This window comes from Rhyacophila brunnea, unplaced genomic scaffold (genome assembly GCF_057557595.1).
Source record: "Rhyacophila brunnea isolate RB1 unplaced genomic scaffold, BYU_Rbru_1.0 scaffold_2, whole genome shotgun sequence".
In the NCBI taxonomy this organism is placed as follows: domain Eukaryota; kingdom Metazoa; phylum Arthropoda; class Insecta; order Trichoptera; family Rhyacophilidae; genus Rhyacophila; species Rhyacophila brunnea.
Genome location: NW_028232859.1, coordinates 22,337,811 through 22,571,379, shown reverse-complemented (window position 1 = coordinate 22,571,379; position 233,569 = coordinate 22,337,811). Strand labels below are relative to the sequence as shown.

General features: G+C 33.0%; 2 protein-coding genes across 7 annotated transcripts in view; one reads left to right on the top strand and one right to left on the bottom strand.

The window, feature by feature from the left end:
* The first annotated feature begins 30,924 nt into the window (after positions 1–30,924).
* On the top strand, positions 30,925–216,655 carry pnut (septin 7-like protein pnut). 6 transcript variants are annotated; one of them, XM_085946439.1, is made up of 12 exons: positions 30,925–31,104; positions 31,942–32,291; positions 200,036–200,212; positions 201,495–201,671; positions 203,742–203,901; positions 205,792–206,002; positions 206,117–206,369; positions 206,873–207,092; positions 207,916–208,081; positions 211,705–211,798; positions 213,860–214,065; positions 215,200–216,655. In XM_085946439.1, exons 2-12 carry the CDS (start codon positions 32,169–32,171, stop codon positions 215,249–215,251), a joined length of 1,839 nt encoding a protein of 612 aa, XP_085802565.1. In that variant the 5' UTR covers positions 30,925–31,104; positions 31,942–32,168; the 3' UTR covers positions 215,252–216,655. The 6 variants fall into 6 exon arrangements, with proteins under 6 accessions (XP_085802565.1, XP_085802566.1, XP_085802564.1 ...); XM_085946440.1 differs by having other exon boundaries at positions 30,980–31,104; positions 203,787–203,901; XM_085946438.1 differs by having other exon boundaries at positions 30,989–31,104; positions 201,495–201,683.
* Positions 216,656–224,874: 8,219 nt separating this feature from the next.
* Positions 224,875–233,569, bottom strand: part of alpha-Catr (alpha-catenin related) — an 11,022-nt gene continuing 2,327 nt past the window's right edge. Inside the window, exons 4-10 of the mRNA XM_085946582.1 lie at positions 232,271–232,561; positions 231,775–232,032; positions 230,109–230,387; positions 228,348–228,523; positions 227,375–227,528; positions 226,232–226,438; positions 224,875–224,970 (exon numbers count right to left, since the gene is read on the bottom strand). Coding sequence (XP_085802708.1) covers positions 224,875–224,970; positions 226,232–226,438; positions 227,375–227,528; positions 228,348–228,523; positions 230,109–230,387; positions 231,775–232,032; positions 232,271–232,561 — 1,461 coding nt within the window. The remainder of the gene's footprint in view (positions 224,971–226,231; positions 226,439–227,374; positions 227,529–228,347; positions 228,524–230,108; positions 230,388–231,774; positions 232,033–232,270; positions 232,562–233,569) is intronic.

Genomic DNA, 233,569 nt, shown 5'->3' with positions numbered 1-233,569 from the left:
AATAAAATAGCGATATGGCAAGGACGCATTTTCAAAAATCAATTTTTGTTACCTGCTCTGCTCAAGGGCGGATAAAATATCGTGTATTCGTATTGACAGTTTGAGTTTGCTTATCGACAGTGACTTTTTCGTATAATGAGAATTGACTGAAGAAATCTCTTATATTGTCAACATGCAGCGATCTGGTAAAATTTTATATCCATTTAATATATTTTTCATACATAAAACATCTATAAAACCTCTATTTAATTTTACCGATCCATTACCTTGGCGCCAAGAGGTTTCTGTGTTGTTTTGTTAGCATCTTTATTTGCAAGTCCCAGTGTCATACCGATTGTCGGCGATTAGTTATATTTCTAGTGTACTTGGTACGCCGATAATGTATTTCTCATTTAGATCTCATAATATTATAAAAAAGTTCAAGCAGTTGGGTGAACGAATTCACTCAAACTTACTTACTGAGGAAGCTGCATTTCTGCACATGATAGTAAAAGTTACTGTCAACGGCATAGGGGAAATTCAATATTATTGTCAAACAACATACTAGCCTCCTTTTTGTTTTCCTGGTTATTCTTATCTCTCTACATATACTTAATTAATATCTATTAGGTCACTCCCACCTTTTGGACTATTTCCATACATAATATTATGTAGTACATAATATCTATAAAAAATAGATCAGTTTTATTGATATATTGAGAATTTTGACATCATTGGAAACTAGGCACACAAAGTAGGTACATATTAAACCTAAAATCTTTTTTACTTCATTCCCTATAGCCTTAAATAAGTAGAATAATATTAGAAACTATCCCAACCAAGTGCCTACTTAATGATAAATGCATAAAAATGTGATACCTGCATAATATTACTTTTAATGTTAATGTATTGTAATATGTGCATAATATTAATATGTGTACGCATTTCATACTATGTTATCTGTAAATGAGGCCTGTGTCATTTATTAATTTGGTATGATGTTATTGTTTTGAAAATGTTAAATGAGGATCTGATATCATTTTATTTATATTTTATTCTTGTAGATAATTAATTACTCAATGAGTTTTTAATTAATTACAGGCATTATTTGAGTAAAAAGGGTACAGTACACTGAATAAACTTCATTGGTATCTAATAATATTTTAGCAAATCATACCCGAAAAGATTTGTTTAAGTCAAAATGTTTAAGATATTTTAGAAAATTTAGGTATAGGTTCAAGCCACATCTGTAAAATTTCTGAGATTTCATACACACTTCCAATATCAGTTCATATCAGTTGTACCTACATTCCTAATAATATTAATATGCATATTTAGTTGTACTTGTAAATTAATATATACATTTTATACACATAATAATACACAGCACTTTATTATGTCATCAATACTGGCTTAAATATTATTCGATTTATGAAGTATATCTTAGGGTTTCTCAGATAATCATAATAGTGCTATTTTTTTTACATTTAATTTATTTACTGACATATTATTATTATTACTCATTTTTTCTTTAATTTACTGACCATTGACATACATAAATAAACTGAAAATAATTTTGTTTTTTCAATGTAATGTGCAAATTCATATTTTGTAATGTGCAGGTAGTTAGTATTAAAACTTCTAGGACGCTACAAAAGTTAAATAATAATTAATTGATTATAATTCTACACGTTTTAGGTTTATCGATAAATCTTTCCATCAACTGACAACAGTACGATGCTAAACGATTTGACATTGTTTATAATATTATATACTATATAGGTATATAATGCTATGTAGAATTCAGTGGCGAAGGGTGGAGGTAGGCTGTTAAGATCCGCCATAAATAGTGCACATTAAACTTTTTCAGACATACATATTTGTTTTCATTGAAATAAGACTACAATTTACAGATAATGTTGGTTAGATTTTAAAAAATCAATTAAACCCTGAAAAACCAAGCCATAATAGATAATAGTCAAAAAATACACGTCTATCAATAAAATATCTAAAATTATGCAATTAAATCATACATAACTTTGAGCATTTTATAGATAGAATAATATTTTTTATTTATTATAGTTTGATTTACGCAGGACTTAATGAATTAAAAAAATGAACCAACAATATGTGTAATATGTAGTTTTAATCCAACGAAAACAAATAACTATGAGTGAAAAATTGTGCACAATTTTGTCGTATTGCCCAAATTAGACCAAATCTATTATGGTTTCGTTTAGGTAGGGTTTAATTGATTTTTAAAAACTAACTAACACCATCTGTAAATTGTAGTCTTAATTCAATAAAAACAAATAAATATGACTAACATAGCTTAGTGTGCACTATTTATAGCGAATCTTAACAGCCTACCTCCACCCTTCGCCACTGGTAGAATTAGTTAATGATTTATTATAGTACAAAATTTAGCTCATTCTATTCATTTTTATATTATTAATGCTTCTTGTCAATTCAAACTAACATGATTCCACACTAATGACATGTTCACCAAGTGTAAAGGTTTTGTTTAAGTTATAACTACATATTATGATGTAACCAATATAGCTGTTTTTATTCAGAGTCTATCTACTTACTGTGTGCATGGTCACTTAAAAAGTGTTGAGCTATTATTATCATCTCCACTCCTCTAATTGAGTAATTGTATCATAGTTGAGTACCTAATTTGTTTGTTGGTTGACAATTTCATTTTGTGTGCCATAGATGTCATTACCAACAATTACTTCATACACACAAAATAATAAACTTACATTGGCTATAATTTATCTACTGTGTATGTGTATGTATACTGTATAATATTATCATTGTAAGAACAGCATTTAAATTTTGCACCTGTAATCAGGAGTATGGTCCAAGTTGATGAGGGCCCCAAAATTAAAAAAAAAATATTCAGCAATGTTATTCCAAGATTTACAAAAAGCATACAAAATTAATTTTAGTGAGGATAATACTTTTCTAATTTAATTCTTTTTTATTGAGACTAAATTATACATGAAGAAGGATTCTAGAAAAATCTTAGACCAAGTGGGCTTTGTACATAATATACTTATTTACCACTTGCCAAGCAACTATGAATCTACTGATTCAATTGTGTTGTGATGTTTATTGTAATATATATTTAACATCTATGATATTTACCTATTGACTAGAGTTGATATTAGATTTCAAACCTACCCAAATTTTAAATAATTATTGTTAAAGAAGTTTTTAATTTTATTGGCATTTTTAGGTAGGTAGATAAATATAAAAATTTAAATATAAAATGACTATTAATTTTTTTCTATGTGGAGGAGCTTATTTTGTGCTGCGAGCAGGGCCAGGGCCCTCGATTGTTTAAAACAGCCCCTGCCTATGATATACATAATTGATTTGGAATTACGAAGGTTCTATGTTTTATTATTTTCTTTTAATAATCAATCTCACTGTAAGAAATGCGTACGAAGCAAGGGTGATTTTATAAATATACGTCCATATTGTGGTTCATGTATTCCTGTTATTGTTGAAGTATGCCTTTGCTTGATTGTTTTTTGTTTACATACATAATATTAGTATTACGTTGCTGCGTAACTTTCTGATGTAAATATCAATAATTAATTAAACCAGTGATTCCTAACTGGGCCGCGAGAATTTACAAAAACTTGAGAAAAAGTAAAAAACACAAAGAGAAAAAATATCCATTATACTTTATTATTGTTTTTTTAAGGCGGTGGGAGGGGGCGGAGTTATCAAAATCTTGCAGGTGGCACTGACTTTCGCATTTACCCTGCTTCTAGGTATAGCTTCTCAATCGTGAACCCCCCCCCGTACTTCTCCGGGTACGTTTCCCATACCCTTTGCACTTTGCGTCTAGCGACGGACAGTTGACCGCTGGCTATAGCTACGAGTGCTCACATATGAGGTATTGCGATCTTTCACATCCACGAGTGGTTATTAGTATCGTTAATGTTCGTTTGTGTCATCCGCGCTGTCTTGTTTTTAGTCATGCCGCATCTGAATATTATAGTAAACATTGGATGCCTCAGGGGTCAGATGGTTGCACTAATTCATGAGTTCCACTGACAGGCTTTGTGTTTTGTAGAATGCCTAAAGGAGAGGAGGCAACCCGTTGAGAAAGCTGTTAAAAAGCTGTTGAAAGTCATCCGAGTCACGATCCTCAATCATGAGGTCCCGACGAAGCAGAAGAAGTTATATTATTCTATTCACCTACATAATTCATATTTTTTTTCGTTCTTGGGGCGGGTTTCCGGACCCGAAACCCACCTTCCTCTTGTGTGCGGACCTGCAGGTGAAGCATTGAATTCCTACATTTATTTTATCATAATCTTAAATATTCTGGGTTCATAAGATCAATCGAGATATAATTCGATATGCATATGTATTTATATTGTTGTGTAAGTATGAGAGTTCGATGTTGTCCTATTGTTTACTGTCGTCTATCGCCATTACATTCGTTGTGGAGGCAATTCGTTCAATAATAGCGATGGACAGACCGTAATATTAAAAATAAAATATCAGTTATAGGTGTAGATACATTTCTGACATTACGTATATGACTTAATAATGTCATCTAATACAACATGTCGACATTACTTTATCTGCTATCTGCTAATGGTCTCGAAATGTGTTTCCTCCGTCTAATTTTAGTGATACGATAAATATTTATATGTATATGATGATGTGATAGGAAACACAAAACATCGATCGAAACTTACATAGGAAGATGCGAGATCGACCAGGATAAGATAAATACGTTAGCGATATAAAAGGGTTTCTGGGCCTTCTGGCAAGTTTATTGCACTTTCATCGTAATCTATATATATTCGTGTATACTTTCTCATATATTCATGTATCCCAAATATACTACGGTAACAACAAATGTATATGGATCATCGGTCGGTGTCTATCCACTGCTGGCTGAAGACCTAACTTCTTCCGCTCTTCTCAGTCCCTAGTTATTTGCTGCCTCGTACATCCACCGAGTTTTATTAATTCGTTGAACCAACGAGTTTTAGGGCGCCCCTTTGGTAACCGCTGTATGATTGCATTAGTACGGCAGTTTTCCACTCGGCGAGCGACATAATATACTAAATTTATCTTCTAGAGTAGCGGTAAATAGTTTGGGTGAGGTCATGTCGCCTTGCCGGACACCCTGTTAATTGAAAATTTGCAAGACGTCTTATGAAGCAACACGGTATATGTTATTCAGAATGTTTATACATTTAGCGCCTGGAGATTCCTCGGTTGTACAAGGCGTCTATAATTGAAGATTCTTAATGGAATCAAATGCCTTTCCATAATCAATTATATTAAGGTAGAGAGTAGAGTGGTAGTATCTTCTCTTGTAGCTTTCTTACTTTTCATGCCATTTAACCCTTATTCGATGAGGTTGGGATTAGTAGATAACTACCTAAATACATGCGATGCAAAACAACAAAAAGTAATTGACCCAATATAAATATGAAGGAACATAGGCGGATGAGAAATGGGAACAGTTTCAAGAAATAAAAAATAAGAATTGAGATAGCAAGGGGTGCTTTTTTCAAAATAAGACGCCTCCTTAGCAATATAGATCTCAACCTAGATCTGTGACTCGTATGATTTCTGCTATGTTCTCTCGATTCTTTTCTATTTCATGAAGATATGGGCGCTAAACAAAGCAGTATTGACTGCGAATAGAGAATTCAGTAGATTTTTTGATTTTTTCTTTAAAATATCAGTAGATTGACAAAAATGTACGAAATTCAACGATTGTGTTTGGTGAAAGCGTGCATATTGACATAATCTCACAAGTGTATTTTAAAAAATCATGTAAAAAGTGACTTTTATTCATCACAAATATCATAATTTCTTCTTTTCCTGACCAAAATTTCAGTATATCTACTGAAATTTCAGTAGACATGGCAACACTGCTTCGAGATGTGGATAGAGTTACGTATTTCCCGAGAAAATCTCAATCTCGAGATTAGGGATTTCCCGAAATGATGAAATTTTGAATTCTCGAGATTCGGGATTTCCAGAAAAGAATTCTCGAAATATCGGGAAATTTAAATAAAAACCTGTAAAAATCCTAAAATCGGTGTAAAAACAGATAAATTCCAAAAAATATGATTTTATTTATTTACGTAAGAAGACAAACAAAATACAAGTAGGAAAACAAAAATAATTCAAAACATTACTTATTAAAATGGAATTTCAACCGCTGCGTCTAACAATCGCGTACGCTTTTTGAGACACAAAATTCCCTGATGTTGCAAACATTGCGCTCATTTTGAGTTGACGTTGGCTTAATTGTGTTAAATGCCACGATCAGTCTTTGAACGTTTTGTGTTTTCTGTCCACTTTTTTCATATAGAAAATCGTTTTTTTAATAAATATTTGATAATAAAGAAATCCCGAGAAAGGATTCTCGAGATCCGGGAATTCCCGAAATGTTAAAAATTTCAATTCTCGAGATTCGGGATGGAAAATCTCGAGAATTCCCGAAACCCAACTCTAGATGTGGCTGTGTATATACGTATTCTCAAAATTCATTGTATTGCTTAGTTGATGTCCTCATTTTTTGCGTTATGTCAGACTACAGTACCTCAGTCACATTGTGAGAGGACAACAGTAGAGCATTCTCCAACTAATTATCCAGGGAAAGATCAACGGTAAACGTAGCAGAGGATGACGCTGAATTCTCCGTGAATGGCACGAGTGTAACTCCATCGATTTTTTCCATACTACAAAGAGAAGATTGCTCTGATAATAGCCGACTTCTAGTAGGGAGTAACACAAGAAGAAAATACACAACGTACCCCCACCTTTCAACCAATCTCTGAAAATACAGGAAAACGTATAAATGAGTACCAAAGTAGGTACTTTTATGGAAAACATTATCTTTATTTAATTCCATTACTTAGAGATATTTTAATATTACTTACGACAGTATTTTATTAGAACATTTGACATTTTTAATAACATTTATTTTATTATATTATTTTTTTAACTATATTTTGGTATCATAACGTAATTACAACAGTATTTTACTGGATGGAGAGTGTTAGAAAAGTTTTATAGTAATGCAATGATTTTTTGCGGTCACTATTTGAGTTAAGGATTCGAGAGTATTTCATTGAAATGGAAAAAAATGGAAGCAAACGAAATCCATAACACTAGAATAACCATTTCGGATTCACGACAGTATTTTCTGGATGTGCGATGTGTCTCAATACATTTTACTAACACTGTATACTTATCATACGGCATTTTTTAAAATAAGTAATAATATAATAATATATCGATTAATATAGGTACTTACCTACTATTGGATTAGGTATTAAAGGTTTTAAATCTTTCTTTTTGTTGGCCTTCATCAGAAATCTAAACAAGAAACAAAGTATAGGTACGAAGACAATAATATCTTTTATCTTGGCGCGACAGAAAAGTTATTTTTGACTAAACAATGCCTTTTGCGCTTGCTAATACGAATTCTTTTAACGCATTTATTCGAGTGACTTTCTACACAAATAGTCTGGAGAAAGGGTATTGGCATATAACATTCTTTACAGTTAGTCAGTTATTTGAATATCAGCATGACTAAAGTTATCTACGATTTTCAATCCACTGTTCGATAAGTAGGTACATACATTAATATTTTATAATAATAAATACCTACTTATTTGATATTGAAAGAAATAAGAAATATTAATTATGGTTGTTTATATTATTATAAATCCAATACCGGTTTTTATTTGTTAATTATTCTTTGTATATCATGTATTTCTACTAAAAATTAACAGCAAAACAAATACACTAATTATGATCGTTTACAACGTTATCTACTTATTATATTATACCTACTCTATATTATAATAAATATTGGTTCTTATCTATTTAGTGGAAGCCAGCGGTAAAAAAAATTTGAAAATAGCCGATATATTGGATTATTTGTTAAGTTAGGTTAGGTTAGGTTATGAATTCATGAATTTTGCTGAAATCGGCCATGAAAATTCCCGCTCTTAAACACCGGCTTAGTGAACAGACTTGTAACTTATTTTTCATAATGTCATTCTGTCGGATAATAAGTGAAAATCTGGGAATTTTGGTATTGTGAATCTTTCGATTGGTCAATCTAATATTTTGAAATAATGATAGTATTTGATGGCTAGTTTTATAAAAGTTACAATTAGCATTTATTTTCGCGATTTACTTGAAGGAGCGAAATCCTCCCAAACAGTAATATACATTTCGTACTTATTACACATTAACCAAAAACTACGGATCACAAAATTAGCTGAGAGTACCTAGGTACCTATACACCTCTAAATGCAATAGTCCGTCCTGTCGGTAGGGTTGCCAACTATATCTGAGAAATATCAGGTACCTAGCAGTATTAAAATAATGACGTTATTTTTATCTTTACTGATTAAGTTAAAAATCCCTTTAAAAACGAGTCTAGAACTTATTTTGTAGCTTATCATTCCATTTTATCCATCGGAGGCAGCTACTTTTCTTACATATTTTTTTTTTTACCGAGATATGTATCAGCAGCTTTATTTTTCCTATCGTCAGCAATGAACAATAATTATTATCCCTTGACATTTTGGTTTGCGAGTTTTTAAACTATTTTATTTTTTTAACTACATTTCTATTTTTTTTAACTACACTATTGACAGGTGTTACCTACTAATTGTTCCGAGCTGCCAATTCAAAATAATAAGTATGATATGCATCCTTCGATTTTTGTGTCTTGTATTCAGTAGTGTGGCAGTGTGTAACTACCAGAGCGTTAATATTTTAATTTTAAGTTTTTTATAACGACACAAGTCAAAGGTTAGTCATGTATCAATGTAAGATGAGTGAGAATGATAAAATTGGGTAAAGTGTTTGAAGGAACACACTATAATTTTTCCCACAATCATATTGGAATTCGCTTTTTCCAATTTTATCTAATACTTATACTACTTATATTATATAAGTTCTCGATTTTTTCTCCAAGCTTACACCGTAGGTAGTAAAAGATAATATAATTTTCATAATAATATGTTGATGAAAATTAAATGATATTAACTATTTCCATTTTTTGTACTTATGTATAAGTATGTAAATTTATCAATATTTTTATATTTGGGAGGGGGCGGCAATTTGGGTTGGCGCCCGGACGGCAACCACCATTGGCGCAAGTAGGGTAACCATACTTATGTACATATCGACATTATTGTAATGGAAATATATAGAACGGTAGTTACTGTATTAATTATTATATTGAATATTGATATAATAATTTTATTGTAATAGTAGGTACTTAATACGTATTTGTGTCCAATGAGACTAGTATCGTTTGCCATTATAGCGAACGTGATTCGACAATAGAACACTACCTATAAATATTCCAATTGAATACGACATTGATCGCCGATACATCGCACCCCCAGTAAGATACTGTCGTAAGTCTGAAATGGGCGTTTTCGAGTTATGGATGTGGTTGGATTCGTATTTTTTTTTGCTATTTTAATAAAATACTATCGTATCTCAAACTCAAATAGTGTCGGAGAGAAAGCACTTAATACAGTACATTACTTTCCGAAAACTGTTGAATAGATAATAAAATAGTGTTGTAACTAAGTTACGACAGTATTTTACAAGAAGCTTTCAAAAAACTATAACAATACTTTTCAAAAAAATACTGTTGTAACTCTGTTACTACAGGAAAATCTTGAGATACAGCGTAATTTTCTCACTAATTGCATGGATATTATTGTTCCAAAGTATTCAAACAAAAAAAACTGGAAGCAGCAGAGGCAACAATTTTTGTTATCAACAATTAAATGGAAGTAAAATACAAGAAGTATGCAAAAAATACTTTATCAACACATTTGGGGTGAGTGAAAGGTACTGCTCCACTGCATGGAAAACAAGAGATCTTCTTTCCGGAACGCCAATTCCAGAACAAAGAGATCACAAAAATCACAAAAAATTAGTGATGTTTAAAAAAATTATATAAGAGCTCACATTAAGTCTTTTCCAGTGATCGAGTAACATTATTTGCGTGCACAGACGTCTAAATTGTATTTAGATGGTAAATTAACAATTGCTGAAATGTATCGGTTATACAAAAAACAACAAGCTGACAGCAATATGCCATTTGGAAAAGAACACTATTATACGCATCTATATTTAATGACGAATTTAATATTGGCTTCTTTAAGCCTAAAAAAAGATTTGTGCGTTGAATGCGACCTATACAATAATTCTTCACCACCAGATGAAAAAATAGCGTCATTAATGTAGCTGTATATGATTTGCAGGCTGTTTTACCGCTTCCTTGCGGAAATGTGTCAACTTTCTATTATAAACGAAAGTTTGGCAATGTACAATCGTACAGTCTATAATATCACTGAAAATATTGCAAACTGATACATGTGGGACGAGAGTCAAGCTGCATGAGGATCCAATAAAATTGGTAGCTGTGTACTCGATTACAATGCATGTGAAAAATATCACCACAATGAGCATTTTATTTTTTACAGTGACAATTGTGCCGGGCAGAATAAAAATAAATACATTGCTGCAATGTATTTATATGCCACCGGGAATTCACAAAAAAATACAACGATCTCTCATAAGTTTTTGGTCACCGGGCATAAACAAAATGAAGGCGATATCGTCCATTCTACAATTGAGCAGCAGAAGACCAGGGCTCTAAAAAGTGGACCAATATTTGTGCCCAGCCAAATGATTACCATTGTACAAACAAGTAAGAAAACAGGACAACTATACATAGTTAAACCCACGACGACAAATAATTTTCTCAACATGAAAAAACTAGCAGATGAAATCGGTAAAAATTACAACACGGATGAAAATGGAGAAAAAGTTTTGTGGCAGAAGATTAAAGTTATAAAAGTAGACAGAGACTATCCATACATTATTTTTTTAAAAACCAGTTATCATGAAGAATGTAGGAAATTGAATGTTCGACAACAGCAAATAGGTAAACCGTTACCAATGGATGGAATATATCCAAAGCATATCAAGAGTGGCCAAAAATAACGACAATTAAAAAGAAGGATTTGCTTTCCTCTGCACCGCTAAACATCGTGAATTTTATTATGATTTTTTTGCTTCTCTTCCAAGTGATGTTTAAAAATTAAAAATCGTATGTAAAAATTTTTTTTTCCCAATAAATTAAATAATTAAGTATTTTTTTGTTGTTTTGAACTAATAATTGTATTTTTCTTTTTTTTTCAATAAATCTTTAAAGATTGTACCATAACTTAATATTTTGAAAACCTTCCTTTACAGTGCCCAACAAATTAGTTGAAATTATTAGAGTGATGGTAGGGAAATTTACATATAAAGTATTGAGTTGATTCAAATTTTACCATGAAATTGTCAAATATCCTAATAAAATACAGTCGTAACTCAGAAATATTCAAATATCTCCGTTTGTATATGTTTTAGAGAAAAATGATGAATACAGTTGAAAATACATCATGTTTTTCCATAAAAATGAGTAATAATTTTTACATTCAGACTTTTCCTGTATTTACAAAGAATATTTGAAACTTCAAATGGCTCTCCTGCAAAATGCCAATTTTTGACTTACTACAGTATTTTACTGGGGGTGCGACATTATTATTTATGTTATTTGTCATGGATCATTTTATTATGGTTTTAGTCATTTGTATCCATTGTATGTGTCAGTGGCAAGGACTTAGGTACTAAGCTAACTAAGCGATTATTTAAAAGGCCTTTTTAAAAAATATAATATGTACCTACGTTTTATTTATTACCAGCACCCGGCTTCGCACAAGGTAGCTTCATCGATCAGTATACATATTTTTACTTTTAATATTCGCTGAAGTACCCGGTTTCGCACGAAATTGCGTCGTTGATCGATATACTTACATTAATTATTTTACTTAACAATTACATTTTTAATATCAAAGTAACTGTTTAATCTAGGCATATAATATGCCAACATTAAATTGATTCTGACAGCAGTAAAAGTCAAACAAAAAAACATGTTAGATTCCCCAAATTCCTCGTAGATTACGCGGTTGTGACGTATGCGCCACACTTCATCTTCATTATTTGCTCTAAACATCACTCTCACAATCTTTCGTTCGAAAATCAGAAGATAATTTTCAGACTTCTGCTGATGACCAAACATTCTGATTCATGTGTGAGAACTGGCCTCAGCAGTGTTTTGTAAATCTTGATTTTTGTGTTCGAGATAGGACTTTGGAGTTCATATGTTTATGGATTCCAAAATACCTCGATAGGTATGTAAAGTTGTCGGTTTCCTCGAATGAGTCATTCCGAATAGTTATAATATTTCCATGTGACATTTTCTTTGAGATTGTTATGGTTGTTTACCTTCGTCCAGCATGCAGTCTTCATCATTGGCATGTATGGTTAATATACATATTGTTTTTTTTTATTTCGTATAAATATCTCGAAAAAACTCAGACAAACAATGTAGTACATATACACATTCTTCAACTTCATCTTTGAAATTCTATGTGTAAAACGTTTGAAAGTCAATTCTAACATATTTTAAGAATGACAGTAGACGTCGTTCCGTCTACCACTTTACCAGAAGAGCATAGACGCCTAAATGCGGGTTCACACATACTGCCTATTTTTTTAAGTGTTAACTTTTTTGCAAGACGAAAGTAAGTGAAACAATAATCAAAATTCTCGTCGATGTTTTTCTCAACATTTAATTGGTATCAATGAGATCATAATTGTTGTCAAATTATTTGTATGCTAATTTGTTTACTTTTTAAAAGAAAAAAACACATAGCTAACCGTGTACCTACCTATATAAATCAAATACTTATTAAATAATATTAATTACTAATAATAACAATTATTTTATTTTTTTCACCCAAACACCGATACAGAGATTTCACGGCAGTCAAATTTTGGGTGATGTTCCAGTTTAATCCATCTCCCTCTAACTCATATGTTTATCCTTAGCGCTTCCGAAAAATTTCTCTATCTCACTAACGGATCGTTCGGCAGTTTTATGTTGACTTTTGATATATATTTTGTTATAATTTTTTTCTATGCTCTCTGTGCTCTTCTTTCCATTGGATACATATTGTATCTACTCTTAACTCGGTCAAAGCACACTTAAGGCTATACCTCAGTTGAGGCACGGTCTACAAAGATCGTGGCTAGGCGATGCGCGGATTGCGGGTCGCGGGTGCAAATGACGCATGCCAAACGAAATATAATTTGTCATATAAATCCAACATGCGTCCATTTAATGTTCTGTGTATTGTTCTATTAGTAACAATAATAATAATATTCATTGACATGTTTTATTTTTAATGTAAATGGGTAACGTTTTTAGTCACCTTTACACGATTTAAAAATTAATACCCCCGTCGCCACCACGAAACAAATTGACGTGTTCCCGGCTCGACGTTCTCTCTCCGAATGGCAGCGAGTCCAAAATTTCATCGCGCCTATAGTTGAAAATTATTTGCCGTTTCACTGATGTATCGCCTTAAGTTCGTGGTGACCTCAGTTTTGGGTAACTGCTTCTGAGACATTCCCAGGCATAAACAACTGGTCATGTTTTACATCCAATCGTCGGGCCTAGTACTATAACATGTTAAGACTGGGTGTGCTGCGGGGCGGGTCTATCTTTTCTTGTCGCACTTGTATGCATTGAATAGCACATATTTCTGTGTGTGAAAGCTCCAAAATGTGATGACTACTTTTCAGGACAAGTTAAAAAAAGAACTTTGATAACGTTGTACTTATGTGAATTTCCATGTTTCTCTATTAAATTACGAATTCAGCGGCACTGATTTGACCCGTCTTCTTTTCTCCTATAATATGCTTTATAGGTTATTTGGTATATTAAACATATTTAAAATTTCAAAATTATCCACCTTTCTTTCACATAAATAACCTACATAATATTATTATATATATTGATACAGACGAGTATACTATGAAACAACGTAGCATATATTTACCATTACCACTATTGTTGCGTGAATGCGTAATGGCATAACGAATTTACTCAACGGTTTCATTAATTGGAGTCGTGTACCCTTCAAAACTAAACGGATAACGTGTGATTTGGTTGATTTAAATCTATTGAGCTTAGACTGTCCTATTAAAGTAGACGAAACCGGTCCGAATCATTATTATCATTATGCCGAACAAGTAATTTGTACTCGCATTCCGTATTAGGAATTTTTAAAACAGTTCTATTTTCGAATCGAACGATTGCACCTGTAGATTGTAGATTGGTATCAAGTTAATTGTTTTTTTTCTATTGGTAGTCTTCCAAAAAATAGCTACTCGCGTTTTGATTTCCAGTATGTTGCTTTGTTTACATAACCTACGTACAAATTTATCGGTGTTTTACGTGATTATTCATCTTAAAAAATACGGAAAATGTATTGCTTTTTAAAATTGACGTGGGAGAATTTTTCTCGGAGGTATTTTATATTCAAAAGTCTCCTTTGATACGGCACTATGTGAGATGCATGAAATGTCAAATTGAAGTCGATTTTAATTATGAACTATCGAATCCTATGAATTTAGGAATTCAAGGGTTATTTTGGCAATTTTTACACATCACGTTAATTAACTAATCGGATGAACCTGAAAATCTAGTAGAACTGTGAAGTTCTCTTTTAAATGAATCTGCAATGTAAAGTACCTAACTTAATTATTAGTAGACCGGAGGTTCTTTTTTTGCCTCAGTTTAATATATTTACGATTTTTTCCAACATCTTTGGCGTAGATTCATTATTACATAATTAATTTTATTTGATTATACTTTTCTTAAAAAGTGTATGCCTGCTTTGGTTAGTTAGAATTAGAAATTAAAAAAGTTTCCGCGCGGGTGTGGACATACCTCGGCGGTCATAAATTGGCGGGGTCTGCTCGCCCGCGGCCGTCCGGCCTCAGTCAGTAGTGGCACCAGTGAGTGATCGACTTGCTTCGCCGGTCGGAACCGCGGCCCATGTCACCCCCAGTTCGCGCGCAAACGCACACCGCCTTCGGTGACAGCATCCTCGACATGGAGACCATACGCCCCATGGTCGGATTCTCACGTAAAGATCACACATATTTTCTTTCTCGTGAAAATCCTATCCGTTTCTCCCTGTCCTAATCTTGATATCCACGGTGTTTTTGCAATATATTATTTTAGAAACTGATTCGTTGTTCTGGATTTTGTGTGAAGATCGTACGCCGTTTGCTTAGATTATTACTTAGCTGTCATGAAAGTGAAAAGCCACCCACTCGTCAAATAACTCATTATAAATATCATACATAGTGCTTGTTTTTCTGTTATCGAGAGAATAAGGGTATAATGTTTGATTGTCAAATTCTAACTTCTGAAATGTTTGAATTGTTAGTGTCAAAGGTGTTTTCTAGTGATTAACCGTGGTATGGAGACTAAAAACCCTTCGTTAAGGTATCACATACGGACCACTTCATGAAAAGCCTGCTCTTTTCTGGCACTCTCGTTATGATATTTTGTTATTAAAGAATCGATGTTTATTTTATATTGTATAGTTTTCTCGTAACCTCAGTACGGTAACAATTAATACACTCCGTGGCCGAATTATTACGCAAGGACTACCTACTCGACTAATATTTGGCCTTTTCACTTTCATGTCAATCAATCCGGATTGAAACTGCTGAAATTCCAGATTTACTTCCACATAATTTTAATATGTAAAATAAACCATTTTTGTGATCTACGAGTATTTCGAAAAAGTGGAATAGGTACTAAAATAAAAGTATACGAAATTTATGATTTATGTATTTTCATTATTATAGGAAAAATTTAATCACGTTTCTTTATTTTACTTGATGGTTACATAAACAAATAATATAAATATCTCTTCTTTATGGTAAATATTGCATTTCGTCTTTATAACAGAGAAGATGCTCCTTCTCCTTCAAACTTGTCAGCGTATCGGGCTTCTTCGTATCTGAAACCGAAAACTGTAGATATCTTAAAGAATGATCGTTCATAATAATTAGTAATCTTGAAAGTACGTGTAGTCTTTCATTTAAAACACTAAAAAAATCTTTCAAGGAAAATTTCATATATTTTCACCGATCCTGGACTTGAAAATTCAGTTCGGTATTGCAATTAGCATACCATACCATATTCGGACATTTTTTTACACGAAATGTGTGATTATTTGATATTTATTATATGAGTGTATGAATGAGTCGTTATCAGAAAATGCAATCAATCATCTCCATCTCTTTCATACTATACTCTGAATAACCGTCAATAAAGTGATTGTCCCCTTTATCAATTATTCTCAAGCACATTATAAAATGGAGTATTGTTCGTATTTACTGAAATTTTAGACATCGCGAACCGTTCAGTTATATGCAAATACATCCAATATACTTTTTTTTTTTTTTTTAATAAATGGAGAAAATTTATAAAAAAACCTTAATGCGGAATTTTCAGTAATACGATTAATGCAAAAAGATAATGGCTTTTTTTGAACGAAGGAAAATTATGTCAACAAAAGTATTTTCGTATAAAACATGCTTTGTCATATCGGAGGGAGATTGCGAGGGGTAGATTTATATATTATTATGCTGAGATAGAAATAATTGATAATCGTTATCTCCCGAATGAATGAAAATATACCTATTTATTAATTACAGCTCTGTTATTATTATTTGTCGTAATCTCATTTTAATTAACGCTGGTTAGAAATTATGTTTGTTTTCATTTAATTGCATGAAAAACATTATTATTGTTTTTTGTGACACAATAATTATACTGATTGATAACGCAAATTACTATGGTCGTACACGCCATTTAAATCAGTGTTTCCCAACTTTTTTACACCTGCGGACCGGTAATAGTAGAAGTATTTCGCGGACCGCTAACTCAAAATAAAAGAAAAACTATTTGAGTTTATAGTACCTATATACTTACTATGAAAATTCTATTGTTAACAGAAATAATTTAGAAACTAATAATATAATAGATATTGTAAATAAACTCTAAATTGCTAGAGTTGATAACCATGGCTTCGGTGTTGTTTCGGAAAGACGAAGCACAGCATTGACATTCATTCGATTTTTCTATTTGTTTTTAATACTGACGTGGCCGAAAAAATCTATCTAGTCGAAAATCTGATCAATAATTTAATTGATTTTAACTGAGGCAATGTTTGTTTTTTTTGAATGACGATTTGCTAGGAATTTTTGGCATACAACTTATGCATTTTAAAATGGGCGACAATACTACATTTATTATTTGTGGACCGGGAAAAATTTTCAACGAATCAACATTTCGGTTGGGAAAAACTAGTTTAAATACCTACATATTATTATTCATTTCCCGTTGGGCTATGTTTGATACGAATTCTATATTTTTATTGTGGTTATAGATACTTAATCCTGGTGCTATATTCGTTGATATTTTATATATTAATTTCCATCGTCGATACCAACTTTACCCTTAGTGGCGGGTGTACGCGGAGGCCGGAGTCGCTGACTGATTTTGAGACCCGCCATAAATTCAAACTTGGTAGCTAGTAAAAATATCAATTTTTCTCTTTCCCAAAAAGATATCCAGTACCTAAATTAAAATAATTATTATTGTGGATGGCAAAAATTACGCAATAATATTATTTAGTGGTTTGTTTGTACCTACCTATTTGTACAGTCAAGTGGTTATGTTATTGGTCTCTTTGATGTTAATTGCCGGACTTTTGTTATGCTTTGGGTAATATTGTATAGGTACTTACTTCTTCATTTGTGTGTATGCATTTTTTAAAGATTTTTTGTACAATTTGATAATTAATTGCATGGCTGGTTTGAGCTGTTTCGAGGCCCCTTTAAATATTCTGATGAATCGATCGCGTCACCTTTATTAAAGAAAATCGCCAATGTCTCCATCATAAAATGAAAAATTTTAAATCCTACGTTTGTGTTTACATGGAATTAAGTAATGTTTGGAAGTTTCCTTTTCTATAGTTTTACATTACGGATTGTGTATCTACCAAAAATATTAATATAGGTATATATTGAGCTCATTATATAGTATAGGTTTCCGCTGGCTTTGAGAAAACCATATATGTACCTAAATATATTGTGACCTCACCGGAAATCGAACCTGCAGCCCCCGGGTGAGAGCCCATTGCCTTACGCACTGGACCATGAGGGTCGCCTATCTCCTAGTCTCCTAATTACCTGATATGGATTTAGTGTTATCTATTTCAATATGGTAGTGCTGAAAATATATCTACGTAGGTATAAACTTGACGAGAAATACCTGTTGTCATTATCTACTTTAATATTATTCCAATGTCCCAAAGGCAACACGGATTTATTCGATAGAATATTCATTTCAGTTTTATCATAAGCCTATACGGCAATCGTGAGCTGCTTGCAAATTTTTCATTGTCACGGTGATAGTAGTTAATCTGCAAGTCAGCGAGCACCCTCTGTCCGACCAAATCTTAAATTAGAAAGTCTTGCGCAGTTCATCATGAGAACGGAAATGCGTTCGTTACGGATAGCGATATTGTTAGCTTTTTCAACTGAACGAAAAAACGCCCATTTTGCAAAATAAATGAACATTGTAATACATTATATCACGGATCCATTTTGCCGAAGCATTTTTCTGATATCGGGAATGTTATTTCATAATCATACCGATAATAAAAAATACTAACACAAGTTCCTGTTACTTTTCTCATGAGATTTATTAATTATTATCCGACGGTCATGACCTTATTATGCTGAGCATCTTGAAGATAAGGGCGGTTTCTCATTAGTGCGGTCAGAGAGTATGCCGCACTTAAGATACAAACTTCACTCATTAATTTGCATGAAGAGTTTTTGCCATAGGTACATACTCTGTTTGCGGTTTGGTTAGTAAGTTATGTGTGTTATATAGCCAGAATACAAGAGTTTTCCTTCCATTTAAAAATGTATTCATACCTCATCAACATTATACGCCTGGATCAATCCGCTACTGGATAAAGGCCTCTCCAAATCGATTCCATTTTTCTCAATCGTGTGCTTTGCGTTTCCACGTATCTATTACTAGATCTATTCCGAACTATCTCGTTGATCCAGCGGTCTCCAAGTCTACATGTCTTCTGGCTCTTGGATACGATTAGATTAGATGATTAACATTCCATTTGAGTAACACGATATCGCTCATATAAAATTAAACGGGTGTTTTTTTAGTCATCGGTTCATGTCGTTTGTATGCAGAATTTACTTAAGAATTTTTATTTCTCCAAAGTGTCGATATTAGTTACGATTAAATTCCAATATTTTCATACTACTTATAGGTGTCGCTAGTTTCTCACGTTGTATTTTTATTGCGTACACGTCAAACAATAAAGCAATTTGCACACTATTCTTAGCATTTGCATTGTATTAGGTTAGCAAATTCTCGTTTTTTTTTGTGTAAGTCAGAGTAAATGTTAAGTACATAATCGTTTAATCGTCTTCTCCACTCCTCAACAATAAATTGTTGTTGATAGTCGCTGCCAATAGAAGGGTTCACAGATCCCAGTATATTGGCTCACAGCTTACTCCTTACAGTGATGACTATGTACTGAAAGCGAAAGACGAATAAAATAATTCACAGTTGCGTTCATTTCGATAACATTATTGTTGTAATATTTTAATGTAACTGGAAGCTATGAAGAATTTAAGACATCTTGTTTTTTATTTTGAGTTTTGTATTTAAGTGTATGTGTTACTGTGATATGGTTAGGGCTGTCAAAAAATATCGTCAATGTTTTGTCATTATCGGATCAATTGATACTTTTTACCCAGTTGTAATATTAAATACTGAATTACAATGCATTAGTGATTAGAGTATTTGCAATATTTTAGCAACTGTTTTCAGCGTGGTTTTTTGGACATGTTTGCTCCAGGTGGAGCATATATTATGATAATCTTTGTTTGTTGCTTGTCAATAAATAAATGTAACTACATAGGTATATTTCTGAAATATTATATTTATCAATGAAGACATTGTTGTGAAGTTAATAAGTTGACAGTTGAGTCGATGTAGGTATCAAAAACACATAACCCACGTAGTGTGATCACTGATCAGTACCACGAATTATTTTAATGTACACCGAAATAAATAGGATTTACCGTAAAATGGGGTGATATTAGACCAATTCTATTTTCAAAAGTTTTGTAGATACCTAATAATGTTTTTAGTCTCAAATTTTGTTAAATAGTCATCCCGCATAACCATATAAATTTAGTATCTTATGGTTATTTTATTTTCTTGAAAATGTTACATTATTTTTGTAATATTAATAAGTTTCGATACTTCTCTTCCGATACGAAGTATCTTTGCTTTTTATTTAGATATGAGTCCCTAGTAAGTTATGGTATGACGGAAAGATACACGTTCATATTTTTCCGACGCAAGAATATGAATAGGTACACACTGTTTAAATGAATTAATTATGTAATCTCTTCTTGAGATGAATCCATATGGTTTGTGTTTACATTCAGATCGTCAATACGCAGTCGCTATTTGTGAACGTAAGCTGTTACTTATTGATCGTCAAATAAATGTGGGATTAGCGCTTCAAATCTCCAATCTATCGATGACTATAATACGGAAATTATTAAGGAAGTGATGAGAGATTTAACGTTTCTTATAATTTATTTTTGTATCATGGCATCACTTACTCGTTATTCTAAAATCCGTATGAAAATGCCCACTTAAAATGTCGAAACTTTTACACTGAGATTCAAGACCGCAAGTGTCTTCTCCTCTCGTTGTATCATTTAAAATTTAAATAAATATTTTATTACGAAATATCAAGCGCATTACATATTATATATTATTCTGGCGGTGCTGATTTACGGTTGCGATTCATATCACCTTACGAACGATCAGAGCAACCGAGAACAGATGCTTGCGGCGGATACTTTGAGAGCATGTAACTATAAAAAGGCGGACATTCAGCGTGAAGAAGCGACGTTGGATCTAACTCAGCAACATACTATGGATGTATCAGGAGACAACTTACCCTGCATTTTCTTCAAACCGACCGGATTTCGGCATACCGGAAGGCACCTAAATACCATCTACATCAGTGGTTCTCATGCGGCCACCAGAGGATTTTGCTGCGGCCACCGACATTATTTTCAGTATTTAATTTAATTAATTGGGCTAACGTTAAATATGCGTTATTAGAAATGAGTCATCACCAAGTACTTAAAAACCATTTTAATACCACGGTTGAAAAATTTTGGTCGAAGTTATTTAATATTGTTGATTTTTCCTACTACTGTATACTGTGAAAGATCATTCAGTGTAATAATGCAGTTCATAAAAAACAAATATCGAAGTCAGTTGACAGATGTAAACTTAGAAGCAGCCATGCGGTTCGCATTGGAAAAACGGAGTATTGAGGAATTGCCATTTGCATTATTTTTAAATAAATAGATATGTACTAAAATGTTCAAATGTCTTTTATTAAATGGACTTGTCTATAAATAAATTGATCCATTTTTTTAGCAAATTTAGCTTTAATTTTTTCGATCACAACAAAAGTGAAATTTGGTGCGGCCACCAGACGTTTCCATAGAACTGTCAATGTCAATTGTGCGGCCACAGTTAAATTTCACGTGAGAACCACTGATCTACATTGTGTATGCGGTGGCACTACGCGATGCTGATATGACTTGGAAAAATGCTAGAAGACTGGCGTGCGACAGGGATTTTTGGAGGCAATGCGTCACTGCGTGGTGTCCATGTGCTGTAACTGAGGAGCGGACGTGGAAGAATAAAGAAAGAAGAAACAAAATATACAATAGAATCCACCTCGAATCACACCGGGTCTTAATCTGGCGTATTATAACGAGGTGCAATTTATTTATAGATGTATCGGTAGTTTTTAGTTATGGGAAACTATTTTAGGAGCCGCACATTAAAGTGTGTTTTTGATAAAATTATCGTTTATAAAAATCTCATAAGAGAAAAAATCTCATGAGAGATGGATCTAAACAAAGCGGTCCAACTAACTCGTGTCTGTAAATTTGTAACTATGCAGTTGGCCGTATCATAGTTCATCGTGAGCTGTTGTATCAGGAATAGATGGCCGTACGGTATTGATATCAAATGCATGTCTAAATAAAACACTTAATAATATGGGAATTACAAGGGAAAGACAGAAGAAAATATGTATGTAAATAAATTTGAAATATGTACAATCATATCGTAGTATATAATGTAAAATTCTTGTAGGTGCTCATATGGTATGTATCAAGTCGTACCTATCAAATATCTATCAATATTAACAGGTTACATATTATCAAAAATTTTATGTAATAAAATTTGAATATTACTGTGCAATGCTCCACCAACAACGCGTTATTTTTTTGATCTCCCGTAGGTCACAGTGAACTGTGCTACGGCGAAATATAATACGTACAATTTACATTTAACCAAAATGATTAAATGAAGAGATCGCGTTAAACTTCAATCTTGAGGCAACATGATCCTATGGGGCAGTGGCCGATGTGCCCAAGAGATGTTTGTATCGATTTGGGTAGCTCTTGCCTTTCCTTACTGATTTGAGTACAATCCCAGAGGATGTAGTAACTGAAAATAATAGTAAATTTCCAGAGCTATCCGAATATCCGATTGTGTTGTGTACACTCGATATGATATACCATAATGTTCAGGATGGTGTTTGTTTGTTCTATATACAGGGTTGTCATAGAACCTTGCGATAATAATCAATGATTAGTTTTAATATACCTAATTAATTAACTAAAATTAATATCGCCCGTTTCTATGGCGAATATTACCTATGTGTGAATATTCGATTGATATTTTTATTTATGATTGATATTATTGATGATATTTTTTGAGATTGGCCTAATTTATAACATAAGGCATTGTTAAACCGAAACAAACGCAAAACTATTTTTTTGAGATGTTATAATTATTATTAGTTTCATAAATTTCTAAGATCCCCACACACGGAATGGACAAAAACAATTTACAAAGATTTTAAAAATTCTGTACTGAGTATACACAAGTATTTTTTTAAATACATCATTTTGAAAATACCTATATCAGACATATTTAAATCCTAAAAAAATATCGGAGCGAGTGGGAATCGAATTCACATCTTTCACTATCCGTGTATGTGCTATTTATTAGGCTATAGATAGATACATTTGTTATTCTTGCGAATAATTACTGTTGTTCTATGTTGGCAGCGAACTTTTGTTGTCCAAGCCAATAAATTATAATTCCTATTTATATTATTAAATTTCATTTTCTACTGTTATTTCTTTGTATCCGTGATCGTTATATGAAACAACACATTTTTGTTTAAATTTACAGTACCTACTTATTATATTTTTATTAATACATAAAAAGTAGGTACATAATAATATAAGAAAATATATATATAGCAAACCTCATCATTATCAGCCGGGGTCGGTCTACTACTCCATGAAGGCCTCCCCTAGCTCTATCTACTCTTCTCGGTCCCTAGTTCTTTGTTGCCACGTGCATCCATCGAACTTTATGAGCTCGACTATCCAACGGGTCTTAGGGCGTCCCTGTGGACGTTTAGTGCCCCTTGGGTACCATTGTTACGTTTACTCGTCGAGAGACATGGCCATCCCGTTGCATTCATCTGCTTAGCGACCTCTATCACATCGCATGCTCTTGTCTGCTTCCTTATCCGTTGCTTTATTTTGTGATCTTTATGCGTTATGCCCAAACACGCACCTTTCCATGCCACGTTGATTTCTCTTACAGAGTCCATGTTTCTCACGCATTTTACGCTTAAGACACAATGGGAGGTCACTTTTGACAAATGCACTCCATGGTAGTTTGGTTCTGCGAACAACTTAATAATAAACCTACTTATATTATTGTGCCATGTATTTATTTTAATTCCTATTTATTTTATATTCGTACCTACTGCTATTTTTAAACGAGTTTGGGTAAACTAGACCAGATAGAGATATTGTAAGCCTAGACATGATTTTAAAATAATTTGTGCTATGCTGTTTATCTTCTGTTTTAAACCTGTCAAGGAATTTATGTTAACTTTTCGTTGAACCCACAACACTGTTTTGAGTTTTGACTACATTGGAAACGATAGAACTATTCTGGAAATGTTCCTAGTGAACAAATCAATCTTAGCTGTGCTTTGACGAATGTAGCTTTTTGCTTTATGCTAATTTTTAACATCCTCACTGGAATACTGATTTTGAAAATTTGAATATAATAAAGTCGCCATATTTAGTTAGGCATGTCTTCTTAAAAAAAACTTAAACAATACCGGTGTCAATGCTTCGCTCATTTTCGTATTCCTGTCGTGTTGTTAGTATATTGGAAAATAACATATTTAAAAAAAAATAATGCTCATGAAGAAGTCGCACAATATTTAGCTCAATTCGGAAATATAAATCTTGTATAAAAATGGTTATGTCAACGGATACAAGTCAGTTTTCAATAAAAATAAAAATCCCTCTTTTTCTCTCTTCCGGTCGCCACCCTCACGATTGAGAATCGTGATGACTCTAATAATACTGCCGAATTCATCAGTTTTCTCAATATTTCCATATCCTCTACAAGTCTTGTGCTGCTTGATATAAGTTTTTCAGTGAATTCCATTACCTGGTGACTCCACCTTGGCTTTCGACGTTTGCGCTTTATACTTTTATATACAGACAATCAATTTTTGGACCTCGGCGCATAGTGTGTTCTATGTAAGTGTCACGTAATACAAATCGCACCCCCAGTAAAATACTGTAGTAAGTCAAAAATTGGCATTTTGCAGGAGAGCCATTTGAAGTTTCAAATATTCTTTGTAAATACAGGAAAAGTCTGAATGTAAAAATTATTACTCATTTTTATGGAAAAACATGATCTATTTTCAACTGTATTCATCATTTTTCTCTAAAACATATACAAACGGAGATATTTGAATATTTCTGAGTTACGACTGTATTTTATTAGGATATTTGACAATTTCATGGAAAAATTTGAATCAACTCAATACTTTCTATGTAAATTTCCCTACCATCACTCTAATAATTTCAACTAATTTGTTGGGCACTGTAAAGGAAGGTTTTCAAAATATTAAGTTATGGTACAATCTTTAAAGATTTATTGAAAAAAAAAGAAAAATACAATTATTAGTTCAAAACAACAAAAAAATACTTAATTATTTAATTTAATGGGAAAATAATTTTTTTACATACGATTTTTAATTTTTAAACATCACTTGGAAGAGAAGCAAAAAATCATAATAAAATTCACGATGTTTAGCGGTGCAGAGGAAAGCAAATCCTTCTTTTTAATTGTCGTTATTTTTGGCCACTCTTGATATGCTTTGGATATATTGAGACCATCCATTGGTAACGGTTTGCCTATTTGCTGTTGTCGAACATTCAATTTCCTACATTCTTCATGATAACTGGTTTAAAAAAAAATAATGTATGGATAGTCTCTGTCTACTTTTATAACTTTAATCTTCTGCCACAAAACTTTTTCTCCATTTTCATCCGTGTTGTAATTTTTACCGATTTCATCTGCTAGTTTTTTCACGTTGAGAAAATTATTTGTCGTCATGGGTTTAACTATGTATGGTTGTCCTGTTTTCTTACTTGTTTGTACAATGGTAATCATTTGGCTGGGCACAAATATTGGTCCACTTTTTAGAGCCCTGGTTTTCTGCTGCTCAATTGCAGAATGGACGATATCGCCTTCATTTTGTTTATGCCCGGTGACCAAAAACTTATGAGAGATCGTTGTATTTTTTTGTGAATTCCCGGTGGCATACAAATACATTGCAGCAATGTATTTATTTTTATTCTGCCCGGCACAATTGTCACTGTAAAAAATAAAATGCTCATTGTGGTGATATTTTTTACATGCATTGTAATCGAGTACACAGCTACCAATTTTATTGGATCCTCATGCAGCTTGACTCTCGTCCCACATGTATCAGTTTGCAATATTTTCAGTGATATTATAGACTGTACGATTGTACATTGCCAAACTTTCGTTTATAATAGAAAGTTGACACATTTCCGCAAGGAAGCGGTAAAACAGCCTGCAAATCATATACATCTACATTAATGACGCTATTTTGGCCATTAGTTCGGGACTCTGCTACGTCTTTGATCTTTTCATCCCTTGCCTCTTTTTTCCAGGTTGATGTGTCTCATATTTTTCTTGAAGTTGTTTTTTTTCATCTGGTGGTGAAGAATTATTGTATAGGTCGCATTCAACGCACAAATCTTTTTTTAGGCTTAAAGAAGCCAATATTAAATTCGTCATTAAATATAGATGCGTATAATAGTGTTCTTTTCCAAATGGCATATTGCTGTCAGCTTGTTGTTTTTTGTATAACCGATACATTTCAGCAATTGTTAATTTACCATCTAAATACAATTTGGACGTCTGTGCACGCAAATAATGTTACTCGATCACTGGGAAAGACCTAATGTGAGCTCTTATATCATTTTTTTAAACATCACTAATTTTTTTGTGATTTTTGTGATCTCTTTGTTCTGGAATTGGCGTTCCGGAAAGAAGATCTCTTGTTTTCCATGCAGTGGAGCAGTACCTTTCACTCACCCCAAATGTGTTGATAAAGTATTTTTTGCATACTTCTTGTATTTTACTTCCATTTAATTGTTGATAACAAAAATTGTTGCCTCTGCTGCTTCCAGTTTTTTTTGTTTGAATACTTTGGAACAATAATATCCATGCAATTAGTGAGAAAATTACGCTGTATATCAAGATTTTCCTGTAGTAACAGAGTTACAACAGTATTTTTTTGAAAAGTATTGTTTTAGTTTTTTAGAAAGCTTCTTGTAAAATACTGTCGTAACTTAGTTACAACACTATTTTATTATCTATTCAACAGTTTTCGGAAAGTAATGTACTGTATTAATTGCTTTCTCTCCGACACTATTTGAGTTTGAGATACGATAGTATTTTATTAAAATAGCAAAAAAAAATACGAATCCAACCACATCCATAACTCGAAAACGCCCATTTCAGACTTACGACAGTATTTTACTGGGGGTGCGAAATATGGAGGCATACCAAACACTATTTCAATTAGGGTCATTTCATGCAGTATTTGAGCAATCGGTTTTCTCTACATCCACACTATTTCAAGAGTTTTCCTTCATTTGGCTCATAATATCCAGAATTCCATACTATACAGCAAGATAAAAAAAAACACCAGGGTCTTCACTATGTACTCGATTGATTTGTATCTGATTTCTTTCGATTGGATTAGACAGGTCAAACAAAGTTTTTATAAACGTTTCGATCGTGTAGTATTAGAATTATTATTTGAATAAATAAAATGAGGGGTGTGGTCGAAAAACTGGATAACCCACAGCATGTGATATTTTATAACTACTATATCCTCTAAAGAAGAATTTTCTTTAAATACTCATTTTAGTTAAAAAAAAAATACATAGTAGATGGAACCTAATCCACAAAAATATATTCTACATTTACACACTTTACCGTTCACAATCAAGACAAACCACAATAAGATGGCCGCCGCTAGAGATTCTTGGGAGCATTGCAAGAATTCAAACTTCAATATTGAAAAAATCCAAGTGATTTTTTTAGAGGAAATAGTGACAATCCAATCTGGTGAACTTCAAGCTTATGTTGAAACTGGATTAAGATGAAAATAATATCCTATTGGATAAATTCACTGATGAAGCAAGTAGTCCCTTCAACTTGTATTTTATGTTGATTATCCAGTTTTTCACTTTTAGGTATTTCGATAAGAATTTTTAAAAACCAAAAACTTACAAAAAATAATACCACTCGAGGGATTTTAGATAATACTATTTCACTGAGCATAAATAAATGAAGCAAAACTACCCTGTAAAACAATAATATTGCAATACTACCTCAATCCACACATTTTCATATATTGAAAAACTGGTTAAGCCACATTTAAAACTAATTTGTAATACAAATTGAATAAAATGTTTTATTTATATAAAAACCCATACACCTTTGTTTGTGGAAAAATTCAGTATATTGAAGACAATTTTTTCAAACGTTGATGTTGATTATCTTTATAACACTTTTTTGTGGGTTATCTAGTTTTCGACCACACCCCTCGAATCATATACTATGTAGTTGTGTAGGCAAAACTGGGTGGTATATCAATTCAATCGAAATAATAATAAATAATAAAGCAAATGAAATTAAGATGGTAAATTACAACTAAAAGCTTTTACTGTGAAGGTATTGTGTATGTCGCATCGATTGTCTAGTTTAATTTTCGAAGTAATAATTAAATTCGGTATTACAGTGATGGGTAATCAATAAATTGACGTAACTACACTAACTTTTAATATTAAATTAACCATGTACCTACACGGTGTAGTACACTTTGCGGGTTTATGTGTACCCAGTATATACTCGTGAAATTATTAATTAAGTGTTACGGAGTTTTCATTATGAATATTTCCGCGTACTGTCATCAATGCGGCTGGCATGTCACGGTTTTTCATTACACAAAAATGTTTTCATATTTACAGTTACAATCAAGAATTCCATTATACTTTTGATATTGATTTTCCGAATCGGTAAATATTGATTGTTGAACAGTCTTTGTGAAACTGATTGAATATACCCATACATCACAAAAAAAAAATCGTCATACTTCATATTAATTATGCTTTCATTCACAATATAAATGTTGTTTATGATTTTAAGTGGAATGGAGATAGGGTTCTTACCTATACATACTCTGTGGGTATTAATAATTAGGCTTTTCCGACTGCCATACTTAAATATTATTATATGGATTGTGATTCTTGATTTTTTTAATTGATCGCAATTCGAGAATTATCAGAACCAAGAATATTTGTTTTCTCGGGTATTTGGGATACATTTTTTGATTTCTCGAGAATTGTCGCGATTATCTAGAAATTATCATTGTTACGAAATTATTTTTGTTTTTTAAATCTTCCGGCTAAAATTATTTTACCGTTATTTTTTTAAAGAAACCCAGTTCAAATTTGAAAGTCAAGACCTTTTTTTTCACCGAGAGAGACTGTTCGGAATAGTCAAGGGCTTTTTTTTTTTTTTTTACAGAGAAATAATTTTTATACCCTGTCTTCAAATGTAAATTGAAAATAACTATGAAATCTTACCAAATAGGGAGAAGTCATCCTGATAAAGTTGTGCTACCAGCGAGCTACGCCCGTAGACTAGTTTGATTAAATCACGTATCGTATATTATTATATTCTATCTACTAGGGTTTGCAATTCCGGGATCCCGCTCGATTTCTTGATTCCGATTTAAAAGTGAATTAGCTGAAGACGGAGATTTAGCCCGGGCTCAGAGGGGCCCCGGCGTTTGAGATAAATATACATCACAAATCGCTCTGATAATAAACAAGGGGTAAAAATTTTCACGAGGGGGTTATTAACATTTAAAAAATGAGGTTGTAAGATGCAATTTTCGATTGTTTTGTGTTGATACTCGGACAACTCTATAATTCAAGTAGATAGATGTATTAAAAGTACAAAAAATCGCTAAAAATAAACTGAAGGCCCTTATTCTTACCTCTAACACAATTTTGAAAACGCTTATGTTGTGCATCACACATGCTATTATACTTAGCGATAGGTAGGAGGGCCGCCAAAGATTCTGGTCGGGGGCCCGCTTGAGGATGTGGGGGCCATGATTGCATTACATTACATCACCGTGTTCAATCCTGAGAGGAACATATTATTATGGGTCTTCCACAGAGTGCAGGTTTTATTAACAGATTTTGGTTTTTACTAGAAACGGATGTTAGTTACCTAGGGACTATAAGAATAATAGCTAGGTAAGTAAATTATACTATATATTTATAATATAAAATTCTGAATGATTCTAAAGTAGGTCCTCGCAGTGGCGAAGGGTTGGCGTTGGCTGTTAAGATCCGACATAAATAGTGTACACTAAACTTTGTCAGTCAAACGTAATTGTTTTCATTGAACATACTACAATGTGTAGGTACTTAGTGTTTGTTAGTTTTTAAAATTCACTTAAAACTTGCCTAATCCAAGCCATTATAAATAATAGTCAAAAAATTATACCATTAAACCATATACTTTTAGATATTTTATAGATAAAAGAATATTTTTTATCGGTTATGGTTAGGTTTAGGCAGAGCTTAATGAATTTAAAAAAAAAAACTAACAGACACCATTTGTAACATGTATTCTTAATTAAACGAAAACAAATTATCACTGAAAAAGTGTGCACTATTTTTTTCGTATCGCCCATTATGTAGGTACCTAAACCATCATGGTTTGATTTAGATATGGTTTCATTGAATTTTAAAAACTAACCAGCACCATCTGCAAATAGTATTATTAGTTCAATGAAGACAAATAAGTAGAACTGAGAAAAGTTTAGTGTGCACTATTTATGCCGAATCTTAATAGCCTACCCCACTCCTCGCCACTGGATGCTCGTATGTTTTAAAGCGTACCTATCAAATATCTGGTAATAATGACTTAATGAATGTTGATACAAAATTGAAACATTACTGTCTGCAATACTCCACGAACGAGACTGCTTATTAAGGTGAACTTTGGGCGAAATCTAATACGTAAAGTTTCCAAGTAACATATTGTACCTAATTCGAATTATATATTATTATGTTATTATATAACATCTACATCCAAAATTAAAGCACGTCTTCTGTTCTGTTTATAACTCACAGGATTACTAGGTTAATATTATAAAATGACACGATAATATTCTAACATGGTGTGTGTTTTCTTCCCTTCGCCCGCTGTTGCCGCCTTGCCCGCGACCACTATCTGCTTCCGGTGGCCTGCCATATCGCTCTCGGCCCGCTGACCACTCCGTCGGACGTGCCACCACACAGCGGTAAGTAATCCACTCACTCCATTATTATTATTGTACCCAATAACGCTTCTTCTTTCCCGGCGAGACCATTTATGATCGAATAGTCGCGGATCGCGGCCGCGCACACTTGTGATTTGATTTGTGATTGATTTGTGATATCCCCCCACTCGTCGATAGCGCGATTTACGGTATCATCGATAAGCCTACGTGATAGGTAAATTGCGCCAATTTATAATGAAAATGGTGACTTATGCATAGCTGTTAAAACTGCGTACACGTCTATTAATGTTCGATATTTGAATTATAAATAAAATCTAGTGTCATCACATAACTGTTCGGTAGAATTTTGAGGTTAGAAAATCTCATAGTAAACCCGCGAAGTGTAGTTTTCAAAAAAATAATCATGGCGTTGTTATTTAATATGTTTTGTTGTTATCGTCGATGATATTATGAGTGTTTTTTTATTAATTTCGCGGATAATTTTTCATATTATGCATACATATTTTACTTAATCGTACCTTATCATTGTTACGAATGAAAATTAATATTTTTGACATAATATCCGTTCGATTATTAAATTGTCATTATTCATCTGTAGTATGTTGCCTTGTACTGACGAATTACGAGTGTCTAATGTAATTTAATATGTAAATTATTTGTCTTTAGTTTTCATATTACAACATACCTACATTGATATCATATCTTATTAACAGTGTATCGAGATTGTTAAGCCGTGTGGGCTTGTAGACAGTTTTTGCGAAAATGAGTTAATTAAGGGTTTAGATTATTTTAAAATGTCATCTTCAGCGTCTCATATTATCGTGATCAAGATTTACTCCATGACGAAGTTAGTTACAGTTATTTTGATATCGCAACCAAACTTTAAAAAAATTCAAATCACTCTTTTGTAAAGGTGAAAATTTGTTACTCACGTCCTTTTGGCTTAGCAGTCTTGAATTATCATTTTGTAATTATGATAGATATGATAATAAAATTATTTTTGCTATCAAACTGCATTGCTATTCCTAATCATACCTATACTATTGAATAGATTTTAAAATATAAGAATATCACCCCTTATTACATAGTTGAATAAATTTGGTAAATTATTACCAGAAAATACTGAATTATTGTGATCGACTGTGCCCTAGTCTGTGAAAGTGCCGCGAAAAGTTTTCCAGTGTCTTTGTTTTCCCGCGCGCCGATTTTCCGGCGGCCGCATGCCCGGCGTCCGTTTCGCGGCTTATTTTTAAAACAGGTACACTGTTCTCGTGCCCGATGAGTGAAATGGATGTGGATTCGCCGTCACCGTCTCCGGCTCCTCGGACGAGGACGAAGCCGGTGCTGGCCAGGTATCGCCCGACCGTGGTCAAGGCCGGTGTCATTCCCGGTCCTCAAATGGTTTGTTTATTTACATATACCTAGTACCTACATACTATATTCTGCGCTCAAAACTCAGCATAATACAATATATGATACAAATCAAATAGATTATTAAACTATCTATTTAACATGTTTAGGTATAGCTCTGTAAATAAAATTATCGAGCAGTAGGTATCTAATCTTTGTTTTGATATACTCTTGAACAAATATGTATTTCGTAAGTTATACGCTTTCATAAGAGATATAATAAGTACATTGGCGGCTGGTGGTTTCTTCATTCTTGGGATTGGAATTCATACTAAAAACCCTGTCACATTTGAATAAGTATATTTTTTTTTCGAAAAAAGACCGTTTTATTTTTATATTTCTAGAGTGAGTAATATAATATCACCAGTAGGTACACACTTCAGTACAATTAATATTATCCGAGCACTACAAGATAAAATTAACTATGCAATAGAATGATCACTTTAGTAGAGCTTGGGGATTATGGAAACTGTTAATATTTTAACCTAAACATGGAAGACTACGCATTTATTGTGCTAGTAAGTTTGTAATAAATATGTATTCGATCAAAAATAATGGTTTAATAGTTATTTATTAAATTAATTAATAATTATTTAATAGAATGCTATATGGTTTAAGACTTTAAGCGACTTGCCTACAATATTATAATGTATTGTGGGGGTACATTCATAAACATATTGATTAATATTCCAAGCATTGTTTGTTTTTGTGTATAATATCGATATTAATACTCAATATTATTATCTCGATTAGTATACCTACTATTATTAATTCCATAAATGTATCTTTTTCGTCGATAATTAATTTGGTTGTAAGTTGAAACCATTATCAATGTTTAGAACGCCTATTTTTAAAGGTTCGTAAAACATTACAATGTAGTTATATATTTTAATATATATTTATAGAATATCTGGCTCCGGCATTAGTGAAAAATAATATTATAAAAATATTACAATTTAAATACATTCATGGTTCTCAGGTTTCGGGATTCGGTTGCGTTTCTATTTCCAGCTTTGATCAAAGCTTTGTGACTAAACGGTTTGCTTATAACTTATATTATGTTTGCTCCTCTACATATCAAAAAGATTTTCTGTCTTATTCACTCTAGTAATTATTTCAACGAGAAAGAATATCTCGTCTCTTTTTGGTAGTAACATAATATACATAGGATAAGCACGCACAAACCAGTATATTCATCATATTATGTGTGCAGTGCATACTCTTGATAATGGTGTTACAACCAAAATAGCTATCGAATAAAATCAAAGTTCTTGGATTTTAATATATTATTTGTAAATAGAATTCTCCCAAGGATACGTAAATATTTATAAAAGAAATGAAAATATAATTAATATTAAATTCTACAGGTTGTTACAACCGAAATAGCTATCGACAAACCTTTTTTAAAAAACCTGTAGAATTTAATATTAATTATATTTTCATTTCTTTTAAAATGGAATTCTACCAAGTAAATGCTAACTCAATTAGTAAATATTTATATTATTAAAATTATCAATTATGTATAGGTACATACATTTTGTTATTTGTTTTTTTAATGTTATGTTATTCAGATTTGGGTATGGTTTTTTATTTGATGACATAATTCACATTTTACTTATCCCTTCCATAAAGCCATTAACATTTAAATGTAAGTAATACGTATAAATAGGATCAAGATAACACATAAATCGAGCTACTTTTACAATCTGATGTTATTTGTATGTAGCCTATTAATGGTTTATCAGTAATCATATATCTTATAAACTTATCATTGTACCTGCAACCTGCCATTCCTGTATCAGTTGTAGTCTGATTGTATTTTTATATTGCTCAATGAATAATTTCTTCAATCACTTGCAATTATCTAAGAATAACTCGGCATAGGTATACGTTTCTAAGACTTTGTAGCTTACTTAGATATGTAGGTATATGATAGAATTTTCATATATTAAATCCTGGTGAGATTTAAATGCAAATCTAAAAATACCCTCCGCTCAGAAAGGATTAAAATTTATCGGTTTCTCCGTCTCGACAATAATATTATTCTGCGTTGAAATGTGGAAACAGTTGCATTTAGCAAAAACATACCTCTCTTTGAAACCCGAAGCACACTGCAGTTTCTTAAAATATTTTGTCCACCTCTATAAATATATTAATTGCGCATACATTTATAAATTTGATTTTATCGCATTCAATTAATTTGTTTAAACACTTCGATTTACTTCATAGATTTGTTTCATAGTTTACAAATTTTATGTCAGGTTTGTTCCCTTACAAATTTAAAAGCTTTTACGCAAAAAATACGAACAAAAGTTTTTTGAACTGTATGCTGGTATGCCAAGGCATTGATATCCAATAAACGGTGGTAATTTTTATATTGTCTCTGGTTGATAAAGCCGACAGTATTTATATCGCCTTTGATATTATAATGACAGCTACTATTAACTGTGACGCCACAGTGAGCATACGATGCGTTGATTTTATTTCTTCCCATGAGTCAGAACATAGGACATAGGTGAGGCTAATTTGTTTACTATTGATCATGGTTGTACAGGCTAGCTACGCTCTGCTCTTACCACCCCGAACTACCCCGTATGATTTTTTTTTGCTGAAGAGCTAAATAATGAAAAAAAAACTGACACGAGATTCTCGAGAAAACAAGTATTCTTGATTACGGAAATTCTCGAATCTTAAGAAATGGAAAAGTCTAAAAATCATAAGCTTTAGTTGAGGTATTGTGTAACTTAATCTTATAGAACAGTAACGTCTGCTTTCTGTGTTCTCTTGGTACAAATCGTTTCTCCATAGCAGTTTTATACGATGCGGAGGTTTCTTTACTATACTTATACATTTTAAAATAACTGTGTACCTTCTTCTCTTCGCTGTCAGTCGAAGGTTGTGTAACTAAGTTGCAGTATATTTACCTATCCTGGACCAACCGTGTCACATCACCAACTGCATGGACATTGCGCCACTTACCATATTCCATAGCAAAGCCCAAGAGAATATCTTTTACAAGAAATGAAAATATAATTAATATTAAATTCTACAGGTTTTTAAAAAGGTTTGTCGATAGCTATTTCGGTTGAAACACCATTATCAAGACTATTCAGATAGGCCGTTTGCCTTTGCTTAAATACTATACGTGTATAGATAGATACAGAATACATTTTCTTATTCGTTCCAGCAATATTATGAATTTGTACACTTATTATTAATTGTAATATTATTAATACTTTGATGACCCTAAGTGGGTTTTTTTTAATGGATATCAAAATTTATCAAAATTACAGTGTTCGATTACTTTATGGACATTATTAATCAATTAAAATATTATTAGTATAATTGTCTTAATCGTGTGTTTAAATTATATTTAATAGTGGCGACGAATGCATTACCAAATTTTCATTAATTATGTGTTTACTTTTGGATAATTCGCGATTAATTTCCAACTGTTCGAGTAAATTTAATTTTAGACGTTTATTACATATATGCAAACATTCTGGCGTTATATTATTACTGATGCTATGCGAATTTGATATCAAATGTGTAGCAAACTGAGAATCTGTTTTACCGTTCCTGAAAGACCGGAGGTGTTCTTCGAAACGAGTTTTTATTGACCTGCCAGATTGACCAATGTAGCATAGACTACATGTGCCACATGCTATTTTATAAACTCCGCTTTTCTCCAGTTTGTTGATTTTATCTTTACTATTTTTTAAGTTTAATACTTGATTATTATTAGCTTTGAATGCTACGTTAACGCTATGTTTAATTTCTTGATAAATTTGGCTGAAATAATGCCGTGATAAGCAATGGACTTGTAATAACGATTTGAATCTCTAACGTTAGGGTATATTGTTGATCTAGCTAATTTAAAGCTAAGTTTTTTATATAATATTTTATCTACCATTGATGTTGCATATCCATTACTTAAGGCTATTTGTTTAATGGTATGTAGTTCATCCTCAAAATCTAATTTGTTCATGGGTACTCTAACTAGCCTGTGGATCATGGCATGGTATGCCGCCAACTTATGAATCCATGGATGTTGCGATCCTTTATGTATAGTAGTTTCAGTGTTGGTGGGTTTTGTATATATTTTAAAGTTATGTTTATTATTAACCCTCTGAATAGTGAGGTCTAGAAAATTAATTCTGTTTTCTACTTCGACCGTGAATTTAATATTACAGTGCAATGCGTTAGCCCTTTTGACGAACGAGTTAAGTTAACGGTCAGTTCCTTTCCAGCAAATCAAAATATCATCTACGTATCTATGGTAATATAATATATCAGCTACTGAAACCTGTAAACCCTTAAAACCTGTAGAATGTAATATCAATTATATTTTCATTTCTTGTAAAATGGAATTCTACCAAGTAAATGCTAACTCAATTAATAAGAATATCTTTTTGCACACACCTCTACTGTCCTCTACTTTTCCCTGTATAGTTGGCATAAATCATTCATAGAATAAAATATGGCTAAACCTGTGGCCAAGTACCTATCTATATATTGTTAATTAGGTAACTAAATCTAAATTATGATAAGTAGGTACTTAAAAACCGTTTTTTGTACTTAATTTTAAAAATTTCATTTTCCATATTTTATTTCCATCCTCAAACGAAGACACAATATTTTATTGGTGTAATAAATATTGTTTAGAAAGCATCTACCGTTTTTTTTTGTATGGCGACAAATGTGCTGTACGTAATCCAGTTTACTGTAGCACTCCATTTTTATTGGTGAAGTGTGTCGGCTGCGAGTTGTGATGAGGTGTCACGTCACGTTGGCTCCGCGCGAAACTTGACTCCCTACTCACCATCATCAGTCGGCAATGGCGTCCGCCAATTTAGCTTTAATTTAATCACTCGCCCGAGTCCAGTTCTGCCTGCATAGGGAGCAGTGATAAACTATGCAAATTGTCTCAATTATTGTTTTCAATTATGGCAATCTATACCTTGTTAATTTTACATTATGGTAGGTAGGTACCAACTCTTCACAAAAGACATATTACCATAATAAATATGCTTTCTACTGAACATTGCAGTTTAGGTTTATTTTTCCTACATTTAATTCGCTGACTATGTTTGGCGGAGGAATACTTGTTAATTTGTATCCAATCAGCGTTGCTAACCAGATCTAGTGTATTTCATTTGACATCTAACGTGAAAAAATGAATCTGGCATAATATGGCTCTAAATCTAGTATTTTTTTTTTTGAAAATGAGTTTTTTGTCGAAATGCATTTGACTTCAATCAAGTTTTGAAGTTTTGAAGGTCGTCGACACTAGACATCGAGATTTTTTGCTTTTGCTAAAAATCACTTGTAATTTAGCTGATCTACCAAAAGGTTACTTATTGCATGATAATTTTTTTAACTTACAATGTATGTTGTTTTTCGTGAGATAAAGGCTCTCGATAGAAGTCTGGCGTTTTTTCTCTCTCAAATCACTTGTTTTCTTCACCACATATTATTATATAACACAGGATATGATTGGCTAATATTGTTGGTCCCGAGGCCGACTAAAATCAGGCCGTTACACGAAATTATTAACTTCGATTGTTGTTGTATTTATTGCTTATAATTATTATGTACTTCGAATGCAATAATATATTGAAATAAAATGTAATAATTTGAACGAAATATGCAATCGAAAGCCTTCATTTTACCGCGAACAGGTTAACACATTGCATTCGAAGATACTCAACAAGTAGCATCACCATAGTGCCACGGCCTGTATAATACATTCGGCCTTGGTGCATACGGTGGTGTTACATTAGGCTAGGGCTCGATTTGAATTGTAGCGTCATCGAAGAAGCTGTCAAAAATACCTGCCAATATTACATGCAGTGTTCTCTTCGATAAATTTAGTCCTTATTGTTTTACTTTTACCGGTGCCAGATAATATAGGTACATGTGCAGATTTTTCTTTGTATGTCGTATCATGAATATAAATGTCTGCTGTAATTAATACACAGAGTTGATAGCAGTTAGTGTTGTTAATATACATTTTGTATTAGGTATAATGATTATCTAACGGTTGTTAGTTTTAGTTGTTTCCTCCTTGGCACTCATTCTCGTTATTGTTTGTGCTACTAATTTTACAGTTAAATTTTCTGGACGTATTCCCTGAAATTTCATGCAGTTTAAAAGATCATTTTATTTCGTATTAATATCGCAGAATTCAGTATTTTTTGTCTTTATCGGTATAATACGTACTCTCCATTATTTTTAACGACATTGCCATCCTTCCTGTCAACCATCGCTGACGCAACGCTAGCATATATCACGTTTGTTTAATTGGGGTTAATTTAGCACAACAGAATCAGCGCCGAAGTGCAAGGAAAAGGATTCGCAGGAATTCGAGCGCAGCACAACACCAAACTTTGTTTATTTCTAATGGCACGCGCCGAACAGTTAGTAAAGCAGCACGTACACGCCATGCCTTCCAAGCCGTGCTTTTCCATAACAGTTTCGACGTCGCCGAGTATGAATGACTTACGCGCATTCTTCAAATATTTGTCGTGATATTGTATACCTCGCTTGGCTCCTTGTATTGGATACTCTGAAAGCCGAAGCCAGATCCTGAATACTAATGCATCGGTGAGTTAATAAAATGACCGATGAAACCAATCCTTCATACCTATAGTTTTGGTCATTCGGTTAATTAATACGGTACCCGCGTGGAGCGTGTGTGGTTTTTGTACAATTTGTTTTGACTACATATTATTCTAGAAGCTATCAATGCTACTTTCCTAATCTAACGGTACAACAATGTCAAAATGGTGTCACAATAATTATTATTTCTTCAAATCATCGCTGTTGCTTCTTAGTTGCGAATAATATTTTTAAACTATACTGGTAATTCCTTCACCAAATATTTATGCTAATTACTTGGTCCAGAAAATTGTGACTGACTAATTTAAGTTTGTGCCATTTTTGTCAGTGTGTGTTGTAGGTTTAATATTACCATTCAACAATTTTCTGTCATACTAAAAAATTACGATTTACTCATAAGTAAATCTAAATTCATTTCGAAAATGAAGATTCTCAGACATATCTTCGAAAGGGTAATTTCACTGATTTGAAGGAGAAATAACACGGATTTATGAAGCATTAATACATACTGTAACGACGTATTTCTTTCTGAAAGGGTTACTTACTAGTCGGGAATTGTACCGTAATATCCGTAATCCTAGGTAATTTCTAAGTAAATCTAAAAGAGAAATAGTTTAACGATGGCTTTTGATATTTCGTTTCGTATGACTTATATAAAAAAATATATAAACGTTTGATATCTTTAAAAATATTGAGTCACCATTCATGGAAATATATCTGTCATTCATTTTGTTTTATTCGTTTGATATCACATAACAGATTAATAAGATAGAAATGCGGAACCGAATCGCTATGGACGAAGACTTTCAAGCCGGGTTTGGTTTATAACTTAATGACGGTCGTGGCATAAAACGTGCGTTTCTTTTACGTTTACATGAATAACTTTAATTTAATGCAATTTCTTTAACACGCGTTTGTCCCATATTTATCCACAGTCCAGAATCGTTACTTCTTACAACCACACCAAGAAGGTAGGTAATGCACATCCCATTATTTCTCTCTATAATAATTTGTCCTACACAAAAGTGCTTTCAAAATACTGCTATTTTGTGTATCATCAGAGCTCATTCTAATCGCAGAAAGACGTAGGAAATGTACTTTTTTGAAATCGTTGTATCGCCTATATAGGAAGACTTTTCATATGTAGGTATCATAAATGGTTATTTGCGTATCTCCATCCTAATTATTTCTGATGTAGATGGATGAATATTCGCGTAGGCGGAATCTCGGTTAGTTTATACTCTATGTGTATTTTATTCAGTCCTTGCTCCAGAGTCCTGACACTCGTTCCCATTCGACGATTGTGTCGGGCCGGCCGGTTAAATAATATTTCATTTATCTTCATACTTGCGCTGCGATGCTGATTTTGCATGATTGTGAATTATAATATAGTGACAGTTCAAACGGTTCAAATTGAGGGTACGAGAGGCAAAAGTGCAATTCATGGAGTGGCCGTATTCGCCAATTGCCTGTGATTGCATTCGGTGACACGGAGTTTGAAATTGAAAAGCGTGCTCGCTGTCAGCGTTTTGATATTGCTCCCGTGGTTTGATTTGCGGCCGTTGGCTGTTTATTGATGTACCCTGGGTGGACGGTTTGCCCAGTGATTATTGTTTGCCAATTGACCATTGGAGTTCAATACAAGACTAATAATAGGTGATACTATCTTAATGTGGTGAAAAACACGGATGAAATTGGCCGTTTCGCGTTTTAATTAGCGTTGTATTATTTGGAATATGCAACATTTGAATTTCATTAAAATATTTGATAATAGTTTTCACTTTAAGGCGATTCGATCGGTTTTTTCGCTGTCTTGAAGGAAAACATATATTCCAATCGGTTAATACGAACTGACACGATTATTTAATTTTGAAATGTCTTATAAATTTAATGATTTTACGGTTATTTTTGCCACTTGTAAGTTTAATTACATTAATTAAATGGCGAATAATCACAGCTTAATTCAAACGAAGTTAACGTATTTTAATTATCCAAAAAAAAATAGTTGATACTTTGACTGACTTTTTCGGAAATTTCGGAAAATGTCTGGTAGAGTTTTTTTCACGTATCATTATTAATCTTCAACAGTTCTTTATATTATTATAATTTAGGAAATATCTCCTAAGTTGATACACAAGGTTGTACATGTACCTATACATATTTCGTTTTTTTTTTTAAAGAAATACCTATGTTGAAATATGTAGAGTGGTTCAATAGTATGTCCGTTCGATTTAATTATGTTCGCAAGATACAGTTTTCACCAAAAAACGAGACCGATCCCTTTAATGTCGTTGATTGCAATTCTTGTTGGAAAACCAAAATTTTAAATACCGTCAAATTATTATTTAATAACTTAACGTTATCCGCGAAGGAGGAATCAAGTCGACCAAGTGTTTAAAAATCGATCAAGTATGTTATATTTGTGACCTAATGCAGTGCTCCGCAACCGTTTTGCCGCGGCACACTGGTGTGCCGTGAGACGATGCTAGGTGTGCCGCGGTGCAATAGCCAAATTTGCGAACATGGCTGGTAATATATTTGAGCACCTGCATGAACATAAAGCAAGGTCAGAATGAAAATAATATATTGACGTGCTCTGATAAATTAGCAGAATTCAAAAATAAACTCGAACTTTGGCAGAAGGATCTCTACAAATGTTCTAATGGAACCGCCAGACCACCATTGAAAACAAGCAATCAATTTTGGATCCGTCTCAAAAACATTTAACTTTGCTGCAAAAGAAATTTCATCAGTACTTTCATACAATCAATGCGACTGGATACGAAACCCTTTTGCAACCAATGCCGAAAATTCTATAGAAGCGCTTTTCCTATAAATTCGAGAGGAATTTGTTGAATTGATAAATGACGGGACGCTAAAACTGAACTTCGCCGATGTTCCATGGGCTATTTTCTGAATTTCTGTTAATTAAAAATATCCTCGGATTTCCGACAAAACTATCGCAGTTCAGCTCCCATTTTCGAGTCAAAAAAAGTCGCATTAATATTTTGAGACATCTTATTGTAGGATGCAATTTATTATTATTGTGTTAATAGGTACTCGACAAATAATTATTCCTAACCTGACACCTAACCATAATTATATTAATATAATATAACCATACGAAAAATTGCTAAACATAAAATCAATACCACACTGAAGTTGAAGTTAAAGTCCCTCCACCAAACCCGCCCCGTACCACCCTCGGTCTTAATCGAGAGTATCACGGGACCCGTCAATTGGTGATGTGAAGCATCTAAGAAGAATTGGCCTGGGAGTGTCCTGGGAGAAGATGCCCAAGACTTAGATTGCTACGCTCAAAGTGAGCTCTGACTGAGTTTACTCTAATGCAAAGTGCCAGGGAGAGAAAAAGCACATGGAAATTACTAAAATCAATACCATTAATTTTACCTCGAACACTATTTAAAAAATGCTATTTTAGAGTATCACGCTGTCTTCGACCTTAGCTATAGGTAGGGGGGCCCGCCAAAGATCTTGGCCTGGGGTCCATGTTTTGGTGTATAAATTGTTTTACGTATGGTGTGCTGCGGAATTCTGGGAAGACCTTTGGTGTTCCGTGGGTGGGAAAAGGTTGCGGAGCACTGACCTAATGGGTTCGTCCATTGCAATATTATGCAACACGTACCGAAGTTGAAAAATTTCTTATCAAACGTCACAATCTTTCCGAAATCAAGCGGATACACTGACGTCGTTTTGTGGTGTTTCTCGGTTTTCACGTCGTATTGTTATATTTTTAATCGACAAAATTTAAAAGTGATTACAGCCCAGTGAGTGCGATAAGGAAAGGATTCATAAAAAAATGAATCACGATCATAAATAAATACAATAAAGTCACTTTCAGCTTCAAGCTAATAATATAACACTGGAGAATAATTCGATTGAAAAATTTAAGCTTTGACCGGCTGTCAGATATTTTTTTCTGATAACAAGTCTGCTAAAACCATCGAAGGTTCAACTTACATTGTACATCACAATAATAGCAATACTCACAATGGTATTGATATTTCGTTTTCAATGTGCTCTTTCCATACAGCATATAATATAGCAGGGTTGGCGAACCTTTTTACGTAGGTACGCATGCCAAAATTTCATAAATATTGTTTTTCAACTGACATGCCAAAATACAGTGTTTAAAAATTCTATTAAAAAAATGACGATGTTCTTGATACCCACAGAACATAAGCACACATACAGATTTATCATTTTTTTCAATTACGCCATACATTTCGGTCCACCAATTTTGAAACTATGCCAGAATTACTACTACTAGCTTCACCAAGTTTTTGTTCCTTGTTTGGTGCAGTTATTTTTGTGAGTAGAAATGAAATTGTTATTGTATTAATTAATTATTTGGTTATTTACGCACAAATTGACATCAGAATTGCTCTGATCAGATGAGACATTCTCTCGCTACAGTGATCTCAAGCATTGTAAATACATCAAAATTAGAGGTTCGCAGCACGGCATTCCCCGCCGCCTGATGAGGTTAGTGCGAGTATATTATATATGACGCATAAAGTTTCAGAACCGACCTTTGCAATTATATATTTAAATTAAAAGTAATGCTTGAAGAGATGCGATCTGTCATTTATTATTATTATTGGTAGGTATTTCTCTCTCTCTTCAAGCTCGTGCCATAGGTTCGCCACCACTGGCATATGGAATGAGATTGATTATGTATGCCTTCTTTTCGTACCATTGACTTGTATAGGACACATCCCTACACAGAAAATGCCGATATTAAAATGGTCACGTTAGCAGAATTGGTCATAAATACGAACGTGATTTTGCAATTTGCACCTTTATTGCAATGTACAATAATTGAATTCAACCACGGATACAGATCCGTATTTACATGTTTACGACAAAGTAAAAAAAAAATTAGCAGACGCAAATGAGTAGGATCATTAATTCCTTGTATTCTTCAGGTGCTGATAGTTTTAATAAACCCTGTCGCACATAGAAACTCGTCTCGACTGCAACATGTCCAATTTGTCAATTTGATTGTGTTGTCATTAACGAAACACATGTAGCTTAATGTACTGCCGCACATAGCGTCGGTGCGACATTTTTGGTAGAAAAAATACCTGCTTGTCGCGTGTAACAAATTTCACTCGACGTGGGCCGCAGGGAGAATAGCAAAATGATAGCAGATGCTGTTTTTATTCGTTTTGACTAGCCACGTGACGACACTTTCCCGGCTTGGTCTCGCCTTCGCGTTCAAAAGAGAGTTGCAACATTGACCATATCCCAGTCAAGAAGATTTTTTATGTCGTGCCCTCTACTATCCTATAATAAATGACTGGTCCACTATATTCAAGTCACGGCACGAAACTGTGAACAATTTCGATCGTATTGCTGGTTATTACTTATACAATGAATGTAATATCGTAAACTGCTTGTTTCAAATTGAAAAAAAAAATGACGGACTAGAGTAGACGGTTTGGTATATGTATGTATTGACGTAGTGTCACTATAATTGAATGCTGCTTGAAGTAGGAACAATCAGGGAACTCAGAAATAATGGGAATTGAAATACATAACGGGTAAGGCGATAGCAGGTAACCGACTCGAGTAAGGAAGAATCTGGGTTAACTTACACACGTGTCAAGAATACGTTTTACGTCGAATACTGAAAACTGCTCTCGGTTTATGCATTTACGCTCATTTAATGTTGGTGTATTACACACACTATTGTACGTGCTTAAGGGGGGACATGCTCAGTGTTCCTAACCGATTTTTTTTTAAAACGGTACTTGTTCAAACACGCGCGTTACCATGATCTTACTCCCTACTTCATTTATCGTTTGTCAATTTATGGCTACCGCCGTATGTTGTAGCTTAGCCACTGGGAAACGCCAATAGAAATGGCGTATTTAAAAAAATACTACCTTATTCTTAGGTCAATAATTATTTTAAAGCAAACATTATTCGTAGAATGTTTATCACATTTGAATGGTCAAAGACATAGCTTATAATCAGTATCTTTAAATGTGTAAATCTTGCCCATTTTTTGAATAATAAAATGCCTAATTCTTGTCAAATTTGGGATCACAGAGATTATCAATATAATTTTTTATTGTAAATATTTCACTATAATAATGTCGACATAAATTTTACTAATGGTTTTATAAATGCTTTTAAAAATTAATAAATATAAAAAATATTAACACCACTTCACATGGACGTACCGAAATATGACTATATTCTAAAACATTAGAGCGAGAGGTTTAAAAGAATACATTTTATGTAATAAAAATACTTTATGCAGTCATCAAATGTTTAAAATAAATATAAAGGATAATAAGGCTTCAAAATTATGTAAATAGATTATCTACAACGTTTAAGAAATTTCCAGGATCATGCTTTGAAAATAGCATAAAAGCTCCATTTTGACGTACGCTGAGCATATGTGGGCCGATAATGCGTGCTTCATTTTCGTAGGTCACTCACACATTCAAAAAGCCTGCATCAACATGCGGCGTATTGAATATAGCCTACCGGTATTCTATTTATTGTCTGTTCTGTGGGAACAATTCATATTTTTCTCCTATTTCACCATTTGGAACAGAAATACATGAGCTAGGAATAATTACTGGTCTCGTTAACTGTAAATTAACTTCACTATCAATTAGTTCATGTCAAATATTCTAAGGTATTCGCCATTCTCCTACACTATAATAATATTAGGTATGTTCATTAAGTTGTTAGAGTAATGTTATTAGCTACTTCCCATCTATTTACCTATATTACTCTAACGTTCTGTATTAGTATATCGCCGCATCGAATCCTTTTTCGTGTGGAAGTTCCGAGTTCCTGCGGCTGACGGTGAACTCGAGCGACCCCATTCGTGAAATGGGCTCGGTCCTGGAACAATGGCTGTCTGCGTCATTATTATTTTTTTTAACCATTCTCCGCCCAATCGGACGAGACGACACTCCAGGGTGTCAGAAATGGTTCAAGACCATTGACTTATTGCTTGGACGTAGCATCTGGAAAATGAAAGCGCCACTCGACTCCACTAATTGACTGGCTTGGAACCATGGTTATAAAATTGTTTGAAATATGTTTGAAAAATTAATGAGAATGCTTATTTGAAATTCGCGCTCGTGTCTTTATAGCATTGTTCTTTACCCGCATATAATACATATTGTATATTGTTGAAAAATGAATTCTGCATACATTGCAATTCGGGTGCATTATTGTCATTGACATATTCTGCTAACGTGTCCGTTTAAATATTGAGTTTGTATAATGCAAGTAATGATGCAGTGTCAAACTATATGCCAATATTGGGGACTAACTAACCCACCCCGATAAAGTTTAAAATCAATTCATTATCATATTTACCAAATACAGTAAGACTTTTCATTTTTTTTGCATCAATAAGTTAGCTGTAACCTAATACGTCTGCATTCAATAAACTTAAATTAGATGCATTTCAAAATATAGATACATTATAGTTTATAGTACATAAGTATAAGTGTATACATAAGTATTATATTATAGTACTGACCTACCTATTACTAAGTCACTTAAAAATGCAAAATTTATAGGTACTTACTCATCAAATGGCCACATTTAATAGGTTACTAAAAAGCTACACGTGACCCCACCACTGACCTAATTGATATAAACTAGAATAAGTATAAGATACTCTACCAATTATCTTTATGTGTTACTTATAATAATGGCGCCTAATTAACAATCTTTTTAATCTTGTTGATTGTTTTTACTAACGCTCACTAAACGGAGAATATGCCGAAACCGCTTTCTGACGGTCTTATACCTACCAAGGAGTTGTTATGTTAAGGAAATTTTTATACCTATAACGTTTTATTTAAATATTTTTATAGATGTCCAAAATTAAGTATAAGGACTCAAACATTTTACTTAGTCCACGAGAAATCATTGGGTTACGCCGTGTCCCCCGGGTATAACAAATAATGAGAGTAGTCTGACCTCGTCCTTTATTGGGCCGATTAGCTTGATATTAAATCTCGTAAATTAACATATATGTATATTATATTTCATAGACAAATATTGTAAATATAAAACGTTCTCCGCCACAAAGTGTGATTATTAGACTCTTCCCATCCCATCCTCCAGTGCCTAATTCTCAGCAGCTACTCACTTACCCAATCATAAGAGATTTTCAATGAAATGAATGAGATTTTTATTTAATTTACGTAAATATACGAGAGTCCAACGTAGGTGGGCAAATGATTTCGACTTTATTGATAAATTCTTCACCGTTGTTACGTAATCATAAATTAGAAGGAAGACATTATTTATTATTATTAGCCTTGTAATTATGTCGAAATAAGCCACATTAAAATGCAAGTAATAAACGTTATACAGTTGTGTTGCAAAAAAATTGCAATCGATCTTTTTCCTAACCAATATGGAGATTTAAAAAAAATGCCGCCAACTCAAGCGCCGAATTCGTCGATTTATAATCATCTTGCTTGTGAGAATTTCTAAGATTATGAAATCATTATGTTATTATTTATTATTATGTTTTTTTCTTCTATTTCGGCGATAGAACTGTTATTAAACTACATACATATAATTCATTACAGCAGATCTCAGTGCATCAGTTCGGTCTCTCAGTATCGTTTACGTCACTCAGTTTAATCGTAAAGTGGTGATAAATTATTATTCGTGGACATGACAATAATTATAGCTGCAATGATAATAACAAGCTATGCAATTTTCGAAATCAGTTTCAAAGCTTTTTAGTAGTAGTTATGTAAAAATACGCCATCGCTTGTAATACATACCCCTCGCAATGTAACAAGAGGTCAATTTCAACAAATTAATAAGTAGATGTAATACATCAAAATTTTGTATCACACAATAGCAATTCATTGATTTTGCAAGTAAAATATTTGAAAATATAATATTTAAGTATTATTTATTAGTAGGTATATTGGTTTCGTGTTGGATTTACTATGTTATCAGATTATCACTAATCATTAGTAGCAATTATTATTATCTTAATTTTCAAAAGGCTCATTACTACATAATATAAAAAAAAATACTTAAGGCTTTCTAATGGTAGGACATTCATTTACTTAGGAATAATTGCATTTTTACGGTCTAATGAAGTATTTAAATGACTAAAGAGTAAGCATATATTATGATGTATACATTTTTAAATGGTCGCTACATTTGATTCCTATGAAATCGTACAAAGTTGATAATTGAAATTTACTTTCTGTTGAACTGGGCATCTTTCATTTGTATGTATAACCTTATATATATCGTATCCGGAAATTTGTACGACCGCATACTTATCCAATATTTTATTGTGAAATATTTATCGGGGAAAATCCGCCACAATAATAGTGTAAAAATCCGTCTATGAAGAATGCGAAATGTGTATGATAGAAATACGGTGTCAGTTATCCACTGCTCATCATCGTAAAATGTATGCATCCGCCCACTATGTCGACTTGCATACAGCATAAAGCCATAAAATTTCCGAAACGTTCATAATGCAGTTTGTAACCATTATTCTATTCATTACTGGCGGCCGTGAGGCGTATGATATCGTCATTACAGGGATTGTAATCTACTTGAAAAGGTCTCACACCGGTTGTTATGTTATGAATGATGATTCAAATCAGTCTTCCTAGAGCTTTTCTGGTAATACTCGCATTTTCACCATGCAAACGAAATAGACAAATTATTATTATGGTCAGCATTTAATTTTCGGTGCGCAGTATAAGCATGTGATGATATCCCATGCCGAACAGGATGTATCCACTATCAACACAATCATTGACAATAATTTACTCCCACGAGTTTGATAATTTACTAGACGGGATAACATCGCGTCATTTCTAAACACAGGCTTATCGGACTTTTACAATATTATTAAATAAATTCATCGTACCTACTTGCTGTATTAGAATTCTTCCGTCAGTTCTTCTGGTCAAAGAATTTCGGAGAACTGTCGAGCGAGACTTTCTAGAGTTCCGGTGCTTTGTTGTTGATTCCCTAATGTGAAAAAATTTGTTATTTTCGGTATCACCATGCACCTTAAAGTTAAAGGCATCAATCGCGTCTTTCTGCTAATAGAATTTATAATAGTCATTACATATCGAGGGTATACTGACAGAAAGCATTAAGTCATTAAAACAAGTTCTGAGATAATCGCATTAATAGCTTAATTTTTTTTTCAAAGCTTTCTCCCACGTAGAATGTTTTATGTTTTATATATTTTTTTTCTACATTATAAAGAATAACCTTTTTGGCATACAAAACATAAGATTTGATGTTGATAAGTTGTATGGATATTTTTTTAAAAATGTAAATGTAATGTGACTGCTGACATAATGCATTCTGTCAGTAACTATTCGCTAACTTTGACATATTATTAGATAAATGACAATGCATTATTGTTATATTTTTTTATGTTAATGATTAGATTGGTACATAATAATACAAATAAAAATAATATTTTTAGTGAAAATAACATTATTTATTTCAAATTAGAGAAATATAGAAAAAATACAATGAAAATAATAATAAATCACAATAATTTTTAAACAGATTTTTTTTTAAATTAAATTATTTACCGTAAACTACAATAACATTTCTCTGAAGGGTATGCAGATTGGATAGTATGCTACATATTACGACTAGCCTTAATTCTGATTGACATTCTTTGCATTTCCTTGCACTTGCACATTGCACCTATTCATGAAAACAATTAGATTAGTATCAGTATTAATATTAAAAAAAAGAATGTTCATTATTATTCGTCGTTTTCGGCATCGGAATCATTTATATCGGGCTCCGGAAGTAAGTCTAGATGGCTGTTATTCTCGGCAGAGAATTGTTGAAACCACCAATGAAAAATGTCCAGTATTACACTTTTTTCACACAAATCCTTTTTTTTGGCACAACTTATTTTTAATGGATTTTTATATTATAATTGTGGAATGTTTTCGATTTCTACAAAACCAATTTGGTTGATACGCGAAGCATTTCTAATTTTTAAAACGTTTATTGTTTCGTACACATCACTAAAATTATATTTATATTGAATGGTACCTAAATGGTTTTTCCTTTTCATATTTAAGACATTTCATTTTTAGCCAATTTATGCCAAGTTTTTATTTTTTATTAACTGATTCGATAAAAATTTGAGGTCATAAAAGTCAGTATATTTTAGCTCGCTTGCTTCGTATGGTTTCTTTTTCGAAATGAAACGAGACATTCAAAAGTCATTTAGTCATTGGCACAATAAATCAACGCAAACTTTTGCCTGTTTTCTATGGCACTATGCATAGAATCGCATTCCATAGATTCAAGAAAAGAGCAGATACTTGCAAATTTCTATTATGGCCTCCGCATGTATCGGAGAAGAAAGATATCTCAGTTACACTCGATGGAAGCTGCTTGAGATACCACATGAGACAACTTCCTATTTCGCAACTCCCTCGCTTTCCATTTATTTCGGTCCAAGCCAAACAAAATCCTTTATTCGGCTTTGGACCTTCGTAAATAGTTAAGTTAAACATATTTAATTTTCTTTTATAATAGAGCAGTGAAACCTCTGTGGATGGTATATGTAACACACTCTGAAGATCGTATGTTACAGTCATGAATAAGGAATCATTATTGGACATATCCTTATCTTTTTCTTTTTCAGAATGACATTCATTTTTCCTTTTCAAATGACTCTGAAAATCCTCTTCCATTATGATGTTGTCTTCGGGGCAACTTACTTTGTATTTATTACAAAATGTTCACTGGTCCTTTTTTGGTTTGAAAAACGATAAATTATATTTTTTGCAAAACACTCTATGATAGGTTATCTGTGTCAATGGTGATACGCCTTTTTCTGTGCAATAGTCTTTACACAGGCTATACATTTTGCAAATTGTTAATTTACTGTCTAAATATTACCTTTTATATATATATATGTCCTTTCTCGTGTAGTGACTCCATAAACGGGAAGGATTCTATGTGAGACTTTATATGGATTAAATTCTCATTGCTTGTTTTGTGAATAGGGGGATGTTTACCTCTACGATCGTGTAACGTAAACTGTACTCCCACGTCTTCTTGTCCTTTAAATGCGTGAATTACTGATCTATTTGAAATGTGTAAAGTACTCTAAAAAAAAAATTCAGACTCTGACTTTTTGTCCACTCTTGAAAAAGAAATAACACTTTAGTTTTGTCTGGATTTCCTTTTTTCATTCCTTGGTTTTCTATCAACGGGAATTTCAATCTCAACATTTTTTAGAATGTAATCTTTTTTGCGATCATAAGAACAACTCCAACACATCTTTAATATATTATGTTTTGCTCTTTGAGACGAGGCCATTCTAATAAATTCTTCAAATGGTTCAATGTATTGTTTCACTAATCACTAAAGACAGATGAATTAAAATTGCAAAGGTATGGCCTATGCCCTATGGTGACATCTATTGACAAAATTTGTACTGACAGAATGCATTATGTCACACTTAATGCATATGCCATGTTACAAGTCCTGTATTTTGTACACACAGAACGCATTATAGGTCATATAATGCTTTCTGTCAGTATAAAAAAATAACAATATGACTTAATGCAGTTTCTATTTTCTTACCAGTATATCCTATGACTAAGTGCGTTTTACCAGAACGTAGAGCGTAAAATTCTAAGAATTTTGGCATTTAAAACAGAAAAACAGCAAAAACTCACTTAATGCGTTCTGCAAGTATACCCTCGATATTATCATAGATACTTAGTGAACTTTACAAATTATAAATTCAAGACGTTTACAACAAGACATGCTAAACAAAGGAATAGTATTGAAAAGGTATGGAAGCAATAATAGAAAAAAACAGTTTAAAAGAGTATAAAGAGTAAATACACAAAATATGAAATACATGAAAGTACGCTGAATGAGTTAAGGCTATACCTCAGCTGAGGCATGGTCTAAAAAGATCGTGACTAGGCGATGCGCGGATTGTGGGTCGCGGGTGTAAATGACGCAAGCCGAACGAAATATAATTTGTCATAAAAGTTCAACATGCGTCCTTTTTATGTTATATTTATTATTATATTCGTAATAATAATAGTATATTCATTGACATGTTTTCTTTTTTAAGTACATACGTAAAGTTTTTTAGTCATCTCGATCATATTTTAAGAATTTTTAAAAAACAAAACACCTAAACTCATCCTCATTGATCTCCGAAGAGATTTGATTGAACACAGACATTGCCCGCCCAATTGCCATTACCAATGGCAGGTTAGTTTTGTACCTTGGGAGAACAAACGATTGACGTTCCCGACTTTTAAGATAGTTATCAGAGACACATCGGTCAACACTAGGTACTGAGAATAACAGAGTTCGCATTTACACCCCGTATAGATCGAATTAGTGAAGTTACTTTACCATTCATAAATCTGTGCTTATAAATTTGCATTATAGGTACGTCCTGGTGGTAATGGATATATTATATATTTTTTTGATATGTAGATACTTTTTTCAAGATTAATCTATCGAATTAACATTCTGACGTTTCGACGTTAATTAAATTCTGATGTTTTCCATGTAAAAGATTATTTTTATTTAATGTAAATATGGTTCCAAAGTGTCGTTGCAAATTACTGAGTCTTGGGCCCCTATAATTTAACGTTGTACATGCATTTTACGGCGCTGCTGTTTGTGCAATGGTTAATTACCGTTTATGATTTGATAGTTTTCGTTTATGACCAACGAATCGACGTGTTAATTGGTCTAATCGAATCGAATTGACAAATCGTTCTGAAACTTTTTTAGTGAGATAATTCAAATTAGGAAAAATAGCACGTGCGAAAGTCTAGACACGGTAATAATGGGATATACCTATCGATAAACTAATACAAACTCGGGATGTGGTAAGGCTTTTATCGGAGTTTTATCTGAATCGTATTATAAAATCACATAATAGTACCGGAGCTCATCTTTTCGTTCACAATTTGAGAAGCATTATCTCCATTCTAAACAAGCGCGGGGAAAATAGAGTGTTGTGGGTTCGCAGAGAGAGATCTTGGATCTTGCCCTGGGCATGGAAGTACACAACCTTAAATTTCCCACGTCCCACCATTCACCGTAACAATGATTAAAATTCAAAGTTCGCTATCGGATCGACGCACTCGCCCGCCGTGCGTCGGCTGTCGGCGAACTCGCTTGCTCTCTTTCTTTCCTCCCGCAGCATCATCACCTCGCTACGTCATGTCACGTCTTCTCCAGAGCAGAGCTGTTGGAACCCCGACCTTTTAAAGTTCGGGTGAAATTATCGAATGGGGCTCGGTTAAGGGGTTCGGTTCCATCAAATCAAAGTTCTGAGACCCGGTTCGCGATTCTTTACGGCTTTTAAAATAATCGATATTCTTACCTATTTATAAATACCTACCTAATTCTAGATATTATAATGTATATTTTATATTAATTTGAAAACTCAAAAGGTGTTTTCTATTTCGATTTTTCAAATTTTTTTCTCTTGAGATTTCGATTTTTGAGAATCGACATAATATGTATAAAATGACTTCTTGGCCGAAAATTAGATTATTTTTTAGGTTTTCAGTACAAAACAAAGTCGATAGCTTTTTTTAGCTATTCCGACCATATAATCATTTTTTAAATCGAAATTTCTTTGATTTCCTTAGCGACGATTTTTTTAAATACGGTTGCGGTCGGTTGCTTAATTAACAATTACTAATGAATCTCATTGATGATTTCTTGGGAAATCTAAATACTTACTCAAAATTTCGGACAATTTATATGTTGAGATTCGAGATTGGCCTTTTCTGATTATTTCTCGAAAATTCTAGATCACAACCTCTACGTCGAAGTGTACAACATTTTTTTTAATAATTGACTCCAGTGTGACTAAACAAAGACTAAAAATAATGTAATACAAATACTAAAAAAGAAAATTTAAAAAAAATGGTCAACATCATTCTTCCATTTCAGGGTTCCACTTCATTCCAAAACAATTAAGCGGTTCTCCAGTTTGGTTCCGGTTCTATTCCCAACTCTGTCCGCTACGTCATTTCACGTCGTCTCCAGATCACGCGACGTGATGTATCTCTGCCGCACGATTATTCGGGCGGATGGAAAACATGCTCTTGTTTGTATTAGGATATTAAATTCTGTACCATAAAATGCTTCATACTTATTTTCCCAATTTTGTATACGTGAGGTGCTTTCCATGATAGCTATGTAGGCAAAATTTCCAATTAATATCACTAGTAGGTACTAGGAAGAAAGAACCTACCTAGTCTTCAGAATTCGCCGTAAATCTTGCTGTCTTATCTTTTACCACTAGATGGAGGCATCCCTGGAATAGTATATTAGTGGGTAGATTTGCCGACTGCGTTAAAGGTGAAAAGTTAATGGAAATGCGCGCCGCTGTCAAATTGCAATGTTATTTTTAACGTGTGTGGATTTAGAGCATTATGAGCCCTATGGGATTCGAATGGCTAACAATCATTCCTTGGAAATCCATATTATGAAGACAAGTTACTGATACAACACATATTAGAAACGTACTGACAGTAAAAAGACACAGACACAAATAATTACAAATCGTTATCTTGTTAAGAACAAGTCACCAACTAATATTTTTGTAGACAATGAGTTAAATATACCGCAAAGTTCATATGTTATGACGTTAGAGAAAATTGTTAAAAAGTAATGAGTCGTAGGTATTGAATTTTAGAAAAGGTTTTGTTTTATAAATATTTAGGTTTTTTTGTGACAATCCCTGCATATTTTATTAAATGAGTGTCGGTATGTTAATGTAAAAATATAGGTAAGTATACTAATAATTAATCCTATCAAATAACACTACTTATCCAAAACTGTTGATGCTATTTGTTATCTTTGTTGTTTTATCCTTGAAGTTAGTGACTTTTAGCAGCAAGCCGACGACATATTATCGAGATTGCGAGAATCCAAAAGAACGTTAGTGATAATTTGTAACTTAACAGGATACTAATTTTAAATAAGAATTTTATTGGATGCTACGTATATATTTTCACCAATTATTTGGACTCTAGCTAGGATATAAGGAGTCTTATACACAATTATAACTTAATCACAAGACCAGTTTGCTTCAGTTTCATACTTGTAGGCCCCGGCCTATCGCAATAAAAAGTAGGGTTTTTACATTATTTTTCGTCCAACCCCTTTGATTTAACCCCACAAATAACTCATTTCAATGACATAACAATAAATAAAGGCATTGCATCTAATCCTCATATTTTAATAAAGTATATTTTTATTATTATTCTACTTTCGTTCCTTCACTTAGGTATAATGTGAACGAAATGATAAAAAATCCTGTGGTCAATATTATAGGTACAGGTGAGTCTGAGTCTATTAGGACGTTGAATGGATGAAATATTTGACATATTATATTAGTTTATTTTAATACCCAAAGAATATAATAGAGTGCCAGTGGAAAATACATTCGAGGCACGTTTGATGACTGTCGTAGAGTCGTCAAACCGATTCCAGTTTATAGCTCGTCGTGCCTTACATTTATTAAAATATCCTAGAGCTTTCTGAAAGTAATATAAACATATTACTATCATTCTACCATATTAACATTTTGTAATCACACTTTTTAATATGCTATAAAAATAATTTCACGTCCGTGAACGTTTTAGGGCCTAGGATTATGTATACATGTTTACTATTCGAATCTGACCACAGAGCGTAGATGAAAAATGTAAATTATAACGAACTTGCTAAGCAAAAGGGCGACCATAAGAAACATTTTGTCGAATAAGTTATAGGAGATTGCATAGTTTGCTTAGAATAATATCTTTTGTTACATCTATTTTTTTTCGGTATAGAAAGTAGTTAGTGAAGTCAAATTACTCCCCTGTTAATTTGCAAATTATTACTTACGCACTTTTTTGCTTATCACCTTATCAGTCTTGATAATGTTCCTTATCTCTGTTATATTCACATATATATATATATATATTTACTATAACATTGACTAATATCGTAGGTTTGTTAAGCAATATTGCCTAGTTATTTTAACTTTGTTCTCAATCCATTTTTGAATTATTTTTTTAAACTAAAATGTTGACATATATTTACTGAAATTACAAACGAAAAAACACGCTTATGCGTTGTAGACTAGTCTTAAATCTTCAGGTATGTATACATACTGATATAACAATACCATTTATAATAGATATTAAAAATTAACATATTGTATGTACCTACTTATATATTATTACAATTGCACCAACTGACACGTACTTTACCTAAAAGAAATCCGCTGACGGACAAGGCAAGGCGTCTTGCTCGCTGTAATAATTATTATTGCTTATTATCTATCTGCCTTTCCTACATCCAATATAAATAATAATATATTATTATTCTGTCTCTGTGTGGGGTTTAAATATCACAAATTTAGTATAATCTAACGTTTTGTTGTGTGTGGTGTTTGGAGTTTGATATTATATTATATTATTGTATCTATATTGTATTCTATACGATGTGCTTATTTTGTGTGTGACATCTGATTAAATGTGCATGTATTTCTGTTGCAGATAGCCTAAAGTGCCGATGTACGTATCTAACTATTCGCCAATAATTTAATATGTGTTGTGTATGTGATATAATATACTTATTATACATTAGACAAAATCACTTGAGAATTCGGAAAGGTTGCTTTTGTCGAACTATTAACGCATGCGGTTTTCACGACTATTAATAATATTAGTAACGACAATTTTATTGGATAGTGTTGTTTTAAACAGCCCTCTTTTTATCATTATTTAATTAAATTTTACTCGTATAAAAATCAATAGAGAAATTATGCTTTTTTAAAAAGTGGATTTACGTCAAACTGATTTTGAAAATTTACATAATTTGTATGATTCACCTGTTCTATGTAATAATAATTAGCTATTGCTATGAAATCTTTAGTTTTTTAAGGGCTTAGTGATTAAACGCCATAAAAGCATCCTTTCTTTGTCTTCAAGAATTCGAGTTTCACTAGCACCTGATGTTATGCCATATTTATACTATTGGCATGCACTTATAAAATAGCAACGAATATATTGCATAAGTGTTGTAGTGTCAATAAAATTTGCAATTTAGCAATTATTATTAATCGTCTTTATTATAAAATTTTCGACAAAAATGCACATCGATTGACTAGGTACCAAAATGCACGCATATGCAAAAATACACACTATAAGTATATGTATTAATTTCCAATATATTATTATTTATCGCAAAAAATCACATTAGTGTTAGTATTTTATATTTTATATCTATCAAACGATCTTTGACTTGTGACTGACGTTACTCTTAAAATGTTTATAGCTATTGATATTCTGATCATTCGAATAATTTTTCATTAACAATGTGACTGTGTTACGATAATTTATCGTTGGTACAATTGGCAGCTACGATTTTTTAGTTTTTTTTAAGACATGTTACGTGAAGTTTGTGTTAACAAAGCTATTTTTCATATCAGTAGGCAATAAGAAGTGACTACCTATATCCTATATAATATAACAGTTTTATTTTATTGCGTTACTTGGTTACATTTGCAAACAATTACAACGTACCTTACTGTACTTTAAAGCTAGAAATGACACAAAGTGAATGTCATTTCATATTGATCCTAATATAGGTAGGTGATTATGAGTGTCATTAAAATTACTATGTCAAGATATAAAATAATCCATTTTCGTGGTAGAGTGTATGTGAATGATTTAAACAATCTTGATGTTGTCATGTCCATTATTTTACCAATGCATAAAAATAATATGTTTTCAGCATATTACATAAAATTAATATGTAAAGTTATTTTATTTTGTTTTCAATAATATGCAATAATATGTAATTCAGTATGATAGTTGACAGGTTTTTTTTTGTTTTAATTGTAATGGCTTGCAATCGGCTCTTCTAAGTAAAAAAAACTGATATCTAGTTATTATTTATTGTTTACGATATTATGTGCTTTATTATTTTGGAAAGTGTGTACAATTACTAAGATTGTACAATTTTGCAGAACTGGAGCAGGTAAGTCCATAATAATTTTAATTATTCCGTATTATTTTCATGATATTCGACATTTTTGTAAACGAGACCATTAAAATGTAAGGAAAGACTAAAAATCGTATTAAAATCATGTAAGTTTGATAAGGCTGATTTCTTGAAATCATTCTTAGTAAAAGATTTTCTGTAAGTGAACTTCTCAAAATAAAAAAAATAATATAGCATTTTAAAAATATTGGTATAAATTATTAATGGCAATGGAAATAAAAATATTATAACATGGTTGAATGTGAACGATAACGTGTACAACAAAGCCATCTAGCGAATTTTTCATAAATCATTTTATGCAGTTGGTAAGAGATTGAAAAAAATGTTCGTTGACATGCACTCTTTTATATTATGCATTTCCTTATAAAATTGTACCGTCATTTTGTAAACTAATACATTATCAATAATCTATGGTTGGAACAAATACTTCCGTAGGTACTATTTAATTCGATATGCATATTATTAATATATACATAGGAAAAATACTATGACTGACTCTTGATATTCGCAGAGTAGATTCATTTGTATGCAAATCACACTTCTAAGGAATCGTAAACAGGCATTGCAATATTACTGATTAATATTAAATAAAATAGTAATATCGAATGATTTATCCGTAATTTAATATTTATATTCTATTCTAGAGTACAGCCCACGTTAGGCACTCTGAAATACAATAGTGAGTAGGTACTTACTTATTAAATTATATATAAATTTAATTATAATATAAAATATATGGTAGGTATTTAATATAAATATATAGGTGCCTACATAAATTAATAACGATCAGGACCGGATTAATTCGTATATAGGGGCATTGTCAATATTACCGATACAAATGTACATTTCCACAGCTATTTTGTGTTAGTTAACGATTTCAAATTATTCTGATTAGGTAAATACACATAATTTTATTATAATAATAAAAGCTAACAATATATTATTTTATTAGTTTAATTAATATAAAATACGGTTGGCTCATATTTAAAAGGACCTGGGATTTTAATAAATATTATAGTACCTATGTATTTCTAATACGTCTCTATATCTATAATTAAATAAAACTTGGGGACATTGGAAACTACCGAAAAAGCTGATTTCCTTTTTGGAAACAATACATTATAGAGAAAGAAAAACTGCAATCAAGATATTTAATTCCTTTTCAGATTATTTGATTTCATCTAAGCTCGGGTTTTGCGAGATGCCAATATTGTACGTGCGGATAAATTACCGACTGAAAACTACCCTGCTCAGTGTAATGTACACAAAGAAAATTGTTTTACCCCAAATATCGTTTAATAATGCGGGGTGGATCATTTAAGATTGTCTCTTAAATACTTTTAAATCATTCGAATTTATACTCAATGAAATGAATAACACCGTTGGATTTTTCTTTTTATTGATTCTTGAATAATGCAGCAGTTATAAAGACAAAGAGATGGTAAAAATTATCCTGGAATTGAAATATCTTATCGCATGCGGCAGTCGCTAATCAGAAAGTACAAACATCTTGAAAATATGCGAATTTTTGAATAATCTTAGTGTGAAAAAATCTATCCAAGCATTAAAAAATCTTGGCACAACATAACTACTATTGGGTACATACCTGCCAATGGCGTACGGTGTCTTTTGACAACGGGCATGTTCTTCAAAAACATATACCCATATTGAAATTACAAGGGGTATTATAAGATACATACATACATATACGATAATATATAACACTTTTAGTCATGCCGGGTATTTCAATTTTGAAACACATTATTTCTATTGAATACTCGATGACATATTTGTTTAATTTAAATGAAGTGGTGTTGTCGTTAGTTCTCAATGATAGGTATTATACGTTTCCACCGCTATCTTAAAATATGAGGAACATGAAAAAGATACTATCAAATAGTGAATTCCACACCGCAGCACATTTGCTCTCATATGGAACAGTACCGGGCAGCTAGTATGTCATTCAATTTATTTAATTGGTTTTATATAATAATTATGCCCCATCCTATGGACCGCACGCCACCGACCCACCTACTGTATTTTGTACACTCAATGACAAACTGTTCGCAGTGTCCTCCAAACCTGTCAATGCCTAAAGAGGTATCCAATAGTATGTGGCCAAATTTCTCCCCAATTTTCGTAGAGGGCGGACTGAATGATAATATCCTGAAGCGTGCTTGTGTTTCACTGAAGATTGTGGCCCGCGGGCCGTGTATTGCTAAAATATCTGTTAGTTATCCCTCATGCGGGTGAACGTCCGTGTGAAATTTATTCTGGCCGACATTACCGGAAGCATGTTTATGGTATCGATCGATCGGTGAGAGAGGCCTGGTTTCAGCATCGCGCCATACATGGGAGTCCTTGCCGTTTGTGGACACCGTGACCCGAGACGCGCTGCGCTGCTTTTAGCTGTAATAGGATTTAAAAAAAATTATCTAATGATAACAGGGGTGGAATTGGATAATCAAAATATTCTAAATTACATTAAGTAACTACTAGCAAAGATTAAGAGGTGGCAGTATCATCTGTCAAGATTCTTGTCTATTCCCTATTTTTTTAGTATACGGTCATCGTATAGTACCTATCTCTTTCCGATAAGAAACCTCACGGCAAACTGTGCTATGGTGAAATGTTACACGTACAGTTTACATGTAACTAAACAATATAATGTAACAGTACCTATTCATAGCTAAAGGATGTCGATTTATATACCAACGCGTGTGAGTGAAATGCATTATAGGTACGTTACTAAGAAATTAAGTAAGAGGGATGCAACGTTGATATTCTTTTTATGCATAAAATATTTCGAATTTACGAAAAATCAGAGCTTTGAAAAAATCGGCATGTATTTTGTTTAAACCGAAGTATCTTCACTCATATTTCTATCCACTCTTAGCTGCATATTTTTATTCAAACTACTAACGAAACCAATGGGAAATTGTGATTAGTTTGTCTATTATTTCATGTATTTTAATAATGTTTCCCACTCCAATTAGATTCATATACGTTTAGTTATTTATATTTGTATAATTATTAATGTATTTTTTAGAAACGATTTCGTAAACTAAAATGACTATATCTGTATGTTACCACTAATTGTTATAGCCGATAGCGTATTGGGCGAAGATGATGATGAAAAAAGTACATCATGTAAAACTAAACGATATTTTTATGTTACAGATATTATTATATCTAATATCACACATTTTTGGAAAATTGTCGAGCGTTCCTGTTCGTGAAATTTTCCATTTCGAGCACTGGACGTGTCAATTACAAATAATGCGAAAATTGACGGCACAGCAATTTTGGTAGAAGTGCAAACTAACATTATGGAAGATACTGAGTTCAAATCCTCGATAATTTCCTCCAGTCGTAGATCGTCTCTACACTCATTCGCTGATCTGGTCGAAAACCAACGGTTTTTACTGTGATGTTATTTATGTTCGTGTTTATGTTCGTGTAACACCCGAAAGTCCTTTAATACCTATAGGAGTTTTCAAATGGATGACCTTTGTTTTGTGATTCCATACTGTGAAATATGGAAATGAATGTTCCATATAATTAAATTATTATTCGTCACTGTTTGAGTTTGTCATTTTTTTTTATTACCTACCGCCTTTTAAAGCATCTATTTCATAAACGTAGGCACACTTCCATAACGTTTTGTCAATCTTTTTAATAAACCACTTTAAAATGTGATGTTTGTTCATATACAAGTAGAACATATCACCATTCAAAAACATACAATGACACAAACTGGTGACAAACCATTTTTATTATTAAAATTAGCCTTGTGCCTCTTTGCCTTCCACTAACCCCATTGAGTCGTCTGGCGCTCCCTGGAGAGGTTATTTGGGAAACATTACTGTAGTAGATAACATTTTCTTCTAACATATTCATTAATATTATCCGATGGGAGTAAATAATAGTGTCGTCAAAATTATTGTTTTTCGGATATTTATTATTGATTAGGTACCTACTGGTACTGGTACTATACATATATTATTTACTCAGTCCGGCTGTAGGTAGGCATAGGCCTAGCATATTATAGCGCATGTCATATTAACCCAATTGCCTTGTGGTCAGTGTCCATTTTAACTGTTAGTTTGTTTTCTCTCGATCGAAACTGAATGACTGTATCATTTTTATCCCGGTCGTCCGAAGCCGAGTTTGTGGCTGTTCACTCCTGCAGCGATTTATTGGCCGGGCTACCGGTAGCACGTATTGAACGCTCGTAAAACTTCACCAGACACGTCTCTCGTTATTCTGACCCCTGTAATATGACTGCCATTCCGTTATGATATCTGTGTCTTCTCCGCGATAACTGAGTTTCATTCTTTCAACAATTTACGTAATTTCGTGTATATATTTTTAAAATAACAAAACAGCTAACTTAGCATTTCGCTTCTAAATAGAACAGGTATGAATCGCTAGAAAGAAGTTGAAGAAAAATAATTATTCTATTGAGATGTAGCCTAATCTCGTACATATGAGTGAAGTAAAAGAAGACTCCACCCAATGTCTTAAATGTTTTAAAATCAATTCCGATAAGCGATATTGTTGCATAGAAAATGGCATAGGTAGTGACAATCAGGAAAAACTATTAGGTTAGGTTAAATATCGAAGAGGACAAGGAAGAAGGTCCGTCCTGGTATAAAGCTTAAATCAAGAGGCTCGGCGTGCCACTGAATGCCGAGAGAGATGGAACTGAGCCGTGGTCCCGACGAAGAACAAAACCAATCTTATCTATCGTGTCCAGATATTAAAATAGTTTTTAGTTATTCGTCTAACCAGGCCCTAACCGGCCTAACTTATATCAATCACACATTGCAAACAATAACCTGGGATAATTTTGCCTCACTACCCCGGTTTCAGTTGCGGATTTTCTGACACTACTCCAAGGTTCGATTTGGTAGTCCTTATGATCCAATATTGCTATAACTTTTATTAACATGAGCATACCTTTTGCACTGATCGATGTCAATAATTGTACTTATAGATTGTGAATATCACACTAATAGCAAACACGTGATCTTCTTTGACAAATTAGAAAAAAAACATAGATGTTAACAGTCGATTTATTGCAGCTATTCTTCGAAAACAGTCCACCAAAACTAGGAATGATAGGTCAAAGAAAATAGCTGATGATAAGTAATTATGATAGCGAAATAGATTAGTCTTATTTGAGGAGTAGTGAAACTAGGAATCATCCACAGTCACTTAAGTGCACGACATTCACAACTAGGGTAATGGGAGTTATCCTCTAAGCCAGCGATACTCAACCTGCGGCCCTTTAAGCTTTTATGTGCGGCCCGAAACACATTTATTATCAGGAATTTCGTATATTTTGAGATTCGTTTCGACTTTGCCGCACAGATAGTGACACCCGAAGAGGATTGTCATTATGGTCCACATCAGATCTGGTATAAGAGTGTTGCTATTGCACACGATTAATTTAAAAAACACGCATAATTTTTTAAATCTCAAAAATGTTTTGTAAAAGGGGGGGGGGGGTTTCATGACTTTTTTCGTCACACCAGTAGTGATGCGGCCCGCGTTACTAATTGAAAATAGACACTGAACTCTATGTACATCGCTCTTATTTCATAAACAGCATCATACCAACCTACTTTATCAAGACTTAATTTCTTAACACCGTCTTATTAGCCTTAACGTTCACCGAATCTCACAGTTAATAAACTATGTCCATTGCAGATATTAGCCGTTCATTGGGCGTGCAGTGGAACTAATTCCGATCTTATACTTTGATTCGGGTTTGGGATTATTCTCGGTCATTATCTGGCGCTTCGCTGTCTTAGGACGCTTAATCAATCGAGCACGGAAAATTGATCGCTGCAGACTATTGCACGCAAGGACAATTTATTGTTACCATTTACAACCGATAATAATTTCAAATTATAGGAATCTATATTCCCTAATTCACCGCATACTTGAAATTTTACAGCGATCAAACATCCGTTCGATCAATTGTCTGTATGGCATATTTTCCACACAACTAATTGTCAATACGTGCAATTGCCCGCTGCGATCAATTATTGCCCAGATACCTTAATGAATCGACACGTTACTGATATGATGTTGTATGCGACTATTCAATACGCTTGAATAACTTCATCGAATGAATAACTCATTTCATTTGACAGTCTGCAGCTTAAACACAAAAGCTTTTTGTAGGGAAATCTGTCTGCAACAAAATTTCATGTGTGAAAGGATATTGGATAAAACGTCGCTCTTTGGTTTGTGGATTCTGAATTATATGCGAATAAATTTTATGAAAGAAAAACTGAAAATTTGAATGTATTTTTTGTGCTTGACAAATATGTAGTCATGTTTTATGTTACCGCACCTAGTGATTGCAAAATGTAACAAACGCAGTAAACGAAAAGTGTATAGGTACTTATATAATATGTTAGGTTTGATAGTACATTATGTATTTAATATGATTTACCCTTATTTGTTTAGCGGTTGTAGTAATACTAGTGTACTAAGTAGACTCTTTAGTACCTTTAGACACAGCTAAGTTAAAAGCATACGTCAGATTGCATTTATTCACCCATCGTTGAATTTTTAAAATGCATTGTTGTTCATTTATATTGATAAAAATGCTAAAATGTTTCTGCCGTGGTCATGTTAATATTAATCAAACGAATATCTTCTGAAAGTCTATGAATTTATTTTTGTGGTTAAAAATAATGTAGATTTACACAGTAATTTTATCTGATTGACCTTTATCATTAAATATACCCAAAGGAATCACGTCTTAGGTCTTAGGTAAAAGGTATATTTGTGACGAGCTTTTAAATTTTCAGACAGCGTACTTTAACTAAGGTTCTTTTTCGTCACGGCTTGGGATAATTTTTTCAAAGCTTTTTAAAACTTCTCCAAATTAATAAAATGCACTCCGAGGGTGCGATTACAATACGTGTGGAATATTAATCGTACACCTGCTATTTTTGGCAAAGAATCTTTTAATTTGTAATAAATTAAGGATCATAATAACATTCCCCTTGCAACACCATTATCGCTATACTACCCTCCGATAAAAGCCGAACATTATTTTTGTTCCGGGAGCGCGAAATTATTAAAATGTATCTAGGATATAATATATATAAGTAGGTATAACAAAAATTATATATTTACAGCAACTTATTACCGGGTAACCAAAATTCTGGCAATTTTTATAAGTGCTTGTTTGCGAATCGATAGCTATTCTAGATATAGCGATATATATTTATATATTATTCATAGTCACATGGAAACAGTCATCGCCGTAGGTTTTTGATTGTTGTTTGCCTCACAATACAACTTCTTCCATTTGTTCTTACATGTCAATCAGTCCAGTCATTTGTTGATAAAGCAGTGGTCTATCGGAATGTTAATGTTCGTAATGGACATTGGCTATCGGTGATTGACTGCACGTCCCTTTCCACCGCAAACAGTCGTACATACTTACCTGGGTATGTTTACCTTACATTAGTTCAAAATTATCGTCCTAGCTATACCTCCAAATACCACAAAGTCTACAGACAGAAGAATTATTAGTAAAAGATGGACTCTCGTACATAATAATATGTACATAATAGTATTAAGTATCATGTACACTGGCATTATTATTTGTTGGAAGACACTAATTTTTGTGTAAAGTCCAATGAACGAAATGTAATTTTTAATTTTTAAGGTTGTACATTAGCCATAATGTGATCCGGTAATCCAAGCGCACATGGCTGTAAACATACACGATTCTATTGTGATTCCCTGATCTTGATTTTCGTCGACTTAGTCTTTCGACTTTCGTCGAATAGATTTGTATTGTTTTATTGATATTTTCGTACTGGGCTGGTTATGGATTCGTGGATTGATCTATTTTACATGGGCAATAATAGACTTTTTAAATCATAATTTAGTGATCAGGCGTCTGAACTGCTGCGTAACAACGTCATGCCTTATGAGTAGCCAAGTGTCTCGCGCGTACTAAACGCGTCATCTGGGCGCAACGTATTTTTGGTACTCGCGCGTGAAGCGCGCGAAGACATACACCATGTGGACAGGCTCTAAGGCTCATGCACACGGCACTGTAGTTGCAGTGGGTCGACGCAGGTCTTGCTTCATTCTTAGTGAGGTGTCGCACATAAATGATGAATCTTCCACACGATTGGACAGACGTTTCACGTATGATTATTTTAAGCCGAAATAGTTCCGGAAAGTGCAATAATTTATGTTTTAGCGATCGAATTTGAAAGGAAGTAAAAAACAAAATAGCTCATCAATAGTTACATATTATTCTTGTATAATGATAACCTACAAACAATTAAACGATTACCGTATTTCTTCGATGTTTAGACACAAACTTCTGATATTTTGTTCTCTTTGTATTCACATAAACACATATCTTTCGAATGAATCACATTATTATATTGATTCATATACTGTTTGCTATGAAAATACGTGTCTCGAAAGATTTCAATTTTTTGTGTTTCACTCTTGTGCATACCCTCCTATTAATAATGAACAACGGAGACGTTATGTCAAAAATATTGATTTTGTATCTCCATTATAATAAATATTTAAATGGCTTTTGATTATAGACGTTATAGTAAATATTACAAAACAAAAAAAAAACATTGTCGCGCATACGATTTATTAAAAAAAATTAGGTGAAAGTAGTCGGCACTTGTGTTTATCTGGAATTTATTCTAATTACAGGGGGCCTTGAATCGAGGTATTTGCTACTATTATTAAATTACAAAAGCCATGGCCACGCAGTTGTGGTAAATAATATCTCAAAGTTATAGTATACAATATAATATGATTCACCAAATTTAATACCTTTGGTGTATTTGTCCACACCACATAATATATAATAATCACGTATTTATGTAATAATCTTTTTTAGGAAACAAACATATTGTATACACACACTTATGCATACATACTTAACTGAATATTGTATACTGATATGATATCTCACTGTGGTATTTGGTTCACAAGTTGACACCAAATCTATTAGCAGGTACTAATTGTTTATCTTTTTCTGACTGACTCAAATAGTTCTTTGCTTACCTACTGGCCTATCATTAGAGCAATGCACGTCGCCATAATGAGGTAAGTAAGGTAGGTCTTACAAACTAACCGCCGAGTAGCTAACCACGTTGGGTGCGGACCTTGAAAAATATAATATTACCTCAGTTATCAACCGCTCAGGTACGGGACTTGGTGTTTTTGTGATGTTGTCTGTGTAATATTTATTTGTTGGCAACACTGATGAGTGATGAATAACTGGTTCGAAGATAAGTTGACAGTGGTGATGTGCAGAATGTGAAAGTGACAGATCGTTATTTTGAATTTCGAATGAAGCGGTTAAGGAATTGGCTGTCTCGTAATAAGGTTTGACGTTTGAAATTAGCGCTTTTAATACTTTATTATTATTAATGACGATAAAGGCAAGTGAAGTTAAGTTGTCTTTGGTCGTACCTATTTTTAATTTTGATTTTGAACAATAAATTTATCGCATCTCTTAAATCACTTATTAATTTGTTTTTTTATTTAGAATTTTGGATAATGTAATTTGTCATAATGGAGAATGTAATGTTTCGAATATTATATGTTATTCAGGGTTTACTTCATTAGTTTTGAGCTAAGTTGATTTCATATCTATTTTTTTTAATTTGCAAGTTATGTACCTACATATGTACATTCGTATTTTTAGTTACACTAATTGAAAAGCGCGCGTTAGTTGAACAACTTATCATTCGGTTACAATAAGAATTTGCTTCCACACGTATAAATGGCGCTGTTTTGGCGATAACGTGTATCTTCCAGACATAATTACATTAGGCCTCTTTATTTTTTTATATATCTTAGAGGTATTGCATTTATTCAATTATTTTAAATATATAAATCATGAAACTTATTATAATAGCCGGCCGATGAGTTTTCAAATTTTGCCAAAAATGCTCTTACGGCCCAAAATCATTTTTGAATTTAATAGTCGTTTTAAGAATATGACTTAACTAAATATGAAAACTAGGTAGTAGGTACATACGCTTGACGCGATTTTAAAATTTACATATAAAAATAAATTTGATTATATTTTAGTCTATATGTATACTGGTATACTTATACCAATTTGGTTAAATCACACTTTGAAGATACACGTTTTATTCAAACAAGAGAAGCGGAATTAATTAAAGTACATAACTAAGTATATTGTATATCAGTAGCGAGGGGTGGAGGTAGGTTGTTAAGATTTGACATAAATAGTGCTCACTAAACTTTTTCAGGCATACTCATTAATTCATTCATTAAGCTATGAATATAATTTGCAGATGGTGCTGGTTAGTTTTTATAATTCAATTAAACCCTGCCTAAACCAAACCACAATAGTTGAGGTATGCCATGGGCGATCCGACAAAAATAGTGCACAATTTTTCAGCCATACTTATTTGTTTTTGTTGAATTAAGAATACGTACAGAGATGGTGTTAGTTAGTTTTTTTAAATTCTTAAAGCCCTGCCTAAATCAAACCATAATCGATACAAATATTCTCATATCTATAAAATATTTAAAATTAAAAGCTAAATAGATAAGCGAATATTTATTGATTGTTATCTACTGTGGCATGAATTAGGCAGGGTTTAATTGAATTTTAAAAACTAACAAACACTATCTCGTCACTGTTCTGGTAGAAGACACTAATTCGAAAAAATGACATATTGAGTTAGTTATACCAAAATGTTCCTTATTTCAAACTTTACCGTCTGGGAACCTTCTTAATAAATAAACAGTCTTTATTTTAAAGTCATCCTTACGATTCCTTGATAAACTCGCATGATAGACCATTTCAAACATTTTAACAACTTCAAAGTCAAATTACTCAAAACTAGTATTCTCCAGTTAGTGTGTTCTGCCAGAACAGAGAAGATCTACACGTTGTAGTCTTACTTCAATGAAAACAAATACGTTTGCCGTTTTTTTGTGTCTTAACAGCCACCATCCTTCGTCACTGTGTCGTAGGTCGTATATACCTACTTATTTTATTATTTTTTTGATTGTAAACATTAAATAATTTGATATTGAGGTTATGTTAGTTTGGATTTGTTATAATATTCGTTCACGCAAATTGCTTGTATGTTACGTAATTGCTAGACAATTTCTGTCATGTATTTGGCAATATAAGGGAGATACGTAAATAAAGGTTCATCATTCGTAACGAAATTGTTTGGAATCACGCCAATTATTGTATTGTTATTTATGCATTTGCAGTAAAATCTGATTTTAAATGGCATGCCATTGATCTCGGAAACAATGGCTGTGTATATATATAATTTGGCATGGTTTTTTTTACTACGTACTCTGTATCGCATATGTCGGAGATTTTAAAGATTTGTCTTAGTATTTCTTCTCTTAGTGGATGTGGATGGTGCTTCTCTGGATCACATACGATAATACGGTGTCTTTTTAATTTTAGAGTAGGTAACGCATACGAGTGTGTTGTATTTAAAAACATTAAAACCATGTTCCATAGTGTCAACCAGTGTTTTCTAACGAGCATGTCGCGATGTTTTACTATAATAACTAACTAACTAACTAACTATAATACCTATAGTATAGTATACCTATGCCACTAACTCAAAAATGTCGCAAAACACTGAACTTAACTCCAAAAAACGAATCCTAAATAATATATGAAAGTGAAGCTGAAAAGGATTAATAAGGGTAGTAATTAAGATACTAGTGATTTCATTGTGCATTACAGGGTAATTTATAGCAAACGTCTCATTTTTGTGTTCTGAGATTTATTTGCCAATGATACATTTAGTGTTACAAGTATTTTATATAATTACCTAACTACAATAATTTAAAATTTTACCTTTTGTACCTTATAACCAATTGTCAAAACAGGCCGCCATCTTGTTTATCATTACCATTTTCAATGCGTCAGCTTGCAGATTTTTTTCTCCATGGCTCCCTATTCAATCACACTAAACCATTTTCATATCACCACCAACTTTACTATCAAGTGTTACAATACAAAAAGTTAATAAACAATCTCTCTAGTTAGGTAATTATAATTCAACCTTTTAAGTTGTAAGTTGTAACTACTAACTAGTGAGTAGTACATTTGGTAGGTACCTACATAATATTTATCTTGTTGGTCATACTGGTGATAATAATAATTATGGTCAGGATTACACCCTGTATTGTTAGGCATAATACTTGATATTGTGTAGGTAATGTAAGAATTGTATTAAATTACTCTATTCCGCAATGGTAGGCAATGGGAAAATGTATTAGTAACGTATCGCATACATTTTAATCTTGTTCTGAGATTGCTAAAGGTTCATAAATGCAGTAAAAATCCATTGCGAAACATTGCGAAACATTGCGAGATATATAAGTAGGGCCTGGGAGAAATTTTTTCGCTATGACAGCCATATTTTTACTCAGTTGTATGTGGTTAGTTACGCGATTGGTCGATATCTGTTTTTCATCGCGATTTTCCGAAGTGTTCCGAATTTGGATAGTTACAGTAAGCTCGCGAAAGTGGCGCAGATGTGTCGGTAAATGGATATTAATTTTGAAAACAGAACTGATAATATTTCTACTTTGATTTATCTCTTTCGGATTAGTGTATGGATTGTAATGATTAATTATTGCATTGTGGTCAAAACTGGAATTATCCGATTGAAAACAAACAACTTGAAATGGTATGTGCGTCTATAATGTACGTCATATTAATATAATATCACTTTAATTAAGATACTTTATCATACATTTAAGAAGGTTTGCGATAAATATGGTTTAAGCTTAAATGAAAAGATGCAAAACATTAAGCATTTACATTTTAGTTAGTTGTTTTATATAAAAAATGCCGGTTTTGTGTTATTTCGACAATGTTCACAATACGAATCAACAATTCAATTTGCCAGAATTAAAACAATAAAGCTAATTGTGTTGTTATTTCTTCTTACAATGCATAATGATTGTTTTAAGTGTTTTAACACTCTGTAAAACATGTTGTTTTCAACATACGAGCTTGTCTAGAGTTGAATGCATTAGTTATGTTCTTACAAGCCTACTATGTACATTGTACTCAGGTATTTAAGTACATATCTATTTTCTAGCTACATATTTTTATGAAGTGTTAGTTTTGTGTTTTATGAAGTTGAAATCTATCAAAGATTTGTTTACCTTAGATTCTAGATTCTACCAGTCATTTGAAAGGTATATTGGATAGTTAATTATAACTTTAAAATGTATTTTTTCACCGTTGTAATCAAGGTCTATGTATGTGTCATATATAATGTAAATATCGATTGGTCTATTCTAGACTCCAGAAGGGAATGTCGTAGGTAGGGCCGTCATAAGGGTATCCTTATTCTTGAATGGCCCCACCAAACCACACCTCCCCGCACCACACCCGGTTTTAAACGGGCGTATCAAGGTATCTTTCGATATGTCGGCCTTAGACCTAGGTAGCTACTTACAATAGGCGACATTTTTAATATAGGCGAAAAATGAAATCCTGTTATTTTATATTTTTCATTTACGTATAATGACATACTCGCTTCCCATCTTTTTCTTCTCGCGTCGTCCACCAACATCGCGATCTTTGCTCTATTATCTGCTACCCGGAACAGTTCGGTGGGGCTGCACTTTTACCAATCACGGAGGTTATTAAGCAATAATAGCGTATTATATCTTGAAAGACCTTATTTTATTAAATATTTACTAATTAAGTGGGTGGGTAGGTACATAATAGGTTATTACACTTATTACTTAATTGTTTTGTATTAAAAAACAAATTATAGTAAACATATAAAGCAAAGACTGAAACTACAGCACATCAATGAGAATGTTTACGTCTCTAGGGAGCGCATTGATTAGTCTCACAGCCAATTGTTATTCGGACCTGATAAATCTAACTCGAGCAAACAGTTTTGATGACCCAGAAGACATAAAATAACTTCCTTTTTCAGTATATAAAGTACAACATAAATTCAAATAGTAGACGTGACCAACGAGCTTCGAGCGAGTGCGGAGTGAATATGCCTTGAAGAAAAATAGTCGGAAAATACTCTTAAAATAACATTATATAAACTTATATAAACACATACAACATTATATAAACTTATACCTACTCATTATATAAAATTAAGAGAAACATTATATAAATTTTTCATAAACGATATTTTTTTACCTCTGGGATCCAGATATCTGATATTACCTACTCATCATACATTGGATAATTCCGATCATTATTAAGATAATACGAATTTACTAATTGATATTACATAATAAAAAAAATTACCAATTCCCGTTGTCGCAAAACTGTCGAATGTTCTCCCATTTGGAAGACGTGCCTATGTAAGACAATGGCTTACCGATCGAATTTAAATTATTTCCATTTAATTATTTCAAGCTGTTAGTTCAACACACTGGTACAGTTCAGAGTATCGTACCTTCATTGCATACCTATCGATCGCCAGAAGTGTTGTATTATTCATGAAAATAAATATAAGTGTTTACACCCAGAGTGGTGAGGCGGTGTGCGTTAACCTGCCGCCAGTGCGATTGGAATTTAATGCATTTCCATTATTTGCATTTCCATCGCGCAAAGATGCACTTTGCACGTTCGAGTGGTAATTCTATTCCAACGTGCAAACACTTGAGGCGATACCTCTACCTAGCAGAGGCACCTAGCGGAAAAATATGAAGCTTGCAATTTGAGACAATTTTATGATAATTTACAATTATTTTAAAGTGTTAATTAATACATATGTATCTAAAAACATTAAAAAGAAAAATATTTTTTTTATTCTAGGTCAAAATAAGGTTACAATTATTGTAAAAACATAAAACATGTTATAAAATGTGAATTTGTCAAAGGATCCCATTTAGTTTATTAAGTTTTCTAACAGTTTTTTTGACTAATTCATAGTTTTAGTATTTATTTTTAAAAACATCGATTTTTATAAAAATATAAATGTGTATAAGTAACTTGAAATTCTTTTTTATTTATATCAAACCGAGCTTCAATACTTTAATATTGGGATCATACCTAAATAAGATTTCATTTAAATAAAAAGGATTTCATTTTATTTTTCCGCTAGGTGCTTCTGGTTCTAGTAGGTAGAGGTATCGCATTAAATAAAATTTTACGCGTCTCTCTTTCTCTCTGTAATCTCTGCTGCCATATCGAGTCGATTTAATAAAATATACCTATTATATGGGTATTAGCTATATCGAAGAGCTCGGTGTGTCAATATTTATGGTTTTCGTTAACCAGACCCAAGTATTTTCGAATTCCCAACTATAGACTTTTCCTGTTTTAAAATCAATAGAATTTTCTTAATTTTGTATTGAGCTTGACATTTAAAAATAATCTGATTGTGTCCCGCATTATCCTGTGTTTATTATTTCAATATTATTCTATTCAACGCTATCATACTGGATTTCGTGTATCAAAATCATTATGCACCTCTATTTTACCACGTTTTTATTAGCTCGTATTCTTGTCAGTACATATTTTCCTATATATATATCGATTCCTAGCAACTAAATTATTAATATCTACGTGCGTTACTATGGAAATCAATATGAAATGTCAAAATGACATTTCAGTATTCTATATTTATTCAGTATTTCTATCAAGTACAAAAAAAGTATTAATTAATACATAGAATTGTCAAGTTTATATGATTCAACGGAAGATTTAAAAATGTGGTATATAAAAAGTTCTTTTTATCTTGTAATTATTTACGTTTAAATTTCTCAGTGTAAAAAAAAGATTTCATTGAAAGTACCTGCCTATTTTCTTTTTGTAAAGTTTGACACGTAAATATCGCTTATATCTTAATTGATTTTTTTTTAATTCTTATTCACACTGAAAATGACAATGTAATTTTATTTGCATTCGAGTTTTAGATAGCTGATTTCATGAATTAATACTTTAATAATTATGTAGGTACTAAAACATTTGTGAAACCGCACAGTATCGATTTCTGTCTTAGCCGTTTACCAGATACACTTACAAAATCTATATATTATTAGTGGACATGTTAACAAGAGTAGATAAAATACACTAACGCTAAAATGTATTGATCTCCGTGACTACAACGAAAGTGGCGTTTTCAATGAAATTAATCTGTTGACGTAATAATGATTTTTTGAAGAAAAAAAAACATGTAGGTTCGTTTTCGAGGGCCCATTTATTTTTCACTTAAGAATTAAGTTAATGATCAAATAACTTGAATCAATTTTGCAAATGTCTTTCATCTTGTATTTCTACTTTACTCATCGCAAAGTATATCAGTAATTTGAACATCTATTGTTTTGCAAGCCGTAAAAGGAGATCGTGATTATTCAGATACTGTTATTTACTCTGAAAATATTCAATGTTATATTGGCTTATTAATATTTATTTTATATGGTTCGGTTTCATTTCAGATTCATAAGACGTGTTGTTCACAATGGGTTGCCATGTGTAATAATAATAATCAATAATGCTTCTTACGCACTGTCGACTGGTCTCCGGCAACCAGTGTGGCTGGTCATCGCAACCACGTTTGTTTATTATGTCTCGTGGTTGCTGTCAACCTGGTTGCCGGCGACTTGACGAGAGTGCTTAGGGTTGGGGGGGGACTAATAATCATTTGTATTTTTGCTAAGTAACTGACGATACAAGGTATGGAAACTCCCTTCCTTGTACAGTGGAATCGAATATCTACTGTGATTTCTCACAAGAAAAATAGTTATTTGTACGTTACTCTGGAAAATGATTATTGTTTACGTTTGAACTCTTCGTAATTATTATTATTAAATTTATTTATTGCAGAATTGCTATAAATATACATTTAACATAAAATATGGAATAGTTATGCACTAAACCAACATAAATTTATTATTGCACGAACTGAAATGTGCATGGAATTGACAAGAGGTCGCAATAGTGTGGGAATGTATTTTTATTAAGATTTTATTTGTTTACATTAATCATGTGTTTTTATCTCCAATATTTGCCGTTAGAGGCTAATGCTCTTGAAGTATATGTATATCTATTTTATATTTACAATAGTTACATACTTCTACGTATTTTGTAGATGTGTAGTATCATAATTATCCATCTATGTACATTACCATTATCGTCATCAGCCTCGTATCACTTCTCTCAATCACTAGTTCTTCTTTGTCTCGTAATTCGCTGAATTTGATGAGTTTGTCGCACCAGCGGGTTTTAGGGCAGCCCTGTGGTCCTTTTATCCCCCATGTGTACCACAGACTATTGCCTATTGCCATTTAATCAGCTTGCCTCTATCACATCGCTTAGTCATGTGTCCTTCCTTAGCCATTAGTTTATTTTGTAGTCTTTTCGGGTTATGCCCAACATGCACCTTTCCATACAAAGTTGTGCTACTCGTTGTTTTTGGGTTTTTTTAGTGGGGAGGGGGAGTCACATGATTTGTGTGTATTAGAAAACTCACCAGAGCAGTATTCATTACATACAAAACAAGTATACTTACAATTCAAATTAATTTATTTCTTGTCCTAGAATAAAAAAGAAAGTATGTAATAGTTTCTCATTAATTCCTAGCATACATACATTTCCGCCACGAATGTTAATAAAACTCCACGCGATATCGAACACACACTAAATTATTTGGGTGCTGGGAATGTAGTAGCGGAGAAAGTAAATGTGGGGACGGGTTTTAGTTTCAGAAACGACCGTGGTGACGTAAAAGACGCATTGTTAAATCCGGCTTCTTACCTTTACTTACATTTTCATTTTATTATAAATACCTATAATATGATTATAGTTCTTAGTTATCTACAATACCTACATTCGTTTGTCTTCCCAGTTTATTCCAGTGCTTACGTGTTTTGTGTTGCAACGTATCTAATTTAGCTGTGAATTTATTTACAGGAATGTTAATATTTTCATTGTTCGTATTGTGACAGATAATAATTCTTTAAGTGTATGTAGTTGCTCGTGTGAAGCAGTGATGGTGCATTATTTCTATTTTGACAGTTTAATCATGGCCGGCGCTCCCGTTTCCGCTCCTTTGGTGAATGTTGTCTAACAAAACAATACAACAAAGCGAGAAAGCCAATTTGCACCGTCACCAGATTCGATCCCGGCTCCCTCGGCAATAAAACGGGCGCCCGGGTGGCAATATACACACCAATCCAATTTCCCATTGCGTAGGGTGTATGAGAAAAACTTATTTTATTACTTTTATAACAGGTGTATCTTTATACGACACGAAAATGATTGTGTTTATACGATACACGACTGGCATCGATCATTTGAGTGTGTATGTGGTTTCAAATGTATTTTTTTTCTAGCCTACACATTTTTAATTGATGGTCATGAAACAAAACACCGTTTGTATTTCAAATGTGAATACAATTATTTCAGTATGTAATAATTAAGACTTAAGTCACGTACGAATATGGATGTAAGGAAATGTTTATAATAGTGATTTACATGTATGCACCCTTATATGTAATTTATTATTATAGCTTGCCGTACCGCGTATGACGTTATATGCAACTGCACAGTGCACTTCGATCGACTATCAGATCTCCGCTGGGGGTTCTGCAAATGCGAGGGGCGGGGTGAGAGGACGATCGCAGCTGTTTCGTTTTCACGCCGCTGTCTCATACTGTCTAGTGAGCTCGCCGTGGTTGCACGCTTGATTCGTTCCTCGCTGTGTGATATCAGAAAGCCGCGTGCTATCAAAACGTCTTCCGTCTGACGTGGGCCCAAAGCACGCGATTGCTTATTAGCCATCTGTCTGATAATACGGTGATACAGTAACAAACACGCGAAAATTATTTGTTGAACGCTATAAACTAGCGTAATTGAAACATACGCAACAGATTTGTAAGATAAAAAAGTAACCGGCTTTGTTTATTTTTACGGCCGAGCGAGCAGTGTGCGAAAGTGTGAGTGCTCCTTGCGAAGTTTCGAATACGAAAAAGCTCGTTCTGTAAAGCTTTGTGAATCATCGCCCTGAATTAAGCGCCGCATGAAAACAAGTGAAGCGGGGTGATTGATCGCCGGCGATACTTTTGTTCCGCTCTTTAATTAATTAATTATTTCTGTGTGCTTTATGAAATACAGCGTAACCGTTTGATTGTTGTCTTTTCTCGCGATTTATTTTTTGAAAAAAGTTTAGTGCCGGAGGAGCGTTGGATCTTCCGGGGTGGTGCAGCACCGTAGACTGTCGTCGTTCGGCTGACAGATCCCCTGCCGAGTCAGGAGACGGAGATGATATGAACGGAAACGGGGTGAACGGTCGTCTGGGGAGCAGCGGCTCTCCAGGCAGCTACATGTACACGATGGGCGGAGGGCTCTTGGGCAGGGCCAAGGCTGTTCCTCCCCCTACCCTGCCGAGGCATTCCTCGGCGTCCTTCAACGCGGGGAATGGCCTATCTATCTCTACTACAACAGGGGTTAGAGACCGGGCCGATCTGGCGGGAGGATCCTGCAGGCTTGCCAGTCTCGAGAGATTAGCTCTCAGACAGAGACTCATAGATCAACCAGATTCCACGGTAAGTTTTTTTAAAGAACAGTCTATAAACGTGATGTGTAAAAACACTTTTTAAGATTTCATTTGTATTCTCAATATTGTGTTTTTAGATATCTTTCAATAGGTATTAAGTATAAAAGTTTTACATTTTCTCATTGACATTTAAAAGGAAAATATTATGGATAAGGTTAATGAATGATATTTGCGGCGTGTTGTTGAAAAGACCATTCTTTTTGAAGTTTTATAGCGGTGACCGTGAAAGACCCTCAAATTTACTTGATGACGTCAATTCGTGTTACAAAAGCTTCGAGTTGTTTTTGATTAGGGCGGGAAACAACCCCACATTTTGTAAAACTTCATTTATTTGTAACCCCCCCCCCTTTCCCCTGTGTCCCGTCTTTCTATTTCGTTTTCGGTCACCTATAACAACGTGACTGTCAAGCAAGAAGCGATCGAATTACAAACAATTTTGACAATTGCCTATTAAACATTTTTTTTTCATTTGGAATCGAATTGGTCCATAAAGATAAACGAAGTTTTCGCAGTGCGTGACGACTGAAATACTGTGGAAATAAAAGCATTAGCTACGGAGATACAACAGTGTTATTTTTTTTACGTCTTTTATATACCTAGGTATGTAATAATAAAAATAAAAAGAAATTCGTGTTATTGCTTGCCGTTGATATTAACAATTTGTAATTCTAGATTTTTTAAAAGAAAATTTATTGCCTTTATTGGCAGTTAATAATATTTTCGTGGTAAATACCATTATAATAATAATTGAGTGTGCAAAAGATAAAAGGGGTACTTAAGCGTGAAAAAAAAACTTCGAAGAATATGTCAACAAATATTATATCTATTTATAGGTCGCCCATGATGACCGAGCGGTAACGTGTCAGCTTATAATGTCGTAGGTTCCGGGTTCGGTGCTTGGACCCAGGGTATGTAGGTACTTAATATGTTGTTCAAGCGGCCAACACCCATTTCTCGTAAAATAATCACCCTTTAATACAACCCATGTGAAGGCCCATATTAGATCCCCTTTGGATTGAAGATGGTGTTTGCATAATATGCACATTATATTATAATATAGGTAAGTATAAAGTCTTATATTGGCTTTCATGAATAGTTTATTAGTATTTTTTATTATTTATTTCTTTTTTCCTTTCGCTCATAGTTGTAATCAGTAATGTGATATATTTTTTATATCCGATTACAGTCATGTTAAGGTCATTGTCACTTAAAACGTATTTCCTTTAAAATTTAAAAGAAAAGAAATACGTCGAAGAAAAAGATTAGTTATATGGTTTCGCTGTACCTTCCCATTATGAATATAGCGTGAAAATATTGCTAAAACAGTTTGTAGGTATGTTCAGTAGTTTAGCCGTAGCCACATTCCTCGCGTCGAACAAGTGACGAGGACGTATCTTTTTGCAAAGCTTCAGACGTCTCGGAGGAAGCTTATCGACCGTACTTTGTAGTACTCGTAGGAAAAGCTTTTTGTGCTTACCTGTGGTATATTATTACTCCATTGTGTTGGTTTTTTTCCAACACTAAGCATTAAACCATTAAACGTAATAGCTATGTATCCAAACGGAAGAATAATATCCATGAATAATACAATACTGAAGATAATAATATTTTATTGTAATAAACTTTTCATAGATAAATGCAGGAGCAAGCGATTAAATATAACATTATCTTTCCTTTTATTCGAAAACGATTAAGCTAGGAGCGACTACTATTTTTTCCAAATTTTTGCGAACCACCAGTTTTCCAATCGCTGTTTACTTTGACGATTTCCAATTAAAATTGCTGGAAAATAAATGAATCAGAAATCTTTTTGTTTAAACTAATAATATCTATCGACCGAGGATGTGGATTAAACTTAAATTCTGATAACTAAGTAGGTACTATTCCATATGAATCGGGTTTCGCCTATCGGCATATTATTCAAGTTCTGTACACTTTATTCTTTAGCAAACTTTAAAGTTAAATACATAATGTAACTAAGTACTTAATTATAATATAATCATATGTAAACTGTCAACTACACACAATTTGAATTGTGTTGTGCTGAATGTGAAAGAAATTTTATCTTTCTTGTATACGTTTACTAATACTCGTAAACATATGCTTATAATGTCGCGGGTCCCCCGGTTCGAATATCGGGTCTGGTAAATTCAACATGTTATTTTTTCACGGTGTGTTTAGACTTAACATTGATTAACTCAACATGACGAGTGGCTAACATTAATTTAAACAAATAAAAAATTAAAAACAAAAATCTATCGATACCACCTCTACAGTTAACTACATGCTAATATCTCAATTGTTTATATGTTTGGATATCGTCTAGTCTCCGTTTCTAGTTTCTAATAATGCTAATCCTAGTCTGCTATTTAATGTACAGCAATTCCTCTTTTTAACATCACACTGGGCACTAACAACACCCAGAGAGGGATGACAAATATATTTTTTTCTTTCTATATCCAGAATCTAGATCGATTCAATTTAGTGCATGGTGCTTGTTTATTTTCTCCAGTCAGATGGAATTTCCAATGGCGTGTCGAGTTGGCATATTGACTTCGTTATTATTTTTGTTAGGAGGACGGAAGAGCGATTCAAGTCCGACCCCTTCACATTTTATTCGCAGCTATTGCTCTCTTTGAGGACTCTCCGAGGAGGAAAGTCGAGAGTCAGCTCGACCGTAAATTCACTCCTCTGCTTATTAATATACATCGCGTTTGCGTGGTATCTTTATTATTCTTTAGTAAGAAATTATTCTAAAGTTAAAAATATATTTTATTAACGTGGATAATTAATTAAGTATAAATAATATACTCGTTTAATGATCCATGTATGCTTACAGATTTTTGTATTTTAGTAGTAGAATAAGAATTATCAAGCTATTAGCAGAGGCTAGGATAACTACTACATAATAATGTTGGCTGACAACCACTATGCATAAGTCTACTACTTACTAGATACCTTCACACTCTGAAGTCCATCGATTCCATTTTTGAGAGAGATTAGTTATGTAGAACCAGTATTAAAAATATCGTATAGTCAATACTCAATAGTGAAACCGGTTTAATCCAATATTTTTGTGGTTTTTAAAATTCACCACGTTTGAAATTGTGTATGTATTTGTGAATTACTTAAAACATACATTACGTTTTTGATCGATAGTTGTACTTACATATAGAACTATGGCCTATTTTACTTTTCATTATAAATAAATACTTAGTATTTTTAATTTTTTGATGGAAAGTTGAAAAAAAATATTTTGAAGCTAATTCTAGAGTTCCTTGATTAGTGTGCATTTTTTTCATTCCGCCACACTCATTACAGTAATTATTTAAATTTTTAAACCTAATATGCGTATGCCGTTACTTTTTATTACCTACTCTAGGCAAGATTTTTTCAAGAGCTATCTAGATAAGTATTTTAAAATTGCCTTTCCCATACTAAGACAGTTCTTGTTTATTTCTCGCTTCCATTATTATAATTATTAGCCAATTGCATCTTACAATAGACATTCAAGAATTTAGCTCGCAGTTAGTAAGTAGTTTATATTTTTGTAGTTAATTAATAAGTGTATCTTTGTAGCGCATTCCTTGAATATCATTATGTTTTTCGGTCCATGACGAATGATGATACGGCCTAATAATTGCCGTCGGGCTGGTACTCGCTTAATCTACAGAATTACGGGATGATGAGACTCGACTTCACCTTTGTTCCTGAGGTTAATGGACCACTAGAGCAGACAATGTGATACTCTCACATGCATGAAATTACGAGATACGTTTAATTAAGTAAACAATTAAGTTGTTGTTGAAACGACGTGTTGTAGTTATAAGGATTAATCATGTTCGGTGAGTTTCTGTTGTTTCGTGGATTATATTTTTTTATCAAGCGTACCAGTGTTAATGGCAAAATTACAAGATCCCCGCCTCCCCCGCTTCATTTTACGAAAAAAACAATTTTGATTTACACTTTTTGTGTCCTTTGATTTTTTTATAAATATTATTACTACAACAAAAAAAATGATAGGTACTATTTACCGAGAGTACTTGATGGATTTTTTTGGAATGGAATGATTTTTTGCGACCTGGTTTTCGCCTTTCGGCATCTTCTACGCATTGGCAAATACACACTGACAATTTACAAAAATATACTTACAGTTAATTATTGTTTGTATAGCAATTCAATGCAATAAACGACGTTAAATATCTTATCATCTCATTTCAACATTAAATTTACTCAGTTTTACTTTATTTAATACTATTTTGAATTGTATCGGCGATATTAAATTATAATAATTCTGTATTATTGTAATAATTTGCAAGTTTATCCACAGCTTATCGGAGTGATCAGAACTGACATGGTTTCATAAGTTTTTATTATAGTCAAAATAAGTATAATATGACGATATACATATTCAATATCTGCATAATTTCCTATCGTCGTGTAAACATTAACTTTTGCAATATCGTATTTGCTGCCTAGTTTGGATTCAGGTGTTTTCTTATCTTATCGTGTACACATATTTTTGAAAATTATATCATGAATGGAAATTTATACATACATATTTATTATTATTTCGTATTTATTTATAGTCAAAAATTAAGGTGGCAGGTGAAGAGTGATTAATTAATTGATTTCACTTATAATAATTTAAGGCTATACTTCAGCTGAGGCATGGTCTAAAAATATCGTGACTACGCGACGCGCAGATTGTGCAAACGACGCGTTAGGAACACAACATAATTTGACATAAAAATTCAACATTCGTCCATTTAATGTTATCTTTATTGTTATATGAGTAATAATAATAATATATTCAAATCAAAATCAAAAATAGAGACCTTTAAACCTTCAAAACTACAAGTGAAATCTATGATCGAAATATTTGTTCGCAATTTTAGTTAATTTATTGTAATTTTTTCTGATATTTTACACATATATCATATTATAAATGGGTTGATAATGATTCATTTCTTTTTTAATGCGGTTGGTAGTTTCCAAGATTGAGTATTAAGTAGATTGATTTTTTGTTGTTGAATAAAAAACATTGTTAGGGTAGATGCACGTTATAGCGTATGTATACGCATACTTGTGGCGCCAGACTTATGTACGTACATACATGCTTTGCCACTGAGTTGTAAAAGTAGTAAGATGTCTATCTAAAAAAACCGTGATTCGAATAGTAAATGCAATCCAAATAATTTATAGCATCCTTTCGATGGCGGAGTCGTATTTCACCAGTCGAAATGCATTCATTATTGTGTTGGCGCAGTCGGAATTGATGGTTTTTCATAGAAGGCCGGTGGTTTGCCGGTCGCGTGCTCGCGCCACCCTCTCCATACCATAGTTTCCCCATGCGATGCTGCTGTCAGTAAAGTTGCTGAGCCGCTACTATGCTACGCTGCGGTGGTAGGTACCCATTGCCAGTTTCCACCCCCGCTGTTTTATTCTCGCCTAGCGACGGGGTGATCATCTACCCCTGCGATTCTCAACAGCTGTTTGTTCCATATAAACAACTGACCGATAAATAAACATTATTATTATGAATAAATAATACGATTTTTTTGGTCAATCTGATATTGTAGCAACAGAATAATCCTTTGTTTTAGGTCACATTTCCGTAATTCATTCATACAAATAGTGATAAGCGTTATATGGTTGATTCATTGATTTTTCTGGGTTCAAATTAAGTATATAATATTCAATGTGAATAATATGATTGTCCATAGAAAATATTATGGATATATTTATCTGTTATGTATGTATGGTATTTCTTATCGATTGAATACATTATGTTTTATTCTATATGTTGTCATTATTTGATACGTTTTAGTAGTTCGCACCAAAATTGTACGCAATTTGGAAAAAATACGCACCTGTATACACGTATATAAAAATCTTGGAACTCAAATCTGAGTTCTGGGCGAGAGATTTTCCGACCCATAGTCAGATGGCAATCCGATAATTCCTATCAAATACGCATCTTGACTTGATTTTAAATTGCGTCATAGATGTGAGTTAGAACACTAGGGTCTATTTTTTCTATTTACAAATTAGCTTTATTCGATCAAGAATGCTATTACGTATTTATCCAGTCTTCAATAAAAACATAAGTAACTTGTAGCTACTTATAGTAAATTCGTTTCATATCTACTTACTTATTTACTGTACTTCAACCTATGTATATTAATTGCCTTTAATTTGTTACCGCCACATAATTGTTGCAGGATTTGCTGATCGCAATTATGAATGAAACATAAATCCCTTGCAAAAATAATCCAAGGCCCATATTGTTTCTAAAAAAAATCTGTCCAAGATCAAAGTCAATAGCTTTTTTTATTAGCTCTTCGTTCCAATTTTCCGTATTCCGAAATCGATACAATAAAATAACAAATTCATCAACACCTATCTATATTTAGAGTTCCCTTATCCGGTTGGGTCCTAGTGCCTCTTACGATTAGATAGTAGATACTTTGCTGATCGAAGATGTTGAATCTTCTTCTGCGGTTCCCCTGTAAAAAATGCTGTTGGCAATTCCAGTTTGACGTAAGTGCCATTTTCATTTGCAAAAAATAAAAACTTACTTTCTTTTTCAGGGTTTGTAAGAAAATTAAAGGTCACGGTCGTTTTTTTGGCCGTCAGTTATATTCGCATCATCCTAGGCTTTATGTGAATAATTATTATTAGACTTGGGAACCATATTCTACGTGAGACCACCCCATAGACTAAATGTACTTGCCCCACCAACTGATTCGCCCTTACGACTGCGCGGACCTTTCCCCTCGTGTTCGTTCCGTTGTAGCACCCTCACTTGTCGGGGCTCACAATTTTCGGGGTTTTAGCTCTTTATACTAAAAGCTGCTTACTATCTTACTCTTCCTAACCCATCGCGCAGTGTGTGTGGTTATGATTCGCGACTGGCCCTGTCAGATATTGCTAAACGCATCCCGACATATTTTATTGATCAATAAAAAATGGGCAAATATAATTTTTGGTAAGGGTCGATTATAATAGGGTTCATCCGAAGTTATTTCTTTCATAATTAATTGCCTGGAAGATAATAATATTTTGAAAAGATGTGCCTAACAATGCCTATATATCTAATATATTTTTATCTAGTAATCAATACCCGACTGCATTATGTGCTTAGATACGATATCATATTGCTTAATTTGTGTTTGGATTAATGTTCATTGCCAACAATATATACATAATGGGCAAATAAAAGTGAACTCCTGACAAATGTAGGCCGGACGGGATGGTTTGGTATTCGGCCAATATTTGACGGAGAAGTAATGAGGGCCAGCTGTTGATTCAACGTTACTTTGATGGTAAAATCATAACATATAGTAATTTACGTTATGTTATTGGAGAGTTTGGCATATGTAATTGAAAAAAAATATACATTCTATTTAGTTGCCATCGAATGAAAGATATTGTCTAATAATTACTTTACCGCTTTCGAATCCTTTTGGTAAATTTTATTGTATTGTGCTCGTAGGCTTTCAAGATTATTAGAGATATAGACGTAGAAAGCTCATCAAAACAATCGGCATCAATTTATTATAACATAATGTACAGTTTTTTCACGGAATGCACCATTAAAAATACATATAAAACTGTTAACCGTCGCATTCAAAGTGCTCTCAATTTCACACTTAATCGTATGTCGGACCGTATCGTATCTCACACGCTCTGTCTATGTCATTTTTGTTTTTTGATGTTCAATTCTGGGGTCATTCGTCACATCTTCTCGTCCATTTTTGAATCTCTTATGCCACACTCACTGAGTTTTTCATACTATCTTCATCACCATTATGTCACTTTCCAACAGTTTTATCTTTTCAGTATCTTTTTTCTATTTTTTATGCTGATTTGCACCCACGGACAATTGGTAATTTCACTTAACTGGCCCCGTCAGCTTTAGGCACATATCTATGTTCGAACATGTTCAAACACGAATATCATTTCGATACAATTATATCATGGGCGACTCTGCGTGTCCACTCCGGGAATTAAGTTGAGTAGTTTAAAGAAAATAATATAAATACCTATGTTAAATATTAAAATTTTTTAGTCGTTTTCCACATTTATATTGTACCTAAATAAAAAAAACTATGATGGCACAGCGAAACCGTTTTATACATTTGGAAAAGTACTTTTCAAAACATGATTCTTTTCATCGATAAATAATAGGAAATAAGTCATTAAACTTAGTTGAGCCCCAACACCAATCCTCTCAAATAACCATCGACACTATCATGACAGTTTTCTTCTCCCCCGCCTCTCTTTCTGTCTACTATCTCTTATTGTTGCCGAATAGAAAATCACAAAATTCAACGGGGCTGAAACAAAACATGCAGTGGAAAATAGCAAACCTTGCGTGAACATGTCGTATCTTACTTAACGATAGTGCTTTGCAGGTTAACACATATTATTGTGCTGATGTTGCTCTAAATATGTTTGTCGTCGCTGTATATTTTTATGCGAAAATATAAATCTAAGTATTCTTATGACTGTCAGTGAATTGTGATACATGGCGTCGTGCGAATATTCAATCCATTGTCGTTATCAAAATGGTTTTGATACGATTTTATCAGTGATAAAGTCACACGTCCTACTGCATGTTTTGTTATCAATATTCTTGTTCACACGTCCCGTTTACCTGCTACCTGCACAATTTATGCGTTGTATGTTAATTTATTAAAAAGAAATTGATTGCTATCTCTGTGATCAGTGAAAATTTATGCTAAACGCTTCGATTCATTTGCTAACAGGCTATTACCACGGCCAATAATTTTCATTTCCAGCGATCATACAAGCAATAATTTAATCAATTAAAGTGTGTTGAAATGCTATAAATGAAACGAAATTTAACTACCAATCATTAATGCATTTCCATATGCCGGAGAAATTCTCATTATTATCAAAATGGAACTAACGAATTTGTTAGCCTACGTTCATCGTTTCTCACAAATTATAATCGTGATATCATATTCTTCGAGGGATTCATTCATATCTATAATAATATAATATATCTGTTTTCATTTGTAATAAGTGCGAAAGTATTTTTTTTTATTCGATAAGTTTGAATATTTAATATCTCCATATATACAAAAGAAAAGAATCTGCAATAATAGTAACTGTTATAAAACTAGATATCAAATACTATCATCATTTCAAACGTTTGGATTAATCAAACGAAGAAGCGCACAAAGCTCTGTAAAATGTAAAATATAAAATATATTATAATATGTAGGTATGTTAAAATTACCAATTTTGCTTTTACCCTCAGATTAAGTTAAAATTAAATAAACGTAATGTACTACACAAAAAATCTACAAAGTAGTTCGCCACATAAGTGAAGAAAAAGCAGGTTAGAATACGCCATGGTGCTATTTTTTGATAACGGAAAATTACCTCGTTTTCAATCGATCTGTGTTTATCAATAAATTGATCAAATATCACAGATAATATTTCCCCTCGATGAGGTAGTTGATTCTGAAGCCGTGGGTGTGAGCTCGAATCTCGCGTCTGTCAAAAATACTGTTATTTTCAATATGTTTGATCCAGGGGGAGAGCTCAACGGGTTGGGCGAATAGATATCAGTGATATCACACATTTCTCATAATATAAAGTTTGTTTATTAAAGCCTCAGACTTTATTAAAAAAAACCTATGAGTACGAGCATAGGTACAATACGTTTTAACATATTAAATTTATTTTGGGAATATGACACGCAATGACTCACGAGGGTAACCGTTTTGACCGGATACACAGCCTGCCTCACACGAAAGGCGTTGACTCCGTACACATAAAAAACATCGAAGAACACATTTTGAAGGGCGGGTCTGGAGACACAGACTTGTACCAGACAACCGAGAATAAACATGTGCCTTGTCTTGTCTATACTGGCTGAAGTATGCACGGAATATCAAATAGGATCTGCTGCAGTGTCATAGATATTATAAACACAATAAATAAATTTGAGATTCCAGTATATTATTATTAATAAGTTCGTCTACGACCTACGTCTACACAGCGTGGACGTTATATTGAAATATTATTTACACGAAGAATTATTGTTGTTATTCGTTTGCCCTACCTAATGGGTATCTACTTGAAGTTTGCAATGCACCAAAAACACACATTGATAACCTATTTTTTGTCGACCACGAGATCGAATCCGCAACCGACTTCAGAGACTAGTATCTGTCAATTAGACGACCGAAAGAATAATGTTCAATTACCTTCTCAGAGATGACATAGATAATAATGTTGTGAATTGGGAGTGAACGTCCTTATTTATATTGTAAATGCACACTCAACGACGTGCTTTCCAGTCCAGCATCTAAACGGCGAATTATTTATGATTTAATAATATTAGGAACATGACTAGATACATATTGTATTTGCTCTGATAGGTATATTGATAATTCGTTCGAAATGTGGATTAGTATACTAACGTTAGAACCTACGTGGCTATTTTTCCCAATTTGTCAATATTAGTAGGTTTAGATTAGCTACGATACAATATTATTTGTTCTAATTAATATAATTGATACGAGTACCATTGTACTATTGTATCATAATATGAAAACCGATTCCAATATAGGTACATTGTACAAAACTAGCATAAGTTAGATATTTCACTTAAGGCTATACGTCAGTTGAGACACGGTCTAAAAAGATCGTGGCTAGGCGATGCGCGGATTGCGGGTCGCGGGTGCAAATGACGCATGTCAAATGAAATATAATTTGTCATATAAATCCAACATGTGTCCATTTAATGTTTATTGTTCTATCAGTAACAATAATAATATATTCATTGACATGTTTTCTTTTTAAAGTAAATGGGTAACGTGTTTAGTCATCTTTACACGATTTAAGAATTAATACGCCCGTCGCCATCACGAAACAAATTGACGTGTTTCCAGCTCGACGTTCTCTCTCCGAATGGCAGCGAGTCCAAAATTTCGTCGGGCCTATAGTTGAAAATTATTTGCCGTTTCACTGATGTATCACCTTAATAATATAATATACCTATGTGACCAAATAAATCAGCTGTGACAAATACGATTCTGCCACCACTGTTGAAATTTACCGTTGGCACCGTAATCATTTTGCACCATATTGTATGTACCTACCACTAACGATTTTTTTAAAATTTTAAACACACCGAAACGGCGTTTGAATAAATTATCCCAGTACCTACTATTTTTTAATTAAGACAGTACTTCAGTGAAACGGCAAATAATTTTCAACTATAGGTGCGACGAATTTGACTCGCTGGCAATCGGAGAGCGAAGGTCGAGCTGTGAACAAGTCAATTTGTTTTGTGATGGCGACGGGGGTATTAAATCTTAAATAGTGTAAAGATGACTAAAAAACGTTACCCATTTACTTGAAAAAGAAAACATGTCAATGAATATATTATTATTGTTACTTATAGAACATTAAATGGACGCATGTTGGATTTATATGACAAATTATATTTCGTTCGGCTCGCGTCATTTGCACAATCCGCGCATCGCCTAGCCACGATCTTTTTACCCATCCAACATTAACACGATAATGGTGATGCTATAAATTATTTACATTCAATAAACCCTTCTTTTTGACAAGTCAGCTGTTATGGATAGGTCGTCTTCAGTCTGAATCCAATAATGTGTCCTAACTCGTGTCTCGTAAAATCGCTGACACTTTGGACGTCCTAATTTATTTGGGTCCGCGTGAGCTTTAACCTCTCTTCATTTTCTAGCTTTTTACTACACCGGTGCCCTATTCTAGTTTGTATAAGACTATGCGTATACACTCCCAGCATCCTCTTGGTCATCGATCACTCGACACGTCGTTTTAGCCTCCCCCTCGCATGATTATTTGCGACCACCCCTAATGCTTTTTTGCTCAGCGAAAGCTTTCAAACGCATAAAAACCTTGTTTAGAGATGAGGTAAGTACCGTAGAGCGCAGCATTAAAACCCTTTTACGCTGATTTGGATCACTAGGATGTATGGAATAGCCAACATTTTTAGTGAATATCAAATACTTGGTTGCTAGCGCAAAAAAAATGTAAATTGTACTGCGTTTCCTTGATTGTAAGACCGGCTTTTACCAATGTAATACCTACTCTCTAAGCGTCGTACGAATATCCTAAACTTTTAGTTGCTTCTGCAAATGGGACATGCCAGTGTTGTCAATTTAACAAAAAATAACCAGAGGTAAGAAAATAAATTAGGAAAAATAATGCTAGATTTTAGCTCGATTCAAAAACTGTATTTTGGTAATTAAAATTAGTATTTTAAAAAATATGACATAATTATTAACATTGTTTCTGAAAACCAAGATCGATGAAAAATTTCGTATTGTACAACAAATTAAATATGTAAGTCATATTAAAAATTAATGCATGTAAGACATGTAGTCGTCATTTTGTATGCAGCATTTATTTTATTTATCAGATAGAAGGTACAATAGACCAATATGTTAATTTTCAAGCAAATATATTGTACTATTCCATGTTTATTTTGAGAAGTTTTAAGCGGTTTTAGGTATCGAAAAACGCTAGATTTAACGCCTAAAATTTTATATGCGACTCAATAGACCAATATGTTAATTTTCAAGCAAATATATTGTACTATTCCATGTTTATTTTGAGAAGTTTTAAGCGGTTTTAGGTATCGAAAAACGCTAGATTTAACGCCTAAAATTTTATATGCGACTTTTGTAAGGCAGCCTAATCAAAAATGATAGAGATCTGGCAAAAAACGCCAATTTAGCAACGTTGGGACAGGCAGTGCTATATCGGTTCACGTAATGCTGCTACTTGATCTTATTCGCATGTCTTATACATACTTATGTGTTCACTTACGTCCTACGATATAGTGTCGACTCTGAATGCATCGGTTGATTAATATGAATCCCAGCGATATTTTTACGGTCGACGCTAACTTTGTGAGTGTCGTGTAATTTGTGGCAATATGCAGACGATATTCACGCGATTTGAATCCATTATTAATGGATATATGCCTGGATCAATGTATCATTGCGAATTGCGACTACATTCATTGATCTTGGGATGATTTATAACATTTGCAAACCTGTCAACAGTCGATTAAATGCTTCTATGCGGACAAAAATTCGAGGACAAGGGTAGCATGAGAGTCATTGGATTATTATAAGAAAATATTGGAAAACACAGGTTTTAGACATTAAGGCGAATCTTTCTAGACTACGATTATTTCCTTTAAATATATAATAATGAGATTAATACTGGTACTTACCTACCATTAAAACGTTTATGTAACAATGCTATTAATTTTACAACTATATCGTAGATTTCTAAGTGTATAATATTGTTGTGCTTTATCGAACGTGACTGTTAACAAAATATCTCAATAATTGGCAAATTGCATGAACGGAAAATATTTTCTCCTTCGGAATGTTGTTCGATGGATTCTTACCACGTATCGTTTTTGACTACGGAACATGCTAACTTCATAAAAATATCTTCTGAAGATTATTTATGGCAAGCTTAAATGTTTTGCTTGCGTGCTTTGTGTTTATTGGCAAAATCCTTCGCATTGATTGAGGTCGTTTTAATAATACGTCTTGATATGTTAAAAGATGATGTAGGTATAAAGCGTGGAGCTTTTTTTTACTGTAACTTTAACGAACTGAGCATGACAATAATTCAATTCGTTAGCATACTTTTCATTGTGAAGTCGCGCTGATTCGGTAGCAATAGATAATAATTATAGCATAGGCAGCAATGTATACTAATTTCTGTTGGTATTAAAATAATTTAATATTGGTAAGAGAAGAACAGAAAAATAACAGACTCGTCATTGACAACTTACTGTTTTGGGCTACACTTTAATCTTGAAATTCTTCCAATTCAATGGATTTCTACCACCCATATATGCCAATTTAATTAATGGGATATACATACATACTTATTATGATTGCAGTTTCGCGAGCGTTTAGTTGTTTAACTCGACAGCATTAAAGTGGCATCAATTTCAAATACATCTCACTCAAATTACTTAACACAATGCAAGAAACAGAAGCGCAATATAAATTGAGGCGCCTAGTTTCAAAAGCCCCTAAATGATTTTAAGTAGTTATGAGAAAAATGAGAATAACGATTTTAGGTTGTTTTGAGAAAAATGAAAAAACTCATCTATTAAATCTGTGAACTTTATGTATTTATTTTTTAATTCGTTATATTCTAAAGAGTATTTTGGCTTTCCATTTTAGGGGTATTTGAAAAGCACAACCAACCATTTTAGCGGGTTTTGAAATTTACCCTAATTTTTGACCATACGTATTGACGGTTTTTGGTGTTTTTTAAAGCTTAATCTTTGGCCATCATAACTCAAAATTTTCAAAAACCGTTTTAGGGGCTTTTGAAACTAGGTGCTTCAATTATATATTATGTATCATCCCGTATCGAAAGATAATAATGATACCAAACATGTTTGATATTATAAATAATGTAATATTTTCTTGAAAAACAATAACCAATGAACATAAATTTATATAGTGGACTAACTGACAAAATTTGGAGTAAAACAAAAACAATAATTGGGTGCAAAAAGTTTTGAAAATAGCATTGGTCTAATCACTCTAATCTAATCTTACCCCATTTCACGGCACATATTTACTATGTTATGCATTAAAAATAGTTCGTGTTTACTGTTCACACTGCGGGGGTTGAATATTTTTAACACAACTCAAAACAACTACTTTAATATAATTAATTTCAAAATAGTGAATGTATTTATTGATCGATATGTATTATTAAGTTATTTTATTAAATAAACAAAATACTTTCTATTTCTCTGAAAATACTGGCTAACATAAATAGTCCAATGCGTTGTCATTTAAATTTTAAATATTCCAACTTTGGAAAAAATGATTTGACGCTTTTTTGACGGCATTAGGTATACCTATGTACATTTATATAGTTCGGTCAATCAAATTCAAGAAATATATCTCACTACGTACCTATATATTACTATCTTATTACATATGAGATATGTACCCACTTATTATTTTGCAAAAACTACTCTGAAGTCTTCTGTTTTTATCTGACTAGATATTGCAATATTTCCCAATGTATGACCATTCTAGTTTTAATCATTTCCTCATTAATTGAGAAAAGGTGAATACTGTTCGCGTTGGCTTGTACCTACACTATTTGTGGCAGTATTCTCATTAATAATGTTGGCGAAGCATTCATTTGAAACTAGCGTCGTATGGTTGCTGTTTCCCTTGTAATAAAACTTACCGAGAACACGATGCAGAGGTTAATTAAGATCGAATAACAGCGATTCGCTTTCCTTATTCCGGAATTGCGCTGTTCAACATAAATCCAAAACATCTCGTGACTGCGAACAGCTGTTTACAAATCGATTCGTTTCTACGCTCCTGCTTATACTTTGCTACCGACTTTTAAATTTGTCTAAACTCAGATTGTATAGATTAGATTGTTCAGTTTTGTGTCATATAGTTAATAGCGGAAATTCTCAATTAGTTAATTGCCTAAATACGGATTAAAACTACTTAATGTGACTAGTTTAAAAACATTAAAATTTGAAAATTATTGAAAGCATTATATTTTAGTACCACGTTTTTCTTAGCTCGTATTCTTGTTTGTCCGGGGGTTGTTTATTCAGTACAAATCTTGCAAACGATTTTTAACTAACTTCCCGACTAGCTAGACATTTGAAACTTTTAGAATATATCAGAACACGATGCCAATGCATTCTTTTAATACTTTTAGCCATCTTTAAGTAGAATTGAATTCATTTTCAGTTAATTCTGTTTTGTATGAAAAGTTATTTCGGAAGAAATTCGTAATCAAATCCACTATTATTGAATGCTAAGGGGGTGGTCCTAGCAACTAAATTATTAATATATACGTGCATATGGAAACCAAAATGACATTTCAGTATTCTATATTTGTTTGTTGCAAAATAGCAAAAAAATGATTTGTTGACAATTGCCTTAGTACATAGAATTTTATATGAGAAAGTTTATATGATTCAACAGAAAATTAAAGAACGTGGTATATAAAAAGTTCTTTTTATCTTGTAATTATTTTTGTATTTAGTATGGAACTCTGGGAATTTAAGGCTATTGCGATTTTCTACGATACATGCAGTTAAATAATATACTCAGTGCTTTTTTTCACATTATATAACCCTTTATATTGCTCATGTAGGTAATTAATAAGTACCTCATTCCGACTTCGTATGTTTAGTGCTCGAATAGATGTAAGTGTATTATATAGCTGTAATGGTTAATGCAATACTTGACGTGGTAAAACGTAGCGATAAAACTGAAATACAATTTTGCACACCTGTTTCAATTATCGCAGGCTGCGTAGGATTGTTTCAGACACGTGCAGCCAATTCTCCAGATACACATCAATATTCGACGGATTCGCGGATGATCGACATATTGCTCCGCCAATGATTGGTAGAATTTTTCAGACCTAGCAAGAGGCATAAGGTTTGATGTATGTAATTGCCTAAGATAGGTATAATATGTGGGCTAACTCATTTTATTTTCATCATATTTCCTTAGGGATTAGAATATGAAATGGGTTACGTGTGTTACGAATAATACCTCGAATCTCCACAGGAAATTGCCATGTTACTTATATATTATAAGGAAATCGATAAATATGAGTACGATGCGTACTCATGGGCTTGATGACTTAATCTCCATGTGAATACATCCCATCCCAAGCAGTTAATAATACAAGAATGTCAGATCACAGAAACAGAATGATGGTCTTTCAGCAACAAATGTGCCTAATTCAACATGGCCACATGGCAATCACTGCTCGTGATAAAAAAGTAAACTACTATTATATCCAACATTATATAATTTTGAAAAACACTTTCTGAGAGAGTATATTATATATAACCAATAGAAAAAATCTTTTTTAAAAAAAGGTAAGTAACCCCGACGGGGAATCGAACCCCGTATCTCCCGGGTTTACGCCCCATCCGTCGCATTTAACCAATCTGCTACGGCGTGACATACTAATTGCGACAAATTTTAACTATTAGTCAATTTTAATACCTACTCATCAGCGTTCTTCCAAATCAAGCTACTTTGGCAATCGATTTTTGTTTCTTAATTAAAAGTAGGTAACTATTACTATACTTCGATTACTAACCGACGTCGTGGAATTTCTCCAATATTTTTTAGATGTAACTACTTGCACTTGCTAATAATTTATAATTATAAACTTATATTCAATTCTAATAAGCTAAATACATATAGGCCCTCCACAGGGAAGACGTTGTATCAACGGATTTTTGAAACCATAACTAGTAGTTGTTAGCTATTCACCCAACCTCTGAATTCTTGCACTGGATCAAATACACAGCCGCTGGTTCGAATCCATGACCAACGGCTTCGTATTTTATAAAGATGGCCGCTCTAAGAAACACAACAAAACGACTTAATCATAACTTCATTATATTTTTAACACAAACGATCACCAAATTCAAACTTTTCAATGAAGGCACAATCGAGTAGCTATCCACAAATTACACACAAACCTTATAATATGCAGAAGCAATGCGAACAAATGCAATATGTAGGTATAATATATTACTAAACTTGTTGTATTAAAAAATGACTAACGAAACAACGCATTTGTCAAACAATATACCTAGCGGATATATTTACAAGAAGTATGAATTTTTATGCATTTCATAGATAAAGTATTATTACTATAGCCGACTATAGAGTATAACGGATCTAACAAACAATACGTCTTTAAATTAAATGGACTCTGTAAACTTATATGGAGTGAAATGGGAGTCTATAAAAGCTTATTTGCGACGGAAGGTACACGATATTATAGTTCTCTATTTCCGTCCCAGTTTATCGACGGCACATTACCAGTTTCCTACCATCTCGCTTTCCCGGTAAATCCATATTATTTTAAAATATTTACACGTGTGTTTGTGTCTCCATATTGTATATTATTTACTGTACATATTTCTACGTATGCATTTGGACGTATCACAGTTCACCGTGAGCTGTGTTTAAATCAAATTTACGTCTGAATAAAAAAAATTAAAACTACGTAAAAACATCAGAGTAAGAGAATGACAGAACAAAATAGATTGTTAAGTAAATAAGAAATCATATGGTATATATTTATATAAAATTCTGGTAGGTGCTTACTTAAGTGCTTACAACTCAGTATAAAGTCGTACCTATTAAATATCTGATATTAATGACAGTGTTGTTATCAGATAAATCTAATAGAATTGGAACATTACTGCCTGCAATTCTCAACTAACAACGCGTTATGTTTTTATCTCAATACTATACGGCCATCTCTTTCCGGTAAGACAGCTCACGGTGAGATGTGCTACGGCAAAATGTAATACTTACCATTTACGTGTAACTCCTATTTACAATTTTATTTGAATGCATTTTTTTTAAATACATATTACGAGTACCTTAAAAGTATTATAATAATATATCTTCCAAGACGTTCTTTTGTGCCGAAAATATTGAAGCCATTTTTCATTGCAGATTAATTTGTAGCGACTATAAACAATGTCCACCATCTTGCAAATGCGCCTACTAACATTTCACTGTGACTACCATTTTTACTGCTGTAATAATAAAAGTTCATAAGGTTCCTTGTAGTATAAGTTCAAGGCTACCCAAATGTATTCGGTATTTGAATGTTATAAATAAATTGTCGTAGCATACGAAGGAAACATACTCACTACCTACCTATTCGCGCCCAAATGCAACAGATAACCCAAGTCAATCATTTGAACATTTCAATTGGTGCAGTGACACATTTATCGTCGCGACACTCTTTCTTTCTTCCATTTGATTAATCTCGGCCGTGGCTGCCTGTGGGCCTGTAGATATTCGGGCGTCGGAAAAGCGACGCTGCCGGCGCCTTATCGATCGGCCGGAGCGTGGCACATGGCGCGCCGCGGCCCCCCAAAACACACCGAGGGGCTGGTGAATCACATGACGGCTACCATTATGCACCAGCTATTCCCATCGGATTCGATTAAAGAAATGTTATTCTGTCTGATTTCTTCCGTTCGGTATGGTACAAGATGATGGTTAGCATTCATAGAATGTCGGAAATATGTCGTATAGAATACAATAAGAGGTAAGAGGTACGATTCATAATTAGAATAATTTTATTAATGTACTTGTCATTAATTAAAATAAAACACTGTGGGTATACCTATACATGTTATATTATATTATAATACCTACACTCAACGATTTTTGAACAGATAATTATTTTATTTTACTACTTATCTATTAGTATTAATTCATATTGACTTAAAATATGTATATCTATATATTTTTTAAAGTATTTTTGTATCCGATGGGAATTTACCTAAGTAGGTAATATTGAAACGGATGAAACGAGTCAGGACTAAGTGTTGTATAATATTGTGTTTTATTTTAATTAATACAATATTATCTTTCCACCAAGAATTTTCTCAATTAAAATGATGAAATAACAATGCTGTTATTATCATTATTATGGTTGTCATACCTATCTTTTTATATTTACATTATATTATTTAGGTATTGTAAGTACCTAATACCTGTCAAATACTAACTTAATATAATAAAAGATTACGTATAAAGCTCCATGTAATAATAGTTTTTTTTTTTTTTTTTTTTAACAATAATGACTTTCCACCTAGAAAATTTAAAAAAGAATCATGTTCTTTCCATGGTTTTATAAAAAAAGTTTTTGTTAATTCTACAATTTTGACATTTATACAAAACATTTTTGTTTCATAAATATAGTAAAGTTCGACCTACGTAAACGTTTAATGTATGCAATATGTAGTGCTATTCACGTTTATATACGGGAAATTAAAATGTGTCCACATTCATTATTATTATTAGGTAAATTATTCTAAACTGTTGCGATTGGCACAAAAATAATTATTATTTAACAGGCATTCAACTTTATCATCACGATAAGTTTACTTAGGGAGTGAGAAAGTTAACGGTGTTCCGATAAATTAAAATATTGAAATGCCTGCGATAAAAGGAAGCAGATTTTTAATATAAATCTCGCTCTGCCTATTAAATAATACTTACAATAATCCTATATTGTAAATTATTACAAACGGAGAAGTATCCTAATAAAAATAAAGCAATCATTTTATGTCATCTTTTATTTTATGTGGTACTTTGGTTCAAGCCTGTATTTCTTAAATTTATTCTTTCACTGAGGGAAGGTACGTTTCAGACTGTCTGAATAATCTACAAACAGCCCCTAAGACTTTCTTTACCTTGCCATAAGCATTTGAAGCACCCTAGTGAATTGGGGAACCGAGTTACACCCACCTACGTTACGTTCAGGTTTATATTATACGAATAGTATTTACAGGTTATAAAACTTCCTCAGAACAATGGTAAGGTTTAATTATAGACAAAATTTTCAATGTTGGACAGCGATTCCAGAGTATCAAGCAGGTGTGAGTTAATGGAGGTGTTTTTGTTTTAATCATAATTTCTTTAACAATTAGGTAGATATCTATGCATGTATGTGTCTGCAGAATGTGGCAAATACGCCTTACTTAGCGGCTATTTAGCGCTCATCTTAATAATACCAGTGGCAAAGACTCGGTAACAAACAATTGTTCAACTTTTAAGATTTACATTGACATTATAAATTTATTGACCGCTAATGGTGCTAAATGTAATTCTAATGCCGGGTCCACACTGGCAACATGTCGCGCGACAACTTCGTTAAATTTTACGATAATTATCATAATTGCTTAAGAAATTTTACGATAATTATCATACTTATTGTAAAATTTAACGAGGTTGTCGCGCGACATGTTGCCAGTGTGGACCCGGCATTACATTTGTCCTCATTTAAAACAGGCACATCTGTTTAATTATAGTTAAATCTATTAATCATCCCAGCCTAATATTACCACAAAAACAGACTTATAACACGAGCATTTTTATACAAATCAGCCTAATCTCTAATACGTAGTTCGATGGCGGTCTCATTTCTCTGTTCGATACGTTTTGATAGAAACTCGTCTGTTCCACTCTTCAAATGAAATTTTCACACAGTATTTAAAATCATTTATTAAATTCAATCAAATATTATAGTAATATATTGCATTTAATTGAATTCGTATGAAAATACCAGGTATCTATAAGTATCTATATTAGTATTACTTAAGTAAGAAATACTAATTACAATATTTTAAAAAATACGCATGCGCCTGAGCGATTGCTCATTAATCAGTAAAATTCTGAAGATGAAACAAAAATGTATTGAACCCGCAAGTGCCGCAAGTATGGCTGGCTGCAGTGATGCCAACCGTACTATAATTATAGTACAATACTATAATTTTGATTTCGCGAAAAATGTAAAATACTATAATTTTACGCCAAATATACCAAAATACTATAATTTATATACACTAATATTTTTTAGAAATACTATAATTTTTACCGCTTCGTACTATAATCAGCATAGAAAAATATGGCAAAACTGGCTGGCTGTCAAAAAGTGTGTACTTCTTTCGATTACCCATCGCTTACCTCTCTCCAACAGGCACTCCGAGTCAGTGATGCATAGTTATTATTATATTATTAAAAGCTATTTTTCTTACTCGACGCAGATATCTGCTATCGCGGCCTTATTCCAGTTGATATGCAACAAACAGTCGTTTATTTATTTATGCACATCTGTGATAATAATGTAAATATCCTGCACAAGCGGTCTTTGAAATTGTATATTGTGATTCATGAAATTTCTTTCCATGTTGGCTGCGTGTCACTTATTAAGATTACTTTATGTGTTATCTATAAATACATACTAACATGTCACGAACACTGCGCCATTTATGTAAAGACAACAATAATTAACGTTTTTATCACATAAACGTATTTATTGTTTATATTTTCTTTTATCATACGGAGTAGGTACATTCTTTTCGATAAGAAATGTCAGACGAGATTAGCGTGAAAGGTCAATATGTACCCACATCTAGTCACTGATAATAGGATGCATACACATAAAAAAATATTACTCATGTATTCTTATTATATTACACAACTAAGTACCACAATAAATAAACAATGCATTAATATACATCAATTAGGTATCACTGGTATCAGGTATTACATACAAGTTCACTGATCTCTTTAATAATTTCTTAAATGTTCCATAATGCAAACAATGTATTTGCCAACCACAGAGAAAAAAATATAGACTAGACTCAGTGTCTACCAAACTCTTTTACCTGACGGCACACTGGGGAATGAGAATTTGTTTCTTGCCACACCAAATAATATTATAGGTAAGTAACTTTAAAATAATCTTATTTTATCAATATCTATATTATTATAATATTATAAGTACCTACATACATTGAATGCATGTAATTTAGATACTAGTGAGAAATATGTCAAAACGCGGCTCTATGTTAGATAAACAAACACAACTCTTCATTTACTATCTGTAGTCGTCCCCGTTTTTTTTTAATTTCCTTTCCATGAGCGAAAAAGTAATTTGCAAAGATATGACAATTCAATCAGCAAGAGAGTCGTACTGTCGTATCTCGCGAAACGATTGATGACCCATTCGTATCGTACGAAAATGATGCAGATATGTTTTCTGCACTTCTGACGCGGCACACAGTTTGGCAAACACTGAAATATAAAGAACGCCTCTTTTTAAAACAATGAAATGAAGCAGACTTTTGAAAATAGACAGTTTGTTTACATTTGCAAAATTCTTCTAATTCAAATTTCTCAAAAACAATTGCATCCTTCTCACCATAATCTACCTACATACATAAAATATATTGATAAAATAATATAATAGACTATTATAGAAGTTATTGAAGATTAAGGCTATACTTCAGCTGAGGCACGGTCTAATACGATCGTGACTACGCGACGCGCAGATTGTGCAAACGACGCGTGACGAACAAAACATAATTTGTTATAAAAATTCAACATGCGTCCATTTAATGTTATGTTTATTGTTATTTACGTAATAATAATACGAGTAATATATTCATTGACATGTTTTGTTTTTCGAGTAAATACCTAACATTTTTTAGTCATCTTTACACGATTTAAGAATTAATTCCTCCGACGCCATCACAAAACAAATTGACGTGCTAACAGATCGACTATCGATCTTCGACTGGCAACGCGGCCAAAATTACGTCCCACCTATTGCTGAAAATTATTTGCCGTTTCACTAAAGTATGCTCTTAAGCAAAGTTAAATAAATATCTATCGTAGAGAGAACATACTGTCGGATTAATTTCCCATATATTCATAGTTAATCTCATAGTACCCATTTGAAATGTTTGAAACACAATTTACTTACATTTGTTTTCAACACGTCACACTGTTCATCTCAGTTCCATGCAATCAACGAAGAAGCATTCCAAGAATCTGTTCATGTTTCCGCCTGTAACTCACGACGCGTTGCGTGGCTGGTAATTTTACGCCGCAGCAATCATGGCCGTTTTTACATTAGCTAGTTATTTTTACTTCACCCCCTTCGACAACCCCGTCGTTCGAGATACGGCGGCCTCTCCCCTCGCCATGCGTTAAACTAGCATTAATGTCTCAGAAAGGAAATTTACTACGCCGTCTAATTAATGTGTATTGAGATATTCAAAAGATTGTTGCCCCGCGATATGAAATAATCTTCTTTAAACCGAGCGCATAAGAATTTAAATGTGTATTATTTCTTACACTTCTAGTTTTACGATAAAATGCCGAGATAATAATGATCATTTCTTCAATTATTTCAGTATTATGGTGGAGTGGTTGGTATATTTTAACCTCGGCCTGTACTTGTGGGGATATTGAATGCTTTGAAATCGTGATACGAAATGTAAACGTCATTGCATTTTATTTAGTACGAGGCAGACTCGATAAAACTCATTAATATGGTTGAAAACTCGACTATTATTCACTATAATCCTTGAAGTTGAATGCATTTTCCCTGCGATACGATAAAGGTGATGGATATAAAGATATCGCAGTTCTATAAAATGATTAAAAATGCTCAGTATTTTTTTTTAGTTTACGAGAGTAGTGAAAGTCTGGCGTATTGTCAGGTACCTACTTAAATAAATAAGGAAGATGGCTCATTAATTTATTGGAAGGGACGCAGCTTGGCCATTACAAATTGCAATTGTCTCTTTGTGAACTATCACATTATTATGATTCTTCTTGATTTATTCTCTATATTATACTAGCGTAGTACCTACCACCTGTTAATTGTTTTACGCATATTCACGTAGTGAATCAAGATTGTGCTTTTACAATACTTCAAACTCTTGCTTTCACATTGCCAGCTGACAAAACTGACTTAGAATTCTTCGGATACTGTGTACCGTTATGTTATGTGTCTATTACGAAATCTGTTTGGACTCTCGTTTTGGTATTGGTGGATCCTGATCCAAGTCTCATACATAATCTCAAATAAATGATTTAAATAGTTGGCATTAAATTTAACCTAACTATAATGTGAAGATCACCCACTATTCTGCAATCAAGATCTTATAGTTGCTATTGCATAACACTGTATAGAGTCTTGCGGACGGTAGTGAGGGTCGGGTTATAGATTTTTACGTAAAAGAGCGAGGATATTCTGTAGTTTCGCAGATCGACGGTAAGATAAATGTCTGTGGGCATATTATGAGCGGAAAGCTTTGACAACTGCAATTCAACAGTTCCGAAGTAACGGAATAGTAGATAGTGTTACAGATATCATACCAATTATTATGTTAACTCTAGAAAAGATCATCTCCACTTTCATGTATTTTTACTATATTATAATATTATAGTAGGTACTTACCTAATAGTAGATACCTATTCTCTATGCAGTGCAATCGATCAACCGCCGATAGTTGAAAAAAGTCTAACATCGCATCACTTTGGCGAATACGTACCCCATCGTCGAAAAAGGGTGTTTTTGGGCAGGTGAATAAATTATGTACTAAACTAAACAGATGGACGGTATACAGTTAAGAGGGGACGCGTGAGTGTAGCAGGCTGACAGGTGCAAGACAGTTGTCTTAGAAATGGCACTCGTTTGTCGACAGGTATCCAATGATAGCATGACTTTCTATTGTTTTATTTGAATATGATATTAGGATCTAGGTAAAAAAGATACTTTTAATGCTTGATCATAAGAATGACAAAAAAAAACTTATTTTTTTCTCTTTAAACTGTGTATCAGTAAATTTGCAGTGTCTTAGAAAATTGTGTTCATTTTGGACAATTAATATATCTCTCTGCATAGTATGAAAACCAGAAAACTACAGTAGGTACCTTGACTATATTATGAGAGGTCAAAAGTAGAACATTCCCCTACTTGTGTTATCGAAAGAAAGATCAATGGCAAACGTAGCAGAGGAAGACGCCGCATTTCGTGTGTTAAGAACCTCCGTGATTGGTGAGAGTGTAGCTGCACCGAATTGCTCTGGGTAGAGGGTAAAGATCGCCTTGCTGGTGGTCGACTTCCGTTAGGGGATACCTAGCAAGATACTAATATATTATCTCTCTATCATCAATGTTAATAAGAATTATTACTAATTGAGTTAGCATTTACTTGGTAGAATTCCATTTTACAAGAAATGAAAATATAATTAAAATTAAATTCTAAAGGTTTTTAAAAGGTTTGTCGATAGCTATTTCGGTTGTAACACCATTATCAAGACCTTTAGGTAAACGGCCTATCTGAATAGTCTTGATAATGGTATTACAATCGAAATAGCTATCGACAAACCTTTTAAAAACCTGTAAAATTTAATATCAATTATATTTTCATTTCTTGTAAGAATTATTACACTTATATATTATATTTTCTGGATACGTAGAAAGAAATGCTTACATTACAGGTATACAATATTTGACTCCGGTATTTCTTTGTTCCTAGTGACTAGTTTAATGTTTTTATATTCAACAGGGTTTACAATGTATCATCAATATTACTAATACTGGCTAAATTCCAGTAGAGCTTTTTGTTTAAAAACATAAATATATGTATGTATATTATGTGCCTGTGTGTGTTTCTATCCATATTTTCTTGGATCCCCCCTCCCCTCCCACATGCAGACAGGGCGATTTATGAAAATGACCTTTTAGCAATAAATCTCATACTCGAAACAGACGCAATACTTTATGAGTGATCAATGATTGCAATTTGGCCGAGGCATCGAGTGGGAAGCTTGCAATCAATTATTACGCGTATGTTAAACGCGCTGTAATGTATTGAGTTATTGACCGTCTAGGTCAATATATATTTAGGTATATACATTGTTCATTCCAATGCATTTTATTGCCATATGTGTTTACCAGTTTCGTACCAAAAGCGGAGCATAGTATGCATCTTCACATGGTCGAGGTTGTTAGTCCCTACATAGGCGCTTTACTAGTTAGTTTACCTACATTCTATAGTTATAACCTACTCGTCTAAATTTAATTCCATTTTTTAAATGATTAGATATCGTTTTATTTCAAGTTTTCAATATTTTTTTACAAGTTTCTAGCTATTGCCAAAATGAAGATTGATAAACGAATTTGTAGAAATTTTATAAGCAGCACGATATGTTATTATGACCATAATAATTAAGTACATATTATATATTTTCGAATTTAGAGCATTGAAATAAATAATGACTTACAGTCCTACAAACTTATCTAAAGAACGGTCAAAAATGAAACTACGAACTACCATATGGATGCCATTTTGAAAACTTAATTCGAATGTCAGATTCTGTTCAGCTGCGAGTCTTGATTGGGTAGTTTTCGACGGTGGCTCCCCATTCATTCTTTAGATAAGTTTGTAGGTCTGTACAAATTTTATGTGAATCGACGTTGACACTGCGATGTTGCTATCATACAGTTAATATTGGTCAAGTATAAATATTATTACATCCAGTACCTAATATAAAATAACAATATAAAAATATATCATTTACTCTTGTATTCTGCGCCCACGGCGTACAAATAAATTGCCACAATTTGATAAATGCTACCGGTTCTGCCGGCAAGAAGTTTCTCAGTTGAAGAAAAAACTAAGAGGTCCCCACATGATGGTCTTATGTGAGGGCGTTTCTTGTTCGCTAGCTACCTACCTACCGAACGGAATTGCCGACTCGGCCGAGTGAAATGAATAGGGCGTTTGTTGGTGTAGTAATAAATATAACGCGTTCGTGTTTGATCGAAAATATTATGTATGTAAGTATGTTTTAGGGAATCTGATCGCGAACAGAATTTTCAATTCCGGGATTGCATTATATCTTTTCAATCTCGGAAAAAACAAGTGCAATTAGAATTATATTAAAAATTGGGTACATATTCCGACACTATGGTTTAATGATCTATACAGGATTTTTTACAATTAAGTAAGTAGTACATTATTGGTTGATGATTCAGTTTTCATTTTTTAATTAGGTTAGCATTACTTGGCTGAATTCTATTTTACACTGTTTTAGTCTATAATACCTAGGAATCGACCGGGTTCCCGGGATTGAAAACCCTAATATGTACGTAATACTATGCGAAGACGATGTGATCTTGTGAGTGCTTTGAAAAAAATCTCGTTTGCAAATTGATGCTCTGTGTCAGTATTCTGAACATGTTGCGGCCGAGGTTACTAGATGAAGATTTTAACCAAATGTTCCTGCTTTACGTGTGTGAACATCAATGCAAATAATACAATTTCATTCATAATATCATTTATTTTACCCAGTATTAAACGAAAATACCATTCAAATTTCACTGCAATGAATATCCGACTAGGTATGGTATACCGAATTTTTCAGCTGAAAATAAATTGCTGTTATTTTTTAAATAAAGAATCTAAATTTATATTATGACTTATGACTATGAGTAATCACTGTGTTTTTTATTCGCTGAGTCATCCAATGCAAAAATAAATACATATCTTCAAAAATAAAACGTTCACATCTGGATCATTTTAGAAGAGGCCTAGCCACAAGGTAGATTTTAGCATGCGCCAATATTGTAGAGCTCGCATGTGTATCACAATCGTAATTTTGCTTCACTACATACATTAACTTGAATGATTAATAGATGATAGCTATGTCTCATATTGGATTTATTCATAAGTTCCGTTGTAAATGCATTAGCATTGTGATGAGATGATGCTTTTTGGTTTCGCATCTTCCGTTTCGTGATGTTGAGACTCGACGTCTTGCGCTGACAGCTGCCGTGGGTAAATTTTGTCACGTCTTCGCTTCTTTTTCTTTGGATTGGTTGATGGTGCACCTTCATAAATTTACCGTATTTTTACTGATATGGGATTGAGTCAAAAAATCATTTGCACGGATAATTTTGAGCGAATATCCTAGAATGGAAGATTATGGCCGGTGTATCGTATTATCAAGTAGGTAGGTACTATGATGTATCAGCAGGTGATTTTTTTGTATCGCCACTGTGTATCCACACCATATTATGATATCTGTGTGATCTCCATACTAGGCGATCATTTAAACCCTACCTTCTAAGAAAAATAGACTAAAAACATTATAAAGTTAAAAAATAAACAGTCTTCGATTATTGTATTTATGCGATTATTTTGTTAGGAATTCAGATTTATTTTGTATGACCGTCAGGTCACGTGACCTCGACCCATTATATGCAATTCGGCAGGCTCGAAAGGCGAACCCTACAACCTTTACGCAAATTATTTTCTATGATTACAGCTTTTCCCAAAATAATTAATAAGCTAATTAAAAAGAACATTTTATCTAATTTTTTTTATGTGTATAAATGTTAAGGAAAATACATGATTTAAACTCATCACTCAATTTTATATCGTCAGCGAGTTATTGAAATTTAATCGGTTTAGTGTGTCGTTGTCATTAGTGTTTACCTATTATTCATCAGTAGTGATATCGTATTTCCCGTACATACCTATACCTGACAAGTGTGCTCTTTTTCGCTGATCCACAACGTACCTCTTTCAAAAAGCCATCCTTCACCTCTGACCATTGGCATTCGTTCGTTACAGATCAGAAGTATCAGAATTTATCTTACCTATCTATCTTTACTATCTGAATTGAGTGAATCGAAAATTTTGTTTGCAGTTTTTGAAAGATGCGATTGATAAACTGATAATAGTTTTGAAGTACCTACGCCATGAATGACTTTGCAATGCGACTATTGGCTTGCATATAATTTAACCATTATTCTGAGTACGAAGTATTTTTTAAGCTTCAATTATTTTTATTATATTACTTTGCAAAATCTACACAACCGATACAACGATTAATTAATCAAGATGATAATTATATTGCGTGATTCTATGTAACTACTGTCAATGGCACGGTAAAAAGACACTTTCGACATTATTCGTATTCTATTGTTTGCTTGTCATTTGCGCATTATACTTTAATGAAAAAAACGTGAACTAAATACATAGGTACATACGTAACTATCATTTTCATCGCATTGTGAGATTTTAATAACGGCTTACTTCAAGAGTAATAAATTACATTGTAGTGGTAGTGCCCAGGTTTAGTAGGTAAGTGCGATTTCTGATTGCATTCAAACTATAATTTTATTGATTAATAGTCGTCCACAGATGCTTTATCACTTGAGCAAACAATGATTTTTTCTCATATATTATATGCGTTCCCTAACTGTGATTGTTATCTGAAGAAATCTTAAGTTATTTGTGTGTTTTCACATTGTGTGAAGAATTTATTATCTGTTAATCTAAAAGCAATTGTTTTATTAGAATGATTATTCTTGCCGGTTCAATTTAAATGTTTTACTACTTGTTAAAATCTTTTAAACACTTTTTTTACCATATCGGTTTTTTTAATACCGGATACATGATTATTAAAAATAATTAAACTATTATCTAGATATTATTCTCTAGTTTTTACATGTTCAACATTTTTTATTGATGTAGTAATTAATTTAATTATGCCGTAATATTTTCATATTGTGTAGGTACCTACCTACCAAAGATGTTGAAAACACCTTCTTCTATATAGATGGAGCATTAATGTATGAAATTGAAGCAAAAAAGAATCATTGGTCCACTGAATAAGTTAGCTACAAGTGACTGCCTTGTAGGTGGGCATTTTCGCCAAAGTTTGTACATGTTTGAAATTTGGGTAATATTATTTTTTCACTCAAATTAACCATTTTTATATAGCTAGCAGATTCCTTGTTCTATTGCTGAATTGGTGATAGCAATTTTTCAGCAAAATATTGATTAATACAATATTTATATCATTTTTATTATGAAATTGGGCATAATAAGTTTCCGTTCCGTGACTACGAAACTAAGCTTTTAAAGCATGAATGAGACACTTTTTATCACTTAAAAGAGCTCTATCAGATTAAATAAACCATACACTTAAAAATAAAACTACAAATAGTCAAAAAATATTATTGAATTTTAATTCTTGGGCACATTCCGTTCCCCTCCGTTACCCTATGTCTATAATGGCAGAGCATTTTTCCTTTAGTATTTGACAAAACCAATCAATGTTCGTTCTGCTATTTTTTTAAAGACAATAATCACTTTTACTAAATTTTATTGGAAAAATAAATAAGTTTCGTTATTTAATAATCAAATGAAAAATAGTTAACGTTCAAATTTTTTGGGGACATTTTCGGAATGGAACGAAATGGTAACGGAGTGTAATTTGTAAAGCTAAAGTTACATGTTACCATAAAAACAAATTTTTGTTTTATGAAATTTATTTGAATTTTTTGATAGACATATATATTCAACGTGCGTCAAAATAACAAAACAAATCAAACTTAATCACTAAAATAGACATATTTTATAATAAATTTCACAATACTTGTAAAATAAGGTAGGTAATAATTTTGACACACTATACATTACCATAACTTTTATTTGGCATTTATATTATTTGTAACTCAGATAAAAAATATTTTTAAGCAAATTAACAATATATGAAAAAAAAAATCAGCAAGGGATTCGGACGCGAGTTCCTAGCGCGGCACGGAGTATATAACTTTTACGAAAATAATTACAGTCGAACTCGGTTATTACGATCTCGGACATAGCGAGATCTCGGATGTAATAACGAAACATTTGTTGACATTTGGTTTATGATTTTCGCCATACATTTAATTTTTTCACTGCTATAACGAGCAACTTATCGGATATACCGAGCTAAAATACTGTTAATGTGTCGATCGTTTTAAAACATTTCGACCCTAAGCAATAAAATCCGATTGGATGCCGCCGGGGTCGGATTACGTTTATGACACTAGTAAAGTGTCTAAGTACCTACCTTATTGGTGTTTCGCCGACAATAATAAAAAAGTATCCACGCATATGGTTGAAAAATCCAAGGTTTGTGAAGTCCGTAGGTACCTACCAGCGTTAATTACAATAAACAACTTCTTTTGTAGTTTATGAATGCCATGCTCGTTTCGGGGATTTTTACGATGGTTTCCAAATTTTTTATTTTCGACTTTTTGTGTAATGTGACATGCTCATTTAAAAATACCTATTCTCTGATATAACGAGTAACGCTTATAATAAGAAAATTCAATCGGTCCCATCTTCCTCGTAATAACCAAGTTCGACTGTATGTTGTCTTGAAATTTACTTGTATTCATCAACATAAAATGTAGCTATACAGGTTGATTGTAATCAAGACGTACTTTTCTGACATTTCGCGAATACCTACAGTTCCAGGTATTAAATCTAATAGAGTACACATTTCTGTTAAACGTGACAAAAAATACCTTTTCATACATAAAATGTACGGAGAAGTTTTAAAATTTTGGTGGCGTATAACAGAAAGAGTATGACAGAGCCAGTGCCTGTCTCGCAATTATTTCAGTCTTGTGTTTTTTCTTTTCCTTCTGTTGTTTTTTTTTTTATCTCCATACTTTTATCTGCGCTAGTTTTGCGTATTCAGACATATCACATACTTTTTTAATCTTTATTATATAGTCAGGTTATTTTCTATATTTTTTAATGAAAATATTTTTGTTTTTCATACGAACAGACAAAATAAAACTTTTTATAATCTATGAAGAACTAAACACACACTGTAAACCCAACTTTATGCATTCCATTTCGTTACTTTTACATTCCACATATACGTTACCACCAATATAGTTTCGGAATGGAAGTAACGGATTCTGTTTCAGAAGTGTTTGAAGCCAAAATTTAGCTTAGTTTTATTGTTAAACCTGCGATATGTTTTATTATATCTGTAGTATGAAAGATAAGCTCCATATGTATAGTATGTAAAATAGAAATATGTGATTTCTTACCTTATAAATCGTGGTAACAGTAGTGGAACTTCTTAAATGACCAACACAGAATGCAACCTGTTCCGATAGCGATACCGACACACACCAACAATTTAAATTGTAAATGGCGATCAGTATTATACAAAAGTGTTGCTACATTAAAAAAAACATATTTATAGTGGAAATGTTTCGCCTTCATGCTAAAATCGTGGTAACGGAATGTGGAGTTCCACTTTTTCAAATATCCTGGGACACACTTTGAACGTGATTTTTTTCAATATTGGTACAAATTTACGGAAAAACTATATATTTTCCAAAAATATATAATGTAAGCTGTTGAAGACACTACGAATTTAATTTTACACACTCAAAATTAATGACGAAATCAGACTTTGTTTATTTGAATTTAGGGGTGGGACATGGTAAAAACACACTACCTTTCGATCTAAATAATCAATTAAAAATATATACAGGTCAGATAGTTGTATTTAACTGATCGAATAGAGTAAATTATTAAATTTGCATGTTAAAAATACATAACTTTCCAATATTTTATAATATAATAACTATGAAAAAATCAATCAAAGTCATGGGACATGCCAAAAACGCAATGTACAAACTTTGGCGAAAATGCCCAGGTACATTTGTAGATACATAATTCACACTACTGCCTTTATTTGCCAATTTGCCGGGCGTATAAAAAGGCAATTCGTCGCGATGAGTACATAAGCAACCAATGATACTACACTTCAACACTATTATTTAGTTGAAAAATCATCTAAAAAAGGAAATCGGAATAGCAACTGAGTCATCTTAATATTTTTGGTGTTTACCAACTTAACTTAATCAAACTCATGAGCTTGTATAATAATTTGAAATGTCGTATGTGTATAAATAAAGGATAAGGCTTCTTCTATTTATCGTCAATATTCTTTGGTACTTTACCCACTTATCATATTTTTATTTCATGTTGGCTGAAATACCCGGCTCGGATGAGGTCGCTTTGTAGATCGATATACCTACATTTTTATCTTACTTAACAAAACAATAGTAAGTAATTACATTTTTCAATATCAAAATAAATGTATCGTAAAATATACAATACGTAATATGTCAGAATGAAAATAATTAACAGCATCAAGTCCAACAAAGGAACTCAAAATTAAAACCGAATCCATAATATGAAAACAATATTGTAAAGTTTTGAAAATTGGAAGGAACAAACATGTTTTTTGTAATTTTGTAAATTTAGATTTATTAATATCTTTGTTTGGTTCCTTTCTCATTCGTTTGTTTTTCACAGTTCTAGGTTGAATCTTTTATCTTGATAGAATTCAACAATATTCCTCGTCTTTATATGTAGCACACTATATTTAATTATAATCACGTTTAAGTAATGATATTATTTCCAATTTATGACAGCTAACAACGCAGGATTGCCGTTGACAAATCATATTTTTATAATATACAACTACGTAATTGTTAGTTAATATTATTTATAATACATTTTTAGCATTTGTATCTTGAAGACTCAGAGTGATTCAAGCAGTTAAGTCACCTTAATGTGTTTTTCAATTTTTGTGTCATTAATACCATTGGCGGCTTAGTTCCCTCCATCCTTACGACGCAGCCCTACCATCGAAAGCGTCCTTGCTTATAAACATGAGCTATTCTTGTTTGTGCTTCGTCTGCCAGATGCCATTTTCTTGAATGACTTTAAAGATTCTTTAGCAGGATTTTCCTCTCAATTACTAATATCAAGACCCTCTTAAAAGTTTTATAATTTCCCAAAATTCTGATCCATAGCTAGTTAGATGAAGGGGTAAATAAATTGCTTTCTGGTAACAAACATTACACAGGTTCCTCCTACACAGGTTTATTTAAAGTAGGTTCTGTCTTAGTCTTCGGTTAATTAATTACCTACGTGTTTGTAGATACTAAATATGTAAATAGGTATAAGTAAAAGTGTAAAGTAATGTAATTTGAAATAATATAAATCTTTTCAAAAACGCTACGAAAGTACCTACATACTGAATTGTGGATGCCTAGTTTGCCGAGTTTACTTCCAGTATGTAGGTATCAACAGAAACGTTTAATATGAAAAAGCGAAAGCTCCTCTACCGCAAATGAAATTAAAAGTACGGCCATGAAAAATAATGACGTTATAAATCTTCAAGATATAATAATTTTCCTTTCATTAATGAATTTGTAAAGAAATGAAAATTTATTTCGCTCTAATTTTTACGATGCGGTCAATGTTAGACGTCATCATCGTCAGCCACGGCCGATCCATCGATGGGTGAAGGCTTCTTCCAGCTCCTTACACTCTTTTTGATCCACAGCTCTTCTGTGATTCGTCGAACCTACGGGTATTGGTGTGGTCGCCTATAGGTCCTTGAGTACCGCTGTAGGACTGTATTTGCCCAGCGGTTGTCCAGTCGCAGAGCTACAGAGCTACGTGTCGGGCACATTGTTATTTCGTCAGCTTCGCGATGTCTGATCACATTGCGTACTTTCCACTGCCGGCGTTGAGTGCTTGCATCAGCTTAATTTCCACACTATGCCCAACATCCACCTCGCCATCGACATCGCGCTACTCGTAGTTTTTTTTATTTGTCTTACTCATTAAGGGTGGTCCATGTTTCACATGCATAATTTTGCACTGGTAGTACACATTGGTTAAAAGTTTTAGGCACAACAAGGTACGATAATATACTGAGCATACATATGGTTTTGAACCGTGTGATATACATAATATCACAGTCTATTATCGTCATTAGTATTTACGTACCTACCCCAATACGCATTTAATGATATATTTAAATCGTTTGGTAAAACTTCAAAAGATTGACTGAAAATGTTTCGTGCTTTCAACAAACGGTCGGCTTGAATTAATAATGTCCACGGAAAGGTTATTTCGTAGGCATATCACATCGCATTTGCCGTTAATGTGAAGAGGTCGATACAACTAGACTGTAGAACGCGGCGAACTTTTTGTAAGCGTGCACAGTTTATTCTCATATACGTCATTAAGCTTTTCTTTCTGATCACGCGACTTGTAAACTTTCGAGGAAAAGTAGAAAATCCACATTTAATCACAAACAATAAACACTAACAATCGCAAACACAACCAATGTTCGCACACAGATAAGCCCAAAATTAAGATTGTGTTCGGCCAGTCATGTATTATTACAATTTCTTAATTTAGGGCATATTTCTATTCTTATACATGCAATTTTACTGTCGATATATTTATAAATGTGATGAGGGATGACTACTTACTTATCTACTTCATCTTGCGCCTTTCACCACTATTACGGTTGTTACACCATTTTCAAGACTACAAAGATAAACGATCTGTATCTGCTTAAATAGTTAGGTAATATTCTCACAGAAACACATGATTTTTTTTCTTATTAGTTTCTTGAATACGTATATCTTTGTTATTTTGAACGATGCTCTTGTTTGACAAATAGTTTTTCTTGTGTCAATTATTATAAAGTTATGGCACTACTTACCATAGTTTGTAAAAACAAATGGTAAGATGGCTGGTACTTTCTGCATGTTTACTATAAATTACTTGAATGATATCAACAATAGATACCTACTGTACAATCATAGTGAAAATCCATTAATACAATAAATCAGCTTTATATTTCATTCATTCATTAATCCAAGCATTTCATTTAATCCGCGTGATTAAATAACGATCAGAGCTTACTTTAAACACACATTCTCAAAGTAATATGAATGATTCTGTAATTAGTTAGGATTTCCACAATAAATTGTCGATTAGCGAATTCTATTTCTTTACCGATCTCAACGAAAGATGTAATTTCCCTGTAGGTATAGTTATTTTTATATGTTCGGTAGTTAGGATTTTTATGACAGCCTATTCTTGATTTCATAGTTCCATTCGACCATTCGTTACATTATAATATAACGAAAATTATGCGTATTTTGCAGTATTTCTAGATGGCGATGATATTTCTATTTTTCTGAAAAATCTTTCAAAATTTACAATATTTGTTCTTCCATTATTGATAACTTCCAAGAATTTTAAACTAAACATTCAATAAAAATAATAAAACATAGTTCTGCCAACAGACAGCTATTAATAACACTGAAATGTCAAAACAAACTGCCGGCATAGGCAGTCGACGTGTTCTCGCAATGCCGTCCAGCATGCCAACGTCAGCCTTTGATACCGAATAAGCTTGTCTCCCTTTTCGAAGGAATGTTTAATTATAAGTACTTATGTATCCTCAATGTTTCCAGGTTTGCGTCTCTTCGATTTGATTAATTATTCAGATTTGCTTTGTACCTAATTTTACACCGGTGCATTGTTCGTCCATCGGGGTATCTACAATTCGAATTTGGCATGCCGCAGTAGTTTCTATTGCAAGTCAAAGGGGTTGTGATCATAATATTGTTAGATTACAGAAACAGTAATCCAGTATAATCAATTGTAGGAATGCAGACATTAGTGAGTATTGGAGGATATCGGTAATGTAAATTACGTATTGAATCAGATACACATCATATCTATAATATAGGTCAGGGGTCGGCATAAGCGGCTCTTTGCATATACATTTTCGGCTCTTAAGATATGAACTCCAATTTCATCTCATCTCAAGCAGCGTTATGAGTTTTTATTTATCAGCACAAGTGGACAGCTATAAAACAACTGCCTAAAGTAGAAACAATAATATTTGATACAAGAATTGGTTTGCCTTAAACATAATATAAAGTGTTTAAAAACTAGCTTTTAGTTTTCTCATAATCTTTGTCTCTACAAACTACTGGCAAACATTCTCATCTATGAACAAAATAAAAAATAAACTTAGAAGCAGAAAAATGGATAATATTTTTTTTTTTGCAAGCATGTATTCAATTAAAAATAAGTAGCCATTTGCCAGATATAGTAAAGCTATCAAAAGCGATGCATATACGCCGTTTTTTGCCCTAAAAATCCATATCCATAATTATACATATGTACATTACAGATGTGCGGCTCTCTGGTACCTTTGTAATCCCGTTTCCTTGAAAATTTGGCTCTTCTCACTTGACAAACTGCCGACCCCTGATATATGTCGATATATAAGAAAAAGTCGAAGAGTAGCCAGAGCACGGTCATTCATTAAGTCCAGAAGTACAATACATTGTTGGATATTCGATTTAACGACGGACAGCTCGTCCGCTGTGTAGATACAAGAGATGATGGCCGAACTCGATAATATGATTATTGTAAAAAATATGACAGTTAATGACCGAAAATAAAAATATTCAGGTAAACGCAACTACAAATGTTACACACGACGTATTTCGACAACTTAATACTGTTAATTATTAGTTTCGATTCCAAGATAAATGATATTATTAAAATTTAATTTTACAAACATTCTAAGAATTTTACTCTAATTTCGTCTCTGTTCTGGCAGAACACACTAACTGGAGAATACTAGTTTTGAGTAGTTTGACTTTGAAGTTGTTAAAAAGTTTTAAAATAATGGTCTATCATGTGAGTTTATTAAGTAATCGTAAAAAGGATGACTTTAAAATAAAGACTGTTTATTTATTAAGTAAGTTTCCAGACGGTAAAGTTTGCAATAAGGAACATTTTGGTACTAACTAAATATGTAATTTTTTCGAATTAGTGTCTTCTGCCAGAACAGTGACGATTTATACTTTTAATTTACAGTTTTGTTCCACGGCCTGAATATTAGTGGGCCTTGGATAAGCAATCACAACAATCGCGTATATCATACGTACATATAATAATAATTATTAACGGAATAGAGACATATTCTGAAAAAACCCGATTCCCTAATTTTACTAGTTCGAAGACGTTCGAATCAGTGTTCAATCACCGCTGTCATAATAATTATGTGATGATAAATAATAATAGTTACCAATATTATGTACTTGACTGCTGCATTAGCTAAGTGTATGTGCATCGTGTGAATGGACTATAAATCGAACTTATTGATTTTGTAAGTTTTTCCTGCGTAAGAAATAATAGCATTTTGATGTAAGTAATAAATGACTGACTGCATTGTAATGAAATGTGACGTCGTTACATATTACACGTTAAATTCAAAACAGTTCTTTATACACGGTGTTTTATTGTGCAACACGCGACATTATACTAAAGTTAACCGGCATGGCGTGACCACTTCAGATTAAACATAAATCATTCGGAATTTTTGATTTTTATTACATTAATACAATGCCTGCAACTTCTTACTCGGGGGGTTGGTTTCATAATACATACGTAGAACTTTGCATAAGAGAATTAATTAGGTAAATGTTTTGACTAAAGAATACAGCCATTTTAAATTTATATAGTCGATTGTTTATTAGAAATGGTTGTCTGTAATTTCACGATAGAAATCAAGTTAAATCTTTTATGATCTCAAATCGATATTTAGTTCCATTATGCATTAATGTTAAAGAAACAGGCCACCAGGAGAGGTACAAAGAGCATTTCATGCGGTCACTAATGATGGTGTCTTAAAGTGATCCAATCTGCCAAGATACTACCGTCTCAGATTAACAAGATAGAACAGATTCATAAGATAAAAATGCGAAAGCCAGTCGATATAGACCAAGACTTTGAAGACAGTTTTGTAAATATTACCAATATTGAATGCACGTTTCGTTTATACGTACGTGGCCAACTTTATTGCATTTTTTGACACATGTTAAAGTTTATCCCATATTGATCCATACTCGAGAATCGTACTTTATGATGGTCACACCCAGAAGGTAACCCACTATCCTTATTTTTGTGTTCCCTGATTTTTTCCTGTTCACTGGTTATTTTTTTTAATTACTCTATGGACGCTAACGACGCGCCTAGCGCGTAACGATTAGGTGGCCATTATATATAATTAGCATGCTATATATGGTAATTAATTAGTAATTATCTAGTCAGCAGTCAATGCATGTACTAGTCAATTAAAGCCGTTAGTTTCAAAGTCGATAACCTCCATATTTCGCCATTCGGAGATAATCGCAAGAGACCGTCGAGTACATTTTATTTTTGAAAACATAGTAAATATACAATTATAAAAATGAAATGGAAATAAGTATAAAAAATTGTGGCTGATGCATATAAACGTTTTTGCAATCAACAACTTCCGGTTTAATTATATTGTAACTAATAAACGAAGCTGGATTTGATATTTTATAAATATACACTCGATGAAAAAGTACTTTGAGAATCAGAATTAATAAAAATATGAAAAACTTTAAAATGGAGGTTACCTACTTTGACACTAATAGCCTCAATTGTTGACTATATGCCTACATAATATATAGATATACGTTTTTTATCATTTATTTTTCTCTTTTAAGCATATGTTGCTAGATCAATAAAGCGCATACCTTTTCAATGTGATTGACTTGATAGTAATGCCTAACTAACACTTGTGCAAATAACTTTAATGCATACATTCAGTTTTTTTGTATCCAGTCTCATCGTGCTTCTAACGTTTCAAATTTGATATGTAACTAATTACGGTGATTTAAATACATCCACGTCCGCCTTCAATCAGTTGGCTAGTTTGAAGTTTTTATAAGTTCTAATAAAAAACAGATAATCAATCATACACACAATTATTATGCTCCTATGAACAGTATTTCTAAGAATGCCCTCTAACCTTAGTCCATATTAGAGGTGAATAGGCATCATAGTTTTCGACATAAAAATTCAAAGTTCGGCAATTAATATTACATTAATGAAGTGAATTATGAAAAGAATAAGATAATGAAATTAATGAAAAGAATAAGATATAGGTGAGTAACAGAAAAACAAAAATAATTGGGAACTGGCTTACTCTACTGAGTATAGAATATGTTGAGTGTGGAAAATATGGGATAAACTTAAACACGTGTTAAAGAATAATGTTATTTTCAGTAGTTACGTATGTGTGACAAAAATATACTTACATTTTACATTTAAGTTTTTCACGTAAATAACGTGCGTTCCATATTATTGAGGGTAGTTAGCCCGCTTTGTTATACTTAGGTTGTATGGCTTGACCATCACAAAGTACCCTGGTTCAAGACCTTTGTCCACGGCGATGGCTTTTACATATTTTCTATTTAATCTGTTATTTGGTAAATAATTTTTCTTTATATTAATTAAAACAATATGTAGATTCACATAATATAATAATGACCAGGGCCAGTTTTGTCCACTTGGAAGGATATTGCTAGCAGCTATTTATGGCTTAATCGTGCGCTACTAATCATTCAGGTCCATGACCTACTGCTCAATTAACCTCAAGATCAGAGGGTAGGATCGGACCCATTTTTGATTTGCTCCGTCCCAGCTCCGGATTTTAGGATGAAAATTTAATAATAAAAAAATATCCGGAGCAATGGAGCACTACAAATTATCGGTGCTCCGGGTAAAACCCTATTGCTCCACTGCTCCGTACTCCTGCTCCGAGCTCCGTTCCAACGCTCTGCTCCAGACCTCTATCTCGAGCACTCTCTCCCAGCCTATTTCAATACTTACTCAGTATTGTGCATGAATCGATCTATATTTTATTTTAATTTGCAAAATTTATAGATATAATATACCCGTAGATCGAAAAAATCTCCGTTTGTTAATTTTATAATGTTAACAAATAGTTGAAGAATTGTTCAGTTTACCTACCTAATTTTAAAGAATGGCGGGTTTATGGCGACTCTCCTTTACATGTCACATTGTTTTTATTGTAAATGTATAAAATGTCAGGTTTTTTTTGTTTCTTTAAATTACATTTGTAACCCAATAATGTCTGCGCAAGCAAACATGGTTTAGTACAAAAGTAATGTAAATCAAAACAAATCCTTTTGTCTCTCTGAAGAAATTTATATTACTGTGTTCATTTTCGAGGGTAGAATTCCGTTTCGGGTTTCGGCGAACAATAATAATTTTACCTCTCATAAAGTTGTTACTGCCTCCAGCAAGATTGTTCCGTTCCGGTTTGTTAATTCCTCACTCCGGAACGTCTTTTTTGACATTTGAATATTTTGCGCAGGCATCGGTTTACCTCTACTTATATTACCTTATGTATAAGTATGCATATACTTCGAACATCTGCTATTTTTGATTGCTTTAATTAAAACATATTATTATGTACCTATGTTCTTACGTATTTTTTTATGTATTTACAATAGCAATTTGACATACAATTGTTTTACCCAATGGCGGAGTGTATTGCTACCAGGGACACCTTTTGATGGAATTACGAAAAGTCTAATTAATTATTAAAATAAATAATTAAACACAATTCACTTATAATTTACCCTTAAAAGTGCTACGTAAAATAAATATTCTTAAAACCCAAACATGAAAAATTTAAATAAAAAAATAAGCGTTTGCTGAACGATTTCAGTTGATTACCTTTTTATGATTATTTTTATCATTATTCACAGTTCAAATTGTATTTTTCTAGAATATAAGTATGAGTTTATCTTGAAATCCTTTATTTCTAACGCAACATGTGAGAAACTAACTGCCACTTCATATTTACTTCACAAAGATCGGTTATTTCTGATGAAAATTTTATGAAAACTAATCCTGAGAAAAATATAATAAAATCTTGAGATTCAAGCATTCCAGCATTTTAATCTCGGAATGGAGTTTCTTGAACTTAATCTTAACATCTACATGTTGAATTGCATTATTAATTTGATGGGCCTCTTAGCCCAATGCCTAAGGCACTGGGTTATTATCCCGAAGCCCTGGGTACGATTCCAGCACTTCAATTTACTAGCCGCGATTGGAATGTATCGCGTCGAGATTATGTATTTTTTTAACCTTAGTTTATCTAGGAAATTGCCTAATTATCTCGACGTGATGCATGCTGGTGAGGTTCCAGTACATTTATACGATTTTATCAAATGATGCAGTATTTCTGTGATTGTTTCACTACTACTTTTACTCTTTCACTACACTACTGTTATTGGTTCATTAAACTAACGTCTGCATCAATGTAGTTCCGAGAGTTTACTAAAGAATATCTGTACCTACCTGATCGGTGAAAAAGGAAATAATACTACTCAGTGGTAGATAAAATATATTTTCTGACCGTACCACATTCGGATAAATTTTACAGCAGCAAAATTAATCTTGACTGTATATTTTTATACTTACCGCCTGGAAAGTTTGCTCGAAGCCTCACAACTGCCTAGCTTATAGCGTAATCGGAAAAGCTTCAAAGCACTGTTATATTCAGCGGCATTGTGGTTTTATTGAGCCCTTAAGCTTGCAGGAAAGAGAGCGCATATGAACACGAAACAATACTATTCAACCGTTTTCTTAATTAGTGTCAAGTTTAATTAAAATATTTCATTGTTGTAAATCAATAAAAATTGCTTGACTTGGCAAAATTTACTCTGTCTTAAATATGGATGTTTACTATTACAGTAGTTTAAATTTTGTTTACTTTATCGCAAATAAAATTAACTTTAATTTAAACGTGTTTTATCGGAACGGCACCTAAACATTGTTAAGTATAACTACAATATAGTTATCGAAAATTAATACTATCGACCGAGGGTACTCGATGGAATTTGAATTTAAATTCTAATTGGTCTAAGTTTTGTACGATTTCATTTGAGTCGTTTTTTGCGATCCGAGTTTTGCCTTTCCATATCTTCAGTCACTTATTAGCCTGGGTAGGTATTAGCAATTCGTTTAAACAAGATATTACCAATTTGTTAAACGAATGGTTAATTTTCGTGTTATTCGCGATAGTGATGTATCTATTGCTACATTTAAGCGGTGTCCACATTGGCAACAAGTTGCTGGCAACCTCATTAAATTTCGATTATAATAATTTATGGTTATATAAATTATAGGTACTAGCGTAATTATTACCTATTACCCATCATAAGTGTAGGTATAGTTAAACAATACATCTTGATTTTGGTACTTTTTTCACACCCTGCTCAAACGTCAGTTCCGACGTCGAAGATTGCCGAATGTGTTCGGTTGCTTTCTCGAATGCCAGCACCAATCTTAAGATTTCTTTAGGTATTTTTTTTCCACTACAGAAATTTGGTTGTCAACCAGCGATACCTATAAGACGGCAATGTTTGATAGAAGAATATGTCTCATTACACCTCATGAATATGACTCGATCCTCGTAAATTGGCCACACGGCACACTCGCATTATCGTTATTCACGCTTTGCTCCTACCCTCGGAGCTGGCCATCTGCTGAATAAAATATCACGTCCGTGTGATTCGGGTTTAAGTTTTCCTTTATTTCCAAACAGAACTAATACATGACTTCTCTCTCCTACGCTTTCTTGATGCTCAGTATTATGCTCGGAAAACTACAATTGTGAAGCGAAAATTTAGTCAAAGTTCGTTGTGGGTTGTGACCGTATTAATATGCTGCCAAATGAGGTTAATATATTGCTTTGAAGAGATAATATTATCATGTCGTACGAATGTTAAAGCCAGACTTGTCCCCTTTGCCTGACGATGGTAGAGTAGTTATATTTTTGAATTAACGTATAATTTTCGGAAATGGGCGAGTGCTGAAAAAACCTTAAAATCAGTATAATGTTCGGCGGCAGTGAACTTTTCGGAAATCACCATGTAAGCTAAGCTCTGCGTTTCGTGGACTATGGCAGACGTTTTCAAAGCGTGTGCCTCAGTGCTCTGGAGTGCTGCTATTAATTTCCAAGGATGATGCAGGCTATTCCAAAAGTTTAATAATTTCAAGCGATCCTAATTCAATGCGTTCATAGGTCACAATTATGGATTAGCATGCTTTGCTAGCTGTTCTCTTAAAACGATAATATTTCAACGTAGCACACTGCCCATTCCTCGTCGTAACATTAAACGCAAAGTGGAAATAATGATATGTGAATTTGTTTCCAATGCTGGTGTTTACTGGGATTGTAGGTACATATTTTACCTAAGTTTGATAGTTTTTATTTAATTAGCCAATATTCGAGAAACGTTGTGGCAGAGAACTTTCTCGCCGATCCCACTAATTGATATATTTTTATGGCGCTGTACATTATACACTATTAATTAATTACTGCCCCAGTGATTTTTGAAATAATTGAAATCGTAATGGATAGGAAAGTTTTTCACAAATTTGAGAAAACATTTAAAATAAAATATGCATGGACGAAACCATTTTCTTCTAAGTCAAACCTATGTTTATCCAAATAACTCGTATGCTGTTGTGCGTATGGCCTTCTTCAAGTTATTGATAGGTACTTCAGTTCAAGGCGTCTTATTCGAGTAATATTATATTTCAAATTATGGTATGAAATTTGAAGCTATTTAATTAAGTTGCAAAACGACATCTTGTTCGATATATTATGTAATATAGTGTTGTAGATGTTGAAGCCATTAAATTCGACTTACCGATAATATTTCTGTGGCTTAGAACTGAATAAAACCGTTAAAAAGTAAACCGTGTTTTAACTGAATAATTAATCAAAAGCTTCCCTCCGTTTTCAATAAACATATAAAATAGCCTAACATAATAAATATATATTATTATGATTAGTCTTTACCAAATACTAGGTTGTGCCGCCATTAAAGTTCCACGGGGACAAATTAAATTAGCCCGACAATGATATCGCGTCGTATTTTTTTACGATGGCAACTTTCCACTGCCGATATAAAATTTTCATATCTTTTCCCTCTTATTATTTTCTATTTCCCATTCCGCCTGCGCGCGGCATCGTCTTAGGCTTTCCGCGATACAAATTTTCTCCGGTTTTTCTTTTTATACCTACGGTATGGAACTTTGGTAGCCCTTTTAAAACTGCCTTCATTACTGCTGCTTAATTTGAATTGTAATCAGTTTAATAGTAAAGAGTTTAATGCGTTCTACATTTTATGAGCCACCCTTTCTGGCGTTGGTGTTCCTCGACATATCTCGACAGCTAAAGAAAATTATTTTTCCGGAATATTTTATATTAATCTATTTTAATGGTAGGTATATTACTACTATGTTTACATACACACATTCATATACTCTCCTGTTGGCTTCATAATCATATTATACCAAAACATATAAAGAATTTCCAAATTAGATTATTTCTTTTATTAATTTTATTAAAGCGTTTTAGAACAGATCGTCCCAACATAAAGTAAATTGCATTTTTATGATAATAGAGAAAATTATTTTTTTCAAAATCGAAATGATTACGAAATATACATGTGTATTAGAAAAATCCTCGAAAATATCTTGGACCGAGTGGGATTTGAACACTGATAGGTCGCTTGCAGGGTGAGTGCTCAAACCATTAAACTACCGACCCAAAAATTCTCACGAACTGATGAACAGCATGTGATTACTGTATTTGTAATTTAAATCGAGGGAATAAACATTACTAAATTTGGGTCATAGATAGCGCCAGATAGATTTTTACCTATACTCCGTCATGAAAATAAAATTACGAATTAGCTCTGAATAACGTGATGGAAAAATTATCCAAGGACGTGCGGTAGCAATACATAATATATTATCAATTTAATTATTTCTTATATAATAGAATTTAATTGTAAGTTTATTATCGAAAAAAATGTCTCAAATAGGTGCCTCTGCTGATATAAGGATCCCCCTTAAAATATTTGTATAACTGATTTTGAAATGACAGCAACACTAAATGTATTTGTTTTGTGAACCTGTCATCTAGTTTTCATTTTAAATAATGTTTTTTTTACAATTAAGCACTACGCAATAACATAATATATTATTATAAATTATAACATACATGCATTCACCATTTTGTGAAAGCTAGTTGAATGCTGCGTTCATTATTATTTACTGCGATATAACTAGTGGAGTTATTAAGCATCTCAAATAAATAAAGTCTTGGTAGGTATCTGTCAAAATTTAAGCGATGCACAAAGTTCAGATTTGTGTGCATATCTTTCACACGGTGATGTTACAAAACGTACAAGTAGATACGTATTCAACACGTCAAATATATCCATGTCATTATTAATTTTCTAAGGAGCTTATGGCAAGGCTTATGTGAACGATATCTCAAGTGTATTCCGACTTTGATACTTATTAGTTATTAGCTTTTACTGTTGAATGCTTTTGTATGCGCACACAATAATGTGTGTGATTTGTATCGAGTAGGAGGCATTTATTATTTATTCTCTTCTCTTCAAGTTCTTGTAGCAGTGGCATTAGATATGAGAACTTACGGACTTGACCTGCTATAATGTTAAGATATTTTTCATTCCGTGATGTAAGTTGATGTTATATTGCAAGTTAGTGTATAGGTACACTTTTTTCATACTCAGCGTGAATAGGGATTATAATTCCGAATGAAAATACCAATACCGGTATTTCTATTAAATAACTGTAGGTACTCATTTAGTGCTAACACCGCGAATGGCGCGTTTGGAGTAGGCCATTCGATAAAATTAACGTGTTATTTAAATGTGGTCATTTAAAGGTCAGCAGTGATTGTAAAACGTTTTCTGACCGTTATTCGTGAAACATATGGGGAAAAAACATAAGTATCTACGAGATATGGTAGAGATGGTGATGTTTATAAATACCTAGTAGTTGAACTATTGGCAGATGATTATACAAACGAACGACTGGCGAAAATATTTTGATAAATTTAAAATTACGGAAGTATGTACCTACCTACCTGTAATGCAAATTATATATATATATGGAAGTAATCCAGACATCGCGTAACCCCTCAAAAAAAATTACGGTCCCGTTAATCTTTTTCTGTTAATTAATACATTTTATATCCACTTTCAATACCGAATATATTGTCTGATTTTTAAAAACCGGTATTTCGGTATCGAAATATAATTATGTACTATAATGTACTTACTCTGGTATGCCAAAAAAAATACTAAACTCGAAAAAGTCTCTGGAACTCGTACATTAGAAAAATCCTAAAAATAATGTTAGACCGACTGGGATTTGAACACGCATTCTTTTGCTTACTATGTGAGTGCGATATGTGAGCTTACTATGTGAGTGCATATGCTATGATGCGAGGGTTTTTTTTCAAATTCTGCCACTATATCGCTATGGTAGCAATTAGCAGTAGATCACGGGCGATAACATAACATGTTATTCATATATGGCGTTAGGGTTGCTAAAGAATGTAGATACAACATTAGTGTATATATTACATTATAATATTTTAGTAGGTACGTACATAATATATCGATTTTTGTACTTACCTACTTAGTTGGTTTGAGATTCTATTTATATTTTATTAACGATCGGCGAAAACTGTGTGTTTTTTTAGAAATTCTAAACAATGTATCGCCATATCAGCGAGCACTTCCTCATTTCACCCTAAATGTCCACATTATTCCGTTTTGGATTAGTCTGGAGAGTTGTCAATAAGTGTTATATTATAATAATTAAAATATGGTCATTTTTTATCATATTACAGTCTTGCAAACAGATCCAGTCGAATTCTGTGAAAAGTACATATCGACTGCTGTATCGCGTACACTTGTAAAAGTGTATTTAATAAATTCTTCGATGACTCGACAGCTTCTTGGCTTCCGACCAATATTTTCCGAAATCCAAGAGACTGGGTTTTATGCTGATTCATCCAAGCATCGATGTGACAAACTTCACTATAAACATTTCGAAAATAGTCAATCTTTAAGAAATATTCTTCCTCGCACATTCTTGTGCGCTAATTGATATAATGTTTTTGGGAACATTTTGTTGCAACGTTGCTTATTCGGCCGCAATTCTGCACAGATTTATTCAAAACAGCGGCTATATCTTGATTATGAAGTTTTATCGTTTGAAACCCATATTATATTCTACATATTATATTTTGTTTATTGCAAACACAAAAATTGTGTATTTTTTCATTTGTGGGAAATGTAACCTACCCGGCCCAAATTTTCTGCCGGCAGAAACCGTTTGAAATCAAGCTTTTAAAGCTTTTCTTACCAGAATTTTTTTCACTTGGAAATTTCAAAAAATGCATCCCAGTTTCAAGTCGAAAGCTTTTTTCTTTAAACTTTTCTTATACTATTTTTCTAACTGGCGATGTAAAAAATTCGTTTCTTTTTCTGTTTCAACTTCGCTTTGTTATTTTTGCCAAGTAATTTTGGAAAATGAATTTTCCTAGATTTCGATATAGGTACACCATTTCTGATTATTTTTCTAGAATTTGATTCTTTCTTTGATTCGAGATTTGTTCATCACGATATTATCTACTCATAAATTTTCTTAAAAAAATCGCGTCGATTTTACCCAAAAACCAACCCGACGATTAAAATACTGTTCGGCACATTAAAAATTTGATTGATGCAATTTCGTTACTTCCTTCCTTCTCAGTGAGCTTTACATGGCATTTGCGCGCGATTCATATTTACACAAAGCAATAAACTCTTTTTATAATTACCAAACCATTTTTACGTGATCGAGTTTTTTTACTAAACCAAATTATCTGTTTAAATGGCGGTTTACCATAGATACTCGTACATTCCAATAGAGAGCTCTTTTATTATATTATCACACAGCTCGCAAACCCTGCTAATGTTGTTGTCGGTTTCGCATTTCTTTTGTGCATCGAAAAGGTAGGATATATATGTTACCTTGTCGCGCGCTATGACGTGGAAGATGTTATCTATCGATTAATCGTTGAGATTTCCAGCTTCGACGCTGAATACTCCCAATCGCTTGAGTGGGCCTGCTACTCGGGCTTTCGTGAGGTACCCCCTTTGTATTGGGCTCGCCCACGCCTCTCCAGCGCATTCTTTCTTCGTACATTGTGGACTCGTTATCGAGGACGTTCTCGCTTTGCCCGACACCCGAGGCTGTATTCGCTTTACCACTTCTCGTCATCTCTTGTATTCAATTTCAATACCAATGTACTTGAGTTACACATGACAAATTGATCACTGTCATGTGCATAATTACCTGTTCTGATTCGATCGCTGACTTGAGTATAGTGGAAGACATGCAAAATAACTAATTACACTTAATGGTGCACTGTGCTTTACTGCTAGTACTATTAGGATACTAATTTAGACACTTCTATAGGGTGGGTACATATAACCGACAACGAGTAGGTACCACATATATTACTTATAGGTAGGTATAAATACTAAATCATCATTAAATAATTGTAGAAATGCCTTATAGATTTCAATTCCATATAATAATTATACAATTTTTAATACGTTATTTTGGTACATATATAAATAGTGTGCAAGGAAGTACCTAATCATTGTCAGTTATATAATATTTAACAACTAAATATATTATATTATATTCCGAATAATGGTACATTTTTTATTATAAATTATAATTTAAATTCCATCAAGTAGATAGTTACCCTCAGTTAATAGTATAAAACTGTAGTCATATATTTCTTAAGTAATCGTATTTTTTTATTACGGGGTAGGTACCGTATATGATTGTAATTCGTTAAAACATAACCATACTAGGTATTAATCAGAAAACACTAATTCATAGAGACAAATCTAAGGTATTTTGAATACATATTATATATAAATTCGGCCACAGGCTAGGAACTACATTGTGACAGAATCAGCTTTTGTTTACACAGTTTATTCTTTTTTCCTATGACTACACATTGTATTATTTACTATTCGCCCTTCGGCCTCAAGCGGCGCCGCGACGCCTGCATCTCTTCGACGCCTATTTAGATAAGCGTAATGGCCTCTTTATTCGGAACGGTGCACTTGTGGAGCACTCTTTTGCAGTTAGTATACTTCCGACCCTTTACTAAGGTAACTCGCACACCTACGCTATTAACGACAAACATTCCCAATCGTACCAACGTTACGTCGCGTATCAACCACGCAAAAAGGTTGGTAAGTAGGTACAATTTGTGTGACAAATAGATAACGTATATCTCGCAAAGTACGTTCATACTGATTATTAAATGAATCAAATTTAGTGTGTTAAGTTGTAATTTTTTTAATTGGTGGTTAATGATTTTAATCAACCAAATCAATTAATTATATGTGGCATATTATCATAATATAGTGCATATCCGCTCTGTGATTTAGCTATCTGAAGCATTTAATATTTTCATACTCCTCATGCTCCTCTCCTCATTCATTAGGTTCACGATCAAACGTGAAGACTCGTTACAAAATATCTGCAAATTATGTACGTTGGACACGTGACAAGTGCATAATATCTTTCATTATGGGCGCCGTACCGTTCGTCTTTTCCCCAGATTCAATCCGTACGATAGTGTTCACTCTATAAAGATAAAGAATGCAGCACTCTCGAGTGTTCTAATTAGTATGTTATGTGACTATCTATATATTTTATAAAGCATATTATGCTACAAATCTGACATTTAAGTAACACTACTTATATTTCGTGTATAATGTTGATATAATAACAGAACTTCCCAACCGGTATATCGTAAGATATTGCTTGCAGTAATGGTCACTGTCAATAATTTAAGGTTTTCAAAAAAACGACGAGGAACTGCGAAGAGTTCTTTCAAGCATCGACCCAGACACGACAAAACGTAATGTAGGTACTCTAAACTGTACTGAAATGAATATAATCATAATAATAAATTGTGTGTTACATCGGCGCGCGCAACGCCACACGCCAAAAATACACTCTGATCTGTTTTCCCAAACGCGCCAAAAGAAGTATAACTTCAAAAATCAGTATTCTTCAGGGCACCGTGAAAATATTATAATATGTGTGTCGTGACATGAACATAGTTGGAAAGCACTGCTATTAGACCACACGCGCTATAAATTCAACGCATTATGAAGCATTTTTAGGAAGTAATGTCATAATAAATTGAAAAGCTTATGAAAAAACGAAAAGCACCTTGCTCGCTGGATAAGAAGATTCCAAGCTTTCCCAGTTGAGTAATTGATGAGGTAATTTATTTTAGAAGGTCCATAAGTAGGTACAGCTTTTAAACGTCAATGATACCGTGGGGTGAAATTATTCCGGTGGGTAATTACGGCCGTCGCTCGTGGTCCCTAATCAATGTTGCTTCATAAATAATACACAAGTCGTTTAACATGGATACTCCATATAACCCGGCGAGCGAAACTTTACGAAGATGTGTTGAATAATTCAGTCGACATTATTTCATTCACGTGTGTTGGAATATCGCATGTACGGATAAGATTAGTAGAGTTTGTCGTCTTTTGAACGTATAATTTTTGTTTACATTAAAATTATTTTTTATTCAAGTCTAGTACAGTGGCGTGAGGTGACTTTTGCTTGTAAGGATGCTCATGAAAACATACAGTATGTTACGTATCCTTATCCCTATTAAGTTACCCACTACTTGTTACGTATTATCTAGGACCTAGGTACTTAGGTACTTGTAACAAATTTAGAACCTATATAGTATAATATGTAGTATTGCGAATTGGTAGCTCGGCGATATTATAAAAAAAATAATCATGTAGTATTACTACTATTTAGCCAGTGGACGAAGTATTGTTCACGCATTTAGTGCCAACACTGCGACTGGCGCGTTTGTAGCAGTTAGCCATTATAATTAACGTGTTATTTAAATGTGGTAATTAAAACGTCAGTAATTAACAAAAGGTAAATCACAATTGCGTACCTAATACGTAGTAATTTATCGATTATTTCTGGAGGTGTGCTCATCTCATGGTATGTATGGACTGTACGCCACTGCAAATGATACACAAGCAAACATATATATATTGGAGAATCTTCAGAAACATAGTAAATAGGTATGGGTAAAAGGATGTCATAGCAAAAAAGAAGGACGTCGTCTGTAAATAATATTGAATAATATTAATTTTAAAGCATATTTTGTAATCATAAGATTATGTATATTTGAAGCATGCTTAGATTGTATGTATGTGTTGGATGACATCTTCAAGCAAGGTTTTTGGCTCGATAACTGTATCTTATTCTATTATCTTAAAAATATATATAATATCAAAGATTCTACTTTAAATACCTGCATTGTGCATTTTATTTTGTTGTGTTTTTTTTTTTGTAACTAGCCTTTGGAAAATAGCGATGGTATACATTATTGCTTTAAAATAACATCAGCATTGAGTGGCTATGTCAATAAAATTAATTAATTAATGAAAGACTTTTCAGAGGTTGTGGCAGAATTGATAACTTCACGCGAGTAAATTGCTGGAATTATAATAATGTCGGAAATAGGTTTAATAATAGTGTATACCATAGTTTCCCAAACTATGGGTCGCGAGCAAATATTGAGTGGGCCCTCGCCACTGTATACATGAATTAATTATAAAAAATATTAATAAAAAAATAATACTTTTATTATTGAAAACCAAGTGCAGCCTAAGATTTTTCCCGAAATTTCCAGTCATTTATCAGTGGTTAATAAATAACTTTGACGACTATTTTGGGGAAGAGATGAAAAAGTTTGATTCGTTGCGTTGGATTTGTAACCCATTTCAAGACGACTTACCAACTAATATGTCAACAAAAGCAAGTGAAGAACTCATTGATTTATCAGAAGATACGTCACTGAAAATAGTTTCAATCGTAAACAGTTAACGAAATTCTGGCTCTCAGTTGCTGATAATTATCCTTGCCCGTTCGATGAAGCTATGAAAGTCCTCCTCCTCTTTACTACCTCATATCTATGTGAGGTCGGATTTTCGGCTATGGTTAACATTAAAACTAAATACCGAAATAAATTGGATACATATATCAAACTCACTGCGATTAAAAGTAACTAAAGTTGAAGTTGATGCTAAAACTGTAATGAAGAAAAATAAGAAACAAATACATCCTTTCCCATTGAAATAACTTTGTAAAAAAACCTTGCAGGTGTAGGTATTTAAGTAATATTTTTTTTATTTAAGTTGTGTTTCTTATTTCAACAGTTTTTCATTCATATTGGTTCTTATAAAAAATATTTTTTTTATTTCAATTAGAACAAATAAGACAGCATTAAATAGTTCCACGACTCGCCACTAGGGAATCTGAGCATTACCAATATTTATGCCCTCTTTTCTCTAAGACAGCTAAGAAGTGGGTCCCAAGATTGGAAATTTTTGTTAGATGGGTCGGAACCCAGTCAACTTTGGGAACCACTGGTGTATACTCTATAATATAATATACGATTATTCAGATCGTAGATTTTGTATTCGAATTTTAATCATACTTGGCGAAGATTGTCGGATTCCAAAGAATCGCCCTAATCTGTTCAACTAGCATTCTCGTTCCATGGAGCGAAGCTAGGCGGAAATCCTGACCGTGGTCTTGTGGCGTTCTTTGCCGCCGCGCCGGCTAAATTTAAATTTACTTCTTTAGCGTCGTCTAATTATTCCGTATTTTTAGACGTCCGCGTCATTATTTTCGGCGTAGGTACCACAAACTTGAACTGGCGTAAGGTGAACGTAACATTTATTTTGCAAAATCGAATGGGGTATGTCTTGTCAGACGTTGCGGTCAATGGAGGTTTCAATTCTAATTGATTTAAGTGTTGTACTATTTCTGTTGTAGAGTTACTGAGTCATTTTTGCGGTAGTGATTTACAATCTACTGAATAATAGTGGTTTACTTTTCCTCATAAAATTATGGCTGTACAGATAGTGTGTTATATTACTTTTCTTTTTACACATTATTGACCAATTCTTCCCTGCAAACCTGGAATGTGGGTGTAAATATAATATTTTTGTTAGCACCTAACTAAACGGAAACCCATATTGTCTCTTCACAATAAAAATAATTCAAAAGCTATACTTCTGAATAATAATATTATATAAACAGCTATTTTTTAATATTGCACGGTGGTAACCCACGTGTTGTAAGCGGCTCTATTTTTTTTTGGATGACTTCAATGAATATTATTTTAAAACCATGATAGTACATTTATCCTGAATAGCAATTATATAATATGAAGTATAATATAGCAAAAAAGCTTTTGAACACTTAAATTATTCAATAATGTGTACACATACTTATGATTAACATTAGTTTGCGTTGACTGGCATATTAGTTTGAGGAATTGACTGTTGTGAAAAAATACCACGAACTTAAATTTGATGGTCGAGCATTTCTGTATATAAACACTCCATCTGTTTATTTACTATAATATATGTTTGTACCGGTATTTGGGAGGCATCTCTCGGTATTAAAGATGCAATAAAATATACTGAATATTTCACAATTTCGTACGCATGTTAGGTACATAATAATTAATTCAGTAAAAGGAAAACTTTATTTTAGTATTGACGAGAAAATAACGGTTGGTCTTTTCAATACCTTTAACGAGCAGTGTAATAAAAATTGCTTCTGCGTTCTCTGAAGAAAATGTATTTTCTCACACGATACAATACACATGAAAAACTGCTGTATTAGAAGTACCTCCAGGCACATAAGCGGACATTTTACTATTATTGTCTGTTTTAGAAATTCTCTAGTGCTTTGGATAGTGTTATTTATATATAGTTCAGTGGGTAGAGTTTACTATGAAAAAGTCCACTGCCAAAAACGGTATTTAAATTTGAAAAGTTATTCGTTCTTAAAAATCACAATAGATAAATTATTATACACTATTTATATTATTTTTATACTGTGAAGTAATAGGTGCTTTCCTTTCGTCAGTTGCGTTAACTTTTGTGTTGATGCTCTCTTTTAGTTTGGAAAATAATGCACGATGGGGCGTGAATGACGCTAACATGTTTCAATGTGCGCTTTTTCGTGCATGTGTTTATGCATTCTACTTTTTATTGCTTATGAATGGCTCATTTTCTCGTTTTTTTATTTATGATCTTTAATTTTAATGCAACTACATTCCAATTTACTGCATTCGGTTGTATACATTTAATAAATACATTATAATATACTTAATTACCTTTGAAACTCGACTGCATTTGTCTATTCAACATTGGTATTCTTGGTGGACAGACAAGGTGAATGTAGTAGGTACTTATTACACATAATTAAATAAAGATCAGGGCTTGTTTCGTCCACTTCAATATAGTATTGTCATCTAACTGACAGTTGCTCAAACGCGCATCAGTTGAGAATATCTTATTATGGGGAATAAATACTACGTATTCATTGTCGTAGAACGGTTTAGCCAGGCTGTTATAATTATCTGTAGTAATTAACGATTTTATCTTATTAACATAATTTATCTGTATGGCGTCTGAAATAAGAGTCTTCCTTTATTGGCTGCATGCTCAATATAGGTTGAATACTGAATAGGGATTTATTGTACTTGCAATCTTCCCATGCACAAAGGTCAATGGGAGAATATCTAGGTCCCATATAAAGCAGATGGTCCACAAAAATATCATAAACTATCGATTTTATGATGTGGACAATACAATTATTCATGATACTACGCACTGTAGAAATTGTGGGAATACACAATAAATCTTAATCTAGTCTAATCAGTACTTAGTCAAAAGGTATCCCATATTTATGCATATAAAACATTCCTTATTATAATATTTAACAATATAACATACTGTGGGAATTCGGTCAGTCGTAAATTTACTTGTTGACTTATTACTTATTGTCTCATATCTAATAATATTTTATAACATCTTGTATATATTTAAAATTTGATATGTAAATGAGAAAAATCCCAAATGCATTCCTCGCAGACTACTTAATAGATCCTTCCTAATACATATTTCAAATTTCGTTAAAAAATGGCTACCGCCTTTGTAACTGAAGTCAATGTAATGACATTTCTTAAATTTTAGTTGTGACATCCTTGCAGTTGCGAATTATTAAAATTGAACATCAACTAAACAAAAATGTTAAATATAGTGAGCTCTCAGATATTTTGACAAACCTTCTGTATGGATTACGGGGTTAAAAATGAAAACAATACATTTATATAGCTTGCATATTCTATCATTCATTTGCAATGCACATTAAATTTATACTATCAATCTTAACAATTTTATATAGGTATGCAATACATTTTATGAACAATAATAATATGTTATATCTAATTGTTTTAATATAGACACAGCATTTTGTAACCTGTATTATTGTAAATTTGTAACACAGTATTGTAGGTGAAGCAAGAATTGATAATATTAATGCATGTAATTTTCTCGAAGTTCGATCGAACAGTTTCCACGGATAAGCGGTAAACTTTTGTAATGCACCATTTGCATACAATGGTTTCATGCATTCAGAGAAGCGTAGATATATATTTAATCCGCCGGGAATGCATCTATTATGCAAGTCACGGAATGATACATGTACGAATACATTTTGTGTTTACATGATTATTTATTGAACACCGTAAGCGACGTATGTATATTAAACATATGCATTCATATATTTTTTTAAATATACGTTTTGCAAGTTTGACAACATCTGATGTAAACTACACCCATTCATAATAGTGTGCTTTGTGAGGTAAATTCATAAGCAGCTACATTTGCAAGAGAGTAGCTGCTCACAGGGCGTGACAGACGAAATGATACTCCGGTGGTGCGAGCTTGTGTGTGTCGGCTTTATTCGTGGCGGATTAGAAGTAACTTGATAGATGCACCGAGGTGGGGTAGAATGGATGCTTAAAAGTGGCATTCGAAACAACGTTGTTTCATTCTACATTACTAAACGTTTCACTTCTGGGAAAAATATTGGGTCGAATCACATTGACTGTAATAGGTGTAAAATGTCGCAGTAATAAATATGTTCATGAACCACCCGATACAGTGTAATTTTCCATAACTCTGTAACCGTATTGATATATTAAATAAGTACACAGTATTACACGCCAGTGCATTGAAGCCTGTAGGTACCCAATAATACCTAGGTACATACATAACTAAAATTAATTATGTTTGTAAGTTGTTCAACTAATACTTGCAAGTAATGTTAGAAGTTAGAATGTTTAAATTAATATGTTAAAATTATTATATTAAACATGTTACATATATAAATACAATATTATGGTGAATACGTTGGCAGAATAGGGCAAAAGCATTCGCAATATGCACCCTTATTACTATCTCAGAGATCATATTTCAGCTAGTTCATATCAAGACATGTGATGTATATGTGGTAATATTTAAGTGAACACTTACAGTCTAAATATGACAACGATGCTGTAAACTTTACAGGACTTTAAAACAGTGTAAAGACATGGACGCGGAATTTGAAATAATGACCCACCCTTATTGCAACGTAGATAACTATTGTTAATTTTCGAACTACATTCACAATACGAAATATTGACATTTGCATTATCAAACTCAGATGTCTATGAGTACGCTGACAAAACTTCATTTCAAATTTTAGTAAGTAGATAACCTACCCAAATAATATTAATTGGTATGTAATTTTAATTTATTGTGCTGCAGTTTTCTATAATTTGTTGTTAAAGGTTTATCATTACTGAATATAACGTGAACAACAGGTATGAAAAAGGCTCACTGCCACCGAAGTCTGACTTTGCAGTCTTGTTGTGTAGGTATGCGTTTTTGTGGACAGGAATAATTATTAGTGGTGTAAATTAATTATTCGCGTTTTCTCATTATGATGTGAAAATCAGTGAGTTACATAAATATATGGTAACGCCCAATGTGTCATATTTATGTTGTGATAATAATAAATAACAAGGTTAACATAATATTATGAAACAGTTAAGTACTTTTAAGTTACAGACTAATAAGAAACGTTAAAAGAATCTTTCAATATGCGAGATGCATCACAGGTATTTTTGTGTTTCTCTTATTAATTGATTTTGAAAGGTTTTCACCTAGGGGTGGCAGGTTATATGAAAGTATGGTGAAGCAGGCAAGTTATATAAAGCTGTGGTGTGGCAGGCTGGTAATCAAGTTGCGGCAAAACTTCCACGTTGACATTACTATATTATTATGTATATGGGTACCTACGTTATAATGATGGTCAAAACGCCAAAGTAAATCGTCCGTGATGCCCTGCATTTTTTTTATCGCGTCGCTATTTCTCGTAAGTTGTCGGCTATTGTTGGCCTGCTTCATTCAGTTGTATGAGAAAGCCGATTGCTTGCCTCTCAGTTTATTTAATACATCTTTGGTTTTCACTGTAAAAAGCACATATTATATATTATCATGTATTATTATTATTAACAGCACAGCACAGTCATCAATACCGCATTCCGCTAACAAGGACATTGTTAACTGATTATCTCTTTACCTCTTGATAGCGGGTCTTCTAGGCGGATGAAACCGACCCTGGGTATTATTATATATGTCTATAAATTACTACATATATATTTCATTTTATTTTTTATTGCCGTGTTAATTTCTTTCTGGCAGTATTGTACGTGTGTCTACTTTACAGTTCTCGACAGGTTTTTTTAGTACTTATGGGATGTTTGTTCCGTTTCACTAGTATGGAAATAAATATCCATCTATAAGTCACTGACATAATATCAGGGTTGTGGAGTAGTTGTAGTAATATCAGATTTCCAATAATAAAAATAGGTTGTAGGAAGAGTTGGGAGACGGTCGATTTCTTTCGATTCAAGATTCTGGAATCGAGGAATACCATAAATCACGACTCGAAAACCTTGATAAACACTATCTGTCAAAATTACTTTTGGGAATATTCCAGTTGTCAGTACGTTTGTTAATCCTTTTATGTTGCTAACTGTCGAAATCCCCAGTCGCTGCGTATCGATGTCAATCGCCCTGATTCTGAGATTAGTCTCAAGTGACACGCGATCGATCATTATTTGCTTTGCTTTGTCAACTAACACCAACTGTAGTATTAAGTTTACTAGATACTTGCAAGTTTCAAAATTCCCTCTTTGTAGTGCACTCAGCCGTGGAAAAGTTTTTCTTGTGTGGGAATTTTACAGCAACGTTGAGAATCTGCTTTTCGTTGAAAAGAAACACAAAAGAATATTACTTACTATAAAGTTTCTTGTCCAAGTTTTACAATCTAGATTTCTTGACGTTGTCAAATTTGAACGTTATTTGTGAATATTAAGCCATTTTTGTTTAAAACACGTATATAGCATAACAGTATGTACAAACAGTGCTTTATAAAATCGACTATGCATTTATACCTTTATATTGCTAAATTAAAAGGGGATGAGTGGTAATTTTCAACTTGACAGGAATTCAAAATAATTATTTTGTAAAAAAATACCTGTAACTTGTTACGGAATCATTGGCTGATTTTGAGGCCCCTATGATAGAAAGTAACAATAGATTTTTTTTTTAAATAAATCAATGTATTTGAACGATTTAATCAAGTATAATAATTATTATATGTATTTGGGTAAACAGACTTCTCATCCAGAAAAAAATACGTCTATGGAATCTACCAGTGGCGATTCTCCCTTGAGAGCGTTGGAGCGGTGCACACCCACCCACTCAATTTATGCGAAAAGACTTTTTTTAAATGAGTATTTAATTTATATTTGATTAATTAAAAGTGTTCTGATCTATTACCGTAGTCATTAATTCATATACAAAAACAAATTCTAATATGTGTTTTTAACCGGCTATTTTAAATAATAATATTATATGTTGATGTGAGCGATATTCGCCATCGCTCGACCAAAGCGCCCAGTAATCTAATTTCGATTTCTTTGCAATGAGAAAGAGCGTCGTCTGGCGCGTGGAACAGCAATACGTAAATATTTTTTCTACGTGCTCGGGAGCGACAGTTCAAGTCGCTCTCGGTCCGAACGCAGATTCATCAGTTTTAAAACAATACAGCCCGTATCACACGTACAATTATTGTATGACAATTTTTATTCAATATTATTATAAAAATAAATTCTTTTCACAGTACGCATTTAAATTTCTGCACATGTTGACAACATTTCTCAAATTTAGGCGAAGTACAATTTAAAAATAAACTTCAAGTTTTTTTTCAGTTTGATAACTAAATTCACAATGTTTATCAATTATGATATCTCTTCAAACTAGCTCTGTAATACGTCTGACTTTTGAGATAAAAATAAACTCAAAAATGAAATTGTCTGTTATTTACAGCTTGGATAATTTTTATAATGCTGATGGCGCCTCAGCATTATAAAACATTTTAATCGAAAAAAATCTCATTGACACATTTACGGAAACGGTTTTACTATTAAATTTAATTTTTACTATTCCGATGATATCAGTGGAAAGCGAAAGATGTTTTTTCACACTCAAACGGATCAAGTGTTTTAGTAGAAACACCATCGCGCAATCAAGATTGAACGCATTATGTATGCTCAGTATCGAAAAAAGAATGATACAAGAGATTCCTGACTTCAACAAACGCGTAATTGAAAAATTTGTGTCGATGAAAAACAGAAGAATGGATTTCTCATACAAATGAACAATAAATCCCGGTCACTGCCAGATACGAGATATTTCGGTACTACTAATAATTCGATCAAAACAAAATAGTTTGTGTTAAAGTTTAAAATCCATTTTTTTTCAAGAAAAACTGTTTTTAGAGGTACAACAAATAATAAATAGTGAGTTATTTATTATTTCTTTTAAATGTACTAAATTAAAAAAAACCAAAAGTTTTGATGAAGGCAAATGCCTTTTTACGGCAGTCAAAAGGTGAAAAAAGTGAACTCCCAGTAAAATAACTCACCGGTCGCCACTGGAATCTACTATCAAAGATATAGGCATATAATATCCCTGTCTTAACCCATAGCTTACGGGCCGCACAAAATTGTGTTTTTGCTAATTACTTTTCAAATGCAAATTAACACTTAATTACAAAATTAATTAAAAGGGCCCGTAAGCATCGTCTTAATTTGCTGTCTCTTAGCATACGTATGATCTGCCTATTCACACGGGACGTCACTAATGTTTCCATTATTGAATGATGGTTGAGTGGTTGTAGTGTATCTAATATTTAATTATTTGTTTGAAAGCTGTCAATGAAAAGTCTAGTACAATTTCCCGATTTGTTACGATAATTTGCCGGTAGATATCACGATATTCTATACAAAACATGATACATTTTCATATGAACGAAATATAAGACGCAGCGCATTTGTAGATAGATAATAAATTGCGACAACTATAATTAATTAGAATTACATTATAGTATTATTTCTTTTGTACGTTATTAGTGTTATTAATTATTTAGTTATTTTATTACGTTATTAGTATTGACATTGATGCCTCTGTTTGGCTGTTACTGTGATGATAATAGTGATAACTGATAATATAATGTAAATACCTACAATATTTATTTGTCACAATGCAGGCTTTAAATATTCATCTAGAAAAGAGTCTTCGCCTCTAGTATGGTAGAATAAACTCCGTTTCAATCAAGTACTGCTATAACCGTTACATCCTTATCACCAATAATAATTATTTATTATTTTTATTACACACCTGCAAATACAAATTTAATATAGTTTCCATTTATGGGTACTCGTTTTTGTTTAAGTGCGGGTTAACGGTATCTAGTATGTGTAACATTTATTTTTATTGCTTATTTATGCAAAGGTTTGAATGAGTTTTAATAATATGCAATGTGTACGTTCCTGTATAGTGTATGTAATACTAATAGGTATACACCGCGTGCATTGCACACAATAAAACTTATGATATGCGCCCATTTCTGGTACGAGTATATAGGAAATTGTTGTTTTATCTACGATGCATCAATATTTTTATGGCAGCAACATTAAATACTTAATTCACGTCATCAAGTTTATTGCTATCTGACATCTGATTGGACTTGCTTTAAAAACTTGTTCAATGCTCGTTTATTTGCCATACTCGTAACTTACTGATTGGTAGTTATAATTGTTTTGCCAGTATTTATATTTATAATATGTGATTTTGTTAATTACATATCGGTTTCTGTCTATATACTAGATTTATTTGTACATTTATAACATTTGTGTAAAAACATCCGTATCAACATAAATGCTATTGCCATTTTTTTTTTAAATTCATTATCTTATTTGGAATGGGGAAAACAGCCGTAAATTAACTTACGCTCAACGTGAAATTAGTTGTACTTACTTTACTTATGCTGTATCTAGGTATTTCACATCGATTCATTGATTAATGACTTAGGTGCGTTATTTTATCAAAAGTTAGAACGTATAAGTTAGTAGTTAGAGGTTTACCGGCCGCCGTAGATTAGATTATGGTTTAGTCGTTTAGTGCGTTTTGAATCTAATCAACGCGTCACCGATTCGTATCTCATAGATTAGCAGCGCCGATTTACTTTGTTTGACGCAGGGCTTAGATTATGCGATCGATTAGTCGGAAAATTTAAAAAGGTGCCTCGAAACAGTTATACAATAATTATTAAACTTAGAGATAATTACGCATTTTTTAATAATTATTAACAAAAAGTGTGACCTGCAACTGACATTAAAGGGGCCCATAACATAACCACTCAAACAAATCCCTACTATCATACAAAAAAAATCAGTCAGTGCGTCAAGTCTCCACTTCCCTAAACCCGCCACTTGGATAAAATTTACATGTAAAATGAGTATTTCATAAATGATTATTGTGACCATTGCATGGGCCAAAGGGTTTCAATAACTGACGAATCATGTAATTGTTTGCGAAATTCTATTTTACTTAATACTTTAAAAAGTCAGAGGTGAAAAGAACGTGCATTTTCATCACATTCTAATAACGCATTTTTATCACTGTGTGACGTAGGTACAAATCTGTAAATTGAAAGACGTTGGTTTGACGATTCTGGTGTGAGGGTTAAACAACGTTATTCACCGCAAATAAATAATCGCGAGACCGTTTTAGGAGCACCTTCGTGCCGTGTTGTGGTTTGCATACAAAAACAACAATCATATTGAATTGCAATATGCACCGATACGGGTGTAGGTATTGCCATTAAATCTGTTACTTTTCTTGGGGAGTTACTTCATACGATGTGAATTGCAATTATTTACCTACACCGAGTTTTACAGCTGCATTATTTTTTATCTTGTCTGGAGTAATATTACTTTGGCAGTTTCAAGAGTCGACATAGGTCCCACCACTCAGAAATTTACACTATGTACTTAAAATGCTCCTAAAATAGAAGATTGATTATGGATGTAGATAAATATTACGTGCCATTCCCAAAAAAATAATACTTTGTAATTTCTGTTTTCTTATCATTACATAGGATCACACTTTGGTGAAAATATATAATTTGAATTCTCAATAAAAAAATTATGGACTAGTTTCTGAATGTTAACAGAAGAATATGCTTGCCTAAATCATACATATTTACGGTAAAAAATATTTGGTCTGTAATCGTAACTAAAATTTGTATGAACACGTGATAAGCGCAGTACTTTTTATAAATAAATATATTATAAAGATTGGTTTATAAATTATTTAAAATGAACTAAGTAAATAATAATTTATTTTTTAAGTTAAGCCGACTATGAAAAATCACCGCACACTCCTTGATGTAAAGCCCGCTACACACTACTTTACTATGTAGGTACTGCAGGTATGTTAACACGTTGAAGATTGTTTACGGATATGCTGTCATTACTTTTGTTTTTTATAATAGTTTACCCCACCCCCGTCCAATTGGAAGTCTTCGCCATTGCTATTATAATATAATAAAAGAATATACCTATACCTACATGATGTTCGCAATGAATGAGCAGTTTTGTTTGTAATGTATTTAGTATATTTCAAATTAGAATATCGATATCGAATGATCCATCGATGAAGACTGTGGGTATCTAAATCGCCTATGCACGGAAACTTTCGTTTGAAAAATGCAGAGTTTGATTCCACAAATCTTCCGTAATGTGGTCAGAGGTTAACTTGTTAGCTATTGATAAAACGTAGTATCGTGTATTATTCATTGTCTTTACTACAATGAAGCTTGCAATATTATTTATCATTCTGCTATTTAATCTTACTGTTGTAATAGTCATTATATTATGACTCATACGATAACTGATATTATATAAAGGAATTATGTCGTATCTACTTGTAAATCGTTATAATCAAGTTCAATTTTCGACTTTTTTTTTGTTTAAATACCTATGTCACGTTGAATCTTGTTTGGCTCCTAATTTTACCTTTTTTGTGAGTTTATGCGAATACTTGCGAAACCCCTTAACACTGCTTGTGGAAACTCAACTCCGTAGAACCCCGGTCGGGAATCACCGACTCAACCCGTTGGATCAAGAGAGTGATACTGATTACCGAGAGACCAAAAACTACACACATTTGTAATAACATTAAGTTGCCAATTTGATATAACAATAAATTAACTAAGTAGATTTTCTATTAATTCCTTCCGTCCTTTATTTAAAATGACAAGTCAGTTGGTTGATCATGGTGTTATTTAGATTTCTGGAAAACCTAGTTTTGTCCTTAATTTTTGTAGAACCTGAGAAAACATTCGACATCGTTGGGGAAAGATAGTGGTAGAGTGCGGAATAAATAAAGGAAATCGACTTTTACTACAGGAAAAAGACCCACGATTGTGGAAGAAAACTTTTATTTTGATCGAAAAAAATTGGCAAAACTGAAAAATAAAATGTTTAAGTAAATTGTCCAAAACATGATATGCAGTCGGCTCACACAGAAAATGGTTTAGGGGTGTTCCATTTTGAAAAAATATTAGTAATCATTCGTAATTCATCAAATAATCATTCGTAATTCATCAAATCATTCATTGGTAATATTTTTTATCGATTTTTAACACGGTGAGAGGTAGGTTAATTTATCCCGCAAAGCCTCTCGTCGCTTCAACCGTAGAATAACGCACTTTTCCATGCACATTCCCATACTCAGACACTCAACACTTCAAGTGGTTATCAAATGCGCGTGACTTAACGGTCATAATTATTATCTATTAGTATCCTTAGTGTCCGATTGTGTTGCCAACACTGTCTTGTCTTTAGATACTCTGCATCGTAATATTAAAGCAAACGTTGAATGCTTCAGAGAGTTAACATCAATTTATGAGTGTTATAGAATGCCGAGAAGAGTGAGGCCAACCTGTTCATAGTTTTTTTGACAGCCAAATCATCCGGGTTAATATCCTTTAGTCGCGAGGTCCTGACGTCGAATTAGAAGAAGTATTATTCAAACTTCCTTTCATAATTTGTATTTTTCCGTTTCTGGGAGGAAAACCTCCCCCTTGTGTGCGCGCCTGATGATTATAGCCTGTATCCGCCGAGGAAATATGGTCACCGTTTGTATACGACTTACTTACTGCTTATAAGCTTACGTTATGTGTTAATAACGCATAGTAATCATCACATATTATGAAGATTTTCTTCGCGCGTCATTAATGTCGTTTCAGTTAAGCGTCTACTGTTTTATATCGACAACCGCTCTTTCTCGCGTCTACAGTAATATTATAGTACCCAACAGTAAACTGCCTTTGCTTGGTATTTATTCTATCAGCGCATACATCCTGTTAACTAATTGAATAATACAAAGTAAATAACGCTAACACTCTTAGCGGATTTCTTCTCGCTCAGATTACTATGCTGTGTGGCTATTTATGACACCTCGTAGAACTCATCTACGTTGTTCATTTTAATTTTATTCATAAGATCCATACCCAACGAGAAGAAGTAGAATGTTTTTAATCCTTTAATATGTTCTCATCTTCTTTAACCCTTGATGAATGTTCTAGATAATTGTGGACGTTGCAGTGGCTGACACCCGCAGTACAATATTCAATCCCCAAGCATTTCGCTAAATAAAAATATTAATTGCGAGCTCTTAAAATGTAAGACACTGCAGACTGCATTTCTCATACTGTTTATATGGGGCGTTCACACTATCTACTGAATTCAGAATATCTTCAGATCATCGTTTCAACCGCTGGCCGATTTTATCCTGCATTTTCCCTGCGTACATTTCTCAAGACCAGACACTCCGCTACGACACACTTTGATTCTAGAGTTGAATAGTTGACTTACATGCTTAACCATCAGTCGCTTCGACCTGTCGCGCAGACACAATATAACATGGCACATATAATTTCAACGCTCGATCTTGCGAATTTCAGTAGTCATATATTTTTACCAACACATGCAACAAAGTCCGCCACTAAAATTAAGTTTCATAATGAACCCATTATTAGTCTTGCTCTCTTGGTAAAGCGCTATGTTAAGAATATTTAAGCAGTTGTATCGTCTCGTTTTTTTTCTCTTTTAGCTCCACAATCCGATGTGGATTTTAGATCTTTCTTAACCTTTCTACGAGAAATGGATGCTCTGGGCGTCGACACGTTACCGCTTGGCCATCGTTCTATCGTCATGTACTTCCCGAAATAAAGACTTAACGTTTATAATATCAACGTATTATAATTAATGCAGACTGATTAATGATTATCTTTCGAAAGACAGGAATCGTTGTCACAGTGCAGGGGAAAAGGTTGGGGTGTCGTATATAGGAGTAATTTACAGTCAAACACTGAATTTGATGGTTACACCGAAAGTCGTTTAAAATAGTGTTAAATCGTCAATAAAATATAGGTATAAAATACATTAAATTTTATATTTACTGTTTGCGCATAATGCCTCATGCGTCTGTCAGCGCGGGGTTTTTTTTACACACGGACAAATTGATAGCCACAATGCGTTATCATATTATGAGGTAATTTCCTATGGTAGGTTTTTTTGAAAAATGCTTATAATATTGCACATTCACTTGTTTGTTACATTATTAAATAAATCACAACATTGGACATATGTAGTTTATTTTGATTAAAGTACAATTCCAGATAAACTTTGAACTCATTAGAAATGTTTATGGTTCATTAAATGTCTCACTGCCGTTCGTATTGCCGATTTATCGTTTGAAAGATTCTTCTTCGGTGAACACTAATATGATGCTCTATGAACTCGATAAAATATCTTCACAAATAGTAGGTATGGAATCGATACACAATAAATTCTGTCCAAACATATCTAATTATTTTTGGTTCCTGGTTTGGTATTTGGGTTATCATCGTATGTTTTTAAATTTCTTTCCTTCATTGAAATTTAAGCCACGTCAAGTCTAATATTTCTCTCTAATAAATAAATGTCCATCTGGCATTTCTGGTTGCAATTTATACATTAACTAGAACACTTTTTATACACCCAACTATACATATTATATCGGTAAACTTTGTCATAACATCTTTTGAGATTTCCCTTTGCACCGTCGAGAAAGACCAGGGAACTCAGAAATAATGGGAATACATAACGGGTAAAGCGATAGCAGGTAACCGACTCGAGTAAGGAAGAATCTGTGTTAAACTTACACACGTGTCAAGAATACATTTTACGTCGAATACTGAAAACTGCTCTCGGTTTATGCGTTTACGCTCATTTAATGTTGGTGTATTACACACACTATTGCACGTGCATAATCCATGCTTCATTTTTGTAGGACACTCACATATTCAAAAGCCTGCTCCAACATTCGGCGTATTGAATATAGCCTATCGGTATTCTATTTATTATCTGTTCTGTGAGAAAGATATTTTTTTGATATTTTTTTATTTTTATTATATTGTACTTTCTTCCGCGAAGTGACTTGATTTTCATAAGAAATCTTCTATTAGTGCTTATTTGTAAAAATATTTTCATGCACACTTACTATTTTATGAATGTATAATCAACTAACTATATTAATAAGCTATAATAATAATATATATGGTTACATCGTTACATGTAAATTGTACGTATTACATTTCGCCGTATCATAGTTTACCGTCAGATGTCTTACCGGAAATAGATGGCCGTATAGTATTGAGATAATAAAAAAACACGCATTGTTCGTGGAGCATTGCAGACGGTAATGTTCCAATTTTATTACATGCAATAAGAGCATTAATATTATGATATTGAATGATATCAAATATCTTATAATAAAAACGCTGTCATTATTATCAGATATTTGATGACTTCATACTTTTACCAAAATTTTATGTAAATATATTATACGATATGTTTGCAATTTCTAATTTACTTACCTACCTATTTTCTTCTGTCTTTCCATTATACTCTGGTAGTTTTTATTCGTTATTTAGATATGAATTTGATTTCATACTATATAATAATAATATTGCCATCGATTTCAGATACAAAAGTTCACGAAAAACTGTAATACGGCCAACTGCATACGCCCAAATTTCCGGACACGAGTATCTATTGATATCATTCAATTATAGTAATGTCTACTTTATTAAGTATTAATTCATGTAGTGATATGAATCAATAGGTTCTGTGTGGATGCTTGTACGTATAATATTTACGGTTTCTTGGACCAAGAATAAACATCCGGTTTTTATGATAATATTATTAAAATAAATTAAAATTAGCAGCGTGTTTGGTACTACGAGTAGCTCTTGTACTTACATACTTCCTCTATTGTTATTTTTCGGATAGCTTCCGGTGAAGTTTTTAACAAATTGTCAATTGTCATGTCTTTTTAACCCGCTTGGACTTTTGATATCTTCATGACATCATGCCTTCCCACATTTTATTCTAATCGCACTCTAAGATGTCTTCTGTATTACGTCTTATGAAGTTAATTTCAGTTTGTATGTCTTGCCACTGCATTCACCCTTTTTACTTTGCGAACAAATTTAATATAAACGCCCTTTTCTCCTGAAAATTATTATTTTATGCATCATCTTTTACTCTGTTTCTTTTGGAACCCATCTGTTTATTCTGTCAAAGTGTCACTTCCGCCTTGACGTAAAAGTCGAGGGTCCTCGCATAATATTCGATTCGGGATGGCTTTCTAGCAGTAAGTACCTATCCTTTTCGCGAATTGCTTTTAGTTTTTTTTTAATAATAGGCTTTTTTATTATGTTGGCATGCGTTTATTTTGAGTATATCAGCACAAAGTTGATAGTAAACAATTGGGCAGTTTAAAAGTGTAAGCAGAAATACTTACATAAGTAACATTAAATAGTATGTACGGGGATTTAAGCCAGTTCCAAGAATTTGCTAGCAGCTTTGAAGTAGGGTTTAATTTATTACTTTAGTTAGGTTATGCAAGCAAAATAAACAAAGCGTGCCGACTGTCCTCAAACATTGAATGCGCGTTATGTTTATGTGACAAAATTTAATGCATATTATGACACATTGAAAATGACATTCTTTAACACGTGTTAAGTTTATTTATCACATATTTTTCCTCACTCGAGATTTGTGCCCTGTTATACCACACCGGGAAGGAGGGTAATCTAGTTCCCATTAATTTTGTATTCCCTGGCTGAAACCTGTGCAACCTACTATTTTTTTCTAAATGCACGACCCGTTCTATGACCGTCCCAAAAGAATGCTTACCTCATAAGTGCATATATGCATCTTTTTAACATTAAATGTAGCAAAAAGTTTATTGTAATATTGTTTCATCGTAAGTGCTTGTGTTTCTATGTTCTGTAGATTGATTCTAATGATCAGTATTATTGTTTACTTACCTATGTACCCAGTACATACTATTTAAATGCTTTATTCATCAATGCAATCTTATCTAATGTTTTTTTCTCTTTTTTACAGGTAAGCCTCTCTCCCATTAAAACAATAACAATCCAGTTCACGTAAGTTTACGTTTCATAAGCGTCATTGTATACGAATCCCCGTCAAAACTGCCAGAGATGTATGTGTCCACTGTCATAAACACCGGAGATTTATTCGTTGTAGGTTAAAGATAAGCCAAAATTTCATTAATTCCAACTTCCCATCGCCAATGGAGATTTCTAAAGATTAGATTGTAACGTGTTGCATTGACCTTACATCTTGTATTTTGAAAGTGGCGTCTTCCGAGTCTTTGAATATCGTCTGTATAACTGCTAAATGGAAATCGAAGGCAAACAATAATACCTATATTGTTGGCGAAAAGTTTTTGTGTTGATTTTTTTTGTCCCTTTTAATAATTGCTAAAACGTGCCTGCGTGCAATTTTTTGGGATCCAATTGGCGGTGGCAGGACTTCTCAACCCGCGTGCGTACTCCACAAGAATACTTAATCACACCTTCATCTTTTTCAAAAATATTCTTTGCTCAAATATTTGTCGTGAATCAACAAGTTAGTTTACTTGTGCGTTGTACAACATATCCACTAGTCTTACTTTACATTCTATGAAAATCAAATGGCTGAAATGGACTTTATATTATATGCAGCCAACACTCCGACAGTCTTATGTAGTGGAAGTATATTTTCGTGGATGATACAAATTAAACACACAGAAAGAATAAACCACTATCTAATCTATCTAATAATTGTACCTATGTGTCGTGCCATCACCGGGATGGACTCGGAACACTTGGTGTGAGGAGCCAGTGTTGTAAGCATTATGCCGGGTCCACACTGGCAACATGTCGCCGGCAACTATCATAATTATCGTAAAATTTAACGAGAGACATGTTGCCAATGTGGACCCGGCATTATATACTACGAGAACCCCCTATTTTGCACAATCATTATTTATTTTATTGTTTAGCAAACATATTCCCATGCGTTTTATGCTTGGGTACCGTATTGGAAAACGATTACTTACTTTAAATTAATCAGGTATAAATATGAAAGGCGGTTGCCATGGCCCAAAGTTTTAAACCCGAGTTCGTTTTATTGCTTTATGACGGTAAGGCCTTATAATGCAAGTAACACAAAGAGAGCTGACTGTACTCAAATTTACCAATATTGAAAGCGCGTTTCGTTTACATGACACAGTTTAATTATTATTATTATTATACACGCGTAGGTAACTATTGAAAATAACTATAATAATTTAGCACGTGTATAAGATTATCACGTATTTCTTCGCAATTTTAGATTTGATTAGATTTAAAACTTATTACAGGCTTACCCTCAAGGTGACCCGCTTCCAATTATTTTTGTGTTCCCTAGTACAGGCAGATAGAGTTTGTTGGTGAAAGACAAGCATTTTGTATAGTATTTTCTCAAAAATAGTACCTATACTCTTTTTTTAAATTCTATATTTTTTTGGTGATGATGTTGACTGATCCGACTACAACTAAAGTTAAATTTAAGACTTCAACGATCTCAATTTTCTTTTCGAATTTAGAATTGTTTCTAAATCAAAGTTCAATCATTGAAAACGACTGTACCTTCGTGAATGTTTTCGGCCATGGTCATTTTTTCAAACACCTCCGTCAGACTGATAATGACAAAGAAGTAAGTAAGTTAGTTTTTACGTTATTCTCCGGTGATTGAAAAGACGCATGTTTTTTCACGTAGGTAGAGGGGTACTATTGTTGTGGTCAATTTGCCAGTTTCGTATTAGTAGTATACAATTTGCGATACATGCTAATGTTATATTCCGTGCGTATAATTTTAAATATTCACCCATGTTATGTTATTCTATCGTCGCAAGCACAGAACAGAGAATAAATAGAATACCAATAGGCTATATTTAATACGCCGCATCTTGATGCAGGGTTTTGAATGTGTAGTGTCCTACGAAAATGAAGCACGCATTATGCACGTGCAATAGTGTGTGTAATACACCAACATTAAATGAGCGTAAATGCATAAACCGAGAGCAGTTTTCACTATTCGACGTAAAACGTATTCTTAACACGTGTGTAAGTATAACCCGGATTCTTCCTTACTCGAGTCGGTTACCTGCTATCGCCTTACCCGTTATGTATTTCGGTTCTCATTATTTATGAGTTCCCTGGCCGCAAGTTAGACGTCGGCAACCTATGTATGCACAGGTGTGGCGAACGCGAAGCGAAATTCGCCATGCTAAGTACAAATTGAGACCGAAAAATCGCAAAGCAAAAAATACATGAAAATTGTAGATACGAAACAGCCGATTAAAGTGTGTTTGCCGTTTAGACACTACGTGCCTCAACTCAAGTTGAAAACGAAAATAAAATTAAAAAGTTATTTGAAAGGGGTTAGAATGATTTCATTGCAATGTGGCGTCATGACTTGGAAGAAGTGGAATGCTATTAGAACATGCAATTAGAGTAATTATTTTTTAACTGCGGGAGCTCATCGATTCGAATTCGCCACATTATCACTGTCAATTGCCGACGCTGTTATTCAATTTCAATCAATCAAATAGGACCGTTTACAGAGGTATATGTATAAGATACAATATAAATGAATAAGCGATGGCACCAATAAGCATAATTCAACATTTTTTTAATCATGTCCGATCGATCCTAAGAAGATCATGATATGGGCCTCCACAAAGTGAATTTCGTATTGACAAACTTAGATATTAGTCGCTTGTTAAACCTATTAGGTCCATACTCTGGTCGAAGCACAGACAACATGTAAATTTACCAGACCTGGGATTTGAACCCGGGACCCACGACATTATGAGCCGACGGCGTCATTGCAGTTGGTAAAAAGGTGCCAGATTCTTCTGGAAGTGCAGGCGACTCATTTACGTGTTGGTATCGTTACTTTCAAATGATATTAACATAGTTCCAAAGCGATTTCGTCGTACCGCAACCCCAGAAGAATCTGCCTTCCTCTACCTATCTATAACTAAGCGAGTCACTAAAAAAGTAAAAAAATATACTTAATTTATAATACAGTTATCTAATATTATGAATGTTGGTTTGGGATTTTTGTTTTAGTGAGCAAGAGAACAAAATAGTTTCATTCGATTACTTTGATAATTCATAGTTCTGTAGAACTATCGAGCTGTTTAACATTGTTTCCCGAGTTTTGTTTTGTACGTGTGAATTTTCTCCCATTTAAAGAAGGAAACAACGCCTCCCTGTTGAATGTGGCAGTGTTTCTCGAAAATGTTAATAAATATCATTTCAGCCGATTCAGCATGCGACTCACGGTCCACATTTTATTTTGCGAGTGATAAATGTTCTCCAAACTAAGCGACAGAAGGATTAATATTTCACTCGACGCAATCGTAAAATGGAAATGGCATTTGGTTCATTAAAATCGAAAGACTGCGACACGAACATCTACAATCGTTTATGGTCAAACAATTCTTTGGATTCGTTGGGAACGAATGCTGTACACGTGTTCTATCCACATTCTCTTTCCATATTTACGTTGACAAGTCTAAGAATACATATCCATTAATCCGTTGGTGAAAAGAAGTTTATAATTTGATTGTATGTTGGAATCGTAACATACTAGCTCACTTAAAGTCGGTAAGGCGACATGAATTTTGTCTCAAAAATCTTGAAAGATGCTTTATCATGTATTCGACTATGTACTGAGTACTCCATCCCCTACGATTGTAGGGTTTACGGCTGCAACAGATAAATCACTTTGTTATTAATGTGCTACCTGCAGATGACCAAGGGGGGGGGGGGTGGTAACTAGAGACCATGGCAAGTGTTGCGTGTTGCTTGCTGGACCTGGAAGCATTTCGTACTAATATCAGTTAATCTTTGTTTCATCTTTTTATTATTTTCCATAGAACAGATTAATTTTGTGTTCCGTGATTATTTCATTGTTTTCTCCATTACGTTAATATTTTTCATCCTATGAGTAAATGATTAATAAAATGAATCTGAATTGATATTTATCTAACAAAATATCTGAAATCATAATGCCTACATTTCTATTATTGCAGTTAAATGTTGTTTTTTTTTATTTATTTATTAAGCTACGAAGTCTCAATTGAGTCTTATTATTTAGCTTTATGTTTAAACATACACCGTTAATACATATTAACCAGCTTAAAGTCAACTGGCGATATTTTTTTTTATCTAGATATGATTATATTATGTAACCTTCGGCATGGTAGTTCAATACACTACCAACTAACGAACTGCGGTTGCTGGGGAATTATTAAAATAATTCTTCATATGTACTCACATTTTTATTATTTCGTGTCTTAATAGATTTTTCTTAATTGATTCACGCTAGATGAAACGTACGTCATTCCACTTATTGATTATTAGATACCCGAAAATGCAAAGATGATAAATGATTTTTAATTTGATTTCTAATTTGTTATGTCAGTAGGAATTCTGTTGTGAAATGGTTCATTGATTTTGAACATGTCAAGAAAATGTGTCGTTCCATATTTATTATTCATACATTAAATCGAAAAAACAAATGTATGGTTTTAGATATTATACACTCCTCCCCAGTGGGTTCCAAAGAGACCAGATTTTTTCGTAGCATGTAAAATTATGAAGAATAGAATATATTCTATTCATCGTGTTTAATGATTTGTAAAATGATAGCAATCATCGGGTAAATTATTCAAAAGAAAGATAAATAAAATAGCTGAACTTCGAGCCGAATGAAGGAAATCATTAAATTCGTATTACGCTTAATAGCAGCTTCCTTGTAGTTATGACCGTTATGGGGTATATTATCATTCGATATGAATCGATGTAATTGCGTAGAAATAATAGTCATTTAACGCTGAAACTACCCCGAGGCATCGATTGTGACGGTCAGATATATAATCACCAGCTCTGGTTAATTAATTACACGTTATATCTTAAATTAAATTGTGATTCATATCGCGGATTTGATTATTTGTAGAATAACAAAAATAATTCTGATGATTTTGATTGTTACACCAACATAACGATAATAATTTTATTTTATTATTTTAGACATATTTCGTATAAAACAGTATTCCGATAATCAAAGACAATTAGGGATTGCAATACCGAATGAAAATGTCATTACCGGTTTTTCGGTGTTTCTTATTGAATACCGATATTTCTTAACCATTAATTTAACAGAGGTAGTTGCTTATCAAAAAATAGATATAGCTGTTAAAATCTTTTAAAAATAATGTTTTATAGCAAAAGCCTACATTTATTATGTTGACATTTAAAAATATGTATTGATCATGATTGTTGAACTAGTGATTTTTTACTAATAATTTGAATATTTGATAATTTTAACTAAAGCCCGCAAAAGTTCAGTTCAAGTTCAAGTTCAAATAAGTCCCGGCTGCAGGAAAAGCTTCTTAAATTCAACGCTTGTACAGTCATCAATAATTATTATAGATTAATTAAACATTTTTGTCACGGATGTTTTCTATTTCGAAATAATCTTGTGATAATTCATCGCAACAATTATATCAATATATTTGATGAAACTTGTTTTATTATTTTTTCACCTCTGTTGGATTCACTCAATATATTTGCATTTTAGCAACACATAACTTATAATTAATTTTCAAAAACGTAAACGAGTGTGTTTTCTTAATACCGAAAATTCCGGTATTTTTGATTTTTAAAACCGGTATTTCGGTATTGATAAATATACTGGAATACCGGTATTGAAATCCCTAAAGACATTATATGCCCTGTAGCCCTTCTTCAGTTTGGTCGGAGCACGAAGTTGTTCAGATCTATTAGTTTGTATTAATTAACGTGTTACTGTATTTTTTATTATGATGTAACAATCAAAGGTATAGCATTCCATGCACAAGCGATAAATACCTACCACTATGATCGAAATCATCAAGTTTACAATTTTGATACGGTTTTATTTATGTATAATATGTATGTATGTTCATAGTATGTGGTCGTGTTATCAGTTACAGATATAATGATAAAAAATGCCATTCAATGATCAAAGTGGCTTAAATCACTAAGTTTACAATAATATTATGTAGTGTCACCGACAGGTTTTTCTGCCCCTGAGGGGGGCGCTCCCATAAGGAGTAGTGCTCCCCAGCCGCTCGGTCTGACCCTGGTAGTCAATGTGCCACCGATGGAATGATGACGACCCTTGGCAAGGCTGAACAAAATATTTCATATGTTAAGTCCCGCAGTTTGCTCTGACAGGTCCCACGGCTTCTCAGAGTGGACTGTGGATGGTTAAGCCGTATGGGTATAAGGTAAAGGGTTATAAGATTAAAATGTTAATTAAATATACGTCTAGGTAAGGGGGTAATTAAATTAAATTAGATATAAAATATGATTTGGATGTAAGATAAATAGGTAATATAAATTGTAATATAATAGGTAAATGTAAAAAAAATATGTAATGCAAAGGATAACGAAGTAATAAAGGGGGACTATAGATGGGCGTTAATGGTATATAGTAATTAAGGAATTAATGTAATTTAAGTAATATTAATATTAATCATATTATGTACATCGATATCACTATATGTTTGGTTGATAGACTGACATCCGTCAACCTTATATAAATGTGTAGCATATGGCGGTATCGGTTTTGAATTGGTAAGAAATACGACCACCCCTAACAGATAAAAAGGAAGATTATTAAATCCAAAGGCAGTCTGTTTTGTGGGTTCCGGGCGACACCTTGTTGCCTCGGGACCCTTACGATCTCGTCTGCATAACTAATTAGAAATAATTAAGTTAATGTTAAATAATTAGTTAATAATAATCAAGTTAATTTTAAAATAATTAAACAATAATATTCGAATTAATTTTTAACTAATCAGTAATAAATGTGGTTATTTTTGTGACTTCGGATATTAGTTGACTCTTGTTTATTGAGACTTCGAACTGTGAACTTCGAATATTAATTGATTTGACTTTTCTTGTTTCTTACTAATTGTGGTGTATGGATAATAACAATAAATCGAGCTTCTTTTAATTATTATAAACTTTGGGACTTTCGATACCAATGTGAATGATACTTTTGGACTATAATCCTTGATGAAGGAATGCCATAAGGCCAAACATATTCTAATAACAATAAAATACGAGTTCTGAAGATTTCATCTGGTGTTTAATTGACTTTGTGCCCCGTGACTTCTTGGTTACTCCACGTCCATGAGGTTCCTGCCTGTTCCTCCACATTAATGAACCTCCACTTCCAAGTGCCTGAGCTAGTCAGGAAGTCGGAGGCCTTCAGTAGTATGTGTAAACTTACAGATATATTATATTTTACTGCTCACTGCTTGCTGAAATTTTCCATGTTGTATTGTATCTTTGTTTGATGTACCTGCTATCGTAATGCTTTTATATTTTATTCAGGCATCATTCGCAGACGTATTGGTTTCGCAGAATGATCCTCCGGTAAAAAATACTTTTTTTCTCAAAACGAACGTATGGCTAACTTGATGGCCTTCGTGTCCGTAGCATGATGCGAAACAATGACATGCTGTAGCATTCGTTTTTACGATTCGTCCAATATTTATTTTATATTGGTGATATCGGTAAAAAAATGTATATTGTTATATACCACCGTTCAGTGAATCTATATTCTGTCTATACTCATTCAACTAATTCTCGGACATATTGTGTACCTACCTAAAATTACTATTCTCCAAACCGCTACAACATTTTGTTTCTTTTTGGCTACAGACTTTAAAAAATTGACTGGCATATTACGAATTATTTAGGGTTGCCATAAATGTTAACTAAGAATACCGGACAGTGATGGATGATATTAGGATGGTAAAAATTTGCAAAAACGCAAATTTATTAAGTAATTAATTTGAGAATAGATAATAGTAACCCTGGTAAAACCGTGTAAAGAATAACCAATATAGATTGCAGCATAATCGCATTATTGTAATAACATATATAGCATGATCGACCTAAGAACTCCAGTTTTACCTCGCAGTTTATTTTGCAGACGTTATTAAGATATTGTCCTGAGTTTACATTAAAGTAAACGTCGCCGCATGTCTTTTTAAAATTGTACTGGCAGTTCAAAATTCTATAAAAAAATATAATATCTACAAAAACATATTAGCAAAGCTTCAAAATGCCTTACTTACGGTCAAGGTTTTTCATGTTTCCGTAAAAATACAAGCATTTATTTTAATTACCTATTCTGTGTCGCGTTCAATGATATTTTTCTATATTATAACCCTTTATGTGTAGGTACACAAATTGATCAAAATATCTGTAAATTTTTTCCATGTCGACGTTGTTCTTCTACAGATAGTTTAGTAACTTGGATTATTTTTCTGCTTGTCTTTGGTGTTTGATGTTTTAAAAAATATGAGAATACAGGACAAAAACTGGACGACGGTAAATACGGGACGCATGACAACCCTAGATATGCTGGGTTCATGATCCGTGACCATCCAAACTTGGACCTTGCAATAAAATAAGTCACGATTCGCTTGATCTGTCTTCTTGTCTGCTCCGAGTAATGTGCGTGATTTCTTTCCCCGGCCAATCTTTATTTTTCGTTTTGTATGAGCGAATCCAAATGCCGCGCCGTATATTTTTTCTCCCGAATCGTATGTATTGTATAAGAATGTAAGATCGATGCTTTTTATAAGTGTTTAACTACTACATGTTTTAATTTCACGCGTTGTGGGTATTTGCGTGTGAAATAATACTAGGGTATTATGTTTTGATTTCATTCAGTAAAATATGGTTATATTATTGTTGTTAGAAAATAAATAGATCGTAACGAAAATAACAAAAGACTTTTCTCGTGGATTGCATTAATATTGAAAATTTTGAATATTGGTTTATAATTTATATTCTTAGTATGTATAATAGAGTAAAGTTATTTTATTCACAAATTAATCGTTTATTTTTTTTATTATGTAAGAGCGGAATGCAGAAACATTTGTCATAACTAAAATTTCCTTAGCAGAAAACACTATGCAGAAACATTGTCCTTAGTTAAGATCATTTCTATTGAAAATAATACCATTTTTAATAATTCTCTCTCCTATAATTTAGGTAAATTATTTTATAATTGTTAAACGATGACAAAAATATGACAACTGCATTTTACAAATGCAATAACTATAAATACATATTAATATTTAATTTCCGTCATAAGTCATTATACGTGATTCCACAGGCACCGCCAGATATTTTTTTAACATGGTAACACTAGCGTCAAGTGTCATTCTATCATCTGGCATCTTGTATTTCTGCGGGCTGGCGTATAAAAGTAAAATAATATTCTGCAAGTACATGCCAAACGAATTAACACTATCAATATCCATATTGCGATAAATTGTTAAATGAATATGAGTGTATGGACTGTTTTATAGCACGCGAATTTATTTTGACAGCAGCTGTCAGTGGTAAAATGGTAATACGGAAAGAGGCGTGTTCAAAACAAAAATCGTCTATGGTTAAGGATTCCTTCACTCTATACTCAGTATAGTCTATACATAGTTAAGTCATCCGTTTCGGCGACTTATCCTTAGGATCGAAATCTTAGATTGTGCATGCCGCTCTAACACAATATAACCGGAAAATACTAAAGTTTCGGAAATAAACCAAAGGGTTGTAATTGAGGAGCGAATGATGAAGAATATACAGTGACAGCACTAAAACTAGATACAACAACCAACAGCGAACGTCTAAAGCTATATAATAATATTATGTTTGTAATACTTATATTATTTGATTATTTTGTTTTTTAGGATTAAGCCAGCTAGTCAGTGTTATTGATCCGACGTCTCCACCCCACTTTTCACGCCAATTAACTTTCCTTAAATTTTTGGTAATGTACCAATACTGTAACCGTGTAACCGAATGATTTCAGATCACCTCAATAAAAACGGCAGGCGATCGAGCGAGATTTATTAGAGGGGAGGGGGTCGAAGTATTCAAAAATTAAATTTATCATGCGGTTAAAAATATATATATATCATTCCAAAAATATTTGATTACATTTTTTAACACATGAATTTACGTTATAGGCAGATTAGATACCTAATATGACGCTACCTTCTAAAATCTAAACTCTCTCAAAAAGATCCTTCAGGCAGACAGTTCCGCAGTCGGTTCCGCCGCCCGGACGAGATAGGTAACACATATTATGTATATTGGTATTTTTACGAATTTTGTCCCGAAAGCGCGGAAAATTAGAAATGAATCAAATTAAACCTGGTCTGGTTAAGACTTAAGATCAAACAAACATTTCGTCCGTAATATTGCGTCGTTGTATATGTATAAGGCTGTAACACTACCTATGCAAGTTTTGTAAAATTCCCTATTGATCTTAGCCTTCTCCACATCTTGTTTCCAAGTGAGGAAAAAATAAAAATATTATTAAGTACTTACAGGATATTTCCGAAGATTTTTTTTTGAATGCTTTAATTTTCTCTCTCGGGGTTTCAAAGTGGTTACATACATCTTCAGTAATTTTATCTACAGTAAGACGTCAGATTAGTTCACTTCACACCATGATAGTATTATCAGGATAATTCCAAAAGATATCATGTTGAGATACCAAAGTTTCACATTTAAATATATTCAATTGGACTTATTAGCGCCTGTACACGTACACGGATTTACTTGCAGCAATTACGTGTATTTTAAACTATCGCGATGATAACTGTTCACACGAAAAAGTGCCAATCTCATTCTTCAAGAGTAAGCGAGACGCGATGTTGTCATTTTACAGTAGGTACTATTTGGCAGGAATGAGTCTGCGCGGTTTAGTTCGTTTTTTTACCGGCAGGTTCGCCACTATCGTTCTACTATATAGAAAAAATCCCAACTGTCGCTTGAAAATTCAGAAGCTTCCGACCTTTTATGATTCATACACGAAAAATTTTAATGACAATACATGTTTACACGTGCATTTTCTTGTTATGAGCGCGATAATGCGTACTGTCAGCAGTAAAGCCATGCACGTGTAAACGGAGTAAGTATAAGTAATTATTCCTTTCAATATTTTATTGTATCATGGTATCATTGTCGCTGTAATTGATTATAGTAGTGCACAATTGCATGGGTTTTTGCCATATCAGTAGTTTATCTGATTCGTCTTACGTAAAATATTCCAATAGCATTCGTATCGCCTTTCAACTGGTCTGAACGACCGATGATGCTGCCATCTCGTCCGTATACGGATTGAGAAATTGACAACTTATCCATATACGGTTCGCTTTTTTTTACTTTCCTTACGGTTTGAAGTTAAACCCTCCCCGTCGCCGGCAACTAGTCCTGATATGGCATACACAGCTGCTGGTGCTTGTTTATCATCAGCCGATATTCCAGTTTTTTTTAAAGTCTGCTAAGAGGATTCTGGTTACATATTGAATAAGTTCCTTTTGGATTAGTCATGCTTCATCAGCCAGATCAAAATAGCTATCTTAGTGGATTGACATAGTTTTTTGGAATACCTATTGATACATTTAACCTTTTAAACGTTATTTTATTCGACCTTTCTCAACATAAAAAAAAATATTATGCCCACAGTACCTACAGATTAATAAAACATCAATTGCCATGGACCAAGGCTTTGAAACCAGTTTCGTTTTACAACCTAATGGCGGTAAGGCAAGAAATACAAACCAATGAATAAAATGCAATAAATACAAATCCCGTCTGAATGTTCTCAAATATTACGAATATTGAATGCGCGTTTCGTTTACGAGACAAACTTTAATGCATATTATGTTAGGATACAGACTTAACTATTGAAAATAACATATTAATACCAACCGGTTAAGTTTATCCCTTATTAATCCATTCTCGAAGATTAAACCTTCTTACAGCCCCGCACAGAAGGCAACCCACTTCCCACTGTAGGTATTTGTGTTCTCTGATACTGTCCATAAACTTGTTAACATGTAAATTGTAAACTAACCGCTGTAGGTTTCCAGTTTTGTAAAACGTGCAAACTGTAGATAATTTTCCCAAATTTAAAAGTAAATCGCTTAAGGGACTTGAGGTTTGCGTGGTAATATTATGTAATGAGGTAATGACAGTAAAATAACAATTTAAAGTACATTTTCGTTGCTCCTTTTTTGAGGCATAATAATTACCCTTCGCATACAAAATTTGAATCTTAGGCTTGTTTAAAACACACACCCCATTAACCGTTTTCAGCTTTTTATTTATGAAATTTTCCCCAATAATTTCATTTTGAAATAACCGTTGTATGTATAGTCATTTTCGCACAAGTTTGATACTGGAGGTGATGATATTATCTGTGATTGATAAAATTTTTGATCCTACCAAAAGTTAGAGCGTTGGAGCAGACTCTTTTTTGAGTTGCTCCGCTCCGGGACCTAATACTTGCTCCGGCTCCGCTCCAGGGTCTGCTCCTTTCCGGGTAAATACTTTAATTAAGTAATAATTATATGTATGTGTATAATATGTTAAAAAATAAGTAGTTTTCAAATAAGCGCCATTTTCATTATTAATTCTATTAAACAAAATTCCGACAGCAAATCATCTCTCATTATTTGCCTCTTCTGTCAAAAAAGTGAGATTACTTATCACTCGGCAGTGTTGCCGTATTTAAAATAATTCCAGTGTTTGAAAGTGTCAAAATATACTATTTTCATTGGATTTTAGAACGAAAATTTAATAATAAAAAAACCATCCGGAGCAGTGGAGCACTACACATTTTCGGTGCTCCGGGTAAAATCCATTGCTTCAGTGCTCCGTGCTCCTGCTCCGAGCTCCGCTCCAACGCTCTGACCAAAAGCGTTTCTAACTGAGGTTTCTAACGTTGTATTGTTTCATTTCGTTAGTCAAAGATATTTAAATACAGAGTTTTGTTTACAAGACAAATATATTTAATCAAACGAAAGTATAGCAAAGCGCAGCCCGGTTTGTTATTGTGTGTGCATGCGCAGCGATCGGCGCCAGCTGTTCCGGCGTTTGTTATGCTACCTACCTACCTACTTTGTTTATCAACTGTGAACACACGATGACGTATATCTATATTTATACAGTTTGTTGTCTATGAACTAGATAATTATAATATAAGCTTTCGTATAGAAAGAACACTAAGATTAGGGTAAACATAATGGGTGTAAGCAGTATTGTATCAATGTTCAAGATTTGATTGTTGCGACTGGCGGAGGACATGGATACGTACGGCAACTTGTCTGCCAGCCTACGATGGAAGACGACACCGTAAAAATTATATTAAGTTTTGATTTATATAATACAATGATTGAAATTGAACAAACTTGTTCGTTTCACGACGCACTTGGTGTATGAATAATTATATTTCGCGGTTTCCCATTTTTTACCAGTTATTGGGGTGGGTTGAGCGATCACACAACTTTTCATCTTGAATTCAAACTATACACAGCTACCTTCATTTCTCATTCAACTTTCAGTTTTGAATTTTATGACGTATATTGCCGAAAACCAAGGAAGTACCTAGTCACAAATGTAATCAGGACATAATGACAATCATTCTTTACCAACATCCAAAAATCAACTTGATCTATATTATATCTATATCGACCTATTAATTCTCTTCTTAATGTACTACTTTCTACTGACTTGAAGTTAGATGAAGAGAGCCTGAATTGGTTTTGAACTTCTGTGGTATTTTGTTAATGTTTTGATAGTATTGATAGGGTGAGATAGGTGTTTTTCAAAAAACAGCATTTATACTTATCGTGTACGAAAATAACTTCGTCGGAGGGCACAGATTCGTGAATTCTTTGCAGTGTTCATAAAACGTTCTACTACCTACATAATAATATTTTTTCGCCCGCCGCCAATTTCAAAATGTGCGTGTGAAGATATTCAACACGTACAACGTATCATAGATATTGTACGAGTACATAAATGCTAATTTGTTTAAAAATCTTTATTCACCAAGTATATTGCATACTCTATCATGTTCTACGTTTTTAAGATTTATGTTCGGCCTAAAATGTGAAGACATGGAAGATGGAGCCTTTTCCGGGTTTTATACCGAAAACGATTATTGGGATTTCATTTTGATATAAAAATACATGGTTGCTAAGTACATAAATCAACAATTCTGACGATTCCGTTTTTCTATGAAAAATAATGATAGACTTATATTTTCAGATGCCAATTTATCAACATCTGTTAAAAAAAATATTTTAATAGGTATACGATTTTTATAAATGACATAGCATTAGTAATAAAAAATGCTATGTTTTTGTTGTTCGCTGATGACTTGAAACTCTTTTTGGAAGTTGTCACCTTGGACGATTGTCGTCAGCTCTAACTTGATATAGATAATATTATATTAAATTGGGCAGGCGTAACAAACTATAATTCAATATTGATAAATGCAATCTTTTATCGTTTACCAGAGCCTCAAAAGTGTTGTATTTCCAATACTCGATGCATGGCAGAGTTCTGTCACGAATATCATCTGTAAGGGATCTTGGCATTACGTTTGAGAGTAAACTGACATTTATTAGCCATATAGTTATCATTTGTAACAAAGCACTTAAAATGTTGGGCTTCGCCATGCGTACTTCCCGGGTCTTTTCAGATGTTACGGTATTAAAATTTTTATTTAATTCTTTAGATCGAAGCAGACTTGAGAGTGGGTCTATTGTTTAGGTACCGCATCAGTTGAAGTATGGCCTTATGGTGGAGAGGGTACAGAAGAAATTCTTGAGACTCCTTTACTTGAGGTTGTATGGATACTATCCGTGACTTTATCCAACTGACTTTCTCTTAGGCATGCTTATATACTGCAGTCTGCAATTTAGAAGAAATCTTTATTTAGCTACGTATTTTTTTCGACTTATACGAGGTATAAATGAGAACTCTGCCATTCTGGGCGGTGTTGACCTGTGTGTCCCTGATAACTATCTTAGAAATAGAGACCATCAGTTGTTTATTCTCCCAAGGTGCAGAACCAACCTGCCACTGGTAATGCCAATTGGGAGGGCGATAACTATGTTCAACGAAATTGCTTCGGGTGTTGATATATTCCACCTACGTGAGAATGAGTTTAGGTAGACGCTGTTTTATAAATTCTTAAAATAGGGTCTGCTTAACTCATCCGGTGTACTTCCTTGTACCTATCTAATTTATCTACTGATCTATCTCTTTTTTATGTATTTCTGTTATATTTATATATCTTTGTTTCTAAATGTCATGTTGTGAACGTCTTAAATTTATAATTTGTAATGTCCACAATATGTTAAAAAAATAAATAAATAGAAAATTGAAAACTTGAAGATAATAAAACTATCTTCCTGTCACAAATATTATTATTTTTAAGCTTATGTATATTAAGTTGAACGTAATGTTTACTGTTTTATTTTACGATATCGAATAACAAAATAATGGTATAATAATACTGTTTGTTTGCTATAATATAATATTATAATAATATCTCCGGCCCCTTTTATGGTAGTAACTATATAATATTTCATATGACCCCTAGGTGCTTGTTTGTATCGTGTATCTAATTAAAACAACCCTTCTGAGTTATATCTATCTACTAAGCAAAACTATACCCACACTAATACTGACATGACTGTAATATAGTTTCTCTTAAAACTTTTCCGACATTCAACCAAACCGTATGTTCTCTAAAGCTTTTCTTTTACGAGTTTTGTGTCATATGACTAAACACATCCGTATCGTGTCAGTTAAACCGGTTAATAAAAAGTAAAAACGGATGGCTTATTTGTATTTTCTTAACTAATTCAAAACATCAAGAGACGTATAAAATGTCAGCTGTGTTAATGTTAGAATTATTATTAGTAGCGAGAGATGTTTAAAACTCGTTTTGATGAAGCGGTCTTATACAAGCGTCTTTTCATGTCATTCAGAAGTTTTTTTTTTTAGTTATTTATTTTGGAAACAGGTTTTGCGAATGGTTATGGATTGTAGTGTAGTGGAACAGTGTTTTGGATCGACGGGAGAAAGTAAATTTGTGTGGCACAGTAGTGGTATTTTTTGTTGACATCGAACATATTTATAGGTGGTAATCTCTAATCGAGAATCTAGACTGCGGCGATGTTTTCAATGTCACTGTCATTTTCGTTCGGAATAGCCTAATGCCATGTCGCATTGCGGCGGTCTTCTCATTATACTATTTTTTTGTCATGGTAGTCGTTAGGTTTACATATTATATTACTATTAGTTGTAGGCGTAGCATGATGAATGAATGAGTGAGAAACAAACTTCTTTGATACGTCATAAACGTAACAGTTTTCAGTTGTGTATTTTGACAGCTGTTTCGAACTATAAACCAGTCAGCACAACGATTTCTTACAAACAATGATATAGTAAATAAGTTGAATAAATAAAATCAATTTTACGTGTTATAAAATTCATATTTTGCCGAAGTCTTTTCTTGAATAATAATTTGAGTAGGCACAGTTAACTGGTGGTCATTTATTGATTGCATTAGTTTTATAAAAACTGTTGACTTTCTACTATATATAGCACTTATACAAGTGCATACATAGTATGAATGTGAAAAGTGTCACATCTATTATTGCAAGTCTGCATCCATATCTTGATTGTGATGTTATCATTGACGCGTGTACTACATAACTGTCCGTCAAATGTAACTGTAAATATACATGTGGATATAGTTTAAAATGTACTCTACGTACTTTACAATAAGGGTAATTTTTGAAGAATTTCGTTAATGTATTTGGGGCACTTAGATATTATTTAGCGCTTACCTTAATAATACCAGTGGCAAAGAGCCGACTATTATTTATCATTTAGCATTCATTACCTTGGCTTGTAAAGAAATCATTTAATTATGAGAAATTATTCATCATAAAATGTATTTAAATAATGCAGCAAAATATCAGTACACGTACTTCAATTAGTAAATGATATCTGCTTAACAATATTGAATTTTTACGGTTATTCAAGCCTACTCTCACCTTCAAAGGCAAACCGGTGTTGACGTCATAAAGAGACCTCTGGTTTGCATGTCTGAAAGCAGGCTTTTCGCATCGAGCTTACCGCACACTCACCTGAAAAATAAAACTGTGTATTTGTGAAATTAGATTTGTATGAGAATGACATAACGGAGTAAGACATCGTTTTATTTTTCTATTTGAAACGTTTGTGTTGAATACTAATAATTATATATTATTAGTTAATGAAAAGTACCATATTGTCAAATGAGAATGTACACACGTTCAAAAAGACGCACGTGGCATGCACCTGTCTTCTTCAATTTTATTAGTAGAACGTATATAATATTAACAATAAATGTCTTAAATAGAATAAAGTATACTAGATTTATTTTTGACCGATTTTATCAATGTTATTTGTAAATATAAACATTCTATATTAAGGCCATTGGACCCGTTTTTTCCTGTCTTCTCAGAATCGTGGAAATGGCAAGGACGTTTAACACGAATTGACACATAATAAACACTTTATTTATTTAAAATCTAATAAATAATATTCAAATAACACTTTTTGTGTCATTAAAATTTTCTGATTCGCTTTACTTTTTAAAATAAATGACAATTAGTCGGTCCTGTTTTCGAAATTGGCCAAAACGACTGTCACGCCACAGTGAATTTTTGAACTTAATAATAGTTTTGCAGGTATATATTGTATGAAAGAAATGGGTAAAACAATACATTTCATTGATTAACTCACGTACTTTTTTTAATTTCAGAAAAATAAAGATTTTAAAGCCATTTTAGTTTGAGTATACATCAGCCAATTTTGAATGATTTTTTCTCACAAAATAATATATACTGCACAATAAAAATATTTTTTTATTATAATATAACATTTCCGTAATACTATAAATAATAATTAACAATGAAAAAATAAATAAAACCCTATAAATTCGGTACAATTAGTGACGCTATATTACCAAAACACGTCGTACGTTTTCATGTATTTATCCTATTTTCAGACAATTTAGATATATAATTATTTTGCAAAATTAACAAAAAGAGACCATTTGATCGATTAATCCATATAGTTTTTCTAATTTCTCATTTCTCACCTTAGTAGGCTTCTAAATTTCAACGGGTGAGGACGTCTTTTTTTTCCAAATTTTTATCCGTCGCGAACAGTATTTTAACTCATAGAAAAATGACCTTTACTCGCATTGCAGTAACAATCAAATTGGCAAGACCACATGACGTAGACCAGGTGTTATAATTTGTGTTGACAAATCAAACATCATAAAATACCAGTGAATGTCAAACTGAGAAAAATGTAGTTATATTATATTATTTATTATCTTGTAATACAAATGGTTGCAGCATGTGAGATATTGTAAGATAATTGAATCTTATAACCACGATGGCTACAAAGAAGTCCTAAAGGTATTCGTTCGGTGCAACATTTATAAAAAAAAATATTTTGGACTTGAGCAGTTTAGATAAAATATAGGTGGACTTTAATTATTTTGATAAATACCTACTTGGTTGGGCTTTAAACGATTTGAAAAACTTTGCATGTACTTAATACAGTTTTTATGTACCTGGGTCGCCATGTTTTGTTATTTTCAAAGGGACGTATCCAGGAGTATGTTTATTGGCATTATCAATAGAAACAAAATAATATTATTTTTCAAGGTCTATTTATTATCGATCTTAAGTGGTTTATGTCACAAATAGTAAATTTGTAGAAAATTTAAAGTAAAATACGTTTTCGAATGCTGTCATAGTAATGGCCACTGAAACATGTGTCATAATTTTCCTAATCGTCAAAATAATAATAAAATAAGTGTTTTGGGGCAGAAAATCACGTATATGTTTTATGATGTATGTATTTTTCAGATGGTTTGTGGTAAAATCTTTTTTTTTCATACTGCCACAATTCAACTATTCATAATTAATTGTTTGTTAAATTTTTCATTGTGCACTTTGACTTAATAGGTAGGTGATAAAGTTTTTACCTTACTTTATTGTATTAATTTATTGTTAAGTGAGAATTAGCTGCTTTCGTTGTCAGTGTGTATTTGATGAGTGCGCATAGTGCCTGACGATGTCGAAAGGCGAAACCAGGATCGCATAAAACGACTCAAATGAAATAGTACAAAACTTAAATCCATTAGAATTTAATATATTTAATGCCGAGTTGAATTGAATGGAATCACCTTAGGAATTTATTAGTAATTATTTAACACAAGTAAAAAATATATTGAGGTAAGAACCTAGTTCATTGAATAATAAAAACAATATTACTCTTTACATCACAACTGACAAGATTTATATGAATTGTATATTGCCTGAACTCATTGATCCTAGACTAACACGGTCGATGGATATAAGAAACCCTCAATATCATAATTATATTAGATGCTATCAATAGAAAAGAAAAAAAAATAAAAAATAATAAAAAATAATAATTTATAATAGTTATTCTAACACATTACATACCGTTAAGCCTGTACACTAATTAAAGAACCAATTATTAATTTTCTATACACACTAATGTTCCGAAATCCTCCGCGGCGACCAAAACGTACTGCCGTCAAATACACGTTATTATAATAATGGTTTCTTAAATCTTGATTGTTGCGTAATAAATTTAAAAAAAATTGTAAAAAGTTGTAAATATTCATTGAATTGCTTTCTTTTATGAGTCATGTTTTTATAATTCAATAAAAACGCAATAATAACAGAAATCTTTTATGCATCTTGTGAATGTTTTAAACTTATAATTTGTAATGTGAGCTCATGAAAAAATGAATAACTTTTGTATTCATACACACCGATATATATAAATAATATACCAATTTGAAACACCTCAGAAACATACATAAGTATTAGATTTTTTTTTGAAAAATATTTGAATTTGAACCCACAATATGATAGGTTCAAGAAAAGGTGTCACTTCACAAATTCAGCATATCAATAATATGAGGTTCTTATTTGGAGGTCTACTATTTTTATTCTTATAATTTATTCTACCTACCACAAAAATGTTTATAAAATTTGTTAGGAAAAAAAATATTATTAATTCAACACTTTTAAAACCTCTGATTTCGTATCTACTCCCAGAGACGCTGTTTGTTTTTTTATGCGCGCTCCGCGTATTGCTATTTTGTTGTGGCTCTTACGTCAAATTTGATTCTTACGAATGAACCCATAGGCCTTAACAATGGAAAAAAATGCCAATCCCGGGATTGTCAAATTGTAATCCCGAAATCCCGGGATCAGAATTTTGGCTCGGGATTGGCTTCCCTACTCGCCAGTATTCTTGCATCATACTAAGTAGTTTCTTATGAATGTTAATTTATTAATAGGTAACATATTGAAGATGACACAAAATTCAACTATATTTTCAAAGTATAACCATTCAAGTGAGTGCATTATTTCATTTACCCACCGCTTACCTCCTCCAACAGACATATATTATTAGTACATAATACTTTTATAGGGTAGGTACTTTTTATAAGGAATTGCTAACATAAAAAAATACTACACGCACCGCAAATTTAATCAGCATAATATACTAATAATACTTGCTCGTATCAGTCGTCGATATATCGTATATAATCTAAGTAGAAATAATTTGTGTTATAATCAATCCCTTGAGAAATCGTTTTTTATTATCCACCCATACAGGCGGCAAATGCTTTGATGGGGAGACGTTGGCTTGATAATATACGCGAGATGAATATTGCTCACCTGTAGGTACCTACTACACGAGAGACATAATATGTGTATGTATATACATAGACGGTATTCTCCTATTGAGTAGTTACCTGTGAGAGGTGAGTCATCGAAACCGCAGCCGCAGACTCGCCCAGTCTCCGTCTCACCTGGTTGAATGATCTCGATTACACAGCGTCACACAAACTTTTTCTCCCTATGTATTATTCACATTGTATCGTTCTGCATTGACTTGTTAATGGGCACATCTGAAAAAAGTGTTTTCGTTAATGACTGCTCATATCGTGAAATTACACCTTGTTCTAAACATCTAAACCATGATCATACAAGGTTCGTTCTTTCATAACATATATGAAAGTGTTTGCAATAAGATTTTTTATATTCGGTCTACACTCCGATGTGGATCTTGGCAGCCTCTCGAAATGTTTCCTAACCGTGTTTTTACGTAAATGGGTCTTAGCCACTTGTTGGATCTATTAGGTGCATGCTATGGGTTTAATCACAACATGTGAATTTTTGCCAGACTCGAGATTCGATCCCGAGACCCACGACCTACTTACCTTATACGTTACCGCTCGGCACATCGTGGGCACTTGCGATTTCATGTTAAAAATTTGCGTTCGTGTCTTTACAGTTAAGAGCATAATTGCCCTGTTTTGATAACGTGTCCACTTAATTATTGCCACATAACTAGGTATAATACATAATGTATACCTATGTTTGATAATTTTATCCTAAGTACATAATATTATGTATATTGAAATATGCAAATTCGAATTCTTGTCTTTAAACTTTACAATATTGTTGTAATATTTTGCTAACATGGCCACCTAAGTATTTCCATTTACATTATAATAATATATAGTATGTGGTTCAAAAATGAATCTTTGCTACATGCGAGACGAGACAAATGTCAAATTCGCGTTCACATCTTTGGTCTTTGCTGCCGACGTGTCCACTTAACGATTCGGGATCGAAGTCTGTGTCAATTGATGAGTAATTATTAGCACCGGGAACACAGCATTAATGGGAACTGAAATACCTAACGGATGTGGAGTAACAGGCAACCGATCTCGAGTGGAAGAATACGGGATAATCTTAAACACGTGTCAAGAATACGTCATTCAGAGCTTGTCCTTCGTTCTGGCAACTGATATCGGTTTATGCACTGACGCTCATTCAATATCGGTGTATTTGAAGGTTGCAACACACACTCTTGCACGTTTGTAATGTGTATTTCATTTTCTTAGGACACTCACACATTCAAAACCCTGTAGGTATAGCATATCTGAATTCTATTCAATAATTTGTTCTGTGATTAGCACTCTCTAAATAACGCGATAGGTATATTATGGTTAAGTAGACTAAGTAGAAAAATGCTTTCTTAAACGTCTTATAATCCCTACAACATACCTACTTAAGGGCCCACATGCTTAGCGTAGGTCAAAATGGAGCTTTTATGGTATTTTCAAAACATAACCCTGAACATTCCTTAAACGTTGTAGATAATCTATTTATATAATTATGAAGCCTTATTATCCTTTATATTTATTTTAAACATTTGATGACTGCATAAAGTATTTTTATTAAATAAAATAGTATTCTTTTAAACCTCTCTCTCTAATGTTTTAGAATATAGTCATATTTCAGTACATCTGGCAAACTGGATGTAAATTTTACAAAAATGCTTGATTGGATGATTGGATTAATTATTCATATTCGCAGCGCGCTTCTAGCAATTTTTACTGATTATTGCTCCTTTGACTGCATTGAAAAATAATATGCCTGCCACGTATCTACCTGTATGTCACTTTGAGTAACCGGAAAACGAAATTTTGACAATCATTCTTGGAAGTATTCCGCTAAGAAAAAAATATTTCCACTGCTCTTAGTTTGAGAGGTTCTGGTTTACTTGTGCTTTTTTATTATGGGAAGGCACATGCGTAGGCAGTGTAGTGGTAGAGATAATTAAAGGGGTATCGGCCATTGGAAATATATGATTTTACTGATTAACATTGGCACTGACCAAAAACTGGTTTGAAGTTTATACTTAATAATAATAAGTTATACAACTAAAACCATACACGATGGCCGCGCGGCTTAAATAATTATTTCACATATATTTATAATGACAAAAAACACTAAAAACAAATCGTCAAAACGTTTTTGATTTTAGTGATTTGTGATCTGGATATCACAAATCACTAAGAAAAAATACGTACCACTAACGTAATCGTAATAATTAATTAAAAGGTAAATAAATATAATATCGATGCTTGAGCAACGTTTTTTTAATGACCCTGGTGACGCATCGAGTATACCCGTCTTTGCAATGGCGCGCGATTCAAATGACTGAATAACGAGTGTTCTTTTCGAAAATATATTTCCTTGTTTTACTTGACATTTTTATGATCTGTTGCCTGATATGTCTGCCTAAAGGTTTGAACTAATTTTTAAAGCATATTATCCACAAGTGTCTCCTTCTAGTTTTGTCGAAAATACGAGAAAAGGCTTTATCGTCGGCCTATCTATAGCGTCGTGGGTCCCAGGTTCGAGTCTTGGGTCTGACAAGTACCTACACGTCATATTATTTTTCAATTTGTGTATGAGTCAGAGTATGGTTTTAATAGGTAGAGCAAGTGGCTGACATCCATTTCTCGTAAAAATAAAAAAATGTTAATACAAACCTCCACTCTGTGGATGCCTATATTATCTTATTAGGATCGAACATGGTCGAAAAAAACATGCTCATGAATGATTAGTAATTAACTACTTTTTTATTTAACGAATAATTCACAAGATTTAAGAATGTAACATTCTTTTGTTGAACGTACATACGCAGGTTCGAATCTTGCTGGGTGTCGTATTTTTTCCAAAAAGATTTTTCTATTGGTTATATATTTCTCGTGTTATAAGTGTTTTCAAATTATGTATGTTCAATGATTAGTAAAGTAAATGATTTTATCCATTACCTACAACCACTTATAACCTGAAAATAATTCTAATTTGGTTCCTTATTAAACGATATTAATTTAATTGTTACGTATTACGGACATAACACATTATTAATTTAACATTCAATACAAGTGGACTGACTCGCTCTCACGCTGTGAAATATATCGCGTTATCCGAAGCGAATTGACTGAACATTTCCAATATAACAGCATTGATTGCAGTTTGTGTGACGATACAACTGATGCTACTGATTTATTATTGAGATTAGGTTAGATTTGGTATAGTTATAGTGTTGAATTAGCCCGAATGGAAGAATTCTATATTATGATACAATTTAGATAATTGATATTAATTAATGATTTCATCGTGTCCAACAACACTGAGTTCATATCTAATGCAAATTTTGAAAACGCGATTTTATACGAAAATACATTGACTCCAGCTTATATGCTTAGCAGGTGGGTATAGAATTTGTGTAATTTTTTATAGTGGTATCTCATTTTCACAATACCTACATGCTTACCTCATTTAGTAGTTTATAGGTACCTAAGATCAAATAAAATTGATATAAATGGTTTAGTAAAGGTAACCCACAGATAAAAAAGCTTCGCGTAATTTATAATATATTCTTTATAATATAAACCAGACCAAGAATCCAGTTTTGCAACATGTCCGTGGTGTCATTTAAATTTGCAAAGAAGCCATCCTTTTGTGTGTTTAATGCGGTGAATTGTTTCGTTGTTAGAACCTGTTTTATACAGGTTGCAATATTAACATAATAATATATGTATGCTGGATATCTGGCTACTAGGGTTAGGACGGTTAGGATCTTTATATATATATATATTATATATGGTTAGGAAATTATACCTGCATTCAATGCATTATATACCTACTGTGTTATTGAATTCATTGCATTGACTGATTATGTTGTAGTCAGATAAATTAATAAAAAATAGTTATTTAATAATCACCATTATCTGCCGGGTAGCCGGGTTGATTCACAGCTAAATGATGACCCATCTAGCTCATCCTGTTTATGAATTACGGTGAGCGAGGTGTTCTTGAAGTCTAGGTTATGGTTCATTTGAATGCGTCAGTACGTCCTCCCTACACTGTATAATATTTGAGTTAGATTGATTTTAAACAGCTGAATGCATAAAATGTAGAGTTACGTTAACTAAAAATAACGTCAATATGACATGCATAGACACAATGACAGCTGCTAAACCTTTAATTAGAGGCACATCACGGTATCGTTCAGACATCATTATGTTGCCATTTACCAATAATAATTAAAATATTTTTAATTTTCATACAATGTTAAAAGAATGCAAACGACACGATGTAAATTGAATTATTGTAAATAAATAGCTAATATACATAACATAATTTAATTGTTGCTTTATCAGTGATTAACTGAATTGATTGATGTATTGTGGATACAGTAAAATTAATAAGAGTAATAAAATAAGGTATTCTGATTTATATATTTTTTTATTGACATGGTAATACCTTTCTATCATGCTAAGATGTTTGTATACAAAATTAAATGCTAACGTTGTTGATAATACAATTAAATATATATAATACTGATGGTCTTTCGTGTCTGCGTATTTAGTCGATATTATAAATATTTCGAATGCTTGCAAGTCTTTTTGGTTGTAGTAGGTGTATGCGCTCTTTTTCCATGCACTACGTGTGTTTACATTTTTTCACTGTCCGTGAAACAGCTGATACATCGCTAAATAGTGTTTAGCGATTTGTGACATTATATGCATCTGGCTCAGGGCAAATATTATTGTCAATGGTTGTGTAGTGATTTTTTTGTAACAATTTATCTCAGTGTATTATTTTAATAATTAATTGTGTGATACATACGCCGACTTCCGATCAAGTGTTTAGGTTTTGTGTATCACCTATTCTCGATGAATTTAATACATTCGTCGCAACAGCGGCTCGTTTGACAGATAATATGATAATGTTTAACGTCAGTGGATAGTGATTTGTAGTGTAGTCGATAGGTATTTAACTTAATCCCGTTGACAGTTCGTCGCTGTAGGATTGATTGGTTTGTCGAATAGACCAAATGTTCAGGAGACGAAAAAGAAATTTATAATGATTAAATAATTAATTTATTTAAATACATGGGGATAATTCAATTGTTATTTTTACAGCATATGAATGATGTGTTCATTACCATTAGAAAGTAATTTAAAGAAAAGGATGGTTCTAGTCCATTTAGATACAAAAAAACATTCTGCATTAAAAAGTCGATTTCAAAAACAAAAGATAAAAACGGATATTCGACAAACCAGTACCATAGCGACGAGTTGTTTTGACCTATATGCTATCTATAGGTTTATAAACCCATTTTCAGGACGTTTCTTAGATAGCTATTTTTTATAAATCCAAACCGAACGCTTATAACTCGCAAATCATGTCAGGAAGAGATGTATTGTGTTGAACGTCTCCTTCGATTTTTGCACACTACAGTGGCGTAGTTTCGTTTTATTTATTTATTTATAACATACTATGTTAAAAAAAACTGTAAAGAATTTATAATCGCATATTTAACTTTGCTATCGATTCACCTAACTTGGTCACTGGTCTACTTGTATTTGTTATATTTTCACCTCAATTATTTACAGCGTATATTTTCTGTTTTGTTTTTTTTTTTGATTATCAGTTTAATCTCGTGTATATTTATTTGAGCAGGTGTAAGCGTGCCTGACTGCTTAGTTACTTACTCTAAAAAATAGTTGTTTACAATCTAAAGTAATTGTTTCGTGTACAACCTGTAATTATAAAACAACTTCAAAAGCGATCAATCCACATGTTGCATCGCGATCCAAATAAAAATACGTCAAGTATATGATTAAAGCAGCGTTTTAAAATGATTTCATGCCTCGAAAACTTTCATTTCTCTCGTCCCACACAAGGTGGCGTAAGTTTTATCGATTTCGTTTTTCCGAGCGTTTACTCTTTACGACTTACGTAGTATATAGGAACGTCAGATTTTGAAGGAAGTATAAATTTAATGTGTAAAACGCGTTATTGATACGCGGATAATTTGCGCGCAACGAGACCGTTTCACTCGAGTATCCTTCCAAGCATTCGACAGTTTAACCCTATTTATTAAATAAGTTTTTTATTCAATGAACAATATACGATCCGTTAGGTAGCCCTAGAGACCTCTGGGTAGAAGAAATAGTTAAGGCATGAGAGGAGTGGAATCAATCTGCTTGAAGATCATTCAGCCAGCAGTAGACGGAATGACGATGACAATGCATACATAAGGTTTCTACCTACGTTATAACAACCACAGATATATACAGAATCGGAAAAAAAATACTATAAAATATATTGTACCGAATGGGACCTGAAAACTCATTCGCCGAAATCCGACGTGAGATTTACAGATTAAGCTACCGATGAAATTATCTACTAATAAAGCTGATATTTTTGAATATGAAGCGCCTAGTATCAAAAGCCCCTAAAACGATTTTAGGTAGTTCTGAGAAAAATGAGAAAAAAATCATTCCATTAAATCTGTGAACTTTATGTATTTATTTTTTAATTCATTACATTTTAAAGAGTATTTTGGCTTTAAATTTTAGAGGAATTTGAAAAGCACACCCAACCATTTTAGCGGGTTTTGAAATTTACCCTAATTTTTGATCATACGTATTGACGGTTTTTAAAGTTTAATCTTTGGCCATCATATAGGTAACAAAAATATCCATCTAAATACATATCTAACTCAAAATTTTTCAAAAACCGTTTTAGGGGCTTTTGAAACTAGGCGCTTCATATGTGAGTAAGCTAGTAAATGTAGGTAATGCACATTGTACCTACAACCACGAATTGTATGCGTTGTACGGAGTTTTCCTGTTATGTAAACTTGACAGTGTGTAACGGCAAGGTCATGTCTCAAAGATGGGAGACATTCAACCACTTATGAAACTCGTCTGTATTAATTATACAGGATTGATAAAGGGTGACCTAGGTCGAGGTGTTTAAACTGTGTAGAAAGAGATACCACCAGGAAGCTTGCGGCAGACATGTGGAAATGACGTTTTTTTGTAAGATGGGTAAGGTTAATATCCAATTACAACTTACAATGTATTTCATACAATATCCCTGTTTACTTATTTCTCAATTTAATGATGTGTTCATGCAATAGAGATTTATTCTCAGTCAGAAAATGTGTCGTAGATTTTCTTTAAATTATTAAAACACCTGTGTTTTTTATAAGTTTCCATTTAAAAACTAAATTTGGTTCCGCTTTAGTGGCAGCACGGGCGTCACTCGGTGAAATTGAGTCTACACGTTGCTATGGTCGTTTTGAGTGAACTGGGAGTTTGTTGAGGGGAAAGAAAATATTTTCATCGCAGCATATCAACTTTTTGATTAAATTTATCTCTTGTTTATACGAGCATAATATTGTAGTGGAGCAATACGTGTTGATACTACATACTGGTACGGTGCATAGAAGAACGAAGGTTAGTTAACCTTTTAAATGCCGAAGCCCACCCTTACAAGTTACACGTCTTGCACGCCAGCATCATATCGGTGCGTTCATTTATTATCCAAGAAAAATCGCAGTTGTGTAGTTTATTATTTTATATAATATTATTAAATGCTGGTATGGTAAACACTTTTTACGTGATGGTTTATGTAACCGGGTATAAAGGGTTTGATAAGGATATTATGTATTCATTGTTACTTTGCGACAGAGGTCAGGGAGCAGGGGTAATAATGAAAACTTATGTTCTTTTGATCATGCCTACAGAATACAGACATTCTTTTTATCAAAAATTAAACAGCACCATGTTCAATTGTACCTAATTGTGTATCATTCTTATAACGGGCCTCGTATTGTTTTAATCCTTGGTCGTGGGAGAATGTTTTATCCATTTTAAGAGCAGCAGCTTGATTTTGTTTATTATTGAAGTCTGTGATCATTTAATTAAATAGATTTTGGGTGATAAAAGTTTCACGTCCTCTGCCTGACGACTGTATTGATTTTATTATATTCTACGAAAGGAAAACAACTTACTACCATGACAAAGCCCTATCTATTAGATATATAGAAGTACCTACGTATATTTTAGAAATGCTTTTAGTTGGTTAACTGCTTATAGTAGAAAATACAAACGTCGGCAGATATAATTATTTTTTTAAAAAAAATATTGTATATTCAGAGATACGCGGTAGGTACCGATATTAAATAAGAGATTTCTTTTTATAATATAAAAATGTGTATGAAATTACAGCAATTTTAACACAAATTATGCTTTGTGTTGTTCCACGCCCATTTGGTACAACTTTTATCCCAGTGTAATATTTAAATGTTAGGATAGGCTGCTTCTTAAATTGTGGTTGACTTAGCAACATTGTACTCGTTATTGTTTGGATTAGAGCTTTTGTAAGTATTATCATTAAAATTAACATCAGTTATCTTTTTTCTTGTCGTGAGAAGATATTGAAGATAGAATATAAAATGGTTATATAATATAATTGCTTTTGTTGACTCGCCAAACCTACTCGAAAGGGTGGGTTTCCATTGTCCATCAAGATTTACGCGAAACCAAACTTTGTACCATATCAGTCGTAGCGGTTCTAATTATGCACAAAACTCTTTTATTCGGCGCTCTTGTTTAAATTATAATATGTATTTTTCCACCTGTTTTGTAAATAGATATATGTATAGATATATACTTATATTTTTTTTTATTTTACTTTTTTTGTATATAATTTAATTATTCATTATTCTTCCTCATTTTTCTCATGTAATTTCTTTATATTTTATGTTATTCTTACTCTCTATCTTGTTAGGCTTAACTATATTATAATGTATACGTGGAAACTTTGCTGGTTGCAATAACTTTTCATTATTATATTAAAAATTTTTGTAATCAATATGTAACAGTTTGTTTCCTTAATAAATAAAAAAAATAAGATGTTACCTTCACGTTTTTTATCCTACAGAATGATATACAGGCGGACCTCGACTTACGAACGTTCGACTTTCGCACAATTCGCTATTTCGCACATTTAAAAAAAAATCGTTTTTTTAAAACGTCGCGCTGGCCGTCACTTGCATCCTGCTCGCACCCGTCACTTTGCTTGTGAGCTAGCTAGGATAGGTTTATTCTTGCGCAGGAGCGCGTGCGGGCGTGTCATGTTGTGCGTTTTGCTAATTTTATTCATTTGAAATTTTTCACCCTAAAAATTTATAAACATGAGTGAGAAACGGAAAAACTGCAGTGTTGATACGAACAAAGAGAAATCAAGGATTTATAAACTTCACATGACGTTCTGATTGCGGTGAATCTTTTGCTTCAATCGGACGTTCGTATGATACAAACAGGTCTACTACGATATGTTCAATTTTGAAAAGTAAAAATAAAATTAAGGAATATGTTACAAATTGTGGAAATATATCTTTAAAGGTTGTTTCCAAAAGACACGGCATAGTTATGGATGAAATGGAAAAATATAAATCTTAAATCTTAATAAAAAATCTTAATAAAAAAGCATAAACCTTCTAAAAACCGATTGACATTGCTTCTTGGTGGAAACTTGGCTGGTGATTTAAAATTGATGCCAATGTTAATTTATCAACCAGAAAATCCCAGAGCATTGAAAGGGAAGGATAAAGAATTGCTTCCAGTAATCAAATAAGAAAGCCTGGGTTTACTGCGTTAATATTAAAAGATTGGTTCACTTTACATTTCGTGCCAGCAGTTAAGCAATATTGTAAATTTAATGATTTACCATTTAAAATAAAGAAGAACTTTTTAAGGGTAACACCCGCAAACCCCACTTAAACATGTCTCTTAAACATCTTATAATATTTCAAAATACACACTATTTAATTTTTTTTTACTTCCCTCTACTTTCGAACATTCAACATTCGCACACCTTTTCAGGAACCAATTATGTGCGAAAGTCGAGGTCCTCCTGTATTTTATGGTTTTATACATACCCGTCGAATCATATGGCTACAAAGCTTACTAGTGAGACCGTATAATGCTCTGTTGGAGATTTCACGCTTGCGTCACGTACAGTATCTATTATCATTATCAATATCACTCAAGCGTCGATAGTTAAGTAGTGGTCATTATATTTTGACACCATTGTAAGAGTAGAATGACCGGTAATAACACCTATCTACGAACGTGCTTTTAAGATTTATTTTCTGTAGATAAAAAAATCTTTTTTTAATGTCAGACAAAATTGTATTCATATTTTTGAGGCGTCCATTTTATAAAGCAATACATTGTATGTAATTCGGAAATTGGTGCCTGTCAGGGAAAATTGTACATATTGTCCGTCATAATGTACATAATACCCACACCACACCTCCGCGACTTTTAATGTACATATAAAGTAGTTATCTTATACATAATTAATGTTCTTACACGGCAAGACAACTGAATATTCAGTGTAATATAGCTAGTTTGTGATTCCCACATCAGATCCATCAAGTATACCCACCTACGGTTATACCTACACAAAAGGGAAAGTACTGATAATAAACAAACTTGCAATAATAAGTTATTCTAATATGATTTTTAATTTGGGCCTAAAGTAGTAGTGAAGAAAAAAAGAAAATATCCCATGTTTAGTTGGTAGATTGTGTGATTTAGTGGTTTGGTGAATTGGTTGAAGACAGTATCTACCTATATATTTTTTAATATACATACACGCGTGGCAAATTTTCGGTCATTTCTGATAAAACAAACAGTTAAGTAGGTAGATATAGATTACTTACTTTGAATCAATGATGGCGTACGTTGATAACATACATTTTGGAATGTCTACATCGCATGATAAAAAAATATCATTTTGGAGATAGGTACGTAGTGTTTAATTTAATGCTATAAGACTTCAATTTTATTACTGGAATTTTCTGAAATCAATAAAATAAAACACCATGATTATATGATAAGTATGTACTTCTTATTCCACTTAGTTTAATAATAATCAGGACCGGTTTCATCCGCTTCAATGGAACATCGTAAACTGATTAAAATATACTAATTTGTATTTTAGAAGACAATCAGCACAGCATAGCACAGTTCAGCAACCGGCCCTGAATAATCAGGACAGAATATTACTATTACATAAGTGGAATTATTATGTTTTATTTTAATTAATACAGTGTCTTTCCATCAACAATTATTGTCAGTTTCGCTATTAAATAAATCCCCTGAAATGATAGCGTATAAAGTATGTAAATTACCATGTCGTCGTTGCGCCTTCAAACTGGGGTTTTTTTTGTTTTTAAATAAAATACCTGGAAATAGTTTTTAAAAATATTTCTAGATGGAGCCTACTGACATTACCGTATGATGTAAACGGCATTTTTGTATGCAAACAAATATTTATATAAGTGTAGGTCTCTCATTTGAGAGTTTGTATGAAAATTAGTGGTCCGTTTTTGCCATCACTTTCGTACATTTAATCTTCATCTCTATACAAGAAGGTATTCTTCAATATCGTTGGATATAGTCATTAAAATTCTTGATGTTTTTTGGCTCTATTGTAAAGTTTTACAAAAACATACACACCTAGTTTTGAATGCGCAACGACGATATGTTCGTCAAATTAACAGACTTTACGAGGTTTTTAACTCGCTGAATCCACTGGGTCCTTGATCTGAATCAAACCCGTCCGTATGTTTTGCCAGCCAGCAGGTCGAACCCGTGCCCTCCAGATTTAAAAATTCTACCAATTCGGTCAACGTTGGTTTTAATGTAACGTTTAATTAAACACAAAAATATTTATTTATTTATTTAAGAAAACAAAATATTGTGGACATAACAAATCTAAATTCAAGGCGTACACAACATGAGATTTACATTATAACAAATATTACCATCACAAAAGAGAAGAGAATATAGAAAATAATAATAATAACAAAAAAAAATCAGAACATACTTAAGTACAATTTAATACAGAAAAATAAAGTTTCAAAAACAAAATGCAAAGTAGGTACATCATTGAAAATGTCTATGTCTTTAGGGAGTGCATTTACTAATCTTGCACCCCTTGCTAATGGTGCCTGATAAGCACCAGGAAGTAAGTACCATTTGGTAACTGAAATACCAATTGAACGTAGTTATGCAGAATGTAGCCAGTCCACAATAATGTCGAGCTGAGATAATGGCACTTTAGTAACAACATGATGATTAAAAATGTATGTAAAATTGTAAATAGTATTTTATTTCAAGAATAATTTATTTGCGGCTTGGCTATATTCAGCAAAACGTAGAGAAAACCTTCTCGCATCTGATCTATATCACATCTCATATCTCATTTTTTATTTTTTGTGGACTGGCTACTTTCTGCATAACTATGTCAAATTATAGTTATATGAAATTTGTAAATTCGAATCTTTGTATATATGTGTCTAATATGTAATTAATTGAATTCATTTTGATGCGATTTACCACCGCCATCTTTAGATTAATAAAGCCTGAGCATAACTTTTTGCACAAGCAACGAGTGGTCCACTTTTCAGCTGTCAAAATTAGATCCCCGATTGCTTGACATATTGATTCGCCCTTTCTCGTTTCAAATTGAATTATCAAAAATTCTCAAATCAAATTATAAATAATATACATTTCTGTTATTCATCAGCTGTCAAAGTCAGATTAGTCCTTCACACAAAAACCGGTGGTAATATCGATTTCCAAAAAATATGTAACATTTATCTATGCATTACATTTGTAGAAGGCGTGTTATTGCTAGTGTATTATTTATCATGTAAATTATCTATTCAAATTAAACCATTCCCTGTGTGAAAACGACAAACGCGTGAGTATAAGCACTCTATAGAACAATGACAGTTCATACATAGACAACAACGGGAGGGGCGGAAAAGGTAGGACCAGTCGTTGTGAATGTATATCGGCTTTCTACTTGAGTCGGCAATGGATTTATACATTTAACAAGATTGATAAAAACTTTGCGAAGAACCTGTATTCACGAAGCATTGATGAATACTAAGATTGTATATTTTATGACAAACGACATGTAACAATTTAACTCTGTCCTTAGCACTTAACTTGCCATTCGTCCGGTTTGTCCGGACTTGATAATCCTCACCGGTCTTTAAATTTAAAGATTACGCACCTATTGCATTTTTTATCTTTATTATTTATCTCATTTTGAAATTTCGATAAAGCCTTTTTTTAAAGCAAATCTTTATCACGCTTTTAATACAGTGTACTATTAGAAAGATTATCTATCTACATGGCAAAACGACTTAAATGCAAGTCACAATTTTAGTGGGTGACAGTAATTAATGGGAAGATGCAAGAATAATAAGTCCATTATAAAAAAACACACACATGTAACCACAAGCTTAGACAAGGATGGATTTTTATTTTGATGATTTTCATGCCAACAAGTGTTCAGAATTGACTAAAAAATATGGCAACATTACTCTTTACACTTGTAGTCTTGTAGTACTACCCTTTGTCCACACATGATAATATGTGGGATTCTACGCACGACATCCCGAATATTTATGAAACGAATGGTATATATTACGATGAGTTTGTTATATTACAATTACACATTCATTCCTGTTTGGGCAGTCATCCGATCGGCGCACCCTAGGCCGCTCGTTTGTGCCCATCTCGCATATCCCTCCGTGCTTTATTTCTCGCCAGTCATCATTGCTTCCACGGTCTTCTTTGAGCTTTGTTCCTGTTAATTGTATTACAATCAGCCGGCCGTGTAATTCACCTCTCAATGAGACGGACCAGCTGCTTTTGACGATTTTTTTAAAAATATTGTACACCACCCATAAGAAAAAAATAAATTTTATTGTCTGCTAAATTAGCGTGCCTCGGGCATACTTTAGGCTTGTTTTTTTTTCTACTTGTTTATCTATAGTAGGTATTATAATTTATATTATAAAATTTAAATTATGTACCGTACCTAATTACCGACATTTTGGAATGTTTGGATTGTACTGGAGTTTCGCATAATATGTGTATTATTTTCAATTTTACCGTTCCTTCATTTTGCGACAATTTATTATTCAACATTGTGTTTATAATCCGTAGATCTTAAAAGACATATTTTACAAATCCGTATTCTTATATGTTTAGTCCATGCTAATATTCCAAAATCCTTTTAATTATGGTACAAGAGCTCATTGACCTTCCTTTGTCTTAGTCCATGTCCTCTCCTTTGTTGGAGGATATGAACACTGTCCTTGTTGGTCGCGCAGCCTTCTTGCATCTTCCCATGTTATGTTAGCATCGAGTTGCTTCATCGTATGTATACACCCTGTGGGTAGTAGGTATTTAGTGGTCTTCCAAGACGCTGTGATCCGGTTAAATCGAAAAAAATGCAGGTTATACTGAGACCCATTTGAGGAATCCATAGTACGTGGTCGAGTCATGTCCAAAGTCCCATTATCACTTCGACAGGGTGCATGGTTTGCTTTCTTATAGTATGGTTACTTTTCATTTGAATGCTCACCTCACGCTAATAGTATGAGTTCGATCTGATCACAAGCGAAACTGGAAACGTCCGTAAATATTGCACACTAAAAAATAAAAACACTATATAAATTTCGTAGGGATGTGTTATAAAATAAGGAAATAAAGAAAACATGTTTCAATATTATGCTTCTGAAAGAGCCGGGAACATAAAAACATCACACGAACTCACATATACTAACAGGCCAGGGACCACTGAAAGCTTATCTAAAAAAAAAAAACTGAATAGTTAACGACTGCAGTACCTACTTGTGACGGCAACACCTCTTAAACAGAATGGCATGGCAGTAACGACTGCCCAATAATATACAAAGACCGAGCTACGTGGAGACAACACAATAGTTACATCCAAAAAACCTCACGAAATACTTAACAAAATATATAATTTTATTCTGGTCGATATAAAACATTAAGAAATAAAGCGGTACAACTCACTGTACGTAATACAGACTCGAATCTAAAATGTCTTCGTAATAACAGAACCACATTGTACAAAAAAGCCAGGTTCGTGATAAATTTAGAAAAACATTACTCTGATTTTATAAATGTATCATTATTTTACCAGCGTTGTTAATGATTGTTTATACGTCTTCACACTATGTAGTGAGCGAGTGCTATATTTATTTAAATTGGTCCGAAAAGTTTCGTTTATGAAACAACTGTAATTAGCTCTGAAACACATTTTTAAGTCATTAAAATCGACCTCACGAGATTGGAAAGCGATTTAAAAAGAAAAAATAGTCTTCCCGCCTACCCAAACCGTGTACGGCGAGGCGACAACTTACTCCACCTCTCATCAATATGCGTCCGCCGTACTTTTAAAGCTCCGCTATACTTCTTTTTTAAGTTGTACCAAACACTGGATGACGTTCCGCCACCTTCGTTCGGCGAGGCAATTTCCGATCAGATGCGCAATCGGCCGAATCGATCGCCTGCCAGTACACTCTGTTTCATATACAGATTCATAGAGTGGCCTCAAAAACTCTGTAAACTGGGTGAATTAAAGTGTGTTAGATTATTTTTTTTATAAAATACTGAAAATACATACGATTTAATAATGTAACTTTCTTCATAGAACAGCTTCTGAAACAAAATTACAAATAATTTAGATAAAAATATCTTTTTATACACCACGTTTTTAAATTGTCTGTTGAATCATATAAACTTGACAATTCTATATACTAATAATTTAGGACAAATAATGCAATTGTCAACAAATCATTTTTTTGCTATTTTGCAACAAACAAACAAATTAATATAGAATACTGAAATGTCATTTTGATTTCCATAGTAACGTACTTATATATTAATAATTTTGTTGCTAGGACCACCGCCTTAGCAACCAATAATAGTGGATTGGATTACGGATTTCTTCCGAAATAACTTTTCATACAAAACAGAATTAACTGGAAATGAATTCAATTTTATTTATTTAAGGCTAAGAGTATTAAAAGAATGCATTGGCATCGTGTTCTGATATATTCTAAAAGTTTCAAATGTCTAGCTAGTCGGGAAGTTGGTTAAAAATCGATTGCAAGATTTGTACTGGATAAACAACCACCGGACAAACAAGAATACGAGCTAAGAAAAACGTGGTAAAATACCTTGATAATATGAACTTAATATGAACACGATCGTAATGCGTATTATCATGTAACCAGAAAGCGGAGTTGTAGCAGCACACATAGATTTTGTAGATCTCATTTGTATGCTTACCGTAAAAGTGCATTGCCAAACAATAATGCTCCATCAGTAGGATCGCTGTAGGTTTTGGCAAGTACGTTTCTTCTCCGACCAAATATAATGTCTCGCTAACGGCTAAACCCTACTCTTACTTAACTTATAATTTTATTGATTTGATTGTATTTTTTTTAATTACTGAACGAATTTGCTTTGATTGTGTCCTTTTACAGGTAAATATGCTTCATTAATGTAATATTTTAAACTGTGATTTGAGCAGTGACGTGATTTTAAAATCATTTCCATGGATATGACTCCTAGGTAGTAGAAACTTATCGTCCAAAAAATGGTGACGATTTTACATAACACCGACACTTGTTTGTTTAGTTTATTCTTTGCGAGTGAATACGTATCAACCTATTTTTCTACAAATAGCTATCAATAATGTACTTAATATCTATTTGATAGCCTGCATGGTAACATAATAAACACAGAAACAAAACCACATGACGTAGGATATCGAAAGTAAATACCTGGTATTGGCACCGTATCAATACAATAGTATCGAATCGAAAAAAGTACCAAGAGAAGAATACCTACATTTAGAATGATTAAAATAAATACAAAAACCACCATTTATTGATTAACATTATTGGTTACGGATCGAGTTGAATGTGTGAGTGAATGGAATCCTTAGCTGTAATGGTCTCTACCATCCCACTGTTTATTCCCACAATAAACGCTATCGAAGTTTTTGGTGCATCCGTGATTGTATATTATTATTATGAATGGGAGTGCATCGTATTCTGTGTTTGCATGTAAGTATTAATATAATGATGCCAGATACAATTAAAAATTTCTATCTGACTGAAAATGCTGATGTCTGTGTTTACTATTGAATGAATTTTGTTTAACTTCTTCATTCATTTTATGTTAGAATTCATTAGTAAAATGGAATATTTTTCGGGCACAAATATTTTCGATTATAATTTAAAATTAAAATTGTTCAATTAAAAAAAATAGCTGACAAATTCTGGGATGTAATATGATTACGATCAAAGCGATTTACAATTAATACGATTAAACTAAAGGCCGACTATATTCAGGAAGTTGTGCTGCATTGGGAATTACGATGGTGGTGCTAGTAAATTATACGATTACCTTTTATATATTTTTATAATATATCGTTTGACGCGAGTTTTAAAATTATTTCTGGGCATTTGATAATTTTACGAAATTAAAAAAAAATATCTGGTTACTTTGAAAATATTCATGTTTTGTTTTATTCATTGTACGTTTGTTATGCGAAAAAATAACTCGAAAATGGGGTGTTTTTACGTTTCACTGAAGCTTACACTTGAAATATCTTCGCTCCTTTAAAATATGACTAATTTGAGGTCCTGCTAGACGTATAATACCTACCACAATATGACTCGTTAATAATTAACTTTGTTTGTTACTCTCGGGCGAAATCCCGGAAGAAGCGAGAGAGATTTTAACTGCATTTTCTCTGATTCCGCTAAATTGCTAATACAATATAACTCCGTCCAAGCAAGTAACGTTATGCAGAAAATACTAACGAGAGAGGAAAATTTTAGTAAGTATGATAAGCAAGGCTTCGTGTACCTTACTTAATCTTTATTTAATATATTCTGGCTTCGTAGTATTGGTATAAGCAGTATAAGGTATAATGAAAAAAAAATCTGTTGGCTTTTTTTTTAAATTCTCTTTGGCAGTAAATCATCATCATCGGTACTATAACCTAGTGTGGGTTTTGGCCAGCGTTGTCAGACGTCCCGCTTTTTAAGCAAAAATAGATTGTCCCACGCGGGACGATTCACGATTATTCAAAAAAATCCACGAAAACTGCAAACAATATGTAGATCAGCACTACGATTTTTCAAGTGAAAACATTTTTGCACAGATTATGTTTCATGACGATGAGGAACGAAATAAGTTTCGAAAATATAGAGTGTATAGACTATAGATAATGCGGTGTGTATATTAAAGTTGACTGGAGAAGTAAATATGGACCTGATGTATGAAGAATTTAAATCGCTGAAACCTTCTATTGATGTGATTGCGAAACATTCGAAATACTCAACTACACAGAAATGTTATAAATGCACAGTTATTCAAGTTATTCCCGGAAAAGAGACTTAAAATATTTAATTACTTCTACTACTTATACTAAAGCTAATTTCATTTATTTTAAGTATACCAACATTACTATAAATACCGAACGGGTATTTTTTTAGATTAATTTAAAACGTTCAGATACAAGAAACATAATATTAATATGTTCTATTGAGTTGATTCAATCGGTATTATTTGTTCGATTCAACATGATCCTCATGTGCTGAATTCTACAAATACATTAAGCAGCAGAAAGAAAATCTTTAGGAAGTAAAATCTTCAGTCAAGTATAAATAGATGAGTGCCGGGAAAAATATTATTTTGATAGTTTGTGTTATATCATTAAATTTTATGATTGATATTATGGAAATAAACATTAGAAATATTGAACTATGCGTTTTTTTATGTTGTCCCGCTTTCTGCTTCTAAATCCCGAATTTTTTTATTTCATATTATGGTAAAAATCCCGATTTGGTAAAATAATTATCTGGCAACGCTGGTTTTGGCATTTTCAGGAGCGCCATTCTTTCCGTTGCAAGATCTCCGCTACCTTTTTATACAGTCATACTATCGCTGTCAGAGATAAGCCTCATGGATGTTTGGATGTGTTTATCTTTGAGACATGGCCCTACTCAATGGAGTCACCGCATTTTCACCTGTGAGATGACTGAGCCCGTGAGGATCGTTGTATAACGCGTGTGGTGAAGCCTTTCTTCGCAGTTTCTTTTGTATCAACTGAATCATTGTTGCCAACTTTTTCAACGTTTTTCAAGAACCTAGCCTGCAAAATTTGCATCTGGCATATAGTATTAAATCTATAAAAATATTACATAAACGTTTAAGTTCGACAGTTAAAAAATATGACGCAGTGGGAGCGATGCCGACGGAGAGACAACGATGCAAGAGGAAGAGGCTTCGTGTAAAAGAATTCGGAAATAGTATCGATAACTATAATTAATTTCGCCCTGTATACTGAATTACAATTCGTACGCACTAGAAAAAAATGCATTTGCGCAAGTTCAATATTAAAGTTACCCACCAACAGCGTTTTTCGGCACTAAACAGCAAGCATTCTTATAATAAAACTAGAATATTACACCACATTTGTTTGAAAATCAATGTGCTGCCCTTTTGTACATTATAATGTATTGTAATTTATATTTAGTAGGTACTTGTAATAAGTTTTAATTAACAATAATAATGCTTCTTCAATCTTTGTTCTCGTAAATCAATGTTAATAATTTTCATTTGTCTTATTAAAATGCTAGTTCCTAGATATTTTGAGAAAATCTACCATTTTTTTCTGCCACCTAGCTTATTGTCTTACCCTTTCTGACATATTGTATGAATGACAATTCGGAACTGTGTGAGTACATATACATAAAAATTCGAAAATATTAATGTAAGTTAGTAAGCAGATACACGTGTGTAAATATTCTATCACTATGTAGGATCATGGAACTGGACAAAAAATAATAAGGTTTTATTGGTTTTATTAATTTTATTATAAATCTACATATAAACAGTTATTCGTGTGACTAATACAGTACCGTCGCTGACATAGTTACGAGCTGTTCGAGGAATAAATAAAATTGTTATTGCATGAATCTATTGGTGACGAATTTCTATTGTTTACGGAAAAGCGATAATTTTCAGCACGTACGATTTAATCAACACTGCCTTGTCAGCCATTTGCTATTTGTATACTAACGATAATATAACAACATTTATATTTGATTCATTTGTAACTTATCTGTACGATGAACTAAATATAATATTGTATATTCTGAGTTTATCACTTGGTATTCAGTATTCACCACACATAAAGATGGGTTTATGACACTTTGTCGCTCGCATGATGGGGTTTATCAAGTATAAGTAAAACGACGTTTGAGTTTATGTAATGTTTTAACTATCGTTCCCAATAATGTGTGGCGGGGGTAATGTTTAAAATTTTCATCGTCAATTCAATGTTACCAACTATTCGATTTCCACATTGCATAGCTCATTTTCTACCCCCACCACGCAATATTGACAATCATTACATTACATAAACTCAAACGTAAATTACGGTACTCAACTAATTGCTGAAGCTCACCATGTAATATTGTAAGCGAATCACGTGTCTTCAAGCAATATGTACAATATGTGGTGAATACCAAGTAATAAACTCATTTTAAAGTTAATTTGATAAATATATTATAATCATCGTGAATAGCACGTAAGGCGATATTTTTCAACATTTTTCTTAGCTACATAGGTACCTACGTCATTTGTTTTTATTATATAATATGTAGATAGGTAATAGCTGTTCAACAAGAATTGAGGGAAAACAACATGGAAAACGTATAGGAGCTTAAGTTTCTGAACACCATTGTACAGTTCGTCAGCTGAATGCAGAACTATTCTAACTCACATTTGAAATATTTTGCAGAAGAGTTTTTTGAAACAGCCTACTTCAGTTATTTATTATTTATATGGACAAGTGTATACACCATTTTTTTCATCAATAATCCTACTAAAATAATTATGATGCATCCATTTATCCATAAAGATAATAAATAATTTCAGTAAGTTGTTTCAAAAAACTCTCCTCAAAAATTTCAAATGTTAGTTAGAATAGTTCTGCATTCAGCTGACGAGTTGTATAATTACTAGAAAATGTGATATCTCTCAACATGCAGTTTCATAATATTCTTTACATTATGACATAAAACCAGTATTATTGCTAACTAACAATAATACAATTTTCATAGCTATAGAACGCGTCGATTTGAATACCAATATAGATTGGTCGGTATATATTTCGATAAAGCCGTTGTATTGTACGTGACTTTAATTGGTCATAACGAAACTTTAATACAATACGATGAATAGGTTACTAAGCGTGTAAGCGAAATGCATAATATGTAAAATATAATGCAGCGCGCATGAGAGGGATACAACGTAGGTCTTTCCCGTCAGAGAGAGAGAGCACCTACTGTGTTGCGCTGCGTTACAGACAGACACAGATATACATATAATGTATTTTTCTCATAGACTCTTCTCCTCTCATAAGTTGTATATCTTTGAAGCCATAGGGCCACATTTTTTGCCCTTTCCTCTTCTTGGTTAAAGTTTGCCAGTCACATTTTCCATATATATATTTGTATATGTATGAATACATGTATGAATGTCTGAAGCGGCCCGACGCTCTAAAATCTAAATCCATAAGCATGATGGCGGATACACAATGAACAGCTGATTATCAAATCTCCGAAATATCGAGACGATGACAATAGGTTACCTAATGCATGTTAGGTTAAAAATAATTACTTAGGTATTCGAATATTTGAAAATTCGTGGAGATATAAATGTCGATACGTGAAGAATTTAAAATGTATGCATAACGAAAATTATGGCCCGTCCGATGCGAAGAATGATAACATCACTTGACTTGAAATAATCGATACAATTAACTTTCATCGCATCGGTGTCTGAATGATACTTTAATTGGACATTATTGACGTGTAAGGTGACCACAGGTCTCATAAATTCATTCGGAACATTCCATAGTGTGCCGCCTGTTATTGGTTTTACATACTACGGCTCTACAGTGTATGGTAATTGGGATACACATGGTGATACCCCAATTACCAGAAAATCCAACGAATAATAATAATTATTGTAACTAAACTTATCAATCTTCGTCATTATTATTTCATAATATAGGATCTACAGGAAGAAAACGGCAAATTATAATTTCTTAGTTAAATATGGTTCTACCATCTTTTACTTTAACTTAAAAACAACTACAAACTTTAACTTTAAGTATCTATTCATTATTTAAATTATATTTTGATTTGGTATTACGTCCAACTACTTAGTCAATTCCTTTTATATGTATACATATTGATTAATGAACATACTGTTTTTATGGTTGTTTATTGTTTTATGTATATTTTATGGCTTTATTATTTTGTTAGTTTTGTCTATTGCGGACAAACACAGTGTGCGAGGAACGATTATTCAACTGAGAGATTCTTTTTGTGAACTGTTTGCTTGAAAGGTTTGATATCGACTGAGATTGTTAGTTCCACTTTATGTATATACTTGGATGTTACTATAATTACATTTACCTACTCAATCGAGGCTTTTTGTTACAAGTCAAAGAAAGAATTTTTCGATGTAATGAACAATCACGTAAAATCGCAAATAACACCACGCAGTTAATGGGCACTTATTCTCGACCGGGGGTGTACTTTTTGTAATTTCATTTATAATTTCCTCCCGTTTTATGACTTTTATGACTTATGAGGTAAGGCGGGCTGTTAAAATGTATTATCTTATCGTCAGCTGACTCTGCTGTCAAATAGTAGGTACCTACCTACGTAGGTACAAAATTTGAGTAAATTGATGTTGAATGCAGTGTGAGATGGTGTGTGTACGTGTAGTTCGGCACACCTAACAATGCAGCTCGAGCTCGTGAAGGGATAGTGGAAGGTGAAATAAAATAAAATTGCCGATGTGTGGGTGTCGCCCACTGACTGGACCACTGCTTCCAAAATTATTATTTATTATGAGAAAATTGACATAGAAAGTAATTATATAATATTGTATCCGCTTTCTATGTTTGTAACGATTTGATACGACGGTGAAATCTACATATTATATTATTATATCATACAAATAATGGTAATTATCATTGATTAATAGTACACCATTTGGTTGATTTAAAATCACGCCATGTGTTACGAATAATATCAGTTATAATCATTATTTCCTTGCTGGTCAAATTTTGTATCATTTTCTTATAATTCCATTGGTCCCGGGTTCGAATCCACTCTAGCTCATACCATCCAGTCTAGCTAGCAAAATACACATATTGTTTTTCAGTTTAGAGTCAGAGTATGGACCTAATAATTTGAGCAAGTGGCTAACGTCAATTTCTCGTAAAAACAAAAATATGTTAATACAAACCTCCTCTCTGTGGAGGCCCATAATAAATTATCTTCTTAGGATCGGGCGTGGTCAAAAAATATATACCTACACGATTTATTGTTAATTTTAATCTAATCATCAATTATTTGTGTTATATTGTCACACAGTGTTGCTCATAGCGGTTGTTTAATATTATTTTGGGTGTCTTCTTTAAATAAACAATAATGTAAGAATTAGATATTGCAGATTCCTGTAAACTTTAAATAATTGAATTAGAGAAAAAGTATCGAATGATTCGATACTAACAAAAATGTAGTGATACCTAGCGGTATCGGCCCTAGTTATGAGGACTGTGAGGTATTTCCATCAAGACATTAAATTTAAATATCATTAAACTAGCGATGCTGTGAAACTATCTAAAACCAAAACCCTGTTCCGTCATATTAACACTAATCCTGAACTAACCCTTAAAGCAATTAGAAAGTTTCTTGTAACTTCCTTGCTTTATAATGGCAAAGTTATTTCAAATAAATTATTCAAACGAGATTTCGAAATGTAGAAGCTCCGTTTTCTTTATCACAAAGAGACGTATTATATTCAACCATTGTCAACTTCGTGTTCAAAACTATTGTCAATAAATCATTAGATAAACCCTTTCTTGCCTTCTGTATAGTATCATAACTTCATAACATTATGATTATAATAATATACTCCCCATAGTTTTAAGGAGACGTTTTAGTTTCAAATGTATTCCGAATTTACTATTTATTCGTTTTCATTGGTAGGTTATAGGTAAGTATATTTTAATACGTATTTACGTGCTATCAATTTACAGTCCACTCCACTCACGGACTTTCCAACGAATGCAGAGTAATAAACCTAAACGGCCGTGTTAATATAGGCGAATATTGTTGAAAAATGAAGTATAGTTTTATTGTAATATGGAAGATTGTTGTATATTCGCGTTCATGCATTCGGTGGATTCGGCCTCTTCTGGTCATTTGTCTACTTAATATTGATTTTCCGAGTGCGTGTTTATTACACCATAAATCACACGTTATATTATAAATCCACTGCTTGATTACAGCCCTTTTATTTTCTAAGACTCTATCTTTAAGCACTAAGGTGCATGGTTGCTACATCAGTCCCGTGCAGCACCGCTTCGGGACAAGGAAGTGTGGCACTAAACTCTTTTCATTCTGATACGTTTATAGCGTCATGGAAGGCGGCCGGGCACAAACCGCGGCTGCATATATATGGCTGGTGGAGATGGGGTAACTCAAAACATTGCTTGATAACAAGGCTTCGTTCAACAGTTGTTACACGTTACAAATCACAAATAATGTTACCCGATAGTATAGCCTTAGTAATAGTCTTGGTAAAGACGAACAACTTTGGAAATAAGCAGGATTGGCTTGACTAATATAACCAACCATCCAGTAGTACATAAAAATTAGAATATGTTCGAAAGGTTCGAAGCGGTATGGAGAGACTTTCATTAATCGGTGGATTAATCCAGGCTGATGGTATATTTTTATAGTTGAAAGAGCGCTGGGATATTGGTGATGTTGGCTCAACGGGTCACCGACTCTTATCTTGGCGGTGTAAAAGATCTTTTGATGCACATGTGGGCGTTGCTCATCTTCCATATTTACCTTTTTTGAAGGAATTGTGGTTTAATGTTATCAATTTTATTTATCAATATTTGCTTTCGATGTATCTCCATGATTAAAATTTATTACATTTATTGCGATGCAAGCAGGGGGTTGTAAATTTCACAGTACTACCTATAAATAAAGTATTCATGTTATTTTCTCAAATTACTTTTTGGGTGCATGTGTGTAAATAGGAAAGAAAGGTATACCTGTTACATAGTAGTTTTTTAACTCCACTATAAACAAATTCCAAAATCCAAGTCAAGTGCTTTTGATTTGTTTATTTTAGTTTACCTACAACATAATCGAAATGTTGGTATTGGAACTAAATTGCCGGTAACGTGTCAAATGAAATATTGGTACCTATTGATACTCTTGACATCCTACATAATCATCATTCGTGGCGGTGGGGTAGGGCCAGGCCTCCCTAATTCATCATCCTCTAATCCTGAATTCCAATCGCTCGTGCATCCTGGGCGATCCAACTACCAGAATATGGGTCTCCCAACACTCCTCCGCCCAGTTGGCTTCGTATCAAAAACTTTCCGGACCGGTCAGCCCAGGTCTATTCGTTGAACATAATCTGAAAACCATTTTCAGGCTTGTTGCTGATAACCCAAAATTCTTATCCATGTGTGAGGACTGGCCTCCGCAGTGTTTTATATAACTGAATTTTTGTGATCCGAGATAGGTATTTAGTAGTCGTTTTTCTCGAATTGTTATATTGCCATGCATCCTACCATCCTACGATAGGTAAAATACATTTTTATTAAAGTTAATAGGTAATAATTATATAGGATTTATTTTTGATAGTGCTGTTCCTTTACATCAGCTGACTGACAGTGGTACTTTTCTCTATTCTCTCTTGTTTTACTCTGTTATAAAAGCTATAAATTACTCAATAATTAAACGTCTATTGAGTTGTCTGACCCTTGTGACTGGTTTATTGGCTAATTTTATTACTGTTTTACTGTGTCTATAATATAAAAGCAAGTCACTTAATCGTTTACTTGGTTGTCTATTAAAGTGCTACTGCATCAGTTACATCACATGAACTGACTCATGGTACAGTGACTCGCATCAAAATCGTGAGGAGGATGACTGACAATAATAATTTATAATATCAAGTATGAATAAATTAGAAATGCATGGAGATGTAAACTTGGAAGTTTTAGTTTTTCACTTTATACGTCATGATTTAAAAAAATATCAATTTCTATAAATAGGTAATTAAATTAATGTTGGTTAAACTAAACTTTGTTATATAAATTATCAATTATCGTATCTGCAAGAATTTTACCTGGGTCGGTAGCATAGCGGTTGGATGCCTCACCCGGGTAGCGTAAAATGTGTGCTCGAATCTAACTTGGTTTAAAGTTATTCTATTTTTTGAATAGGTGTGTATTTCTGAGCTTTTCGAAATTAGTAAATTTCTTACGAATACGTATTACTTTAGATTGTCTTGCCAGGAGAAGAATAAAAGCCACCCCCTAACTGTATTTTTTATAAGAACTCTACATAATATCCGTATCTACTGATAAATTACCAATTTGTTATAAATTAATGCTCACAAAATATAGCAGTAGGTACTTGTACGATGCTGTCAAGTATACCTAACACACATGCCATATATTATTATAAGATATACATTAAAACTATGTAGAATAAGTATTACATATTGTGTTGAATTAATACATTGTTTTTCCACTATGAATAGTATATCATTAATAATTAAATTCAAAACGTTTTAACATATTTCTATAGTAGTAGCGATTAGTTTAGTTTTGATTGTATCTATCTTCTTCAGACTTTGTCCATACAAACCACGTGTACATATTATTATGCATGTAACTGATCGACAACAGGGTCGCGAATAATCTGTATGGAAGTGTACACATTGTTCATGATTTTTAATTGTCGATACCTAGTAATAATAATTATACGTCGATCTTATTACGTTAAACCGGAATATGTGAGTCCGTGCACGCCACTGTCGAGTGCATTAGATCGAATTAACAGGGCGCTTATACAGATTTACGCCCCCCAGATGAACTGTACTCGAGATAAGATGAGTAAAAAACTTTCAACGCCATGATTCACTTATTTTCATGTGTCACTGGTCTACCCCATGAGACTGAAAATGAGCGTTGTTTTTTGAGATGTTTAGTGGTATAAGTATAGTATGATAAGTATATAAGTATAGTAGAAGTAGTATTTTTTGATAATTTATGGAGAAATTTCAATGGAAAACGTATTTTAAGAACGTATTCAATCTTCACGAGTCTATTACATAATATCATTTATACTCGTATTTTATAATAAGCATTAACCTGACTCCTTTCGACTTATTACCATCATCACGAATGAAGCAACTTCATTGTATTGTCATCATCTGTGTGCAGCATCCGGGTGTTATATGTTGTTATTTTCGATGAGGCGTAACGTCCTCCTTGCGTATATATCAGTGAATCCCAACATTTTGTTCTTTGGTTGAAGGCTCGAATAGCTTTGTAAAATCTCCTTGACCCCCTACCTGACTGACGTGTTCGGAATTTCACAGTCGTTAAAATGACATTTTACTTAACACCTAGCTTATCAACTAATAACGGGTATATTATAGTCAAGCTTTCTAAGTGATTATTGTTTTATTGATAAGATGAAAATCTAGATTATTTTTAAGAAAATATACTAGATTGCAATAAAAAAGATAGCAATTCTTCAATAAATTCTCAAGGAACACTGACTGGGATTATAGAGAGTTGTTCTTCGAAGCCGAATTAGGTTTTCAGCTCAATTTTATATGGTGGAAAAAGAAGGAAAGTTTATTCAGTCAATATAAAAATATTGAATAAATCTTGAAGAATTCTGGCAAAACAACACAAGCACAACGCATAACAAATATACGCTTGTGTAGGTACTCTAAAATGGAGTTTGTGATTCGAAAATTTTCGTTTCAAGGTTTTCTTTTTCTCGAGAAATCGTAATGGGTTAATTGATTTCTGGAGGAATATGTTTATTTCTTTTTTTAACTCATCTGGCCCAATTTTCCTTCTAGCCAAATTCATTAGAGATCAAATTTTACACCTTTTTGAAGGTTTTCTTACCATTTTTTTTACCTTGCTATTTTTTTTTAATTCGAGTTCCGGTCGGCAGCTTTCTTTTTCAGTTTTAACGTCCGTTTATTATTTTTCCCCAGTAATATTTTCTCAGGATTCTCGTTGATGATTTTTGAATGAAATAAAAATTCCCCAAATTTCGCGAATTCAATTAGTTGAGATTCAAGATTCATTTTTTCTGATTATTTCTTGAGATTTCTCGAGGCGAGATTTCTCGATCACATCCTCTACTCTGAAATGATGTTGCGTTAAAAAGTAACTTAACTCTAGTCGAAGTGGGACAAATAAAAATATTGTAGCTTCTTGACCTACACGTATCTTGCCAAGATACTTGACGTATTGTCATACTTATTATGTATATTGGTCCGTCAATTTGCGTATATTTCCGTTGCTTGATATAATATTCTCATTATTTTTTTAGAACAATATTATGTTGTTATCGTGAGTTAATTAATTACTGTGTATTTGCGAGGCGTTTTATTGTTTCTCTACGTTCTTTTAAAAATACAATAATAATATGCAATGACCTCGAAGTGTTTGTTGGCTGACTGTAGAAACAGAGACGCACACGCTGGACACCACTTATCGTATTAAAGAAAATAACCCCTTGATAAATTATTCCTCTTACTTCATCGTTTTATTTAAACGTTTCAAGAGCAGCACACTTACGAAACAATTACTCAGGCTTAGGGAACGTTTAAAATACTTGACTAACAGATTAAATAGTCTAAACTGTAAATTTGCACGAAATAGCTTAAAACTGTGCAAGATCTCGTGTGATATGTCCATGTATAAATCGTCTGAGTTAAGTTATTCAGATATTTATGCGAAATTTAAAGTATTTTTCTGAACGACGTGTTTAGATCGTCGCTTTAAATGTGAAATTCAATGAGTGCATTTTCATGTTTCAGAGAAAATATTCTTTTTTTCGTAGTCCCCTGCGGTTTAATCTAAGTATAAATAGCTAGATTATACAATATACGAGGGTGGGTCAATAATTCCTTAGAAAAAAGCATTAAAACAGTTTTTATTTTTGTATTTTTTTTTTATTTCTCAACATAATCTCCTTGGAGCTCAATACACTTGGTTAGACGTTTCTCAATTTTTTTTAAACCGTCAGAAAAATAAGTTTTCGGAAGGTCCTCAAAATAAGCATTTGTCCGATCGATGACTTCTTCATTTGAAAAAAAAACGTTGTCCACTTAGCCATTTTTTTAAGTTTGGGAAAAGGAAAAAGTCACTGGGGGCTAAATCTGGCGAATACGGTGGGTGGTCGACCAATTCGAACTTCAATTCTTCAATTTTAGCCATTGATCGTAAACATGTGTGAACACGGGCATTGTCCTGATGAAAGAGGATTTTTTTCCTGTTTAAATGAGGCCGTTTTTCTTCAATTTCGTTTTTTAGCTGGTCCAATAAAGATGCATAATAATCCCCTGTTATTGTTTTTCCTTTTTCCAAATAGTCAACGAAAATAATTTCACGTGCATCCCAAAATACAGTAGCCATAATCTTACCAGCTGATTTTACGGTTTTCGCCTTCTTTGGACATGGTTTGTCTTCGCAATCCACTGCTTTGACTGTTCTTTCGTCTCGGGAGTATAGTGGTGTATCCATGTTTCATCTACAGTCACAAAGCGACGAAAAAATTCATCCGGATTGCGTTGCATGAGCGACAACAGGGCTTTAGAGGCCACCACCCTATTGCGTTTATTGTCGACTGTGAGCAAACGCGGCACCCATCTTGCAGAAATATTTTTCATGCCCAATTTGTCATGTAAAATAGAAATGACGCTACCTTTTGAGATCCCTGTAACCTCAATTATCTCACTCAACTTTAATCTTCGGTCACTTAACACCATATCGTGGATTTTATTGATCATTTCTGGTGTAGTCATCTCTACAGGACGTCCTGAGCGTGGTTCATCCTTTGTTGATGTACGACCACGTTTAAATTCATTTAACCAGTTATAAATAGTTGCAAGTGAAGGAGCAGATATGCCGTGAACTAAATCCAACTCATTTTTTATTTCCTTTGCTGTTAACCCTTTTATATTAAAATGTTTAATAACAGCTCTAAACTCAATTTTCTCCATTTTCCATTTTTCACAAGCAAATTTTTTTTTAAATGTACGAGAAACACACAACAACCCGACCAATCTGATTGAAACTTCGCAGCACACTGAATCGGTAGTGCCGCTGCATGAAAACAAACCGCTTACAGTACTAGTCGCGCCACCTGTCGGCTTTTCTAAGGACTTATTGACCCACCCTCGTACAAAATCTTTTTTTGTGATAACTATATTATATTTCACAGTTTCGGTAAATTGTCCAAATATGCTACTTTCAAACAACAAACTTATTATCGAGGTATTATTAGTAATAGATGGTGAATACCTTTTTTATTGGATTAATTTTATTAAATTATAAATATTTATGTGTTGTTCTTGTTATACATTTTTCAAGATTTATCGATTTATATCTTTTCTCCCGTATTATTTTTCTATCCGTTCTCAAGTCAACGTGAAATCTCCTGTGACTCCTAATTTAATCTCCCATTTTTCTCTCTAATGGTTCATTAAAATGTAATATGCAGTTAGATAGATATATACTATGAAATATGTCGTAAAAATAACATAATACTCAAAACTTTGCTCCACGTAGGGAAATGCATATCTCATCTACTTAGCTGGTAGATGTTACCCCTTAAATGTTGCATCCATAATTATACTAAAAGTCGTATGGAAGCTTTAATATCCACCCCTCCCAGCGGACTAATTCAAACTACCTTTCCGTGGAGAAAAACAACTCCCCCTTCGCGGATACCTGAGTGAGTGGTTAGTTATCCCCAGCGTTGGCTTTGAATAAAGTCTTGTTGATGTCGTTAACTTTAGGTGTCTTTATTCCTGTAACACTTTTGTCTTTTCCCTCTTTTATTTTGTTCATTTGTTTATTTTAACCGAGTGTCTCGGTCTTTCAATGACGACGCCGAGAGGAATTTCATTTTATTCGTTAACCCTTTCCCGCCAAGGACTCTTCACTTTGTTCCGCTCACCCTGGCGATGGAATTATAAACTTCGGCAAGAGTTTCACCCCAACTTTTTTCAGTTTCGTTTCAGCCCCCGGCCGAATCGGAGTACTTTGAAACCTACTTTAATATTCATGCATCGATCACAGGGGCCGTTTTGAAAAATGACAAAAACAGATATTATTATTATCACTTCCCTTCCCACGCGTTGCAACATTACAACGTTGCATTAAATTGTCGAGTCAACCTATCTATCATCATCCCCTATTAATTCACTGTTAGTTAAAGATGTTGTGATGCAATTCGTGTTTTTGGGAGCGACTCCCTCGAGGCTTAGGTAGGACCATGTCGTAGACAGGGTGGGCTTGTACTAGGACTCAGCCCTACATATTATTAATTATCAATATTGAAGTAGACACGTTAGCAAAATAGGTCAACGAAATGAATGCAAGTCGATTATAATGGGATCTATTTATAAATGAACAATGGTCTATTTCTCCATTTCTACTAGGTTCTCTATTTCCATCTTCAATATCATGTCGTCATCATATGGTATCATATATAATGTGTAAGTAAACCATTCTATCTTGACTTCCACTGCGGTGTTCTCTGCATATTCACCAAGTTACTTATCATTTAAAATATTTAAATAGTTTTCAGAGTTTATATGAAAAATAGTAGACCAGGGGTGCTTTATTTCAGCTTCACTTTCATACATTTATGCTCCATTTCGATAGAAGAAGATTTTCTTTAACATCTCTGGTTATAACATAAATATTATGTATTTGTTTAATGTGCAGTGTTGAGCTAAATTAGTGAGTTTTTCTGTTGTCAAGTCCGTATACAGTGGAAATAAGTGGGAACATGTTATAAACCAGTCGGACTTGTTGATTTTACGATGTTGTCAACTACATTCAGGCCATTACTATACAACCAATACATCGGGCATATTATGTATCTACCCGGCTCCTTTGAATAGTGTTATGATGCTCTCTCTTCGTCTCGTTTCAGTTGCAGTCGAAGCGAGAGCAGTTCTTCAAGGCGGAGACAGCAGCCCCAGCAGCGCCGCAGTCGGGAGTGGGCGGGACGCCCCCCGCACCGCCCTCCGCGCCCCCGCCCGTCGCCCCTGCCGCCCCACACAACTACACTAACAATCACACAACTGCGCAGGGAACAACTTTTGGCCAGGTTAGATATTACACAGAAGAATAATCTAATTTTAATATCAGTGAAGTAGTGACAAGGATCCCTCTGCAAAATTAAATACCTACCGTTTTTTAAATGTGTGATTGGGCGAATGATTATCATTTATCTTAACGCTAGTACAGTGAGTCTATAAACGTAGAATTACGTTTGTTAGCACAGGCGGTTCTGGGCGAAATCGACTAAAGAAGTGTTTTTGAATTTTTTTTATTTTTATTGAATGAATGCTTTTTAAAGTACAGCGTAAACATCCGAATCGGTCGAGATCTCACAGACTTATTTGCATTAAATGGCCGCTGGAGAGCAGTTATCGATGCTTATTTTTCCCCATCCGTCTCGCCGACCTTGGTTTAAACCTGGCATCTACGGATTCCTTCCTCAAGACAGTGGTATTTTTGTTTTTCTGTTTATTTCATTAAAAATTATAAATGATTCTAATACCATTCGGTTACCTACCTACCTTGCCAATTTTTTTTGCCTTTTCACTGCCAGGCGGTTATTTTTGAAAAAATTAAATCACTTTAAAATTAATTTGAAATACGCATAGAATGTTGTACATTTGTGAAATTTATTAAATCAACATAGAAAAATGGCGTATTCGACATACACTGGAGCTCTACAATTTATTCCAAAAGGAATGTATCTTCACATTCGTTAAACTTGGTAGGCTCAGATGGCCGGGCTATATATCAAGAATGGACAGTGCTCAACCACCGTGGGTAATCCTGGATGCCAGACCAGACAGTCGTAGGTCGATTGGCAGGCCCAGACTCCGTGGTTGGACGGTGTGAACGGAGATGTCAGGGAAGCTGGCGCAGACACCTGGAAGACACTGGTCCACGATAGGGGGAAATGGAGGAAGTTTTTGGAAGAGGCTATGGCCCACCCTGGGTTGTTGGGCCACTTATGATGATGATAAGATCAAGATATTTCACGGTTTTTTGTGAAAATATTTAAATAATTTATTTAAATTATTCAATATGAACCCCTTTGAGTCATTATAGTACCTAAGAGCATGGTGAGAGTAAGGTGCACTATATGTAAAAAAGGCTAATTATTGTTTATGGTTGCTATCGCTGACAGTATTCACATTGCTACTGTCATAATATACCAATATTATGGGTTTGCCTCTCTTATCCCCGTCTCACACTTGTTACTGTAGTATAGTGTATATTTCGATAAAATATAGGAACTGACAGATGATTCAGTATTAATTGGGAAGTGTAATAATTTTCTTTTGATTAATTTAGTGTTTGCTGCATTTCAGGTGAGGCGTACAGGTACCGGCACCCTGGACGGTCAGGAGAACGGCTTGCCGCCGCCGCCGCCCGCACCCATCGCGGCGCCGGTGACGGCAGCCCCGCCCCCTCCCCCCACCAGCAATGGCCATCAGACGCAACCTATTAAGGTGGAGGTGGCCATCCGCAACGCAGACAACATAAAGGTACTCCCTAAAGTTAGTGTCGCCGACTCACATTACCATTACCCTATATGTGTCGTGCTGTGACGTAGCATCTGCCATGTAGTATGCTGAAAACCGCTGCTTTAGACCGTATTATGCATTATCAGATCAAGTAATACCTACTAGCCCTCGTAGTCAAATGCGTAAGGCACTGGGTTCTCATCCAGGGGCTCCGGACTTGATCCCCGGAGGGGTCAAAATTCATGTGATTTTATCAAAGCCTGTTATTTCGCTTCTACTAAAAAATGTTAACATCCAAAAAAAATAAGTTTGTTTTTGAACAATATAATAATATCTTTTTTAATAGGTACCTACCATTTATAATGATAATTAATAATTAATACCATTTATTATGTAATAATATTACTATTTATCAATAATAATATTCAATTAAAATAAGAAAAGTTTATATGTTGAGGAATACCTGTATTTTTTAAACCTCTAATAGGGGAATACAGTGGCACCCCAATCTACCGTTCTCGCATAAATCGTTTTCCCTCACGGATCGTTCATTTTTGAAAGTCCCGCCAAACACCCACAAGAACAATGTTAAATAATCCCGCATTAACCATTCTCCGATTTATCGTTTTCCTTGATATACTATTACAGACCTTTCAGTCGCGTCGCTTTGTTTGCACAGGTCCGTCGACGCTCAGGCTTGCCTCGCATCTCGGTATCACGAATTTTTATAAGTCGTAACTAGAATGCCTCCCTTGAAGAAAACTAGAACTAGCTGAGAAACTAAAAATAGTTCAAGACATCAAAAAAATCCTGGAGAAAAACGAGTTTTTATTTTTAAAAAAATTGTATATCCCGTATTTATCGTTTTTTAAGGGTCCCTTGAAAATCGTAGAATCGGGGTTTCACTGTATGTAAAACCTTATTTCGTTTCATATCCTTGGGTTGCACTTTTGATTTTTTTCAAATAATTCTTTTGTCAACACACATGTAATAAATACATTAATAATGACCAAACACTGTTTAGTAAATTATATTCGATAGAATTTTTTATCGATTTTGATTTTGAAGAAATTGCAACATTTTGCGATCTATATTGGGCACAATATCCATACTCTAAGACGATTTAGTATATTATTTATTATTGAATGCTACAACATTTTGGAAAAGATTAAGGCGATAAGTCTAAAATCACTACTTTTCAGGAGAGCCAAAAGAAAATTTTTTATTTTGTTTAAAAACTCCAATGTTTCTATGAGGAATTCAAGTTATTTTTCAAGTTTTAAAACATATCGCCCTGTTTTATCGGACACAGAATTTAATGTTTACTTGTTTGAAAAATGTTGCTTGATCTGTAATAAATGCACATAAACGCTGTCCAATTTATTTTGTTTTATTTACCCAAGCTGATATGAACGTTTTCAATCGCCATTTTATTTAAATATAGTTTTTCTATTTGTCGTACTAGTTTCTGAAGTATTTTTTATTTTGATATGCTAGACATTTACTATGGAAAATAATTAATGTTTTCTTTTCACAAAAACCCACTCTTTGTCCCAACAACAAAGTATGTAGACTTCTCCAAGAAAGATCAGCATATCCCTCAGTGACAAGGATAATGGTTTCAATGTATAAATGTCACCTGAAATGACCATGATCTTTATTTTCGTTTTTCCATTTAAAATTTACTGTTTTTTGTCAGTCCCCTCAAATTCGTAAAATTAGGGTTAAACTGTATATTATTATATGTGATATACCTAATAAAATTGTTCAGTTGTCAAATAATTTCTTCCATGTCTAATTGATTACTTTAAATGTGAGAATTTTATTTATCTTAAACTATTTTAATTTTTGTGCAATGTATTTTAATAGTGTTCTTAGTCAAATTTTAAGTCCAACATAAAATTGCAACCCAATTTATAAAATCATTAATCTTTGACTAGTCTTTTCTTTTTATTGATTCATTTTGTTGTTAGTCGCGTCGCCTTTTGCTTCTATCTGTTAGTTGTTGTTTGTTGTTGACTCGTGTATTCTCTCTGTGTGACTAGATGAAGACGGTTGAACAATGTTTATCACTCTGTGAAATGCTTGCAGGGCGAACATCCGCCGGTGGCACCTAAACCTGACCCGCCCCCAAAGATTGACAGACCAAAGACAAAAGAACTCGATGGATACGTCGGATTTGCAAACTTACCCAATCAGGTTTACCGCAAGGCAGTCAAAAAAGGATTCGATTTCACACTTATGGTTGTGGGTGAGTTTTATCACTATTTAGAATATTTCACCATGGTTTCACCAGTGATGGACAACCTATGTTTTCACGTGACCAAATTAAATACCAAAAATTTTTGGGGCCACATTTACATACATAGATATAAAAAATCTAATTCATTGTTTGACTTCCAAAGGTTTCTTCCTGAAAAAAAAAATAATTTAACAAGTTATAGTATTCCCAAAATAGAGTAGAACCCCGATTATCTGGATTATGCAAAAGAAATGATTTCAATTGACAAAAATAGTGGTCATACGGAATAATGAAAGAATATGGCAGTTCAAAATGTAAAGTTATGAAAAAATCGTTCAATGAATAAGTTGAGTGCATTTTCATTTCCAGAAAATCTTTAGTGTCATGACATGCATACATTGCTCTTTTTCTTCAGCCATATCCGCCCCTTCGTTGGAATACGTTGCATGAGGGTATAAAATCAACTCACGCTATTTTTTATTGGGAAATTGATGAAGTTTAAAAAATACAAGAGGTCATCCAGTTTCATAATAACTATATTAAAAAAAGTCACGGATGGATTGCGAGATTTTTAAATGATGGTGTGAAATACAATGCATTGCATGCAAGTCTAAAATATCAGAATTCACATCAGTCAATACCAGACGTATTTGTAATATATCTTCTGCCAAATGTCATGTCTACCCCATAATACTACCAATGAATCAAGGTGTAAATGGAACGTTAAAGCCCTTATATATATCGAAAACAGATTATTTGACGACTATTGTTAGCAAATAAAATTAATGAAAACCAGTTATCAGTTTCCTCAAGAAAATTGATTCAGACGACTTTGCTACATGACAATATAGAGCACCGTTTCCCAACCTTTTTTGGCTCGCGTACCACTTGGTAGTACATCACGCTTAATTGTACCACTTCGTAAAAATGATTGTATTTCGAGAAATTTGTTATTCTATTTGCATTATAAATTTTATAGGGTGACTTTATTTCCCAGAACTCAATTTATTTTAAAGTTTAAAAAAAATACCAAAGGTTTTATTATTTCTGATAAAAATGAGACATTTGAACTTTACATATCACAATGTTTTTTTTTTTAATAAAAGGTGCTGAAGCTCATATCTTGTCGAAATTCAAAACCAGGACATTTAAAGAAGTCTTTTTTTTATCAACTAATTTTTATAAAAACAAAGTTACATAGAATTAAATAAAATTATTTGTATAAAAAAATTAAATGCGCCGCAGGCAATTTTTTCCAAAAATTACCGATATTGATAGAAAATATATGTATATAAAATTAATCAAACACGGTAAATGTAAAAATTCTTCTGATGAAAACGAGACAATTCACACTTTCATTTTTACCAATTTACAGCAACGCCGCAGGCTAAATTTTTGTTTTAAATATAATAATATTAATGAAATTGTATTTAAAAATATTTTTATTACCGTACATATTGGACTGTACATATTAACAAGTGTACTGTATATTATTAATTAAAATTATGAATTATAGAAGAAATACAATAGTTTAAATGTTATTTTTATGACTGATTTTTTTTTACTTTTATGTCCGCCATTACTGAATATTTTTCGCGTACCACCAACTATCCACTTCCGTACCACCGGTTGGGAATCGCTGATATAGAGTATAAAAATCTTAGAATCAGATATGGTCAAAAAAAAGAAGGATTTCAAGGATATCTGCGTAGCACCAAATAAATGTGAACTCAGATATCCATAGAATTAACACAAACACAAACTTTGTTTCAAAAAACATTGTAATGGAGTTCTATTAAGTATCCTAAGTCGATAGTATTTATAACTTATCTATTGCAATTTAGACAGAATTTATTCTTCTTCATTTAATTGATTTAAAAAATAACATCTTATTTTCAGGTGAATCTGGTCTCGGCAAGTCAACCCTAATAAACTCAATGTTCCTCTCTGACATATACAACTCTGAACACCATCCGGGGCCATCATTAAGAGTGAAGAAAACAGTCGGCGTAGAGACCAGCAAAGTACTCCTCAAGGAAAACGGTGTCAATCTCACATTAACAGTTGTAGACACGCCCGGATTTGGAGATGCCGTTGACAACAGCAATTGGTGAGATTAATAATCAATGACACATATTGTGTAATAGTAATTTTTCAAGATTTATAGTAAACTATTTTATTATTAATCTACTATTTAATTTAAATTATGTTTGTGCTTTTATAGTTGGGTGCCCGTCATCGACTTTGTAGAATCAAAGTATGAGGAGTTCTTAAATGCGGAGTCGCGAGTGTCTCGGAAAGTGATGGCAGATAGTCGCGTGCACTGCTGCCTCTACTTCATCGCCCCCAGCGGGCATGGTCTCAAACCCCTGGACGTCGAATTCATGCAGCGCCTCTGTGATAAAGTCAACATCATTCCCATCATCGCCAAAGCCGACACCATGACGCCTGAAGAGTGCGCATTATTTAAAAAACAAGTGAGTCTTTTTTTGAAATATATCACATTGTCTATTTTCCAAAGTGTTCTGGATCTCTGCCACCAAGTATAAATCTCAGATTCTGGTGTATTGTGCATTTATATTGATGATACTGGTCCATTGAATGCTACTAGTTTCCTGGCTCTTTGCCCGCCTAAAAATTGTGATGTAGAGTGTGTTATTCTCATTCATGTATAGTTTGACAATATCTGATCGCATCAGGAGGGAAATTTTTGAAATTAAATGGCAATGGCAATCTTTCTGATTGAATTGTCAACACATTTTTTTGTCTCTTTTTAATGCTTCAGAAATGATCAGGCGAGTGTCGGCAACTCTTTGATTTTTTTAAGATGGCATGGAATTCTTCTGAACTCTAATTTATTTGCTGTTGTAATTGCTGGTTTTAATTCTATCCAAATGACATATTGCAATCTTGATAATGAAAAGTGCGTTTCTGAGAATTATCCTAATTTACATGTTGCGTTTATTTGTATCATCTTCAGATATTGAATGAAATAACCCAACACAAGATAAAGATCTACGAATTTCCTCCGGGCGGAGACGATGAGGAGGAAGGCGGCAACGTGGGTTCGGCTCAGCACAAAGGCGCGGCGACCAAGCTGCGAGCGAGGGTTCCTTTCGCCGTTGTCGGCTCCAACACGGTCATCGAGCAGGACGGCAAGAAAGTACGCGGCAGGAAATATCCCTGGGGAGTCGCTGAAGGTGATTAATACTATCACATGCCGCCTCCTCCTTTTATTTAATTAATTAATCTCACAATGAATTTCCCATTTACAGCAGTTTCTTATACTCTCTCCTGTGTACATAACGAATTCGTTTGTCTAATGGTTTAATTGGTAATAATTACAAGATAAAAAGAACTTTTTATATACAACATTTTTAAATTTTCTGTTAAATTATTATGCTCCATATGCTTAAACTTCTACTTGATATGAATTACTATATTCTGAAATAACTTTCCATACAAAACAGAATTAATTGAAAATGAATTCAATTCTGCTTAAAGATGGCTAAAAGTATTAAAAGAATGCATTGGCATTGTGTACTTGATATACTTATTCTAAAAGTTTTTAATGTCTAGCTAGTCGGGAAGTTCGTTAAAAATCGATTGCAAGATTTTTACTGGACAAACAAGAATACGAGATATTAAAAACGTAAAAAGTGTATTCCAACTTACATGACCTTAAATTTAAGGTTATTTCTGTGTGCGAGATGAAAATGGTGATAAGTCTTAAAATTGAAAAATGAGTTGAATATTCAAAATGAACCATAACGTCATAATATATGATTTGCATAAATGAGGAAAAGGATGAGTCGAATCAACGCCTCTGAATTACTAAAGTCTACACAGAAATTCCGGCGTTCCGTTACAAGTCAATCTTCTTTTGGCTTATCCTGAAAGTAATTATTTTAGACTGATTGCCTTTTTCCTTTTGCACACAGATTTAATTTATTCAAAAACAATCTTGCTATCTTATGCCATTTATTGAACGACTTTCTTATTGTATTGTTATTTTGCATATAGTTGAAAATCTAGAGCACTGTGACTTCATTGCCCTGCGCAACATGGTGATCCGGACGCACCTACAAGACCTCAAAGACGTTACGAGCAGTGTGCACTACGAGAACTACCGTTGCCGGAAACTGGCAGGCCTCGGCACCGACGGCAAGCCCCAGAGAATATCAAATAAGTCAGTTTACTTACTTTCAATTAGATTTACTATTATTACAGCTTATAGATGCTTCACTAATTCTCAATTTTGCTTTACTATTTTCTTTTTCTTTACGATTTATTATCATTTCAGCATAATAATGTTTTGTAATATGATGAATTTTATTTACGTCTTGGTTTAAATCACCTCTAATTCCATTTATTATGGCCCACTAACAACATGACATATATAAAAATTATTCCTCGCCTCCTCCTCCTCTCGCCGAATAGATTAGATTTTCAGTGAAACATGCTATAATGTTCTATTAATCATAACTTTTAAAATTTAATCTGCTCCAACGTATATCATTGATATACGCTTTAGTGTAGAGTTATATTGCTCTCTTTGTAACTCGGTGCACGGCTCATATAGCAATGAATGTGCGGCAAATTATAAGTCTAAAAAATAAACATTATTTTCGCTTCAAAGATGACATATGTTTGAAAACTTTGAATTACATTGTCAGATTGATATCCAAATGCGATTGGTCAATAGCATTAGAAAGAAATAATTTTAATGTCTATAATATATGTCTATACAGTAAAACCTCGTTAATACGAATTCCACAGAACCGAAAATCGAAAAAAAATTCGAATTACGAATTATGAAATATATGGAGGAAAAATATTAAAATTAAAATTTTTTTTTTTTTGATTTTCATCAATATTGTTTACGATCATAGATGTGCCTACCAAATTTTCAGTGCCGTGTGTGTTAATGGGTCATAAAATGTCAGGATTATTTTTATTACCTTCTTAAAATAAGTAATTTATGATGTTTTACGAAAAGTCTGTCACAATTTTCAATGACTGGCTCATGAAATAGTGTGCTTTATTAAGATTTATTGAATATTTTTATATCCCAGGACTTTCGAATTATGAAATTTGAATTAAAGGTATGGTTTTATATGAAAATAATGTTCAAGGGACTTTTTTTTCGCGAAAATTTCAGATTATGGCGAATTTCAAATTATCCGTGTTCTTATTAACGACGTTCTACTGTAGTATATTATACTGGACTATCATTGGTAATGCTTGGTGATTGGTAGAATAGCATTTTGAAGGTGACTACATACGCATATGGATGAAGTTTAATCCTGTTCTGTGGATTTTTAATGGATAGTGATCCTACCTAATCCATTATAGTCACTCTCTATGATGAAACTATATGTTTGATTAACTTATAATAATTATATTAAAACTAGGTTTGACAGAAAACGCATTTTTATTCAAAGTCGACTTAATTAGAATGGTATTTTTATTGGAAAGAACACGGAAGTATTATTATTTTTAGTTTTATCCTACTAATTATAATAAATGTGTGCTCAATTAATATTACAGCATAAACTTTGCAACTTATTTGATTTGTGACCTAATTTCTGTGTATCGCTAGATTTCTAATGTCAAGCTATTTTTTTTCACCTTCTCGGCAAATTGACAATGCCTTTATTTGCTCCATTTATTATGGTGACAAATTATGTTGAATGTTTTTCACCGTCCTAGTTTCATTTTGTGCATTTTGATCTTTTTTTTGTCATTTCATTGCTTAATTTTTTGATTTACATAATAACTTATACTTCTATAAAAATCATTATGGTAACCAAAGTTTAACAATCATTTAACATGCCAGAATATAATATTATTGTGTGCTATATACTCAAATTCAATCTGCTGCCTGAATATTTTGTGCCAGATTATTACATATATATTTCTTCAACAATCCTCTGATTTTTTATGTGTTATTAATTATATTGTCAGTATATAATAATGTAAGATTGTGAGCATGTACATCTTATTGGTTGTGTTTCAAATTGTTATTGAAAGAATAATTGTTATCAAGAGATTGATAGAAATCTTAATTATGTAATAATAATTTTATTATTTTAATTCTGGTATGATCTGTAATAAACTTCTGCATATGCTCAAAATTTCTATTTGTGGGCATGCAAAAATGATGTTCTCCCTTTATGAAATTTTCAAGGTTCGCTTTAAAATATACTGTTAACTTTACCATCACATCACCCTGTGTATTGTTTAGACGTTTAGAGTAACATATCTCCTACATTTGAGATATGTCAGAGTGAACTGAGTGAGTAAACATTCGTGTTAGTAATATTAGTTTGATGTTCAGTTTATGCCCGCAAGGAGTTATGAACAGTTTCATGACAGTCTGGTAAGTGACCGAATCCAAATCCAAAGAATCAATTTCAAATCAAAATTTTACGCCCCGACCTTGTTGTTTTCTTCTCGGATGATCGAAACTCCTTGAGCCATCATTTTTGTATGCCGAACCGAATGTTTCCGTAAATGTAATGATCTGTTGGTTAATTTTAATGGATTAGTTTCTGTTTGTTATGTTGAATGTCATCGATCCAAAGCATTTTGATGCCCGATGATGTTTTTATGTGAAATCATATTGTCCGCTTAAAACATAACCGTGTTAAATTTCCGCTAAGCTTATCGATGATCATAATCATGTCATTATTATTTTTGCTTCATCTTGAAATTCTCGTTTTGTCATGATAATCAAATAATGATTGTTTTGGAATTAACTATTGAATAGTATCAGCTGTCAAGTCTCACTGCGTAAAGTTTCTTTTGATACTGAGGGATGCTTTATTTCAAATTACTTTTTTAGTCTGCATGCTTTTTTAAGTATAGTTTTAGTACTTAATTTTAATAGAATAAATTTATTGGTATTATTGCAACCGACGTTCCCTCTGAGGTGTGCGTCTGCACACTTGTATGATTTTGCCCAGGACACATAGAAAGTATTACAGTAAAACCCCATCAATATTAACACGGTGATTCAAAATTTATTAAAATTTATAAAATGTATTTATAGCGAGGTTTTCACAAATTTGATGAATAAACCATAATAGTCACCAATATTAATCTGAAAGAAATTGTATCGAAAATAGAACCAATGTTACAAAATTGCAACAAAAAAATATTTTTTAAAGTTTTTTTGGCCATACATTTTGTATTTCGTAGTTTCAATTTTTTTCGATGTTCATACATTTCACAATGGTTTTACTGTATCTATAATGGGATAAAATATCAAAATCGTTTAAGATTATTGTGCAATTTACATCAAAATAATATCTTCCCCCTTAGGTAGAGACTGACAAGTTTAACAAGTTTTAAAGTGGAGCCTCACGTTAAACTTGTCGGTCTCAAAGTACTTTAGTTCATTTATGTATGCAAAAAATTCTGAATGATAGCGTGCGTCCACATAACGTTTTTGTGCAAAATTTACTGCTAAGATTATTTTATGATCCGCACGCTCAACAGAAAAATTAGAGGGAACGTTGATAGCAACTTGTAGTGTTATACATTCAGTTAACCAATTAAATTTTTTCCGTTTGGAAATTTAAATTATATCACACTTCATATCTGAAAATATTCTAGGAAATTATTTTACAATATGTATTGGATATATTTACCTAGTTAATTATGGATGGTATCAGATTATTGTAAATAAACGCAGCATGTGATTTTCGCTATATATTATAAGAACGTGTCTTTTATTCTTTAGATATTTGATAGTACATTATTTTGTGTCAGTCATATTGAAATATTTATTGTCTGTCGTGTGCACAGGAACCCATTGGCCCAAATGGAGGAAGAGAAGCGCGAGCACGATAACAAAATGAAAAAGATGGAAAGTGAAATGGAACAAGTATTTGAAATGAAGGTAAAGTATTACATTTCAATAGGTAAAGTACGGCTTCTATTTTGTGGCCGACATATAGTTTTTTTCAATTAATAGTACATGTATTGCTGGGGTAGGCATAGTATTATATGTGTAAAGAGCAGAGGGAATTTTTATAAATACACCACATTATAAATGAGTAACAGTCCGATACAATAGGAGCAATGTACATAAACACGGTCAGAGATTGCGGCCATAGAGGAGGATATACGAATTATCCCTGCCTACTTGCACACAAAAAAAAAAGATATATTTGTACTAAATCTACTATGGTGTCCCTCAGGTGGTAGCTATGAGAGGTTAGCCATGATATAAAAGTCACACCGTGTACTTTTGCTTACGGTAGAATAGGTAGTAGAGCGCCTGTTTCTGAAACTGTGGGTGTGGGGGCTCGAATCCCTCATCTGGCAATTTATTACACGTATTGTTCAATAAGTATTTGAAGAGTAAGGACCGTATATGTTGAAGAAATCACTAATAACCATTATTCCTAAATAGTTGTATAATCTTTAATTTGTGAATGCCCATATTCTCTGCTTAATATAAATTCACATGCTTTTTACCAATTTACAGAATATGTAATGTTGATTCTCTTGCCTCAATAAATTTATGTATATAACACACTTTATATTACATACATCAATTGAGTATGCATACGTATCCAGAGAGCTTTAATTCTGTAGAGTGTCTCATAAATCTCCCTTATAATTCATATTTTGTGTTTAAAGATCTGCTTTCGTACTGTACTGCTTATTATTCCAATGTCTCGTCTTTGTCTTTTGTCCCACACTGTTGAGGGTCGTGATGCCTTTTAAATGTCCTGGATATATTATGTCATCGGCAATCCCTGCATTCTGCTGTCTGTAAAGCTGAAGGTATCGAGAAACACATAGCGTCCTTCACTCAGTTGGACCATCGTGTAAGCGACCGACATCGATGTTTTGAAGCGTGCTATACTCTTATAAATATTGTCTAAAAATCATGCAAATGTGACGGTTAACCCAATATTATATTCTTGATCTACTGAAATTTTAGTAAATTTGGCAATACTGGGTCGACTGTTGTTTTGACAGCTCATTACAGGTTAAAAAATGGAACATGGCAAAAAATTAACCAACAAGATTATTGATTGAACATGAAAATTATATGAAATGGTAGATTATAATCTCCACCCAGATTACAAAAATAGATGTAACAGACTGAAAACGTCAACATACAATTATTATTGTCCATCTTTTGAACATAATAAATCTTCTATAAAATATATCAAGAATGCAATTAAAAGAAATAATAAAATTGATAGTCAAATACCGACCTAGAGCGGAATGCAGAAACATTTGTCATAACTAAAATTTCCTTAGCAGAAAACACTATGCAGAAACATTGTCCTTAGTTAAGATCATTTCTATTGAAAATAATACCATATTTAAAAATTCTCTTTCCTATAGTTTAGGTAAATTATTTTATAATTGTTAAACGATGACAAAAATATGACAACTGCATTTTATAAATGCAATAACTATAAATACATATAAATATTTAATTATAATACTCTTAATGTTTCCGTTATAAGTCATTATACGTGATTCCACAGGCACCGCAAGATATTATTTTAACATGGTAACACTAGCGTCAAGTGTCATTCTTCACCTGGCATTTTGTATTTCTGCAGGCTGGCGTATAAAAGTAAAATAATATTCTGCAAGTACATGCCAAATGAATTAACACTATCAATATCCATATTGAGATACATTGTTAAATGAATTTGAGTGTATGGACTGTTTTATAGACATGCGAATTTATTTTGACAGCAGCTGTCAGTGGTAAATGGTAATACAGAAGGGGGCTTGTTCATAACAAAAGTAGTCTATGGTTAAGGATTCCTTAACTCTATACTCAGGATTGTCTATAGTTAAGTCATGCTTTTTGGCGACTTATCCTTAGTATCGAAATCTTAGATTGTGCATTCCACTCCTAATGAATAATTTTAATACCCTTTTATTCTCTCTGAGAATGCTGCAATTACAAGGTTCAATATTGCAGGTTCGTGAAAAGAGGCAAAAACTGCGTGACTCGGAAGCAGAATTAACGCGGCGGCATTCGGCCACGCGGCGTTCTCTGGAGCAACAAGGGCGGGAGTTGGAAGAGAGAAGACGGGCGCTGGATGCGGAACGACTCGCCTGGGAACAGCAGTCCGGAGTGTCTCTCGATGACCTCAGGCGGCGATCTCTCGAAGCTAATAGCAAAGAGTGAGTTTTATTGTTACTCTATAATTTTTAATGCTTTTGGTAATGCTTACTTATATCTAATGAAAAATGTTGAAGATAATTTTATAAAGTTTAACTCTATATGAAAGTGAAACTGAAAAAAAGATACTGAGATTAATACTATCCATAACTTTATCTAAACTGAGTTTCTATTGGGTATGCATACCTGTAGTTTGAAATTTAGGCGAGATTTTTACGTGGTGTAAATAATAACTCCTGAACATATCCTTGAACTATCTGAGAAATTGGGAACATCATTCAGTTGCTTGTTCTCCCAAGGTATAGAGCTAACCTGCCTTTGATGATGCCAATTGGGACGGCGATATCTGTGTTCAATCAAATTATTTAGTTTATCGATATATTCCACATAGAATAAAGGTGAATTAGAATAATTATTTGAGTGTAGGTATAATTAACTCATAGACCTGTGTATTTATTTATTGTATTACTTTGTGCTAAAATATGTCATAACATTGCTCATTTCTGATGTGAAAATTGGTCTACTTGTACCAAAACGATAACATTATCTTACTCAAAAAGGTTGAAATGCGTTCAAATCTACTTCTAGATTCTGACTAGATTCTAGACTCAATATTAATCACAAAAATCTTATATGATAGTCATTATGTACCTAATACTGAAACATTAAAATAGCCAACCAGATAGCGACTATATGATTACTAATTAACACACCTATTATTAATTAATTATTCTATTCAATTAGGTAATTCAATCACGCTTATGGAATCGTAAATCGAAATTTTCACAAAAATTCATAAAATAGTGATTTTGCACAATGTTGCGAAATTGAAAAAAACAAGCTGTTCTGTTTTTTTTACCATACTTAATTCAGGTTTTTTTTCGGTTTTCTGTCCCGTCGATTTCAAATTAACGGGGTTTTATTGTAGTTATTATAGTAGACCAAACTATTTCTTCATTTCGAATGTATTTTCAATAAATAATATAAGTTTGAGTCATCTTCTCCTGTTGTGAATATTGCCAACTTGAACTGCTTTCTCTATCTAGCTGGCTGATCTTCCGACTGCCTCATGCACATTTTGATATTTAACATGGTAAGTATTTTGGTTTTGACTTTTGTCTGTTTTCTTGTTACAGAACTGTGGACGGGAAAGAGAAAAAGGACAAAAAGAAGAAAGGATTGTTCTAAAAAGTAAATAGTGATAGAGTAACGTTTGATTGCATTTGTATTCATTACAGTAATAGTATATTATAACAATGTCCGATCTTTGTAGCGGTCGGATCTGCTCAAATTGTATTTGTCAGTTGGCAGTGCGGACGGTGACCGCGATTTCACGCCGCCCCGCCCGGTCCCGCTGCGGCGGACTCACATTTCCAAGCGACTAAACTATGTATAAAGTGTGTGCCATTAGATGTTTTCATTTTGACAGCCCGAGTCGGTTGTTGAAATATTTATTAAATATTATTATTTGTAAGCAGAGCGGACTTATAAATTTTTCTCAACTTTGAAATGGTAGACACGGATAATATTGATAATATTGATAAGATAGCTGCTATTTGTAACAAACATTACGTATCGGTATTATAAGGAAATAATGTGAAATCGTTATAATTTTTTTCTATTTACTACGGCTTCGTGTTTCTCTTTCTACGGATAGGGCATTCTAAGGAATTTTTTTATTTCTCGTCGGTTGAATATTAATCTAGCGCTTTTAAATTAAATTTTCAGATAAACGTGTAACGGGAATATGATCAGTTTGAATCTTTCATTGCGAATTGAATAATTTATAATCATTCCGTGTTCTTCCATTCCTTATTCCTACAACGATTAAAAAATTTCCTTAGAATGTAAATTAATTATTAATTATTATAGTTATATCAGGTTGTAATTTGACTTAATTTTTTCTTTGTATTTATTGATATTGTATGACACATCAAATATTATATTATATTAAATTACTTTCGATTGCTGATCGCTGATAGCTTATCATTTACTTATAAATGGATAATTTTATTTACTTATGTACCGTTATCTTGTGTTGTCCCCTTAATATATGTAATAGCATTCGGCGTATAATATTTCATATTCACGCTGCCGAGATCAACAATTATTATAATATTATCTTGTGAACATAATTTAATTATATTTTCGTTTAACGGAAGCTTGAAGGATGACCTAAGAGAGCTGTAATTTAATAATGAGCCTAATCTGAATTATTTATCGTAAGAAATCTTCTTATAAAATAATAATATTATCACCTCATTATTCCTCGTAGAATATTCTGAGCAAATATTAGACTGATAGTAACTCAGATCCAAAATATAATAGGTATATTATAAAAAATAGGATTGAAAAATTTAATAAATTCTTGTAAATCTGAATTATGAATAGTGTGTAGCCTATCGAAGTCTTCTGAAGTATCGACTACTATTCTAAGGTTACATCTAAACAGGATCCGGCCACTTTTCAAAAGTCTCATCTCCGATACAACGATAACTCTGTCGCAGAGCTGAACTATTAAGATTTTTTTTGGATATGAATTGTTTTCATTAGTTCTATTTTTTGTAGGTTTTTATAGTCAATATTTGGATTAATAAAAAAAAAAATGATTAAGTATTTTTGTTGTCATTCCCGGAGCTCAATCATTCTGTAAAAATGATGTTTTTGTATTTTCGTATTGTGGCATAATTTAAGATTCATTTTGTAGTAGGCTAACTTTAGTTTGTAATTGTGTATTTGTATCTATCTGTTTTATTACAAATTGAAAAAAATCGTATCCAAATCTTGAAAATATTACTTAATTCACAAGTGATGTTAATATATACAGTACCTATCTTTTATTAAAATATTTTAAAACTTGACAAATCGTCTTTCATTTACACGAGACATACGCACGCATCTTGAAATAATATATAAGTTGTTCACTCCTAACTGCAGTCAACCCATAGCTTACGGGCCGCACAAAATTGTGTTTTTGCTAATTACTTTTCAAATGCAAATTAACACGTTAATTACAAAATTAATTAAAAGGGCCCGTAAGCATTGTGTTAAGAGACATTCTCATAAATTATGAGAGATGAAACAGGGAAAAGGATATAAATAGGTAATGAATGTATTTGGAATTGATTAAAAGACACAGAGGAATAAAACATCATCATTATTTTGCTGACATCTGACTGAATCAGATTCCACTGTATTTTAAATAGATTATACATAAAAATGAAAATATTCTAAGTATGAATTAAAAAATACAAATGAAATATATTATTTAAACCTTAACCATGTCTAATTTTATTATTAAGAATAATTTGGCAGCACTCACTATTGGAAAAATATGACTATAATTTATAATTTACTGCTAGATCTGTAACGATTGATATTGATACAATGTTATAACATAACATAACATAATTAGATTATCATAAATTCTATTTGTATTTATGTAGTACAAAATATATTAACAGTTAATGCGTACTTTTAGTCTACACAATTGATTTTTTGAAGACTAAAATAACAATTATTATTTTTACACTCCACATTCTGAAAAATATACATACCGTATTGATATAATATTTCAAAGCAAAATATACGTGAAAAACTAAACCAGGCGGGTATTCGGTGTGTAATTTTATAATACATTGCAAATCTGTCCTAAATTAGATCGATCGTACAAAAGCTACTGTGAAAGTTTTCATTTACAAATAATAGATGCGATATTTTGATGTCAAACCGACAACCGGGTAACGTAGTAATTTATAAAAATGTCACATAATAACGAGTAATAGATGTTTTTAAAAAGAAATTCTTGAAAGTACACATCGTCAAAAGTGTAAATGTAACAAATGTATGGGAATATTCACAAACTTTTGTATCATTTTGGCTACACACAAAAATGTGTCTACATTAAGGAAGCTCGTAGAATGTAACAACTAAATATTTTTATGTTAACAATCGGCTTATTTTTCACCCTGACGCCCATCTAAAGCGATCGTTCACGCGACAAGTTGCAGGCTGAGGGTTCTTTTATTCATTTACAAATGTCGCGAGAATCGACGAGAAGAGAGAAGAGACGACACCGACCGGGAAAGTATAATACAGAGGGTACGGGAGGTAATATTCAATTTTCGACAATAATGAAACGTTAACTTTAAGATGAATCGAAATACATTCTTTACAGATACATGATCGCCGCAAAGGTGCCGACTGCGTGGCGAATACAAGCACACAGATGACGGTTAATGATAAATATTACATTGACACAATTGAATAACACGTTAAGAACTGTAGAAAAAGCTTCACATAGAATTCTTTTTATATCGACGCATCCGTCACTTATTTGTCTAGAATAACAATGATATATCCACCGAGAGACTAATTAGTTATTTAGCCGCATCTCTCTTTCATAAATAGCAGAATGTAGCATTCGAGTTACAAATGTAAGTACTTTTTATGTTATTAATATAAAATATTATGGCATCACAACAACCTATTCAATAAGTACCTACAATCCCTGCACGATAGGTATTTAGTTATAAATATAACAGGCACATTACATCCAGTATGTCTAAATTGTATTCATAGTATAACAAGTTTTTTGCACTCTAATATTGTTCTGCACAATGTAGCATCAACCGTATTCATATTTTTTTACATTTAACATTCTAGCTCTTACTATAATTTCACGATGACTATTAAGCGTGATTATCAGTTTATTTTTAATAGGTAATCTAAACACGAAGAAACAATACATCATTATTATAATCAATATTTTATTAATAAATCATGAAAGTTCAGATTCTATACGTTCATAAAATTTCACTAAATATTCCAATTTGATATTCATAGAACAGATTATGCATCAAATTTACAAGAAATATCCTTTTTATTGTTCTAGAATTAGTTTTGTCAGAAGTAAGTAATGTTATCAAATTTGAAGCCTTATTTTATATTATAGTGTAACAGATTTAAGTCTTTGAATATTTATGCACTAAGCTTTTCAAATTGTTATAATATTATGTAATTTGAGGAATTCAATAATAGATGTCAGAATTAAACAGCTTCTATCCATTGTCAATAAATTTAATAACCTAATTGGGAAGGTAGGTCACTTACATTGCTAATCTTCAAAAAGTTATCTAGTTTATTGAATTTTAGAGAAACACTAAATATTTATTCTTCAACCTCTTGAGAGAACAGATAAATTGAAAATAAACTCTAGGATTCTAGTTGTTTTACAACTTAAAGTTATCATAATTTATGTTCATTGATTTTAGCTATAAATATAAATTCGTCCATTTTTTGGTGTTATATTTGCAGAGCGAGTAATATATTACTGTATTTTTATAATCTATTTTAATCACTCGCGGTGATAAAACTATTTTATAGTGTGAAAAAGAATTACATTTGGTGTTATTGCACAAACTCCCTTCACTCTCTTCTTTTCTGTTTATGAAATCGATGATTACAGGTTATGTAAAAAATCTACACCATAATTCATAACCAAAACAGTGATATAATATTATTGCAGTGCTTTTTAGAATTTACTTAGAATTGTGAAATGATTGACAAAAACCAAGAGGATATGAAGGACTCGAGCTTACAATTCGTCATTTTCCCAAAAGAGTGATATGTGTAATCAGTGTACATAGATGAAAACACCGCTCATATTGATTAAGATAATCGTAGACATAAATACATACTCTGCAAATTTTACCGTTTCAAAATATTTTATAAAATTGATGTGTCACCTGCCCTGCCCAGGAATATTTTTTAATTCTCCGTATGTATCAATTTTGAAATTGCCGTATCTTTATTAGAACAAAAAATTATATTAGCACTCTCACTTGATAGCTTATTATATTGCTTTGCAAGTTTTGAAAACATTAATTTTAAGAATACGCATTAGTGGCAATTTCTTGACAATTATGCTACCTCTTCACCGTTGACCGAGCAAGGCGTACGCGGTCACCGTCGTGTGTAGAGAATGACATACGCATTGTGTGGCCCGTGCCCGGCAAATGTTTATAATGACATTATTTAATCTGACAAGATTATTTTCATATTATTACGCAATCAGTAAGTAGTAGGCATGTTAATATTGCTTTCATAATAAAAAAGATATACACACAGATTTTGTAAGCCTTTCGTTCCGGTATCATATTTGATAATGTCAGAGAAACAGTAATTAAATAATGAAGAAAATAAGTTAAGTATACAAATATATATTGCACACAATGCCCTATAAATATTAACTATCCTATCAGAAACAATCAATACTATTCTCTTACAAATTCAGTGGTCATATTTTAAAACCATACACTGCATATGTCCGATTTTTCACAATTTCCTAAGACGGTGCTTCAAAATAATATTTAACTTTTTACAAAAACTTACAATAATGTAAAGCGATGAATCTAAATTAAATATGGTATTTACGCTCAATTTTATAACAAGCGGTTTTGATTGCCACACTTGTTGAAATGTGAGCAATGATCATCGGTATATTATTAAGTTTTTGCATTATCCAAATAGAATTGAATTTTCTGAACCAAATTGGTAGGTATTAGTATACATGTTTGCACTGTGAATACATAGTACCTATGTACACAGAAAACATTACATATTTTTGGGTATGTGGGTAAGCTTGAGAATAGCTCATTGACTTTCCTTGTTTATAAATAGCAAATAAAACCGAAAAGTCTTTCCATAGAATAAAATATTCGTATAGAAGTTCTGTATTTATTTTTCTGAATCGATAAGACAAACGGTTTCCGAGAAAATTGTGTCCTATTCTCGAACTCTCTGGAGATGAATCTATCGTTAATGCGGGACATGAAATGAGATCAGTAAGGCGAACCGCTAGCGGGTTTCCAAAGGTTCTCCGTTTGACGAAACTTCGTTTATTTGAAGATGATTGTCAGTCTCTTACCCAAATATTATGGAATATTCCCAAGAGCATCTTAGGATGTCAATAATTTCCTTAGAGAAACATCGTACACAATAATTACTATTTTATTCTAGATTGTTCTATTTTAACAACGACATTAAGAAACCATAGCCCCTGATTTGATACGCGTGGATTGTTTTAATTAAGGGAATATAATAGTAGGTCTGTATCTGCATATTAGTATTAGTTTGTCTGTTCACGTAATCAAAATCATGTAATACTAAATACACCATCTATTATAAAATAAAAATATTTGATAGGGACAGGGATATAAAAAAGTTTAACAGGAAAAAATAGGACAAATCATACAGTGGAAATACAAAATTCTTACATAATAATTCAAAGTCGCTTAAAATGTAATAGCCATAATAATGCAATATAAAAGAATCAAACATAATTATTATAATAATATGTAATAAATGTATTATACTTAGGTTTATAGTAGTTGTATTAAATAAGCATTAATAAATTGTACTTAAGATTATTACTTTTTTATTGTTTCTAACCTCGAAATAATTATTAGTTTGTTTATAAAAAAAAACTTACTATGTAAATATGTAGTCAATTTATTAATATCTTCTTCTAGGTATACTTGCTCTGATGAAAGCGTTCACAGAGTATTTCTCTTTTACAAAATTTATAGTTTCATGCGTCATTCATTTATAAAATATATGCGATGTTTGATTCATCTTTTCAAATTTTATTGGCCCTTCCTTATGAAAATGTCTCTTTTGATAAACCTTATTCATTAGATTTCTCTCCAAAAATTATTACTGCATCTACACGAAGTCTGATATCATCGATTTCAGCCGTTAACAAAAATATCTCTAATCGTAATAATTACATAATACTTTTTAGGCTTTCGATCTATTATAAATGAATTTAGAAATAGGTGCCTACCGTGGGAAACTTACGAATAAAAAGATTAAGAGAGTTAAAACATTTTTAATTTTTTCATTGCCGCGTTTATCGCGATCAATATCAGATCAAGGGAGGGTAATAAAATATGTTTTTCTAATATTTTTTAAAGTTCATTAGAGGGCTATGGCTATAACAACGGGAAAACTTTTAGTTTTTGAACCGCTACTAATAATATATAATAAGAACAATAATTTATTACATATTTGTAAGTACAAAATTACACTTTTCTTTTATTAATTAATAACTTCAGAATGATGATAATCGTCTATCGATTAGGGTCGATAAAACGCTTTCAGTAGAATCTATCTAGGCGGGTCTACCTCTAAAACATTTTATAATTTTAAATATATTATCCTACTATTCGAACATTAAGATTTTTCTAATGAAACAATAATTATAAATCACAACATTGGAGTCGAATAATTATTCAAGTCTCATAAGGAGCGCCGGGCCTTTCTCGTAAGAGTGTTTTAAAGATTTATTATATATCTCTTTTTATCTCCCACGGCGCGTAGATTGACACTCGAAGAATGGCAGGTTAAGCGATGCTTCTATTAATTTGTCAGAACTGGCTCCCGAAATTGCAATATAAAATATATATACTTATTCATAGTAAAGTTGTTGCAAGAATTAAAACATGGATGAAAAATATTTGAATTTGGAATGAAAACATTTTACTTCTACTCGTAGGTATGTATAATCAATTTATAACTTCACAGGGAAAGCGCTAACATTAATTAAACATACATTTAATTTTGTGTGCACTAGAATAGATAGTTCCAGAAATATGTTTCCATTAAATTCATTAAAGATGTTAAATTGTGGGTCAATTCAATCGGCACATTGGAGAGTTTAAATAACATAAGGAATGACAACTGATTCAGAGATTGCACAATCTAGTAATTATTCATTACCGATTTAAGTAAGATAGAATTAATTGCTCTATATAAAATAATAAACAGCCCGAGGATTCTTATTGGTGTAGCAAAAAAACGTTGGTAGTCGATCATGGTTATTTTAATAAGTGAAAGTAGTGTTGGCGAATAATGATTAGGTAAATGTAATTTTTGAATGATCTCTGAAGTTTTTATTTCAAATATTCGTCAATCACAACCGTTTATCATAAAGATCAATATAAACTATTTAATTATCTCATTACCCTAGATATTATTGCAATATTTGAAATAGTGATTTTCAAATAAATATTGCTGATTTTTTCTATGAATAGCAGCAAAATTCATATTATTCCTATACTAAAAAAAAATAATCAAACTTAATATTATCTACGGAAGCATGGTTTACATTTTTCATTTCTAACATATTCGATATGTTTCTTTTGTCTGGGTTAAAGTTGATAATGAAAGATATCGCGACCCATTTATAAGATGAATTATAACACTTTGAATATGTACCGATCGACAGATGCCCACGTCTTTCTCATTGTATGTAAATTCTTGCAAATGTTTGAAAAGCATACGTTTTTTTTAAATAAATATATATCGATTTAATAAACCGGTAATCGTGCCATTCTCGAAGTATCAACAGAGGGTGGAGGACAAGGTATAAAGGGGTGAGATGTCATAGGATCCAGTGATCGTAGAGTGGGGGCGATCTTTAGAAGAGGAGGAAGCTGACCCTGGTCCGCCGGGAGTCGCCCTTTCCCCGGCGGCCCATGCCGAATTGTCACATGTTCGTATCGGGGCCCGACCCGCCCGCCTTGCTGTCGCCTCCCATCCCGCTGCCTTCGTCTTCGCGACCTCCGCCTCCCGCCCCGCCTGCGCCTCGCCCCGACAAACCGCTGAAGTCTAGCTTGTACTGCAATCAATGACATAAAATTAATCACAGGGTAAAAATGGATGTTTCACCATTGGTGTTCAGTTATTCTTGTGATATAAAATCATAAGTTTCTAGTTTATACTTGAAATAAAATATTAGAAAATTTTAAATATTTTGCATTAATGCGTCAATGAAAAGCGGCAATGCCTCCAATGGACATGTTATGAGACTGTCTGTCTTACTTATTTTAGTATCTATAAAAATGTTATCCTGTCAATTGGACGTAAAATCAATTATTGAGGTTTATTGAGATTTATTGCAGCCATATTTTCAGGCAAGACTTTACAAATATTACAAAATTATAGCAATTTAATAAAAAAAATAGTTTTAAATAGACATTAAATTTAGGACTCGAATTCAACCATATAGAAATTTTTCATCAGTGCTGCAGTATTAATTGTACTGATTCACTGACATAAGTACTGTTGCTTTTCTCTCGAACTATCGATTATCGAAAAAAGGTCAAAGAAATAAACAGGTGACGGGTGTGGCTATAACTAATTAGGTAAATATTGATAAATCTTGCAATTAATAGTGTAGTGATTTAATCATGAAATGATTTGGTTGCACTAGTTACATTGTATTTGAAATATTTCCATTGATTTCCAATTAAAAATAATTACAAATCTCTTTTCTTTTTGTGTTGTGAATAATAGAGGTGCGCCCTTTGGTCCAATGAATAGTACTGATTGTGCCTGCATATTCTGATTTTAATATGTATATATATATATATATGTATATACCACTCTGATATTATGTTAATTGTATAAGTTTGATTGCAAAGTTTAGAAAGAATAACTGTTGGTAGTTACAATTGGTTAATACAAGCATTTATAAATTTAGAATAAACACGTTGCTATTATAATAGTAAATTAATAGTGATTGAAGCTTGGTTAAAGAAATGAAAGATGTCTATCCTTCATGAGCGTACCTACAGTGGATGATGCGTTGTATGGTTTGCTATTGATGCTATGCGTGTTAAAAATTTAGTACATAATATGTAGCGCGATGGGAGACCAAAGATTAGTCGATTAGTAAGCTGCATAGTTGAAATTGAGCGATTTTGTTACTATTGTAAGCGTTCTATTGCTTCTTTAAAACTTCATACTTATTTTGATATAGCATTACAGCTCTTATGCCTTTCAGCCTTTGTGAGATTCGGCTTCCAACTCAAGTCTATCCGTACGGGCATATACAATTTATACTGAAACAAAATTACAACATAAGAGGAAAGGTTATCGATTGTGACTCGTGACTGTCTAATTTCCATTAGTTTAGCACCAATCAGAGGTTTCTTGATGAAATGGATATTCATACTAATACTGGAAAACCCATTTCCATCATAGTGCATCATTATCATCAACTTTACTACTTAGGAGAAGTATCCACAATCAATCAACTGAAATGTCTTCGGAATTTTGATAGCTGTTTCAGCTACAAATCTATATATAATAAGCACGTCAAATAATGTAACGCACTAACAAACGGCAGGTTGATTCGTACCTACGAATATTGTGAATTTTTAATGGGCCTGTAGATAGGGAAAACACCATGTAACAATATGCTAAAGATACTCAAATTATATCGGAAAAATGACGATCTTCGTACACGCATAAATCTATCAATTATTAACAACTTGTCACCCAGAATAGTGTAGTGAATGTAAACAATATAAATTTTGTAACTATTTATTTGCCGGATGTCAATAGCTCAAATAATTTGATGATAAGCATATTAATTGAAACAGCTATCAAAATTAAATTTGTAATATAAAGTAGGATCGATAAAGCCGCCGACGGATGCTTTGATTTGGTCAGGTAGTCGGACCGATATGATCAGATTATATAATAATATCAGGTGGGCATAGGTATGTCATCTGACATAATTATTCTGTCGTGCGATAGGTTTTCGTTTCACCTGACTTCCTGACAACCTGACCAAATCATCTGTAGCGTTTGTCAGGTGATTCCGTGTCAGTCGGGCTTTAACATCAGTATATCATAATATCAGCGAGTAAGTATATGTAGATAATGGATACTTTAGCCATTTTTTCTTCTTAAATTAGTAATCGAAAATTTTTAGTATTTCAATAAAACAGACGTGATGCTGTGCGTTCTATTTAGGAAGCGAAAGTTAACTGACAAAATCAGGCATTAAGTCTGTAGGCAACACCTGATTTGGTTTAATTCACTGTCGAGCCGATCAAATCAGAGCATCTGTATGGATTTAGATTAAAAATTTCTTGGTACCTATTGCAACTATACCTATATACTATATTCTTCATCATTATAATAAATGAATTTATTTCTACAAATTTTTTCGGGTTTGAAAATAATGATTGATTTATTAAAACACTCAAACCATAAGGATTGATTCCAAATTATAATTGCACTACTCGGGTTGTCAGATACACCGATATTGACTAATGTCACATCAATTCCGTAGTATTATTATTATCTGCTTACCTTGCTTGCACAGTCGAAGCAGGTGGTGACTACTTTACTGATAATGTTCATGAGGTTTTTGGTTTCCTGAATGACGTTATCAACTTTGCTGAAGGTAGCCGCTCGACCCACCGTTGGATCTTTGACGGTGAACTGAAGCTGTTGAACATAGGTCGGAACCCGGTCTAGGTGTTCTAGTAACAGCTTTTTACTTGATCCAATTGGTACCTAAAAGAAAAATCAAATCGTAATGACTGTTGTGAACGTATATAATGGAATAAGGGAGAAATAATATAATTCTTTCATCTCTTTTTTCATTAATAACTCTTTTTTGGGGAGAAAAATTTAAATCATGACATGGAATCTATGCACAAACTGGAAAATAAAATCTTATAAAATAATAATTGATAGACAGGCAAGCTGGATTTTATTCAAATTTTACACCAGCTGATCAGGCACATGGAAAAAGTTAAAACACCGTCTAAGGAGAAGTTCTTTTACTATTTTTTTTAAAAAGAACACAAATCTTATAGCGCCTGTACACGTGCATGGATTTACTTGCACCAATAATGTGTAACTATCGCGATAATAACTGTTTTCACGTAAAAGTGCTGACTGTTTTGTCAATCTCATTCTTCAAGAGTAAGTGAGACATGATGTTAGAACTATTTGACAGGTCCTGATAATTGGTTGACCTCAAAATGAGTCTTTGCATGATGTAGTTCTATTTATATTGTTCTACTGCATAGACGCAGATATCGCACTGTCCAAGTAGTAGTCCAATTGTCGCGTAAAAATTCAGAAGCTTCTGAACTTTTTTAATCCATACATGCAATCTTGCAATTTGTACGATAATACGTGTTTACACGTGCATTTTTTTGTTATGGCCGCAATAATATTACGTACTGTCAACATTAAATCCATGCACATGTAAACGGGGTATTATATTGAATGACAAGTAAACAAGGAAAATAAAATAATGAAACATTCTTTCCAATCTCATATTCTAAAAATTTTGCAAGAAACAAAAGAAAATTATAAATAAAATTACTTTGTTTCCACCAGAGTAGTATTGCCATAATTGAAAATTAATGTGTTTATTTAAAATTTTATTTATTTTTAATACGGTGTTTATTGAAATATTGAGGTAATATTAATTCATACCTGATAGGAAAATTGTCTAACAACTTTATATAATCTATTCGCTTCTTCTGCAAAGTATTCAGCCTGGGTGAAGAGATCTTGCGTTGTCATCAACTGCCCTTCGCCTTTCGTGAATTGATACATTGCAAACGCCATGGAAGACATATTTTTAGCCCTAGAAGAATGAAAAACATACAATTTAAAGATCAATTCAAACTTTTTATGTTGGAAGACCACATTAAGTTAGCTGTGAAAGAATAAGGTCGATGTTCTAACATGTAAATATGATTTATTTGTATTTTTATAAAATTTTAACTTCGTTCTGTTTTTAAGATCATTCATTGTTTTTGTTTAGTTAAATAATTAAAAATCGGTAGACAAACTAATTTGTCAATTTAGAAAACCTCCTTTATTATATAACAAATATTAGGATATAACGGATACCCTCACGCCCAAATTAGTGCATATTGATATTTTACTGTATTTATTAATTATTTTAATACAATAAAAATTTTCAAAATACAGATAGTTTAACAAAAAACCTTTTTTGAAAATGATTGGATTTTTATGTCCACATATATTAATACATAGACTTTATTTTATCTTCTGAAGAAATCTTTAACTCATTTTGCTTTAACATAATATCACACAAATTAAGTATTTCTACAGAAATCATTGTCGAAATCTTTCATATTTGTTTGTTAACAAAAGAAAGAAATTTTATGAGCAGACTGGATATCTGCGCCCGTTATTCAATGTATTGATAATATAAAATTATTGTTTAGGTCTATATTAATTTGTAGCTATAGTAGACTCCCGATTATCCGGGCTAATGGTGGGGAGAGGCGACACGGATAAACGTAAAACACGGATAATCCGAACTATGCTTAAAATACTACATTCTTAAGCAGATATTTATAATACTCATTATTTATTAAGAAAATATGTGATTTTAGTTTGTTTGCAGGCATCTTTTAATGATTTTTTATTATACCTTTTGACAATGTCATTATTTTCTTCTAACGCTGCTCCACTCTCTTGCCACTTGTCAGTTTCAGCATCCATTTCTGAAGACATCATCTTCATTTCCAATCCTGATTTCGCAATTTTAGCTTGCTCTTCGGAATCTAACCTAACTTCTTTCAAAGGCTTACTAGTAGTACCATGTTTCTGAAAATAGACAGGAGAGAATAGTGTTATCAACAATAGAGTAAAAAATATTGTTATGTTCAACCAATGGCAGGTCAAAATGTAAGACCGGTTTAACCCGGTGGTGTAGCTACCTCATCCCGAGAGTATGTAAAGCATAGGGACTCAGACCGATAGTTCTTAATCAATTTCCTGTTTTATAATATTATAGCCCATTTATGGATTTATTGCTGGCAGTGCATATTGTCACAACCATAAAAATAAAATGCAAACACTTATTGTTGTGCGAGTTGCAATACTGCCATGTATGGATCAACAAAGTTTAGTGGCTTACAAATTTTCTCGTGATAGTTGTGCGACATGTGTGCATGACCTGTAGAATGATTGCCGCGAACCTGATGGCAAACTATACAAACTACACCGCGCAGCATACAAAACATGCCTACAACAATAACAAACGCGTCTCGCTGACGATCAACATTTTTTCGTATAAACAGTTATTGTTGCGATAGTTTAATTTACATGCTATTGCTGGCAGTAAATCCATATGGGTACAGGTAAGGCTGGTCACATAAAAATATAGATTGAAAATAAATTGCTCTCAATATTGATTTTGGGTGAAAGTTTTTTTTAGAAAAACTGATTTTTGTATAGTGACCTAATATTTATAATTATGCCACTGGGTTAACCGGATATTTGACAATGTAACTAACCACAGTAGGTAATGCAAAAACGAAAATTACTGCTGGCATGGTAATGTAAGCTTATTATGTCGATTCCTTGGTACCGATTCAAGTACAGAGCTCGAAATAGACTGGACTAATGGACCCGACTCCATTTCATGAAATCCTCGAAACTATCGCTCCATCTCATGGAAAAATTTAAAATTGCGTTCTAGTTTGTGAATTAACCGGTTCTATGCCTTCAGCGAGTTTTCTCGCTTTATAAGGCCGTGATCGACGGGCCGCACATACAATTTTCGCGAGTTATTTCGCCACAAATTATCGGTAGACAGCGATTGTAGTAAGAGCATCGCTCTACATAGAATGTGTGTCGTTAAAAATCTGCGACCTGTCAGATACTGCAATAGTACTATCGTGAGCCGTAGAAAAGGTTAAGAAATAATAAAATTCATTTACTTTACCTACATTATTATTTTATTTAAAGTATAGAGCATTGACGTCCCCTAGGGATAGGTAAACCATACACTATTTATGGCCAGAATAAAGGAGGATAATATAATTTTTGATAGATAATTTCGTTGAATTATCGAAATAAGTTCAAATTTTTTGTATTAGAAATATTTTTGGCCATGGAGTTAATAGCATTTGCCTCCGAAAGACGTTTATTCTACATTTATCAGCCCATGGTAGATATATAACAAAATAACGAACGCACTTTAAAATTTTTGGTAAAAATGTCGAGTGCTCTATTTTGTAAAATTTTCCATTTTGAGTGTAGCACAAGTATTTTCAAGATAAGCCATCAGGCCTAGACCAATTGAGAGATCTTAGCTACATGATCTCCTGCCATCTCAGATATGCAACATTAATACGATATATTATAACATAGGTACTGTGATAAATAAATGTAAAGTGTGACTTACTCCTGGCCTCGGCAAAGACAAATAAACTTGTTTCTCGGGCTTTCCTTGCGCCAATTCTAAGACTTCTTTGGCAACGGCGGTGACGTCCGACAGCAGCCACTGCCACATGTCGGCGAACACTTCTAAATTTTCTTTAGCTATTTTACTAGAGGGGTAGACACTTAAAGTTTTGGCCGCCGTCACCACTTGTGGCCCGTATATTCGCAGGTTTATTTCTGTAAATTTTGCCGTCACTTGTAACGTTTCCGATAAGGCAATGTGTCTAAGGAGTTTGCATACCTGAAAAGAAATATGTTTTAAGAATTAATTTTTTTTTCAAGTCTGAATATACACGACACAAAACATTTAAATTTTTTTTTTTGAAAAATTGAAAATTTATTCACATGTATCATAATAATATAATATGTATGTATGATCGTTGTGAGCATTTGTCGACTTTATACATAGCAATTACACAGAACGATTGAGCTACCAACTTAATCATAATTTTTTTCCACCATGTCCCCGATCATAATAATATCATAATATGGGTCTTCACAGAGTAGAGGTTTGTATTAACAGATTTTGTTTTTACGATAAATGGATGTCAGCCACTTGCTCAACCTATTAGGTCGATACTCTGACTCATACACAAATTGAAAATGTGTACTTACCAGACCCAGGATTCGAACCTGAGACCCACGACATTATAGGCCGATGCTTAAGCACCCCAAATATGTTGGTTGATAATATACGCTCAGTTGCTAATGTAACCTATTATAAATAAACCAAAACATCTATTGATCAGCTTGGTGGCAATATAAAACAGTCTTCTTAAGAGCATACTTCAGTGAAACGGCAAATAATTTTCAACTATAGGTGCGACGAAATTTCGGACTCGTTGGCAATCGGAGAGTGAAAGTGGAGCTGTGAACAAGTCAATTTGTTTTGTGATGGTGACGGGGGAATTAATTCTTAAATCGTATAAAGATGACTAAATAACGTTACCCATTTACTTGAAAAAGAAAAGATGTCAATGAATATATTATTATTAATACTAATAGAACAATAAACATAACATTAAATGGACGCATGTTGACTTTTCATGACAAATTATGTTTTGTTCTGCACGCGTCGTTTGCACAATCTTTGCGTCGCGTAGTCACAATCGTTGTAGACCGTGCGCCAGCTGAAGTATAGCCCTAATATGTTGATACTTTAAATGCTATTGGAAACTATTGGAGATTACATTTTTTTTTTTTTTTCGACTATGTCCGAATCTAATAGGATCATATCGGCCTCCACAGAGTAGAGGATTGTATTGACAGATTTTTGTTTTTTTACGAGAAATGGATGTCAGCCACTTGCTCAACCTATTAGGTCCATACCCTGACTCACACACAAATTGAAAAACAATATGTGTACTTGCCAGACCCAGGATTCGAACCTGAGACCCATGGCGTGATAGTCCAGCGCTTAAGCCGTGCGGCCACCGTGGGTGATTACATTTTAGGCAAGTAACAAGTTGCTGATTGGATTTACTAGCTTATTATTTTATTTTTGTATACATTATTGTCTGTTAATGAGTGCGTTACTGTTTGCGTACCTGTCCATAATTGCCACAAAAAAGTTGTAAGCCAGACAAGAGTAGATGAGAGTAAGTAAAACTATGATGTCAATAACATACTTCCAATATGTGATCGATATGTTCCAACAAGGCATCGGCATGTGGGTTGAGTCTGGCAGGCGAGGGCGGGTGCGCCAGGGCTCTGGCGGCGGCCCCAGCAGACGCTGCCGCGGCACCCAGCTCTCCCGCCTGCTCTCTCGCCGCGCCCACCAAGCCCGCCCACAGCGCGCGAGCCGCTTCTAACGCCCCTCCTGCGGCATTTTCTAATTCACCTTCCATATCTGAACAGTAGTCCATTCCTTCGTGCATTACATCGTCCTGCAACCACAAAATATCATATAAATTCGCAGAAGTAATGATTACCCCCTTCCACACTTTCTTGTGTCGAACCGTAATACAATGTGATACATTTATATTAGCTTGCAGTTATATGTTGTGCTTTTGTAAATCATGATTATTTGGCTAAACGTGATAATAATTTGATAATAAGAATGGTACATAAAAATTAAGTATATTTGTGTGATTTAACTTTCCTGCCATACTCGAACCAACTCACCATATTCACAGCCACCCTCAAAAGCTGATTCAGCTCCAACTTGGTCCTGTCGCATAGCAACAAAATATTCTGCCTATAATTGTGACTGGTGTACGCCGAGTCAGTGAAATCCTGCGTTCTCTCGATGAGCTGGTCGAGCGCTCTGGCCAGCGCTTCTCTCTGCAGGGGACCCGCGTGAGCCCCTCGCGCCCGGGACACTAGCTGACCTAAGCGCCGCAGAGCCCCGCACACCGTGCCCCTCTCCCCTCCACTGTTGCCACTCGTATTCGCCCCTTCTTCGCAGTCCCATGTCTGAAAGGAAAAATACATTATGGGCATTGTATCTTAATTTGTTTATTATCACTGTGTTTAATTAATTGTTTCCTTATTTAAATTAGGTACCTATAATGTGTTAAGAATACAGTTTTGTTTATGTACAAACATTGGCGGAGAGGAACCAAAACTTATGTGTAATGTCATATTATGTATGTCTTGAACTTGTAATTTTTAATGTTCACTCATGTAAATAAATTATTTTAATTTGAATAATTGAAGTACATGAGGTCAATGATTGGTAATTTACAAACATTGGGTACTTATATACAGTTCTTTTTTTGAGTTGCTCCGCTCCAGGACCTAATACTTGCTCCGGCTCCGCTCCAGCGTCTGCTCCGCTCCGGGTAAAAAGTTTTAATTTTTTTTAAGTATTTCTTTTAAGTATTATATGTATACAAATGTTTAAAAAATAAAAAATAAGTAGTTTTAAAATAATTGTCATTTTCATTATTAATTCTATTCAACAAAATTTCCGACAGCAAATCATCTCTCATTATTTGCCTCTTCTGTCAAAAAAGTGAGGTTATTTATCACTCGGCAGTGTTATCATATTTGAAATAATTCCAGTGTCAAACTATATTATTTTCATTTGATTTTAGGAAGAAAATTTAATAATAAAAAAAACATCCGGAGCAGTCGAGCACTACAAATTTTCGGTACTCCGGCTCCGCTCCTCTTCCGGGTAAAATCCCATTGCTCCAGTGCTCCGTGCTCCTACTCCGAGCTCCGCATCAACGCTCTACTTATATATCCGCCCAAGTAATGAATGATGAATTACTGTTAGGTCAGCATTGCAACGATTTGCACATCTGGTCTATATTGACGAATGGGTCCAATTAGCGATAAGTTATGGTTTTTTGTGAAACATCTATCTATGCAGACATAGCACAATAAAATTTCTGAGGGTTTTAACTGACTTGTGATGCTAACAATTGAGCATCTGTGCTAGTGAAACGTTTTTTACCACAAAAATTTCTGGACAAA

Excerpts from the sequence above, each read along its gene's own strand:
- pnut (XM_085946434.1), top strand. The coding sequence starts at position 77,322 with ATGAACGGAAACGGGGTGAACGGTCGTCTGGGGAGCAGCGGCTCTCCA. Across the intron at positions 77,601-200,035 it reads TAGATCAACCAGATTCCACG|TTGCAGTCGAAGCGAGAGCA; the intron begins GTAAGTTTTTTT and ends GTCTCGTTTCAG. Across the intron at positions 208,082-211,704 it reads CCCCAGAGAATATCAAATAA|GAACCCATTGGCCCAAATGG; the intron begins GTCAGTTTACTT and ends TCGTGTGCACAG.